The following is a 244,325-nucleotide window of genomic DNA, read 5'->3' as shown; positions in this document are numbered from 1 at the left end:
GATTTTAACAGGGATGTGGGGTCCCACTGAAGGGATCATCCCTGGAAAAGCTACATGCCCAGACTGTAACTTTTCCATCTACACGCACTCACTGGATCACTTCAGAAGTCATCCCCTGAGAACATACATTCTGGATCTAAATATTTCTTGTCCAATCCTAATTCAGTGATTAACTGTCAAGGCAGCTTCACATGTGCATTTCTGGGATTATTTTTTGTTTATTTTTTGCTCCCTCCTCACATGGACACAGGTATCCATGTGAAGGCATTAATAATACATGTTTATAGTAATGTCATCCAATACCACACCAACTAGGGCTATCCAAGTATAAGGAAATGAGCATGCCCTGCCAGAAACATCTGTTTGGGATTCTTCTCTAAATCATACTCCTTCACATCTCAGTGGTGACCTCTAGACTTATTTTCCCTCCTTAACCCTTTTGTAGCAGATCAATCTTGTCATACCAGGTTAGTCACTAAGATTGATGTTAACAATAAGGACTGGATGAATTTAACTCTTTAGACCTGAGATGGAAACTCAAGCAAACCCCCAAAAACAGAACAGCAAGGATGTAAGCATCCCAGCTAAATATCAAGGCATCTTCTGTTAATGTACATACGAAATGTCACCTACCCAAATAATAGAGGCATCAAGATCCTTGTGCTTTGCTTCTGGATTCACTACATTTGAAAATCAGCCATAGATATTTTAAACTGGGTATCCCAACAAAGGACCAAAGATGGATACAAGCAAAAACTCACTTCTGAAAATGTGGCTATAGGTGACTTGGGTGGAATATTTGGTTCAGCCAGGAAGCCCAGGGCACTGTCTCAGCCTAACCTACCTCACAGGGCTGTTACAAGGAAACAAAGAGATAAGGGCATATAACTAATCCACCCTGACATTGTCAGATAAAATAGGGAGAAATAAAACCTGCCGTTAGGAACTGTACAATACAAGAATGTTTTTAAAGCCATTCCTAAAAAGGTAAAAATCATCTACAATAAGAACTTGACAAACAGTTTCATGAACCATTCTTGGCACAATTACCTAGACAGACCTGCTGTTGAACAGAAGAGCATGTACACTCCAAGGATCATAGAAGAAAAGAGAAAAATGGCAATTGTCATCTTCTGTGGAAAGAAATTATGTTTTGATGGTATACTAACTGAATTTTGGTGTTTAAATGTGAATATTTCCCTTTGGGACAGTGTGCTGCAGCGATTATGCGAATCAGGCTGAACCTAGTGCATTTGAAAGAAATGGAAAACAATTTCACTTTTGTGTGAGAGCAAATACTGTAAGAGAGAGAACAGGGATAAAACATGAAAGCGAGGAAATACCAAAAAAGGGAGAAGCATGTGATAGGAGGGGCAGAGAGAGGAAAGGATAGGAAGGAAAGAGGAAGGAGGAAGGAGGAAGGAATTAAGAGCTTAAAGAAGCTGAATGGGAGGCATAGAGAGAAGGAGGAAAGGAGAGCTTATAGGCATGAAGTTTAGATAATGCTGACAAGGAGGGTATTTTGAGCACTAGGAAACCATTAATAACCTCATCTACTGATTGATAGTCATACCTCAGATTCAAATGAAGGAAGCAGCCCTGAGAAAAGGGGAGATACAGTTGTCATGGAAATAAGGCGTTTTATGTGCTGCATGAAAAAAGGAAGGAGAGACTTCATTTCTCCCCTTCCTGGTGAAATCCCAGGCTTTGTTATCTATGGGCAGAGAATAAGAGCCTGAGGTTTCGGAGAATAGAATTCTGCCGCAACTGCTAGAGCATATGGATAAGTATGGAACATTGTATCCTGAAGCAAGCTTGTACCCCTCTATGAGAGACGGGAGTGGTTGTAAGTTCGTGCAAAGTAGTATGGGGGAAGAAACAACACTGTTTGAGTACATCCACTACCATTCTACCATGATTATAGCCCTGCTCAGGCATTACACCAAGCCAGGCTCAAATAACATGTAAAGGGCTTGTAGGGCACACATGTAAGCCCTGCCAACAACATCCCTCTTGGCTCCACTCCCAACCTTTGTGAGATCAGCACGAAGATCTGAAGGGAGATTCCAACTGCATTCAGCTGAATGTGCTTAGAAGGCTCCCTGCAATCAGGAACCTTGGATTATCAGGGTTCCTGATTTGGGGGGGAGGGCTTCTAAGTGCATTCAGGTGATTGTATTTAGAATCTCCCTTCAGGCCTTTGCACTGAGTGTGAGACGGTCAGGGGTGTAGTGCGCAGCGGCAGGGGAAGTTGGGTGTAGGTGCTAGCATACATAGCCCCACACCTTCTTCATGCATTATTGGAGTAACACCTGAATAGGGCTTATGTCTCTTATGTCTCTTATGAATCTAATATTATCTAAGTAAGCGCATTTTGGAACTCACCAGTTACTTAAATAGCAGGACTCAGGAAGTATAGACGACTAACTGGAACTTGAGTGGCTTTGCTTATTTAACCGATGTCTCTGCAGGCAAGGAGCATGCTGGAAAGCTTATGCAGGGGACTGAGTATGAATCATGGTTCTTATGGACACTTCAGATGTGATGACAGAAATAGGATTCCTGTGAAAGAAACAGCATCCAAACCAGGCCTTGATAATCACATGTGATAATCATCTACATCTCCTTTTCTTGCCATGCTGGAAAGCTGAGCCATGACTTCCCAGCATTTGTATGTCTTGTATGATGGTCTGTGCACACTTTGCCTATTGGAAATGTGTCATTGTTGAAGCGGTCCTTGAGCATTGCTGTTCCTGAGTTGCACAGTATCGTTCTGTTGGATAATGAGAAAACTTTTCATGCTGGGTCTTTATGCATTTCCATTATGCACAGGGAAAGTCCTGGAAGGAGGCTGGAACAAACTTGTGTTGAGGATCAAACCTCAAAGGTAGCGCCCACAGCAAGAGTTCAGTGGGGCTGCCATGCTTCCCTTTTCTACAGTATGACTGAGGGATTCATGGTGGGGTTGTCCATATTGTAGCACTGTATAGATCCCAAGGTGTTCTTTCTGGGAAAGGAACCAGACTTAATCCTGCTCCCATTGCCCTAGAGACTGTGTATCATACCTTTCTCTTTCTTTTAAAAAAATAAAGTTGTTCTATTTGAGCATGAAAGTAGTTTGTGCATTATTTTCACTGGTGGGAAGCACCTCAGCAGATTACATAAAACTATACAAGACTGATAAAAGTCACACAACATTCCCCTCCCGTGGAAGTAAATGTGAGGTACAAACTAGCAGATGAATGTCAGTGACCAAAGCTAAACTGGGTGTATCAGAAATCACTATCTTACACACATGATCAAATTATTGAAGGTTATAAGGTGGCTAAAGAAATCGGCCTTTCCTCTTCTTTGCATTTCCTCTTTTTTGGCAGTGCCACCTGATATCTTATTCTCAGCAACCAGAAATGAATTCAAGAAGGTTTATTTCATCATAACAAAATAACATAAATACTATTTTTCCAGACCCTTCCTTTGACACAACTGGTACTAGCCTATGTCGGCACACATGCACAACATCTTGAACATACACACTTCTCTACAAAGCCAATACCCCTACAGGATGATCTGCCTGCAAGGTTTTTCTAGTGGGCCTGAATCCTGAAACTGCAAGTATCCATCATAACAGCGCTCTGTGTTGCTGTTTCTTCTCAGTACCAGTCGGTCAAGGGCTGCATTAACGAGATTCCCTTCTGCATCTGCCCCAATAGTTCCAGTGAGTCACTTTCTTTGCTTTCTTCTACAGTGGGGCTCCACTCATCAACAGAACCTTTTATACCCTAGAAAGGTATAGAGCCAAGAGAGTCTTTGTGCTGTAAGGGCATTAATTTCAGAAAAATCATTATTTCACAGCAAGCTCTTGAGACGCCAGCAAAATACACATCGGCTAAGCAATTTAAGTGCTGTAACCAACCTGTCACTTGACTTGATCAAGTTACAGCACGCCTTGTGCTTGTTTTTTGTTTAATTTTCAAATTTTTGATTCATGATGACACATATTTAGGAGTTGTTATGTCTGCTGAAGTTTTCCAGACTAGCTAACAAGAAGCAATATTTTGGAAACAGCTCTGGCTGAAAGTGATAGCACAGTTACTGTAAAAGAACTGCTAAAGTAATTCATTACAAATGACATTAACATCTGTGAGCACAACAAACATTTTAATTTGTACAATCTCTTAGTGTGCCTTAAACCTAGCATCTAATTTGGAAAGGAGGAGTTTTTATGGTGTCCCATGTAGTATCCATAGTGATTCTTTCCTTAGTTGCTCTGCACTGTTTACAGTGTAAACTGTGCACAGAATCTTGTTGGAAGACCCAATTATGAAATCCTTTAGGCTACAGCAAGGTTATTTTTTAAAATAATAATAATTCATATAACACTTATGTGCAAAATCTCTTATAATCTTTATTTCATGCATGTTGTAAAGTCGAGAGTTAATAATTCATATTAATACTTTATATGCAAAATATTTTACAATCTTTATAGCATTCATGTTACAAAGTTGTGAGCTAGTAAGACAGCACATTCCAAGTGTTCAAAGCATTTCACATACATTATCACAGGATTCCTTACAACCAGAGGGAGCAAGCCTATATCTGCTAGACAGCGACTAGACAGCCATCTGGTTTTCCAGGAACCGACCTCCCCCCACTTCTGTGCTGCCTCTGAGGCAGCGTGGAACAGCCCTGTGCTCTGCACTCGCAAGAGGAGTGCGGAGCAGCTGAAAACAGGCATTCCTGGAGAGCGTTCTGGGGCAGGGAGGGCGGAAATGCCTGTACAACACATCTGCAATTGGCTGTCTAGCTGAAAATGCAGGGCAGGAGAAGCACGGAGGGGACAATCCCCTCCGTGCTTCTCCTGCCCTGCACTGGATAGGCGGTTGCCTCCGAGTTTTGAATAGAATTGCACCCTACGTCACTAAAATTATCCATATATCACAGATAGACTGAGTTTGAGCGAATACTTACTTTCCAAAAGCCACCAGCTGAGGTGGAACTTGAAGCTAGGTTTCTCAGGGTCAGTACTATCATGCTAGCCTCTAGACAACAGCATGTCTCAGAGGAGTCCAGCTTGTTTTTGTTTGTTTTCTACTTATTCCCTGCCTGCAGCATAAAGCCACTCATACTTTAACTCTTTTTCAAACCTTTACAAATGGCATCAACTTAGGACAAGCAATGCAGCTGAATCGTGGTGCAGAACGCGCAGAGTGAGCTATCAGCCAGTTCTAGTCTGCAAACACTCTTAGACTCAATACTAGGTGCATATGTTCCACTTTTATAGCTAGTAAACCAAAGCAAAAACTATGCATTATAGTTCCTGAGGTCTCTTCTCCAGGCTCCACAAACAGTGTAGTCTTATTGACACTATGAATTTGGCTAAGAATTTCCCACCATTACAGATCCAACTTCAGATCTTCAGAGGAGGCCCTTCTCTGCGTATCATCAGTGAGAAAAATACATTATGCACTTACAAAAGAGTGGTGACTCCTCAACTTTAGAATGACGTCCCGAAGGAGATAGGATTGATGCTGTCCTTTATTTGATCTGATTTATATCCCACTCTTCCTCACAGAGAGCACAGGGCAGCTTTCTTTTTTACGCTAAATTTTACCCAGGCATTTAAAATGCTTTTAACTGATTTGTTGTTGTTTTTATAACATTCTGTACACTGCCCTTGAGATGAAGTGTGGTTTATGAATTTTATATATATATATATATATATATATATATATATATATGAATGAATGAATAAAAGACTTGGCACCCATGGTGAAGATGGCACTAGCAAAGCTGGGTGTCCAGCAGCTGACTGCTTTCAGGAATATCCCTCCTCTATCCCTGCTGATTGCAAGTCTAATTTACTCAGTGATGATAACTTGCAAACCAATCCACACTGCAGTACTGACCAGTGAAGACTGATGGCTCCGATGTCAGTGGAGCAGTGAATCTGCTCTGGGTTTCCGTCAGAACTTGGAAAGGAGCCATTGCAGGTGAAACCTGGAGTAGATTTACCGCCCCACTGACATCAGAGCCACCAGCCTCCACTGGCACCAACTTTACCAACCCTGGCATTTGCAGTGGTGTAAAACCTCCCTGCAAATGTCTTGCCTATGGTAGAAGACAAGGACCCATTTCTGTCTCTCTCCTGAAAGAAATAGATCCCTTAAAAGGCTTAGCTTCACCTCATCAGCTTCCAGCCAGCACCTCTACCCTGTGCCTCTTCTGGTCCCAGGATGGAATACCAAGCAAGTATTGTCCAGTTCAGTGGGGTTCCTCTTCTTCCTGAAATGAGGTGTGGCCAGGCTTTGAAAACTTCCAAAAGATTCCCGCTTCCTGTGCTGTCTTTGTTTAAATCCTATTTACAATGCATAACAAACTGTAAATGTTGGGTGTTGGCATGGGTCCTCCAGCCAACATATTTCCATTGGTAATGCTGATGAGACCCCAGGGAACTTAACTTAACTATGCTAATTACTATGGCCTTTAGATAAAACACAATGGCTTTTAACAGTGGTGGTACTTTGCTTCCTCTGACCTCTGGAGAGGAGCATTATTCTCTTATAATAATCCATTGCTAATATTATTGTTAGTCTGCTCAGTATCTTGCCTTTTTTATTTCAGGAATGTTAAGGGCCAAACTAGAGCTTTTTCATCTTGCCCAGCAACATCCTTTCAAGCCTGCCTCCTCTTTTGTCTTTGTTTATTGGCTTAGCATTCAGCGTGATGAAGGGTGATGGATTTGAAAGCTTTGAATTTCTTTGTGATCTTTAATTCGTCTTAATGTATTGCTGTCTATAGGTAGCAGTATTACCTGCTGAGAGAGAGAGAGAGAGAACTGGAAAATTATATAATTAATTTTCAAAATACAAAGACAGACAAACAAGATATATCAAATTTAAGTCCAATTATTGACAGAGGGTAGTACTCCCACCCCACCCCATGGGTTAACTCTATAGACAAAAATATAGGTGGAATCCATGGGCTGTTTGGAGGCTTCCTTTATGGTTCTTTATAATAATACACTATATTTAGTCTCTTTACCATACTGACTTTTTTTATGCCTATGGCTTGGATCCAGGCGATCCCTGCCAGCTCCCCCTTCCTTTGCAGCCTCCAGCACCAGCTCCCGCACTGTTCCAGAGGGTGTCCCAACCCACCGGAGGGTGGGGGGCGGCAGAGGAGGAAATCAAGAAAGATTGCCTCTTCCCCCATTCCATCAGTGAAAATACCCATCTATTCACAGAAGGACAACCATGAATCCCACCCTATAATTGCCCTATGATGTGCTTTTATCCTGTGCTGTTGTTTTGTTTGTTTTGTAATATATTATTTTTACTCTTTTATAAGCTAGGGGAATGCTGGATGGCCATTGAAGGCAGGATACAAATTATAGAAAGAAAGAAAGAAAGAAAGAAAGAAAGAAAGAAAGAAAGAAAGAAAGAAAGAAACTCCTTATTTTTCATAGATATGTGACATGTTTTTCTGTCAGAAACAGATGTCTAGATACTTTCTGGAATTCGTTTTATTTGCCAATTCAATTTTGGTGCCCCTTAACATCACCACAGGTGAGATCCTCAAGTCCCATTTCATACATAATGGCAGAAAAAAAAGAACAAAGCTGTGAGTCACGTAACAATGGATGGGCTCTTTGATATAAGGATTTGCCCAAGGAAGGGCACCCGCCTAGTCCGCCCATTGCACAATGGGTGGAGGCACATGGGATTGGGTTATTCAGTGCCCCCTCCCATCCTGCTTCATCTCCTTCTTCACTGGCAAAGAAAGTGACTCCTTCTCAGGTCCAGAAGAAAGCAGAAGCCTGTTTGGGGCTGAACAGACACAACTGGCCATACTAGCTGGGAATGATGGGATCTGCAGTCCAGCACATCTGGAGACCACCAGGTTGGGGAAGACTGTCGTAGAGGGAGGAGACCAAAGCTCAAGTTGAAGTTGGGCAGGGGGAGAGAGAAGGGTCCTGATGCAAATCCATGGCTGAATTGGGACTTGACCTCAGTGCTTAACCATCATTCCATTGGATCACACTGACTCAGCCCATGAAGTGCAGACTGGCTGGTCAAACATTGCGAGGGCCCCACAGGAGACAAAGCTTGTGATACATACAATTCGTAACATGCTTCTGATCCCAAGAAGGATAAGGCCAGGATGTAAAAGAACCAACAACTAAACATTAACACCACCTTATCCTGCTCTCAGGGCCTCCTAAATAAAATCTGCTTACTCATGTAAACTGCAGGTCCCTCCTGCCCTAGACAAAAGTTCCCAGCTCAGTGACAAATGGTGCATTGTTCTGTCCCTGTCAGGGTCTATATTGTGCAAGCCAGTGAAGAAAGGTGGGGGGAGGGACATGATTCAACTCAACCCTGAGAGCAGTCTCATCTGCCACATCATGTGATGTCATTTCCCAGGCGAACACCATGCCCTTTACCTTGTGGGAGCTGCAGCTCTCCATGTCTAAACTGGCCCAACCAGTCTGGGGAGAGAAAGATCAGCTGTGGGGCCCTGTCTTCCTTGCTTCCACCAATGCCCCCATCCCTCCCTGTCTCCCCCCCCCATGAGAGTTGGTGTTGTGAACCTGCCGCGCTGCATGCGGTTTTGCCTCTGACTGAGGTGCAGCGGGTGTGTGAAATCTGGCTCTCAAACAAGTTTCGCCACATGTCACTGAGCCAGGGTTTTTCTTTCCCATGAGATAATCCTGGGCGGGGCAGACAATCTATTAAAATCGAAGCACAATGAGAATGAATGATTTCCCAGGGGTTACTGTAAATCTGACTGGCCTGGTTTTCTCAAGGAAAAGGCACGAGTGTATGAAACTGCTACTGGGTTTCTGGCAAAGAGGAGCAGGCTGTACAGCCACAGTAAACAACTCCCAGATTAGAGCTGCTAAGAGCCCATTGGTTTAAAGAGGCATCCCTTATTTTAAAGGAGCATTCTTTACCTTAGAAGACCACCGGGGTCAGGCCTTTGGATCCTGCAACACCAATCCTATACTAGTTATGTAGGCTGCCCATTTGTTTCTGGGATCAATGTGAATTACTGGTTTGGGCATTTTAAGCCCTACATGGTTTGGGATAACTTGCAGGATCCCCTACACCCAGATAAACCTGCCCAGGCCCTTGTCGACAAGACATACATTTGCACAGTGGACAAACACACACAATGGACACACATCAGGTCAATCACGTGCTCCCAAATTTTTGGACAAGTACGTCGCCTTTCCACATTTTATGTGTACAGGTGATAAAATGCAACTGCCACATAGCGCCAATTTCCCTAGGCTGGTGCCCTCCAGATGCATTGGACTACAACTCCCATCATCCAAAGACAGTGTAGGTTGCCTTTCAAACATGAGGTCGTCAAGGTCCAGGACCTCTCCCATTCTTTCTTACCTTTATCTTGGTTTTTTTAAGATGGCAGATAATGAATGATTTAAATATTGTGAGCTGAATTTTCTCCATGAAAAGAGGAAGTGGCATTATATCACAGCTCCCCAGGAAAAAAGTGGAAGTGCATGAAAAGGGACAACCTTAATCCTGCAAAGAATACGGAAGCAGAAGCCCCAGTAAAATTCTGGGATAAAAAGCCCGGTGGGGAGAAGCCCTTAAATCTAGATTACTTACTCTAGGTTCATATCAGCTGGAATCCATAGAACTGTATTCCAGAGAGAAAAATCTCGAGGCAATAAGAAAGGAAGAACAAAATGGAAACATTTTTCTGTTTCCCAACCTCATTGAAATAATCATGGCAGTGGCATAATACATATTTTAAAAGCACTCCCCCCATCCCCATAACAATTCAGTTACATTGTGGTTGTGTTTTATTTAAATTGAGGGCTTATCCAGAGGAAAGGAAACTGTGGGAGAAATACTACTGATGGGGCAATACCTGAGGACCTTTCTGAGTAGCTGTTGGACAAGTTTCAACGAAAAGGTGCTCCTTATGTTCCTTCATGCTCACTGAAAGCCATATTTGGCTGAAGATCTATATGTGGATTCTATATGAGTGTCTGTGCCCTACACTTCAGGAGGCAGCAGAAACATGTTGCAATCTAGGGTTGTAGAAATACAAGCCTGCGTATGGCCAGGTCTGGCTGAACTGTGCTTTCACCTCCAGTGAGTGGATATAGGTGCCCCGGGCCGTGCAGTGACGCACCACACACCTGAGATCATCGTTTTCATGGGAATAGACTCCTGAGAGAGGAGCAGAGAAAGAGTCGGTGAGACTCTCCCAGGACTTCAGTCACTGTCAGCACTCACAATGCAGATTTCACAAGATAATCCAAAAGCCTTTAATAACTACAAGGGATCTACATTTAAAAACCTTCCAGAACTATGCCAGGAAATACAGTCAACTATGGGACACAATGCAATTCATCAACTTCATTCAGAGAGCATGAAGTCCATAAGAAATAAACCAAACCATTCCAAATACCCATTGAAATCCAGTACTATTTGGATCAGGGGCTTGGTGCTGTACAGTACAAGAACCCCTTGTCCTCTGTAGGGTGAGTTAGTCATTACGCTAGCTAGGAATGTGAGGGCTTCTCAGGTTTGTCTTAAGATGCGTTCACACCACAGTTTTGAAGGCTAATGAATGTGCACCCTACATAATCCAGCCCCCTCAATCATGCATCCAGGGCTTCATCTTACGCTGTGCCCCCCAATCTGCACTGCAGGTGTTAGGAATTACTAGATCCATGCGTGCCGTGGCACCAGTCAGCACGGCAGAACTTCCACCAGGAGCCCTCAAGAAAAGGTTGTTTTTGCATGGTGCCCCTATTGTCCAATTCACGCACTGGTCCCAAGCTGTAAGTGCAGAAGTAGCCCATCGAGGTGTCCCCTTTGACATCCAATTCTCACAGCCACATCTGATGTGGTGAAGGTACCAGAAGGTGATGTTTGCTTGGAAATTATTTTTGTGATCACACCATCCCGTATGTTAAATTCTCAAGTTGCCATGCCCTAGATTTACCATGAACCATTTAGGGCTGAGTGAAAATGGCTGCCAAAAATTCTCTACCTTATTTGTGGGTAGCAAAACTGAGGAAGAACATTTAGTGGAATATTATCTGCAGAGGAGGCAAAACTCTCCATCAGTTTGGGTGGGCACAAAAAAGCATTCTCAGAAAAATGGTCGGAAAATAATTTTAGCCTCAGTTAATGCTGAATGAAACTATATTGTTCGTTCACACTGGTGGATGAAGGAAGCCATGGGTTAAAAGCGGAGGCCGAGAAAGAGTCAGGGCCAAGGCCATTGCTTCTTTCAACAAAGGAAACTAAGCCTCAGTAAGTGCTGAGTGCTTGGAACTTCTCACTGCTCAGAAAACTGGAATGAGCATAACACTGGACCTGGTTGTCTGCTAAGAGTGTTTGAGCCAGAGGTGGGCAACGCACAAGCCACAGGCCACATGTGGCCCTGTGCAGCCCTCTAGGGCCAATTGTGCACCCCCCATGTCCCCCCTCCACCGCCCTCCTGTGCCACCCTGGAGCAGCAGAGGCTCTGCCAGCCTGCCACACGGGGATACAAGGCCACACCCTCTTTCCCTGGAGAATCATTGCAATGGCGGCGAGGTTAAATCTTGCTCCCATGTGACTTATGCTCCAGGGAAAGAGGGTACATGAGGAGCACACATCCTTTTTCCATGGAGTATTGGGCTCCTGCCAGCCCACCAAAGAGCCCAATGCTGCAGGGAAAGGGGTTATTCCCACATGCCCTCTTTCCCTGAAAAATCGCTCCAATGGGAGCAAGATTAAAGCCCCTCCCCAAAGCCGCCCCCCCCCCAAAGTGATCTGCAATAGGATTTGGGGGAGGGGTGTGTAAATGTGTGCGTGTGTGATGCGTGTACACTTGGGTATGTGGTCCCCGGTCTCCCACCCAATACTGAATGTGGCCCTTGATCTCAGAGAAGTTGCCCACCCTTGGTTTAAGCTGTGTCTCCATCTCTGCTCAACCTTTGTAAATATACAGGAAGGCGCCCTAGCTCAGTGGAAGAGCACCTGCTTGGCATGCAGAAGGTCCCAGGTTCGATACCTGGCATCTCCAGGTAGGGCTGGAAAAACTCGTGCCTGAAACCCTGGAGAGCTGCTGCCAGTCAGTGTCAACAATACTGGGTTAGATGGGCCAATAGCCCAATTCAGTACTGTGTTGCTAAATTCCTATGTTCCTAAAAACCCTCAAATGTTACAAAACAGCATAAATCTCCAGTGACCTCCTTCCAAAGCAATCCAAACCTTATAAGCCCTGTACCCCTGGAACTTCTCACCACTTGGAGAAATGAGGTAAGCATAACAGTATGCTTATATAAAAATGAAAGTGGTTGTAAGAATTGGAACCAAATCAAGGAAACAGCCTTAGAGGTCCCCTGAGCTGGTATAATGTAGTGAGTAAATGCATGAGCTGAGAGCTGGAATTCCCCAGTTCGGATCTCAGCTGTTCCAGCCACTGGCTGGGCAGGCCGCTGTCTCCCATCCTCAGCCCTCCAATTGCATGGTGGGCAGAGAAAGATTGGCATACCTTAAAAACCTTGTAAGGATTGCTGAAGAGCTTTGAGCACTGGGGTGGGGGTGGGGGTGGGTGGGAAGGGTGATAGAAATAGTAAGTACTGCGATTAAGTGCCTAACAAAGACATATGATTCATTTGGCAGTGCTTACTCTTTGTCCTCAGCCTGGGAAGGAAGTGCATCTCAAAAAAGAAGATGGGGGAGGGAGTAGAGGAAGCATGGGGAATGTACAGTGGTGAGAAAAAGTTTGTGAACCCTAATGATAATTACCATGACAGCCTTCATAAACCCAAACCAGCCCTTTTCTAAATACCCAATAGGGTTTATATTAACCAGTTGTGTGTCTTGTGAAATAGAACAATGTATAATTAGACAAACAATGAGTACTTAAGAGTCAGGGTATGAGCAAACGTAAGTGAACCCCTGGGTACATCAGCTCAATTAAAGGGAATAATTCAAATCAGGTGTTTAAGTAATTAGGCAGATCTTATGGGGTGAGTTTGGGAGGCCCCACCCTATAAAAGGATCAGACTTTGTGAGTTTGGTCTTCAGCCTATGATCGTGTGAAAACACATCATGCCATGATCAAAAGACATCTCTATTGCTGCTCATCAGTCTAGAAAGGGTTACAAAACGATTTCTAAAGATTTGGAGCTCTACCAATCCACTGTCAGACAGATAGGCTACAAATGGAGAAGGTTCAAGACCAATGTCCCTCTACCCAGGAGCGGTCGTCCTACCAAATCTCTCCAAGAACAAACCGACGCATCATCCAGGAAGTCAAAAAGATCCCCAGAGTAACATCCAAGGATCTGCAGGCCACTCTTGCCTTGGCTAATGTGGGTGTTCATGATCAGAAAAATACTGAACAAGAATGGTTTTCATAGCCTGGAGGAAATCACTGCTCTCTGAAAAGAATAGCCTGGAGGAAACCACTGCTCTCTAAAAAGAACATTGCCACCCATCTGAAGTTCCCTAAAGATCACATAGATGATTCCCAATATTTGTGGAACAATGTTCCCTGGACAGACGAGTCAAAGGTAGAACTTTCTGGCCTCAGTGAGAAATGTTATGTTTGGCAAAAAAACAAACACTGAGTTCGAACGGAAGAACCTCATCCCAGCCATCAAGCATGGTGGTGGGAATGTGATGGTTCAGGCCAGCTTTGCTGCCTCAGGACCTGGATGACTTGCCATCATTGACACAACCATGAATTATGCAATGTATCAGAAGATTCTAGAGGAGAACGTCAGGCCATCCATCCATGAGCTGAAGCTGAACCAAAAGTGGGTAATGCAACAATGATCCTAAACATACAAGCAGATCTACAAAAGAATAACTATGGAAGAAGACATTCTCTGTTTTAGAATGGCTTAGTCCAAGTCCGGACCTAAACCCCATGAAATGTTGTGGCAGGACCTGAAGCAAGCTGTTTACTTCTCCGTGAGCCCCTTCTCCGTGAGCCCCTGCCAAAGGAAGTGAGGTGGGTGGCTACTAGGAGGAGGGCTTTTTCTGTTGTGGCATCCCGGCTCTGGAATGAGCTCCCTAGTGAGGTTCGCCTGGCGCCTACATTGTACTCCTTTCGGCGCCAGGTGAAGACCTTTTTATTTTCCCAGGCATTTTAGCTTTCTAAATTTTTATCTTTGCTGTTTTAAATCTGTATTTTAAACTCCTGTACTGCTGCTAGGTTTTATTGTGGTTGTATTGTTATATTGTGGTTTTAATGTTTTATATATTTTAAATTGTTTTATTGTGTGTCGTTTGGTTTTAGTTTTTGTCAACCGCCCAGAGAGCTTCGGCTATTGGGCGGTATAGAAATAAATAAATAAATAAATAAATTTACGAAGGAAGCCCTCAAATGTCACAGAGCTGAAGCAGTTGTGGATAAATGTTGCAAAAGCATCATGTTTGTGTCATTTTTAAAATCAGGTTATCTATTGTTCTTTATCTAGGATTATGGGGTTAGATTAAGATCCAATATGGAAATATGCGACAATCCTAAAGGCTTCAAAACTTTTTCTTGCCACTGCATATACAGTAGGTCTGTTACTGGCACAAGAAATGGGTGCATCCTCTTGTTAGGAACATAGGAAGCTGCTTTATACTGACTCAGAGTGGAGGCTGGTGGCTCCTATTTCAGTGGGGCAGTGAATCTTCTCTGGACTTCAGTCAGAACCAGTCAGAACTCTAAAGTGCTGAACCACTGAGTCAGACCATTGGACCATCTAGCCCAGTATGGTCCATCTAGCCCAACACTGACTGGCAGCAGCTCTCCAGGGCAGCAGCTCTCCAAGGCAAGAGTTTTTCCAACCCTACCTGGAGATGCCGGGGATTGAACCTGGGACCTTCTGCATGCCAAGCAGGGGCTCTGCTGCTGAGCTATGTCCCCTGAGCTAATTGGCCTGGTTCAGACATACATTCTTATCTCATTAAGCTGAATGACTCAAGCCTTATGCCTCTGTGCTGTGTCTCATGCTGCCCCGTACCTCCTCAGGGCACTGAGATTCTACACTTTCTGAGTAAATTAACCATAGTTCCCCATTATGGCTGAACCGGGAATGAATGGTTACCAGGATTCAACCCCTCCCCAACATATTTGCTCTTCCCCCACACTGAAATGGCATGTGTCTCAGTCATGTCTTCACCTAAAAATCACCCTACAATCTCTTCAGCACTAAAGAGTACGTTAAACTGCCCTCTTCTGACAGGTTCAACTACCTTCAAATGGTATTTCTGGGAATGGGCCACCTCATGTGAATTCATGTGTGTACCACTCATTGCCATTAATTGCCCAGAGTGGCTGGGTGACCAGCCAGATGGGCGATTAATAAATTTAATAATAAATAAAAATTGCCTCATACATGTATAGTTTGGCCTTACGGCTGGAATATTGGATTTAACTTATTGGATTACAATGTGCGTGTGTCTAAAGGCACTTTCAGAAAGAGGGGTTTGGACCTTGGGGGACCATTTGGTCATGGGCAGAATCAGCCTGCCCAACATGCACAAGGGCCTTGGGGACAGTGACAATCCCCTCTAACATCGAGAAGTGATTGGTGGACATGAACAGTGATCAGAGGGCACAGACCAGGGGTGCACAGCTTCTTTCAGCCCAAGGGCCAAATTCCATTTTAGAGAAGCTCTCAGGGGCTGCATTGGAGTGGTGGGCAGGGCTGAAGACAAAAGGGGCAGGGCCAAAAATACCAGCATATTCTAGCTTAAAGCTCTCACTGTCCCTGAGTAATGAAGACTCAGGAGAGGCATTTCAACTTTTTAGAAGGGGGGGGGAACTTCACAAAAGGCAGGAAGCCACCAATCCATGGTCAGGGGAAATGGGTGGGGCCAGGAGAAGGAGGCAGGGCCATCTGGGCAACCCTGGCCGGCCAGACTGGGAGCTGCATCGTTGCATATGTCAAGGCTCGGCTTCAGCACTGCAATGGGCCTTGTAAGTTGTAGCCAGGATTTGATTAGAGGTAGTCCGGGGAAACACAGATGGTGGAAATGGAATATGTCCAGATGGCACAACTAGGTGGGTGCCCCCAAACCTCCACTTCTGCCATCTGTCCAATGGGAACCACAGTCAGCTACTTCACAGAGATACTGTGAGAATTAACAAGGTTAGGATTTTAAAAAACAATAAATGCGCTTGGTCAGACTCAAGGCAGGTAACAACTTTAGTGAACAGAGGCATTGCAAAATCTTCTATTTTACTGTTTCAGCTTATAAGCCTTAGCTGGCTTTAACCACTTGCTTCTCTCCGCCTTAGCAGCAACCCTGAGGTTGTCCCTGCGTGAGTCATCAGTTCCTGGAAGATACTGTTGTTACTCTATTTGTCGTCCATGGAGCCAAGCCAAAGCCAGCCACATTTTATGCACCATTTCCCCCGGGGAGAACGAAAAGCATTTGAGGGGGAAATCTCCTCTCACAAAAGAAGAATGCTGATCATCTGGTGGGCTTGGCATCGGTCCATGGAAAAGGGATGGGGTTATTATGATCTCTCCTTCTGACCGAAGGATATAACAGGCAGAAATTCAACACAAAGGTTGCCACTCCCAGAAATTACCGCACCTGCTGAATGTACACCTGGTGCACTGCCACTCCATTTCCAGGCCCGATTCGAAGTGCTGGTGTTAACATTCAAAGCCCTTAACGGCTTGGGGCCAGGTTATCTGAAGGATCACCTCCTCCCATATGTGCTTGCCCAGACCCTGAGATCATCCTCAGTGGTCTTCTCCAGGATCCCCTGCCAAAGGAAGTGAGGCGGGTGGCGACCAGGAAGAGGGCCTTTTCTGCTGTGGAATGAGCTCCCTAGAGAGGTTCGCCTGGCACCTACATTGTACTTCTTCTGGTGCCAGGTGAAGACCTTTTTATTCTCCCAGTATTTTAGTCTTTTAGTGTTGGTGTTTTAAATCTGTATTTTAAATCTCTGCATTGCTGCTATGTTTTATTCTGGTTGTACTGTTATATTGTGGTTTTAATGCTTTCACATTTTATATTGTTTTATGCTGAGCTTCATGGTTTTAATTTTTGTGAACTGCCCAGAGAGCTTTGGCTATTGGGCAGTATAGAAATGATATAAGTAAAATAAAATAAATAAACAGCATTAGAGGAATGATAACTTTGTGGTGGAACACAGGCTTTGCATGCAGAACATTCCATATTCAATCCCTGGCATTTCCAGTAAAAAATGTATCAGGTAACAGTTGATGAGAAAGGCCTCTGTCTGAGACCTTGGAGAGAGTTGATGCTGCCACTCAGAGTAGACAATATTGGGTTAGATCAACCTTCCCCAACCTGTTGCTCTCCAGGTATTTTCAGCTACAGCTCCCAGGATTCCTGATCAGTGGCCATGCTGGCTGGGGCTGATGGGAGTTGAAGTTCAAAACATGCAGAAGGCACCAGGCTGGGGAAGATGGACAAATCTAGACTGACAAAGAATTGACCTGGCAAGCAGCTTCTTTTATCCCTAAAGTTGCAAAAGATATGAAACACTTAAAGCTCCTACGCCTCATCTAAGAAAGATTCTGATATATATTATCATACCATCTGATCAACTCATAATCCCTGTGCTATTGTTCAATGTTGTCATGATCATTGATTGTTATATTATCTGATGAAATTAAATGAAAAATACCTATCAGAAATGTCATCGTGTAAGTAGAGGGAGCCAATGGTTTTGAGATAGTGGAATTCTGGGTTTGTTGCTTAGCTAGGACAGCAAAGAACATGCACCCCAACCAATGTAACATGTGAACAAGGCAGCCATCTTGACTCAAACACACAACACAACCAGTGGATGCTGGTGGCTCCGATGCCTGTGGGGCGGTGAATCCACTCCAGATTTCAGCCAGAACTCTAAAGGAGCTCTCTAAGTTGTGGAACCGTCCCACAGACATCAGAGCCACCAGCCTCCACTGAACACAACGCAGAAAAAGATGCAAGGAGCCTTGCTGGATCAGACCTATCTTGTCCAGCATTCTTTTCCACTGTGGCCAACCAGATGGTTGTGAGAAGCCCACAAGCAGGACATGAGCACAAGAGCAATGGCATCCTCCAGGTGTTGTTCCCCAGCAACTGGTATTCAGCAGTATATTGCCTCTGATTGTTGTTTATTCAGTCAGTCGCTTCCGACTCTTTGTGACTTCATGGACCAGCCCACGCCAGAGCTTCCTGTCGGCCGTCGCCACCCCCAGCTCCCCCAAGCTCGAGTCCGTCACCTCCAGAATATCATCCATCCATCTTGCCCTTGGTCGGCCCCTCTTCCTTTTGCCTTCCACTTTCCCTAGCATCAGCATCTTCTGCAGGGTATCCTGTCTTCTCATGATGTGGCCAAAGTACTTCAGTTTTGCCTTTAATATCATTCCCTCAAGTGAGCAGTCTGGCTTTATTTCCTGGAGTATGGACTGGTTTGATCTTCTTGCAGTCCAAGGCACTCTCAGAATTTTCCTTCAGCATCACAGTTCAAAAGCATCTATCTTCCTTCGCTCAGCCTTCCTTATGGTCCAGCTCTGGCAGCCATATGTTACTTCAGGGAATACCATTGCTTTAACTATGCGGACCTTTGTTGTCAGTGTGATGTCTCTGCTCTTCACTATTTTATCAAGATTTGTCATTGCTGTCCTCCCAAGAAGTAAACGTCTTCTGATTTCCTGGCTGCAGTCAGCGTCTGCAGTAATCTTTGCGCCTAGAAAGACAAAATCTGTCACTGCCTCCATGTTTTTTCCCTCTATTTGCCAGTTATCAATCAAGCTGGTTGCCATAATCTTGTTTTTTTTGAGGTTTAACTGCAACCCAGCTTTTGCACTTTCTTCTGTCACCTTCATCATGAGGTCCTTCAGCTCCTCCTCGCTTTCAGCCATCAAAGTGGTATCATCTGCATATCTGAGATTGTTAATGTTTCTTCCAGCGATTTTAACTCCAGCCTTGGCTTCATCAAGCCCAGCACGTCGCATGATGCATTCTGCGTACAGGTTGAATAGGTACGGTGAGAGTATACAACCCTGCCGTACTCCTTTCTCAATCTTAAACCAGTCCGTTGTACCGTGGTCTGTTCTTACCATTGCTACTTGGTCGTTATACAGATTCCTCAGGAGGCAGACAAGATGACTTGGTATCCCCATACCACCAAGAACTTGCCACAGTTTGTTATGATCCACACAGTCAAAGGCTTTAGAATAGTCAATAAAACAGAAATAGATGTTTTTCTGAAACTCCTTGGCTTTCTCCATTATCCAGTGGATATTGGCAATTTGGTCTCTAGTTCCTCTGCCTTTTCTAAACCCAGCTTGTACATCTGGTAATTCTCGTTCCATGAATTGCTGGAGTCCACCTTGCAAGATCTTGAGCATTACCTTACTGGCATGTGAAATAAGTGCCACTGTTTGATAGTTTGAACATTCTTTTGTGCTTCCCTTGTTTGGTATGGGAATATAAATTGATTTTTTCCAATCTGTTGGCCATTCTTGTGTTTTCCAAATTTGCTGGCATATGGCATGCATCACCTTGACAGCATCATCTTGCAAGATTTTAAACAGTTCAGCTGGGATACCGTCATCTCCTGCTGCCTTATTATTAGCAACGCTTCTTAAGGCCCATTCAACCTCACTCTTCAGGATGTCTGGCTCTAGCTCACTGACCACACCGTCAAATCTATCCCCGATATTATTATCCTTCCTATACAGATCTTCCTTATATTCTTGCCCCCTTTTCTTGATCTCTTCTGCTTCTGTTAGGCCCTTCCCATCTTTGTTTTTGATCATACCCATTTTTGCCTGGAATTTACCTCCGATGTTTCTAATTTTCTGGAAGAGGTCTCTTGTCCTTCCTATTCTATTATCTTCTTCTGCTTCTGCGCATTGCTTGTTTAAAAATAATTCCTTATCTCTTCTGGCTAACCTCTGGAATTTTGCATTTAATTGGGCATATCTCCCCCTATCACTGTTGCCTTTTGCTTTCCTTCTTTCTTGGGCTGCTTCCAGTGTCTCAGCAGACAGCCATCTTGCCTTCTTGGTTTTCTTTTTCTTTGAGACGTTTTTGGTTGCCGCCTCCTGAACAATGTTGCGAACTTCTGTCCATAGTTCTTCCAGGATCCTCTCTACTAAATCTAGTCCCTTAAATCTATTCTTCACCTCCACTGCATATTCATGAGGAATATTAGTGAGCTCATATCTAACTGATCTGTGGGTCTTCCCTATTCTCTTTAGTCTGATTCTAAACTGTGCAATAAGAAGTTTGTGATCTGAACTACAATCAGCTCCAGGTCTTGTTTTTACCAACTGCATAGATGTCCGCCACCTTTGGCTACAAAGGATGTAGTCAATCTGATTTCGGTGTCGACCGTCTGGTGAAGTCCATGTATAAAGTCATCTCTTAGGTTGTTGGAAGAGAGTGTTTGTTATGCACAGTGAGTTGTCTTGGCAAAATTCTATCAGCCTATGTCCTGCTTCATTTTGTTCTCCCAGACCATGTTGTTGTTCAGTCGTTCAGTCGTGTCCGACTCTTCGTAATTCCAGGTGTTGTTTGACTACCCACCTTAGCATTCCAGTCTCCTGTAATGAAAATAATATCTTTTTTTGGCGTACTATGCAGTAGGTGCTGCAGATCCTCATAGAACTGATCTACTTCTGCTTCTTCAGCATCTGTGGTTGGGGCGTATATTTGGATCATTAGACAAATTCACGGAGGATATCAATTGCTGCTAGACATGATAGCTATATATGACCTCTAGTATCAGAGGCAATATGATCCAAATATTGCCTCTGATACTAGAGGTCATATATAGCCATCATGTCTAGCAACAATTGATATCCTCCATGAATTTGTCTAATCTCCCTTGGAAACCATCCAAGTTGGTGACCATCACTAAATCGGTAGCTCATGCGCGCATGCGCACGCACACACACTGCACATACAACATAAAGTTTGACTCAGGGCACACATACATACCCCATTTTGGTCAGAACGATCATGGGAACTGGATCTAAGCATATTTCAATGTATGCGCACACACACCCCAGTTTGCACATGACATCATGCATATGGCAGGGGCTGCACATGCAATTCTGATAAATACAAAATGTCCATCCAGAAATTCTGTTAACTAGGCAGAAGTCTTCCAAGGTTGGAAGAAGGCTCAGTGAGGGAAATTCTAATGCACAATATTCCGCAAATGGCAGTATAAGCCATTTGATCTTATTGCAAAATCTGAAAACAGGGATTGTGTGTGTGTGTGTATCTGTTACACATATAAGGCAAAGGAAGATGTCCATGTAATCATAATACCTTCATTAGGCCAACTCAAAGGTCACAAAATACTGTGCGAGCTTTCTCTTGGTTTCCCCTGAAGATGATAAACAGGCAAGGTGATAAACAAAGCAAAAGGGTGAAGGGGGGGGGGGCATGGCTGATGTTTAAGCCAGGAGGTCTGCTTTTGATTATAGTCTTAGGGCGCAATCCTATGCATGTTTAGACAGAGAAAAGGCTTACAGCTCCAGGCATGCCCCAGCCAAACATGCATGGGATTGTGCCCTGAAGATGGAAAATGGGAGGAAGGTACACACATTCAAATTAGGCTCTACCAGGTACCAGGAAGATTTCAGGTTGCACCTGGGACCCTCCCAAGGGTTGCTGGGAGAAGAAACAAAGAGGCAAGCAATGGTTAGTTCTGCCTTTTTAAAAGTATAAACATCCAGTTGTTATTCAAAAACTTTCTCCATCCTTAGGCAAAACACACAGGTTCCTTGGTAGGAAGAAAAGAGATTTAGAGAGGAAATCGACAGTTTTTATATTAACAAAGCAGAAGATATTTTTAGATGGTGTATTAGTGGGGGAAGCCAAATTGGGCTGCTTTACCTATTGGGTGGAGGGGTTGTACCCTCAGAGCATGAAGTATTATGCACCACTATAGTCTGCAATTTTTACTAATCTTTCAATATACTGTGGGTTTGTGGATCTCTTTTAGAGACATTGAGCCTTTGAGGCCTCAGACTAGAAAAACACTCTGGAAGTTATAGCCTTATGGCAGAAGTGTATTCCATGGCAAATGCGCATCCCAAACCTGTGTTTGCCAAGGCATTGTACTGTGTAGGGTCAGGGGCATTTGTAGGGCAGAACCGGTGGGCAGGAGAGGTGCATAACCCTTCCTGCCTTTTGTCCTCTGCAAATGTCACCCTTTGGCTATCCCTACCCCACAATCGAGATTATTTCCAGCCGCAACCCAGTTGGGGGGAAATGGGTTAAAGCAAACAAAAGCTTTTATTAGGACTTGGCTGTACTGGTGAATAACAGCAGTGACTATATGTCACATTGCACTTCCTCTACTGTGTGTGTGTTTTCTTTCTAAGGAAGCAACGTCACCTCTTGACATGCTTATAATCATACCAAGCATGTAGGGCCACCACACATTATATTTGTTAGGTATACCCCAAGATGCTTTAAGTGCATGCCATACAGTATGGGTGTATCCTGCAGGCACACTTGGTCAGTAAGCCATGATTGGCTGCAGTCCCCTGTGTGCTTCTGTGTAATGTGTGAATGACCCTTACATAAGGCTCTTTGGAATCTATCGCAGTAACCCTTAATTTTGTCGACGAGATCGGTATTATTGTCTTCTTATTATAGATGGAGAGCTGAGGTTGAGAAAGAGAGGGTCTTACCCAAGATCAGCTAATGAATGAGTTCACGGCCAAGGTGAGATTTGGAGTAGGGATTTCCCTCAACCGCTACACTGCACCAGCTGATCCGATTGGGACACCTGCTGGCATGAGTCAGCATCAATGAGGCAGGATTCTCATGCTGTTGCATTACAGGTACTTCAACACACGAACCCCTACTGCAGAATTTCCAAGGAACTCAGCGTAGCTTTTCTTATCATCTTGGCATGCATGCATTGTCTTTTCCTATGTTTTTACGAGATTGCTTATTTTAATTCTAGTCCCAGAATAACTTTTTCCCTACTAACTATTTTGCATCATTGTTCACACAGACTTGTTCTTCATGGTGTAATTACTCCCAGTTTGCACAGATTTCTCCCTTCTTACACTTCATATTGAGAATGACTATTCAACACTTATTTGCAAACAATAAGGGGATACTGAGAAATTCACATAAGAATATTTTGGAGTGTCATGCTATAATGTTGCCTTTGCAGAACATCTCCTGGCCTGAACCCTAATCTCCAAAATTATTCCATCATCATTATCATTATTATTTCATAGAAAAAAGGGACAGCTAGGGTGGCCACTTATGCATTGCCAAAAAAGAGGAAATGCATCACCAAAAAAGAGGATATCCAATTGCATAACATTTGCATATGCTAATTTAGAGCGAGAGAGAAAGAGAGAGAGATGCTCATTTAGAAATAATTACTATAATTTAAATAGAAACACAAGACATCTCACCATAGTGGAGAAGACTGACTAGGGGACCTGTGTGCCTGCTCAGTCTGCTGTCCAGGTGCTAATTGTTGATCAGCAACTTCAAGACGGGAGAGCCCATCAAAGAGAGGACACCATAAAATACAGGACTGTACTCTGGCAGCCCTTCAAATAGAGGACTGTCCTCTGTAAAATAGGTCACCTGGCCATCTAGTCCAGGGTTGGAACTCTAACTCAAGAAGCAAGTAGCCCCGCCCCCAGATGATGTCATATTGCTCTTCCCTTACTGTTAAGTGACTTGCTTGCCTTCCTTTCATAGATGTGATTGGACCACCAATTCGGAAATTTAACCCAACACATTTCATCAAATTGTGGCTTCTTGAGGGCTACCAGTCATAAGCAGCTAGGCCAAGAAGTGAGCCAACAAACATACAACCCAAAATCTGAGATACGAAACAGCCCATACCGTTCAGCCAGCAAATCGGTTCTCGCAAGAATCCATCGGTGAGCTGGAGGGTCAAGACAGAGCTTGGAGTAGGGATAAAGAACTGGAAAGAGGAATGTAGGCTAGAGAGGAGCTGGAGGTCTTGGCAACACTGAAGGCACAGTTTCTTTATGTATGTATGTATTATTTCCCACTATGCCTTTAACATTTTTGTTCATTTTACATGATTATTTACTTTGACTGTACACCACACTGAATGCAAATATTGCACAAAAAGTGGGATATACATGAAACAAATAATTATAATAATTATAAGGGAGGCAGCCATAAGGTAGGAATAAAGGCTGGAAGAAATGTATATTGCCTAAGCAGCAGCAACTTACCAGTGACTTGCTGCAAACAGAGCCTCACCCCAAAACAAGTAGGAAGATCTATCAGAACTTGGGTTAGACTTGACTTAGATGGGTAGATGAGGTCATGATACAGTCATCTGGGATTTAGTCACAATTGCTTAGTGAAAGGCAATAAGGGTGGGTGGCTGGCTGGCTGGCATGCATTTGATTTCTGTTGCGCCGATAATATCAGTGGTTTCACATGGCTATATGATGTATCAAAGTTCTTTCCTCAGCTGGCAAAGATGAATGGAAAGGGAGAGTGAGATATGGCGGCGGGGGGCGGGGGGGGGAGATGAAGGAAAGAAGTATTGTACTTTGAACATGTCCAAACCTGCCTTTTGCTCCAGGTGTGGCCATCGCTCAGTCTGCAGTAAGACACTGGAGTGACACTGCAATAAGAACTGGAGTGACCCAGGATTAGAGGAACAAAGCTAATTTGCTGAGCTGTGACATTGCCAAACCGAGCTGGTTAACACAACGGTGTGATGATGGGTGCATTAATCACCAAACAGCCCTGGCCAAAGAATCCTGCCCTGGCAACAGATGCGATTAAGAAAAGAACTGTTTACACTTGACATCAACGGCACAGCATATGGGAACCTGGAGTGCCTGGTCATGGGAGGGTGAGAAAGAGAGAGAGGGAGAAAACCACTCGTGCTATGTACAACTGATTAACCAGTGTCCCCGGCATAGGCCTAAAATCACAACAGTGGACTTGTGCAGACGATAGCCCAGCACTAATTCAGGATGTGAGTTAAGAATCATTTTCTGTGGTTGGAACAAAAGCAGCCAGATTTAAATATAAAAAAATATGATTATAGCAACTTTAGTTGAGCTGCAAAATTCTTGGCCAGGGTGGGAGTGGGGAGAAGTATGTCCTTTATACCAGTTGATGGCTGCAATTAGGGAAGAAGCTCTTAAAACAAAATTATCTGATCATCCGATGGAAACTTCAGACTGTGGAAACAGAAGCCTGTATTAAAACATTAAGGGCACAATCCTATGCATGTTTAGAGAGACAAAAGTCCTACATCTCCCAGCATGCACCAGCCAGCTGCTGGCTAGAGAATGTTGGGAGTTGTACGACTTTTGTCTATCTAAACATGCATAGGATTGTGCCCTAAATTACCTTCCAAGATGGAGGCCCTGTGGGTGACTCCCTCTGAAAGATCAGGTTTATAGTCTGGGAGTACTCCTGGATTTATTTATTTATTTATTTATTCATTCATTTCATTTCATTTCTATGCCACCCAATAGCCCAAGTGCTCTGGGCGGTTCACAAAAACCAATATTTGGTTTGGTTATTTAGATCCATTTGGATCCATATTTGTCGCTGGAAGCCCCAGTGGCTACAGCAGCTCAGAGTGCCTCCTGTCAGCTTCGACTGGTATGCTGCTGTGGCCTCTCCTGCATAGGGGTAGCTTGGCCACAGTGGTACAGGTGCTAGTAATCTCAAGACTGGATTACTGCAATGCGCTCTATGTGGGGCTGCCCTTGAGGCTGGCCTGGAAGCTGCAGAATGCGCCAGCTCAACTGTTGTCAGGAGCTGCCCCTTTTCAGCATATAACGCCATTACTGAGGGAACTGTGCTGGCTACCTATTTGCCACTGGGCTGGGTTTAAGGTTCTGTTATTGGTGTATAAAGCCCTACACAACTTGGGACCAGATTAAATGAGAAAACATCTTCTCCCTTACCAGCCCATCTGGTCACTTAAGTCATCAGATAAGGCACTCCAGGTGGTTCTGCATGGACCTGCCGTCTATTTGGAGTCCACTCTGAACAGCCCCTCCAGGGTGCTTTCTCTCTCTCTGTGGTGCTCCCTGCCAGTTCATGTCAAGACATTTTTATTTAAACAAGCCTTCCCTGACTAACCAGCCATGGCTTTATTGGTGCAATCTGATTTTAAAGGTTTTAATTCTGTATTTCTATTATTATTGTTGTTCTTATTGTTAGTCTTTCTCCCCCCTTTATTGTTTATTGCTCTGAAATTTTATTAGATTGGAGCAGTATATAAGGGCACATTCCTATAAATGCTGAGACAGAAAAATGTCCTATAACTCCCAGTGTTCCCCAGCCAGCGTGGACGTCTTTCTGTCTAAACATGCATAGCATTGCTTCCTAAATCTTGTAAATAAATAAATAAATAAATTCAGAGAAACCATAGTAAAATTTATTTTTATACCAGCCTCACCTACCCGCCTACCCATCCATTTGTCCAGATGTGGCCCACGTAGGGTTTATCCCGTTTTATCATCCCAACAACTCTGAGAGATAGTGACACACAAGGCCACCCAGTGGGGCTCCATGGCTTAGCAATCAAAGGCTATCCAATCCACGGCACCATGGGTGGGCCAGGTAGCCCTCCAGATGTTTTGGCACAAATTTGGTACAATTCCCATCAGCCCTAGCCAGCATAGCCAGTGGTGAGGGATGAAGGAAATTGTGGCCCTCCAGATATTTTGGCCTACAAGTGGCCCATCCCTGCACTAAACCAAACTGGCACTATACTGAAACTGACCAATGTATAGTGACTGCATGGAGCCAGAGGGCTTTTCTACATAAGGCTTTTAACCCACACTTTTACCAAGGCTTATGTTTCCGGATTCTTTGCAGAATTAAGCTTGGTTCCTTTACACATGTTTTTTTCTGGGGGGTTTCTTTCTCTGCCTTTCTATATGTTTCATTACACAACCACTAGGTGGTGTTGTGGCATAGTGGAATTATGCAAATAGACAACAGTCTCATTCTGCCATTTCTAAGTAATACCACACTTTCCTCAATCTAAAAAAAGCTGGGGAAATGTTGCAAAGAGCAGGAGGGGCCCTGGAGGATGAGAACATCATGTAAAGGACCCATAAACTATCATGAATGAGTTATCATGAGCACATAATAAAAAGGCTCATGTACAAAGGCTCAGAAAGAGTAGCAAGTTTATATATAGGCTTGAATCCAGCATTTCCCCCTGCCAACAGAAGCATTCCCTAAGCAAAATTTAATTCAGGATGCTCTGGCCAGCAGGAGGGGTGGGAGCAATCTCCAGTGATTCTCCCTTCTCCTGTAGTCCCCAGCGCCACTTCCCACACTGTTCCAGAGCTCCTGCCCCTTCAGAGCAGATTTTCTCAGAGTTTCAGGGCTACAACAGGAAGAGAGAATCACAAAGATCACTTCGTCTCCTGTTCCACCAGCGGAAATGTTTTGCTGGCCCAGAAGCCTTCCATGAAGGGAAGGAGTCCTTTCTTCTGTGGAAGGCAGATCCTGGATCCAACTCATAATGTTTTAGCACAGGGGTAGGCGACCAGTGCCCTCCAGATGTTTTGGACTACAGTTCCCAGAATCCCTATCCATTGGCCACACTGGCTGGGGCTTATGGGAAATGTCATCTAAAACATCTGGAGGGCACCAGGTTGCAAACCCCTGTCAGTTCTGAAGAATATTTAACCATCTCACTGTTGTGACTGCATTTCACTTTGGGGGAAGTAGAGAGAACAGCTGTATTCTGCCTATAAATCCATATAAGTAACCAAGTCATGTCAGTCTTCAGTATTAAATAGTCATTGACTGATTCACTGCGTTGTACTAGGTGCTTCCTTCGAAGACCTCAGGAAAGAGTGTTTGGAGTTTCCCCCACTTTATATTCACCACTGGCCTGTGAGGTGGGAACGGGCCCATAACCATCCAGTGAGCTTCATGGCGAAGTTATTTGAACCTCGGCCTTCTTGGGTTAAAGTCCAACACACTATTTACAACACCACACTGGCTTTCATTCCTTATATGTTAAAATGTTGACCTACTGAGTTCAAGAGGATGTGAGGAAATGCGCCCTTCACAAAGCTACTTGCTGGTCTGAGGAGAAAGAAGGTTTAAAACAAAACAACAGTGTGAAACAACAAAAAATCTTGTTTAAGACTTTCCAGAGGGGTAGCTGTGTTAGTCTGTTGCAGCAAAGACTTGATGAAGTGGGTAGTGTCTACAAAAGCTTATGCCTGAATAAATTTGTTAGTCTTTAAGATGTCCCAAGACTCTTTGTTGTTTTTTTCTGCAACAGACTAACATGGCTACCCCTCTGGAAAGTGTTAAACAATCAGTTTTCAGCTCCACTCTTCAATATCCTACTTGGGCATCCTTTTGGATATAGCCCAATGGAACTATTGGCTGCGATCTGCAGACTGGACTGGAAATTAATTTGCATTAGTAAATTTACAAAACAAATTTTGGGTATTTGATGAGGCAATCAAATCCCCTAATTCACATTTGCATGCATTGAGAAGCAGCCTCCTTTGTTACTTGGCAATTTGTATTTTGTAATCAGGGTAACTAGCTCATTGGTACCTGTGTATTTTGCATATTTGGTTTCTCCATCAAGACCATCAGGACTATGCACAGGTTAACATGTCACTGAATAAGAAACGTCTCCAGTTTTGGTTTTTGGCTTGAAAAATAGCAATTTTGGTGGGACAAAAATATTTCCTGAAAAACTCTGATTATGTGAAACCTTTTGTCAATCCTGTTTGGTGCCATTGTTTTCTCTGACATCTGTGCTATCCCTCCACCCCTAGTTGCTGTACTGCCTTCAGCTCCCTGGATTAGTAGCATGATATCATTACTACTTAGTCAAACAGATTTGGCTATGATATCACAGAATGTCACTGAGGGTAGCAGAGGGTTAGGGCAATGCATGCTAGATTATTCACAAGTACCAGCCAATCAGGGTTCACACCGTAAATTGTATAATTCACATGCAGCAAATCAGATTTGGCTATATAATGACATTATTGTGGGGAAGTAATATCAGTTGAAAGTTAAAGCTAAATGCAAATGAATAAGCAAGAGGGAGGGTTTGCAAAGAGAGTCAAAATTATCATCATGATTTTTTTTAAAGTAACAAATGCAAATGAGTTAGATTGAGACTAATGCACATTAATCAAATTGGGGTTTTGTTTTACTTATTTTCCTAATGATTCCTTTCTGTCTAATTAAATGTGGATTTAAAAAATAAGAACAACCCAAATTATATACTGTAAGCATCTTAATAGGTAACCTGATGGTGTTGTACTTGGAATGCAACACAGGTGCATAATTGCATGTATACATTTGCATGAAGAAAACAATGGGTAAAATTTCGTTTGGGACTGTCCTGGATTTGACTAGTGCCTGAGAGAGAAATTAAAAATATGGGGAGGCTGCAGGACTTGAGAAATGTGTCTGAATGATATGCACAATATGACCAAGGGATGCCAAAACCCAACAAACTATAGCAAAAGCATAATCATATAATATGAATAAGCTGATTTGTTACTTGGTGATCCTGAGGGCATGATGCAGGAAGACTGAAATCACATGTATATTTTCAAGTGCTTCATAGTCACTCAGGAATCTACCACCAACGCCACCCCATTTCAGTTAATATGCATTGTCAGTGTTCACAAATTACACTCTGTTTGCTTTAAATGTCTCTACACCACCTGCAGTTAGCGCAGGAGAAAACCTATCCCACTTGTCTATCACAGATGTTGGCCCACGATGCAACCGCATCATAATGTGGTTGGTGGCAATCTGGTATTCCATAACTCCAGGGGAGTTATGTTTTAGTTATAACCCAGAATGGAATCTCCATCCCACCTAAATTGGATCCACCAGCCTCCCCTGCATAACTCCAGTTTCTGCTTTGCCCACTTTCCTTTACGCTCTGGCTCTGATGAAAATGACATGGCTTGTAAGTTGCATCAATGCACTGTCATCACTTTTTTAAAAATTAAGGATTATGTGCACCAGCACTGGTATGTGTGTATTTATACCTATATACTTTTTTTTGAAGAGAGAGAGAGAAAAAAGTGCTTTTGCAATTGACAAAGTTTTCCCTAACTTTGTCAGTTTCATTAGATAATAGTGAGTGGGGAGGGTAAAGGAAATTGGCATTGATGAAATTGGCATTATCAATTTCGTGGATGTCAAAGAGGGAGAAGGTGAAGGGAATTACTGTGCAGCAGAGGAGGAATTGGGTAAGAAAGCAGTGCTTGTTAATAGGGAGATACTGAGGATAGATTAAAATGTGAACGAGCCACTCCCAAATGTATACAGCTCTATGGAACAAATGGGAGGATGGAGAACTAAAAATGCACTTTAGCTAGAATGCACCTGTTCTGCAAAACAGGCAGAAAAGTTGAAACACAATTGCAAATCCACAGTACTACATGGCCAATCAATCAATTAAAAAACCTAATATAAGTGCACTTGAAACTACCTTTCTGTCTTTGACATATACATGCTAAGAGTGGGAAAAAGACTCAAGAGCATTTTAAGGGGCATGTGTGAAATCTGAAATAGGGCTTATCCCAAGTATCAGTTCAAAAGGTGCCCCCTTAGGTTTTAGAAGCAATGCAGATTTAGAGGCAATAACACAGGAGCTACTAGGTATGCGCAGGGGGGAAGGAGAAGTAGTCTTGCAGAGGAGAGAAGATGATAGATAATCTGTTTTTTCTAACTCCTTGTCCCTGCCTGCCCGGCCTTATTCGCCATGACTGGATGATGTGCATTCCAGTTCACAGAATGGTAGAAGTCCTCAGTCTGTGAAGAGCAGAGTTACATGGGAGCTGAAGCCCACTATTCTCAAGATAAATGCTTGACACTTTGGGGGTAATGACAGACCACCATTTGGCACTCTGAGAACATGCCTAGAAAGAAGGAGTCTGAGATTCATGCAGCCCCCCTCCTCTCCTCCTGCCTCCTCCCCTCATGAGGCCAGCTTGATTAGTTCCTTCCTGGTCTCTGACAAACTGTAGTTTGCAGTTACATCCAAACTGGCTAACTATGGTTTGCACTTGCCCTGCAATCTAGGATTACAAACTGCACTTCAAAGGTGGTTTGCAGGAGAAGAGCAAACCACAGTTTGCCAGTGTGGAAGTAACAGGAAAGTGATGTACTGCAAATCAGGAAAGATTTGAAGAAGAGGAGAAGAAAGAGAAAGGCAAGAGCAAGCCTGAAACTCCTTCCAGACATGTCGCTGTAGCACCAAACTTTGGTATGACATTATGTCTAAACTTCATCGCTCCATTTCATCTTGGCAGGCAAATCGTCCAGCTGAGCTCAAGTCTCAAGACAAAGCCTGAAGATGCTTGCACTCTCTGTTGTGTGTAAAACTGATAAGGGGGTCTCCACACTTTGCCTTAAGACTAATCAATCTCAGCTCGCATGAAAGTCACCTCTTTTGTTACTGCTTTATTTGCATCTTATCCAACAAAAAACTTAACGTGTCACATCATGCAAACAAGTGTTGCTGTTTTATAGGCTTTACAAATGAGCCCCTCTCACCCTTGTATATGCTTCTGAACCCCGATCTGATTCTGGATCGTAACACTGGCCCTGGCGCGGGTTCTCTGGCTGCCTGAAGTGAGAAAGAACATGTGCCGCTGCATTGCACCTCCCCCAATCCTGCCCCCCCGCCGCCTTTGTCGCTACTGCTGCGGTATCTCCATGGAGAGCTTGCTTCATGTGTAGGCTGGCCCTGCATAGCACTATACTTCCGTATCTGGTTATACTTTTACATGTTATTCCTTCTAAACACATGATGTCTTTTGTTCAAAATGTGGTGGGATAATACTTTTCCCTGAACACAAAATCAATATTTTATATCAATATTGTACTTAAATAACAGCTCTGATAGCGCCCAATAATAGTCTTCAGACACATGTAGGAAGAAAGCCAGACCATGAAGCACATGCTCTTCCATGTCTATATGCTAATGCCCAGAGTATGGGAAACAAACAGAACGAACTTGAACTCTTAATACAAGAGGGAAATTATGACCTGATAGGTATAACTGAGACTTGGTGGGATGACTCTCATGACTGGAATACAGCAACTGAAGGATATAACTTGTTCAAAAAGAACAGGAGGAACAGAAAGGGAGGTGGGGTTGCACTGTATGTGAAAAATACATATCTCTGCACAGAAATACAGGAGGAGGAGCTTGGTAGCCCCATCGAGAGCATCTGGATCAAAATAAATGGAGCAAAGAATAAAAGGAACCTGGTGGTCGGAGTCTACTACCGGCCACCCAATCAAGGAGAAGATGAGGATGAAACTTTTGAAAAGCAAATAGCCAATGTTTTAAGGAAGCATGATGTAGTAGTAATGGGGGACTTCAATTTCCCCAATATTTGTTGGGAGACAAATTCCGCAAAACATGGCCCCTCCAGGATATTCCTGACTTGTGTGGCGGATAACTTCCTCCTACAGAAAGTAGAGGAAGGAACTAGAGGATCGGCTATCCTTGACTTGATCCTAACCAACAGAGATGACTTAGTGGATAAAGTAGCAGTTACAGCAACTCTGGGGGAAAGCGACCATGTTGTACTTGAGTTCTTGGTTCTAAGGGAAGCAAAAACTGAGTGTAGTCAAACACGTACCCTGGATTTTAGGAAAGCTGATTTTAATAAACTCATAACAATGATCAGTAAGGTCCCATGGCAAGCGACACTAACGAGAAAAGGATTCCAAGATGGGTGGGAGCTTTAAAAAAGGGAATTCTCAAGGCACAATCACAAACAATTCCAACAAGAAGAAAAGGTGGAAGACAACAGAAGAAGCCAATGTGGCTTCACAAAAAGCTTAGGGATGACCTGAAAACAAAAAAGGACACATATAGGAAGTGGAAAGAAGGCCAAGTAACAAAGGAAGAGTACAGGCAGATAGCACAGAATTGCAGGGATGGCGTCAGGAAGGCTAAAGCTGAGAATGAGCTGAGGTTAGCAAGGGATGCTAAAAACAACAAAAAGACTTTCTTCAGCTACGTGCATAGTAAAAGGCAGAGGAAAGAAATGGTGGTTCAGCTATTAAATAAGGATGGCAAAATGATAACAGATGACAAAGAAAAGGCAGACGTGCTCAATTCCTACTTTGGCTCAGTCTTCTCCCAAAAGAGGGTCTATGACCCCCCCTGACAAAGGCGAAGTACAGGCTGAAGGGGCAGGATTGCAGCTTGAGATCGATAGGCATATGGTCAAGGAACACCTAATCACTTTGAATGAGTTCAAATCTCCAGGGCCAGATGAACTGCATCCTAGAGTCATAAAGGAACTGGCAGAAGAACTCTCAGAACCGCTGTCTATTCTCTCTGAGAAATCATGGAGGGCAGGGGAAGTGCCAGATGACTGGAGGAGGGCTAACATTGTCCCTATCTTCAAAAAGGGCAAAAAGGAGGAATCTGGGAACTACAGACCAGTCAGTCTGCCATCAACCCCTGGGAAAATTCTGGAGCAGATGATAAAGCAATCCATCTGGAAGCACCTTGACAACAATGCCGTGATTACTCGAAGCCAACATGGATTTGTCAAAAACAAGTCCTGCCAGACAAATCTGATCTCATTTTTTGATCAAGTAACCTCCCTTGTAGACCGTGGGAATGCTGTAGACATCATATACCTCGACTTCAGCAAAGCTTTCGACAAAGTGCCCCATGATATCCTGATGAGCAAACTAGCTCAAAGTGGGCTAGATGAAACAACGATCCAGTGGATCCACAGTTGGCTACAGAATCGGACTCAAAGAGTGCTTATCAATGGACCTTCTCAAACTGGGGAGAGGTAACGAGTGGGGTACCGCAGGGCTCAGTCCTGGGCCCAGTGCTCTTCAACATTTTTATTAATGACTTGGAGGAGGAGGTGCGGGGAATGCTGATCAAATTTGCAGATGACACAAAATTGGGTGGGATAGCTAATACTTTGGAAGACAGAAACAAAATTCAAAGTGATCTGGATAGACTGGAGCGCTGGGCAGAAAACAACAGAATGACATTTAATAGGGATAAATGCCAAGTTCTGCACCTAGGAAAAAGAAACCAAGTGGACAGTTACAAGATGGGGGATATGTGGCTCAACCACACTACAAGCGAGAAGGATCTTGGAATTGTTGTCGATCACAAGCTGAATATGAGCCAACAATGTGATGTGGCTGCAAAAAAGGCAAATGCTCTTTTGGGCTGCATTAATAGAAGCATAGCTTCCAAATCCCGGGCAGTACTAGTTCCCCCCTACTCAGCACTGGTTAGGCCTCATCTGGAGTACTGTGTCCAGTTCTGGGCACCACACTTGAAGAAGGATGCAGACAAACTGGAGAGGGTGCAGAGGAGGGCAACAAAGATGATCAGGGGACTGGAAACAAAGCCCTATGAAGAGAGACTGAAAGAACTGGGCATGTTTAGCCTTGAGAAGAGAAAACTGAGGGGAGATATGATAGCACTCTTCAAGTACTTGAAGGGTTGTCACAGAGAAGAAGGCCAGGATCTCTTCTTGATCATCCCAGAGTGCAGGACACGGAATAATGGGCTCAAGTTACAGGAAGCCAGATTCCGGCTGAACATCAGGAAAAAATTCCTGACCGTAAGAGCAATACGACAATGGAACCAATTACCTGGGGAGGTGGTGGGCTCTCCCACACTGGAGGCCTTCAAGACGAGGCTGGACAGCCATTTGTCAGGGATGCTCTGACTTGGATTCCTGCATTGAGCAGGGGGTTGGACTCGATGGCCTTGTAGGCCCCTTCCAACCCTACTATACTATTCTATGATTCTATGACTAGTATATAACCCAAAACCAATTAATATGATGCTGCATATGGATTTAAGACGGACATACACCTGGCCTCTTTGCATGCTGAATGCCACTGTTAGGACTGCAACATTGCAAAGGCATGGGATAGTGGCCTATAGTCATTCATTCTTCATGATGTGATGGACTTTTTTCATTAGATGCTCATTACATTTGTGTGACCACACCCCAGGCAGTGTTCTGAATTGCAATGTCCTACTAGATCATGAAATAATCAGTTTCCCTGCAACTTTACATAGCTGTGAGAGTGTTTGGAAAGTGTGATAGCCCTGAAATGTGAGTGTCTCCTTGATGGGAGACGCTCAGATTTCACACAGGAAATTAGCAACAAGTGCACATTTCTGCAATATAAACTGATTGGGAGGAATCCAGACTTAGTCATAATTAGAAAAGACCCATAGATATCAATGGGACTTAAGATAGTCATGACTAATGTAAGTCCCACTGGTTGCAATGGGTCTACTCCAGGTATGGCTAAGTCTGGATCCAATTCATTGTCAGGAGATTTAGGGCATTTCTCCATAAGGCTTTTATTGTGCACTCATGATTGGTCACTCACATTGTTTTGTGGGTCCTTTACAGAATTTCGTCAACCTCCAGGGCCCCTCCTGTGCTTTCTGGCCATTATAGCGGTGTTATTCTCAACAAGGAAAACCCAATAAGAGATCTTATCCCACTTTGAAGCGGGATAAATTTCCAGTGAACTTCTGGAACCCCACTCTGTCACAGAGTCATCTAGTGGTTGTATAAGTAAACATATAGAACTTGCCCAGAAAGAAAATCCCCAGGAAAAGCCACATGTAAAGGAGGCGATCTTAATCCCACAAGGAATCTGGAAGCAGAACTTCTGATAAGGGTGCGGGATTTTAACCTTGTGTGGAGAAGCTCTTAATCTAGGAATTCCCAAGGTTTTGTCAACACTTCTGAGAACTAAGCAAGTTCTCTGGGGATATATACAATACGTATGAAGAGGAAAAAGTGGTCAGCAGATCACAGAGCACAAATGCTCTTTGCTAAACAAGAACTATCTGGGTGGTGAAGTGAGTATCCTACACAGGTACTACTGGTTTAATTATGGGCTTGCTGAAAAGCAGTGTGTCAAATGGCAGGCCTTTTTTCTGAATATAAATTTTCTGGCTCAGGGAGTTCAGGAAGTTAAACAAATGTTTCCCTTCAGGAGTTGGTGTTTTGTTTTGTTTTTTAAGTACAGGTGCTCTCTTCAAAACAGAAAAAAAGTACTAGAGACCCATGTTGGGTGCGCCAAAGCTGAAGTTTTAATTTTAAAGCTCCCATTATTATTGGAGTTACTCGTACTGGACCGAGTATGGTGAGAACAAGAAATACAGCATGACAGCCCTTTACTTGAAAAGTGCTATCATATCCCCCTTCAGTCTTCTCTTCTGATTCTAAACATACCCAGTTCCCTCAATCTTTACTTGGAGGCATGGGCATCCACAGGAATTTTGCCGTGTGTGTGTGATTGTAATTCACATGCATAGCATGCACTGCTAGAATACACCTGCACATTTTCCTTGTGTGTCTGTGCATTATTTGTTGCTTAGAGTCATATTCCATGACATTTATCAGCCTACACAGAGCGGCAGAAAACCCTGGGAATTTGATGGACTAATGCAGAAGAATATTCTAGTTAAGCTTCAGACAAGAGTCATACATCAACGGGAGAGTCACACAGGTGTCATACATCAATATGAGAGTTGGAGTGCCTGGTTTTAAAGGAGAACATAGATATAGTGGGCATATTTGAAAGCAGGTAGACTGGAGAAAACCAGTGGGATACAGTCATCTGTGGATAGAAACTCTGTAGGAAGGACAAGGAAAGGTGTACTGGAGGTGGTGTCACTCTGTACATTAAAGAAGGCATAGTATCAAGCAGACTAGAAGCCCTAAAAGGGGCAGACTCATCCTCAGGAGGGCTGTGGGTGACAATTCCAGGTTCCAAAAAGTAAGTTAGTACTGGGGACAGGCAACCCAATATTAATCTCTGGCTTTGTTAATATAAGGACTGTCATGTTTCTCTGCACTTCTGCTTTATGCTGCCTCAGGGACCTGTGTGTGAAACCAAAGGTAAGAGGCTGGCCTTAGCATTCTTGGAAGTGGAGGTCAACTATTACTTCTCCTTCCTAAACTGCATTGCAAGGTGTAACCTGATACCCGTAACACCTACTACTGACTAATGCATTCAGACTGCAAATCTCCCTTTTGAGACTTCTGTTGTTTCTCAGTAGGTAGACCTGGAGCATTTCTGCATGAGGCATTTATTGTGTGCTTGTGATTCCTCACTCACGGTAATTTGCAGGTGCTTTACAAACTCAGAAAATTGTTTTATTAAGGGCTAAATTAGAAAGATCATGAACTTCTGCCTTTGCTCCTGCCTTTGCTATTGTAGGTAGACACACTATTGTCCAATCTGAGCTACACTAACATTCTGGATTTCTGAACTGGTTTTTTGAGTCATCAATCGCTTCCCATCAGGAAAGACCCTTCAAAAGGCTTTATACGGACCAGGAAGTTCCTTCTCCAGACAGTGGGTGTCTGCCATGTCTGCCAGTCAACCATTGTTATGACTTCATTCATTGGCCAAAAACCATGAAAGGCAGGAGCAGGCTATTTTTGCTTACAGAATAAATGGGCAGAATAGTTGCTGTGCATTTTGCCTCATCTCTCAGGTTCTACAAGGGCTAGAGAGTTGCCTTAAAAAAAAAAATTAAAGTTAGGAATCTGATGTATATGGCTCATCTGGGGGGGGGGGCAACTGCCCCTTCTTGTGGATGCCCTGCTTGTTGGACTTGGTTTCTAGTCCCCCTTAATCTTTGTTGCCCTTCTCTGAACTCATTCCAGTTTATCTGAATCCTTTTTAAAGTGTGGTGTCTAGAAATGGACGCAGTATTCAAAGTGAGGTTTGAGTAGTGCAGAATAGAATAGGACAATTACTAATCAACAACCAAGAGTTAACCATGGAAGCAAAACTTTAATCCACCACCGAAGCTTGTTTACACACATTCCTCTTAGATGGAACAATCACTGGCTATTTTGTGCCTCTCTTCAGGAACCACACATTCATCTCAAAAAGTGGGATGTAATGCAGCAAGAGGAAGAGAGAGTGTAGATTCCTCCAGCCCCATGCTGTGTGGTACTGCCCTCTGCCTGCATGAGGCAACATCCATGCACAAATCTGTTTTGGGACAAGGCCTGAACCAAAAATCTAATTAACATAATCTGCCCTTTCCCTTCTTGGTTCTCAGCCCATCAAGCCAAGGAGTCATCAGCATAGACCAATAACTAGTCCTGCAAATTCCCAGTAGAAAATAACCGTGAAATTTAGCTGGTGCCTTGTGCCTCCATCAGACTGTCTCTTTCCCAACCCACCAGCCCTGGAACAGATTTGCAATGTTATTAGTGTAGGCCATGTTTGTTTTAAAAACAAGTGAACTTTTAATTGAACAAACATATGCACCATGCTTTCTTCTTTCTAAAAGCAAACTGCCTCCTGACTGAAGCATGCGATGGGGCCAGACTGACGAAAGAATCGGCATTGGAATTATGATACGGTTGTCTGTTTTGGGGCATTGCAAAAAGCTGGAAGAAACATGGGTCATTCTTCAGGAGAAAACAAAATGGCAAAAACTGTAGTTGTGTAATGTAACAATGTCCAGCGGGGTAGTTGGATTAGTGGGGTTTGCAGCAAAACAAATAACGAAGCCTGAAGCACCTTGAAGACTAATACCTGATGCTTCTGCAGCTGATGGACTCTAGTCTACAAAATGTTTACCACACAACAGGTTTCTTTTTTTAGTCTTTTAAAGTGTTACAATAGTCATTGTTCACTGCTGTAATATATCGCCAAAGCCCGCTAGTGCCACTGTGTGGTCCATTCCGGAACTTCATTTCCTTGACACAGATTGACAATGATAAATAACAGCCTTCCCTAACCTGGTGTCCTGCAGATGTGTTGGAGCCTTTCTACATGAGGCTTTTATTGTGTGCTCCTGATTGCTCACTCATGGTAGTCTGCAGGTCTTTTACATGATGTCGTCATCTTCAAGGCCTTCTCCTGTGGTTTGCAACCATTTTAGCGTGTTTTCTAATGAGGAAAGTGTGGTATTATGGCAGAATGAGAATCTTGTGGAGTTGTGGAAATCTGTTATTCCACAGCGCCATGTAGTGGTTATATAATGAAACATATAGAAAGGCAGAGAAAGGAAATGCCTGGAAAAAAAGTGCATGTAAAGGAGCCAGCCTTAATCCCCCAGAGAAACCTGAAGCAGACTCCTTGGTAAAGGTGTGAGATAAAAGCCTCATGTAGAAATGTCCTTGGACTGCAACTCCCATAATTCCAAGCCAGCATGGCCCTTCCCATTTGCAGTATATCTGCAAGAATGTCTGGCTCCCAATTTTTAAACCACAACAATAAGGCTTCTACTCCCACTCACTCTAAATTAGGATGCTTAAAATGAAGAATGCTGAGGGAGAAACCAGGAGTGGTTATTTTGTCTGATTTCTCCAATTCCCCCCCAAAATTCTTGCTCTGAAATATGTGCTCAGAGGCACACTGTTTCTTGATCCCCCCCTCCCCCACACTACTATTTTGACCTGACTCTAGTGGGTGGACCTTGAGTTTCTAGTAAAAAAAAAACCAAAATAGATCCCAGAAACCTGACATCTGCCCTCTATCTATCTATCTATCTATCTATCTATCTATCTATCATTATTTTTAGGCCGCCTTTAAGGGTGGAACCCTTAATTATAGCTTTTGTGATACAGCTATAGCGATAGCCATGTATTTGTATAGCAATAGAAGGCTGCCAACCCCAAACCTGAGCATTTTAGAGCTATATATCCGGGGGTGGGGGGACATAATGTCCTGGGGAATGAGAAAGGAAAAAAGTGTCCTTCCCTCTTCCTCTTGCAATGCTCCTCTACAGTGGAGGCAGGTGGCTCCTGTTTCAGTGGGGCTGTGAATCCACTCTGGGTTTCAGTCAGAACCAGCCAGAACTCTAAAGGAGCTATCCAAGGTGCTGAACACTAACCCCAAACTGAGTTCAGCACATTGAATAGCTCCTTTACAGTTCTGACTGGTTCTGACTGAAACCCAGAGAAGATGCGCCACCATAGGAGCCACCAGCCTCCACTGCCCCTCTGTAGTGCAGGAGAGAGTTTAATACATCCTCTCAATCCTAATCTCCCCCCCTCCAGGATAGTTACTATAAAGCAGAGGTGTTGAACCTCTTTCAGCCCAAGGGCTGGATTCACTTTTGGAGATGCTCTCAGGGGCCACATTCCAGTGGCGGGCACGGCTGAAGGCAAACATGCCAACCTTTTTTAGTGTAAGGGCCCAATCCTATGCATGTTTAGACAGAAAAAAAGTCCTACAGCTCCCAAGGCTGGCGAATTCTGGGAATTATAGGACTTCTTTCTGTATAAACATGCATAGGATTGGGCCCTAAAGCTCTTAATGCCAGTAATTATATCTGGGGAGAGGATTTTCCACCTTTCAGAATGGAGGAAGATCTGCACAGCATCTGTGAAACCTCCAAACAGTCAGGTGGTGGGGCTACCTGGGAAACCTAGGAGGGCTGGATTTGCCTGCAGGCCTGAGGTTCAATACCCCTGCTATGAGATGTCAGGAGCTTGAACACTGTTGTGTGTGTGAAGTCCCTCTCTTCCCTTGCCCTCCATTTTCCTTCAGGGGGCAGGAGGGGGAGGCTGTTTTCAGCAGACACAGGAACATTTGCCTGAACTCATGAAGCTAAAAGTGGGGATAGGGCATAGGGGTGTGCACACTAGCCTCTCCCCCAACGTCCCACCCCAGATCTTCGACCATTTCAGGCGAATGTCCTGAGGGGTCTTCCACATGGACTTGGCAGACTGCACTTAGAAGTGGCTGTGCAACTAGGAACCCCGCCTTATCAGTGTTCTGAGGGCGTTCACCCGAACATGCATAGAAGCCTCCTCCAGAGCTTTCCAGGGAGCACATGGAAGTCTGAAGAGGACCCTCCGCATGTGGTGGGCCTTGCATGTGCACCTGCACCCCCTACTCACTTGTAGCTCTCAAATGCCTAAACAGGCTTGTGAGCCTGCCTTCTGGATTCCGTGGACATTCTCTTTTTCTCTGGGTTCCACTGCCCTAAGCTCTCTATAAACTACAGGTTCTTGGTCAGTCGTTTTTGTGGTTATTTTTTAACTTTTCTTTTAAGTTTACCAACTTTATACTTCTGCATACCTAGGGACCCCTTCATGGATCACTGCCTTGTTGTGGCGAAGGGGCTTGCATAACTCAGTGAAGCCGTAAGCTATGCCGTGCAGGGCCACCCAACCCAAGACAGATGGGTCATGGCGGAGAGTTCTGACAAAATGTGGTCCGCTGGAGAAGGAAATGGCAACCCACTCCAGTATTCCTGCCAAGAAAACCCCATGGAACGTTGTTGTTGTTCAGTCGTTCAGTCGTGTCCGACTCTTCATGACCCCATGGACCATAGCACGCCAGGCCTTCCTGTCCTGCATTCTCTCCCGGAGTGTGCTCAAGTTCATATTCATTGCATCGGTGATGCTATCTAGCCATCTCATCCTCTGCCGTCCCCTTCTCCTTTTGCCTTCAGTCTTTCCCAGCATCAGGGTCTTTTCCAGAGAGTTTTCTCTTCGCATTACGTGGCCAAAACATTTGAGCTTCAGCTTCAGTATCTGTCCTTCCGACGAGCACTCAGGGTTGATTTCCTTTAGGATGGACTGATTTGACCTCCTTGCAGTCCAGGGGACTCATAACAGTCTTCTCCAGCACCACAGTTCGAAAGCATCAATTCTTCGGCGCTCAGCCTTCCTTATAGTCCAGCTCTCACAGCCATACATTACTACTGGGAAAACCATAGCTTTGATTAGACGGACCTTTGTCGGCAAGGTGATGTCCCTGCTTCTTACTATGCTGTCTAGGTTTGCCATAGCTTTCCTCCCAAGGAGCAAGCGTCTTTTAATTTCATGGCTACAGTCACCATCTGCGGTGATCTTGGAGCCCAAGAAAGTAAAATCTGTCACTGCTTCCATTTCTTCCCCTTCTATATGCCAGGAAGTGATAGGGCCAGATGCCATGATCTTCGTTTTTTTAATGTTGAGTTTCAAACCAGCTTTTGCACTCTCCTCTTTCACCCTCCACAAGAGGCTCTTGAGATCCTCTTCGCTTTCTGCCATTAGGGTGGTATCGTCTGCATATCAGAGGTTGTTGATAATTCTCCCAGCAATCTTAATTCCGACCTGTGATTCATCCAAGCCGGCGTTTCTCATGATGTACTCTGCATATAAGTTAAATAAGCAGGGCGACAATATGCAGCCTTGTCATACTCCTTTCCCAATTTTGAACCACTCGGTTGTTCCATGTCTGGTTCTTACTGTTGCTTCTTGACCCTCGTACAGGTTTCTCAGGAGACAGGTAAGGTGGTCTGGTACTCCCATCACTTTAAGAGTTTGCCACAGTTTGTTGTGATCCACACAATCAAAGGCTTTAGCGTAGTCAATGAAGCAGAAATAGACGTTTTTCTGGAATTCTCTTGCTTTCTCCATGATCCAGCGAAAGTTGGCGATTTGGTCTCTAGTTCCTCTGCCTCTTCGAAACCCAGCTTGTACTTCCGGTAGTTCTCGGTTCGCATACTGCTGAAGCCTAGCTTGTAGGATTTTGAGCATCACCTTGCTGGCATGTGAAATGAGCGCAATTGTGCGGTAGTTTGAACACTCTTTGGCATTGCCCTTCTTTGTAATTGGAATGTAAACTGACCTTTTCCAGTCTTGCGGCCATTGTTGAGTGTTCCAAATGTGTTGGCATATTGAATGCAGCACTTTAACAGCATCACCTTTTAGGATTTTAAATAGCTCAGCTGGAATACTGTCATCTCCACTAGCTTTGTTGTTAGTAATGCTTCCTAAGGCCCACTTGACTTCACTCTCGAGGATGTCCGGCTCAAGTTCAGTGACCGCACTATCATGGCTATCAGGGACATTCAGATCTTTCCTGTATAGTTCTTCTGTGTATTCTTTCCACCTCTTCTTAATGTCATCTGCTTCTGTTAGGTCCCTGCCTTCTTTGTCCTTTATCATGCCCGTCTTTGCACAAAACGTTCCCTTGAGATCTCCGATTTTCTTGAAGAGATCCCTAGTCTTTCACATTCTGTTGTTTTCCTCGATTTCTTTGCATTGTTCATTTAAGAAGGCCTTCTTGTCTCTCCTTGCTATTCTCTGGAACTCTGCATTCAGTTGGATATATCTTCCTCTTTCTCCCTTGCTTTTCGCTTCCCTTCTTTCGTCAGCTACTTGTAAAGCTTCATCAGACAGCCACTTGGCTTTCTTGCATTTCTTTTTCTTTGGGATGGATTGAGTTGCTGCCTCCTGAACAATGTGACGGACCTCCGTCCATGTTCCTCAGGCACTCTGTCTATCAGGTCTAATCCCTTAAATCTATTCTTCACCTCCACTGTATATTCATAAGGGATATGATTTAGGTCATACCTGATTGGTTTAGTGGTTTTCCCTACATTCTTCAAATTAAGCCGAAATTTTGCAACAAGAAGCTCACAATCTGAGCCACAGTCAGCTCCAGGTCTTGTTTTTACTGACTGTATAGTGCTTCTCCATCTTTGGCTGCAAAGGACATAATCAATCTGACTTCGATATTGACCATCTGGTGATGTCCATGTGTAGAGTTGCCTCTTGTGCTGTTGGAAAAGAGTGTTTGCTATGATCAGCAGGTTCTCTTGGCAAAACTCTATTAGCTTTTGTCCTGCTTCATTTTGTACACCAAGGCCATGCCTGCCTGTTATCCCAGTGATTTCTTGACTTCCTACTTTAGCATTCCAATCTCCTATGATGAAGAGGACATCTTTTTTTGGTGTTAGTTCTAAAAGGTGTTGTAGGTCTTCATAGAACCCATCAACCTCAGCTTCTTCGGCATCAGTGGTTGGGGCATAGACTTGAATTACTGTGATGTTGAATGGTTTGCCTTGGATTTGTACTGAGATCATTCTATCATTTTTAAGATGGTACCCCAGTACTGCTTTTCCCACCCTTTTGTTGACTATGAGTGCTACTCCATTTCTTCTAAGGGATTCTTGCCCACAGTAGTAGATATGGTCACCTGAATTAAATTCGCCCATGCCTGTCCATTTTAGTTCGCTGATTCCCAAGATGTCGATGTTTAGTCTTGCCATCTCATGTTTGACCACCTCCAGCTTACCTTGATTCATTGATCTGACATTCCAGGTTCCTAAATAATATTGTTCTTTACAGCATCGGATTTTCTTTTCACCACCAGACACATCCACAGCTGAGTGTCCTTTCGGGTTTGGCCCAGCCGCTTCACTCTTTCTGGTGCTACTTGGAAATACCCTCTGCTCTTCCCCAGTAGTATATTGGACACCTTCCGACCTGAGGGGCTCATCTTCCGGCGTCATCTCTTTTAGCCTTGTGATACATTCCATGGGGTTTTCTTGGCAAGAATACTGGAGTGGGTTGCCATTTCCTTCTCCAGTGGACCACATTTTGTCAGAACTCTCTGCCATGACCTGTCTGTCTTGGGTGGCCCTGCACGGCATAGCTTATGGCTTCACTGAGTTACGCAAGCCCCTTCGCCACAACAAGGCAGTGATCCATGAAGAGGCCATGGAACGTATCACAAGGCTAATCTCACTGGAAAAGACCCTGATGCTGGGAAAGACTGAAGGCAAAAGGAGAAGGGGAAGGTGGAGGATGAGATGGCTAGATAGCATCACTGATGCAATGAATATGAACTTGAGCACACTCCGGGAGAGAGCGGAGGACAGGAAGGCCTGGTGTGCTATTGTCCACGGGGCCACGAAGAGTCAGACATGACTTAATGACTGAACAACAACATACCTAGGGAGCCCCCAAGCATGTAGAAACCACTCCCTTATTTTTGCATAGCCCCGTTTTACTTCCAAACTTCTCGGTACTTAACCACCTGAGTTTGCTATTAGAAGGAATACATAGACCTGCAACAAAATGTTGCAGTGCATTCCCCCCTCCTAATAGGAGAGCTCTTGTCCAAAGTTGCAGCTAGCTTCTGCCAGACCCTCCACTTCTCTCCAGTTTTCTTTTCCCTGTGATGCTCAACATTCCATGGCTACTGAGCATGCTCCGTCCTCATTGGGTTGGAGTAGGGGTTTTGCCTCATTAGATGGGTTTTAAGGGATTTTTTTGCACTTCTGCAGAACCTGGGATTTCCCCCATCACACCAATACTTCTATCTTGTGTCTCAGTGGCCCTTGGCTCCCATTTGTTGGCACTCCCCAGCTCAGTTTGCTATTAGAGGGAGTGAGGATACCGCTCTGCTTCTGTAGTCTCATAAACTATGATTTTCATAAACACTCAACCAATGCAGGCCTTAGGGTAGCAACATTTTACAGCTCTCACGATCTCTCTCGTGTTTCCAGTACCTTGCAGCATGTGAAAGAGCGGTATGATCTCATTCCTGATTTTGTTTACTAACCTAACATTACCAATTGTCAAAGGAAGATTGGATAGAAAAGACTGGCTGTAATCATTCAAACCTGAGCTAAATGGTCAAAACCACACGCCTCCCGTGCTCATTTTTAAAAATAACAGTGGAAGGCAGCCAAAACCAGCAGCCTTTGAGAGCCATATAGTCTATCAATCTTCGTAGTTATGTTGGTTTCTTAGAAACAAGAAAACAAGATCAGGTCAGGAGATCTCTCTATGGGACTAATTAGTGTTCAAAATAGCAGAAGTGAGCTGATTAACATAAGGCTGAAGATGATTTAAGAACCATAGACCTAGCAAGCTACTTCATTAACATTTTCTTCTTGATATTTTCCCATTCCTTTTCATTAAATTTGCCACTGCCTTATTTTTTCTTCATCTATTATTCCAGAATTTATTTATTTTAAAGACTTTTAACCTGTTTTTCAGGGCACACTGTCCTCATAAGGCGACTTACAATATTGCAAAAACATTACCATACAACTACAATTCAACACACACACACACACGCAGCTACAGCTAATAATTTAAAATACCAAATGAAGATTGGAATAAATATGTCTTGAAGGATTTTTTAAAGCTAGCAGTGATGAAGCAATAAATATGTCCCTAGGGAGGGAGTTCAAAAGGAATGGGGGCCACCACTGAGAAAGCCTTATCCCTAGTACCCACCAACCTACTGGCTCTTGTTGGTGGGCCAGAGTAGAGCCTCTGATCTTAATGCCTGGGCAGAACCATACAGGTGGGGGTGGGAGGGTTCCCCCTGGAAACAGTAGGTTAGGGTGCTTACTTGCAAGTTGTCCACTGTATGAATAAGCACCTTAGCCCATTCTTTCAAGTGATAGAGTGAAGCCCCCCCGCCCCCAGCTCAATATTAGGGTATAATGCAGAGGAAATGATTTCAAGCTCATATCCCTCTGGCTAAGTTGCAACCCAGTTGAATATCATGTTGGCTCCACCATTAAAGTCCTGAGTGACTAATAAAGTTGTCCGTATTGCAAAAGGTCTGGCCGCCTCTTCCATTCCCTGAAGCAACAACGCCTCGGGCCCTTTTCAAATTGGCAAGAGGCATTCTGGGTTAGAAGAAAGAGCAAATTTTCAAGCAAGTAAGTTACAAAGAAAATAATTTTATTAAAATTTTCATTTACTGAAGGAAAGAAATCCAGAATTTAAGGGCTCAGAAAGCAATGGCTGTTTGCAGAAAGGAAAATAAAACAAAGGGTGGAACTAACAGGGGTGTGTGTGTGTGTGGAGAAACCTGCCAAATGCAGGTGATGAGCAATCTCCTGCCCTGTCCCTTCGCTTAAAAGCACAATTGCATTTTGCTGAGGCTGAGTATGCTTAGGCAGTTCCACACTTAAGACATCTGGCCCTTGGGAATAGCTGCTAGCTTCCCCCAAAGGGAAAACTTTTCATTGCCCCAGCGCTCCCCCTCTTCATTTTGCTGGTGCCTGTTGACCTCAGGCAGCAGCGGCTTACATCCAAGCAAAAAAGTAAAACAAATCCTTATACACATACACTTTTAAAAACAAAACCTTACAATACCACAAAAGAAAAAGCAGCAACGTTAAGTATTCACTGCTGTTTCACCCAACTTCGCAGTGGAGAGTGTTCAGCAGATGGGAGTTATATAAATTTTCATTCTGAGTACTGGATATGAATAAGTCAAATTGACTTCACAGGACAACCTTCCACCTGTTGCCCTACAGGCAGAGGCAGAGAGAGAGAAAGAGAGAGAGAGAGAGAGAGAGAGATATGGCTGATCAGCTAGAACAGGGGTGGGCAACTTGAGGCTCTTCAGAAGTTGCTGGACTGCAACTTCCACCTGCCCTAGCCAGTACAGCCTATGGTAAGAGATCATGGAAGTCGCAGTCCAACAACATCTGGAGGGCTACAAGTTGCCCACCCCTAATCTACCTTGAGAGCCCTTTTCCCAAGGGTCATCCACACACAGACAAACATGTGGAGGACAGAGTGAGGCCATGAAGGGGCCCCAATCGTGTGGAGCACTTATGCACATGCAAATGTTCATGCGTAGGGTTCCCCTTTCAGATATCCAGACTCAATGCAGAGAAGTGACAGAGCGGGGCCAGCCCAGCCTGCCACGCCAGGGGCAGGGCCCAGAGGTGCAGCCTTGCTCCACCTTCCATGTGTGTTTGCCTGTGTGCAGAGGACACTTTTAAAAAAAGGCTGGAGTTTTGTTTCAAGCATCTGTTATTATAATATAGATCAGTGCTCTGGAGTGAATATAAATTATCAGATGCAAGGAACTATGAGGCTACATCAGATTCCAAGGTGCATATATATGTGGAAGAGAAAAGTTAAAAACCTGTCATAGTGAGCAGCAGCAAGCAGACTATGCCTTGCCTTGTGATCAACAATGTCAAAATATCAAAATTATTAACAGGCATAGCCTTATGTATTCTATGTATTGACATCTAGAATGGGTGGTCACAGAGAAGCTGGAACATGCTCTCCTTCCCCCCGTTCATCTCTAGTTCAAATTCATCCTGACTTGTCTATTACCTCCCGAAAAGCACAGTCTTCCACCTTCTGTGATTCTCCTTCTTTCTGAAGCTCTTGTAAAAAACAAAACAAAACTGGCTATGAGAAAGGATCAGTAAGTGGCACCAGTTCAGTAAAGGAACAGGTTGTATTGCTCATAGTTGAAGAATTATTTTTTTACACACTGCTCCCCAACAATCATGGTGTACTTGCAGACAAGCTAGAAAACCAAGAGCATCATTTTTCCAGTCACATTTTGGTTCTAAAAAATAAATACATATGGGTGAAACACTAAAAAAAAATCACTCATAAGAGTCATTTAACATTAAAAGCAGAAATGGCAACCTCAGAGGTAGGAATAATGGGGGAAATGTAAAAAAGAATGACTGCAGAACCAGATTCTCAATAATGCAGGAACACGAAAGGCAGCTGAAACCTCTTACATGTGTTTAAAACTAGATAGTTTTAACAACAGCCAGGATGTTGTGGGCATACCATGATGGCATTATTCTAGTTACTTAAGATGCACTGGTGTGCTGATAACCCCACCATCTGTTTCATGCCAGGGGACTAACTTCTATTCCATGTGTATCACTTGAAGGACTGCCATGTGCAGCCCTTAGTTCACATCGATAAAGCCATGGGGACCTGAACAAGACTCTCAGAGGTACTGCGGCGTTTGAACCACTCAGACCCTTGCATAGGGAGGGTGGCTTTACGGTGGCCCAGTTTCTGAGAGAGAGAAAAAGTGAGAAAGGTAGGAATAGGCAAAAATCCCATGACACAGAAAAGAAATGCAGACTTCAATGGGTTTGTGGGAGGATGAATTCCATACCAAATCAAACTGTAGCTCCTTCAATAGGTACAGCAAGTCCTTATATTTAAAATCACTCCCCCCCCCCAAGAACTAAGGCAAATATCAACGAAGGGAGCCATCAGTGTATTATCACAAACGGAAGGGGACTAAGCTTGCTCTTCTTCAGGAGCTGTCACATACTCAGGACAATTGCTAGGGCTAGTAAAACGGCTAGAGCTTGACAATCTAAGAGCAGGGAACACGGACGCGGAAATCCTTCAGCCATAGGCCTTTTCCCCCCGAAAGCATCATCAACAATACATAAAACCGTCCTGCTCCCAGAAGTGGAGGGCAGCTCTTCAGAATCAAATGGGCTTTGTGGTGCTGTTGTAAACCAGATGCTCCGTGTCCTCAGTGGTGGAGAGAACGGAAGAGAGAGTGGAGTTGGCTGCAGTAGGTGGCTGGCGTCGCCGGCGGTAAGTCTTCTTATTCTTCAGGAAGAAGTAGCCGAGGACTGCCAATACTACCATGATGCACACGCCAAGGAGCACTGCAGTGGCCACTTCAAAAGAGCCTACGAGAAATGGAAAAAGATTTTAAGGCCGAAGTAGCAGTCTTGCTGAACAACAAAGAAGGAAAAATCAAGGAGGAGGTGCTGTCAAAATAATGTGTTTACACCAAAGTCTGGAGTAGCCCAAGATTTGAGACATCCCTGGTTATTTTGCTATGTGTGACCCTCCCACTCAAATGGACACACCTTTTCTCCCTTCCATTTGCTGCTTCGGACCCTGGCTAGGTATCCGAGGCAAAATGCAAGCTCCAATCCAGAATCTGTTGCGATGCATAGATTCCAAGATGCACCCTCTCTTTGTGAGGGTGCCTAGCCAGCTCTGAAACAGTGAGCAATGTACAATTGTGTGGGTCTGGTTCCCAGACAGCTGATAGATCAAAATCAACCCAAGTTAAACTGCAGGCCATTTAGAGACCTCAGTGAATTGAGCTTATAATGTGGCATCCACAAGTGCACACACGTTTTGTAATACCAATGGCAAATAAATTGTTTGTGTTGGACAGTGAAGTTCCTGGGGAAAATACTCCTAATAATTTTAACTTGGAAACCCAGAAGTGGACATCCTTGAATATTAAGAATCCAAAACTTCACTAGCACTTAAAATCAGGTATATGTGATAGATTTTACTACAGAAAGAAGCTCTTCTCAGTAATACAACACAATTACCCTTTTCTTTTGGAATACCCTCTTTGCTTGAAATATCAAACTCAGAGAGGACGTATCAGCTTGATCACAAGGGCTGCATTTGGACATCATGGTAAGACACAGTTTATCTTTACAGGAATGACTCCAGCCTCCCCTCAGTCTCAAGTGCTCCACCCTCCTCTCCTCTCTCCTCATGGGTCCATGAGGAAGAGTTCAGAAGCTTTTGCCTCCATTTTTCAATAACTGTAGCTTGTTCTGTCATCTGAACCCAACAAACTGGGGTTAATACTAATAATGGCTTGTCTGAAACAAGCCAATTTCAAACTAAGTTGTTTTGTTTCAACCATCATAGTTAAGATTAACCACAAGTTAAGGTTTGGACAACATGCTATACTGCAGGTCATCTAAAATTGAAGCGGAAGCTTCCTGGGCAATATCCAGTGGGGCTGCGCCGCCGCCACGGGTTCCATTGCACTAGCGGGAGCTACCACTTGCACCACAGGGCTTTCGCACTTCTACAAATAACCCTGGAAATGAGTGTTTCCAGATTGGGACAGGTCAGCGGAGCTGCCTTCAGCAAGCTCTACTGACTTGCCCGTTCTGGAAACCTGTGTTTCTGCTCATTTCAGGCTATTTTTAGAAGCACCAAAGCCCTGTGATGCAAGTGGAGGGTCCTGTGAGTGCACAGGCATAATAGAATACTGCCCCCTATCTCCTCCTCATAGCCATGCCATAGAAGGAGAGGGGAAGGGGAGTGTGGGAGCCCCGTGAGAGGCTAGGCTGGCTCCTGTCACAATAAACCATGGTTTATCATGACATCCTACTGCAGCCATAGCCAAAAGGCACACGCTTCACAGAAGAGTGCATCAAGAGTACAATATTAGAAGTGAAAGTGGACCAAAGGGCATGGTTTCCCCTATAAAGCAGTTTATGTGGCTTTTCCGGAAAATGTTGAACTGAAAAAAATTCCAGTAAATCTTCCACTGCCCTAATTCAATTGAAATCATATTTGACTTATATTGAGAAAAATAAAATGGTCATGTTAATTTTACTTGGGATATTAAAGTCTCAGATGTTTGTCCAATGGTCAAAAGTATTTGAATGGAAATATCCAATTATGGAAAAAATAAAGCACACTTAATGTGGTTTAAGTGTTATATTCAAACACATTCAAACTTTTATTTGGACCTTATTTGGGCGGGTTCCTTATAAATATTTAAAGGCATGATTTTAAAATACAAATGAAGGTACCTGAAAACTGTTAATGTACTAATTTTAGCATGCCTGAAGAGATGTGTACAGAATAATACAAACCTATACATGTTTCCTCAGAAGTGAACCCTACTGAGTTCAATGGGACTTATGCCAAAGGCTGCAAACCTATACACACTTATCTGAGAGTAAGGGAGCAATCCTATGGCCGCTAGACAGCGGCTAGATGGCCATAGGATATCTTGTTTTCCGGGAACTGACCTCGGAGCCTGCATTCTGAGGTTGATTCCCAGAGAACTGGCTTCCCCCCACTTCCACACTGCCGTGGAGGCAGCACAGAACAGTTCCGTGTTCTGCATTTGCAAGAGGAGTGCGGAGTGGCTGGAAAGGGGTGTGGCTGGGGGCGTTCCAGTGTGGGGAGGGCGGGAATGCCTGTACAACACATCCAATGTGTCGTACAGCAGTCTCCTCTCCCACTCAGCCCTCCCAGGGCTAGCCAGCTGCAATCACCGTCTAGCCAAAAATGCAGGGCAGGAGGAGCGCAGAGGGAATGATCCCCTCCATGCTTCTCCTGCCCTACATTGGATAGGCGGTCGCCTCTGAGTTCGGAGGCAGCTGCCTATCTGAATAGGATTGTGCCCTAAGCCCCATTGAACTCAGTGAGGATTACTTCTGAGTAGACACTGTGGGGCTGCAATGTAAGTATATATATTCTTCTGGGCATAGGCACCTAAAAACAGTTAATTACAACTTTGATTTTAGTTTTGCTTGGAATTGTTGCCCTGTTTGATTTGTATTCATTCACTATGATATTAATTTATGAAACAATGCATTTCTAAAAATGGAAAGTTATACATGGAAAAATATATAGTAGTGGAAAACATTCTATCCTGCATCAGTGATAATGGTGCATATTTTGTTACAACAGAAATATATCACTTCATTTGGGCAGATATGTCAGGACCATTCCCACCCATTCTTCTTTTCCTGAAGTGAAACTTACAGCAGAAATGGAAAGCGCAGGAAGCAGAAACTGAGGAGAAGAGAGTAAACTGGGAGAGTAGCGCTATATGGAGTTCTGTTACATACCTAAACCTTCTCGCTGAAACTCGTGTCCTCTCCATCTCTGGCCAATCACATCTGCCTCTGCAAAGAAGACAAAAACGTGTCCTCTACAGTGAGCTATGATAATCATTCTCTCCCTTCAAGACGAAAGTTAGAGCTAAGCCAATTACATATTCAGAAATAATAATAATAATAATAATAATAATAATAATAATAATAATAATATAGAATCATATGATGGAACTTGGAATAACGGCAGAGACCCTTCAGGCAGACCATTTGATATAGTGCACCTATAACATTTAATACAATAACTCTCTCAAACTGTTTCATAGCTCATATCATATATTTACATCAACAGTTTAGTGAATTGTGCCATGTTCCTATTACCCCCATCTCCTTGAAAGATGATCAAATAATTTAAAAAAAAAAAAGGGGTGGTGGTGGTGGTAGGTGAAACAAGAAAGTGGTGGCACATAGAATCATAGAATAGTAGAGTTGGAAGAGACCTACAAGGCCATCGAGTCCAACCCCCTGCTCAGTGCAGGAATCCAAGTCAGAGCATCCCTGACAGATGGCTGTCCAGCCTCGTCTAGAACGCCTCCAGTGTGGGAGAGCCCACCACCTCCCTAGGTAATTGGTTCCATGGTCATTTTGCTCTAATAGTCAGGAAGCTTTTCCTGATGTTCAGCCGGAATCTGCCTACCTGTACCTTGAGCCCATTATTCCGTGTCCTGCACTCTGGGATGATCGAGAAGAGATCCTGGCCTTCCTCTCTGTGACAACCTTTCAAGGACTTGAAGAGCGCTATCATATCTCCCCTCAGTCTTCTCTTCTCAAGGCTAAACGTGCCCAGTTCTTTCAGTCTCTCCTCATAGGGCTTTGTTTCCAGTCCCCTGATCATCTTTGTTGCCTTCCTCTGAACCCTCTCCAGTTTGTCTGCATCCTTCTTAAAGTGTGGTGCCAAGAACTGGACACAGTACTCCAGATGAGGCCTAAGCAGTGCTGAGTAGAGGGGAACTAGTACTTCCCGGGATTTGGAAGACATGCTTCTATTAATGCAGCCCAAAATAGCATAGCATTAATTCTATTAATGCAGCCCAAAATAGCATTCAAACATAGTTCTCTTTGAAATGCAAAGTTGCACCTGTGAATGTTCAAAGGGATCTCACACAATTAAAAAAAACTTTGCTGAAGGTAGACTGTATTAGACATAAAAGCCACTTGAGAACTATTAGTATTAGTGATGCAAAGACCAATAGTTGTGGGACTTTAACACTTTAGCGCATAACTAGAGGAATCAAATTAATGAATGCCTCAACGTCCTGCCCACAGAAAGCTAAACATGTCAGGAAGACAAGTCCTAACCTAGCCTTACCTTTGACATGCTCACTTTCTTCCCCTTTCTTTTCAATATGGGGGAACATTCAAACCTGCACCATCAACTTGCATTCTAAAATTTTTGGTACCAGCAGGACTGTACTGTGCACTATTTCCGAGTGTGTTATTGGGGTAGCTCTAACTCTTATCTTGAAGGGAGAGAATGGTTATCATAGCAAACTCTAGAGGGCAAATTCTGCATATATGGGCCTCAGGTTCAATTCTTGACATTTCCAGTTAAAAGATCTAAGAAGGGGCTGCTAGTTTGAGGGAGCAAATACCATTATTTGTAGAGCAAGGATTTGATCCAGGGGTAGCTAGTATGGTACTCAACAGATGTTTTGGACTATAGCTCCCATAAACCCTGACCATTGGCCATGCTAGTTGGGGCTTATGGAAGTTGTAGTCAAAGACAACTGGAGGGCACCAGGTTGCCTACACCTGATTTAATCCATGCTAGATAGGATTTTAATATACAGTGACTGAAAGCTAGGAGAGCACTTGGGTCACATAAAATATTCAGGAGAGTGCTGCCTCTTGGGAGCACTCCTGCATCCACACTGGGAAAGCTGGGAATGGGTTCTTCCAGGGAGCCCAATTCAGAACCTGCTGGTAGCCAACAGTTCAATAGTACTGGGCTAAATACAGGGATGTTGGAAGAATCTGGTTTGGGGGTAGAGCTTGGCAAGCTATCACCAGCTCAGCCCCCCAGACTCCGGTTTGCACATCCTTGAGCTTGCATGACGAGTCGGGCAAGCTCGTACTTTTTCGCTGCCCGCCAACATTTCACACTCTCCTTGCAAGGGTTGAGAGCGTGAGGGGTTGGCAGGCAGTGGGGGCGGAAGTCCCGCACCACCCGAGAACAAGAAGTTGGTGTGCAACAACAGGGACTCCTGCAAGCTGCCATTTTGCATAAAAATGGTGGCTAGGACTTTTCTGTAAAGTGCCATTTTGTGCAAGTGGCAGCTGTAACTAGGGCCGTTTACACAAAATTACAGGCATAAATGGTCTAATTACACTATTTATGCCTGTACAGCCTATTTACAGCCGCCATTTTGTGCAAAATTGTGGCCACCGGAGCAGTGGGACACTTCGAGCCACTTGCCCATGGACCGTCTGGCAGCTTGCTGCGCGTAGTGAACAGTCAGGCGGCCAGTGGGGGCCCAGCAAGCAGCGCACAGGGTGGGTGAAGGTGACTTTGCCTATCCCTAGCTAGATGGACCATTGATCTGACTTGGTATTAGATAGCCTCCCATAATGTTAAGAACATAGGAATGCTATCCTGGGTCAGCTGTGCATTCTCTCTCTTAATAGCAACCAGAGATGGATGGATGCCACAGAGAAGTTCATGATAAAGCACCAATATTCGTTGTTCCCAGCATCTGATAGTCAGAGGTATATTCTGTTCAAAGAGATTGGACCTTTGGCTGTCATGGTTACTAAGTTGCCAATTTAGCAATTTTTAAAACCTTCCATACTGGTATAGGCACCACAGGATCCTGGGCCAGTGAACCCATATTCTGCTGGTCTGCATGGTGCCAAGAAGTTATATTGGAGGTAAGAGGAAGAGATGCCACACTTCCTGTCCCCCTCCTAAAGTCCTTCTACTTACTTGTGACACCTTGACAGGATTTCATACATTCTTCCTCCCCCTCAAAGTTATTCTTGTTGCCTTCACAACCTCCGTAGGTGAAACGACCACATCTCTCAGTGAATGGGTTGTAGTACCAGCGAGGTAAACTCTCTTCGCACAGCCCGGTATCTGGCATGTCCACACAATGAACTGCCAAAAGAGAACAAGTGAGGCTCTGGTTAATTATTGTCAGTCGGACACTTGTTATTTGGCCCCTACAGTCATTGTTGCTTGAAGAATTGGCCTTTTGCCTACTTAGCACGCACGCACGCACGCCTGCCTTTCTTTCTTTTCTTTTCTTTTCTTTTCTTTTCTTTTCTTTTCTTTTCTATACTACCCAATAGCCCAAGCTCTCTGGGCAGTTCACAAAAATACACACCACAGTACAAGATCATAAAAACATAATATAAAATCTTTAACATATACAAACTTAAAACTGACCCTTTAAAAACTGACTTGCAGTTGCATTGTTTCACAATAACCAGGGTTCACAACTCCACCCACCACATTTACTGTTGTATGTGTCTCACCCGCCTCTGGCAAATGTGATCAGCCCCAGCCTTCCTTCTGACCTTGAAGCCAGGGACACGGTGGGATAAAATCTCCTCAGCGTTACCGTGTTTCTGAGGTGTTCCAAGTGCCTCAGACACAACAGGCCAAGTAAAAGCCTCAGCCCTCCACTTGAGCTTGGAGGAGGAGAGGGAGTCGGAGACCGTCCCAAAAGTTGTATAGTACTTTGGGAGGTGCTGAGACACATCCTCCATGCCCCTACCAATCCTGCACAGCCTCCCCTTATCTCCAGGCTTAGGAGCTAGAAGGAGAGAGGCAATTGTGACTTCACACGGAGTTTCTGAAGCAGGACAAAACCCCACTCCTTGCAGGAGGGGCCTGGCACTGACAACTTTTCAGGTGGCTAACAAAGCCAGCTAAAAATTTTGGAGCCCTGTCAATAACAGTTAATTTGCTTTTGTAAGAATTTCCGGAGAAGCCAGCCATATGAGTCTGTTGCAGCAAAAACAATAAATTATTTATTATGTTTTTATACTGCCCAGAGAGCTTTGGCTGTGGGGTGGTATAGAAATGTAAATAAGAATAATAATAATAGCTTTGCGGCACCTTAAAGAGCAACAAATTTATTATGGCATATGCTTTCATCCTTCATAAATGTGTTAGTCTTTAAGGTGCCACAAGACTCTTGGTAGTTTTTGTAATTAATGTAAGTATCAAACCTGTTAATAAATAAAATATCTTTATAAAATAGCTAGATTATATAAAATAATAATCAAATAAAGCTAATGCTTTAAAAACATTTATTTATCTATTACATTCCAATACTGCCCAATAGCCCAAGCTCTCTGGGTGGTGGTCTGGGTGGTACTTGACCATTATTTGACCAAATGTTTTGACTGGACAGATGTACAAGCCTAGCATTGATCAAGATTTCATACATATGCATAGTCAAGCACTGCTGGCAATATCTGTTTCCAGGAAGCCTTCCATACAGTTTATTTTTTAACTCTAATTTGAGTAACATATCTGCAATCCAGTTTCAGTTTTATTTGAATGCAGTCACCTTCTTTAACCCCAGTTATATTTGGAGGGATGCACATATAGATTAATAAGGGTGCTACCTTTGCCCAACGTAAAGCCCATTCCATAAAAATTCATGATATACCTACCTTGGCTGGAGGAAACATTGATCATGCGTAATTTATTGAATCCTTCAACATCTGCAAGAAACAAAGGGGTGGATGGGAATGGCTCACACAATTCTTTTTTGCTTGACAGTGCACGGAATTTTCATGAAGGTGGGCATATCCCTATCTATTCTTTAGATTTAGAACATTTCTGCCTTTTTGTTAGTTCCACTTTTTTTTCTCTCTCTCGCCCAGTTCTTTGCCTTTTTCTGTACTTAATTTTTAGAAATATTAGACTGCTATAGATAGGGTTATGTATACAACATGCTTTAAAATCATCATTTTGCAGCCAAACAATACAAATGTTGTGCTAGAGGAGCTGAATTCTGTGCTGAAAATAAATTATGCAAAATGGGGCAAATCTGGATAGTCTCTCTTATTATGCAAAATGTTATTTGACAATTTTACTGTGCTACATAATCATTTTATTCGGGCTTTGCTAGTCACAACAAGGGACTATGCAGGATACTGAACCCACTACTGGAAAGCTTCTCCTCTGGATTCCGCAATTTCAGTGGGCATTGCCCACACGCTCTCCTAAGAACATAGGCCTTTGGTCTGATACATCAGAGCTTTTCCATTCACAATCCTATTTCCCACAGTGGCTAACCAGATGCTGATGTGACGCCCACAACAGGAGATGAGGGCAATCAGTGGTGCTGTCAGGGCACAACTATGAGACAGAAATTCAGGGTGCCACTCAGAAGAATGAGGAGGGGTCCCAATCACAGCTGGATTGGCTTACCACATTTTAAGTTAGTGGAGTAATACACATGACCATCTAATAACACCTCCCCCCCAATACAATCATTAAGTCCAGGGTCTAAAATTACTAAATGCTACTACTGAAGGCAATAGCTTTCTTCGGCTGTTGTTCCCCAGCAACTAGTATTCAGAGGCACACTGTCTCTGATCCCACATGGAGCATAGTCACTGATAGCCTTGTCCTCCATGAATTGGTCTAACTGCCCTTTAAAGCCATCTAAGATGGTGGTCATCACTACATGTTCTGGAAGCAAATGCCATAGTTTAACTATGTGCGGTATGAAACTTATCTTTGCAACTATAGCCAGCTAGATGATTGAATGAAAAAGAAAAAAAACAAAACTTTGAAAGCTGAGGTTTTCAGCAGAGACGTGAAATTTTGAGCCCATGGAAAAAAACTGTTTTTCTTCCAGAAAAATGTGAAATTTTGGAAAGATCGAAAAATAAGCAATCATTATTTTTTAGCGCTCTTTAAGGATCTAAAGTCACTTTGGGCACAATCCTACGCATGTTTAGACAGTAAAAGGTCCATGCTGGCTAGGGAGTGCTGGGAATTGTGGGACTTTTTTCTGTCTAAATGTGCATAGGATTGCATGCTTTGTTGCTTTAAGACAGCCTTCCCCAACCTGGTGCCCTCCAGATATTCTGGACTTCAACTCCCATCAGCCTCAGGCAGCATGGACAATGGTCTAGAATGCTGGGCACTGTAGGCCAAAACATCTAGAGGGCACCAGGTTGGGGAGGACTGCTTTAGGAACATAAAGCACTTTCTGTTTCTGAATGTATTAAATTCTAAAAGAGAAGATTTCATAATCCAAAGCTGCTCAATTTTTCCAATTTTTCAGAAAAAAACAAAAACGGTCCTTGGAAAAAAAAAAAAACAGAAAAAAAGTTTTCCCCCTGAATTTTTCTGGATTTTTTCAGGGCCTTCACATCTCTAGGTTTCAGTAAGCTGAATTTTGTGCATTTTTTCTACCAGATGTGGTAGAAAAACCTAGCCAAGAAGGAAAAGGATTACAGATACAACTGCACAGAAAAATGAATTAGGATAGTGTGAAGGAAGGAAATATCAGACTTTAACTGACAAAGGCCAGTTCACACATGCAAGCTGGCTATTCCCCACCCCCATGAAATCCTCCCAACTCTATCCAAATAGAATCATGTGGAGGAACATCAGCATGGGCCCAACAATGCATAGATAAAACCAGCAATGATTCCAGCTATTGCAGTGGCTAGAAACATACTGCTGGCACTGGGTGAATCTGTGTTTAGTCCTGTTTACATTGATATATACAAAAACAAACATCCCCACCCCACCCCCAGTGTAGGTTGGCTCAGTCTGGGCTCAGTGTAGGCTCAGGTTTCAGGCCTTATAGAGCAGTGCATAAACTAAAGCTCAGAAATACTCATCCCAACTTTGAGAGCTCAGCTTAACATTTATTTATTATATTTATATCCCGCCTTTTTTCCTCCTTAAGAAACCCAAGGCGGCATACATAATCCTCCTCCTCTCCATTATATCCTCACAACAACCAGAGGTAGGTCGGGCTGAGAGCCTGTGACTGGCCCAAGCTTCCATAGCCAAATGGGGACTAGAACCTGGATCTCCCGACTCCCAGTCCAACACTCTAGCCACTACACCACACTGGCTCTCAAGTTTTTTAGTTTTAAAACACACAAAAAAAGAACGGAGCAAAGAACAAAAAAAGAACAAGCCACATCCCTTCCTAAACCAGATACCCAGTGTCAGCCCCTCAACCCCTTGCATCCCCCAGGGGAGCTGTGACCACATCCCTTCCCAAATCGCCTGCCCTTTGTCTGTTGTCCCTTCCAAAGACTCATTGACTATTGTCCTCTCTCCTAGATAGAAAATCTCTCATTAACTACTGTCCTCTCCCCTAAATAGAAAACCTCCACTCCCAGGGGGATCAACTGACCTACATTCCCACTTACTGGACACTAGTACAGAACAGGAGTTCAGCCATAGCCTCCCTTCCTTCTCAAGCAAGGCCTTCTAATCACACTGATTGCAGCAGCAGTTGGGCAAAGCTAATTAGAGCTATATAAGGAGGCAGGCTTGCGAGGGAGCCAGGTCTCTGAGAGTGAGGAGCCCCAATGACAAAGCATCTGAGCCCCACTGACGAAGCGCCAACACACAAGCAAGTTAAGCACCCATGTGAGCTTAGCAGCAGGGCAAGGAGACCAGGGCAGTTGACTCTTCTCTCCCTGCTCAGAGTACATAATTGTAAATAAATAACTATAAATATAAACAAATAACTACAGATTCCCCACCTTCTCCTAGTAAACAACTTAGTTTTCCAGGTCAACAAACCCAATAATAGCAATAATAATAAAAATAGTTATGAAGGTAGAAAGCCAGCAGGGGTGTGGGGGCCATCCACTTTGTTGCACTGAGTGCCACATGTATGACTGTCTGCCAGCTGGACAGAAATCAAGGGTGTGTGCTCGGTGAAATGAGCTTCTGGCTCTTAGAGAACAAGTTTGTTCCCTTGAAGGCAAAGTTGCTGACCTGGAGAAGCTAAGAGAGGCAGAAAGGTTCATGGATGAGACCTCTGGGGACCTAATAGCAGCACCCCAATCCCTGGGTGACTACTCCTCTAGTGTCATGGAGAATGGGGGTTTCGGGATGGAGGGCATCATTCTGAGGAAGAGGGAAGTTACCCCTTAGAAGGGACCATTCCTTGGAAGATAAGCAAATATCCTCTTGTACCAAGGATGTGCCTCCTCAGGTGTGGGGTTGTGGTAGTGGGAGATTCAATCAGTAGACACACAGACAGTTGGGTTTGTGCTGGGCATGTAGACCACATAGTAAATTGCCTGCCTGGTTGCAGATATCATGTGCTGTCTTTGTAGATCATGCTGGGGTGGAGTCAGTGGTCGTGGTCCATCTTGGTACAAATGACATGGGGATAATGTAGTTATTAAGTCTGGGAAGCCAAATGTAGGTTCCTAAGTGGAAGGTTGAAATCCAGGACCACCAAGGTGGCTTTCTCTGAAATGCTACCTGTTCCATGCGCAGGGCCAGCTAGACAGGCAAAGCTGAGAAGTCTCAATGAGTGGATCAGATGGTGGTGCAGGGAGGAGGGGTTCAGATCTGTTAGGCATTGGGAAGCACTTTAGAACAAGCTGGGCCTGCACAAGAGGGATAGGCTCCACTTGACACAAAATGAAACTGGCGCTAAGCACAAAAAGGGTGTTAGAGCAGCTTTTAAACTGATCCTTGGGGAAAAACTGACAAGAGCTGGGAAGCTTCTGGTTCAGGCTGAACCATCCCTAGAGGATGAAGATGAAAATGTTTCTGATTCTCCAAATGTAGAAGGGGAGGAAATAGGCCACAAGCATATTTGTTGTTGTTGTTGTTGTTCAGTCGTTCAGTCGTGTCCGATTCTTCGTGACCCCATGGACCATAGCACGCCAGGCCTTCCTGTCCTGCGCACTCTCCCGGAGCGTGCTCAAGTTCAGATTCATTGCATTGGTGATGCTATCTAGCCATCTCATCCTCTGCTGTCCCCTTCTCCTTTTGCCTTCAGTCTTTCCCAGCATCAGGGTCTTTTCCAGAGAGTTTTCTCTTCGCATTACGTGGCCAAAACATTTGAGCTTCAGCTTCAGTATCTGTCCTTCCAATGAGCACTCAGGGTTGATTTCCTTTAGGATTGACTGGTTTGACCTCCTTGCAGTCCAGGGGATTCGTAAGAGTCTTCTCCAGCACCACAGTTCGAAAGCATCAATTCTTCGGCGCTCAGCCTTCCTTATAGTCCAGCTCTCACAGCCATACATTACTACTGGGAAAACCATAGCTTTGATTAGACGGACCTTTGTCGGCAAGGTGATGTCTCTGCTTCTTACTATGCTGTCTAGGTTTACCATAGCTTTCCTCCCAAGGAGCAGGCGTCTTTTAATTTCATGGCTACAGTCACCGTCTGCGGTGATCTTGGAGCCCAAGAAAGTAAAATCCGTCACTGCTTCCATTTCTTCCCCTTCTATATGCCAGGAAGTGATAGGGCCAGATGCCATGATCTTCGTTTTTTTAATGTTGAGTTTCAAACCAGCTTTTGTACTCTCCTCTTTCACCCTCAATAAGAGGCTCTTTAGATCCTCTTCGCTTTCTGCCGTTAGGGTGGTATCGTCTGCATATCGGAGGTTGTTGATAATTCTCCCGGCAATCTTAATTCCAATTAATTCTCTTGCTTTCTCCATGATGCAGCGAATGTTGGCGATTTGATCTCTAGTTCCTCTGCCTTTTCGAAACCCAGCTTGTACTTCCGGTAGTTCTCAGTTCGAATACTGCTGAAGCCTAGCTTGTAGGATTTTGAGCATCACCTTGCTGGCATGTGAAATGAGCGCAATTGTGCGGTAGTTTGAACACTCTTTGGCATTGCCCTTCTTTGGAATTGGAATGTAAACCGACCTTTTCCAGTCTTGCGGCCATTGTTGAGTGTTCCAAATGTGTTGGCATATTGAATGCAGCACTTTAACAGCATCACCTCTTAGGATTTTAAATAGCTCAGCTGGAATACTGTCATCTCCGCTAGCTTTGTTGTTACTAATGCTTCCTAAGGCCCACTTGACTTCACTCTCAAGGATGTCCGGCTCAAGTTCAGTGACCGCACTATCCTGGCTATCAGGGACATTCAGATCTTTCCTGTATAGTTCTTCTGTGTATTCTTTCCACCTCTTCTTAATGTCATCTGCTTCTGTTAGGTCCCTGCCTTCTTTGTCCTTTATCATGCCCATCTTTGCACAAAACGTTCCCTTGAGATCTCCGATTTTCTTGAAGAGATCTCTAGTCTTTCCCATTCTGTTGTTTTCCTCGATTTCTTTGCATTGTTCATTTAAGAAGGCCTTCTTGTCTCTCCTTGCTATTCTCTGGAACTCTGCATTCAGTTGGATATATCTTCCCCTTTCTCCCTTGCTTTTCACTTCCCTTCTTTCCTCAGCTACTTGTAAAGCCTCATCAGACAGCCACTTGGCTTTCTTGCATTTCTTTTTCTTTAGGATGGATTTTGTTGCTGCCTCCTGAACAATGTGACGGACCTCCGTCCATAGTTCCTCAGGCACTCTGTCTATCAGGTCTAATCCCTGAAATCTATTCCTCACCTCCACTGTATATTCATAAGGGATATGATTTAGGTCATACCGGAATGGTTTAGTGGTTTTCCCTACGTTCTTCAATTTAAGCTGAAATTTTGCAACAAGAAGCTCATGATCTGAGCCACAGTCAGCTCCAGGTCTTGTTTTTACTGACTGTATAGAGCTTCTCCATCTTTGGCTGCAAAGGACATAATCAATCTGACTTCGATATTGACCATCTGGTGATGTGCATGTGTAGTCGTCTCTTGTGCTGTTGGAAAAGTGTGTTTGCTATGATCAGCGTGTTCTCTTGGCAAAACTCTATTAGCTTTTGTCCTGCTTCATTTTGTACACCAAGGCCATGCCTGCCTGTTATCCCGGTGATTTCTTGACTTCCTACTTTAGCATTCCAATCCCCTATGATGGACATCTTTTTTTGGTGTTAGTTCTAAAAGGTGTTGTAGGTCTTCATAGAACCGATCAACCTCAGCTTCTTCGGCCTCAGTGGTTGGGGCATAGACTTGAATTACTGTGATGTTGAATGGTTTGCCTTGGATTCGTACTGAGATCATTCTATCATTTTTAAGATTGTACCCCAGTACCGCTTTTCCCACCCTTTTGTTGACTATGAGTGCTACTCCATTTCTTCTAAGGGATTCTTGCCCACAATAGTAGATATGATGGTCACCTGAATTAAATTCACCCATGCCTGTCCATTTTAGTTCGCTGATTCCCAAGATGTCGATGTTTAGTCTTGCCATCTCATGTTTGACCACCTCCAGCTTACCTTGATTCATTGATCTGACATTCCAGGTTCCTAAACAATATTGTTCTTTACAGCATCGGATTTTCTTTTCACCACCAGACACATCCACAGCTGAGTGTCTTTTCGGCTTTGGCCCAGCCGCTTCACTCTTTCTGGCGCTACTTGGAAATACCCTCTGCTCTTCCCCAGTAGTATATTGGACACCTTCCGACCTGAGGGGCTCATCTTCCGGCGTCATCTCTTTTAGCCTTGTGATATGTTCCATGGGGTTTTCTTGGCAAGAATCCTGGAGTGGGTTGCCATTTCCTTCTCCAGTGGACCACATTTTGTCAGAACTCTCTGCCATAACCTGTCTGTCTTGGGTGGCCCTGCACGGCATAGCTTATGGCTTCACTGAGTTACGCAAGCCCCTTCGCCACAACAAGGCAGTGATCCATGAAGGGGACAAGCATATGGTGAAGCACAATAGCTAGTCAAAAAGGCTGAAGTGCCATAGCAGAAGACTCACACGCCAGAAACATCTGCAGAGGAACACCTGATAAAGGTGTTCCTCTGCAAATGCTAGAATCCTCGGAGCCAAAAAGGGAGAGCTGGAGTGCCTGGTTTTAAAGGAGAACCTAGATATAGTCAGCATTACGGAAACCTGGTGGAATGGAGAGAACCAGTGGGACACAGTAATCTCTGGATATCAACTCTACAGGAAGGACAGGGAAGGGTGTACTGGAGGAGATGTTGCCCTATATGTCAAAGAGGGTGTAGTGTTGAGCAGACTAGAAAACCTAAAAGGGGCAGACTATTCCACAGAACCATTGTGAGTGACAATACCAGGCTCAAAACTAATTTAGTACTAGAAACACGCTATCGTCCCCCAGACCAGCACACTCTGGGTGATCTTGAGATGATAAATGAAATCAGGGAGGCCTCCAAATGAGGAAGTGTTGTAATAATGGGTGACTTCAATTTCCCCCACACTGAGTGGATGAATGCATGTTCCAGTCATGAGCAAGAGGTTAAATTTCTCAGTGACCTTAACAACCGTGCCCTAGAACAGATGCTCGTGGAACCAACTAGAGGGGAAGCAACCCTGGATTTAATCCTATGTGGTGTCACCCAGGACCTAGTACAAGATGTAAATGCTGTTGAAGCAGTTAGAAGCAGTGACCATAGTGCTATCAGATTTAATATACATTTAAGTGGGAAATTGCCAAGGAAGTCCAACACAGTCACATTTGACTTCAAAAGAGGAAACTTCTTTTAAACGAGGAAATGATAAAAGGAAGTTGAAAGGAGGAATCAAGAAGGTTAAATCCCTTCTAAATGCTTGGAGGTTACTCAAACCCACAATAACAGAAGCTCAGCTAGAATGTATACCACAGGTTAGAAAAGGTACCACCAAATCCAGGAGATCACCAGCATGGTTAACAAGCAGTGTCAAGGAAGCTTTTAGAGAAAAGAAGGCTTCCTTCAGAAAATGGAAGTCTTGCCCAAATGAAGAAAACAAAAGGGAGCACCAGCTTGCACAAAGGAGATGCAAGCAGACAATAAGAGATGCATAAAAGCATTTTGAGGAGCATACTGCTAACAACATCAAGCCCAACAATAAAGAATTATTTAAATATATCAGAAGCAGGAAACAAGCTAGGGAGGCAGTTGGACAACTGGATGACAATGGAGTTAAAGGAGTACTAAAGGAAGATAAGGAGATTGCAGAGAAGCCAAATGAATTATTTTCATCTGTCTTCACAGCAGAAGATACAGGACAGATACCTGTGCCTGAACAGATGTCTTCAGGAAGGAAGTCTGAGGAACTGAGGCAAATAGTGGCACAAAAGATGAAATTCTCAACCTTACTGACAAGCTGAAAGTTAATAAATCACCAGGCCCAGATGGTATCCATCCTAGAGTTCTTAAAGAACTCAGATGTGAAATTCCTGATCTTCTAACCAAAATATGCAACATGTCCCTAGGATCAGCCTCTATACCAGAGAATGTGGATAGGCAGACATTTTTTTCTCTCTCTCATAATACTAGAACCAGGGGTCATTGGTGGGAAGCTGATTGGTGGGAGAGTCAGGACAGATAAAAAGAAGTACTTCTTCACACAGCACATAGTTAAACTATGGAATTCATTTCCACAAGCTGGCCACTAAGTTGGATAGCTTTAAAAGAGGACTGGACAAATTCATGGAGGATAAGGCTATCAATGGCTACTTGGCCTGATGGCTACATGTTACCTCCAGTATCAGAGGCAGTAAGCCTATATACACCAGCTGCTAGGGAACATGGGTGGGAGTGTGCTTTTGCACTCAGGTCCTGCTTGTTGGTTTCATGTGGGCAGATGATTGGCCACTGCGTGAACAGAATGGCTCTTATGTTAACGTCATCATGTTGGTAGGTGAAGCAATGAAAGGAAGTATAAAGGTCACAAGAAGATTCTGCAGTAGAGAAATGCTAGGGCAGGATCCCCCATGTGACACCCGCGGGTGTTACGGTGTCTGTGGGCAACTCCAATGGCACCCGCGAATGGGTCCCCAATGTGGTTCCCGTGGGCACTTGAATTTTTTTCATTTTTTTCTTCATTTTTAAAATATACATACATGGATTTGTATGAAATGCATACCACTTTCTAGCAATTATGCATGGGCTGCAACAAAAGTGGACCAAATATCCAAACTGAGGCTGGAAATTAGTTTGAAAGCACAGTGGTACAAATATGAGAGGCCTTTTTTTTTAAGGCAGTTAGAGGTTCACCGACTTACATGAATCACACAACTTCTCATCCGACCCATCTAAGCAATCTGGAGTTTCATCACATTCCAGGAAGCTATCAATACAGCAGCCATCTTCACATTTGAAATAGAAGGGCAGGCATTCTCCATTGCACACTATATAAGAAATACAGATAAGTTCTTTGGCTTCTCAGCAAAGCCAAAATGTCTTCTTGGCATCCAGAAGGAGAGATTTTCTTCTTACCAATCTTCTCAGGCAGAGAAGAACTGGATATTACTGGACTAATGATTGTACCAAAGAAAGAGCAGTACAGAGTAAAAAACAAGTGTTTCCCAATGCCAAGAAAATTACCTCTTTGCAATGCTGGAAAAGAATACAAGACCAATCAGAGAGGTTTGCTATTAAGCTTCAAGTAAGCAAGAATGTGAGAAAAGGGTATGGTGGAAATATACAGAATAAACATAGAAATATACAGAATTGCTTACCTGGCTCTTGTCGTTTTTCAACAACACCTGAAGAGAGGGACATTGGAAGGGGTGAGACTACTGTGCTTTCAGACATCCATTTCTCAATCATTGAATCTCATCTAACAGTTCAGCCATGCAAAATTGCTTTACCAATCCTTTAAAAAAGTTTTCTTTTGAAATGCAGGGCACCCACAGAATCCATTTCCAGTTTTATCTACACTACAGAACTGAAGGGGTAGAGATGTTTACTTGATGTGGTTTTCCAACACACCCTTCCCTGAATTAGCGAAAACGGCTAAGAGTCCTTTCTGGTTTGATGCCCCTAGCTTTTAGCTTAATGTGAAATGTCACACAGAGTGAATGGATTGGATTTAAAGTTATTACAAAAGACACAGCTGTGCCAATGCCAGAGGGCAGAGGCATGGAAAAGAACATTTGATTTGTGTGTTGCAAGGCCCAGCTTCCTGTGGTATATTCTGAAAGGATCCTGTATGTTGCTTGATCACAAAATTGAAGGAAGGTTGGATTATTTAGGACCGCCTTCCCCAACCTGGCACCCTCTGGACATGTTGTACCACAACTCCCATCATCACACTTGTAGTTCAACACATCTGGCAAGCACTGGGCTGGGGGAAGGATGATTTAGGACCTTGTTCAGTTTAAGTGAATGCATTTGTTGCATGAGATGATGAGTTCCAGCTAGGAAAACACAAAAAACCATGTTGCTTATACATAATAGCAGCTTCCTATCAGTCTTTAAAATTCATGTTTTTCAGAACTGCCATGATTTAGGCTTGATTTAGAAGGGAAGGTACAGAAACACTTTCTCCCAAATTAATAGGAAAGAGTCAAAGACAGCAGTTCAAGGACTGAATGCATCACATCAGCACTTAGTAGACTAGTCCGTTCTTCTACCCCATCAAAATAATTATTAAAGTCATCTATTAAGTGACAATGCCTCTTCACTTGAATCTCTGAAATCCAGCAACAGAGGATTTTCTCAAACGACATACCAACCTTGGACATTTTTGCAGGCAAGTTTACATTCCTCTTCTCCCAAGTAATTGTTCTTGTTGGATTTACAGCCACCAAAGGTGAAGGGATTGCACTGCTGAGTTGCTGGGTTATAGTACCAGCGATGGAAGGAACCCCGACACCGTCCAATCTTATAAGGAGCCAAGCAGTGCTCTAGAATGAACAAGAGATGGATATTTTAGTCTATACAATAAATGCCAGAGAAGGCACAAACTGGGCTTACCTTATTACCCAAATCTTACAGTATTGCTAGTTGGATTTGCCAAGGTTCCAGAAAAGGAGTGAAAGGTAGGATTACAGTAACAAGATGCTAACTTAGCACTACTTTGTTGTCTGAAGAAATAGCCTTTCATGGGCTGTTACCTGGAGTATATTGGTTCTAAAACTATCCAATTGCTGGGGTGTCCGGTCCCCCCACAAAGATTGACTAAATGGTACTTTTGTAACAAAAATGAGTTGTAGCTCTTACTGGAGGCAATGCCCAAAGAACTGATCAAGGTTAGCTTGAGGCACAATCTTAAAAAGTATATGGTAAACTTAAGGAAAAACATCAATTCTACCACATCTGACCACATGATTTTACAATTCAATAGGTTAGGAGCCCTTCTTGTCACTAGATAGATGAAGTCTGCCATTTGGTTTGAGACTAAGTAAAATTTGAAGTCATCACATTAAAAAATGTAGTAGCCAAATGTCTTACGCACTTGCCCGTGTATATTATACAGGGGCAGATGATTTTAAAGACTAGCCAGTTGAACTCTGCCTGGAGTATATTAACATAGATAGCTTTGCTTCCTGTCTACCTACCCTAAGAAGGCCTCAGCAGAAAATCAAGACCTCAGGGAAGACATTGTTCATAGAAAGAGTTGCTTCAAACCCAAGTACAGGAGAATGAGGGGAGATTGTAGTCAGCATGGCAAGTATCATTGATTTAAAATATTTATAACCCCCCTTTCTGCATATAGTTCAAGGCAGCCTACAAAAATAACTAAAATAAATAGAAACATCATCATCATCATCATCATCATTATTATTATTATTAAATTTATTAATCGCCCATCTGGCTGGTCACCCAGCCACTCTGGGCGATGTACAGCATACAATACAACAGTTTAAAACAATAAAATTCTACCATAAAAACATTTTCTAAAATACCCTAACCCACCCCAAATGCCTGCCTGAACAACCACGTTTTTAATGCACGATGGAAGCTCATTAAAGAGGGGGCATGACGGAGTTCCCTAGGGAGGGAGTTCCACAGAGTGGGGGCCACCACAGAAAAGGCCCTCTCCCTCTTCCCCACCAGTCTAGCTGTCCTGGCTGATGGACCAGTCCGAGGCTGATCTTGTTAAGCAGCCTGTTTGGTGCTGCTGGAGATGCTCCTTAAGATAGGCTGGGCCGGAACCATATAGGGTTTTAAAGGTCAAAACCAACACCTTGAATTTGGCCCGGAAAACAACTGGTAACCAGTGCAACTCCTTCAGCACTGGAGTGATGTGATCTCGCCAGCGGCTGCCTTTAATCAGGTGAGCTGCCGCGTTCTGTACCAGCTGCAGCTTCCGAACTGTCTTCAAGGGTAACCCCACGTAGAGCGCATTACAGTAGTCTAAACGAGAGGAGACCAGGGCATGTACTACTGATGGGAGCAGATGGTCGGGAAGGAAGGGGCGCAGCCGCCATATCAGATGGAGTTGATACAGTGCTGTCCGGCTCACAGCTGACACCTGAGCCTCCGTGGACAGCTGGGAGTCCAAAATGAGCCCCAGGCTGCGGACCTGGTCTTTCAAGGGTAGCCGTATCCCATTCAACACCAGGTCAACATCCCCCAGCCTCCTCTTGTCTCCCACCAAAAGTACCTTGGTCTTGTCAGGGTTCAGCTTCAGCTTATTCCTCCCCATCCAGCCACTCACCGTCTCCAGACATTTGGACAGGGATTCTATGGCCAACCTTGGTGAAGATTTGAATGAGAGGTAGAGCTGCGTGTCATCCACATATTGATGACACCACACCCCAAACCTCCTGATGATAGCCCCCAGCGGCTTCACATAGATATTAAACAGCATCGGGGAGAGGATGGAACCCTGTGGCACCCCACAAGTGAGTGGCCACGGGTCCGAAACCTCCTCTCCCAGTGCTACCTTCTGGTACCTGCTGGAGAGGAAGGACCGGAACCACCGCAATACAGTGTCTCCAATGCCCAACCCCTCCAGGCGGTCCAGGAGGATACCGTGGTCAATGGTATCAAAAGCCGCTGAGAGGTCGAGGAGAACAAGGAAGGAGCATTCACCCCTATCCAGAGCCCTCCTCATATCATCTACCAAGGCGACCAAGGCCGTTTCTGTCCCATGCCCAAGCCTGAAGCCCGACTGATATGGATCTAGATAATCAGTTTCTTCCAAGTGTGCCTTCAACTGCATCACCGCCACCCGCTCAATCACCTTGCCCAAAAATGGCAGATTTGAGACTGGGCGAAAGTTGTTCAGAACTTGAGGATCCAAGGAGGGCTTCTTTAAGAGCGGTCTTATCATTGCCTCCTTGAGTGCCGATGGCATCACTCCCTCCTCAAGGGAGGCGTTCACCACTGCCCTGATCCCCTCACCCAGTCTCTCTCTGCAGCCCATAATGAGCCAAGATGGGCAAGGATCAAGTAAGCAGGTGGTCGGCCTTACAGATGAAAGCACTTCATCAGGAGGAAGAAGCTGGAACCGATCCCACAAAACCGGTTTGCCACAGGCCGCCTCTTGCTCACTAACTGTATCCACAGCGTGCAGAGTAACACACCTAATCTGATCAATTTTATCTGCAAAGTGCCTTGCCAAGGCCTCACAGGAGGCCTTAGAATGCTCCAGTGGTTCCGGAGCCACAGGACTGACCAGGCTCCGGACCACTTGGAGCAGCCTCCTGGGACAGCACTCTGCAGTCGCAATAGAGGCAGCATAATATTCCTTTTTTGCTGCCTTCACCACCACGTGATAGGCTGAAGATATAGCTCTAGCCCGTGTCTGATCGTCTTTGGAGCGAGACTTCCGCCACCGGCGCTCTAGCCGTCTCACCTCCTGTTTCAGAGCTCGTAACCACGGATTGAACCATGGTGCAGTCCGAGCCCTGTTCAGGGGGAGAGGGCGTTTCGGAGCCACCTGATCTAATGCCCCAGTGATTGCGGCATTCCAGCCACCCACCAGGGTCTCGACCGAGTGGCCGTTGGCGTGCCCCAGAGAATCCCCAAGTGCGTTCAGGAATCCATTTGGATCCATAAGACGCCTGGGGCGGACCATTTTAATGGGTCCTCCACCCCTGTGGAGGGGTTGTGGAACCGAGAAGTCCAACTTCACCAGATAGTGATCTGACCATGACAAGGGGGTGGTGGATATACCCCCGACTTCCAGATCACTCCCCGCTTCTCCAGAAACAAACACAAGGTCTAGTGCATGGGTGGGCCCAGTTAGAATATGGTGCAGCTCCCAGGAGGCCATGGTCTCCATGAAGTCCCGAGGTGCTCCTGTGAGGATGGCCTCCGAATGTACGTTGAAGTCCCCCAACACCAATAAGTTAGGGGACTGTACATGCACATCAGAGACCACCTCAAGCACCTCGGCCAGGGAGTCAGTCGTGCAGCGGGGTGGACGGTACACGAGCAGAATCCCCAGACTGCCCTTTGGGCCCAACCTCCAGTACATGCACTCAGCAACCTTGGTCTCCCAGAGAGGGGGTCTGGTGAAGACCAAGGCCTCTCGGTAGATAACAGCCACTCCCCCTCCCCGATCCCCAGCCGTCGGCTGCTGTGCATACGAAAATCCGGCTGGACACATGGCTGCAAGGGTTGGAGCAGCAGCATAACAAGCTACAGGAAAAAAAAATAAGGGTTGGCTTTTAAAATGGTGGTGTAAGAAGCTATGAGAAGCTGTACTCCAGGGTTCTCCAACTGTTTGGGGTTGGTAGGCACATTTTGGAGAGTATCACGGTGTTCACGAAATGGTTGCCACTGAGTCAGCTTGTCCATTCATAAAATACCTGCCATGGTAAGCATGGCCAGTCACAAAACACTCATTTCCCAGAAGTCAAACTGGTGAGACGAAAATAAAAGTAGCTTGCCCAAGAACCTAATACAAGGCAGAGGTGGGGTCTGAGCTCCAAAACACAAAACCACCCTTTTGAGCCCAAAGACAGATCACGCCAGAGGGCGGCACTTCACTTTGAAGCATGCCAGCCTCCCAGTTCTTACACAAATCTTAATTAAAATCAGCAGGGAGCTTGATGGGCACCAAGAGCTGTGTCTGCAGGCACACTGGAGATCTGCTGTACTATAAGAAGCATCTATGTTCATCCTGCCCCTGTTAAGGCACCTGCACCCAGACATTCCTATCTGTCTATTTCAAAAGTGGAATGCCCACATGCAGACATCCTGGAGCCTGAAGAAGGGAAGAGGGTCTCTCCCAAGCAATCCCAGCCAATCTCCCCCTCAAATCCCACCTTCAACAAGCATGGTTGAACATTTTCCTTGAAGGCCAATACATCGACCCTTGGTGGTCTCTTCAGTCCCCCATAATGTTTAAGGTAAAACATGTGATGCAATGACATTGGGTTGTGGGTTTCTCTGCTCTCACTCCCCTTCATTAGGTATTCTTTGCACTTTGCCGAGATGGGGACACCCACATCTTGCAATGCACTGAGTCATGCATTTGCCTTACTAAAATGTTATAAAATCAAGACGAGTCACAACTTCGAACAGCAGAATGGTGCTATGTTTCTTCAAGGCCATCCCCCCTCCCTCTGAGGGTCAATTTGCCTGATTATTTAAGCCATGGTGGGTTGCAGCATGTGCTTGTGGCCATTCTGAATATGCAAGCCACAGTGGGCAGTCACTATGGTTTGTCATGTCATGCAAACCTGGCAAGGGTGGGTTGTTGGTGTGGTTAACAAACCCCTCCAGACCCATGGGCTATTTTATGGCTGTGGGTCATTTGTTAACCATGCCAACAACCCATCCTTGCTGAGTTCGCATGATGTGACGGGGTCTCTTTCTCTTACCTCCCCATCTCTAGACAGTTCACAATGATATTTATCATATGAACACATTGGGGAACAACAGCCAGATTACCAGCTCTACGTTCTAGCTCTGAAAGGTGTATCTAGGAATCACCTACCCACAGTCTGCTCAGAATTCAGCACAGTGACAGTGATGTTGGTCGAGTCCTGCTGTCCAGCAGTATCTGTCACAGTCAGCTGGACGATGTAAATCCCTTCCTTCAGGTTAGTGAGGATTGCATGATCTGTCTCTTTCTGAAAATACAAGATGTAAAGGAAAAAGGAGGTCCTTTCAGAAAAAGTAATTATAACATAAGCTATGTGTTTCAGTTCAAAAAATGTGATGGTTCTTTTTCAGAACTGCCACAGAACCTCACCTCAAAAGTGAAGTTCCAAGGTGAATTTAGAGTTTGCTCTTTTGGTAAATCATCACAGGATTTTTAAGGGAGCAAAACAAGTTTCATGAAGACTAGTAACATTTCTTATGGGGGTGGAGAGATGTCTCCACATCCCTAGTTATTTTATACTAGCCTTCCCCAACCCAGTGACCTCCAGATGTGTTAAGCTACAAACTCCCATCATCACCAGTCATTGTTCATGCTGATGGGAGTCATGGGAGCTGTAGTCCAAAACATCTGGAGGACACCAGGTCTGGGAAGGCTGTTTTATAACTGTCTTCTTTCCTGCAATTACAGAAGGAGGAGGAGTCTTTTTAGTTCTGTGGGCTGCTTATCACATTAAGCCAGGAAAATGGAAAATGCATATTGTCCCATCCATAAACACAGGGAGCCACTGCCAACCCACAGCACCTTCCCAGCATTTCAAGTCTTGTAGAGGCCCACCACAAAATGTTACAGTTAGACAGGACACAGGACTAAAGCTTTCCAAAGTGCTTTTTAGTACAATAAACACCAAACAAAGCTGTCCCTTCCTGATGACATCATCTAGCTGGATAGAAGTTGAACTCTTTCCACTACATATCATTAGCTCCTAACAGGGGTGCTTTTGTTTACAGCTCTAGACTACAACCCCAAACAGGAGCCCTGTAATTCTGTTCAGGACTTGCAGGAGGGGTGGGGAGGGACAAAAAGTGAGGACACCTTGTTTTGCCTTTCCCATCCTCCTGAAAGAATTCCCTACTGTGCTATATAGTGCTAAATGGCTAAGGTTGCTATATAACTGGTGGGCGAAGCGGCAGGGGAGTTCTGGAGAATGGAAAGCATCACCCTACCACCAAAACCTCCCTGTATAGCCTGGGGAGGAGAGATTATAGCCTCATGACATATATCCCTCTTATCTTAATCTCTTGCCCAGGATACTATATGCTGTTAGGTGCTCAAGCAGGCCAGTTCCTCCAGACATTGGCTCAACATTGCATAAGCCCTGCAAGTTCCTGGGAAAGATTTCTTCTTGTTGGGCTCTTTTTGGAAGTAGTGGTATAAGTCTCTCTCTCTCTCTCTCTCTCTCTCTCTCTCTCTCTCTCTCTCATTCTCTCAATTTTCAAATGAATATACTTCTGCACACTGAGGATACTCCCCCAAGTATTCAGAAATTACCACCATATTTTTGAGGGGCCTCATTTTGCTGCCAAATTGATAGGCACAGGATGACCCAAGTTTGGCATTAGAGGGGATAATGATAATTTCCTAAAAGTGTTAACAGGTGAAAAAACCCTGAACTTTTTACAAATCATACTGCTTGACACCACCCAACTCTAGTGCTGCATCCAAGGCCACACATTTGTGTCTAGTCGCCCAAGGGCTTTCATTGGTTTGGGAAAACACACACAAAGGCTGAAACCCTAAGACAGCCTTTCCCAACCCAGTGCCCTCCAGAGGTGTTGGGCTGCGACTCCCATAATTCCCAGCCAGCATGGCCATGGGAATTATGGGAGTTGCAGCCCAACACATCCAAACAGCATCAGGTTGGGGAAGTTTAGGTATTAATTAATACCTAATTAATTATTAGGTAGTAATACCTAAACCCGCAAATCACAATGTCACTGCATCTTGTTTCTGCCCAACAGAAGAACTGGGCTTCATATTCATGCTGTGACTTGAAATGAAAGCTGAGTGTAACCACTTATAGGGCACGTAGGTGACATTATACAACAATTTAGGGCAGGAAACAAAGGCACTGGACTTAATAAGGTTGCCAGACTGGTCCCACAAGCTAGAATTTGCTCGGGCATTGATGGCAACACTACCTCTACCCTCACATGACCGCATGGGGAAGTTGCCATCTTGTAGTCTGTGCAATAGACTGGAAAAAACAATAAAAATCTATGGCAAAAAACTATGAGTGAAATATGACTCAAAATGTACTTTTAAAATTCACACGAGAATAGAGGATTATTATTAATTGGCTCAGCTGGCATTGTTAAAGAATGGTTTTCAGCAGTACAGCAATAAAATAAAGATACAATAAAGACAGAACAGGCTAGAAGAAGAAGAAGAAGAAGAAGAAGAAGAAGAAGAAGAAGAAGAAGGAGGAGGCGGCTGTAATTTTTGCAATGGTTAACACAAGAAGGTCCAAATAGAAATATAGGGGGAAACTGTTATTGTGGCACTTCTTAAACATAGGACAGAGCTAAGGAAGTTCTTAGCTCAGGTCTATTCCCAGTATAAGAAAATGTAACCTGCAGTGCAATCCTACTAAGCCCTGCTGAGTTCAGTGAAATTTACACCAGGTAAGTGTGAAGGACTGCAAACTTTAGAAGCCGGGTTGTTGCCAGACAATTCAGGTTTGGCCAAAAATACATATCTGAGAGTTTCTCAGGGTAAAAAAAAAATATCAGGAAGTTTTCAGTCCCCATAGAAGACTTGACAGTAAATCCCACAAAGAAAGGCAGAGTATCAAACTATTGGAGCCCTGCCTTTCTTTGCATTGGTTTGCAGCCATTCCTGGAATCTGCCTAAACTGGATTTACCTACTCTGTTGCAAGGAAGGGATTCCACTCAACAGACATGCATCATCTCAAATACAGAAGTCTAGAAGATGCAAACTAAAAAGATTGGTTCAGCTTAGGGCTGGGCCAGGCCTCACATATTCCAACTTGCATACAATCGTGATTACATTTAGATCTTGCTTTCAAGCAGCTTACATGGGGCTCCTAGACAGCCTTCCATCCAGGCACTGACCAGGCTGAGACCTGATTCACACTAATACTGGGACACAGGGGTGGGCTGCAAGGGGAGAGAGAGGGATGGGACACCTGTATCCCCCTTCTGAGGTCGTAGTAGTGTCTATGGCCTCAGAGGGAGGACTGCAAAAAACCCTATGGTCCATGGGATGCTCTCCCGGGACCATAAGATTGCTCTTAGCCATTCAACAACTGTAGTTTAATGTCCTGGCTTTTTCTGAAGCTGGTAACCACAGTTTCCCAGTTCAGACAAAACAGGAAACTATTGGTAGAGACTTTCTGGTATAATGGCAGTTTTTGCATAGGGAACAACAAGCAAAAGCCTCATTCATATCTCAGCCACAACACAGTATTGAAAACTTATAGAGCTCTTAATTGAAGACTTCATAAGCTTTTGTGCCAGGGAATCATGTTTAAAGCTTTGTCCCATCTTACCTCTATCATCACAGAGGAATCATCAGAGAGCAGGGTCCATTCATAATTCACGATTCCATTGTCATCAAAACTTTCTGTACCTTTCAATATCACTGGCTCATTAGGTTGCACTTTCATGTCCATCCAAGCTCTGGCTTCAGGTGGCTTATCATCTGGCACAGGGGAGAAAGTAACAAAATTATATTTCAATTTATATCTTATCTTTCTACATATAGCACCAGGGCAGCTAACAAATGCTAATTCAACCAAAATACAATTAGGTTTACAATAAAACAGGAGGATTAAATAAGAGAGCAGAACGTTTGGATCAACTAAGAAAAGGGGAGGGAAGAAGCACATGACTAAGAGCGAGAGATAGCTACGCTTGCCCACATGCAACCTGCCCACATGCAACCTGGCTAAGACGGGGGGAAAATGGACATCAGAGGTCAGGTATTTTCAATTATTAAAATGTTGCATCATAAGTTCTCTTTTCAGTTAATGCAGGTGTGTAGTAGACAAGTAGGACACCTCTTTGATTCAATTTTAATTACAAGAGGAATATGTCAAGGATGCGTTGTTAGCTCTGTTTTTGTTTTAAAGTGATATTGCTAGTACTTTAGCCCCAACTTATTCACATCTACTAAGGCTAGCCTTATTTAGGATTTTTCCTTTATGTGGGCAATGCTGTCCTGCTCTCTCAGACAAGGCTGGGGCTTTTATATCTTTTGAATGCCTTTGCCATTTATTGTTCTAAAAAAAATCAATGGATTAGATCCAGACTTAGTCATTCTTAGAGTAGACCCACTGAAATCAATGGGACTTAAGTTAGCCCCACTGATTTCAATAGGTCCACTCAAAGCATGACTAAGTGCTGCAATATTTCCTCCCTACACCCACGCTCTGAAAAGTTACCAGTGGATGAAGGGCCCCAGAAAGGTGGGAGAAGGAATTCTGCCCAGCCCTCATCAAAACAACTCTTGCTAAAACTTCAACAGTGCAAGAGGAGGAAGTGAAACAGCACAATCCACTCCATGGGCGGCTGGAACTGAGTGCCATTTGACTCCTCCTCTCCCAGAACCGGCTCCCTCAGGGTTATTCCACCCTGTGATGAAATGTTTATGTAACTAAGAGAAACCAGTTCCTGAATTTGCTCTCCCATTCCTTTTTCTTCTTGTATCATGCCTATTAAAATGGTAAGCCTCCAGGCGGGGATTAACTATGTTTCTTTAAATCTCTGTAAGTACACTGCCTAGAAAACTTTAGGTGATTTATAAATAACAAATCCTATGCACGTTTACTTGGAAACAAGACCCACTGAGTGTAACAAGTGTGCGTATGATCACAGCACAGTCCCAAACATTTTTTTAAAAACAAATTAAAAGTTCACCTGTTGCCTGAAAGCCACAGGGATGGGGGAGCCAAGCAAACCTTCCCAGGCAAAAGAGTTTACAAACAGGGGCATGCCTACTGGAAAGGCCCTAGGTCTTGCGGGCTGCACTTCAGAGCACAGGGGCACGTGTAAGGTTCCCTCAATGCATCAGGGGCAGGGGGGAGAGTATGTGGGAGGAGGCATTCCATCCGACAGACTGTTATGTCTGTATAGGTCCTTTGCTATTTTGTGACCACTCTATAGTTTCCTTCTGGGATACTTTTGCAGCTGGAGCTAGCAGTGGTACCCCCTACACTACGATTACACTGTGCTAATGGATAAAGAGATCGCATTGCTCTCCACTGACAACACTGAAAGATGCTAGGCTAATTACAGGGCTTAATTTTGGATTTGCAGGACATTAATTCCTAGTTACTCAGCTATCTCATCACAGACAGCACCAGAGATGGGTTACATCACAGAGAGGATGAGTAAAGTTGGCATAATTGCTGTTGAAATTAGCTCATCAGAACTACTGTTAACTCCTGATTTTGAAACTGTTTTTTCCATTTGAATAAACTTTTATCCAAAAAGTTTGGATTTTGAAACAGAGTTTCAACAGAGTTTCAAAATCAGGGGTTAACAGTAGTTCACATTTATAGGTCAACTGATTCATATCTAGGGATTCCATTATACCTTATTTTCCTGTAGCAATCTTTTGCTGCAATTTGACTGCTAGAGCAAAACCACACACCATGTATTTGTACTTGGTGACTGCAGAGCCAATTATATTAATGACTTGTAGGGCCCTAAGCAACTGTTGCTAAGGGCCAAGAATCAACAATGACCTTGCATTTGCTGACCACTTCTCACATATCTCAAGTGCACAATGCCAAATTCTTCTTCTACCTGTTATCTAGTCTTTACTTCCCTGACTACACTCATTTATAGAAGGCCCAATGTTGGCCACGTATGAGAACTTTCAGTTGTAAACAACACACAAAACCAAAAACTACACAGTAAAAATCCCCATTGTATAATTTTAGGCATCCTGCCAGAAATGTGCAGATTGACGCCAATTATACTACAAAACATTTTACAGTTTGATTAACTAATTTGCCAATTTGAGAAGTCCAATATCAGGTTTTGCATGTGGTACACTACGTCCTTTGCATTTGTGATCGTCATTCCACAAGAAGCTCTCTTGCCTGCTTTGCTGACTGGATATCTAAACTAAGCATCAGTTTATTCAACTGGCAGAATTAAGTGGTTTTGCTGAACTGTACCACTTCAAGATGCAGGTGCGTGGGTGGACATTTTGAATGCTTTCCCATGAAACAAAAACATCTCCATTGTGCACATTAAAAAATAGCTTGTGAGGGGATGGGAAAGGCTAAAGGGGAAAGGCAGGGAGCTGTTTTCATGGAGAAGCAATGAAGCCATCAATTCCCCATCTGTAGCAAGAGTGGTACAGTCCAAAAAAAGTAGTACCACTGTATATATGACCAGGGCTGGCCCTACCATTAGGCAGAGTGAAGCAGTTGCCTCAGAGGCAGCAGATGCTGGGAGGCAGCAGCAAGGTACTGGAGGAAAGTCCTGTGTGCCATGCAGCCTGCTGTGTGCTTCCTAAGTTAGCCTACTGCCTTTGGGTGTGGTGGAGGATGCTGCCCCATCACTAGTGTTGAAGGAAGAGTCAACTGCCAGCCCAGTTGGCTTTTGTACATGGAATGGGAGAGGGCACCATCTTGGCCTTCGCTTCAGGCAGCAAAATGTCTTGGGCTGCTCCTGTGTACAACTGATTGTATAAACAAGGCCTTGAGAACATTGAAGAAGCTTGACCAGTCTTTTACATCTGAAAGTCCAACAGTAGCTCATCTATTCAATACCTGATGTCACAGTGGACACAGGTGTCTTTAGACTGCACAACAATGGGATTTTTTTTTTCTAAAGTGTCCTAACACATTTTGAACAACAAGGGCTTCTCATCTTGCAGGGTCGGGGTGTGCGTGTGTGTGTGTATCTATCTGGAAGGCTACAGTACAAAACACATGCAGACACCTTGAAAATATTACAAATAATATTTTTAAAGTCAAGTGGAAATGTACTAGGAAGTTTCTAATGATTTAAACTAGACTGCCTTAATGTTGATCATCGCCCCAAAGATGTCACTGAGCTACCTGAGCCTCTATACCGAAAGTGCTCAGAAAATCAAGGTTGGTGATTAAAGCCAAAAACAGACAACATTGTTTCCAGAAACATTCAAAACATATCCAAGGGTTTAGACTAGGACTAGGGGACGGACGGACGGACACACACACACACACACACACACACACACACAGTTTATCATTTCCCTAATAGTAAATGCCAGCACTTCGGAAGCTGTCTTATACCTGGTTAGCCTATTTGTTCACCTAGCTCAAGTGTGGAGAACCTGTGCCCCTTCCAGATGTTGGACTCCAACTCCCATCATCCCTGAACATTGGCCATGCTGGTTGGGGCTGATGGGAATTACAGTCCAACATCTGCAAGAGGTGCAGGTTCCCTGCTCCTGATATAGCCCAATATAGTCACCTCTGACTGGCAGTGGCTCTCCAGGGTCTCAGGAGAGCTCATTCCCATCAACTGCTTGCTGACGCTAGAGGTGCCAGGATGCCTGCAAGGTATGTGCTTTATTCCTGAGCTACGGCCCCTTCCTTCTCCTTGGTGATGCATTCAAGCCAAACATTAAATGCATCAAGTTACTGCAGTGGTGTGGCGGGTGCGGAGAGGGGAGTGTCACCTCCCTCATGGTATCTTCTCGCAACTCAGGTATCCTATAGATAAAGGGGTAACATGGGTAGAAACAATTTTATGGCTCCTTTCCATGCCAAGGATGATACTTGCATGGCAGGAATCTCATCATTGGCTCTGCGCACATGGTTTCTTTCTCGATGTGTCACCAGGACAGTATGGGAAGAATCCACAGGACAGCAGCTCTTCTGCCAGTGTGGCTCTCTATGAATTTACTGTATTTGGACCACAAAGGCAAGGATATTAAGTAGCCAAGAAATCTCCTGCTGTTGGGGTAGGTAAATACTGGGCAACTTGTTCATCCCTGGAGGCTTAGCCATGGTTTCCCTCCTCCCAGCTTTTCTCCCCGCTACCGTAGCTATCCTTAAATAGCTAAGCGAATAGTATGCAAGCTTTCTGCTTTTCAGTGTTACGCTTCAACATGGAGATTACTGTGGCTGAACAATTAACCATTTTACAAAATAATTAAAAGACCGCACATCAACCATCTTGCCCACTTTGGGTATTATTGTTTTAAAAGAGTACAGCCACTACATCAGCCTGCCCCAACCTAGGTCCCTTCAGCTGTTGAACTATATCCCCAGTATCCCCAACCATTGGCCATGCTGGCTGGAGCTGATGGGACTTAGAGGCTAAAATATCTGGAAGGACCCAGATTGGGGAAGGTTGCACTTCACCCTTCTTTTGCATTAGGGAGAAGTAGACAAGGTATAGTCTGATAGTGAATGTGCTATACGTCGGTCCAAGCAGCACTTGGCAGCAGGAAAAGCAACGTGAGGGTAAGGGATTTATATGGCTAAACACCCAAGAGACGCCTTCAGACATCTCCCAGCATTCAAAGGACAGCTACATCAGTCACTGTGGGACACGAACATCCAACAAAAGATAAGTCCATCCAGAAGCATCAGCATACATGATGCTGAACAAGTGCATCGTGGGTGTCCATTGCAGCGCAGATGTGACAGATCAAACGTATGTCACAGAAGTATTCAAATCAGTTCTGTGAAACATTAAAAACAAATGTGACTTCAGAAACAAATAACTCCCTGTGTGTGTTTATGCCACCTCTTCTCCCCTGAAACTCATTAGATCAATTCCTCCATACTGACACGCTGTTTCCAAGGTTCAACCTACCTATGAATCTGGGAGAAGCAATTTTCACCAGGAGAAGAGCCCTGTGTTTTCCTGCCCTATAAAAAGCAACTTATAAAAAGCAACTGGGGGCAACAGGGGATATTCATCATAAAAATACCCTATAGGGAAAAGTTGAACGTCCCCAGCACTGCTGCTGCAAACAAATTAGCATCTCCCACCCCACCCTCTTCATTTCATAGACAGGTGGAAAACCGAGAAAAGAGTGCGAGGTCAGTCATGGATGTCCCAGTGACACATGCTGTTTGAGCTGGAGTCTTATTCAGAGCCATCTAGCCTAGTTCCATTTACTTGGACTGGCAGCTACCCACAAAGGTCTCGGGCAAAGCGCTCTTTCTCTCTCTCTCTCTCTCACACACACACACACACACACACACACTGAACCAGGGACCTTCTGTATGCAAAGCATGTGCCAGTAAGTCACACACTCTCTCTCAGCCCCCAGATACCATTTGCCCAACTGGCTGGATGGGGTGGCTGCTTTATGTTCCTACCAATCAGACTGTTTGGTGAGTGGGTGATGTTCATCCACCCGCTGCCACTGGCATCTGCCACACCCAACCTCATTTCTGCCTTCCCTCTGTAGCCATATTGCGTCCATTCCATAGACCCTAAGCAGCGTTGAAGGTTAAAAGAAAGCTCCAGCTTTGTCTCTCTGTGCACTGGGACCCTCAGAAATCAGGCGCCAAGGCTCTGGAATCGTACAGCTGAAGTAGTCTCTTGCTTCTCCTTCTCAGGAGTCCCCATTGTTGGCCTTCCAGTTCAGTAAATAAAGAAACATGGGGAGCATGAGCCTGCTGTCAGAAGCTTCTGGAATCCTGGCTAGGATCCAGGAGCAGAGCCATTAAAAAATTCTGCCCCATGAGTTCTGTGTGAAGACAGGCATTTTTCCTATTAGAGATGTCTGCCTGGCATTATTATTGCCAATGCAGAAAGGGAGAGGGATTGTATCAGTGTTATTTTTTAATAACAGCCATTTAAGGGAACTGGGTTTCACTACCAAACTAGCTCGCATGGTACAGTTAGAGCAGCTCCACATGAAACACATCAATCATGTTTGCCAAGAGTACTCCCATGTCACATGGAGCAAACACAGCACGCTTCCTCAGACACAGTACACTTCCTCAGTCACCACTGTACAGGTACAGGAGAGCAGCACCCCAATCAGAGCTGCCAGCTAAACGTACACATGTGTTGAAGGACATGTGTCTATCGTTCATATTTGTGCTGTGTAAGACACCAGAGTAATGGTGGCGTACCAGTGGGAAACATCATGGCTGAAATAGAGCGAGAACAGCCTTTCCCAGCCTGACATATCGGATGGATGTTTTGGACTATAAGTCCCATCACTCCTAACTATTTGCCATACATGTTGGGCCTGATGGGTATTATAGTCCAAACATCTGGGGTGCACTGGGGTTGGGAAGGCTGGTGTAGGGCCTCACTTTAAGGATATGGAATTAGTAGGCAACCTTGACCTCTAAGACAATGCCTCAGTTTCAGCTTTTTATGTAAACACTAAACAATCTGCCCAGTATAAGAAGTACTACAGAAGTGGTAGGATAATTGTTAGCTCCCTATAAATCACATCATATTTATTTATATATTTGTTACATTTATATCCTGCCTTTCCTCCAAGGAGCCCAGGCAGTATACACAATGCTCTTCCTCCACATGTTATTCTCACAACAACTCTGTAAGGAAGGTTAGGCTGAGAGTCAGCGACTGGCCCAAAGTCACCCAGTGAGCTTCATGGCTGAGGAGAGATGTGAACCAGAGCAGGGACAAGTCCCAGTCTAAGCACTACACCACACAGGCTCTTTTGCACAGGTTCTTTCAACATCTTCAGGCATGTGGTTAGAATTATACTGGAATCCACACAGGGTTTTATCTGGAGATTTATGGTGACAAGTGCACTTACCTGGCATTTGTCTGCATGTTTCTCACAGAGAAATATTCCCCCAGGAAATTCCCAGAATGGCTTAAAATGCTGAGATACTTCACTGCAAAAGAGGTGCAAATGTACTTCCTGCAGTAAACTCCACAATAAAAACTAGGAAAGGCGCCATCATTCATACCTTTATATCCTTGACGTTATGCTACTGTCATGCATGTTTGTCTATGGCTGCTCTTGATGACCATTTGGAAACTTTGGATGGGTAGTTCCATTATTACTGTATCCAAGTCTTCCCCCAAGGAGTGCAAAATAGCTTTTCATTCTTGTGCCATAAGCAGCAAAGGGCTGTCAGCATAGATGCCCTACCAGTGCTGCTGCTTGCCCTGACCATCAGAAGAAGACAGTCTGCCGTGCTGACTCTGCCTATGGCCAGGAGGTGGATCTGACCAAGGAACTGAAACAGAGAATCTCTCTGGTTTTTCAAACATCCTGAAGGGTCTTTCAGAGCATCATACATATACTAATAGCAAACCCAATTCTCCATGAGGGGATCCTTAAGTAGCAAAAATGGCACCATCCATGCACAGGCTTGTCCAAGGTTTACAGAACAAAATCAAACATACTTTAAGAAGAAAAAAAGAAAAATCCTAAGGGGGAGGAAACCCCAAAAGAGCCCAATGAGGACTGAGCATGCTCAATAACCACGGAATTCTGACTCACTCTTGTGGGTGGCAGGGATAGGCAGGAATGCAGTTGTTGGAAATATGAACAGGGAACCTTCCACACTGCAACGTTTTGTTACAGGCCCCACTTGTAGAGTGGGGAAATGTGCTTCTTGTTGGATTGGATTGCAACAATTCCTGGACCTATCTACAGCGGAGGCTGGTGGCTCTGATATCACTGGGGCAGTGAATCTGCTCCAGGTTTCAGTCAGAACACTAAAGAAGCTACCCAAGGTGCTTTAGAATTCTGACTGAAACCTGCAGCAGATTCACTGCCCCACTGACATCGCAGCCACCAGCCTCCACTGCTTATCTAGTCTATTCTAGACAAGAGCTTTCGCTCAGTATACATGTGAAGAAAAACAAGAAACACCCCATAAAGCTTTTCTTTAGAAACAGAAAACAGATTGAGCTTTAGCATTGGGTCAGCTCTCACAGAAAAAAATTCACATGAGACAGCATTGAACTTAAGTGCATCAAGTTTACCTTTGTAGAACCTAGGAATTGGAGTTTAAATTTAACCCTTTAAAAAAAGGGAGGAAGAGAGAAGGAAAAAAATTATTTTCTTTTCCTTTCTTTCTTTCTTTCTTTCTTTCCTTCCTTCCCTTCCCTTTCTTTTCATCATTGTTGTGTCCTCATAAGAATATTGTATTGCTGGGAAATTGTAGTTATTGATCAGGTTGTTGGTATTGCTTATTTCAGTTATAAAGAAAAACATAAATAAAAAGTATTCATAATGAAGTTTACCTTTGTAGAAAGGGGGGCATTTAAAAAACCCACATGGGCCTTTGCTCCATGGAAATGAAAAGAACTAAAGGGCCTATGCCCTTCGCTATACACCTATGCTATAAGCTTTGACCAAGATTTTGGTAGCTGTGCTAGTCTAGTTCGGGGAGGGGGGGTTTGGTCAGTGAAATAGTAAATGTTATTGGAGCCACAGAATGTTCAAAGTACACTGAAATTATCATTTTGCAAACGTGTGGAACAGCCTTAGCTCAATCACAAAACTGCAATGCCCAAGGTTCCTTTAGACTAGAGGATGGGTGAGGACCCAACACAGTTAAACTAGGTAGTTTGTAACCTAGATATACACTAGCAAAGCCCTGCAGACAATTAGAACCTAGGAAGCAGTCTTATACCGATTCATACCTTGTCTCATCTAGCCCAGCTGGCTGCAATCCTCAAACATCTCTGGCAAAGGTTCTTCCCCAGTCCTGCCACCCCATCTCCTTTTAACTGGAGATGCCTTCTCCATCAGCATGTGCTCTACCCACTGAGCTACAGCCCTTTTCCACACAGATGCAGGACACAAAGTTCTCTCTTTTCACCATGGCCTACGCTAGCACCAAAGCCTAGACAACCCAAAATCTCTCTAAGATTATATAATTGCAGACTAAATTTATGTATTTATTTATTTCTATAGCACCCAATAGCCGAAGCTCTCTGGGTGGTTCACAACGATTAAAACCATAAAACACAACATGAGATGCACTATAAAAGTTTAAAACCACAGTATAACATATAAGTAAAAGCCAAAATAAAACCTAGCAGCAATAGAAAGACTTAAAATATAGTAACAGATTTAAAAGAGAAACTGAAAGGCTAACTACCCATGCCAACAGAGATGGCAGCAGTTTTCCTTTCTCTGTTAATTGTACACTTTGACTCAAGCATTTGCAAATCAAAGTTCAGCTTCAAGAAACCATCCAATTGTTATTTCTTGCTTTGGCACAATGACCCTGAATGGTACCTTGTGGGCTGGGGTTTAGCTTGTGCTGCTTTGTGCTTTCTCAGGTTTAGCTGCCCTTGTTTTCAGGCAAACAGTTTTACCATTTACACAGTAAATCCTCCAAAGCCAATCACCGCATATGAATGAATTTTAGCTCTCCTGAAAAAAAACCTGGAAAAAATCCAGAAAAATTAGGGGGGAAACCAGTTTTTCCCATTTTTTTCCAAGGACCTTTTTTTGTTTCTTTCTGAAAAAGTGGAAAAATTGAACAGCTTTGGACTATGAAATATTTTCTTTTAGAATTTAAGACAAGGTGTTTACATATTGTTAGCAAGCCTTTACTCCCCCCAAAATGATTTCTAAAAACTATGTAAGAAGAAGAGTTTTATAAAAAGACTAGAGGTGTAAAATGTCTGGAAATAATGAAGCCATGGGGAGAAATGTTTTTTAATCCTCTCTGTAAGATTCCCATTATAGTTAGTTCTTCCATTTCTTATTACAATTATTGATCCAGTGTACCTTTTACTGATAAGCATTTTGGGATGCTCCAAATCATCAGTTTCCTAACATGCGAATAGAGTCACCATATCATAATATGGAAGAAAATGTACATTTTTGACAGTTTAGGTTTTATTCTACACAGTCCTGTGTTTCTGGACTTGTCTTCCTCTGCCTCTAGTTCTTCCTACTTCTTCTGGCTTCTAGGCGGCCTTCCTCAACGTGGTGCCCCACAGATGTTTTGGACTACAGTGCCCAGCATTCCTGACCATTGGCCATCCTGCCTGAGGCTGATGGGAGCTGAAGTCCAAAATATCTGGAGAGCACCTGGATGGGGAAGGCTGTACTAAAGCAACAAAGTGACTTTAGATCGGTAAAGAGTGCTAAAAAAAATAAGTATTGCTTATTTTACATTTTCCCCCAAAATTTCCACACATACACTCCCCAAAAAACACAGGGGAAAAGGCTTTTTTTCCATGGTGTCAGCATTTCCAGAAGTTTTACATCTCTGTATCAGATTGCTTTGAATCAATCTGTAGCAAGGGCAGTCTATGTTGTGGTGAGTCTTGCGACATCAAAATTAAATCCTGACCAATCGGACAGACTTTGTTTAGCAGCACCAAAACCTGTTCATAACCAGGGCAACCAAATCAAATGGAAAAGAACACAGTGCCCTACAGTTTTGCTTTAAAGTAGGTGTGGGTAATTTATTTCAGCCCAAGAGCTCAATTCAATTTTGGAGACGCTCTCAAGAGCCACATTCCAGAAAGGTAAAAATGGTAGGGCTAGAACACTCAAAACACCAGCATACTTGAGCTTAAAGCCCTTACTGTCAGCAGCTAAACCTTAGGAGAGGCACTTCAGCTTTTTAGAATGGGAAAAATGTGCAAAAGCTGGAAAACCATCAAATGATTGGCAACCAAGGGAAAGTGGAAGGAGGCGTGGCCATCTGAGGAAAACGGGAGAGCAGATTTGGCCCATGGTCATGAGGTTCCTCATCCCCAGTTTAAGGTATTGTTGGAAGGGACAGAAATAGAAGCAGGTAGTGTAAGATGCGTGGCATGAAATCTCCAGGACTGAACATACTGGGAAACAGTGTAAGTAGTTATGGCATTTTGTATCCTGGTCCAATTGGGAAGATCCAAAAAAAGCTCACATCTCCCCTCGCACCCTCCATCACACACACGCATGCACACCCTCCCCCAGCCAGTCTCTAAAGCAGCAGTCCAATGTTGCATTAAACAACTAATGACATGGACACAAGAACTAGCAAATCAGGTGACAATTGGGTGAGTTTGTCTTGGGAAGTGTTTTTCATTTATTTATTTCATATGTATCTCCTACCTGTAGACATCATATACCTCGACTTCAGCAAAGCTTTCGACAAAGTGCCCCATGATATCCTGATGAGCAAACTAGCTCAAAGTGAGCTTGATGAAACAACGATCCGGTGGATCCACAGTTGGCTACAGAATCGGACTCAAAGAGTGCTTATCAATGGGACCTTCTCAAACTGGGGAGAGGTAATGAGTGGGGTACCGCAGGGCTCAGTCCTGGGCCAGGTGCTCTTCAACATTTTTATGAATGACTTGGAGGAGGAGGTGCAGGGAATGCTGATCAAATTTGCAGATGACACAAAATTGGGCGGGATAGCTAATACTTTGGCAGACAGAAACAAAATTCAAAGTGATCTGGATAGATTGGAGCGCTGGGCAGAAAACAACAGAATTACATTTAATAGGGATAAATGCCAAGTTCTGCACCTAGGAAAAAGAAACCAAATGCACAGTTACAAGATGGAGGATACGTGGCTCAACCACACTACAAGCAAGAAGGATCTTGGAATTGTTGTCGATCACAAGCTGAATATGAGCCAACAATGTGATGTGGCTGCAAAAAAGGCAAATGCTATTTGGGGCTGCATTCATAGAAGCATCGCTTCCAAATCCCGGGAAGTACTAGTTCCCCTCTACTCAGCACTGCTTAGGCCTCATCTGGAGTACTGTGTCCAGTTCTGGGCACCACACTTGAAGAAGGATGCAGACAAACTGGAGAGGGTGCAGAGGAGGGCAACAAAGATGATCAGGGGACTGGAAACAAAGCCCTATGAAGAGAGACTGAAAGAACTGGGCATGTTTAGCCTTGAGAAGAGAAGACTGAGGGGAGATATGATAGCGCTCTTCAAGTACTAGAAAGGTTGTCACAGAGAAGAAGGCCAGGATCTCTTCTTGATCATCCCAGAGTGCAGGACACGGAATAATGGGCTCAAGTTACAGGAAGCCAGATTCCGGCTGAACATCAGGAAAAAATTCCTGACTGTAAGAGCAATACGACAATGGAACCAATTACCTGGGGAGGTGATGGGCTCTCCCACACTGGAGGCCTTCAAGACGAGGCTGGACAGCCATTTGTCAGGGATGCTCTGACTTGGATTCCTGCATTGAGCAGGGGGTTGGACTCGATGGCCTTGTAGGCCCCTTCCAACCCTACTATTCTATGATTCTATGACCTTTCCTCCAAGGAGCTCAAGGTACATGGTCCTTCCACCCTACCCCTTTTCTTACCCTTACAACAACCCTGCATGATGGTAGACTGTACTGAGAGGGCATGACTGGCTCAAAGTCACCCAGGAGTTTCATGGCTGAGTAATATTTATTTATTCATTCATTCATTCCATTTCATTTCATTTCTATACCGCCCAATAGCCAAAGCTCTCTGGGCAATTCACAAAAATTAAAACCAAATGGCACACAATAAAACAATTTAAAATATATAGAACATTAAAACTACAATATAACAATACAACCACAATACAACCTATCAGCAGTGCAGGAATTTAAAATATAGATTTAAAACAGTAAGCTAAAAGTCTAGAAAGCTAAAATGCTAAAATGCCTGGAAAAATAAGGTCTTCACCTGGTGCCTAACGGAATACAATGTAGGTGCCAGGCGAACCTCACTAGGGAGCTCATTCCACAGCCAAGGTGCCACAGCAGAAAAAGCCCTCCTCCTAGTAGCCACCCGCCTCACTTCCTTTGGCAGGGGCTCACAGAGAAGAGCCGCTGAGGAAGATCTTAAGGTCCAGGCAGGCACATATGGGAGGAGGCGAATAATGATTTGAGACAATTTTTGAAAGGAGGGTAGGACCCCCCCACCCCATTTACTGGGGTTCTATTTCAGTTATTCACAGTCCTTTGGGCACCTGCACTGCAGGAAAACTCTTATACACAAGTAATCAGTCTAGCAGTGCCAGTGGGAAACCCAGCAGAACATGCAAGATCTGTTCTTAAAAGAGTTATGGCTTGGATCCAGACTTAGTCAGACATAGAGCAAATCCACTGAGATCAATGGGACTTTAGTGAGTCATGATTCATACAAGTCTCATTGATTTCAATGGGTCTACTCTAAGTATGACTAAGTCTGGATCCAACACGGTGTCTCGAGCAACAGAACTGGCGGGTGAGGAGTGGGAGAGGGAGTGAACTCCCAAGTTATTTTAGTAGCACTTGCTTCCACGTGCGGGTGGCTAAAGATCAAAGTCCAAAAGTCATCAACACTTGCTTATGGGATGGTGTCAGTTTCGACCACTTCTCTCCACCCCATAAGGTTTGTAGGAATAAACTAAAAACTGGACTGTGCTTCCACATCTTTCACAATACTAGATGGCGCAGTTCTAAAAACAGGCAAAAGTTCAAGGAGGTTATTATTCCACTCCCACTGAACTGGTTTGCCTAGACCTAGAATAAACCCATGAAGTCATAATTTAAATAGCAGCCTGCATTACTGCCTGTAAAGTTCCGTGTGACCTGCCCTTTCATATACATAACATTGTGTATACACAGATACAATATTCCCATTTTATGGACAAAACAGCAGAAGAAACAACAGACTGCTGTTTCCAAAGAGCCATAGCATTGCTAAAGATTCAGAACAGCAGCCAACCCCAAATGAGAGATTATGGTGAAAAGCGTTATTGCATAAGGAACCCCACAACAAGTTTCAAGACGTGAGGAGCACTAGAATTACTCAGGAAGCAAACACAAGGAAGAAAGTCTTTGGAATCTTGCTTTAACCTTGTCACAGGAGAGGTTTTAAAATGCACATTCAGTTCAGAGCCTCATTCTGATTTAATAGCATAGCAGGTAAATGCTTTAGGCCCTAAAGTTTAAGGAGCACTTTTAACTGTCCCCAAAGGCTGGTGGGAGGTGGCCTCAGGATGCAGCGGAAGGGTTACTCTGCCAACAGGTTAACACTTGCACCCTCTTTCAGGGAGGCCAGTACAACCATGGAAAGTTTTGCAGGCATAGATGTACTGATGTTGCTATTCCTGCCAGCAGTAACTCCTGGAATGGGGCATCATTACAGTGCCAGCTCCAGGTTTTTGAGGGCCTTTGGGCAAGACTCCCTCAATGGTCCCCCTCCTTCAGCAAGTCTACCTTCTGAATACCATTGTCATGAGGTCATGACCTCATCTTCTCTGTCATCATTGCTGTCACTTGCTTGCTTGGCAGGCAGAAAGCCAATGAGCAAGTAGGCAGTGGCATCTACTGCCCCTCCTTCTCACCACCTCCTTTGCCTGGACTGGAGTGAGAGGCAGGTGAACAAGAAGGTTGCAGTGGTGAACAGGAGGAGCAACTCCAAGGGGCTCTTGTCAGTGGGCCCCTATTGGAGTGTGGGCCCTAGGCAGGTGCCCGTTCATGCCTGCCCTTCACGCTGGCCCTGGGGCATTATGCCAGTGCAATGAGGTTGGCCTTAGATTCACACAATCCAAAGCCCCCTCAGCAGGGTGAATCACCAAAAAAGAGGAAATGCATCACCCTCCTCCCTCAAAAAAAGGGTAAAAGAGGACACTCATTTGCATAAAGTTTGCTTATGCTAATTTATATGAATAGATGCAAATTTAGAAATTATTATACTTTTAAGAGAAATACAGTACATCTCACCATAGTGTGGAAAACTGACTAGATGACCCATGTGCCTCTCTGTTCAGTCAGGTGCTAACTGCTGATGGGAAACAATCCTTATGGTTATCTTTAAGCCAGAATTGGCCAGGACAGCCCTTCAGATAGAAGACTCCTTCCAATAAGAACCTAAGAACAGCCATGCTGTATCAGATCAAGGGTCCATCCAGTCCAAAATTCTGTTCACACAGTGGCCAACCAGCTGCCCATGGGAAACACACAATCAGGACATGAGTGCGACAGCACCATCCCACCCCTGTTCCCCAGCAACTGGTGTACACAGGCACACTGCCTCTGATACTGGAGCTATCATCAGGACTAGTAGCCACTGATAGACAAATAGACAACAGTCCTCTAGCAGCCCTTCAAATAGAGGACTGTTCTCTGTAAAAGAGGACACTCCCATTGTGGTCAATGGGAGGGGAAAACAAACTAAGGGAACACCATCAAGAATAAAGAAAAGACCACCCCTAGCCTCCAGTCCTGGCGATAGCAAGCCAGAAGGGCTGTGGCAGCCTTCCCCAACCTGGTGTCCTCCAGATGTGTGGGCCTACAATTCCCAGCATCCCACAGCCATTGGGAGTTGTAGTCAAACTCATCTGGAGGACAGAAGGCTGGGGAAGGATGGGCTATGATTACGGCAGAAACCATGGTTCTCCCCCACCCAGTTGTACATAGATCTATTCCCATACTTTTTCAGCTTCAACACATCCTCTTTTACCTGAAAAATTTAAGAAATAAAATTGAGAAAAAACAATACTCAATTACCCATCTGTTCCTTAGCTCAAAGCTCTCTTTTTTTAGCAAGAGTGCAGTTTCTCTCCAATTGCACATTTTTGCACCTGTTTTTCCCCCTCCTAAGTGTGTATTTCTTTTTATACACCTGAACTCATAACCCATTTTTATCCAGTTATAGAAAAACCTATATGCACTAACCTTGAGAATTATCATGATCCTTTGCCTGCACTGTGCACAGGAAGGGGGATTGATGGGGGGGTATTAATTTAAGTGAAGGAAGCAGATCTATACAATTACGACAGTGTTCCCCTTATGACCTGGACCCCCTGAGCAACTCCTGAAGGATCTCTTGCCTCCTTAAGAGTCCCACCTTCCTTCTTTTACCTTCCCCTTTCCAATAATGTGGGATTTAGGCTGCAGGTGTGGGGTGACTGACATTCTAGACACAGGGTTTAACCACAACAGTTTACTAGTAAATTAAAGCAAGCAAATTACAACTACAGGTATTTACAGAGTAGAGCTGAGTGATACAAACAAAAAGCATTAAGAGAAAATAAAAGTTGCAAAACGCAAGTTCCTTTACCCTAATTGTACTTGGACTTCTCCAGGCTGCTTCTTCCTGCTCCCTCTTCAGGCTCTGGTCTCCCCGACTCTGCTCTTACTACTCTGGTCTTTCTGAGTCTCTTTTTATACCCTCTCCCCTCAAAACCAAAAGTACTGTTTCAAACCTGAAGAAATTATACTTAACTGGGGAAATGAAACTGAAACATAACCAGGGACATGAAACTACACCTCTCAGGGGTACCCCCTCTCAAAAACAAACAAACAAGGCCTCTAGGCCTTAGCTTTTCCTTTTCCTTGCCTCTGTAGACCTCAAACCTTCACAAATGCACACAGACTAGCTTCCACCATGGACATTAACAGGCAGCCTTTGTGAGCAGATGAATTCAATGTGCACATTGAGTTTCTGTGCTTGGAATGGATGGTTAGATTGTGGACATGTTTATATTGCAACCCAAGTTGTGTGCATATTTACCGACAAGAGCTAACAAATAAACTGAATGTGGAAATATTGGCAGTGCTTCACGACACCTGATCATCACTACACTGCACGAAGAGGGTGACGGTTGCCACCCAAACTGGGCAGAGCTCTTGAGAAATCACACTGGACATACCAGTTGGGGAATTTGGCCTACAGGATGATGATGAAAAGGGAAGTAAAATGGACCAGTGAGCTGATTTGCCCATCCCTGTTGGTGATGCTATGGGTTTGTCCATTATTTCTACCATTATATCAGACTTACACGTTTTACTAGCCCAGTCATATCTATCAGGTTAGCCCACTTTCCCAAATGACATATACATTCCCTCTGCTGCATCACCCCAAACGTTATTAGTAATTATCTTTAGAGTACTGTTCAGTGTACAAAGTGTGTTAGAGCCATTCTATTCATCTGAACATCAACCGTGCAGATTAAGTCATCAATGTTCCCATTTTACAGGTGGGGAACCGAGGACGGAAGAAAGTGATCCACCCAAGGCCACACACCAGTTCATTTCTGAACCTAGCCCTTACAAGTCTAAATCCCTCACAGTTATCCATCAGTCGCGCAGTACTTTCTGGAGAACCTACCTCTTCCTGACAAAGAATTGATTTTTGCTCTTCCTTAGTTTCCCAGAGACATGATGTACCTACTTATCTTCTCCTGCCATTCTTAGAGACGTATTGCTTTTGAAGGCTATAATCCAAGAATCAGGTATACACCACAAACATACTGCAGAGACAGCCACAATTAGATTCGTTCTGCTAAATCCATAATGCATTCCTGCTAAACTGTACCATGTGAACAGCCAAATCTCCTACTTCTCAACTGCCTCCCTTTCTGCTTCTACACATTTCTTCTGATTTCAAATAGCCTAAAAACATCCAGGGTACTTGCAGGATAGAGGCAAGGGAAACAGAACAAAAAGGGTCTGTCTGGCATTGTTCCCAGCCATCTTGATACCCAGTGCCTCTTGTCAGGTTCATCAACCAACCAGCCCCATCCTCAGCCTAGGTCTCTCGGAGGTTGTAAACCTGTGTCTTTAACTGCGGCACACGTGGGGATGGCAATCTAGGAGGGAAGAATTAAACCTCCCGTCCCTGTGTGCAATCGTCCCAATCCTGGTCAGGGCCCTGCATGCAATTCAACAGAATGCTCCTCCTGACAAAATAAGCTTGCCACACGTAGAAAATTAGGTGTCAGAGAGAAAAGGTCTAGCTAGCCTAGCATTCTCCCTGACATGCTAGCTTTCTAAGCACAGGGAATTATTTTTAATATGGATGAGCACAGTCATGTGAACGCCCCCCCCCCGCAATCTGAAGCTGCCCCACCCAGACAAAGGTTTACCTGCACAGTGAGAACAAGACTGTCATTAGAACATAGGAAGCTGCCTTATACTGAATCAGACCATTGGTACATCTGGCTCAATACTGTCCACTCTGACTGGAAGCTGCTCTCCAGGATATCAGACAGTGAGTGGCCTTTCCTTAGCCCTGCCTGGAGATGCCAGGGATTGAACCTAGGACCGTTTGCATACAAAGCACATGCTCTACTACTGAGCTACAGACTTGCCCCTGTAGACTCTCTAAACTGAGTTTCTTCCTGCCTTTGCTGCAATCAGAAGCACTTCCTTTCAGTTGCTTTGACTTTCTCCCCACCACACCACCCCACCCCACACTGTGTGTCTCCCATTCCACATACAAAAGCTGCCCCAAACTGGCAGTTGAATATTACTTCCACACTGGTGACTGGACAAGGGTCTCCACTGCACCTAAAGGCAGCAGGCTAGCCCAGGGGGCACAGGCAGGCCCCATGGCACACACAGCTCTGTCCCACAACACCTCGCTGCAGCTTCCTGCCCCACAGTATTTGCCGCCCAAGGCAGCTGCCTCACCACAGCTAATGGTAGGGCTGACCCCACAGGCATATTTTTTAGGATAAATGGAAGGGAGAATCACACATGCCCATTCCTTTTGGCTCCCTGGAGGAAAGCGGAATATAAATGCAATAAATAAAATAGATACATGTAATTACATAAATAGGAGCCCCCAAGAAGACTGAGCTGCCTCAGGATGTGTGCGCGCACAAGAGAGAGAGACAGATGGGGTAGGGAGTTTTAACTCCCTCTCTCTCTCCCCAGCTCCCTACCATGGTCGTGACCAATATTGCTATTTGCTTTTCAAGATACGTGGAGACCTTTCAGAGAGGCATTTTTTGTCAGGACCATGGTAGGGAAAGAAAGAGTTAAACTCAGTGAAGGCTGGTGGCTCCGATGTAAGCGGGGCTGTGAATAGCCTCTGGGTTTCGGTCAGCACCAGTCAGAATGCTAAAGCTGTCCAAGGTGCTGAACCCTAGTCCCAGAATAGTTCCAGCACCTTGGATAGTTTCCTTAGAGTTCTGGCTGAAACGCAGAGCAGCGTTACAGCCCCACTGACGTCGGAGCCACCAGCCTCCACTGGTTAAATTCCCCCCTCAAGACCCTGCATAATCCCAAGTTTGCTCAGGCTTCCAAAACACGTGCCTTAATTACATTCATGAAATTAACAGTGAATTGTCTCCAGGCAATTAACTATACATTTTGTTTGGCCCCAAGACTGGATGGGGAAGAGATTACCGTGCTTTGGGTCACAGGCGCTTCCCTTGCCTCATCGTTCAGTCACAATTTTAAGGATTTTTTGGCGATGCCCATTTTAGCCTCTGCTTCTTTTAATTGTTTTCTGTTTTGATTTGATTTATATGGATTTTATTTGTGCTGTACATTGCCTTGAGAGCAACTTGCTATAGGGCAACTAAAACATCTTAAAAATAAATTAAACAATTATATTTGGAAGTAAAATTATTTAGGGCACGTGTTTCCCAATCTTGTTGTGTGTTTTTTCCTGAGAACATGGCAGCTAATGCAAGACAAGCACACACTCTCAGTTGTCTCATTTGTTGCCTTTCAGGTGAGGAAGTATGCATTGCCTAAGACAACCACAGAGTCTTATCTGCCAAACTAAACCATTAAACTAGGTTTTAATGATATGCACAGACAGGAGGCGAACGCTGTTGTTTTGCTTCCACTGGTCCCTATAACACGGCTGAGGGGAACATCTGCAGAGGTCCCAGGAAGGTCATGAAGAGAAAAATGACATAAATTCCAAAGTATCTGCCAGGTAGACAAAGTAATCTCACTGCTCAGGGGCTTTGTTAATCCCGTTTCCTAGAAGCACACCTACAGTACCTATTTTCTGCCACTCAACGGAAATGATGCACTCACCTGTCCTGTTCAAACAAGTTCACATTCCCCATAGGATTCCCCACCTCCTGACCTGCTTCTTTGTATGTCAGAGCTCTAGAATTCATTTATTTTCTGGCCATGTTCCAGACATAATTCCTTGTCTTCTCAAATTGGATTTATTTCAAATATTTTGACACCAGCTTTCCACAATTCAGCCTCCAAGGCAGCTAACACGCACACAAAAATACACTTCAAAGATAAAAGCATAACACAAAAATGAAGCAAGAACTGAAACAGAAACAAATAACCATTTTATCTCCTTCCCTCAAAGCTCATTTGAACAGAACGCATAATTCGGGCTCAATAAGGAGAGCACCAAGCAAATATTTCTGGGAAAGGCATTCCACAACCTAGGTGCCACGAACAAGGGCCCCCTGTCCCACACAGTCACCAAGGCCTGAAATTATGACCCCAATGCATGGGCAGGTGCATATGGGACAAAGCAATCATCTAGATATCCTGCTCCTAGACTAAATCAGTGTTATTGTGTACAGTCTTCAATCATACCAATTATATGATCTATGATTTTAAAAAATGCTTAAAGATTTTATTATATTGAATGGTAAATAATAAATAAACTGAACTAGCATCCTTAGGGTGCACTCCTGTGTTGCACCCTTGCAGATCATAAGCCCCCGAACCTGGAGGCTTACAGTCATCCTATGAAGGGCAGGTTTTGTTGTTCAGTTGTTCAGTCGTGTCCGACTCTTCATGACCCCATGGACCATAGCACGCCAGGCCTTCCTGTCCTGCGCTCTCTCCCGGAGCGTGCTCAAGTCCATATTCATTGCATCGGTGATGCTATCTAGCCATCTCATCCTCTGCTGTCCCCTTCTCCTTTTGCCTTCAATCTTTCCCAGCATCAGGGTCTTTTCCAGAGATACTGGAATACTTCTCTTCGCATTAGGTGGCCAAAATATTTGAGCTTCAGCTTCAGTATCTGTCCTTCCAATGAGCACTCAGGGTTGATTTCCTTTAGGATGGACTGATTGGACCTCCTTGCAGTCCAGGGCACTCGTAAGAGTCTTCTCCAGCACCACAGTTCGAAAGCATCAATTCTTCGGTGCTCAGCCTTCCTTATAGTCCAGCTCTCACAGCCATACGTTGCTACTGGGAAAACCATAGCTTTGATTAGACGGACCTTTGTCGGCAAGGTGATGTCTCTGCTTCTTATTATGCTGTCTAGGTTTGCCATAGCTTTCCTCCCAAGGAGCAAGCGTCTTTTAATTTCATGGCTACAGTCACCGTCTGCGGTGATCTTGGAGCCCAAGAAAATAAAATCTGTCACTGCTTCCATTTCTTCCCCTTCTATATGCCAGGAAGTGATGGGGCCACATGCCATGATCTTCGTTTTGTTAATGTTGAGTTTCAAACCAGCTTTTGCACTCTCCACTTTCACCCTCAACAAGAGGCTCTTTAGATCCTCTTCGCTTTCTGCCATTAGGGTGGTATTGTCTGCATATCTGAGGTTGTTGATAATTCTCCCGGCAATCTTAATTCCGAGCTGTGATTCATCCATCCCGGCGTTTCTCATGATGTACTCTGCATATAAATTAAATAAGCAGGGCGACAGTATACAGCCTTGTCGTACTCCTTTCCCAATTTTGAACCAATCAGTTGTTCCATGACCGGTTCTTACTGTTGCTTCTTGACCCTCGTACAGGTTTCTCAGGAGACAGGTAAGATGGTCTGGTACTCCCATCTCTTTCAGAATTTGCCACAGTTTGTTGTGATCCACACAATCAAAGGCTTTAGCATAGTCAATGAAGCAGAAATAGACATTTTTCTGGAATTCTCTTGCTTTCTCCATGATCCAGCGAATGTTGGCGATTTGATCTCTAGTTCCCCTGCCTCTTCGAAACCCAGCTTGTACTTCTGGTAGTTCTCGGTTCGCATACTGCTGAAGCCTAGCTTGTAGGAGTTTGAGCATCACCTTGCTGGCATGTTAAATGAGCGCAATTGTACGGTAGTTTGAACACTCTTTGGCGTTGCCCTTCTTTGGAATTGGAATGTAAACTGACCTTTTCCAGTCTTGTGGCCATTGCTGAGTGTTCCAAATTTGTTGGCATACTGAGTGCAGCACTTTAACAGCATCGTCTTTTAGGATTTTAAATAGCTCAGCTGGAATACTGTCATCTCCGCTGGCTTTGTTGTTAGTAATGCTTCCTAAGGCCCACTTGACTTTACTCTCTAGGATGTCCGGCTCAAGTTCAGTGACCACACTATCATGGCTATCAAGACATTCAGATCTTTCCTGTATAGTTCTTCTGTGTATTCTTTCCACCTCTTCTTAATCTCATCTGCTTCTGTTAGGTCCCTGCCTTCTTTGTCCTTTATCATGCCCATCTTTGCACAAAATGTTCCCTTGATATCTCCGATTTTCTTGAAGAGATCTCTACTCTTTCCCATTCTATTGTTTTCTTCGATTTCTTTGCATTATTCTTTTAAGAAGGCCTTCTTGTCTCTCCTTGCTATTCTCTGGAACTCTGCATTCAGTTGGGTATATCTTCCCCTTTCTCCCTTGCTTTTCGCTTCCATTCTTTCCTCAGCTACTTGTAAAGCCTCATCAGTCAGCCGCTTTGCTTTCTTGCATTTCTTTTTCTTTGGGATGGATTTCGTTGCTGCCTCCTGAACAATGTTACGGACCTCCGTCCATAGTTCCTCAGGCACTCTGTCTATCAGGTCTAATCCCTGAAATCTATTCCTCACCTCCACTGTATATTCATAAGGGATATGATTTAGGTCATAAACCTGAATGGTTTAGTGGTTTTCCCTACGTGCTTCAATTTAAGCTGAAATTTTGCAATAAGAAGCTCAAGATCTGAGCCACAGTCAGCTCCAGGTCTTGTTTTTACTGACTGTATAGAGCTTTGCCATCTTTGGCTGCAAAGGACATAATCAATCTGATTTCGATATGAACCATCTGGTGATGTCCATGTGTAGAGTCGTCTCTTGTGCTGTTGGAAAAGAGTGTTTGCTATGAGCAGCGTGTTCTCTTGGCAAAACCCTATTAGCCTTTGTCCTGCTTCATTTTGTACACCAAGGCCATGTTTGCCTGTTATCCCGGTGATTTCTTGACTTCCTACTTTAGCATTCCAATCCCCTATGATGAAGAGGACATCTTTTTTTGGTGTTAGTTCTAGAAGGTGTTGTAGGTCTTCATAGAACCGATCAACCTCAGCTTCTTCGGCCTCAGTGGTTGGGGCATAGACTTGAATTACTGTGATGTTGAATGGTTTGCCTTGGATTCGTACTGAGATCATTCTGTCGTTTTTGAGATTGTACCCCAGTACTGCTTTTCCCACCCTTTTGTTGACTATGAGTGCTACTCCATTTCTTCTCAGGGATTCTTGCCCACAGTAGTAGATATAATGGTCACCTGAATTAAATTCGCCCATGCCTGTCCATTTTAGTTCGCTGATTCCCAAGATGTCGATGTTCAATCTTGCCATCTCATGTTTGACCACTTCCAGCTTACCTTGATTCATTGATCTGACATTCCAGGTTCCTAAACAATATTGTTCTTTACAGCATCGGACTTTCTTTTCACCACCAGACACATCCACAGCTGAGTGTCCTTTCGGCTTTGGCCCAGCCCTGCATTTTTCGCTAGACAGGCTTCTTTGCCCGTATAGCAAAGACGTTTCGGAGTGGGAGGGAAGGAGGTTGACAGAGGCTCAGGACAACTCATATCCTGGCCTCTCCGCTCTCCTCCCCTCCCTCCCAACCAAAATGCCCCCTTTCCCCCCCTCTGAGGTTGAGTTCCCGATCTTGGAGGCCAGCCAATATGGTTGTTTCCAAATCAGCTACGAGGGGGAGGGGGGTCAGATTCATTCCCCCCCCTGAGTTGGAGTATTGTCTCCAGATTCAGAGCCAGGAATTCAAACTATCCCATGGCCCCTCAAATACTGTCTAGGGGCCACTGGATTGCTCCCTTAATTATTCTTCAGTTTCCTTATAATAATTTGTGAGGAGAGGTAAAATAATGTTTCAGCTACATCAAGCTTTTTCTTAACAATTCCAAACAAGAAAGAAATCATATACATCACATTTTGGTGTATTAGTATGATCCATTTACATAGACATCTCTTACCTAATCTGATGGCATATCCCACTAATTAGGTATTCAATTTGGTGTGGTTACCACTGAGGAATTCTGCAGTCATTTTGAGCATCCCAGGGAAATGTGTAAAGAGAACAGGGAAAACTGCTCTAGCATCCTTTTGAAACCATTCAGCAGGAAGTACAGAAAAGGGTAAAACTGGTGTTAAAAACGGAGAAATAATTATATTGAGGATCTTTATGGTGCACTGAAAAAGTAAGAACTTGCTAAAGCATTTTCTGCAAAAATAGGCACAAATTATTACTTAGGGTGCGGTCCTATGCATGTTTAGACAGAAAAAAGTCCTACAATTCCCAGCATACGATTGAACCCTGAAGATCAGGAATCTTTAGGGTTCAACAGGAGATGAAGTATTCCGGGAAGACTCAGAACTAAGCCCAGTGTCATTTCTCTCATTACATTTTCTTTAAACATTTTGAAATAATGTAAATACCTTTTAGTAGAACCTACATGTTTCCAAGCAATGGAGCATCTTTAATGCTGCTTTTAAACTTGGAACTGGAAGCTCAATGGACTTGTTATATGATGCACAAGAAGGAATTTTCATCCTAAGGCCATTACTTTCACTATTTTTCCAAGTAGGAGCCACTTTGGCTCCAGGCACCACCACTGAGGCTGCTTGGGGGCCTTTCCTGGGCCATCTCCTCTCCCCCACCCCCAGTCAAGTGGCAATGCTGTGTACTGAAATCAGCTGCAAGCCTTTCCCCCACCACAGCTAGTAGACTGATTGCTCCTGTGTTCTCCGCTCCCCCTCCCACCATCTTACAGCTGAGCCTGACAGCCTCCTCCAGTAGCCCACAGCCGCCAGCCCACCCGCAAAGCAAACAAGGCAAAGATAGAGAGCCCCTCCCAAGAGTGAGCAGCCGCTGCAAGAAGAGCGAGAGCAAGAATAAGAGCAGGTGGGGAGGCAGAGAGCCACACTTGAGGTGCCTGGGAACCACCAGTGGTCCTCAAGCCTCACCGTGAAGAACACTAAGGCTATCTTATGGAGTCTCCCACCACTGTCTGGACACTGAGTCAGAGGAAAATGATAATAATAATAATAATAATAAATAGGAGTTTACACGGTTGCAGTACATCCCATTTGCATTACATCCCATTTACCCATCTGTATCTGCTGACTGCACATTTCAGGTCCGAGTCATGTGTTACCATAATGCTTCCTGTGGTCTGGCACCATTTGTTTTTATTTATTAAGATGATTTTTGAACCACCCTTCATCAAAAGGTAAGAGTGATGTACAGAACAAGACCCCAAACCAGTCATATAGCCAGAAGATAGAATAAAAATAAGCAGAACACCATCATAAAGCAATTGTAAAAGGCAGCAAAATATAAATGACAGATGAACACACTAAAATGCATGGGCAAATGAAAGGTTTAAACTTGATCCTGAAAAGATAGTAAGGTCGGAGCCAGTCAGACTTCAATGGGGTGTTCCACAGCAGTGCCCCATAACAGAGAAGGCTCTCTCCTTGTTAACACATAATGTGAGGATGGCACTTTGAGGAGAGCCTCCCCAGCAGATCTTAAGACATGGGCAGGCTGGTATAGGGAGGAATGCAGCTTCAGGTATTTGGGTCCCAAGCCATTTAGGACTTTAAAGGTCAAAAGCAGCACTTTGAATTGGTCCCAGAAGCAAACAGGAACTAGTGCAGCTCCCTCAGAATTGGTGTAAGTGATCCCATTTGGCCACACCTGTTAACAGTCTAGCAACCACATCCTGCACTAGTCGAAGCTTTCAGGTCATCTTCAAGGACAGCACCACATATGACACATTACCGGAGCCTGACCTTCCCAAAACTGGCATCTTCCAGATGTTTCAGACTACACCTCCCAGCATTAGTGACCACTGGCCTTGCTGGCTGATGGGAGTCGTAGTCCAAAGCATCTGGAGAGCACTAGATTGGAGAAGGTTGAGCTAAGCCATGCCTGTCTCACACCCATTAGGAATAAGAGCCATGTGACGTAGCGGTCAGAGTGCTGGACTGGGGGAGACCTGGGTTCATGTCCCTACTCAGCCATGAAGCTTATTGGGTGACTTTGGGTCAGTCACTGACTCTCAGTCTAACCTACCTTACAGGGTTGTTGTGAGGGTAAAAGGGAGCGAGGATAAAAGGGAGTGAGGATAAAAGGGAGAGGAAGATGATCATGTACTGCACTGCCTTGGGCTCCTTGAAGAAAAAGGCAGGATGTAAATGCAAACAATAATAATAATGATGAACCATGTCATTTGGTCAACCTGCATGGTCCCTTCCTACAGACTTTCCCGGACCTGTGTTAGACTGGACCTTGGTAAGTGGCTTGCATGACATTTGTATCACGCGTGTTTGCTGTCCTTCCTTTCAAGAAGCTCAGAGCAAACTCCATGAGGCTTTCACAGTTTATCATCACAACAAAGTCTCCCAGTAAGCTTAATGGCCAAGCAGGGGATTTGAACCAAAGTTTCCCTGGTCCAAGTCCAACACGTTTGCTACTATACCCATCTTCCTCCTGGGGAATTTCCATATGATTACAGGGCCAGCCACACTGTATACGTAACAGGGTGCTCCTAGAACCTGGATCTAGTGGAAGTGACATAGTACCACATCACCGTGCCATGGATGTGTTAGTGCAGACTTATTGATAGGGGGGGAGGCGGGGAGCAGCTCTTGTCTGGCGAGTGGTAGCCCGGCTGTTTTTCACTTCTTTTTTTAAGGTGAACTAGCACACAGCCATTGAAGACATAAATAGGGGATTTGTTAGTGACAAGCGACACAACAACATAGCTGTCTATAACCAGTAGCTGCCCATGATGCTCCTACAATCAAATAGCAGTCACAACGGTCATGGATGCAATTCTTAGGGGAGGAGGTGGATATTTTCCTAGGCAGGGCTGGTGACCCATGCAACTGCTGGGAACACTGGGCTAGGGGGCCACCTATCAAGGCTATCTACTCAACTCTCCACTCAGTGCAAACAGTTTATTTCACATGTAAAGCTGACAACATTGACCTGAGTGGCCAACGTTGGATTAGCATTTGGGGGCAGTGGTGGTCTTCACAGGAACATCTACAAGATCAGTAACCAATCAAGCAGTATGTGTGTGAGTGACGGTGATCAAATCCATGCGTCCAAATGTCTTATGTAACAGGGATAAGTCATGCGTGCAAATTGTGTATTCACTGTGAAATGGACTAAAAAGCAGGAAAAACACCAAGTGATCCAAAAGTGGAGCAAATGGAAGGGGGGAATATAAAAGATGCTCCTTGCCTGGGGAGCTACTTGGTCATAGGTCGGCTCTGCTGCCAGGCACAAAATACAGCAAATTTAGTAGCTAGAAGGTACACAACTCCCAAAACAGAAGCACAGCCTTGAGGGAGGATACCCAAGTCATTTGGAAAGGCCTTTAGTGCCCTTTCCCATGTTACAGTTTTGTTCGCGGAAGTGCTCCTCCATGTCCTATTCTCCCACCACCACCACGTCAAAAGGAGATGTGGGCTGGTTTTTCATCATGTGAATGATTTGTATAGGCACACACGAACAGAAGTCGTAACATGGAAAGAGGTTGCTAGTTTGATACGTAATGGACATTGGGACTTATTCTCCACGGAGAAATCCAGAAATTTATTAATGAATGATTAAAAGAGTACATTAGCAATATTCAAGTCACCCTCTTACACAACCATGCTTATTAATTATCTCGCTGGATCAGACCAAAGTCCATCAGGTCCACCACTCTGTTTCCCGTAGCAGTAACCAAGAGACCTCTGGATGCTCATGATCAGAGCATGGAAGTATGTCCTTCCCCTGCCGTTTGTGCCCAGCACCTGCTCCTGGAAATGGAGGCTCAGTTAAGCTGTCGGAACCAAATTGCTGATGACAGACCTGTCCTCCATTCGTTTGTCCAAGCCTTTTTAAAAGCAAGCCATGCTCTTCTTGAAGGAGTATTTTTCTTTGAGAACCATAAGAATATAAGAGCCCTGCCGGATCAAATCAAAGGCCAATTTCCCATAGCGGCCAATCAGACATCTCTGGGAAGTTCACAAGCAAGGCACAGGGGCAATACCCCTCCCCCATCATTGTTCCCCACCCACTGGGACTGAAAGGCATGCTGCCTCCGACACTGCAGGGCAGCGGTGCCCAGCCCAGTGCCCTCCAGATATCTGGATTACAACTCCTGTCATCCCTAGTCTGCACAGCCACTGATCAAGAATGATGGGGACTTGTAGCCACAAACATCTGGAGGTCACCCAGTTGGGGAACGCTGCAGTAGGCAGTATATATAGGCCTTATGACTAGTAGGCATTGAAACAGGCTTATCTGCCAGGAATATGTCCTCTTCCCTTTTAGCCCTGACCCCAACCAGCTTCACTGAGGGCCGTTCCGAATCTTAATGCTGCGAGACAGGAAGAAAAATTGAGCTCTACCTTCAACCTGGTGCCCTCCAGCCACTTTGGACGGTCTCAGTGGTGGCCCCCCATCTGTGGAACGAGCTCCCCAAGGAGGTCTGCCTGGCACCAACACTGTTATCTTTTTGGCACCACGTTAAGACCTCTCTCTTTTCCCAGGCATTTGGCAGCGCATGATGAGCTTTAATCAGTCCTGGATGTATCTTTAGGTATGACTGACTGTTCAAAGGTGTTTTGTATACTGTCTATGTGCTTTTATGTAAATGGCTTTTAATCTCTGTATGTTGTATTTTAATGTTTAATGTTCGGTAAACCGCCCAGAGAGCTTCGGCTATGGGGCGGTATAGAAATATTATTATTATTTAGAACTCCCACCTTTGCTGACCACTGGCCACGCTGGCTGGTTCTTATGGGAGCTGAATTCCACAAACATCTAGAGCGCAGCTCTCTCCCATCCCCTGTTGTACAAGCCTCGGCAGGATGCCCCCCAAAACAGAACCCCACCCGCGCCCGCCGCCTTCCTTACCAAGGTTGCCCTGTTCCCGCATGGCCACATAGGCATCATACACCTCCCTCTTCACGTAGTTGAGGAAGCCATCCTTCCTGGCGAACTTGCAGACAAAGGCCTGGTCGTAGAGGCAGTCGAGGAGAAAGCAGCTCCGGACGGCGTCGCTCTCGTCGCCCGGGACCTGCTGCACGAGCGCCAAGTTGCACTGGGGGTCCTTGCAGCACGCGCGCACGCAGTCCCGGCCGCGCTCCACCTCCGGGGCGGACAAGAAGGTGGCGCCGTTCTGCACCGACGCGTCCGTGTCCAGCACAAACTCGGGCAAGCCGGCCGTGAAGTGGGCCAGGCAGCTCTCTCCGAAAGAGGCGCCCTCCTGCGCGCCCGCCAGCAGCGCCATGGCCAGCGGGACGAGCAGCAGGGCGGCGGCCTGGAGCCGGCCTCGGCTTCGCACCATCTCAGCGCGCGCGCGCGGAGCCCTCTTCGCCCGGCGAACCTCCCTGGCCAAGTTCTCCTCGGGCTTTTAGACGCGGAGGGCCGCGGAGAGGGAAGGGCGCCAGCCGCAGAGGAAGAGCGCCCCGGAAAGGCGAAGGGGGGCTCTCAGCGGCTTCTTCCGCGCTCCAGCTCTGCCCCTTTAACTCGCGCCCTTGGGTAGCAAACGCCCAAAGAGGGCTGCAAAGCTGGCCTCCAGCTCCCTCCGCTCTGGGTCGCCTGTTCCCACGACCAGCTCCAGATGGTGTCCGTGGGACGCTTCCTTTTGAGGACGCGCCGTCCGCCTCGGTCCCTCTAGCAGAGAGTGAAGGGGGCTGGCCGGGAACGCGCCTTCTCAAGCACGGCTCCTTCGGTTTGGTGCGGCTCCTTTCGCCCTCTCGAGTCCCGCTGGTGCTTCCTCTTCTTTGCCGAGCGACGCTCTACCTCCCTTCTTTGCTTCCCTCGCTACCTGTAGAGTTTCAGGTGAAACTGACTCATAGGCTGTTCTGTAGCCGGAGAGGGTGTTGCCCTTCCGGGCGGACGAATCTCACCTTTAACTCCTGCCTTCCCGAGCCTCAGGTGTGCCCTTACGCAGCATTCAGGAACAGACAAAAGACTCCAGGTGACAGGAAGTGGAAACCAGCGCCTGGACACGCAGCCCTGCCTAGTCCTATATACACATGGGACTAGCCCAGGGAGAAGGGGAGGGAGAGGCTTCTCGGGAGTTTTTCTGTAAAAGGGAAGAGAACATCTGGACATGTCTAAATCTGAACGTGTTTGGAGACTTTTTCAGGCCAAGAAGTGGATGTGAAAGCACGGTAGAGCGCATTGTCCATTTCTTAGCCCTCTCGTATGGAAATGAGATAGGTTCCACTTCTCTTTCTTTTCTTATTGCCTACCCATGTATAGAATCTTGATAAAATAGTGAAGAGTAGAGACATCACACTGACAACAAAGGTCTGCATAGTTAAAGCAACGGTATTCCCCGTAGTAACCTATGGCTGCGAGAGCTGGACCATAAGGAAGGCTGAGCGAAGGAAGATAGATGCTTTTGAACTGTGGTGTTGGAGGAAAATTCTGAGAGTGCCTTGGACTGCAAGAAGATCAAACCAGTCCATACTCCAGGAGATAAAGCCAGACTGCTCACTTGAAGGAATGATATTAAACGCAAAACTGAAGTACTTTGGCCACATAATGAGAAGACAGGATACCCTGCAGAAGATGCTGATGCTAGGGAAAGTGGAAGGCAAAAGGAAGAGGGGCCGTCCAAGGGCAAGGTGGATGGATGATATTCTGGAGGTGATGGACTCGACCTTGGGGGAGCTGGGGGTGTCAATGGCCAACAGGAAGCTCTAGCGTGGACTGGTCCATGAAGTCACAAAGAGTCGGAAGCGACTGAACGAATAAACAACAACCCATCTATAGATGGCATACATTGTGTGGTATTTCATTTGTGAATCTTCTAATGTCCCCACAGTGAAACGGTTGGTTTTGAGCGAGCATCTAATTATCTATTTTGCCAAATTTGCCATGGAATAGTATTTTATTTTGAAATGAAGTGAAAAATACAGGCAATAAAAAAGAACACACATAACAATTCAACATCACTAAAGATACTGAGTATATCATGGGTACCCTTGTAGGACAATTAGAGCAAAACAGCCCAAGGAGAAAGTCACTATCTAGTGAAAGGCTGGAAATATAACGGTGCAATCCTATGCATATTTAGACAGAAAAAAGTCCTGTAACTCCCAGCATTCCCCAGCCAGCAGGGGAAAGGCTTCTATGGGTGAAATAAATGGAATCCTAGTGTATAATTATTTACTTTGCCTAATTAAGGAATACATTTCTTGGGGAGGGCCCAAGGCTCAGTGGGGGAGCACAGGTTTTGCATGTAGAAGGCATCTCAGGTTCAGTCCAGCCAGGCATCTCCAGTGAAAGGATTTCCGGCAGAAAGGCTGGGAAAGAAAGGTTACTTTCTGAGACCTTGGAGAGTGGCTGCCAGCCAAAGCAGACAGTGCTGACCCCAGGGGACTTCACAGAACTATATTCAGTCCTATGGGATTACAGAGGAAGGAGAACACCATGCTCCAGAAGAGATAGCCGTGCATCTGGAGATATCTATAATGGGAATAGGTCCCACAATGGATGATAGCTTTGGCACATGGTTGTGCATCCCAGATTTATTTATTTATTTATTACAAAAAGATATTGCAGCCGTGGAGAGGTTTTGCAAATGGGGACAGGGCTGTGGCAGGCAGGGATGGGGGCCTTGTTCCCCCTCCCCATGCTATTTTTCCCCCCACCAAAAATCCTCCAAGCTATTTTCCTCCTTAAGGTGCCACTGCAGTAAATGACATCTTTGAAAGCATATAAAAGTGTGTGTGGGGGGGGTCACTGGGAAAATAGCATGGGGTGAGCCAACCCCCATGCCTAGCCCCAAATTACCAACCACTACAACCACCATCACAGCTGCTCTTTCTTTTTCTTTCTTTTTTTAAACAAGCCCCACATAGATGATCATGTGGGAAACATGTTTTATCTATTCCAAGTCTCAGTCCTTTAAAAAGGGTGGTGGTGGTTGCCTACAACTTCCATCAGCCCTAGCCAGCAGAGCCAATGGTGAGGGGTCATGGGAATTGAAGGCCCAAACATCTGGAGGGCCACAAGTTGCCCATCTCTAGTTTAAGGGGTGGGGCTAGATGTATGCTCCAGACCAATAGACCATTTATTAGATGGATTCACTGCTGACATAACTAAATTGGACTTCCACATTCAGAAACAGTATTCCATAGAATAGCAGTTGGGGTAGATCAACAGTGAGGGAGGACTAATTGTTTTCATGCCCAGCTTGTGGGCTTCCCATGGGCATAGAATCATAGAATAGTAGGATTGGAAGCAGCCTATAAGACCATGGAGTCCAGCCCCCTGGTCAGTGCAGGAATCCAAGTCAAAGAATCCCTGACAAGTGACTGTCCAGCTTCATCTTGAATGCCTCCAGTGTGAGAGAGCCCACTATCTTGAGCCCATTCTTCTGTGTCCTGCACTGGGGGATGATCAAGAAGAGAGCTTGGCCTTCCTCTCTGTGACAACCTTTCAAGTACTTGAAGAGCGCTATCATATCTCCCCTCAGTCTTCTCAAGGCTAAACATGCCCAGTTCCCTCCTCATAGGGCTTTGTTTCCAGTCCCCTGATCATCTTCGTTGCCCTCCTCTGAACCTTCTCCAGTTTGTCTGCATCCTTCTTAAAGTGTGGTGCCCAGAACTGGACTCAGTACTCAAGATGAGGCCTAACCCATGCTGAGTAGAGTGGGCATCTGGTTGGCCACTGTGTGAAACAGGATGTTGGGCTAGATGGACCTTTGTCCTGATCCAGCAGGGCTCTTCTTATATTATTATGGTATGAAAATGATGTCCAAGGTTTCTCCAGGTTTTGTCTGGAGACCTGATTTGGATTTGTTGCTGAGGTGAAGATGAGTGGGTAGGGAAGCACAATCAATGTGATTGGCTGAGACTGATAAAGGGACTTCCACATTGTGCTTCTTCAGTAGCTGCCCACAGTGCTAAACCAAAAAAAAGAAAAGACGGGGGAATATCTCTTAACAATGAATTTAGGATGATCACATAAAAACCAACATGGTTTGAAAGGTCAAGGGAGAGAAGAATCTAATTTTATCACTCTTCAAACAGTCTTGTACCTAATTTATGTTACATGATCTCTATTGTGTGCTCAGTTATGAATAAGAATACTTTGAAACACGTATACTTAAGGTGCAATCCTATGGCTGCTAGTCAGTGTATAGATAGCCATAGGATAGGTCAGTTCCCAGGAACTGACCTCCACCCCTCCTGCGCCGCCTCGTAGGCAGCACCGATCAGCCCCGTGCTCTGTTCTCGTAAGAGCAGTGCAGAGCAGCAAAACTGGGGCATTCCTTGGGGCAGGGTGGGGAGTGTGGAAGTGCCTTTCCAATGCTTCCTATGCATCATCTGGCCTTCCCCCCCCCCCCGCTCTGACTTCCCGCAGCTAGACAACTGAAATCAGCTGTCTAGCCGCAAATGCAGGGCGGCTGAAGCACAGAGGAGAAGATCTCCTCTGTGCTGCTCCTGCTCTGCACTGGGTAGGTGGTCACCTCTGAGTTCAGAGGTGGCTGCCTATCCCAATAGGATTGTGCCCTAATGCACACAAGTCCTGAGGATTTGGGTAAACAAGAGGTTGATCTAGAATCTCATGAAAACAGATATTGAGCCCCCATAGCCATGTCTATGAAAGATCCCTATTCCACTGGGATTTCCCAGGACTTCTCAGAATTAAGGAGCTGCCTTGTATTCAGTCAAGTAGGTCCATCTAGCTCAGGGATGGGCAACTTATGGCCCTCCAGATGTTAGGGTCTACAACTCCCATCAACCGCAGCCAACATAGCCAATGTTGAGGGATGATGAGAGTTGTACGTCAAAATATCTGGAGGGCCACAAGCTGCCCACTCTTGATCTAGCCAATACTGTCTACTATTCTGCTTGGCACTGCCTCTCCAAAGTTTCAGACTTTTCTAGCTATGCTACCTGAGTCTTTTAATAGGTGATGCCAGGGAATGACCATGCAAAGCATGTGGTCTGCTACTGAATTATGGCCATTTTAGGCCCTGCTTACTGGTGTAATTGACTGGTCCAAAAGCCACTCATGATATAGTCTAGTCCTGGGGTAGGCAATCTGGTGCTCTCCAGTTGTTTTGGACTACATCTCCCATAATTCCTGACCATTGGCCATGCAGTTTGGGGCTTATGGGAATTGTCTAAAACACCTGGAGGGCACCAGGTTGCCTACCCCGGTCTAGTTAATTTCATTGCTCCATTAACCTGTATGAGAACAGAGCAAGTGGAAATAATTACGAAGGTGGAATGGACAGATTTGTCCCCTACAGCAAACAGGAAGAAGGACTGCAATAAGGAAGACATTTGTTCATTTTGTTTCATTTATAAACAACACAATCTTATCCTACCCTTTCCCCAAGGAGTTCAGGGTGATGTGCATGATTCGCCACTCCCGTTCTATCCTCACACCAATCCTGTGAGGCCAGTTAGGATGAGAGACAGTGACTAGTCGAAGGTAAGCTCTTCTTGCTCCAAACGAATAACAGTCATCCTTTTTCACGCCACTGGGGTTTTGTCTTGAGGTGCATGCCTGTAAAAAATAGTGTCAGAAACATCCTTCAAACATCTCTGCTTAGAAAATAGTGACATAGGACACCACAGCATAAATGTCTGCAGCTCAGAAGCCGCTTTAGACTTGTGCTCCTGCTGCTTCTTTATTTATTACATTTATTATTTAATAGGGGCCGCAGTGGCTTAGTGGTTAAGACGCTGAACTGCAGACCGGAAGGTCGGCAGGGCAGCAGTTCGAGACCCAAGTGCCGCGTGACGGAGTGAGCTCCCGTCTTCAGTCCCAGCTCCTGCCAACCTAGCAGTTCAAAAGCAAGAAATTGCAAGTAGATAAACAGGTACCGCTTCAGCGGGAAAGGTAACAGCGTTCTGTGTTCAGTCATGCTGGCCACGTGACCACGGAAGCATCTTCGGACAGCGCTGGCTCTTCGGCTTAGAAATGGAGATGAGCGCCACCCCCTAGAGTCCGACACGACTGGCTGGGGACACCTTTACCTTAATGTAATAAATAGAACAGAGGAGTCAGGCAAAGCCTTAAAAAGTATTTGCTGTTAAGATACCACTGCTGGTGAGATCAGGGCTGTAAGAAAAATACACTGACAGCCTCTAAAACATAAACTTCTGATAAAAACATTTCTCTTAATATAAGAGGCATTAGAATGCCCAGTATGCCGGCTTATCTAAGGTCAACTAATTTGTGTGCTGTTTCTTTCTCTTAACTCTTTCTTTGTTTCCTCTTTCCACAAAATGTCACAAATTCTTATCAAGAATAAATACTGTGCCCATTACATAGCTTGACTTTCCATAGAAACTGTCTGCCCTGAACAGGCAGTAAAGTGAAAATACTGCCTGTTTTTTCTGTTTGTTTTTTCACACTCATCTCTGTCCATCTGACAGAAATCTGTTTTGCCAGATACAAAAAACAGTTCCTGTGGTTAGAAACCAGAGGAACTCCTTCACTTGCCCCTTAAGGAAGGGCTTTACTTTTTGCTGTCTCAATTTCCCCACTCAGAAGAATACCCCCAGATTGCATAGTCACTATGATGCTTAATGGAATACTATAACTTTTTACATTGGGAACAAGAACTCATGACCTTTGTTTGCACACACACACACCCCAAAAGAAAAGAAAAGAGAAAACAATAGTGATGTAGCATCAAGTAACTGGAGAAATTTAGGCCCTGAATTCTTTAGGCTGCAGTTCTAAGAGCACTTACTAGGGAGTCAGTCCTATTAGACACAGTAGGACTTACTTCCAAGTAAACCATGTATAGGATTTCATGGCATATCAGCCAATCCACCATACTTCCTGGACAGAAAAAAAAATCTGCTTAAGCCTTTATTCTGCAGGCCACTTCACACATTCCCTGGAGCCATACCTCTGTTTGATGCAAAGGGTGCACTCATGGGGGAATGCTCTCAGAAGGATTTCTTAGGGAGGAACTCCACACAGTGAGCTGCATGTTTTTCACATGACACGGCTGGCCCATAGAGGATTATTTGACCCACAGTGAGCCACGGCATGTGCTTGGCATGTGCAGCTGCCATTTTGAAAATGCAACCTGCAGTCGGAGGTTGTGGCATGTCATGTGAACCTGGCCATCATAGGTTATTTGGGGGTTAAACAACCCTTGCCTAACCCTACTATTAATAAAGGGTTATGCAATGGTAGCTTAGCCTTTGAATACCCCACGTTGACCAGGCTCACATGATACACTGCAAGCCCTGATTGCCCCAATCAGGGGTTGCATATTCAAAATGGCAGCCGCACACACTGCAGCTCATTGTGGTTTAAATAACCCACAATGACCCAACTATGTCATGTGAACAGGTCATTGTGGGACTGCCATCCAAGGCACAAGACACTGCTTTATACCATGTCAAACGATTTGCCCATCTAGTCCAGTACTGTCTACTCCAGCCTTCCCCAATGTGGTGGCCTCCAGATGTGTTGGACTACAACTCACATCAACCCCAGCCAGCATGGCCAATGGGGGTGATGGGCACTGGAGTCCAAAGCATCTGGAGGGTGCCATGTTGGGGAAAGCTACTCTACTGCCTGAGCTGCATGTTGTTCTCTCTTCCTTTATGTACCGTACAACTTACCCCCATACTCTGAAATCATTACACTGTATGTTTCCCCATCCACGCTCCACATCAATGGCTGCCACGGGTGGGGAAATGCTCATCATAACATCATAACATGAGGTCAGTTACACTACATGTTGGAGAAAGGAAGGGGGGAAATGTGGCAGAGGTCTGCTGTTTTCAGCAGCAAACCCTCTGGTTTTGATCATGTGTAGTTCTACCCTCTTTTTCCCTGGTTAGCGTACCTGCATAATATTTCTTGAAACGCATTTGTCATGTTCAAATGGTACATTTTTTTTAGGTGTGTAGGAAAAAAAATAGATAAATGCATCTTGAAAATGTAATGTGTGAAGCATTCCTGAAAGTTCTAAACAGGAGCAGGGTCAGTTGTTCTTTATATAAAATTCTGGGCTAACCATGATGGCTTAGTGTGATGTCTGAACGACGCTTTTCTCAACCATGGTGGTTTATTAACCATGGACTAACCACACTCACTAACCACATGCTGCAACATGGCTAGAGTCCCTAATCATGGCTTAGTGTGATGTCTGAACGACGCTTTTCTCAACCATGGTGGTTTATTAACCATGGACTAACCACACTCACTAACCACATGCTGCAACATGGTTAGAGTCCCTAATCATGGCTTAGCGTGATGTCTGAACGACGCTTTTCTCAACCATGGTGGTTTATTAACCATGGACTAACCACACTCACTAACCACATGCTGCAACATGGCTAGAGTCCCTAATCATGGCTTAGCGTGATGTCTGAACGACGCTTTTCTCAACCATGGTGGTTTATTAACCATGGACTAACCACACTCACTAACCACATGCTGCAACATGGCTAGAGTCCCTAATCATGGCTTAGTGTGATGTCTGAACGACGCTTTTCTCAACCATGGTGGTTTATTAACCATGGACTAACCACACTCACTAACCACATGCTGCAACATGGCTAGAGTCCCTAATCATGGCTTAGCGTGATGTCTGAACAGGCCCCCGCGGTTAACTGAGTGCTACCATAGAACTTCATGGCAAGAACAGCTGAAATCAGCCCAGCCGCTCCTGCCAGTGCTCCATGGTCAAAATCCTTGCTCTCTGTCCCCGCCCACAGTTATGAACATTGGAAAAGCGCGCAGGGAGAAAAGATGCTTTCAATCCCATGCCGCTGTTATTGGTACAGCGACCTTGAGCACTTAGCGCTCCCAGGCACAAGCACCTGTGCCCGCTGCGATAAGAGAAAACATCCCTGCTCGGCCAGCAGCTGGCCAAGCAGCAGCATCCCTGCCTCAAATGGTGCCCCTGCCCCCAAACCTGCACCCCCAGCCCCCATGAAATGGCCACTTGCAGCTGCTATAGTACCAAGCCCCAAGATGGCCTCTGGCTGCTGCTGTAGCACCAAGCGCCAAAATGGCTGCCCACAACAGCTTCCTCCGCTGAGGCCCCAGAATGGCTGCCCGCAGCAGGTTCCACTGCTGAGGCTCCAAAATGGCCACCTGCAGCAGCTTCCTCCACTGAGGCTGTTGGGATGCATGGCAGCCCATCTGGAGAACTGCGGAGTTTAGCAGTAACCATGGTGGTTAGTGCGTGGTTAGACTAATCACATTGCAGGCCATGGTTACCTGCACGTATGGCCGGGGCTCTAACCAGCCTGCACCATGGTTAGACTAACCACCCTTCCCCAATGAGCGTCTGAACAGAGCCACTATCTGCAATTGTGTATAATATACACTCACAGAATACCCTGTCCTAAAACTCCAGAACGTCTGCTGACTGCATGGAGAAAACCCAACCTGAATTAATCTTTCATGTGATCTCTACATGACCTATTTTGCAATTACAAAAATAAGCCTTCTAAAGCGGAGTTGCAATCATGGGAACAGGCTGCAGTCATACATTGTTATCATGTGAAGGGCCAATTTACATCACCTTCATGTGACCAGTAGGTGCATGGATCCCCCAAAACAGGGTTACACCCAAGAACTGCATGCATGATTGCTACTGCTGGCAGTGTGGACAAGCCTCAAGTCTAAACTCCCAGGCCCTTGTTTCCCTCTCCTTATTTTCTTTAAAAGAACTACAAATCACTCGTCACTTAATAATCTGATGCTGTGATCTTGCATACAAGAATCTCAACGTAGGAGAAATTAGTAATTCAGGATTTACAGACATGACTACATCAGAATGTGGGACATTCCATTCTGCTCATAGATTTTAAGGGGGAAATCTTTTTCTTCTTTTTTTGCTGGCTGGGGCATGCTGGGAGTTGTAGTCCAACATGCCTAGAGGGCACCAGATTGGGGAAGGCTGGGTTACACTGTGCCTCCAGCTCTGCTCAACCCATGCATTTGTAAATAAACAGAAATATTACAAAATGCCAATAAGCCTTCAGTGTCCTCCTTCCAAAGGAAGCCAGACATGGGTGAGCACTGCACCCTGGGAGCTTCTCACCACTTAGAGAAGTGAGGAGTGAGTGAGTGTAACTGTGTCTTGTTTTGCAGTTGTTTGTTTACTCATTTCCTACTGATATCTGTTCCTGTTGGGATAGCTGTATAAAAACGACGTAGAGTAGAGCCAACAACTGAGTGGACTGAAGGTGTGAGTTGCAGAGAACAATTGCAGCCAAAGATGAACTGACCCTTCACATACGAGTTTACAGGTCAAAGACTGTCTTTTGGATCACTTCACAAAACGCGTACTTCTCTAACAGCAGAAGTGATGCTGGCAGGTTGCCCAAAAACTCCAGGTGTGCCCCTGGGCCACCTGTCAGCATCACTTCCATTGTTAAAGACCTGTGTTTCACCAAGTGATCCAAAAGGATCACTCTGACCTGTGATCTTTTATGTAAGAAGGTGATATGTCAGACTCACCTTTGGCTCGGGTTGTTCTCTGCAACTCGCTTATTGTTGCACCCTGTCATTGGCTCTGCTCTGCCTTGTTCTTATACTATTTCAACTTTGCTTTTCAGGGAGAGCCGGACAATATATCGACTTGCTTGTTTTTCGGCTCCCCTGTCTCCACCCACCAGGTTAATTGTCCTGGTGTGGTGGGTGGGGAAGCATGGAGGCCAACGGAAGGGGTGTGGACATATGGGGAGGGATTCCAGAGTTCAGTAGATCATGACTAACAGCCAACTAAGCAGTAATGTGAGATGGAGCAAAGGAATGGATGACAGGCTTTTGAGTCCACAAGGAAACACTGTGCTACTGTCTTATGCAATGTGTTTCTGTGATTTGCCCCCTAGATTTGCCTTCCAATGAGCAATCACATTGGATAGTCTCCTGACTGCATTCAGAAAGCATTGCAGCAGCCATATCCCCCTCTATCCTGACTTCTTAATCTTAATAATTCCCAAATTGTGAGTCAGGAGGATTAAGGATGTAACGATCAGTCTAGTTCTGGTCTATTTTGGTTTTGCATGTGTTCATTCATAATAAGTCCGCTCTGTTTCCACATCAATGTGAATTAAAAAAAAAGAGACTGAACCTTTGCACTAGTTTAAATGACTTCCCCATACAAAATATGCAGTTTTGTATCATTTAACTATAACATCATATTTATGTATGCATTTCATCCTAAAATGCACATTTTATACTTGTTTGGGCCTGGTTTTTGACCTGAGAAATGTATTGCAAAATTCGGAGAATTGTGAAACTCAAAATATTAGTCTGGAAACAGCAGTTCAGGTCAGTTCAATTAAAAATGTGGACTGAATAAAATCAAGGACCTACCTTTCTCCATGGAATCTTTCTGCATTGGCTTTCAGGCTGTTGGCAGAAAACCAAAAGCTTACTGCACTAGAAGCTGTTGGTATGGTGGGGTGCTCATCTATTCAATATTCCTCCTTTAGAACCATATACAATGGTGATTCTATGCACATTTTCTAGAAAGTAATGCCCATTGGACACAGATGAGCTACTTCTGAGTAAGCATACTTAGGAGCATGCTATCAGCATGTTACTAAAATTCACCAGAAGCATGTCCTTCACATGTGTTGGTTGTTGTATTCATGGCGCTGAGCTGAACACATCCTGTCCCCCCTGAACATACAACTCTGAGCTGGCTGAGGAACCTTTTCAGAGCCAGTGTGGTGTAGCGGCAAGAGTGTTGGACTAGGAGCTGGGAGATCCGGGTTCTAGTCCCCACTCGGCCATGGAAGCTCACTGGGTGACTTTGGGCCAGTCACAGACTCTCAGCCCAACCCACCTCACAGGGTTGTTGTGGTGAGGATAAAATGGAGAGGAGGTAGATAATGTAAGCCGCCTTGGGTTCTTTGCAAGAGGAAAAAAGGCGGGATATAAATGCAATAAATAAATAATAAATAAATTCACTTCCTCAGATCTTCAGAATGGACAATCAGGTGGGCCAAAGTTCAAGAAAGCAGAAGTGGTGAATATGCTTTCTGCAGGTCTACTAACAAGGACCAATGTTCCACCCTCCCAATGAACAGTCCCATTGTGTACACTGCAGGCTTTGCTAGGATGTCATCTCTTCAGGGGCAAATTTCAGAGGGGAGGAGCAATCTCCCTTCCTCCAACTACCATCTAAATGTGCCCATAAAAAAAAGAGAAGTGCCATATTTACTTTTCATTGTAGGTACAAAAATGTTTAAGTCATACACCCTTTGGGGGATTTCTTATGATTTTATAACTCACTCCCTGCCATACCTAGTATGATTTCCATATCCAATACCCTTGTTTGAAAGTTGTTTCTGGTGGTTCCTGATTTTGAAAGAAGTGGCAACCTGTCACTTTGGGATTTGGAAGTATTTGGAATCATGAAGCTAGTCCACATGAGTTTTGCAATGTAGTGTTCCACTTGACAATGGGATGTAAGGAGATTACAATGACACGGCTCTCTTTAGAAAGGTCTTCTGGATTATTTAATGTGTGTGTAACAGTTGTTTATTTTGACAGAGAGATGGATGGAGGTCACTGGTGGTAGAGGATGTAGCTGAATGGCTTCCAGAAAAGAGTGCTGAAACCCAGCCATCTTCTCAAAACTGCCTTGAGTACAGTTGCAATATATTACACTCTGTGTCTGTATGGAATGAGGGTCTTGGCTCAGACTTTAATAGACTGTAGCCATATGCCTATGTGGCCACTATTAACTAGTGATGTGTTTACTTATGTTCAGATATTAACTTCCATGGAAGTTTTGTGAGGGAGTTCTACAGAAGTAGGTTTCACTATTGTCAAATAAGGATGATGAAGCACAGAAGAGAAGGGTCAGTCCTTGCATTCATGGATACCTTCAGTTAGATGCCTTATCCATCTTTCCACATTTTGCATCTGATATAGAACAGTAAAATAAAAGAAGCCACCAACATTACTGAAAAACCGGTCAGGGCACAATCCTATACATGTTTAGACAGACAAAAATCCTACACCTCCCAGCATCCCCCAGCCATAAATGTATCAGTATCATATTTTTTAATATCTAAACAACTGTGTCTCTTCCAGATATAGATGCTTTTAGGCCCTGATGCAGAACAGTGACATTCATAAAATCATAGAGTGGGGGGAAGAACTTCAGAGGTCATCTATCTGAGCCCCCTATTCAATGCTGGATCTGCAGTGTAGTATGCAGCTACAGCATCCATGAGAGATCGCGGCCCAGCTTCTGCTTAAATACCTCCAGAGGCAGAAGGTCCCACAGTGGTGGCTCCAATGTCAGTGGGGCGGTGAATCTGGTCTGGGTTTCAGTCAGAACCAGTCAGAACTCTAAAGGAGCTGTACAAGGTGCTGAACACTATCCCCAGAATAATAGCTCCCTTAGAGTTCTGACTGGTTCTGACTGAAACCCAGAGCAAATTCACCACCCCACTGAAATAGGAGCCACTAGCCTTCACTGCTGTTCCGCTATCAACAAGTTCTTTACTCTCAGGACGTTTCTCCTGATGTTTCGCTGAAATCTGCTTCCTTGCTATTTCCATCCATTGGTTCTAGTCCTGCCCTTTGGAATGCCTGTCCATTTTCTGCATGACAGCCCTTCAGACATGTGAAGGCAGCTATCAAGTTTCCTCTTCCTCCTCTCTTCTCCAGGCTAACCATACTCAGCTCCTTCAACTGTCCTTCATGGGCTGCTTTCCATATGCCTCACCACTCTGCTTGCTCCTTGTCCTTCAGACATCTTCCAGTTTGTCAAAGTCCTTCTTCAAATATGACATCCAGAACTGAACACAGTAGTCTAGATGTGGCCTGACCAGCACAGAATAGAAGCCGGGCTATTACATGTCATGATCTGGACACTACGCTTCTGTTAATACAGTCGGAGACTGCATTTGCTTTTTTAGGAGCCTCATCACACTGCTGGCTCAAGTTTTGTTTGTGATTGAAGAGCAGAGTGACCAGAAACACTGGCGGGGGGTGTCCATGGTCGGTGATGAACCATGAACGCTCCCCTGCCAGCTCTCACCAGGTGGGGGCTGGCATTTTTCTTTTGTTCCTGGAAGACCTTTGGCTTTGAAAGATTTCACTCCCATCAGTGAAATGGCTCTCTGATTTCAGCGGGGCCATGAATCCATTCTGGGTTTCAGTCAGAACCAGCCAGAACTCTAAAGGACAATAGGGTTCAGCACCTTGGATAGCTCATTTAGAGCTCTGGCTGGTTCTGACTGAAACCCAGAATGGATTCACAGCCCCACCGAAACTGTGTGTGTGTGTGTGTGTGTGTTCAGAAACAGGTGTCCTTAAAGTAATTAGGCTTAGATTATTAAAGGTAGATAGATACCCACAATGTACTGATCAGAAATTCAATGAACTGATCAGAGATGTGTGCATGCCTGCATTCATATTCAGGAAAAATGCAATTTAATACTGGCTGCTTTCCCTCCCCACACTCTCAATTGTCCCCACTTAGCCCATTCTTCTCAGGAAGTGGATTGCATGAAACATTAATGGGCTTTATGGTCTATGATGCACTCAGCCTCTTCTAACAACAGATGTTATTACAACTACTCTCCTTCCCACATTGCATTTGTCAGTGTCACTAACCATGAAACCAAAGAAGCTTTTTCCTATACCAGCTGATTGATTGCTTCTCCTGCTACTTTTCCTTCTATTTCTTCATCTACTGCGTTCCCCTGAGACAGCACAGGCAGCTTGTTCTGCTATTTGAAAAGAATCAATGGCAATTTTTTGAAGAAAGTGGCGTTGGGGGGGGGAGAGAAAGATGTTGGAAGACAGAGCCTTGTCACTAGAGGCTACAGAGGAGGTAGAAAGATTAGTGAGCCTAGCCCAGGGGTCAGGTACCCTTCCTCGGGTCGCTTTTAACACCCCAGGGAAACCAGAAGAAGAACCATCTCACAGAAAGTTGGCCAAACTGACTATCAAGTATAACCGAAAAGATCTCCAGAGGTGGTTAGATCTGGAGGAGTGGATTGATGTCCAGTTGCAGAAGCTGTATCAATACCAGGTGGGTAAACTGCTAGACTGAATGCAGGTTTTACACCTAGGCACAAAGAATCGTGCCTATGCCACAACTGGAGCACAACATCTGGATTCCTTTAATGGAAAGGAAGGGAAGGGAACAATGCCTGCTCTGGTGATCAGGGAATGTGGTTAATTGTTCCACTGATTGACTTGCTTGAATTATCTCATTCCCATTCTGCATTCTAGATGGGGCAGGCTGGGGGAGGGAGTAACCCTTCTGCCCTGAGGCAAAGGCATCCAATATCTAAAGCATTCCTGGCAGACACCTGTCCACCTGAAATTTCCAAGCAGGAGCCATCGCAACCTTCTTAAGTAGCTTGGGCAACTGGGGAGCTGGTCTAGCTCTCAGAAAAGTGTTTCCCACTAATCTCTCATTTAAATCTACCTCCTGTCACTTAAGGCCATTGCTTGGTTTCCTGTCTTCCATTAAAAGGATGGATGGTTGCTCCCTTTTTTTTTATCTTAGGTCACTTCAGTATTTGGAGAATTCCCTAAATCTGGATTTCTAGATTTAAAGATATCTGGATATCTTTAAATAGGTGCAATAGGTTTATTACACCCATTTAAAATACGTATTTAAGTATTTAGATTTATAGTGTGGGCTACCTGACATTGTCCCCTTCATGGATCACTGCCTTGTTGTGGCGAAGGGGCTTGTGTAACTCAGTGAAGCCATAAACTATGCCATGCAGGGCCACCCAAGACGGACAGGTCATGGCAGAGAGTTCTGACAAAATGTGGTCCACTGGAGAAGGAAATGGCAACCCACTCCAGTATTCTTGCCAAGAAAACCCCATGGAACGTAACACAAGGCTAAAAGAGATGACACCGGAAGATGAGCCCCTCAGGTCAGAAGGTGTCCAATATACTACTGGGGAAGAGCAGAGGGTATTTCCAAGTAGCGCCAGAAGGAGTGAAGCTGCTGGGCCAAAGCCGAAAGGACACTCAGCTGTGGATGTGTCTGGTGGTGAAAAGAAAATCCGATGCTGTAAAGAACAATATTGTTTAGGAACCTGGAATGTCAGATCAATGAATCAAGGTAAGTTGGAGGTGGTCAAACATGAGATGGCAAGATTGAACATCGACATCTTGGAAATCAGCGAACTAAAATGGACAGGCATGGGCAAATTTAATTCAGGTGACCATCATATCTACTACTCCGGGCAAGAATCCCTGAGAAGAAATGGAGTAGCACTCATAGTCAACAAAAGGGTGGGAAAAGCAGTACTGGGGTACAATCTTAAAAATGATAGAATGATCTCAGTACGAATCCAAGGCAAACCATTCAACATCACAGTAATTCAAGTCTATGCCCCAACCACTGATGCCGAAGAAGCTGAGGTTGATCGGTTCTATGAAGACCTACAACACCTTCTAGAACTAACACCAAAAAAAGATGTCCTCTTCATCATAGGGGATTGGAATGTTAAAGTAGGAAGTCAAGAAATCACCGGGATAACAGGCAAGCATGGCCTTGGTGTACAAAATGAAGCAGGACAAAGGCTAATAGAGTTTTGCCAAGAGAACACGCTGATCATAGCAAACACTCTTTTCCAACAGCACAAGAGACGACTCTACACATGGACATCACCAGATGGTCAATATCGAAATCAGATTGATTATGTCCTTTGCAGCCAAAGATGGAGAAGCTCTATACAGCCAGTAAAAACAAGACCTGGAGCTGACTGTGGCTCAGATCATGAGCTTCTTGTTGCAAAATTTCGGCTTAAATTGAAGAACGTAGGGAAAACCACTAAACCATTCAGGTATGACCTAAATCATATCCCTTATGAATACACAGTGGAGGTGAGGAATAGATTTCAGGGATTAGACCTGATAGACAGAGTGCCTGAGGAACTATGGACGGAGGTCCGTCACACTGTTCAGGAGGCAGCAACGAAATCCATCCCAAAGAAAAAGAAATGCAAGAAAGCCAAGTGGCTGTCTGATGAGGCTTTACAAGTAGCTGAGGAAAGAATGGAAGCGAAAAGCAAGGGAGAAAGGGGAAGATATATCCAACTGAATGCAGAGTTCCAGAAAATAGCAAGGAGAGACAAGAAGGCCTTCTTAAATGAACAATGCAAAGAAATCGAGGAAAACAATAGAATGGGAAAGACTAGAGATCTCTTCAAGAAAATTGGAGATCTCAAGGGAACGTTTTGTGCAAAGACTGGCATGATAAAGGACAAAGAAGGCAGGGACCTAACAGAAGCAGATGACATTAAGAAGAGGTGGAAAGAATACACAGAAGAACTATACAGGAAAGATCTGAATGTCCCTGATAACCATGATAGTGCGGTCACTGAACTTGCGCCGGACATCCTAGAAAGTGAAGTCAAGTGGGCCTTAGGAAGCATTACTAACAACAAAGCTAGTGGAGATGACAGTATTCCAGCTGAGCTATTTAAAATCCTAAAAGATGATGCTGTTAAAGTGCTGCATTCAATATGCCAACAAATTTGGAACACTCAACAATGGCCGCAAGACTGGAAAAGGTCAGTTTACATTCCAATTCTAAAGAAGGGCAACGCCAAAGAGTGTTCAAACTACCGCACAATTGCGCTCATTTCACATGCCAGCAAGGTGATGCTCAAACTCCTACAAGCTAGGCTTCAGCAGTATGCGAACCGAGAACTACCGGAAGTACAAGCTGGGTTTCGAAGAGGCAGAGGAACTAGAGATCACATCGCCAACATTCGCTGGATCATGGAGAAAGCAAGAGAATTCCAGAAAAACGTCTATTTCTGCTTCATTGACTACGCTAAAGCCTTTGATTGTGTGGATCACAACAAACTGTGGCAAATTCTTAAAGTGATGGGAGTACCAGACCACCTTACCTGTCTCCTGAGAAACCTGTACGAGGGTCAAGAAGCAACAGTAAGAACCAGACATGGAACAACCGAGTGGTTCAAAATGGGGAAAGGAGTACGACAAGGCTGCATATTGTCGCCCTGCTTATTTAACTTATATGCAGAGTACATCATGAGAAACGCCGGGATGGATGAATCACAGCTCGGAATTAAGATTGCCGGGAGAATTATCAACAACCTCAGATATGCAGACAATATCACCCTAATGGCAGAAAGTGAAGAGGATCTCAAGAGCCTCTTGTTGAGGGTGAAAGTGGAGAGTGCAAAAGCTGGTTTGAAACTCAACATTAACAAAACGAAGATCATGGCATCTGGCCCCATCACTTCCTGGCATATAGAAGGGGAAGAAATGGAAGCAGTGACAGATTTTACTTTCTTGGGCTCCAAGATCACCGCAGACGGTGACTGTAGCCATGCAATTAAAAGACGCTTGCTCCGTGGGAGGAAAGCTATGGCCAACCTAGACAGTATAGTAAGAAGCAGAGACATCACCTTGCCGACAAAGGTCCGTCTAATCAAAGCTATGGTTTTCCCAGTAGTAATGTATGGCTGTGAGAGCTGGACTATAAGGAAGGCTGAGCGCCGAAGAATTGATGCTTTTGAACTGTGGTGCTGGAGAAGACTCTTACGAGTCCCCTGGACTGCAAGGAGGTCAAATCAGTCAATCCTAAAGGAAATCAACCCTGAGTGCTCATTGGAAGGACAGATACTGAAGCTGAAGCTCAAATATTTTGGCCACCTAATGCGAAGAGAAAACTCTCTGGAAAAGACCCTGATGCTGGGAAAGACTGAAGGCAAAAGGAGAAGGGGACAGCAGAGGATGAGATGGCTAGATAGCATCACCGATGCAATGAATCTGAACTTGAGCACACTCCGGGAGAGAGCGCAAGACAGGAAGGCCTGGCGTGCTATGGTCCATGGGGTCATGAAGAGTCGAACACGACTGAACGACTGAACAACAACAACAACCTGACATTGTGGAATTGGCTAACCAAGCTGAATAAAGCCAGCCAGCTATGGATTGTGGCTTGACCATGACACCCATGTTTTTACGGGTCCAGTGTCAGGAGCGCCCTAGCTGCCTCTTGCAGTCCCTTCCAATAGCCAACTCAGGACACAGACAACGAGGATTCTTTCCAAGGCTTTATTCCTTTATTATTTATGACTCTTACAGATACTAATCACTAGCGACTAAGCAAGGAACAGCCCTGGGGTAGATAGCAGAGTAGCCTCAGCTCCAAGTAAGGCAGTTGGTCTCCATTTGAAGGAGAACCACGGGAAGACCCTGAACTTATGGGCTAGGGAGAGATCCTCCCTCTTTCCCTTGGGTCTTCAGGATCAGGACGTGACCGTTGTTTGAGTGCCAAATGAGCGGAGCGCCTCCTTTCGGCGCCCTCCATCTGTCTCCGCTCCCTGCGTCTGCACCGCGCATCCAGCAAGCCCCCCTCCAGCGTTCTCTCGCTGCCAGGGTCACTATCTATCCCAGGAATGCTGGCAGGAGGAATCTCTGCCAGCTGCTGTGCTTGTGAGAGATGAGCGAGCTCCTCTCCCACGGATTGCTGGTCTTCCTCAGAATCAGAACTGCTCTGGGGCTCTATGGGCTCAGTTTCCACCCTGACATCCAGCTAGGTAGCAAAAACAGGAAGCTCACCAAACCCCTGAGCTGATGGGTCATTCATCCAGCCTGCTCTGTGGCATGGTTTTGATCTAAACCATTTAGAGTTTTTAAGGATAAACACAGAAGCCAACCAGGAGCCAGTGAAGACACTGAAGTGCTCCTGGAGGTGGGTCCACATTAGGAAAGGTTCGATGTTTAACTTGGGGATGCAAAACCTGTAGGATTTTTTTTTAAGTTTCCTTTGGCAACAGATATTAGCATATTCTTGCTTAGTTTGTAGGAGGTTGCATGCACACGTGAAACAAGTGCAATGCTTAGCCAGCTCCAGTCCTAAAGTATCACTGGGCCTGAATCTACATGTAGCAGTTTTGCCGTTATCATATTGCATTGATAACTAATGGTGCACATGGCACCAACGGGCACCAATAGTTATCACTGCAGTATGACGACGGTAAAACTGCTATGCGTAGATTCAGCCTGGGCCTTCTGCTCTCATTTAATAACTTGAGGGGATGGGACATCTGGATATCCTGCTACTTTTGAGGATTCCCATTCCAGCAGACAAATGACTAGGCAATCTTCTGCCTGCAAAGAAAATCCCTGGAAGAGCTTTCCATTCAGAGTCAGAATCAAGGGTCAGCATGGTCAGGGCCCACGGCCATGAGCCCCCTCAACTTGCTCCTCCTCTTCACCATTGTAACCTGCCTGTTCATCCCCCTCTCACTTTGGCCCAAAAGGAGCGAGCAAACAAGCAAGCAAACCGCAGTGTTGTGACGTAGTAGTGGTAGCAGCCACTGTCTGCTTGCTCACTAGCTCTCCGCCCTATAAGCAAGAAGAAATGACGAGGAAGAGTAGCAGGAACAGCTGCTGACAGTGGTGGCGAGAGAGTAGGTTGAGTGAGAGGCCCCCATTGAGAATGTCTTGCTCAAGGGCCCCCCAAGACCTTTAGCTAGTACCCCCTTAGCCCCAGACATAGTCCTCTCCCCTACATTGCAGGATCAGAGGCAGCCCTACCCCCATTTTCCACAGTGCAGAGCACAGAAACTGTTTAATGTGGTGAAGTGGCCAAGGAAGCCTTTGACGACCAGTGGGATCTCCCTCTTGCCTGCATCTGTAATTAAACCAACAAGACCTATATAAAGTTACAATAAACAGCAGCTCCATGTGGATAATACAAAGCAAGCTCTAATGAAAAACTGGCAGAACTGCTGTGGAGGTGTGTATAATGGTATCCTTCAAGTGTCCTTCCTTGTGAAGAGACATCCTGTTATTTGCATAGCTCCTGCCTCCTTTTCCCTGCTCCTAGAGGAAATGGCAAAGCATGAGTAAACTGGATCTGGACAGGCAGTGAAGGAAGAGAACTCTTTAAAGCTTAAGCGGATTGTGGGATGTCCCTCAAAGATTAATTACGGTCATTTGGAGGAGTGCATTCAAGCCTGTTGCTGGCGGGAACTGTGTAAAGGTCCTGCCCTTTCATCTAAATTCCAAAGGTTGTGTTCCTTCCGCAACTGTGCTGATGCTCTACTTTGCTGCAATGTTACCTGCACTTCCCAAAGGCGGGTAAAGATCAGCAAATTATTCAATAGACTTTCAGGCCTATGAATGAACATTCTGAAGGAATGCTTAAGATAAGAAGTAGAACTTTTTGCTCACCAATCTCATCCAATCTAACATGGATTTGAAACATGACATATTTTTTATTGTGTGTATGTGTCGCTGTCAGGGCTGCTGCAAAGGGGAAAAAAGGCAACTGAGGTATTTGCAGAGTCTAATTCTGTTTATGCATATATAAAGATTGCCAGCTGAGTAGCAATGAATGAGAGAGAGAGAGAGAGAGAGAGAGAGAGAGAAAGGAGGAGATACAAAATTCAGAAGGCATGTGCATGCATTAATTCATATGGGTGTGTGCACACATACACCTGTATGAAACAGAATTGCCCTACCTGGGTAGCTCTCCTTTATTCAATGTCACATTTAATATTTACTCTCTTCAATGTCACAAGTGCAGGTCAATGATGATGATGATGATGCTTTATAATTGGGGGAAATAGAACATTTGAGGGAAGGGTTAAGCTTACCTCCCCCTGTACTGATCTGGATCGGTAGTCCCTGCAACTGCTATTTGTGAAAAAAGAGATGTGGCGTGTCAGAAGCTATGATTCAAAAACGTCTGTAAAGGTGTGTCTTGTTTGCCCTTTGTTAGGCCTCTGGGATGTTTGGAGTGGGGCAGAGGACTGTTGATTGGCAGGAGGGAGGGAGGGTCTCACCAAACTAAGTGCATGCAGGGAGAGGATGGAAGCCAACCAGGTAGCTAAAGAGAGAGATCCTGCCTGGGGACATCACATGTGTGGATCTGCCTGAGAAAACAAAGTGATGCGAAGCTGGGGACCAGAGGGCCTGCCTCAGCCAGGCACGTAATCACAGAGAGACCTGGCGGAGCTGGAGAAGTCTGGGCACGGGGCTGGTGGTCCTTGAATAGAGCTGGGGCCGCAAACCATGCCTGCTTAGTCCTCTAAAAGCAACAGCGAAGGGGCCCGAGGCAGCCCTGCAGTAATCTGAGTATTGATGATTCTGCTCTAGTTGCAGGAGGAGACAGAAGCAACAGCAGCCCCAGAGCCAGAAATTGACATTGAGGATCTTCTTGAGGTCTCTAATGAGGAGCAGAAATCAAAACTACAGGTAGGACAGAGGCACATTTGACTGTCTATTGAGATTCATTTGTGGGAGCCAAGTGCCTTTCCAGACAATGCAAGTCTGCATAACCACACCACACCCTGTGAGCCATATGAACGTGCATGCAACACCTTGTCTGAATGATACAAAAACATACGAATTTAAAAAGAGCCCTGCTGGATTAGACCAAGGGTCCATCCAGTCCAGCATTCTGTTCACACAGTGGCCAACCAGATGCCCCATGGGGAAGCCCACCAACAGGACATGAGTGCAACAGCACCCTCCTGCTTGTGTTCCCCAGCAAGAGGTATACAGAGTTTTACTGCTCCTGATACTGAAGGTAATATATAGCCATCATGACTAGTAGCCACTGACAGCCTTATCCTCCACAAATCTACTCCCCTTTTAAAGCCATCCAAATTGGTGGCCATCACATCTGCTCCATTGTAGGTGCTGTGCTCGAAAATACGGTTAAAATAACTGGCACTGCACTGAGAGTTGGGCATGGGGTGACATGGGGTGCAAGAGAGTTCTGGGTGTGGGTTTTGGCATGCTTTTGATGTTTGACACAGATTTAAAGCAGACAGACCATTTCAGGTCAGAGTGTGCTTTGAGGGACTGTTCATAAAGTATATCAGAGTTTTAAACACATGAAGATGGGTGACCTCTTTTCTGCTGAAGGACTCATCCCCTCAGGGGGAATCTGCCTGGAGAGGATGGCTGAAGCCAGTCATAAGCAGGGCCAACCCTCTCTTTTTCTCTCTCCGAGCTTTTCTACACAAGGCTTTTATTGTATGCTCGTGATTGGTCACTCACAGACATTTGCAGATCCTTTACATGGTGTCTTCATCCTCCAGGGTGTCTCCCAGGCTTTTTGACCTTTATCCCGCTTTTTTAAAGATTGGAGATAACCCAATAAGGAATGTTAATCTGATGTATTGGCTGTGTGCAACTGCACAGTTCTGCTATAATTACAGCACCATCTAGTGGCTGTAAAATGAAACATATAGAACTTGCTGAGAAAGGATTTCCCTGATTCAAAGCACGTGTCCGCCCATGTAAAGAAGCCGATCTTAATCCCTCAAAGAACCCAGAAGCAGAAGCCCCGGTAAGGATGCAGGATTTTAGCCTCATGTGGTGAACTGCTCTCTCTCTCTTTCTCTTTCTCTCTGCCACCCTTTTCTGTCTTGCCATACTCCCCCACTACCACCAAGCAGGCTCTGAGAAGAAGGACAGATCATTCTTGTCAGAGATCTGACAAGATTGCAGAGGGATTTTGAAATTAGGCTGATTAATTTCAAATCAGCCTAACTGATTGGAGCCTAATTGAGCCTTTTAGCCTAATTGAGCCTAAATGCGGCCTGAGAGCTACTGGTTCCCCATCCCAGATCTAGCTCAGAGCTGCTGTCTATTCCAGTTGCTGACACAAGACGTTTGCTGTCTGAAGCCTCCTACCCACCGGGTGACCTCTTTTCCCTTAGAAGAATTAGTAGGGCCAACACGTTTAAAGGTCTTCCTGCACCATTCAAAGACTACTTACTGATGTCATCTGTCATAGTGTTGCTGCCTGACTCACGTCACTTCACCCTTCCATTTGCCAGGACCAGTCCCCTGACAGGCACCAGAGGTGGGGTCTTTCCAGCTCTGCCCTTCCTTACATCCCCCACCCCACCCCACCCCACCCCATCACAACACACACCACTCACCAAAAAAGTATTTCACATATCATGGCAGTCTCAACACACGTTTTAAATATATCTGTAATCTGTAGCTTGATTTATCTATGTGTGGAAAGTACTATTTTCAAGCTTTATTTGGAAAGGAGTCACAAGAGACTAAAACTAAGATATAGGGACAGCAAAAAGGGGAGACAGAGCAGGCCAAGATTAAAGTCATATGAGACTGAGGTCATGTGAAAAGAGGGGGACTTGAGAAGAAGCAAGAAAAAGTAGCTATTGGCACCCAAGTAATGACATACTAAATTTCTGTTTCTGAGGAGAGAGAAAAAAATACCCCACTCCCATGTCACAGATGTTCACAGCCTGCTATTCCCTTCTTCCCCCTTGATGCATGACATACTTTGACAATGACCCCTGATATCATCTGTTAGCTTTGCGGCTCTTTCCTTCTTGCAATTCTTGTGCTGGAAAAGTATGTATCTCAATTCCTCTCCTGTCATGTAGGCTACATAGTGTAGGCAAAGAGGCCGCTGTAGCATATTACTTGAAAGTGTGTTGCCAGTGTTATGTAGTGGTGAGAGTGTTGGACTGGGACCTGGGAGATTCGGGTTCTAGTCCCCATTCAGCTATGAAGCTCACTGAGTGACTTAGGGCCAGTCACTGACACTCAGCCTAACCTACCTCGCAGGGTGGTTGTGAGGATAAAATGGAAAGGAGGAGGATCATGTATACCACCTTGGGTTCCTTGGAGGAAAAAAGGCAGGATAAAAAAGTAATAATAAATAAATAAATACATAAATACATAAATGAAATAAACATGACAATAGTGGCATTGCTAATTTGAAATACAGAAGGAAATATAAAATAATTTACACTTGAATAAACAAAAGCTCTTTTGTTTAATATTACCACTCATTCTCCCATTACACTAACACATCAGAACCAAAGTAGTCTTAAAAAATAAATAAATGAGGGCAGTTTGCCTGTTACAATTTTCCTGTTCTGATTGAAGTTGGCTTCTGCTGCATTCCTGTACACACTTACCTGGAATTAAGTCCCCTTGCATTTGTGAAAGTCACTTCTACGTAGACATGGATAGGATTGCACTGTAAACCACCTATTAACCAGGATTAGGTAACCTCATACCTTCCAGATGTTTTGAACTACAACGTCAAGAAGGCCCTGCCAGCATGGCCAAGGGTCAGGAATTATGGGACTTGTGGTCCAAAACATCTGGAGGGCACAAAGTTACCTACCTCTCCCACACTGATTAACAGTGTGACCCAATACATGCCAAGTCAGAATTACATCTTGCTGAGTTCAATGGTGCTTACTCCCAGGTAAGTGTGCGTATAGGATTGCACCCTAAGGCTGCACACCTAGGCACACTTGTCTGGGCGTGAGCTCCACCGAACACAGTGGGACTCACTTTTGAGGAAACCCTCATAGCGCCGTAATTAAAGCCTGTAGCCCTTATTACTGTGGCTCTAAACATTCCATTCATGCCAGCTGTGAGCTTGGCGGATGCCATTTCTGGGGAAACAGTGCAGCAAGAGCTGCTTCAAGCTTTAATACATTTATTTCATGGGAAGCACATACAGCTGTTTGCTATACCTAGAAAATTGTTTGTGTTTTATTTATTTATTTATTTATTATTAAATTTATTAATCGCCCATCTGGCTGGTCACCCAGCCACTCTGGGCAATGTACAACATACAATAAAACAGTTTAAAACAATAAAATTCTACCATAAAAACATTTTCTAAAATACCCTAACCCACCCCAAATGCCTGCCTGAACAACCACATTTTTAATGCACGACCGAAGCTCATTAAAAGAGGGGGCATGACGGAGTTCCCTAGGGAGGGAGTTCCACAGAGTGGGGGCCACCACAGAAAAGGCCCTCTCCCTCGTCCCCACCAGTCTAGCTGTCCTGGCTGATGGGACAGAGAGAAGGCCATCCAAGGCTGATCTTGTTAAGCGGCCTGTCTGGTGCTGCTGGAGGCGCTCCTTAAGATAGGCTGGGCCGGAACCATATAGGGTTTTAAAGGTCAAAACCAACACCTTGAATTTGGCCCGGAAAACAACTGGTAACCAGTGCAACTCCTTCAGCACTGGAGTGATGTGATCTCACCAGCGGCTGCCTTTAATCAGGCGAGCCGCCGTGTTCTGTACCAGCTGCAGTTTCCGAACTATCTTCAAGGGTAACCCCACATAGAGCGCATTACAGTAGTCTAAACGAGAGGAGACCAGGGCATGTACTACCGATGGGAGCAGATGGTCGGGAAGGAAGGGGCGCAGCCGCCGTATCAGATGGAGTTGATACAGCGCTGTCCAGCTCACAGCTGACACCTGAGCCTCCATGGACAGCTGGGAGTCCAAAATGACCCCCAGGCTGCGGACCTGGTCTTTCAAGGGTAGCCGTACCCCATTCAACACCAGGTCAACATCCCCTAGCCTCCTCTTGTCTCCCACCAAAAGTACCTCAGTCTTGTCAGGGTTCAGCTTCAGCTTATTCCTCCCCATCCAGCCACTCACCGTCTCCAGACATTTGGACAGGGATTCTACGGCCAACCTTGGTGAAGATTTGAATGAGAGGTAGAGCTGCGTGTCATCCGCATATTGATGACACCGCACCCCAAACCTCCTGATGATAGCCCCCAGCGGCTTCACATAGATGTTAAATAGCATCAGGGAGAGGATGGAACGCTGTGGCACCCCACAAGTAAGTGGCCATGGGTCCGAAACCTCCTCTCCCAGTGCTACCCTCTGGTACCTGCCGGAGAGGGAGGACCGGAACCACCGCAATACGGTGTCTCCAATGCCCAACCCCTCCAGGCGGTCCAGGAGGATACCGTGGTCAACGGTATCAAAAGCTGCTGAGAGGTCGAGGAGAACAAGGAAGGAGCATTCACCCCTATCCAGAGCCCTCCTCATATCATCTACCAAGGCGACCAAGGCCGTTTCTGTCCCATGCCCAAGCCTGAAGCCCGACTGAGGGATAGCTGTGCATCTCTGTACTACAGTAGGCAGCATCAACAAACAAGAGGCAAAATGCAGCATTACATGTGTACACATAAAAGCTTTGCTTTCTTTTGCAGGAAATTCTTCATGAGTGTTCCAGACCTACAGAGGTGAGCAGAGTTTGTCAAATTACTTTTTATTGTCACACTATTTTACAATGGTAATATAGCTCCAATATACAGATAGCTGAATGGCTAGTTCTATACAACCGATGCTTTGAAACATGCAGTATTACTTATGTTCAAGTATGATTAATAGAAACATAGCTTCCAAATCCTGGGAAGTCCTAGTTCCCCTCTACTCAGCACTGCTTAGGCCTCATCTTGAGTACTGCATCCAGTTCTGGGCACCACACATGAAGAAGGATGCAGACAAACTGGAGAGGGTTCAGAGGAGGGCAATGAAGATGATCAGGGGACTGGAAACAAAGCCCTATGAAGAGAGACTGAAAGAACTGGGCATGTTTAGCCTTGAGAAGAGAAGACTGAGGGGAGACATGATAGCGCTGTTCAAGTCCTTGAAAGGTTGTCACAGAGAGGAAGGCCAGGATCTCTTCCTCATCATCCCAGAGTACAGGACACAGAATAATGGGCTCAAGCTACAGGGAGCCAGATTCTGGTTGAACATCAGGAAAAACTTCCTGACTGTTAGAGCAATATGACAATGGAACCAATTACCTAGGGAAGTACTGGACTCTTCCACACTGGAGGCATTCAAGATGAAGCTGGACAGCCACTTGTCAGGGATGCTCTGACTTGGATTCCTGCACTGAGCAGGGGGTTGGACTCGATGGCCTTGTAGGCCCCTTCCAACCCTACTATTCTGTGATTCTATGATTCTATGTTTAGTGGGGATGGGGGTGCTCATACTTTGGTTTCACACCATTTTTAAACACAAGCAAGTATGCACTCTTTTATCCAAATGGTCTTTGGCTTAAGCAAAACATTTGGATAATACTGATGATAGATGGACAGACGGACAGACAGACAGACAGGAATGTTATATATTTTCTTCAAAGAGCACAAAGCTACATTTGGGAATGGTAATTAACCTGGATAACCAAAATGGAAGTTCTACTTTTAAAATATATTTATGGTTTTGAATGCAGTAGAGTAGGGGTGTTGAACCTCAGGCCTGTGGGCCAAATCTGGCTTGCCTGCAGACCAAATCCAGCCATCCAGAATTACCCATATGGCCATGTTCCCTTCCCCTTTCCCCCAACTGCCAATCATTTGGTGGTTTCCTAGCCTTTGCACAGTCACCCCCACCCCCAGCAAGCCCAATACACTTTGCTGCCAGAGGCAAAGCACAAAATGACACCACCTCCCATTCCATGTATAAAAGCCAACCGGACTGGCAGTTGAATCTTTCTTCAACACTGGTGATGGGACAGCATCCTCCACCACACCCAAAGGCAGCAGGCTAACTTAGCAGGTACAGGACAGATCATGTAGCCCACAGTTCTCTCCTCCAAAACCTTGCTGCCGTCTCCCAGCATCTATCACCTGAAGCAACCTCCTTACTCTGCCTTATGGTAGGGCCGGCCCTGTTTCCGCCTCCCCCACCCCATTCTAAATGGTTGAAATGCCTTTCCTAAGGCTTAGTTACTGGCAGTAAGAGCTTTAAGCTAAAATAGGCTGGTATTTTTGCTATTTTGGCCCCAGCCCTTCTTTGCCCACCACTAGAATGTGACCCCCTGAGAGTTTCTCCAAAATTGATTTTGGCCCTCATGCTGAAAGTGGTTCGAAACCCCTGCAGTAGAGTAGAGTGACCATGAATGCAATCCTATACATATCTACTTGGAGGTAAGTCCCACTTAGTTCAATGAGGCTTACTCCCAGATAAGCAGATTTAGAATTGCAGCCTAAGGGGCCTATCCAGTCCCCCCACACCATCCTTCCCACTTCCTTCCACACGTGTTGCTCCAAGCACAGACTCCCTATCATCCACTTTCCCTTCTCCATCAGCAACCCTCCTTCATGTGGACAGCTGCACATGGGCTGTGCATGAGCATTGTTGTACACAGGGAATTGACTGCATGGTGCATTTTTCATGATCCTCCCCCTTCCCCCCAGAAACTATACAATCCTAGTACCAGAGGAAATATCTGAAACTGTCATTATATTAGGAAGGAAAAGTAACCAGGTTATCTATTGATTCCTAACTACATTGTGTGCTTGGAGGAGGCAAAATTCCCCCTCTCTACAACTAGATTTTGTTTTCCTGCAGTCATTTATATGGCAGTTAATCTTCCTGGCTCAGCACCATTTGTCTCCATGGCTACTTGACCAAACCTTGTAAAAGATGTGCGAAGGTGATGATATACGACAAATAGGCTGGTGAATGATTTACATGTGAATAATAAAGACACATCAGCCACGTTTGGCTGTGTAGAATGAGACCCACCTATAACTGTGTGCTCTAAACGTTTTACAAGTGTTAACACACAAAGTCCATCACCCAATACAGGTAGGGGCATATTTCCATGGGAGCAGAATTCCACATACGTAAGCTAAGCTGGATGAAGGATAATATCAATATGTGCAAATGGCTGCTGCACATGCAATTCCTTTCCTGATCTAGCTGCCAAGGATGCACTCATGTAGGCCTGTTAGAAAATTAGCAGTTGCACCAAACACTTGTTGAAGGGAGGTCTGGATTTAGCCCCACTTTCCAGCAAACAGCTGTTTGGTGTGCTTGCTGATTGTTTAATCACAGTTCTGCTGTGCTAACAGCACAGGCTAAGGTGCTCAAACCCTTAGAGCATGAGTTTCACCAATAAATGACCCAGGATTTGTGACAGTGTTTAGTTGAAGAACAATAAAAACAAATGTAAAATAAAGTGACATCTGGGATGAATGTGATTAGAACTAATAATCTCCTAAAACCTTTCCCACCAAGTTAATTCTCTGCACCCGCCACCTTCTCCCACACCATCTTCCAACTGTCAACTGATCAAATTTCCACTATCATCCCAACTACTACCAACATTTCAGACATAATTTTCACAAATAGCATATGAGGTGGTAACTCCATTCCTGGGTACAGAAGGCAGAATTATGGAAGAAGGATGCCTCCTGGGAAACAGCCAGCCTAGATTTTAATCTAGAAATTCACACTGATTATTTTTATTTATTTATGTGTGTGTGCGTGTGTGTAAATAAATAAAAAATACACATATCTATAATCTATATCTATATATCTCACAGCGAGGGCAGAAGCTGAATTGTTTAGCTCTAAATATATATTGAAATTACTCTGTTGTTAGTCTATCTTTCATATCTATATATCCCCTTAGAGTGATTTTAGCAGATTGAAATGGGGGTCGGAGAGAATCTCAATGGCATTTTTTAACAAGGATTGCTGTAGTCCCACCTTCCCCAACCTGGTGCCCTCCAGATGTGTTGGACTACAACTCCTAGCATGCCCCAGCCAGCTGTGTTGGCTGTGTTGAAAAAAAAGCTGTACCCAAGGAGCTTTTTTCAACACCGTTACTAACAGTATAGTAGCTCCATTGCATCTGAAAACCCTAATCTCACCCTCTTTGGCTTGGATTGCCTTCTACTCATGCCCAAGCTGCTTCTTAAGTCCATGCAATAGCCGTGTGATAGGAGGCTGTAAGACCCAGCTCCTGTCAAGTGGGGAGGAACAAACAACGCATGGTTGTTTATATGATTCACTGCTTGAATTAAAACCTCTTTTTAAATGTTTTTTGATTCAGGACTTCATTACAGAGCTGCTTGATCGGTTGAGAAGTCTCAGGAAAATTGGCAACCCTCAAAAAAATGACTCATAAGAACACAGCCGATGACACAAAACACATCGTCCTGCAGAAGACAACTCTCGGGAGAAATTCATATGGAATTCTAGCTTTGCCTGATGTGGTACCCAGCGTAGTTCAAATCACCCAACCTCATCTTTACCTTGGATTTCTATCTGCAGGCAATCTTCAGGGTAGATCAGATGCTTGGCTTGTGAAAAGTCCCAGGTTCAGTTCCACCCTGACATGTCCAATTGAAGGAGTTAATGTTGCCCGACCAGCAAGAATCTCTTCCTGAAGCTCTGGAGAGCTGCTACAGGCTGGGTAGACACAAGATGGGCAAGATAGACTCATAGTGTGACTCAGGATGTCAAACTTGATATGACAGCAGAAGCCTCTATCTTTGAGAAAATGGTGGGCACAAGGTAGATCAGGATCTATGGATAGATCTTGGGGTGATTTGCAGTAGTTCAAGAGTTTTGGAGCGACCTGTTGTGTAACAATAAGTAAAACAATAACTAAAAAGTAAGGATAGGATAGTTTAAGGGAAAGCTACAAGTTGATTTTTGTTTGAAGGGACTGATACTGAAAACAAATTCCTGGGTTGAGTATGTGCTCAGCGGAACCCCTGATTTTCATTGTAAGGGTTGGTCCACCCCCTAACCCATGATTATGCACTTGGCTCTGGTTAGAGATAGACCTCAGGGTTCTACTGAAAAATCAAAGTAGATCCCGCAAGCCGGAGGTCTGCCCATTGCTGTTTTAGAACATGGCTCACTGCCGAACAAATACAAAGCAGGGGGGACTTCCTGCAGAGAAGGGATGGATGGGAAGGAGGTTCTGAACCCACCACGTCCACACTACCCCCTCTCAGAAATTCCCTGTCCCAATTTCATCTCTCCCAGGCAAACTGAAGAGACTGGAAGGAAGCCCCATTGTAAACAGAGCAGCCAAGGAGAGGCAGCATTTGGGGGAGGGAGCACAGTTGGAGGAAGGGGGAGCACAGATGGAGGAAGGGTTCAGTGCCGCCTTCCCACTTCCTTCTTTGCTTTCAATCCTGCCCAAACCCTGCTTTATACTTATTAGGCACAGCCACGTACTAATATACAGATGGTGCCATCATTGCATAATTCAGGGTGGCTGTGTGTCCAATTTTACAGAGGATAGTCCTCTGTGTGAAGGTCTCCTCTGACTGAAGGGCTGCTCAGTCCAAGCCTGGTTTAAAAATAAAGAACCCTAAGAAGGGAGAACAGCAGGGGCCTTGCCAGTGGTCACCGGGGGAGCAGACTGAGCAGGCGCCCAGGGCTCCCAGTCGCAGTCTTCCCCACTAGGGTGAAAAGTATTTCTATTTAAAGTACAGCGATTGTTTTTACACATGCACCTGTACCTATAAATTAGCAGATGCAAAATTTATGCCAATCCACATTATCTCTTCTCTTCTCTTTTGGTGATGCGTTAAGTGGCCATCCTAATCTAGTTAGACCCTCAGGGAGCTGCGTGCGTGCGGATGTGCGCACTATTGGCAGACAGGCCCACTACTGTTGCTCTTTTTATTTACCACCCTTCTCTTGACATGGCACTGAGCACCTCTGGAGATCATCATGGCTTCATATTTTCACTGACCAAGAGGAACAAACCCTTTTGTCCTCAGATCGATATGCTTTGCTTTGTTATTCTGGGTCTCTGCTTCTCCTGCGCATGCCTGGTGCAGTGCCTCTGGACTATGCTAATCCAAAACAGACAATTTCTTGGATCCAAAAAGACAATTTCTTAGATCTGAAATATCCCTTTGTAAAAAATGGGCAGATGCTACAACCTTCACCATTTCCCCTGCTATCCCGCTGTTTGCCTTATTATGATTAATAAGGGGATGTAGCTCAGTGTGACAGAGCACAGGCTTTGTATGCAGAAAGTCCCCAGTTTGATCCCCAGCATCTTCAGGTAGGACTAGGAATTAATCCTGCCTGAAACCTTGGAGGGCTGCTGCCACTCAGTGTTGACAATACTGGGCTAGATAGACTGATGGTCTGACGTGGTCTAAGGCAGCCTCCTGTGTTCCTAATATTTCATGCTGACATAGGTAAATGGAGCAACCATTGTGATGACTGAATAAGGAACTCTACACATTCTTACTTTCCATGGACCTGTTACATTAGATGAGCCACGCAGGAATGATTTTTCAAAAGTCTTTGTGTTCCTCTACTGGACACACTGCAAAAGTAGCTTGTATTTATCAAATGTATATATAGTATCTTAGTATTTATCAAATGTATGTATCACCCCACAGGAAGGCTTTTGAGCAGTGTACAATAAAATACAATAAATTACCATATGCAGAATAAAAACATACAATAAAGTGCCTCTGATGCAAATAAATAAATTAAATTAATGCAAAAATAAAAAATAAAAATCCAAGGACAGGTTGCAGAAGACTCCAGCTAACAACCTAATTAAATTTTAAAAAATCCAAGTAAAATAAGTTTTCACCTGCCACCTGAAAGCCAGTAAAGGTGAATCTCCCTGACAAAGAAGTTCTACAGCCAGGGTATTAGCATGAAACAGATCTAGATCAGCCTTCTCCAACTTGGTGTCCTCCATATGTTTTGAACTACAACTCCATCATCCTGACCATGCTGGCTGGGGGTGATGGGAGTTGTACTCCAAAATATTTAGAGGGCACCAGGTTGGGAAAGGCTGATCAATCTTATGGCCACCTGCTGTACTTCAGATGGAATGGTTTCAAGAGAAACTCAGACAATTCTGGGTGTGCAGAACATATGAAAGAAAATATTCCTTCAGACAGGAAGGACTTATACCATGTAGGGATTTAAAGGACAAAAACAGCACTTTGAAATGGGCCTGGAAACAAAATGATCTCTCAGAACTAAACCAGGTTCTGGAGGCCAGTAGAAGTCACCACTGCATTTTGTACCAGTTGAAGTTTCCGAATTGTCTCCAAAGGCAGCCACATGTAGCGTGCATTATAATAGTCCAGTCTAGAAGTTACCAAGGCAGAGATTAGGGAGGCTGGATCATGGCAATAATAAAGGAGGGGGTACAGTTGAAAAAAGGCACTCCCAGCCAGAGCTACTAGCTGAGATTCCAGGAGCAAAGCTGGTTCCAGGGGGGTGTCTCCACAAGTGATTTACTGCCAGGTTGCTGCGTTTGGAGGTTGTTCAGGGCACATGACATTGTGGCCATCTCACAGCCACTCCAGATCTGCTCCTTCAAGGGAAGTGCAACCCCATCTAGGAAGATCATTCGCAAACTCCTCAGTTTAAAGTTCTCACCTATAACCATCACCCCTGTCTTATCTAGACTGAGCTTTAGTTTATTGTTCCTCATCCAGCCCATTACTGATTTTAGGCAACAATTCAGAGACTCCACTGCCTCACTGGGACTTGAGACACATAATTATAAAAGAAGAGAGGAATAATTGAGTGTCATCAGCATACTGGTGACACTGTATTCCATATCCCTTGCAGACTTCCACCTATAGTTTCACGTAGATGGTAAAGAGCATAGGGGACATAACAGAATTGTGTTGCACCCCACAGGAAAGCTGGGCAGAATATTTTTTTGTCCTGAATTGGCTGACCCTGTGTCTGATTTTAAAAAAAATAAAATAAAATTGGGTGCCCTTTTAAGTGAAGCATTTACTGCACCAGGCACTCGCCGCTTTTAACTGACATGACCTGCAATCAGTTTGACAAGACTTTCAAAACCTTTTTCCTTCCCAAAGTGATTTGCAGCTTTATTTCCATCAATGGAATCTCATGGCTCTACACAGCCGAAAAGGTAAGGAAAAGGTGTGACATACTGTAAAGTACAACGTTAATCGTTACATAACAAAGTGATGGTAACAGTGAGGTTGCACCATTCAAAACAAAGACCCACACAGATGAATATTTCACGAAGACAGAGTGCCAAAAAACAGGAACCCAGAGCCCAATTTTCAGCAACAATGGGGGGAAAAGACCAGACATGGCAGAGTAGCGTCAGTTTAGTACTAGTTTAAAACAGTCCCTTTTTATCTGAGTGGAAAAATGTTCTTATGAATTTGCACATGGCTCTGTTAACAGAGGCTTACCATTCTAGTCTAGAGTCTAGAATTCAAAAGTATAATGATAGAAATTCCTATAACAGATAAAAGTGATGGGTTGGGGGTGGGGGGAAAGCTGAAAAACCTGAGCTGCTGTAGAACTGCAAGTTTCCTTTAGTTACACATGTCCCTTCTTGTAATTACAAGGTGGCATTTCCTGTCCCTTTATTTCCTATGAGAAGGAACAGACACTGGGTGTTCAGGTCATGATTTCATTTGAGCAGTGGGAATGACTTCACCTGAAATGCTTTGCTCCATTTAGCTTCAGTTCTGCATCTGTAGTAATAAACGTGTTCAACGTTAACATCTTTTTCCAATGGCTGCTGTCTCAGTTCCCACCCACTAGGCATGTGATTGAGGTGTATTGGGAATTAACATGAAAAATTGATTTGGCATTTCATTTCAATCATTTAATAATGCTGTGTTTCAACATCATCTGCAAAGTTGCTTAAGAAGTACATCTTCTATGTCCCAGGTGTGTTCTTTCAAATGTTACCCACCAGACAAAATGGTTGTTTCCAGTAAATAAATTGTCCCCATCTCTTGGTTGGTACACTGTGAACAGAGATGACCGTATGGCAGGCTTGGGGAACCACCAACCCACGGGCCAGATACGTACCACAGGGGTTCCCCATCAGGCTCGCCAGTTCTTCCTCCAGGCCCCGCCCCTCTTTTGGCAGTGAAGAGCTCCTATCTTGGATCAGCTGCTGATCTGAGATAAGAGTTTTTCCTCACAGGGGAGAGGGAAGGAGCCTGGGAAGGAACCTGTGGCATGGAGGCCACAAGTGGCCCAGCAGCACAAGTTTGTGGCACCCTTAGACAGGAACAGGAGAGCCTGTGGGCCTACGTATGGCATGGAGACAGTCCCACACTCTTGCCTGTTCCTCTAACATTGCACTGCTGCACTGCTTGCTCCGTGGCTCAGTATACTCAGGGGGAAAATCATACTATGCCATGGGAGAGAGTCACATGGAATCAAGTCTGTGCTGGAGTGGCATTATCTGATACTGTGAACTTGACCAGTGGCACACTTGCCAAAAAATATTGGCTATCACTGCTGAAAACACCAAGCATACCTACCTGGAGCATTGCAAGGCTACTTTTTAATGCCTCTGGGAGAGAAATTGCTCCCCTCTGCCCTGAGGGAACAATGCCCATCCTCAAAGCAGAACAAAAGTTCTGCAAATGATAGGGAGCTGCTCCATTGGTTCCTATTTTCATCAGTCAATGCTAATGTCAATTAGCACTGACTGGAATATGAGTGGGAGGAATATACACACACACTGCCTTCTGTTGAGGGGACGACAGACACAGACATTAGGGTAGTTCCTGGAAATGTGTGTGTTATGTGCAACTACTCATGCATCAGAAGGAAGGTCTGGTTCACCTTGACAAATCCTGGAACTGTATTGATTCCCAGCAGCAGAAGGTCAGATTACTTCCATATTATGTCTGTACACTGAGGGAAGGAAAACCTTATTTTGGTATCTTGAGGAGAATGCTGCATGGGCCTCCCCTTAACGAGCCTTTCCCAACTAGGTGCCCGCCAGTTGTGTTGGAGTGCGGCTCCCATCATTCCCAGCCAGCATGGCCATTTCCTAAATAGCTGGTTTCATCTCACTGTTTGAATACTGGAATGGTCACTTTTTATCTGCTTTTCATCTGTTCACTCGCCCTCCCAACACTCCCGCTGTTCTTATTCCTGACTTAAAGATGAGGAAATGGCACTGAGGGACAATTTCACATGGAATGGTAAGCCATGGAAGTAGGAGCCTCAGTGGCTTACACCTGGGATATGTGGCACTGTCTTTCCACAGGAGAGCAGACCTTCTAAGGGAAGAGGGCAACAATTTATATCCTAAGAACATGCCCAAGGAAGGTCTTATAGGTAGCCTTGAGAGAGGTCAGGGAATGATTTTTTACCTTTATCCATGGGACAACACTCTCGCTTATTCTCATCTGAAAGCTCTAGTCTTAGGCCATTTTCTAGGCCTCTGTCAGAGATCTATAGAAATAATTATTTAGAGGTCCTGCTCTATCTGCCCCAGCTGTGGAATAGCCTCTCCAGAGAAGCTCACCAGGCACCTTCTTTATTATCTTTCCAGCACCACGTGAAGCCCTTTTTATTTACGTAGGCCTTTGAACCAACTTGCATTTATTAAGAAACTTTTAAGGGCTGCTCTAATTTTTCTGCTGCTAAAAAAGGAAGTTTATTTTAGGCCACATTTTACTGTGTTTATTGTATTGTATTATCTTGTGTTTTGTTCTGTAAGCTGGCCAGAGCAAATATAGTGATGGGTAACTATGTAACAATGGTGATACGCACACACACATTTGCAACGCATTATGGAGAGTGTAAGTGGGCACGGGAGCTACAACACAACGCTGCTAATAAGCTGGCATAAGTGCACTAAACTTAATTGGAGCTTTGTCTGCCAGTTTCTTAACTAACTCTTTCCAACATGCATTTTCTGTGTAGTACTTGTTTTACAAGTTACTCAAGGCTGTAGCTCAAACACATGCACTGCAGACAAACAACACAAAAGGTCAAACGGAGGTTGAAGTAGACATTTCAGCTGGGGAAAGAGACAAGAAATACACAGCTAAGCAACTGAAGCTGGCATTTCTCTTTCCAACATGTAGCTTCATTATCTTCTACATGAATGTGTTCCACCTTTTCTGGCCACAAAAAAACCTTGCAAATAAAGCCCATCCTTAAATTCCAAGTTGGGAATAACTAAAACCTCTGACCAGGTCTCAGATTAGTCCAGTCACCTTTCCTTCCCAGCAGTGTAGATTCTGAAAAAGGGATATGAAAAAGAAAAACACTTCAAGCCAAGGGCAGGGCCCATGATGGTTAAAAATAAAACCCGGAAAACTGGTTATTGAAACAGTTCAGGGAAGAATAAGCTTGATGGCACATTGACTGGCATTCCTAAGGAGGAAGGCTGAAAAATAGGGTGGAGCAGTCAATACAGTGCAAATGTACCAGCCCCAAACACAACCACAAAATGGGTCTACTTGAAGCCTGGTTTCTGTACTAACCTAATCTGAACTGACTGTACATGGACCAGACCCTACAACGATACAATCTGTGGTTCAGCAACTCGAGACAGAGAAACAACATTACTAATAATTTGTATCAAGGGTGGGCAGCTTGCAGCCCTGTAACTGTCATCAGCTTTAGCCATCATGGCCAATGGTGAGCGATGACGGGAGTTGTAGCGCAACAACATCTGGAGGGCTGCAAGTTTTGCATCACTGGTTTATATGGAAGTCAGCATGTGTTTAATATTCTTCTTGTTTTTCTTCACAGCAGTCCCCTAAAGCAGTCAACCAGCAGCTGATGATGTAGCTGGATGATCCTGTTCCCATGGTGGAAGTGAAAGTAGGCACATTCCTCTCTGCTGTGGACATAATGTAAAATGGGATGCCAGGACCAAGATAATGGAAATCAGCCTCCATGTGTACAGGCTCCTTGAATGGAGCATCCCATCACACATTATCTGATCTATCTGGTGTTTGCCCTCACTCCTGGACCACAGGAAGGATGATCATCCAGAATGATAATTGTTTTGTAGATGGAGAACCGAGGCTTAGAAACTGTGATACTTTCAAGCTCACTTAGGAACCTAAGTGTCCCTGTTTCAGGTGCATGCCCAACACACTCCCTCTTCAGTCTCTAGTCCAGCCTTCCCCAACACTTTGCCCTCCAGATGGTGCTGGCTGGGGAATGATGGGAGTTGTAGTCCAAGACATCTGGAAGGCACCAGGTTGGGAAAGACTGTTTTAGTCTGAGGAAGTGAATGTGCCACCTCATTTGGCTTCAGTGGAGCTAGAGGTTCATCCAGTACAGCTTTTGAGGTTGTAAAGAAGTTTTCCAAACCTTTATTTTCTGATGGTGATGCATACCCTAGCCTCCTTGGGGACATCCATGGATATACCTCTGTTTCATCCCACATTTCTGTTCTTTCCAAAACCCAGAAGGTAGCCATGTTAGTCTATTGCAGCAAAAACAACAAAGTTGTTATTACAAAACTCAGTTATAGTTACTGCTGTCCTCCTTGTTGTTGATTTCTTGCAGCTTTTGTGGATTTGTTCATATTGTCCATTGATCATTGCGATGTATTTTATAGTATTGTGAGCTCCATAACTACATAAGTACATAACCTTTAAAAATAGTTTCCACAACGATAAAAACAAAGCTTTCACAATTTCCCAATGTAGCAAGTGTCACAGATTAAAACAGTGTCATTTTGGTACTAAAGTGCTTCATTTTGTGTTAATCCTGCTGCCTGTTAACACACAGTATTTGTTTTATCTTTGGGAGGTGTCCAAATCTGATGATGCATACATTACTATATCACTGGTAATTGTCCAAGTATTACCAGTTCTATTCACATACTAATTACCATGCAGACTGATATGGTTTGAATATACCTTTGTCTGCTCACACCTGCTTGTACAGACACTCCTGCCAAATGCCTGGTTTCCCAAAGCCTATCCTTTAATTCACCTTAGACGAAAATACATGAAAAGGGCAACTGTTGCTATGTAGAAGTGCACTGTGATTGCAAACTAGCTGTTAATAAATAGAACTTTATGCAAAAGCTCCTATAGCTGTTTAAATTGGTTAGAGAGCACAGGTGAGAAACTCACTCAGTGCATGTCTACCCAGCTGTCAATTCTGGAAGAAACTCAGCTTTAGAGACTCTACTGCCCTCAGTTCAGACATGCAGAGTGCTCCTGTTACATTAGTCTACATGTTCAAGACTCACCTGACCTCAAAGAAAAGCAAAAACAGTAGATTTGGGGGACTTTGTTGTTGTTGTTGTTCAGTCATTAAGTCGTGTTCGACTCTTCGTGACCCCATGGACCACAGCACGCCAGGCCTTCCTGTCCTCTGCTCTCTCCCAGAGTGTGCTCAAGTTCATCTTCACTGCATCGGTGATGCTATCTAGCCATCTCATCCTCTGCCGTCCCCTTCTCCTTTTGCCTTCAATCTTTCCCAGCATCAGGGTCTTTTCCAGTGACTTTTCTCTTCGCATTAGGTGGCCAAAATATTTGAGCTTCAGCTTCAGTATCTGTCCTTCCAAGGAGCAGTCAGGGTTGATTTCCTTTAGGATGGACTGATTTGACCTCCTTGCAGTCCAGAGGACTTGTCAGAGTCTTCTCCAGCACCACAGTTCGAAAGCATCAATTCTTCGGTGCTCAGCCTTCCTTATAGTCCAGCTCTCACAGCCATACATTACTACTGGGAAAACCATAGCTTTGATTATATGAACCTTTGTCGGCAAGGTGATGTCTCTGCTTCTTGCTATGCTGTCTAGGTGTGCCATAGCTTTCCTCCCAAGGAGCAAGCGTCTTTTAATTGCATGGCTACAGTCACCATCTGCGATGATCTTGGAGCCCAAGAAAGTAAAATCTGTCACTGCTTCCATTTCTTCCCCTTCTATATGCCAGGAAGTGATGGGGCCAGATGCCATGATCTTAGTTTTTTCAATGCTGAGTTTCAAACCAGCTTTTGCACTCTCCACTTTCACCCTCAACAAGAGACTCTTTAGATCCTCTTCGCTTTCTGCCATTAAGGTGGTATCGTCTGTGTATCTGAGGTTGTTGATAATTCTCCCAGCAATCTTAATTCCGACCTGTGATTCATCCAACCCGGCGTTTCTCATGATGTACTCTGCATATAAGTTAAATAAGCAGGGCGACAATATGCAGCCTTGTCGTACTCCTTTCCTGATTTTGAACCACTCGGTTGTTCCATGTCTGGTTCTTACTGTTGCTTCTTGACCCTCATACAGGTTTCTCAGGAGACAGGTAAGATGGTCTGGTACTCCCATCTCTTTCAGAATTTGCCACAGTTTGTTGTGATCCACACAATCAAAGGCTTTAGCGTAGTCAATGAAGCAGAAATAGACATTTTTCTGGAATTGTCTTGCTTTCTCCATGATCCAGCAAATGTTGGCGATTTGATCTCTAGTTCCTCTGCCTCTTCGAAATGGTGCTTGTACTTCTCGTGGTTCTTGGTTCACATGCTGCTGAAGCCTAGCTTGTAGGATTTTGAGCATCACCTTGCTGGCATGTGAAATGAGCGCAATTGTACGGTAGTTTGAACACTTTTTGGCGTTGCCCTTCTTTGGAACTGGAATGTAAACTGACCTTTTCCAGTCTTGTGGCCACTGTTGAGTGTTCCAAATTTGTTGGCATATTAAGTGCAGCACTTTAACAGCATCATCTTTTAGGATTTTAAATAGCTCAGCTGGAATACTGTAATCTCCGCTAGCTTTGTTGTTACTAATGCTTCCTAAGGCCCCCTTGACTTCACTCTCTAGGATGTCCGGCTCAAGTTCAGCAACCACACTATCATGGTTATCAGGGACATTAAGATCTTTCCTGTATAGTTCTTCTGTGTATTCTTTCCACCTCTTCTAAATCTCATCTGCTTCTGTTAGGTCCCTGCCTTCTTTGTCCTCTATCATGCCTGTCTTTGCACAAAACGTTCCCTTGATATCTCCGATTTTCTTGAAAAGATCTCTAGTCTTTCCCATTCTATTGTTTTCCTTGATTTCTTTGCATTGTTCATTTAAGAAGGCCTTCTTGTCTCTCCTTGCTATTCTCTGGAACTCTGCATTCAGTTGGATATATCTTCCCCTTTCTCCCTTGCTTTTCGCTTCCCTTCTTTCCTCAGCTACTTGTAAAGCCTCATCAGACAGCCACTTTGCTTTCTTGCATTTCTTTTTCTTTGGGATGGATTGAGTTGCTGCCTCCTGAACAACGTTACAGACCTCCGTCCATAGTTCCTCAGGCACTCTATCAGGTCTAATCCCTTATAACTATTCCTCACCTCCACTGTATATTCATAAGGGATATGATTTAGGTCATACCTGAATGGTTTAGTGGTTTTCCCTACGTTCAATTTAGGCCGAAATTTTGCAATAAGAAGCTCATGATCTGAGCCACATTCATCTCCAGGTCTTGTTTTTACTGACTGTGTAGAGCTTCTCCATCTTTGGCTGCAAAGTACATATTTGGGGGACTAGTAAACAGCAATAAATAAATGGGTTTATAATTTTGTTTACCTCGCAGTGGGGCAAAAAACGTATTGGGCCAGCCCTGCATGTGGCTGATAACAAGTGGGGCAGATGAAATAGCCGGTTGCTCACCCCGCCCCCCATCCCAAGACATGTGGCCTGGAGTGGAAAGGAAGATTTGCATGTTCTGGAATGATGTAAGTGTGATTAATGCTAATAATAAATGGACAGTGGACAAACATCTCTCCACCATGTTCTCTGGGAGCTATGGTTCTAGCAAAATCTGACAGCAGAAAGATGAGTAGCATGCACCGAAAGCAAAAAAATTGCATTCCAGGGGTGAAGTATTTCCACCATGCTGTATGGACAGAGATGAGAGGGGAAGCGGGTCTGTTTCACCAGCAGTGCTGAAAGACTACGAAAGTTTTTCCTCTCCCCTTTCCAACCCTGTTTCCTAGCGTGCCACAGCTCTTAGATGGTAAGCCTGCGGACCGGAATTGTCTCATTTTATTGACTGTATGTAAGCCACTCTGGGAGCCTTTTTGGCTGAGGAGAGGGATAAAAATCCTTCAAATAAATGCATAATATTTAATAAGTCTCAATCTCAACATGGTTTCTCAAGTGCCCACATTTAAAAAACAAACAAACACGATGTTCCTGTTTCAGGAGAGGACTGGCATAAATAAAAAAACAAAGGTGGGAACAGAGCTGGATTCTGAGATCAACATAATAAGGCCACTTTGCAGATATCAAGCTGAAAGGAGAGTATTTCCTACTATTCCATTTGGTCCTCTGTAAGCATTTATCCTGCCCAGTAAATACAAAAACACTCACTTCATTCTCTGACATGGAGGGACAGTGAGGAGTATGCTGGGATATGGATGACACAGCTTCGAGTCCCAGCTCAGCCAGGAAGTTCTTTGGGAAGTAACCATGGGAAAGTCACTTACATTGACACATTATTGTGAGGAAGAACAGCAGAGGACATTCTTTTGAGAAGTGCTATAGAATCAACTAACAGCAATTTTTTAAAAATTGAGACCAAGTACGACCCTAGGTCTAGTTCTTCTGTAGGGGAGAAACTGGGTAAACAGAGCAAACTGAGCAAAAATTCACCACACTTTTCTCTTCATAGAATTTATTACGTTTGCAATATTTTCACTGTATATCTCACCCAGTCAGAGTCACCGTATGCGAAATAACCCACCTCACTAAGCATGCCATTCTTCAGTCCCCTAGTTTTTGTGACTTACTCACAAAGCAAACCAGCTTCAGCGAATCGCTTAGCTTCACAGCGGCTGCCTTGGTCTTGCTAGGGACAACGCCTGGCCCTCCGAACTTTCAGCATTACAAAGTTGCCTTCCATAGGCCAATATGCTGCCAGCTCTTGCTGCCATGGCAAGGCTTCCTGAACATCTGCTCTTCTTCTTCCTCCTATTTCATACCCATATTCCTCCCACATTCGAGGGGCTCATTTTTGCTTGCGAGAAGGGCGATAGCTTGATGTTCGGTGCTCCTTCCAATCAAACTCATCATGGCCTACCCTGGAAGCCGAAAGAGGGAGTGCAGCCGGTGTTTAGTGTCAGCCAACCGTGCCAGCCAGAATATTCAGCAACCGTGACAAAAACTCTCATGAGGTTAACAACAAGGGGAGATATACTAGAGGATCTACACTAGAGCCCCTTTCGTACATGAGGCATCGCCAAGCAGGTACGTTTTCAACATACAATCGTTGCTCTGGGGGCACCTGCTAATCAGTAGGGTGCAGTATTATAACACAACTGAATGCCGCACACAAATGCATAGCGTTCTAATTATGGGATAAGTACAAGAAGTTCAAAAAGTCACAACTGTTTGGTTGTTTGTCTTTGTTGTGCACATGTATGACACAAGCCTCAGTACAGTGCTGCAATTGCAGGGGAAATGGGAGGATATGCTGCCATATCTCTTTTTTAGTCTGCTGACTTCATGAGCACCTTGGAAGGTGCACAGTAATGAAGGCTTTAAAATGAATTGTGTGGTAGCTACACTGTACATGCACAGTCAAAAGTAGCAGCAGAAAGAAAGCCATGGAGGAGAAGGACAGGCTAGGGGAAGAACATAAGGAGGTAATTTTTGCTGCCCCGTCAGGCCCTCGGAGCCTCCCGCCTCCTAGTCAGGGCCATGGAGTGAGGCCAGACATGCTGGCTCCCAGAGCGGCAGAGTACACAGGCCTGGACACAGGGATAAGTTGTTGCCCTTCTTTGGTGACAGCAGGGCAGTGCTCCCTCACTGTCTTCCACCTCCTCCTGAGGCCGCATTTGAGCTACTGTAGCTTTCTCCTCCTCTGCTCATCCCTTCAGCATGCCATTTGGCAAGGGACCCCACTCCTCACCCTCAATGTCTTTTCCTTTCTCGCTTCCTCTCTCATGGCACCACCCAGCAAAATGGCCTCTTGCTCTGCTCTTTCCTGAGAGCTTCCCAAGCTCCAGGGGCTCCCTTGTTGTCTGCACCCTTGTACTAGCAGACACTGAGGCTGGCTCTGATCTGAAGTGCGGTGTTCCAGAAAGGTCTTCAAAGAGGTGATTTCTTTTGGTATTTGTTTTTGTTTTTTCCTGCCGGCAGATCCCATAAAAAACAGGGCATGGAATAAGCAGGGAATAAAAGGAGGAGGAGAAAGCCATGAGGGGGGTAGTCACATGGGGAGAAAAGCTTTAAAGCCACTCCTACTTGTAAGGGCTGTAACACTGCTACGTTGGAACACACATATTTTTGCAGTGCATGGAAACCGTAAGCACCAGAGAAACTGTCATAAAAGTGGTCTGAGGTGAGGCGGGTGGATGGAGAGAGGCTTTTCGGAGGTGGCACCCTGGTTGTGGAATGCCCTCCTTAAAGAGTTTGCCCGGTGCACACCCTGTGATGTTTTCGGCACCAGGTTAAGACTGTCCACCCCCCACCCACCCTGCTTTTCAGTCCTTCAGTTTTGTTTTTAAATGTGTTATTGTGTTTTTAGCTCTTTAGCTGCATCCTGCTGGCTTTTACTTTGGTTTTATTCCATTTTAAACTTGTTTAAACGGTTTTATATTATGTTTTATTATGTTGTACTTTAGGGATTTATTTTTTGTGAGCCACCCAGAGCCCTACTGGGCTGTATAGAAACGTAATAAATAAAATAAGAAATAAACAAACAGCAAGGAAAGTTGGGTTTTATCCCACGAGGTTGTTGCCATTACCTGAAGCATCGCTGGCAGTAGAGGTCATCATCACAGTTGTGGCACCGCAGGGTGGCATCTTCGTTGCAGATACAGCACCAGGGTAACTCTTCCTCATCACTGTCTGACACTTTAGCAGGCAAGACGAGGGATTTAGCAACAGCTGGAGCTTGTGCCTAATGGAGAAAGTGGAACAATGCAACAATATCATGCACAAACCCTACTGCAAGAGTGCCTTCCGACTCCGAAGGACAGCTGTGGGAAAGAAGCATAATAATTCATATTCTGTAAATCTATTCCCACTCTATCTATGCACCTAAAGCCTGTTATTTGAATAAATTATTTGTACAACATTTGTGCAAATTTTGCATGAAGGTCTCGTTTCAGATTTTCCACTAAAGAAGATTTGGTTTGCAGGTAGGAAACCATGAGGTGGTAAGAAGAAAGATGTGATGGCCATTACAGCACATAGGAGGAGAACATGATTGGAGGCCAGGAGACAGAGAACCAAGAATTCTGTTCTCTTACAGAGCAATCCTATACTTGTCTACTCAGAAGTCAGTCCTATTGAGTTCAGTGGGATGTACTTCCAGCTAAGTGTGTACTGCAGGGACGCAGAAGCTGTGGCCCTCTAGATGTTACTGGACTATTACTCCCACCATCTCTGATCACTAGACATGCTGGCAGGGGCTGATGGGAGTTGGAGTCCAGAGTCCAGCAACTTCTGGAAGGCCAGAGGTTCCATACCCAATTACAGTTTGAGTACATGCTTAAATAAAAAAATAAAAAATATGCTATCGTGTTTTCAAATGTGATGGCTGGAACAATGTAGTCCTAAACAGTGTGAGCCAGGAATTCCCTGGCTAGGTGGCTTTAACCCACTCTCTCATCATAGGTTAGCCTGCCCACCTCAGCTTTAATAGGCCGAGAATGATTCTAGTCTGCCCTACAGGCCTGTTGTAAGGATTACTGAGAATCTATGTGAAGTGCTTTGGACACATAAAATGTCAACATCCAAAGTAAACATTAATATCTTACAGCAATGAGAGCTAGAAACTTGCTTTTTTTTTCGCAAAACACAAAAATGGAGCTGCTTAGGAATCTGCTGCAGCTACCAGAATACAAACCTGACTAATTGCAGACAATGACATACAGCCCCAACAATAAAGGAAGACACACTTCTAACAGTACAGGAAGAGGTACAACTGAAATAATGTGGGCTTACATAAAATTACATGAAGTTGCCTAAAGTCATACAGGAAGTATGTGGAAGAACTGCTCATCATTTCCCTCATCAACACCAGTCATATTTGATTGTTACTTATTTTTTAAATGCACACACAAGTTCAAACATCTATTCTCATTTGTCTTCCCTTGCTTATAGAGACATCAACCCTATACCCATTATTTTAGAGGATGACCACCAATTTTGCATAGAGCTAGAGGGCTTTGAGTTAGCCAACATAATTCAGAATGGGGATATAGATTATGGCTTAGAGTTAAGTTGGCCTTTGAGAAGTCATTTGACTTTTGCCTCTCAGCTTAACAATTAGACCTAGAGATGTTTTTTGTTTTGAAATGTTTGCACTATGGGATAGCATCTAAAGCAGGGGTGTAGAACCTCCGGCCTGCTGACCTAATTTGGCCAGTGGAGGCTCCACATCCAGCACATGGAGGCTTGTGCCACCTCTGTGGGCCTTGCCGCTTTGGCACTCCAATTCCTGCCCCTCCATAAGCCCCACTCCTACTGGAGGTTGTGGAGGAGGCAAGGAGAGGAATTCCTATTGTTATAGATGTTATCATAGATTGGAGGCAACAGTGAGGGTTCCTCCATGTGCCATTGCTGTGTGTGGGCCTTCCCAGTCAGGAGGAGCAAAGGGGACTCAGTCGGCTTGCCTTTGCTCACCCCACCTCTTTCCCCCTGTAGGAAGGAGGTAGGGCAGGTGAAGGTGGGGCAGAGCCAGTCAACTCCCCTTCATTCCTCCTGACTGGGAAAGCCCACGCACGGCAAAGGTGGGGCAGAGCCAGTCGAGTCCCCTTCACTCCTTCATTGGACTTGGCTGGCTTGGCTTCATTGCGCATAGGGCTTCCCTAACTGGCAAAGTCCATGGAAGCAAAAACTGGCCCCAGGCCCAAGCATTGGGTGGAAGATCCACTCAGCACTTCAGCCAGGGAGCAAATGCTGTCAAGTGGTTGTGGCCATGCGCACATGATGTCATACAGCCCACAGAGGGCTTGCGGGGCAGGTTGTTCTCTGCCTCCCCCCATTTATGGTTCTGTACCCCTGACCTAAAGGAATATCCAGGTGACACTTGGTTGTACTGAGCTCATGTGTCACCGAACGCCACAAATCTAGGGTGCAAATGGCTGTTCACCTGCTTGGTTTTCTTGGCTGGTTTTTGTCGTGCAGTTACTGGCTGGATGGGTTGATCTGGGGAAATGTTAAAGCCGCTTGCTTCATCCAGAGCAGCTTCCTCAGTAAGCTGAAGGTAAAAAAAGAAAGAAAAAAAAAGCAACATGCGAAACAAAGACTTTTCTTCACACAAAAACCCCTTTCACAGGCTGCTTTCTTCTATTCTCCTAATCTTTACTTTAGTAAACAAACACATACACACACATGGCTTAAATATTAGTCAGGAAAGGATATTTCCTTTAGTAATACGTTTCCACCTCTCTCTCTCTCTCTCTCTCTCTCCCTCCCTCCATCTCCAAATATTACTACGAATCATGTACATACACACAGAAAATGTGGGTTCAGATTCCCACTCAGTCACAAGCTTTAGTAGGTGACCTTCAGATGGTCATCATCTCTAACCTACCTCACAGGTTGTTGTGAAGATAAGAAGTGGGGGACCAGGAATACTGCTCTAAATTCCTTTGGCTAGATAAATACGTAATAAAACAAATAACAGGGATGTCCCTTCCTTTAAATTTCTTCGCTCCTCTAAAAACCTTTTTTTAAAACATTCAACTCTTTTCTACCTTGGTATTTACAATTTCTTGTTTCTTTTTTCTTTTTCTGCCATTCTTTTATTCTGTTGCCATTTCCACTGAATCCCAAATATTTGTCAATCTTACCGATTCCTTCCCATACCCCTCCTCTAGTTTCCTTAAGATTGTAAGCCTGCAGGCAGAGCCCATTGAACACAGTGGGACTTAATGCTGTGTAAATATACATAGGATTGTGCTGCACAATTCATAGGGCTTATTGCAGCCTTCCCCAACCTGGTGCCCTCTAGATTTGTTGAACTACAACTTCCACCATACCCAGCCAGCACGGCCAACACACTGCCTGGAGATTGTGGGAGTTGTAGTCCAACACATCTGGAGGGCACCAGGTTGGGGAAGGCTGATTTATTGACTAAGGCTGCAGTCCTATATACACTCCACTGAACTCCATGGAATTTGCTCCTTTAAGCAGACATGCAGAGAATTGCACTGCATGTTTTGTTTAATCAGGTGACCGTTCTACAACATACACTCCAAGGCTTATAGGCTACTCAGGAGAACCCTTTTGAGAACAGGCTCCGAGGGTGGGATTACCACAAAGATAAAAAGCTGGATGTAGCAAAACTCTTGCCTGGGTAGCAAGAGAAAAGCAACAGGATTAACAATGCAAAAGTGACTGTGACTACTGCAGACCTGTTTCAAAACTCTCTGAATGGCTTCCTCCTCCTCGATTTCTTCATCACTATTGGGGAATTTGTAGTCATCCAAACTAACTGTAAGAGAAAGAAGGGAAAGCGGATGATGTGATGACAACATTCACCAGGACAGCCTCTTATCATCTTATGTTTCTGCAAACATACATAGGATTGCACTGCATAACTCATATAGTTGCATTCCCTTGCACAAATTCTCCCTCTATGTGGTGAGCTGTATTTTCTTTTGACTCATAATCTTTATCTACTGTCTAATCTCTACGAAGATGAAGAGAGAAGAAGAGACAGCCTGATACCAAGTGTTTATACACTTTATATGCCTAAAACTGGTACACCCAGAAGAACAGAAGTCATTTCCTGGTCACTTCCATCCCACTCTCAGATAAGTACTACTCTTTGGCCTCAAGGATTCTGGCAGTCCTCCCCTCTTACTCTTTGTTCACTTTGGTCCTTCCATCAAAGCCATCCTGTTTCTCCAGCAGCCAACCTGTTCTCCAACCATCCTTCTTGTTCAGCCCAGGCTTTCTAGCTCTTTTTCCCTCTTTACGGTAGAGCCCCAGGAGGAGTGTGTTATCTTGGTGCCGGTGTCTTAAAGCCCTGTACGGTTTCTAAGGTAATCAGGAATCATTGCTCTCCCACTGTCTGTATAGGCAAGGCTTACACCAGCTGAGGTCACTAGTTGACAGGTCACTGTACATGTGCCATTAACAGCAGCTTGATCTGCAGACATTAGCCTGGTGATATTGTTTTATTTCTGTGTTGTGAAAAAGCTTCATACACTGATGTCTGCATATTAAGCTTCTGTTAAAAAAAGAAAAAGAAGAACATGCAAGATGGGGGGTTTTGAGTCTGGTTTGGTTGGAAACTTTCATGGTCAGCATGAAAACATAATTGGGGATGGCAGAGGGGGAGAATGGGGCTAGTGCAATATTTCCTAAGCCCTGGGATCACTTGAAGGAACAGCATGAATATTTTAAAGAAAACATAGGTAGGGGTGAAGAAATAGGATTGCTATGTAAGAGAAGGCCAGGGAATGCCTCCAAATTTGAGCAAAATGCCTCATGGTGAGTCCCATCCTATGTCAGTGGCCCCCAGGAGATGGGGGCAGACAGTACATACTTTGCATGCAGAAGGTCCTACATTCAATCCCTGGCATCTCCAGGTAGGGCTAGGGAAGAATTCTGCCTGAAACCCTGGAGAGCCGCTACCAGTCAGAGCCAATAATACTAGGCTAGATGGGCCAAAGAGCTGACTCAATATAAGGTAGCTGCCTATGTCCCCCTCATACGTGAATGAGCTCTGGTAAACTTACCTGGTGGTGAGACCAACCAGCTGGGAGACTGTCATTTTAATTTCCCACAATGCTCCAGAGTGATGCTACATCAGGAGCATTATGGGAAATTAAAATGGCAGCTTCCAGACCCAGCCACCTGGCACTGATCAGATTGCCAGGAATGATGATAATGATGATGATAATAATAATAATAATAATAATAATAAATGGGACCACAGCAGGTGTCAGTGGTAGGCCACAGAAGCTGCCCAACAGTGCCATAGGTTGATGTCAAGTGTGGAGGAGACACACGTATGTACTGAATTTGCTCTAGGTTTGTTTAGGCAAAGAGGGCTTTGTTTTCACAGTTTTACTAGTGAGAGAAACTAAGAGTTCTGCTTACCAAGAAACTAAGAGTTCCTATTACCATTCAGTTCTGAGCTATCCATCCATATTAATTATCTGCTCCTCAAAAGACCACAATCCCGGCACAAGAAGCAGTAATTCTCTTGAGAATTGTATTTTGAACACATTCCCACTAGTCAAAGATTTACTTCTTTGAAGGAAATGAAGTGGGCATTCCTCAGTTTACAGGAATGCTCTTTGTTACACACCTGTCTCAGGATCTTGGCCTCTTAGTGCTGCTAATCGCTTGGCTACTTCTAGAATCTTCTCCTGCCTGGTGTTTTCCTCCCTCAGCTCAGCAGCAGCCTCTGTCAGAAGTCTATTTTTCTCCTCCTCCAACTGTTTGGGATCCAGATCCATAATGCCAGCAATACTGTCAGTTCGATTTAAGTCGTTCAAAGTCTGTGTCCTAACTTCTGGAAAACAGAGACTTAGATCGAATTCAAACATACATGACCATCACTTGATCACTGCAACGCCAAGTGGTGGCCTGCTTGTGTGAAATGAACACCACAGACAGAACATTTATATCCTCTATAAGTCACAGTCACAATGCATTTCAGTGGAGTCAGTCCATTTATTTATTTATTTAATGCATTTATATCCTGCCTTTTTCCTCTTGCAAGGAACCCAAGGCAGCTTATATTATCCTCCTCCTCTCTGTTTTATCCTCACAACAACAACCCTGTGAGGTAGGTTGGGCTGAGAGTCTGTGACTGGCCCAAAGTCACCCAGTGAGCTTCCATGGCAGAGTGGGGACTAGAACCCGGCTCTCCCGGCTCCCAGTCTGTCACTCTCACCACTACACTACACATACATTCAGTTCCTAGCCATCATGTGATAAGATGTAGGGCTTACACCAGGGTTTTATCCTGCACCTTTACCCGGGCTTCTGCCTCTGGATTCTTTGTGGGATTAGGATTGGCTCCTTTACACATACTTACACGTGCTTTGCAGGGGGGGGGGAATTTCCTCTCTCTGCAAGTTCTATATGTTGCATTATACAGCCACTAGATGGCACTGTAGTATAACAGAATTGTGGAAGTATACGCAGCTGTTGCGGCACTTCAAGAAAAAATGCCCCACTTTCCCCAATCTTAAAAAAAAACGGGATAAAGTTTATAAAGCATGAGACAGGCCCTGGAGGTTGACGACATCATGTAAAAGACCCACAAACATCCATGAGTTACCAATCACAAGTGCATGATAAAATGCATGATAAAATGATTAAAAAATATATTTTTATAAAATAAAAAAAACATGTAGAAATGCCCATAGAGTGATCACAAGGAATGTCTGGCAGCCCATGAAAGGGGTTTCTGGGTTGACCTTCCTAAAACACAGCTAAAGTAGAAGACAGTTAAAAGTACAGCATAATGAGAGATACGATTTTACGATACAAGTATGTGGTATTTATAGTAAACTTTCAAAGCAAACGTTTTTTGCCCAGGACATTTTTGGCCTAGTTGTAGAAGCAGCAGAACAGTTCTGCAAGTTTGCAACAGGAACCAGCTGTGGTGCTGATTGGCTAGTGCCTGTGGTCACCAAAGCAATGCTTCCTCCCATCCAATCCCCAGAACAAATTGCTACTGCAAAAGAAATGTTTTCTTTTTTAAACAAAGTAGGGGGGATGAAGAATGAATGCATGAATATAATGCAGCACTTCCATTATTTTTTTAAAAGGTGAACAGCCCTCCTGAAGCATAGGGGGAGGGTGGGGGAGGCTAACAACATCCGGTCTTTGAGTCACTATAATGTACGCCCACCATGCAAACTGTGAGGTCAAGCACACAGAGCTTGAATAAAATTTCCCCCACCAGTGAAAGCTGGGCTCAGAACCAAAGAACCAACTGTTATTTCCCTTTAAACATTATGTTTGTTCATCTCCACTCTAGGACTCCCAGATGAAGAATGAGAATAAAAATCCTGAGGTTCTTCAGAGGCTCTCATAGAATCATAGAATAGTAGGGTTGGAAGGGGCCTACAAGATCAACCCCCTGCTCAGTGAAGGAATCCAAGTCAAAGCATCCCTGACAGATGGCTGTCAGCCTCATCTTGAATGCCTCCAGTGTGGGAGAGCCCACCACCACCCTAGGTAATTGGTTCCTTTGTCGTATTGCTCTAACAGTCAGGAAGTTTCTCCTGATGTTCAGCCGGAACCTGGCTTCCTGGAACTTGAGCCCATTATTCCGTGTCCTGCACTCTGGGATGATGGAGAAGAGATCCTGGCCTTCCTCTCTGTGACAACCTTTCAAGGACTTGAAGAGCGCTATCATATCTCCCCTCAGTCTTCTCTTCTCAAGGCTGAACATGCCCAGTTCTTTCAGTCTCTCTTCATAGGGCTTTGTTTCCAGTCCCCTGATCATCTTTGTTGCCCTCCTCTGAACCCTCTCTAGCTTGTCTGCATCCTTTTAAAAGTGTGGTGCCCAGAACTGGACACAGTACTCCAGATGAGGCCTAACCAGTGCTGAGTAGAGGGGAACTAGTACTTCCCGGGATTTGGAAGCTATGCTTCTATTAATGCAGCCCAAAAGAGCATTTGCCTTTTTTTGCAGTCACATCACATTGTTGGCTCATATTCAGCTTGTGATCAACAACAATTCCAAGATCCTTCTCGCTTGTAGTGTTGTTGAGCTAAGTTTCCCCCATCTTGTAACTGTGCATTTGGTTTCTTTTTCCTAGGTGCAGAACTTGGCATTTATCCTTATGAAATTTCATTCTGTTGTTTTCTGCCCAGTGCTCCAGTCTATCAAGATCACGTTGAATTTTGATTCTGTCTTCCAAGGTATTAGCTATCCCGCCCAATTTTGTGTCATCTGCAAATTTGATCAGCATTCCGTGCACCTCCTCCTCCAAGTCATTAATAAAAATGTTGAAGAGCACCCGGCCCAGGACTGAGCCCTGAGGTACCCCGCTCATCACCTCTCCCCAGTTTGAGAAGATCCCATTGATAAGCACTCTTTGAGTCCGATTCTGTAGCCAACTGTGGATCCACCGGATCGTTGGTTCATCTAGCCCACTTTGAGCTAGTTTGCTCATCAGGATATCATGGGGCACTTTGTCGAAAGCTTTGCTGAAGTCGAGGTATATTATGTCCACAGCGTTCCCACAGTCCACAAGGGAGGTGACCTGATCAAAAAATGAGATCAGATTCATCTGGCAGGATTTATTCTTGACAAATATATATTGGCTTCGAGTCATAGACCCTCTTTTGGGAGAAGACTGAGCCAAGGTAGGAATTAAACACTTCTGCCTTTTCTTTGTCATCTGCTATCATTTTGCCATCCTCATTTAATAGTTGAACCACCATTTCTTTTCTCTGTGTTTTACTATGCACGTAGCTGAAGTAGCTGAAGAAAGCCTTGTTGTTGCTTTTAGCATCCCTCGCTAACCTCAGCTCGTTCTCAGCTTTAGCCTTCCTGACGCCATCCCTGCAATTCTGTGCTACCTGCCTGTACTCTTCCTTTGTAGCTTGGCCTTCCTTCCACTTCCTATATATGTGCTTTTTTGTTTTCAGGACATCTCTAAACTTTTTGTGAAGCCACGTTGGCTTCTTCTGTTGTCTTCCTCCTTTTTTTTCTTGTTGGAATTGTTTGTAATTGTGCCTTGAGAATTTCCTTTTTTAAAAGCTCCCACCCATCTTGGACTCCTTTTCTTGTTAGAGTTGCTTGCCATGGGATCTTACTGATCATTGTTCTGAGTTTATTAAAATCAGCTTTCCTAAAATCCAGGGAATGCATTTGGCTACACTCGGCTTTTGCTTCCCTTAGAACCAAGAACTCAAGTATAACATGGTCGCTTTCCCCCAGAGTTCCTGTAACTGCTACTTTATCCACTAAGTCATCTCTGTTGGTTAGGATCAAGTCAAGGATAGCCGATCCTCTAGTTCCTTCCTCTACTTTCTGTAGGAGGAAGTTATCTGCCACAGAAGTCAGGAATTTCTTGGAGGGGCCATGTTTTGCAGAATTTGTCTCCCAACAAATATTGGGGAAATTGAAGTCTCCCATTACTACTACATCATGCTTCCTTGAAACATTGGCTATTTGCTTTTCAAAAGTTTCATCCTCGTCTTCTCCTTGATTGGGTGGCTGGTAGCAGACTCCGACCACCAGGTTCCTTTTATTCTTTGCTCCATTTATTTTGATCCAGATGCTCTCGATGGGGCTATCAAGCTCATCCTCCTGTATTTCTGTGCAGAAATATGTATTTTTCACATATAGCGCAACCCCACCTCCCTTTCTGTTCCTCCTGTTCTTTTTGAACAAATTATATCCTTCAATTGCTGTATTCCAGTCATGAGAATCATCCCACCAAGTCTCAGTTACACCTATCAAGTCATAATTTTCCTCTTGTATTAAGAGTTCAAGTTTGTTCTGTTTGTTTCCCATACTCTGGGCATTATATAGACATCAAAGACCATGTGCTTCATAGTCTGGCTTTCTTCCTACATGTTTGTGAAGACTACTATTGGGCGCTATTAGAGCTATTCTCTTCATTGCAGTGCATGAGCCTTCATCCATTGTTACCCCCAACTTTATGTCTCCCTTCCCCGTAGGATTCAGTTTAAAGCCCTCCTGATGAAGTTGTTCATGCTTTGGCCAAACACATTCTTCCCAGCCTTTGTGAGGTGCAACGCATCCTTGCCAACAGTCCATCTTCCAGGAAGTACAGTCCGTGGTCCCAGAATCCAAATCTCTCTCATCGGCACCACCTTCATAGCCAGTCATTCACCTGGAGTATTTGTCTTTCCCTTCCTATCCTTCTTCTAACTATAGGAAGGATGGATGAGAAAACTATCTGGGCCCAAAGTTCTTGAGTTTCCTTCCCAAAGCTTCAAAGTCTGATGTGATTTTTTCATAGCTCCGCTTGGCGGTATCATTTGTTCCCACCTGGATGAGAAGAAAGGGATACCTGTCAGTGGGCTTTATGAGTTCAGGCATCCCTTCAGTCATGTCTCTAACCCATCCTACCTGGTGAGTCCACAGGTCTTTGTGACATACTTGGGTTTCGATCTCATGCAGCAAAGAGTCTCCCACTACCACTACACTTCTCTTCTTGTTGTTGTAGGCCTTGGTTTCATTTCCTCTGCTTGACTGACCTTCAGCCTCTTGCTCACTCTCATGCAGGTTCTCCTGTAATTCTTCCTCTGCAGGATGTCCTTCAGTCTCATCCTCAAGTACCTGGAAATGGTTCCATAGCTTCACTGCTTCCACTGGTGCAGAGTGGCATCTAGTTCTTCTGCTCCTAACCGTCACCCTTTTCCAAGGATGCATTTCCTCACTGCATTTTTCCTCACCTCAGCATTTTTCTCTTCTGCCTCAGCTTGCTGTTGCTCTTCAAGCTTCTGTTCTTCACTGTGCTGCTGTAGTTCCACTGTTCTGTCCAAGAACTCTTCGTGTTCTCTTATTCCTTGGAGGGTCGACAATCACCACTCCAGTCCTCTTACTTTTTCTTCCAGCAGTGTGATCAACTTGCACTTGTTGCACGTGTAGGCCATGTTGTTCTCAGGTAAGAAAACAAACATTGCACACACCTTGTAGGTCACCACCACTGGAGAGTCTTGTCCTTCCCTAGCCTCTTTTCCCTTTTTGAGTCTAGCTTTCTGATTGTTCTAGAGTAGCCCATGCTTGGTCCTCTACTCACCAGAGGTTAGAAACAGAGTCTCACTGGTATGGAAGTGTGTATTACAAGAAAAATAAATTTTAAAAAATGTTTAAAAAAATGTTAGGGGCCTGCCCCTTGACCTCCCCTGGCCACCTCCTGTTTGCTCTCCCTGCTCGCTCGCTCTGATCGCTCTCTCTCTGGGAGCTTGCTTGCTTCTATAGTCCCTAGACCAGCTGGAGCAGCTTCCTCTGCTCAGCTAGAAGGTGGGAAACTCTTTTGGTTTTGAGCCCAGGTTTTTTTTTCAGGCAGAGGGCTTCTAGTGCTCCATCTTTTTCTCCTGAACAGATTTTCTGTGATAAGAAAAAAGCTGGAAGAAGTGGTGGAAAAACATAAGACGGTTTGAAGTTGTCTGTGTGTCCTTCCGTCCCCTGTCCCCCCAAAACCCTATGGATGAGGAAGGTTGGTAGCACAATAAAAGCCTTGTCTGGAAGCAAGCTAAATCTTGCGGGAGGCAGGTGGGGAGAGGACTCCGTTTTCTGGCAGGAATGATAAAAAGAAAGACCTCTCTGTTAACATTTAAAGGTTTTATGGAAGGTGCTTTGTTGTAGTTATTACAGAAAGGAAGCATCAACAAAATGTCAAGATAGTGTCTTGATCAAGAGTTATGGTGCACTGTGCTCCAATATTAGGACTACCAAAGAGCAAGGAGCCCATTTTCATTTTTAATAGTTATTACTTAACCCTGACCTACACCTGGTGATTGGGTAAGTGATTGTACAGTAATGGGTATATTCAGATATGTTGATCCATAACAGTGGTGCACTTTGAGATGTGAGTTTTTGGGGCATCCCTGCTTCTAGCTCTACGTTAAAAGGACTTTGAAAAACTGAGCCAGAATTAAAACAGAGCAGGAACCTTGAGGCATAATTCCTGAGCCACTGCTCTCATCAATGGCAGCTTCCTCAGCCATCTGGTTCAGCAGGTCATCGGACTGCTCGGCTTGTGTCCTGGTATTAGGGAGCTGGTGTACCTAAGAAGAGCAGGAGACACGCAGAGACAGACCAAGATGCCCAAGTTATATGAAGGAACTCAGGTTCAAAACTGAGACGTGGAACAAACCCAATCCTGACAGCTTTCAAATGTCTCAAAGGGGGGCGGGGCGGATTGCTATTGCTTTGTGCCAGCCCAAGGTCTCTCCATGCTTATTTGCAGAGTTATTGAGGACCTGAACATCAGCAGAGGTAGACTGGCTAAGGCAGGACCAAAAGCTAGACAGGAACAGGTCTCTACAAACCCTAACTCTGTTAGTAACCCTGCAGTCTGAGGTTGGCAACCAATCATGAAGGAGCCCCTCTTTAACTGGAGGGAAGGAGATTTTTGCTGAGTCCCCATTCCCTCTGCAGCCTCCTGGATCCTCCCCACCCCAAATCTGCTCCAGAGAATAAGGAGACCCTTTAGAACAGCACAGGAGGTTGTGGCGATTCCACATGCGCAATATATGTAAACAGTAAAGGTTTGTATATACGTTTGTATATACGTATGGTGGCTGGCATGTATCTGGAATGACTGACAGGAGGAGTGTGAGGCGGGGTTTGGCAGAGTGTGGGCAAGAATGACAGTGTGGTAAGTGGAAGAAAGGGGGAGTGGCTGAGTGAGAATGGAATGCAATGTGACTGGATGAGAGTTTGTGCAGAAAAAGGCAGGGTGATTGCTTCTAGAGAGTCAGAGCAGTCTGGGGGTAAGGTAGACTAGGTACAGCTAGATAAATCTGAGATGAGATTGGGAGATAAGAGAACATCTAGTTAGATAGTCTGTGAGTTAGAGAGTGTGTCAGATAGTGTGAGAGAAGGTGTGAGAGGTTTTGAACATAGAGCTAAAAGCAAGAGTTATATTGTACAGTTTATAGGGTTGCCTTATTTTAATCATCATCCCTGATATCCTTTCCTCATCCCAACACAGTTCCTATTTCCAATCCTGTTGTACCAAATAAACCTTTTTTGTTTTCAATTTGAAAAGACAGTTTCCTTTGTTTTGTTTTGTTATTAGAAAGGGTTTCATGGAATAACCCTCATGTGCTGGCTGCTTGGTCTGTGCTACCAAAAAGAAAGAAAGCAGCTCTAAAAAGGTTATTGGTGGCAGCAATTGAGAGAGTGGTGTAGCATCACAATACACAGAGGATTGTGGGTGAGAGCCTAAAGGTGGCAGTGTGAGGAGAGACACTGACCAAGCACCTGGCCTGGTGACTAGAAGTAGGATTGTGAGGTGGATAAAAAGGCCTCAGGTCCTCACAGAGGTGGCCTGGGGGGTTGCAGGAGAAATTAGCAAATATCACTTCCCCTTCCATTCACCTCTCCTGGAGTAAAGAGCCTTCCAAGAGCAGAGGGTCACAACTGGATACAACCCTGAGATACAAAATCAAGGGAACTTCTGACAAGTTTCCATATTTAGTTTCACGAATGGGTGGGGGAATGTATCAGCCTGTGCAAAGTCTTTCACTCAGGGGTGGGGAACCAGTGGACCTCCAGATATTGTGAGGCTACAGCAACCATCATCCCTGACAACTGGCCACAATGGCAGGGGCTGAGGGAGTTGGAGTTTAATAACATCTCAAGGGCCACAGGTTCCTCACCCCAGCTTTATACAACAATAACAACGCGCACACACGCAGGAGAAAGGTTCTTTGGTTACATAAGCTTTTGTCACATCCATTTGATATTCTCAAAATAACTTCTAACAGTGCTCAGGGAAGAGGCCCTCACAATCATCACCAACTTAAGCAATCTATATCCTTATTTCTATTCTGAGAGACAAGGAGATGCTCAAAAGACCATGGATGTTTTTCTCCTGAAGGAAAGTGTAGATTCAAGGAAGAAAAAGATCATTCTTCTAACATCTCTTGTGTCAGCATCCAGAAAAGATATACAAAAGAAGAAGACAATGAAGGGGAAGGTAATCTTACCGGCCTGGGAGCTGTGGAGGGAGGTGTTCTGCCCTGCAAGGCAGCCAGATGATCTTCCATCTCCCGGGCTGACGGAATGGGTCTTGCAGGGTCATCTTTCAGTGATGCCAGTCTAGACTCTATCTCAGCCTGGGACGGAATGGACTCTGTCCAATTAAGAACACATTTGTTTATAATGGGGATCAAAAGACTTTTGTCACTTTATTTCTTTAGATTCAGGCCAGTGGTGTAGTAGTAAATGTTGACGTGCAGAAGCTCATCATGACAGTGTACACACACAGAGCAGCAGCACATAACACAATAACTAATTTATCAGGATCCACATGACTGCCACTCTGTGCTTAGAACAATCCAGCCTCTGCTTGGAGATTTTCCTCATTCTCTGACTTCCTCTGTGCTAATCGAACACAAACAATACTAAAACTTGAAAGCCTTGTTATCACCTCATTCACTTGCCAGACCAAGGAGGCTCCATCAGTTATCCCTTGCGCTCTGGCAGATGGTGTCACTGCTCCTGCTCTGAAAAAGTCCTGGAGCTGCACTTCCCCACATTCCCCCTCTATTATACCATGGGGGGGGGGCAGACTTTGGGACTGCAAGATATATTTTGTTTTTTTACTAGGACCCCAAGATCCATCAACCAGAGCCTGGTGCAAAAGACATTCAATTAGAATTAAAGAATTCTGAATCCAGGAATATGTTCTGAGTATCAGATCTGAATGGAACAGTCCTTCTACACAAAACATCCACTCCTGTTTACCCCAAACTTTCCTCATTTCAGTAGTATAAAATAGGGCGAGGCTGGGGGGTGGGGAGAGAAAAGTCACATTGCTGCTACCAGAAATCCTTGCCAATTCTTCTGTCCACCACTGCACTACACCACTTGATGCAAACAGAGAGGGAGTTACTTATTTTTTCCTCTGGTGATCATGCCAACTAGAGCCAGAGGATACTGGCATAAACTTGTCTTCCTTCCTTTCGCAGGCCTGCATGTATTACTTAATGCCTCCAAATGCTTCTATCTGAATAAAGCATAGAAACAGACAACAACTGATTCATTGTCTGCTGTCCATAGAGACAGGACAAAAAGAGGAGTTATTCAGAGTGCTGAAGCTCCACCTGCTGACTGCTGGAAATCCTGCCCATCTCGTTTCTGCGGCTTCATCAGACCCTGCCCACACATGACGTAATGTTGCCTCTGAAAGCTCAAAGCTAGACACTACCTTTAAAGATGAGTAGAGAAGTTCTTTCCTGCCAACTGCAAACATACTTCATATACTATATATCAGCGGTCCCCAACCTTTTTGGCACTAGGCGCCAGTCTCGTGGAAGACCATTTTTCCACAGACCGGGGTGGGGTGGGGGGTAGGAGTTTTGCTGGCAGACTTCCAGCTGCTGGGACACAAATGGCGGACGCCTTTTGCATCCCTATTATTTGCAGTAATTGGCTACGTAAAGATTTATGTGGCCTATAACTTGGAAAACAGGGATGGAAATGGCATCCGCCATGTGGACGCCATTTGCGTCCCAGCGGCCGGAAGTCCGCCAGCGGCTGGAGCCGGCTAACAGCTCCGCAGACTCGCCGTGGAGCATAGCCGGCTGGGGCCAGCAAGGATTCCGGGGGGCGGGGGAGGGATGGATCACCTCCCCTCCCCCCCACAGACCCAAGGTGAGGGGGTTTCGCACACCCCGCGGCCCGGTTGTTTACAGGCCATGGACCGGTTGGGGACCCCTGCTATGTATTACATATTATTACTGTTTGCCAAATATCAGATTCTTTCCTTGCATAGCAATCCCATGAGCACTTCTGCTAAACATAACCCTGCCTAAGGATCCTACTGGTGCTAGCTGGTATACTCTATCCTGAATTAGGACAGATAAAATAGAGAGTGGATTTTTCTCTGGCACCTTTCTTTCACACCTTTAAAAGAAGGGATCCAAAGGAGTCTCCAGCAGCAGCAAAGAGACCTACAGAAAAGGAAGTGGAGAAAGCCTAGGTACACACAAATGTAATGAACCCAGAACAACAAAATGCCTAAAGATATCTATTTACAGTGCAATCCTATGCATGTCTATTCAGAAGTAAATCCCACAGAGTTCAATGGGGATTATTTCCAGGTAAGTACGTTATAAGACCACAACTTAAATGTATTACGTAGGACTGTGTCATAAAAAAAAAAAAAATAGTACTGCAAAACTAATCTAATATTTTAGCTTGTTAACTTGTTGGGAGCAGAGACCTGGCAGATATTTTGTTTATGAAACTCAAACACCATGTAGACTGATACCATAGGGTTATATTTTATAACAATAGCACAGCTTCCTCTATCAAAAGTCAAATGAACACCGTTACTTAAGCAAACACTATGCACAATATATGATGCCCTTTCAAAACCATACTTAGGGGTCCCAGAAATTAATTTTGTGTGTGTAGGTGTAGACCTATTGTAAAAACAAAGTAATTAAGGTATACAGTTCACAGTCTTGCCATATTCTGCTTTTCCATGCTGTTCTAAACTGCATGCATAGGTCTCGAAAGCAAAGGACAACTCCTCCCCTCCAGTTGCATGTATGGGAACAAGCTTAGGGAATCTGTTTTTTGAACTCTGTTTAATATTGTGTCTGAAGCAGGCCTCCAGTAGGAGGGTAAGGGGGCAGGGGGATCCAAAGGAATGCAACACTCACTGGGCCTTGTGTCCTTCTTGAGCCTCTCCAGTCTCTCTGCTATAACTCGATCCTCTTTTGATAGCCCTTGATATCTGGAGTCTGTCTGGCTTTGGGATTTCATCAAGCCCTTCTGAAGTCCGTGTGGCTGGTTCTGTTTGGCCTCGAGGGCTGCTACACGCCTGCAAAAAGGAGGACCCACCATGAGTTAAAAGCATAATTCTAAAACCATATTCTGTGAGCCTCTCTAAGGGCTGGTTCCCAAACACCAGTACCAATAGGGATCAGAAAAAATAACTGTAAGGCTGGAAACCAAAATAAAAAAAGGAACAGCTTCACCAATTGAATTCCCAATGCATTTCAACACAGAACTTTATCAAGGGAATTACAAACTTTTAGAGAGCAATCCTATGGAGATCGATGGTTGCCTCCGAACCCAGGGGCAATCACCTATTCACTGCAGGGCGGGAGGAGTGGTGAGGAGCACATCTCCACCATGCTCCTGCTGCCCTGCTTTCACTGCTAGACAGCTGCTTTTGGCTGTCTAGCTGTGGGACCTCGGAGCGTGGGGTGGGGAGGCCGGACGACACATAGGAAGTGTCGTACCAGCACTTCTGACCTCCCCGCCCCAGCCTGCCCCCAGGAATGCCCCGTTTCCCCTGTTCCGTGCTGCTCTTCCGAGCGTGGAGCGGATCCATGCTGCCTACAAGGCGGTGTGGGAGGTGGTGCAGGTTGGTTCTCTGCGAACCGACCTCGGAGTGCGGGATCCTAGGTCAGTTCCCAGAAACTGACCAATCCTATGACCATATAGCCGCCGACTAGCAGCCATAGGATTGCACCCTTAGAGATTTTTCAGAATCCTCCAGAAAATTCTCTAAGAGTTTGTAATTCCCTTGAAAAAGACCCATGTCAAAATGCACTGGGATTTCAATTGGTACAGCTGTTCCTTTTTTTTTTTCTGGTTCCTGAACCCCGCTTCCCCCCGCATTTGATCACTGTAGCATCAACTGAGGACTTGTACGCATGAGCCATTACAAATCAAACACCACAAATAGAATTTTCCTATCACATAAAACACAGTCATGCTTGCAAAATCCACTCACACATACAGCTGGAGTCATGAAGTGCTGAGCAACATACATGCATGTGTGAATCACTCCAAAGAGACAAGTAATTTAGGTGAGGATTATACAGTGATATTATATAGAAACCTACTTTCTGCTACTGAGCAAGTTTGGTGTGTGTGCGTGCGTGCGTAAAAATGCTTCTTTAGCAACAAAGCTAGTCTAGATTAGGCTGAGAAAGCAATTTCAACTTTTCACCCTCTACATTAGTGGTTTGAATCCTGCCACAAACAAGAGAACTTTATGGATGGCTAATAGGGCCGCGGTGGCTTAGTGGTTAAGATGCTGAACTGCAGACCGGAAGGTCGGCAGGACAGCAGTTCGAGATCCGAGTGCCGTGTGACGGAGTGAGCTCCCATCTTCAGTCCCAGCTCCTGCCAACCTAGCAGTTCGAAAGCAAGAAATTGCAAGTAGATAAATAGGTACCACTTTGGCAGGAAAGGTAACACATTCCATGCACCTTGGTGTTCAGTCATGCCGGCCACATGACCACGGAAGCGTCTTCGGACAGCTGGCTCTTCAGCTTAGAAATGGAGATGAGCACCACACCCTAGAGTCGGACACGACTGGTTGGGGGCACCTTTACCTTTAACCAATTCAGGACAGAGACTAGAAACCGTAGAATGAGAACACACACACACACACTTTTTTTTTGCCACATATACCAAGGATATGGAATGAGGCCAATGAGGTGGTTATTAGGACTCACTTTTTGTAGTTCTCTGGTGGTGACCATTTAGCTGTATTTGACTGAGATGACCCACTGAAAAGCCAAAAAGAGAAATGTCACCAAGGCAGAACATGAATCCCTTATTTATGATGCCAGCGCATGGCCTCAGGCCAGGGTCCCATCTTGCTTTCACCCCTACAAGCAGTCCTAAGTCCGCCACTATTATATTCCAGCCTCTTTTCTCAAAAACAGCAGATGAGGTGGTAAATCTATTCCTTGTTTGTGCCACTTTAGCCTGCAGTTGAAGGACTGTGGCTAAGTGCTCCCACATGTAAAAAAACAACCCACCCAGCCCCTGAACTTAGAAAATTAGTTGTCAAGGAGAAGAGTTCTAGCCTAACTTTCACCCTGATATGCTCGTTTTCTGTGTGCAGGGATATGTATATGGAGAAGCACCTCCATGTGCAATCTGAAATGGTACTGCCCAGAAAGTGGCTTACTTCATCATCTTCCATTTATGAAAACTAAGGCTTAGTACTGGATTGCAATTTATATGAGGAAAGCAGAAGCACCATATTTCAAGAGCCTCAGGGTCCAATCCTATACACACTTACTTCAGAGTAAGTCCCACTGAACTCAATGGGATTTAGATATGCATAGGATTGCACCGTTAGTCAGACAGAGAAAGGGGCCAAGTGGGGAAGCTGTGATGGTGGTTGCCTAGATGACAACTTGGGAGAGGGGAAAGTAGCAAGAGGGTTTCTTCCCCATTCTCCAGCCCTCTGCAGGCCTCTGCATGCTGGTGATAGTAATGGACAAGCAAGGTATGGGAACAAGCCTGGAGAACTGGACCTACCCCACTTCTTGGGATTACTACCACTACCACATTTATATTAGACTTTTGAGGTGCAATCCTACGCATGTTTAGACAAAAAAACGTCCTACAGCTTCCAGTATTCGCCAACCAGTATGGCTGGCTGGGGAATGCTGGGAGTTGTAGGACTTTTTTGGTTTTGCTTAAATAGGCATAGGATTGTGCCCTTAGTCCGCAAAGCATCTATTTTATAGGTTCATCCTAACAACAGCCCTGGGAATTTGACTGCTATTTTCATGTTACCAAGGAGGGAACTGAGGCCAATGTGTCCAAGCCACACAAACCACCCTAAGAAGAGATGAGACATGAACTCTGGTCCCACAGAATTGAGCCCAGTGTTACATCTATTGGATCACACTGATTCTGAGAACTAACAGAAATGTCATATTGCCAACTGAAGAGCTACTGAATGTTGGCAGCAACTTGTGTCCCTCCAGATATTTTGGCCTACAACACACATGATCCCTCACCCCTGGCTATGCTGGCTAGGCCTGATGAGAGTTGTAGGCCAAACCATCTAGAGGGCAACAAGCTGCCCACCCCTGGACTAGAGGATAGATTTTGGCTGAGTGGCACTTATTTATTTATTTATTTATTTATTTATTTATTTCATTTCTATACCGCCCAATAGCCGAAGCTCTCTGGGCGGTTCACAAAAACTAAAACCAAACGACACACAATAAAACAATTTAAAATATATAGAACATTAAAACCACAATATAACAATACAACCATAATAAAACCTAGCAGCAGTACAGGAGTTTAAAATACAGATTTAAAACAGCAAACATAAAAATTTAGAAAGCTAAAATGCCTGGGAAAATAAAAAGGTCTTCACCTGGCGCCGAAAGGAGTACAATGTAGGCGCCAGGCGAACCTCACTAGGGAGCTCATTCCAGAGCCGGGGTGCCACAGCAGAAAAAGCCCTCCTCCTAGTAGCCACCCGCCTCACTTCCTTTGGCAGGGGCTCACGGAGAAGGGCTGCTGCTGATGATCTTAAGGTCCGGGCAGGCATATAAACATAAATTCTGTCTATTCAAAATGTGGCAAGACTTTTGAGAAACTGACATGCAAATAAATGAAGGGTTGGATCCAGATTTATGCTGAATTAACTGCGCTGATGGAAATGGATTTCCCCGCCTCCTCCTTTCCATAGCAGCCCTCCAGCCCCCTGAAAATGCTACAGAGAGAGTCAGGAGGCCCTGCTGAATGGGGGACCTGTGGGGGGGCAGGGGAGTCCCCCCAAATTGGGCAGAGGGACATTCCTTGAGTGGAGTCCATCTTCTCACAGAAGGTCCCCTCCAGTTATGGAAGGCAAGTCCTGGATCCAACCCCAAATTTGCAGCTCTCTCATTTTAAAGGGCTACATATCCCACAAAATGGCTTGGTCCTAACTTGGTCCTAACTACTGAATCTTAATGTCCAGAAAGACCCTTGCAGCACTCCTAAGTTGTGGGCAGGGGGTGGGTGGGAAGTCTGCATGTCTTTCCCCCAGCTAGCATGTAGAAGTGCTGAAAAGGCAAGTCCACCAGAGACCACATTCTGCACCTTAATAAAAGGAAACAGTGCAAACACATCACCACTCAAAACCACGCTCTGGTCTTACCTTGTTAATTCCCCATGACATTGCTTGCAAACCTTCTGCTGAGTATTTCCGCAGCGGGGGACAATGGCACTGAATCCAAGACAGCCTGAGCAAAATGCCCGGCCACAATTCTTGCATCCACACTGAGAGAGGAAGAGAAGGAAGAAAGGGGAAACAAACCCTCTTAGCACCTGGCTATAGTAACCCTGGGAAGTCTACATTGCTTGAATAGGACCCACAAAGGTTAATTTGCTAACATAAATACATGCCATAAAAATCCACAAAGAAGGTTTTTGTACCATTAGACTCTCTTGTGTTGATGAAACCTGGACCTAAAGATATCCATTTAAATTTCATCCGTCCCACACATTATGTAGCAGCCACCAAACTCAACAAGGACTATCAGCCAATACTGGCTCCCCGGTGAACGTACTTGCATTAAATACACATAATCCAAACATGTTAGCCTTGTTCACATATTACATTTGCAGGGGTACACTATGCGGAGCAATTCTATACATATTTACTCAGAAATAAGTCCCGCTATGTTCAATGGGACTTACTCTCAGTTACAATGCATAGGGGCTGTAGCTCAGTAGTAGAGGGCATCATTTGCTTGCAGAAGGTCCCAGGTTCAATCCCCAACATCTCCTGGTAGGGCTAGGAAAAACTTCTGCCTGAAACCCTGGAGAGCTGCTGCCAGTCAGTGCTGACAATACTGGGCTAGATGGACCAATGGTCTGATTTAGTGTAAGGCAGCTTCCTATATTCCTAAGGGCACATAGGATTTCAGTCCTAAAGATATTGCTTATATACCTGAACAAGCATAATGTATGAATCAGCCTTAAAATGAGGTTTGTCTCACTTTGTATGGCAGACATAAAAGCAACATCTTGTTCCCTTTGATCCCTTCACAGCACAGTAATGTAGATTTTACATTTTCTTTGGAATAATGTGCAAGTGCATGTAATAAAATAGACATTAAGAAAGTTCTAATTTAATATAAACAAATTGATGGTCAGCATCATATATATATATATATATATATATATATATATATATAATGAAGAAAAACATCTCAGTAGCATTGACATGGGCCCTAACACATCCTTAAATTCTAAAAAACCAGGTTGTCTTTGCCTATTTTATGTAAACAGATGATATGGGATGGCATGTCAGCACTGGATGCTCTTTACCAGTCCATCTGAAGTGTGCCTTCCTCATGACTGATGACTGCAAATAATAATCAGCCAGTTTCAATGCGTACATGTGCTTATCCTTCTTATCTCACACAGTCCTAACTGTTTTGCTTGTTTTTAAAATAAGATTCCATGCTACGGGCCCACCCCTCCAGTAGCTCAGAGCGGTTCCCAAGCAATCTCCTGTCAGAGTACTAGCCAAGCTCAGACCTCTTTTGCTTCAGGACAGGAAGCTGATTCAAACTATCCTCTTGGCCCCAATAAGCCATTATTATTACCATAGCTATACAAAACAGAGAACTGAGGCTGAGGAGCAGTGAGTTGCCCAAGATCTACCCCATCCAGTACATTAATGGCAGGAGGGAATTCAGTGCTGCAGGTAGGTAATTTTACACAACATAAGCACAGTTAGAACTGACCAAATACATCAAAAGAAAGCAACAACCCCAGAATAATTTGGAGGCATGGGCTCTGGTGGACCATTCTGGAAGAAAATTCCAAATCCTGCAGTTCAAGCTTCCTTTTCTCTAGATAAAGATGAGTCAACTTTAATGGCCGCATTGCTGATGTTGAGAATAGCGGAGAAGAACTTGCCTGTTTCTTGAAGACAGTAAACTTTGATGCACAGCCATAACATCTGCTATCCATCGTGTCAGATGAGGTGGTACACTCAGTTTTCACAAAAAGTACAAATGGCGACACATAATTCTATTCTGTCTGTACACAGCTATCCCAATTTTCTTCCTCTTTCAAAGAGAGGACAAACAATAAGAGATATGTACAGTTAGAAAATGTTGGTAATGAATGACTGAAAACATGCTTTACTATGGAAGCTATACTCTGGCACTCATTCAGCCAAAGAAAAAGTGAAGATCTGGTCCTAGCTTAATCTTTGAACGAAAGCATCAGCCATACCAGCAATTGTTACTATTGAGTCAGTGATTTCATAACATTTCAAAGCAAGGAAATCATACACCAAGCTTTTGCTGTAGCAGGGGAGTTGAACCTCTTTCAGCCTGAGGGCCAAATTCAGTTTCAGAGAAGCTCTTGGAGAGCCACATTCCAGTGGTGAATGGGGCCAAAGGCAAAATGGGTCAGGCCAAAGTAACAAAAATACCAGCATATTTTAGCTTAATTTAGCTCTTATTACCAGTAGCTAGGCCTTAGGAGAGGCATTCCTACCTTTTAGAATGGGGGGGGGGAAATGCACAAATGCAAGGAAACCATCAAATGAGTGGTGGGTGGTAGAAAGGGCCTGAGACAGGGGGTGGACAGGGCCATCTAACGAAACCCAGAGGGCCAGATTGGGACCCCAGGCAAGCCAGAATTGGGCCTGAGGGCCCAACACCCCCATTTTATAGACATCCTCTCTTAGGAGGCCTGAACCTTTAGCTTACTGCACCTTCTTAACTCAAGGGGTGGGGTGGGGGTAGGGATGCTTGAGGCTCCTGAAAGACAGTTCAGGTTGCAGGCAGCACTCACTTTATATTCCCCAAAGTCTGTGAGTAATGGATTGCCCCATTATCTCCCATCATCATCATCATCATCATCCATAATGAGTGACAAACACAACCATCTACAACGCACTGATTACAACAGAAAGGCAGATGGGTAATGTACATTTCTTAGGGTACGTGACTCATCAACTTCCTAGGCCACTAGCGCATCTCCTTTTCCCTCTGCAGAGTTCCAAAGGAAAGCAAAGATTTTGGTGTGTGTGTTTTTTTAGAAAAAAGATAATTACTTCTCTGCCCTACCCCAAGGAGTGTAGAGAGGGCCATAGTACATCCGTAGATCATTTTAGCTTCACAATATTTTAAAATTCAGAAGCAGTTTTAGCAGGTACATTGATAGTTTAACATCCAATAGCAGGGATCTAAACTTAGGATACCCACCTCCAACCAGACCCATTACTCTATTCATGGCACCAGAGAACTTCAACCCCCCCCCCCCCGCCTTTAAAAACTGAGGACACTAACCACTACCTGCAACATGGCAGCCACTTTTAATTTTCAAAAAGTACAGTTTGGAAGTGGCGATTACGGTTTTCCTCCCGTCTTTCTCTCTGTGCATTTCCTTCTCTCCCCGTCTTCCCCTCCCGTAACACAAAAGGGGCAAAAAATGAAAGCGACGACGATGAGGGAGAGACACTGGATCAACCCGCCCTAGGTTGAGTTGGGGTGTCATCCAGTTGAGTCATCCACGACGCAGCAGTGGAAGAAGGGCAATGTATGTGCACTGTCTACACCTGAACTCGACACAGAAGAGCAAAGCAGCAGCACACCCTCGACCGTCTGAAGACCACAGTCTGGAAAACGCACACGCTCTAGACAGGGAGATGGTGAATGTTGTGAGCGCGCAACCGAGGCTAGACAGAAGAACACGTCTCACGAGCAAAACATCCGCACAAGGCAAGCTTCTGACCCTGCAAGCAAAGGCGACAACCTGATCTAGTCGAGCAGGTAGGAGCCTTTCCTGCTCGCGTCCAATTCTTGATTATACTCACTATATCGCAGGTGTGATGAGAGCTATACTTCCCTCTCTCCTGTGATCGCCTTCTCTCAGAGGAAAACGCAGAAAAACTACATTTCCCAAGAGCCTAAGGAGACTCCCCCCACCTTTTCTTTGCGCGGTGTTTTCTGGGAGTTCTTGTGACTTCTCCGACCATTCTCTTGCTGAAGAAAGCCCGCCCGGCACCAGGTTCGAGGGGGAGGCGGGGCGTGATGGGAATTGTAGTTCTAGTGAGTCCAACCCGCTGCGAAGGGGAGTTCTAGGCCGGAAAAGACTACGCTTCCCAGCAGCCAAGTCGCTGTTGAGAAGAGAAGGAGCATTGTGGGGGGAAGAGGAGATTCGGACGGGTGGTCCCCGGCCCGGAGCAAAGAGTAGCAGTTTCGTCTGTGAGGGAAGAAAGAGTGTGTGAGAGAGAAATGGCGGTTGATAAAGAGCTGCTGGAGCTGGACTTGTACACGCTGCTGGGAGTCGGCGAGAAGGCGGCGGATAAAGAGGTCAGGATGGCCCTGGGCTGAAGCTGGGGGTGGGACCGGGACCCTCGCAGCAGCGCTCTAGGGAAGGGAGAGGCGGCCGGCGGAGCCGTACTGCTCCTGGGAATGAGGAGCGCGCTTTAGGCTGCTGAAGCTTCTTGAAGGCCTAGTTGTCTCACAGGCCATAAATACTCAAAAATCAACTAGTAGTTGTTACTGTAATATAGGGCCCCACGGGTTTGCCTCCTTACAGGCCCCTCAAATGACAACGTTCAGATGCCCAGTGTCTTAAGACTGTAACTCTTAAGCACACTTACTAGGGCAGCCTTCCCTAACCTGGTGATCTCAACATGTGTTGGACTGCAACTCCCATAATTCCCAGCCAGCTTGGCCATGCTGGCTGGGAATTATGGGAGTTGCAGTCCAACACATCTGGAGGGCACCAGGCTGGGGAAGGCTCTACTAGGGAGTAGTTGCCATTGGACTTGGTGGAGCTTACTTCTGAGTAAACATGCTTAGGATGGCACAGTAAATGTGAGATGTGCCAGGGCTTGTGCCTGCGTGAAAAATCCATTCTAATATAATCTCTGCTATATTACTGTTCATTATTATTAGTATTATATTTACTCTAAAAACTGTCCTGAGTGCCATTTTTGGTAGAAAGGTGGTGTACAAATCAAATAAACTAAAAAAGGGAGAGTTCCCAATTTCCGTCTTGCTCCTCCAATATTCTGTCACACGTTAGGGTGACCAAGAAACTCAGATGGAGCTGTGCAGAGAAGAGTAGACTTGAATGTTGGTGGCTGGAGTCCTTGGGGGCAGACGTAGCCCCCACTCTTATGGTATCCAAGAGTAAGCCCCTTTACTTTCTCATAAATAAATGGCTGCCACATACTCCTATGGGATACAAGCACTGTACTTGTGGGCACTGTTGTGATGAGGGCAAAACTAATCCAGACTTCACTGGCAATAGACATATAAGAACTGCCTTTCCCAACCTGGTGCCCTCCAGAGGCTTTGGACTTCGACTCTCATCAACCCCAGCTAGCATAGTCAATAGGTAGGAATCCTGGGAGTTGTAGCCCCAAAGACCTGGAGGGCACCAGGTTGGTGAAGGTGACATAAGAGCCATGCTGGATTAGACTAAAGGCTTATCTAGGCTTATCTAGTCCAACATGCTGTTCTCACAGTGGCCAACCATATACCTATAGAAGCCAACAAACAGGGCTTATGCATATCAGCATCCTTTTACTCATGCTCCCCAGACACTTGTGCTGAAAGGCATGCTGCGTCTGATACTGGAGGTAATAATATAGTCATCATGACTAGTAGCCATTGATCATGACTTTCTCATGCCATTTCTTGATCAAAATCCCACTCACCCGTAGCAGCCCCCTAGGTCGAAACATACAGGCACCATAAGGTTTTAGTTTGTCTCACCTAGTAGGAACTCGTGGGGCTCGTGGCTTAGACCTCAGCCTGCTTCCCCATCATTGGGCTTCACTAATCTGAATACGTCTGGGTTCCATCACCTGGCACTGCCTCCCCTCTTCCTGCCATCCCCACCTGATGGCTGTACATGCCTGCAAAAGCCTCTGATCCAATAGGGTGGGGGTTTGAGAAGGGAGATCCTGTCCTGCCCATTCATCCCGCAAAGCCAGGCTTTTCCATTGGCAGCCAGGCAGTGCCACTAGCTCTCTCTGTCCCATGCCAGGTAACAGAATGGCGGAGATTGGCACAAAGGCTTTGGCAGTGCAACTAGATTTCCCCCCACCCTACCCTCCAGCCCTTCTTCTCTGCCTCTGGGCATTTCGCCTTCCTTGCTCACACATGAGAATAGGATGTTGCAGACAGCGGGACTCATGGAGCATGCGCAAGAGAGCCTATGTATGCCGCACACACGTTGGCTGGCAGGGAGAAGGGGCACAACTGCCAGAGCAGTGCTTTGGACAACATGAAATGTGACTGCAGCCCAAAGGGACCCCATCCCAGCTTTAGATGTTTTGTTGTAGCTTGTGTAGCATAGTGACAAAGAGAGTATGCTATGAACCAGCAAGTCCCTGGTTTATATCACACCTTGGCCATTTAGGGAGCAATCCTATGCAGATAGGTGGTCGCCTCTGAACTTGGAGGCGACAGCCTATCCAATGCAGGGCAGGAGAAGCACGGAGGGGTTTGTTCTCTCCGCACTCCTCCTGCCCTGCATTTTCAGCTAGATAGCTGCTTTCAGCTGTCTAGCTGTGGGAGGGCAGAGCAGGGGAGGAGGCTGCTGTAGACACATTGGATGTGTTGTACAGGCATTTCTGTCCTCCCCGCTCTGGAACGCCCCGTTTTGGCTGCTCTGCGCTCCTCTTGCAAGTGCGGAGCACAGGGCTTGTCCGCATTGCCTGCAGGCTCCGAGGTGGGTTCCTAGAAAACGATATCCTTTGGCTGTCTAGCTGCTGACTAGCAACCATGGGCTTGCTCCCTCCCTTGCTGTATTTTCTTAGGCAAGCCAGTACTCTCACAGCTTCACCTATCTGTTGTAAATGGATAATAATACTGGCTTACTTTGCATGGACTGTTCCATGGCAACCTTATTAAGTAAATCCACAAAAGTTACTAGCCTGACCTTTTTTTTTTTTTAACTAGCTAGTTTGTCCTCACATTCCTGTTTTTGTCGTTAAAGAAAAATGAACTAATTTTTTTTAAAGCTTTCCTGCCTGGTTGCCTGGAGGCAATTTTTACTTGCCTTAGACAACAACTCAAGTGGCTTTTTTGAAAGTGTATTCTGATTTGTAAGATAATGTATATGGAGTTGGTGCCCTCCAGATGCTTTAGATTACAACTCCCATCAACCCAACCAGCGTGGGGATCATCTAGTGGAGTGTTGTTGTCCACTAGATGGTGCGCAAGTACCAGAAACGTTTAGCCAATATAATATATTGGCAGAGTTGTTTTCATTTGCCATCTCAGAATAAGGTCCCGCTTTATATTTTTGCAAACATGAGTTTTCTAATCAAGAGTATTAACATTCATACAATGAACTGAAATTATGTATTTCAGTCTCTATAATCACAGAATTGTAGAGCTGGAATTGATGTGAAAAAGCAATCTGATCCAGCAACCTGAACCTGATTCTACACCTTAACACAGGGGTGGGGAACCTCAGGCCTGGGGGCCAGATCTGGCTCTCTAGGATTCCCAAGATGGCTACCCTGCCTTCTCCTAGCCCCATCCACTGATTGCTTGGTAGCTAAAATGGTCTGGTATTTTTTGTATTTTAGTCCCACCCCTTTTGCAATTGGCCCTGCCCACTGCTGGAATGTGGCCCCCAAGAGCTTCTCTAAAATGGAATTTGGGCCTTGGGCTGAAACAGGTTCCCCACCCCTGCCTGAATGTCTCTAACTTTGTCACACATCGGTTTTCAATCTGTTCCAGGGAACTTGCAGGTTCCTCACTGAGAAGATCAGTAAGGGCAGACAAACTTTCCCAGAAGACAGCTTTTCACTGCTTCTGATCAACCCCTCAAATGTGCAGCTGCAAGGGGTGCACTTTCAGTTCTTCGTCCTCCTTTTACAAACTTTCCTTCTAAACGGGCCTTTGAGCCCATCCAAAGAAGATGCACTGGATTGGGGATGGAGAGGCCATAGACACCCTCTTTTCTTGCCCTCCATTGCTGCATTTGTGACCTCAGGAAGCAGCCAGTGTAGTTCTTTCCACAGTAGCTGTGAGTGGGAAGGGGATTGGGATGTACAGTCCCTCTCCCGAGGTCATAGCACTGTCTACAGCCTTTGGAGTGGGACTCCGAACAACCTTCCCTGGGGCACTCTCCAGAGATCTCTCTCTTAATACGTATATATGGATTTAGGATGCAACCTATGCATGTTTAGGCAGAAAAAAGACCCACACCTCCCAGCATTCCTCAGCCAACCATGTGCCTGTGCGGAAAGGCTCAAGTATTTCGAGCTTGTTAGTTTAGAAAATGGCAATCTGTTTGTGGATGATTTCATGCAATACTGTGTAGTTTCTGGCCAAGTGTTACTGCCTTTTCTGTTCCAATTGTTGGTCAGCTGGTGGGTATTAGAGATGGTAGCACCCAAGGAGTTACCTTGCCAAATAAACTGTTTTTTTATCTTTCTAAGCAACTGCAGTCCAAGCAGTCAAAGATGCTTCCCTCTTTAATCTGCAGTTGTTTTTGCCATGTCTACAGCAGTGTTTCATTAGTGTTGCCTACACCAAACACCTAAAGGCACATCTCCCCAAATGCTCTGGGACGTAGACCAGAAAGCTCCAACTGGCTGCAGCTCCCCAGTACATGTTCACTGCATGTTTAGTGGCACAGGTGTGCCATCCATGCGTCTCATATTTAGTGTGTGAAACACCAGTGCAGTGTAGCACAAAGTGTGAAGTGATCTCAATGTGTGATTTGCTAAAGTTGAAGTCATCCACTTTCCTGTGTTTAGGAGTGAAAACCTTCTACCTAGCTGCATACTGAGAGATGCATTTGTTCTGCTGCAGTGTAAAATGTACTGTTGCAGAGAAGTTGGATACTGGCAGAACTTCAGTAGCTTTATTATTGTCATCTGTGTGGTGACGTTGTATTTAGGCAGATACTCTTTGGTGACAGAATATAACTCTTACAAGTGTGTAGTGGTTTTGAAATCCATTTCTATTCCCTTTCAGTAGGTTGATGTTTTCAGTTGTACATTACTTTGAATGTTTTCCCCATCTGTTTACATTGTTCATTGTATTTTTTATTTTTTTTTTTTGTTCTGTCTCTTACAGATTAAGAAAGCTTACAGACAGAAGGCCCTGACCTGCCATCCAGATAAAAATCCAGACAATCCCAAAGCAGGTATGGGCAGTCTTTTTGGAAACTGTCTGCCTTTCCATATTATATTGTCACCCATGTGGTCACGAGGAGTGACTAGGTTTATCCAGAACTGCACCTGTCGGTGACAGATGAGATTTTTTGCATAGCAATTTCTGTGCATTTCTACACAAGCAGTTATAATATAAAAGAATATGGAGGACGTTTTCAAAAGCTGAAGTGACATTTACAGGCCTATCTTTCTTGGGCTTATTTATGTGACCAGGTATGCTAACAAAACCCCGTAATTTGCTTCTGTTTCTAATTTAGTTTCATTTGGAATCATTGGGTCATATTACACTTAATTCTGTACCAGTTGAATTGGTTGCTGATTCCTTTCCAGGCTCAATTTGGAAGCTGGTCTCAATCTTTAAAGCGCTGAACAACTTGAGACCAGGTCAACTGAAGTACCCCCCTGCACCCATATGAACCTGTCCAGGCCCTGAGATCCACCTGAGAGGCTCTGCTCTCTGGCCTGCTGTTAAGAACCATCAGTTTGGCAGGCATGAAGGACAAGGCCTTTTCAGTGGTGGCCCCACATCTCTGGAACTCCCTCCCCCAAGAAGTATATCTGGCTTTTAAGCAGATTTTAAAGATGTTTTTGTTTTGCTTAGCTTTTTATTGATGCGTTTATGCATATGCTCTATGTTCTTAGTTGCTTGTTTTTATTGTTTGATATATTCTGTTTTTTTAGTTGTTGTAGAACACCTTGAGAGGGTTATACTCTCCTAAGTGGGATATGTTAAATAAATTAATATGATCCAGGAGTCAGTATTCTAGAGATGGCTGAAATGGATTTTTAAAGCTCTGGGATACTTTCTTGAGATAAGCAAATGTAAATTTCTCAAGAATACAAAGGTGAACTTGAAGTTCACAATGATTTTTGAAGAAGCTGAGATAGTATCCAAGGGAGCGTGGCTAACCCACCATGGTATTACTGTCCTGAATTATCTGCAAATTTAGAAATCAGTTATGCAAGGATTAGCAGTTTATTCACAATAAAGGCCAAGCTGTATTTTAAATGGGGAAAATGTAAGTTCTAAAGTACATCCTTGTGATGGTGGTGGTGGTGGTGGTGGGGGGGGGGGGTTAGCTTTCAAATGTTATAGGAAGCTTTGTCCCGTCTATGAAATCCTTTACCCAGTCAAGTTTCCAGTATGTTACATATCCAGGAATTGTATGAGTTTTCCTACGCCATTGTTCAAATGTTTTCATTTTCTTTTCCCTAGCTGAGCTCTTCCATCAGTTGTCTCAAGCATTAGCAGTTCTAACAGATGCAGCAGCAAGGGTAAGTTGTCTAATTCTGTATCATAACTGCAAGCATTTTCTGCCTGTGCCATTGCACATGAGCGACTGGAGGAAAAAAAGTGCACTTGGGCACTTCTTTCAGCTATTATTCTGTGGGCCAGTCCAGATCCACAGGTTGCTTCAGGCTAACCCAGGGCAAGAGAGCTACCTGCTTGTGTGTGGAACTTCCCTCATTCCCTCTACAAAAGGATCTCAGTCTAAACTGTGAGGGGCTGAGGCTGGGTCATACTTGCATGGAGGAAGACCTCTTCTACCAACAATGTCTCTCACACAACAGCTTTTTAAGAAATCATGGGTAGTATTCAGCGCTGGCATTCTGCTAGTGCTAATGACATCTGGCCTGGATGTTGCAAGAGCATGGATAACGGTAGACACGGTAGGAAGGCTATCTCTGTCCAGAATAAGCTAGTATACTAGCCTAAGCCAGTGAAAGCTCTTTGTGCCCAAACACTACTTGAGCTTCCAAAGTAAAGGGCAGATTTAATAGTACTTCCAAACTATAAACATGCTTCTTAAGGGGGAGTGCAACCCCCTCCAGAGTCAGCAGAACACCACCACCCAAGTCTACTGAACTGCAATTAACAGCATCATATCACTTAATTAACTGCCTCATTTTGGGGGTATGCTTTCACATTTTGACATTATGGGTTACATTCTATAGATTTTTCAAGAATGGATTTACTTGTGAAGGAAACAGAGAAGATAACTATGTCTGAAAAATTGTGGAGCTAATGTCATTAAAAGGCATACCTATTAATTCTCAGCTCTAGAAGCTGTTTTTTCAAAAGGCTAACAGTAACCAGGAAGTGAGTCTTTCAACACAGCAGAAGATGAAAAAGGCAATACCAGTCAATGCAGGAAAGATGTATTGTCAAGCTTAGTTCCAAATGCCTTGTGCCCACTGGTTTGAACTGAAATTTTAACTCTTCCTTAGATGAGATTTTTGAAACCAAAAAGATGTTTAGCTTTGTTAAAAAAGGGAGGGGGTTTCACTTGATAACTCAAAAGAGATCTGAAATAAAATGTTCACTTCTTTGTGTCCCATCTCTGTCCTACCATGTTGGGTGTTATATAACCACTTTAGTGAAAACTATTTAGCTTATTAAATGTGTGTGTGGCTTTGTAAACTTTAGTCATTACGCAGTCCACAGAAAATATCATGATGGTTGGTGAACGAGATGCTGGACATATCTCTTTTGATTGTAAGAGAAGAGTGTCATACATAACTATGGATCTTGTACATGGCAACTGCTATAGTTCAGAGCTGCTCTAAATCAGGTACAGGTTACTATAGAAGGCACAAACTCCTTGATCTTCCCTTTCTATGTTTAGTCTTGATCAGGTCTTGATTTAATTGCTATATATAGATGACCTTGTGGGTCCTTCCCTCTTCTGTTAATTGATGGTGTTAGTTGATAGTGGAGCTTCTTTTTTTTTTTAATGTAAAGCCATGGATGCATCCTGCTGTACTTATCCAAGAGTCCAGGGTATAAGTAGCAGCTGCTCGCTCAGCTATTTGTGTAATCTTTTTGTTAAACTTGGGAAAGTTTAAGCTATTTTATTCTTGCCCTGGAGGCTCTATATGATACCGTGTGAGCCCCTAGTCTCTAATCAATCCCTGCATACTTTCTGAATTAGTGGTAGTATGGAGTGGAGAAGACTTTTGGCTTTATCATCAAATACTGAGTTCTAAGATGAGATGGGTTCAACAAATTCCCTGTTAGTAAACAATCCTTTGTATGAAGAATTGTAGCCTGGAACCCAAAAAAGGATTGTTTATGAGGGAGAACTATATGTGCAGTGCTACTGAAGAAACAAGCTGGATTTTCAGTGGCTTGGCTCTCCAGCAATGGAAACTGCTGTGGACAAATACAGCAAGCCAAGCTCTTGGATGTTTCCCCTATATGTGCATGTGCATTCTTTGGATCCCAATTATAAACAGTACTTTAAGCAGAACTAGATCCTTGCTGTCAACAGGTATAATGACATAATTATTCAGCATCACCCAGGCTATACCCTGACTCTAATGATAGCATTAAACTGGGCCAGAGATCTAAAACTGACTTTATTGGTGAGTTAGATGTGTACTTGGAAATAATGTTCAACCATTTTATCATTTTTATTTCATTGTTCAGTGTACGAAGTATTTTTACAATTCTTCCTTCATTTAACATCTCCTGGACCACCTCGCCTTCCCCCTGTTTTTGGTCTTTACCAATGACAGATAATTGAGATGCTTAGGACTGTAAAAAAAATACGCTAATATCTCTTTAATGTTAAACACAAACAGTTTTTAAATTCCCCAACACCTAATAGAACGTTGTTGCTTAATGTTAGTATTTTTGGATGTGTGATTGTGACATTTTCTTCCAATGTATTCTTTCTTCTTGTCCTATTACTATTTCTATAGGCAGCATATGATAAAGTGAGGAAAGCCAAAAAACAAGCAGCAGAAAGGACTCAGAAACTTGATGAAAGGAGGAAAAAGGTCAAGCTTGGTATGTAAATCTAGAATATCTCTTTCACATAGGGAATAAATGCCAAGATGCTGGGATCCTTACCATAGGTTCATGCCTTTGATTCATTTGTCTTCATTAAAGTTATTTACAAATGTGAGATGGCATCAGCTACATATATATGTAACACCAGGGCAGTGGGTGCCATGAAATATGCTTACAATTAGCAGAGCTTTATCCTGTTCCAAAATGTTTGGGTTTTGCTGACTTTGTGGACTTACTTTGTTACAGATCTTGAAGCCCGGGAAAAAGAAGCCCAGTTCCAGGTTAGCAAGGAGGAAGAGATCCAGATAACTAGGACATTGGAACAAGAGGTAAGGATAGCATGTCAAACAAACGTTATTTTGTGTCAGCAATGTGAGTGGGAACATTTACAGGCCACAACCATGTTGAAGAGGAGAGCGCTAACAATATAGAAAGAGATATGAAATAAACCATGCTAGGATCCTGTAGGGAGTGGAGTGTCTGAACTTAGGGCTTCAGGGTGTGTGAAGAGGCAGCATAAAGGGATTTATTTATTTAACTATTTAAAGGTCATACCTCAGGATGTGCTTTCCTGCAGAAGGTCCCAGGTTTCTGTCCTTGGCATATTCAGGTTAGGGCTCCCGTCTAAAAACCTGGAGAGCCTCTCCCAGTCAGTATAGACAATACTAAGCTTGATGAACCCATATAAGGTGGCTTCCTATGTTCTTAATCCACTCTTTAAAAAAAGCTTTTTGGTTTGTTGGCAATAGGCAGAATGTGGAGTTACACAGGCCATTGGCCTGTATGTTTTTTCTTATCTAAAAAGTTAAGGGGGAAATTGTTTTATAACAGCCACTTTTCTTGGCAATTTTTGCCTTCTGCATCTCTTTCCAGATCCTAAGGTTACGTGAAGAGGGATCCCGCCAGCTGGAGGAGCAACAAAGACTCATCCAGGAACAAATCCGACTTGAGAAAGATCCGCGAGTACGAGGTAAGGCTAGGCAAGGTCAGAGTCCCTGACTGCTGTCTGTCTGGACACTCTTCAGAATACCATCTTGGGTGCTCAGAGCACGCTTGCTCTTGTTGTTAAGGGGTACACTTCATAGAAAAATTCCCCCTTTCTTCCTACATCTCTGAAGCTTTAGTGACAGAATACTGTCTCTCTCTTATTTCTCCAATAAATGGTTAAAAAGCAGAGTCAAGTTGGGAGATCTGCAGCACAATCCTATCCATGTCCACTCGGAAGTAAGTTCCTTTGAGTTCAATGGGACTTACTCCTAGGTAAGTGTTGGCAGTTCTAGGATTGCAGTTCTACTCTGTCTTCTCAACTGCGCCATTTTTCTGTTTGACCTCAGGCAGTTGATTTATCCTTCCTAAGGGTGGGATCAAGTGGTGTTGCAGTGCTAGTGCTAACGACATTGCGCTAGCATAAACCAATGTTGGCGCAATGTCATTAGTGCTTGCTGGTGCAAAGGGAAAAAGCATTGATTTGTTGCTGCAATTTGGTGCTAATGCAACATCATTAGCATTAGCGCTGCAACGCCATTGGATCCTACCCTTAATCTTTGTATCTTACAAATGAAGAGGTATTGAGGCTTAACTTAATGCATTTTTTATCAAGAACTTTGCAATATTGGTTATAATTTTTTCAGTACTGGTTGGCGTGTGGGATTAGTTTACCTATCTTCAGTAGTCTTTCCATTGCTTCCCCCACACCCATTAGCTTTTTCACTGTTACTGACAATGACACTTTACCTGTGGGAATAATGAGAATAAAGTTAAGACATCCTTTTGACTTGTATGGTTATCAGGATAATTGCCAACCTAGACCTTGGCCTGATTCGCATGTAACGACAACCCAGAGTATGGGTTGAATATGGGTCGTCACTGAATCGTGCGTTGTTGTTACATGCAAATCCTGCGCTACGGTTTAACTCTGGGTTGTTAACCACAAATAGCCCAGGAAGAGAGCCTGTGGTTTGTTGTTGGGTTATGAACTCTGGGTTGTTCGTGGTTAAACCCCCTAGGTAAACCATAGTGCAAGGTTCGGACATAACAACCCCCCACAGTTCATCAACAACTCACGACTCATTGACAACCCATACTCAACCTGTAGTCTGGGTTGTCATTGCGTGTGAACCGGGTCCTTGTCTACACTAAAATACTCTGTATTGAAGTTAAATCCAAGTAAACAGATCCAGAACATAAATTGCTTAAGGGCACAATGCTATGCATGTTTAGACAGAACAATGTCCTACAACTCCCACTGGCTGGGGAATGCTGGGAGTTGTAGGACGTTGTTCTGTCTAAACATGCATAGCATTGCGCCCTAAATATTTTTATTTCGTAAAAAAGGCCATCCTCAAAATAGTTGTCATTGTAGTTTTCATTTTCTTTTTTGTTTCTTCTTCGAGGCAAACAAGATGGGTATGGAGAGGAGGGAAAAGGAACACCCAAGCTCAAAGTAAGACATTCCCAAAAATTTGAGCTATGAAGAGAGATGAGCAACTAACTTATCATTCCATCAATAGAAGCCACATGGATCACCTCCAGCCTCCCAGAAAGCTGGACTGCCTCTGGCATCCTCGCTGCTTACTGGAATTGTCACTTACTTCACCTTAATGTGTTCCTTGCACTTTAATCTAGAATCTAGGCACTAGGATGAAGGTAATTAGAAGTTTAGTCTCTGTGACTTGGGATATTGACAGGTTGCCAGATGCTACTTGATGTATGTAGTAATTTTCAGATGTTCTAAAATGTGACCTCTTCCTGATGCCTAGGGCTGCTTGTGTCTGTTCATGTGCGGTGTAGACATTGCTTTTAGTATGTCTACAAATGTTGACATTAGAATATGTTGCCTTTATAGTATCATAGATATAAAACTAAATGGCAGGTTCTGCTATATATTGCACCCAGTGCACTGAACTGTGTGAAACTAATTTGTAACTTTCCCCCATCAGCTACGATGGAAGTGCAAGAAAGAAGATGAGACTAAAGGAGGCTACTCAAAAGATGTTCTCCTGCAAATCCTACAAAAGGTCCTCTTCCAATATGCTCCTTCACCTTAGTTGGTTTTGCCTAACGTTGGCCATGTCCACGTGGAACAGAAGCCAGGATTCTGGCAAATCCTAGCTTATTGTGAATTAGCTTTGTGCTTGTGCACACGGCCTATTTGCTCCTACTTGGCTTGCATATCACCCAAACCTAGGATCGTGGCTTGTTCCCTTTATAAGTCAGGATCATAAACTAGGGTTTGTTCTTGGCTTACAAGTTCTGGCTTATTTGGGAGCAACAAACCAGGATCATGGGTTTATTCAGTATGTTGAACAAAACCATTCCTGGTTTGTTTAATTGCTCGTGGTAGTTGGAGGAGCCATGCAGGAGCAAATGGGGTGCACACAGCTCATTCACACAGTGAGCCATTCTGTGCAAACATGGCCATTTTGTCAGAATAAGCAAAGAAGGGTGATGTAAATTTATTAATAAAGGAATGAATGACCTTGTCATGGTCATTATAACTTTGTTGGTAAAGGAAAACACCAGTAGAAATGTATTAACTTGCAAACTGTCCTACAGCTGATATATTCCTAGGTATGATTCCAAAATAGCTTTTGATGGAGGGTTTAACTTGTTATCTTTTCGTGACTATTAGTACTTCCTCAGCAACCACTGATTTTGATTGTCTAAGCCCTAACTGTTAGGGCTTCCTTCTACTCTAGAAAGCAACATAATTCTTACTGGAAAATAATTGAGAACTAGGTTGAATGCTAACTTTACTCATTACATCACAAGATCCTGCTTTTCTAAAGGGTTTTGCCAGAAGGGTATGATATATTAGTGTCTGTAAACTTTTTTATAGACTGAATTGCATTTCAGCCTTGTTACAGTCTCTGCTGAATCACTGAGTGCTATAGTAACATCTCTAAAAGTTCTGTAACTAGCATTCTTAAATAATTCTGTGTAAAAACATCTCAGCATAACATGATGACCCATATTGGGACCAGTATTGTCCCTTATCCTACTACTTAGTACTTTTGCCATTTGTATTTTATGGAGATTTTGGCAAGAGTTTTTGTATTTTCACATTTTAGAACATACCGTATCTTCCCTAGATCTATATCTGATTTTACCTTTCTTCTTGATACTGACAGTACGGTGAGGTTCTGAATTTGCTGATCTCAAGCAAGAAGACTGGGAGTGCAGTCGTGGAATTTGCCACAGTGAAAGCTGCTGTAAGTTGTTGGTTTTTTTACTTAGGAATTTCTCAATTCATCATAGTGGCCTTGGAAGTGCAAGAGTTCTCCACTGATATTTATTGAAGAAAATAGTATTACAATGTAGACAGTGATCCTGTGGGATGTATTATTTTTTAGGACAACCGATTTTTATAGGGAAAAGATACCTTTTGTGGAAAGGGCCATATTGAATGCTGTATAGTACTGTCATCAAGAGCAGATCCTGTTTATCAGTCAAACTGCTTCTTCCCTGAGCTGATTCAGCATGTAGCAGAGGTGGAAGTTGCTGATACTTTAGCTGTTGCATCACAAGTAGAAGCCCATTCTGTGATGCTACTGCACCAAGTGCAGGCTCTTCCTCAGGACTGGCACAGAAAGTGGAGCCAGTTCCCTACTCTGCTGTAAAGTGTATAGGATTGGTCTCTGAGTAACTTCACCAAAGTAAAGTATAAGTGTTTACTGTAGTGTAAGAATCCAAACTTAAGTCCTTCTGTAGATAAAGGGCATTCATGGGACTATATTTTCTTACCTCCTGTAACACTCATTCTTATCAGGACAATTAGAAACAAAATGATTATGGTAAAAACTTCTCCCATTTGATGCTGGCATGTAAAGGGCACTGCAGGGAGAATTACCAGTAAATTCTAAAATGCTGCCCCTGGATTAACCTGGGTTTTCTTTTGATAACGGAACACTTTATTCCATATTATTGAGAGCTTTAGATGTGGGGGGAAAAACCTTACTGAAACAGCAACAATTTTTTCCTCTTTAGATCTTTTTAGGAAAGTCACCTTTCCTTATACTAGTATGTGGCATGACTTGCTTGTTTGAGAAATCTGGATTTATTTTACTGACCTAGTTCGTTGTCCCGCAAGCCCTTCCCTATAACATGGCACATCCTTGTCCCTCCTACTCTCCATTTGTAGTGCATGTGCATGCACGCACGCACACATTAATCAAAATTATATGAACTAGTTTGGGAGGGGGCCCGATCGAGTTTAGCCTAGAGGGTTTTCAGGTGTCCCATCTAGCACTACAGTTCAATTTCTTGGCCTTTGGCTATTCCTCTATTTTTTGAATTTGATTAGGGGAGCATGGAATGAAATGAAGGGGATTACAACAGCGGCTGTTTTTATTTGTTAGGAGATGGCAGTGAAGAATGAAGTTGGCCTGATAAACAATCCTCTAAAAATCACCTGGCTAGAGGGCCAACCACAGGGCAGCACAGTGTATGCTGATGGCACTATCCAGCCACGAATATCCCAGGTAAGGGCAATGCCACCTGCTGTTGTTTGTTGTTGTTACTGTTGTTTTTAATTATGTATTTTGACTCTATATTATCTTTATAGACCAAGTAGGGCTCTAGCAAAATGTTCCTATTATTTATCTTGTACCTTTGTCCTGGAAAACATTCACTAAGCAACTGTAAGCCATTTATAAGTTTGTCATTTATGAATTTGTTCTAATTAAAGCAAGTATAAATCTGCCTTGATGTTGGAGTTAGTATAGACATGCTGTGCTAGGATGTTATCTACGTTTTTGTTAATTCGTATGTGAGTGGAGACAAACATTTGCAATGTTTGTTTGTATTAGGGCTGGGTCGCCTGAAGAAATACATGTGCCATTGATTAAATGTGAGCCTTGGGAAGAGATGTACATGAAGATCTTTTCAGAAAAGGAAGATAGGGGCAGATAGTTTTCCCACAAAATGAAAGGGTTCATTATACTGATAAACTCATGGCTTTACAGTGGGGGTGTTAAATTCTTTCAGCCCGAAGGCTGAATTCCATTTCTGTGAAGCTCTCGGGGGCTGCATTCTAGTGGTGGGAGGAGGCTAAAGAGTGGAGCCAAAACACCAGCATATTTTAGCATAAAGCTCTTACTGCCAGTAACTAAGCCTTAAGAGAGGCATTTCTATTTAAGAATGCGGGGAGCTGTGGAGATGCACAAAAACTGAGAAACCACCCAATGATTGGTGGTCAGGGGAAAGGGACATGCCCAGCTAGAGAACCAGAGGACCAGATTGGGACCTCAGGAGGACCAGATTGAGACCCTGGGCCTGAGGTTCTATACTCCTGCTTTAGAGTATAGGTTGTGCTCTTCTTCTGTTTGTTGGGAAGTCCCAACGTTTTACAGAGACTACAAATTTGGTGCACTGTTTGCAGATTTGCTATATAAAATAAACCTCTGGGCTATTCTCTCTGAAATCTGGTCCCTCTTAAAAATAGATCTTAGCTATATCTTCCTCAGATCCCCCAATGGGCTAATCAGGCTTGTGGCACTTTTGTAATGACAGGCTGTTCTACTGTTTCTAGTAGGACAGCTATCCCTGTTCTGTTGATAGCAGAGAAGTGGGTTTTAGTAGGCTGCAGAATGTCTCCTCAAATGCAGAACCATAACCATATTCCAGAATTTTATTTTGTATTTATAATCTGTCCTATATGTTAGGACACAGCTAACTTTAGTTATATTTATTTATTTATTTATTTTTATTTTTAAATTTCATTTCTAGACCGCCAAATAGCTGATGCTCTCTGGGCGGTTCACAAAAATTAAAACCAAACAGCACACAATAAAGCAATATAAAACATATAGAACATTAAAACCACAGTATAACGATACAACTACAATAAAACCTAGCAGCAGTGCAGGCATTTAAAATACAGATTTAAAACAGCAAAGCTAAAAGTCTAGAAAGCTAAAATGCCTGGGAAAATAAAAAGGTCTTCACCTGGCGCTGGAAAGAATACAGCGTAGGGGCCAGGCAAACCTCATTATACACCAAATCAAAGAGAATAAAAATAAAAGAGTCCATTAAATATCCCACAAACTGCACAGGCTAGATAAATGGAACTGGATGGAGGTGGGGGAAGTGGGAAACAACGTTAAAATGTTGATCTTAATTATATCCGTCAAACACCAGTTCTTGTGCCTGTGTCCCCAGCCCAGCTATCCACGTTCTCTTCATGGCCTCTTCTTTTCATTCAGATATTAAAAACAACTAAGAGAACTCTTGGCCACAGTCTGGCCTTGTCAGGGTGGAAACTGAGCCGATAGAACCCCAGAGCAGTTCTGATTCTGAGGAGGATCAGCAATCCGTGGGAGAGGAGCCAGCTCATCCCTCACAGGCACAGCAGCTGGCAGAGATTCCTCCAGCCAGCATTCCTGAGATAGACCGTGACCCTGGCAGTGAGAAAGTGCAGGAGGGGGGCTTGCTAGAAGCTGGACGCAGATGCAGGGAGCCACGAGCGATGGAGGGCGCAGAAAGGAGGTGTAGCGCCCGTCTGGCGCGCAGGCAACGGCCGCGCCCCGTGGACCCAAGGGAAAGAGGGAGGATCTCTCCCTAACCCATAAGTTCAGGGTCTTCAAGTGATTCTCCTTCAAACGGGGACCAACTGCCTACCCGGAGCATAGGCTACTCTGCTGTTCATTGCTTAGTCGCTGGTGATTAGCATCTGAAAGAGTAATTAAGTTGTAAAAGGATTAAAGCCTTGAAAAGAATCCTTTCGTCTGTGTCTTGAATTGGCTATTAGAGTGTACTGAACTAGGACGCTCCTGACAGGCCTCCTTTTCTCTGCGCACGTGGCCAGGATACCTTTTCCAACAGTGCGTAGGTGAGAAAATAGCAGCTGTGTACTTAATAAGCAGGTATTCTGGCAGCATCTCAGAAGAGGCTGTTATTTGCATGTGCTTTTTATTTTGTTAGCAGTTCCTTGGTGCTTAATTCCAAGTGGCAGTTCCTGAGAAACTGCCTCTCAATCTCCCTGAGGTTTTCTTTGAGTCTGGGCGGCTCCACCTAGGGTGCACTTACAGCTCTCTGTGAAAGGTGGCTTTCCTGTCTGACTCCACAGGGCTCTGTGTTTGTTTACAGCCACAGTTAGTCTTGCCCGGAGTGTGGTAGGGTGCAGTGACTGGTTGCACTGAACTGAATGGAGCCCAGCACAAATGTCATGTTCCTTGGGGCCAACAGATTATTTCTTCCCTTCACAGTATAGATTAAGCTGTCACAAGCAACAGCCACATAAGTTGTTGGTTCCCTTGGCTAAGGACTGGAGAGCAACAGCTGACTCCAACGGAAACGTTTGTATGCATTTAGGAAGTAGAATGTTGGCTTCGCCTCTTGCTTCTTATGAAATCTCCTGCTTGTGACTGGGTTTATCTTGGCTTGTTTCCATCACAGATGCTTATGACTGGGAGGACATCATCTCTGCTTGCTGCACAGGATTAGTGTGTCTGAGCTGAGGGGTAAAGAAAGCTGGCAGCTGTGATTAAGGCCATAGCTCTATGGAGGAGAGAGTGTTGCACTAATCAAGAGGTCTTCCAGCGACCTACTAGACTGTAGAAGTTCGACTGCTTTGTCCTGAGCTCACTCTTAATTACATGGTCCATTAGTAAGTTTTGTTTTTGAACACAGCAGCAGCTCAGTGAAATACACTGCAATTCAGACAATCTCATGTACTCAGCACTGGTGTTCCAGTGGGTTTCCGGCTAGAAGGGATAAAATGGGTACACCTTTCAGGCTAAAAGAGAGTAGAAGTCGATGCTTTTTTCCTGAAGGAGTAATTTGTGCCTTAGCCAGCTGGCTTTATTTATTTATTTGTGACACTTATATACCACTGAATATAATAAAATCCCTCAGTAATTTACAACAAATATTAAAATATATTTAAATACAATATTAAAAATGCAACATTAAAAAACGCAACATTAAAAAACTTCCAGCTACAGTTAAAAAATAACAATTCAAGGAGCAGTAAAATGGAGCGGCATGATTAATTTACTTACAGCCCAGGGAAAGCTTGATTGAAAAGGTGTGTTTTCAGGAGGTGTTTAAAAGATACCACATTGTCTGCCTCCTGAACTGCATGAGGGATGGTTTTCCAGAGGGTGGGTGCTGCTACAGAGAAGGCCTGCCATTGGGGTACTTCGTGGTGACATTCCGTTCATTTTGGAATGACCAGGAAGGCCTCCTCTCATGATCTTAAAGGTTGCCTGGGTAACCTCAGGGAAGGCAGTCTGCTGGCTATTCTGGTCCTAAGTTGTTAAGATCTTTATACGACAATAACATTACCTTCTACGTGGCTTAGTAGCTAATAGGCAGCTAGTGCAGTTCTTTTAACACAGGTGTTATGTGAGCATAGCTAGGTATCCTAGTGAGCACCCTGGCTGCTGCATTCTGCACTAGCTGCAGCTTCTGAACCATACACAAGGACAGCCCCACATAGAGCGCATTGCAGTAGTCTAATTGTGAGGTTACCAGTGCACGATCCCTATCCAGAAATGGACATAGTTGGTGTACCAACTGAAGTTGGTAATGGGTGCCCCAGGCTGAGGCCACCTGGGCCTCCAGTGACAAAACTGGATCCAGGAGCACGCTGAAACTACAGACCTGCTACTTCAGAGGGAGTGCAACCCCATCCAGAACAGGCAAACACTCCAGTTCCCATACCTGGGAACTGCCAACACATAGGGTCTCTGTGTTATCGGGATTCAGCTTCAGTTTATTGGCCTTAATCCAAGCCATAACTGCATCCAGGCACTGTATAGAGAAGACTCATGCTGGCAGCATCAGTATTCACAAGTCTGAATTGATTGCCTAAAATAATGAGATTGGTTTAAATCCTGAGGTACATTTGAAAACAAAAACAACATCTATTGAATTCTGTGCTGTATCCTGAATTGTGTACCAAGAAAGCTGAATTCTGCAACCTGTGTAAAGTAAATGAAACAAATGTCCATAATTGGCTCATTTTGTATAATTCTGCAAACTTACAGCACAAACTCCAGTGAAAGTCTCCCTCATGAGGCTTGAAAATGCTTTTTAAATTACATTCCTATAATTGTACAAAAATTCCAAAGCAAGATGTCTCCTGAGCCAGACGTAGACTGTGGGCAGTGTGTTTTGAACCCTAGGCATGTAATCATCAAAGTTCCAGTAAAATTAATGCTTCGATATGAAATCATTTTCCTAGGATTGTGTCATGCCTGTGGTGGTGCATCACCACCTTTCCTGTCTATAGCTGACAGAAGCTGAATCTGCATCCTTGTAACTTGATCTCTCTTTCTCCTTTCCACCAATCCCTTTCTCCCTCGTCTTTTCAAGTCGCATCTCTTGTCTTTCTTATATCTTTGGATTGTAATATCCATCTCAAATTGTCTCTTTGGCTGCATTCAGACGTTACTTTAAGCCATGGTGGCTTAATAAGCTACTCACAGTCACTTATTTTAGAAATAGTCTATGATGCCCTGCCACACAACCAGGCTAATAAACTACTGTGAGTAGCTTATTAAGTTACTGTGCCTAATCTGACCCATCCTCCCGCCCCTTGTCCCGCTGTGGTCCTCCTGCCCGAGTAGTGGCGCTGTTTCACCCCTTCATTACATCACAGCAGGGGCTAAAAGGACTGAAATCCCGGTGTGCACCAAAAAGGGATGGCACAAATAAGCCCTTGGAAGTTTGCAGGATTGGGACCAAGCTTCCCCCACAGCCTCTCTGAGTCGGGAGGCATCTGATGCACCATCAAAACCCTATGCATTAGCCCAGAGGAGGGAAATCCCCGGTGCACCAAAAAGGGAGTGGCACAAATAAACCCTTGGGGGTTGGTGTCATGACTTGGGAGTCCAGCAGTGACATGGATTTTGAAGCTGAAGATCCAGTGGTGTGAAGAGAGGAAACTCCAGATCCCCCCCCACAATTTTTTATTGTGAATTTCAACGAACAAAACAAACAAAAAACAACATAACAAAACCAAAAAGAAGAAAAAGTATAACAACATTCTAAAACCTTCAATTTTGAATTATTACAACATTCTAGAAAGAGTTAAAAAGGGGGGGGATTATAGGTTACATATAAACTTCAGTAAAAGCAGACCAAATATCCACATATAAGTCCATTTGCAATTTACGCCTATATACCACTCTTTCAAATGTTGCTAGTGTTGTTAAGTCTTCAATCCATTGCATTATAGGCAGTGAGCTTTTATCCTTCCACTGTCGTAGTATCAGTCTTTCAGCAACCAAAAGGGCACGAAAAATCCATTTACACTGACCATGTGTTACATTCCAAGAAGCAGGTAAGTAATTTAAAAGAACATTTACATCAGTAAATATTAAAGAATTTTCCAATACAAAATGTATCCGTATAATAACTTCCTCCCAAAAGGAGGCAACCATTGGGCATTTCCAACACATGAATAAGAGAAGCATTGACTGCATTACACCTCCAACAATTTGCCCAATTTGACACCTTTATTAAAAAGACATTGTGGTGTCCAGTAGACCCGAAACAAAAGTTTGTGCTGAATAAGGCGTCACCGAAGGTCTGTTGAGATATCCCATACAGATGCCAAAATGGCAGTCCATTTATTAAACAAAATAGGATGTTCCAATTCCCTGTTCTATTCTTGCTGTAAACCACTTGTATCATATTTATTCACTGGCAATAACTATTTATAAACATGAATCGTAGGTTGATATAACTGATCAGCTTCAATGAGTATTTCCAGTAATGAAGGAGACTCCGAAGCAGTAAAAGCAGCAGGACCGAATCTAGATACCAACAAATGTTTCAATTGCAAGTACTGCCATTCCACTGTAGCAGACAAATCAAACTGATCTCTCAAAGTTGAAAATAACAAGAACTCATCATCAACCCGCAATAACTGATCCAGGGTAAAGATCATTTTTGTCTGCCCAGGTCTGCCATAAAGACATTTTCTTTTCAATTCTTAAATCTAGATTTCCCCATAAAGTCAATTTAGCATGGGAAAATGGGTCAAACTCTAATTGACATGACGTTGTATGCCACACTTCTCTTGCTGCCAAAATTGTGGGAGGAGCTCTGTCTGCCTTAATATGCTGAGAACCTAATGCCATCCATTTAAAGAGAGGTTCCAGACAAGAAGATTCCAACACTGATCAAGGTGGAAAATCTAATCTAAGTGGAAAAGATTAAAATTTAATATAAGTCAGCAAATAGGCCCAATGGTACATAGCTAGATCCGGAAAACTGAACCCACCTTCATGAATTGGAAGTTGCATCCTTTGCAAAGATATTCTTGGTGGAAAGGAACACACACACCCCGCCCAAGTTTTCAAAACAAAGCATTAAGTTTTTTGGAAATATTTGCGGGGTATAAGTATAGGGATCCCATGTATAACATAAATAATTTGAGGTATGGTATTCATCATAAGTGTTTTCACCTTACCCCATAAACTCAACTTTAAAGATGCCCATCTATCTATATCTCGTGAAATATCATTAAGTCAACTTGTTTAAATTTAACCTAATCATTTGAGATATCTCTCTAGGGATAATTATTCCCAAATAAGTAATAAACTCTGGGCACCTTCAAAACTGCCAATTGGCTAATACACTGGAGTATACCCTATCTCCAATCAGCATTATTTCCGACTTTGACCAATTAATTGAATAACTGGACGATTCACCAAAGGTATTAATCGATTTCCTCAAAGCTGGAACCGACGACTGGAGTCTCAAGATAAGCAACAAAAGATCATCAGCATAAAGTCTAATTTTAAATTCTAAACCAAAATCCAAGAATACTACTATTTCGTCTAATAGCACACACCAGGGGTTCCAAGCATAAGTTGAATATCAATGGGGAGAGTGGACAACCTTGTCTGGTGCCCCACCCAAGTTAAAAAAAAACAACCCTGAAAATTAACCATCAGTCATTACTCTCGCTCTTGGAGCTGAATATAAGATTTTAACCCATTTCAAAAATTCTGTAGGTAAACCAAAATTAATATAATAAAAATAAACTTCCAATGAATTTTGTCAATGGCCTTTTCTGCATCCAAGGAAATGATGGCTGCCTGGTCAGTTCTTTCAGAGTTTAAAGCAACTAGATCAACAACTAATCAGATTATCAGCCCCCTGTCTATTTTTAATAAATCCCACCTGGTCTGGTCTAACCAATGCGGCCATGACTTGTTATAATCTATCGGCCAAGATTGCTGTTAATATTTTGATATCTACATTAATTAATGATATAGGTTGATAGTTAGCACAATGGGTATGATCCTTGCCTGGCTTAGAAATCACAGTAATATAAGCGTCATTTAATGATAAAGAAAGGGAGCCCGCCTCAGAAATGTGGTTATAGAGGCAATACAACTTTGGGGCCAAAAAATTAGAAAATGTTTTACACCATTTAATTGAGAATCCATCTAGTCCAGGTGATTTCCCAGTATTCATTTTCATTATTGCATCTATAATTTCCTCTAAACGCAGAGGAGCTAAAAGGAGCTGTTGTGAAGAATCTAAACATGGAAGATTAATCTGAGGGGGGAAAAGCATCCATATCTTGCTCTGGTATCTTATTACCAGAACTATACAGATCAGAATAAAACCTTTAAAATTGTGAGTTTATGTCTGTGAGAGAAGTATATACTTTGCCATTCTCATCTTTAATGGCTGCAGTAACATTTTGATGTTGGTGCTGTTGAAGATGATGTGCAATGATCTTACTAGGATGTTCACCATTTTCCCAATATTTTTGTTGTAGACAGGTCAAAGCAAATTCCACCTGTTGTGAAAGAATATTATTGAGCTCATGCTTAGTATTCTGTAGCTCTTAATAAAGTTGTGCTGTAGGGGAAGTGGCAAACTGAGTTATAAGAGATTTCAGCTTCTTGTCTAAAAGCGTCTGTTGAGTTTTTTAAAGCTTCTTTTGATAGGCGTAAGAGATTATTCGGCCACTTATAAAAGCTTTACTAGCCTCCCATTCAGTGGTGCACGAATCCGCTGTACCCTCATTAATAAAGTACTCTTGTTAGTTCAGCTAACATCTGAGTTTTAAACTTCTCATCATTAAAAAGAGAAATGTTAAAATGCCAAAGACTGGGGGCCCTAGGAGTATCAGAAAATTGCAGTTCCAAACATACTGGGGCATGATCTGACACTACTAATGTGTCAATCTTACAATCTTTGATTTGACGTACTAAAGATGTAGAAATCAAAAAGTAGTCTAATCTAAAACAGTTATGGTGAACAGGTGAAATAAAAGTATACTCTCTATCTGCAGGATGTAAAATTCCCCAAACATCAATTAAACCATATTCTATCATATAACCTGGAGTACAAATCTCACAACAGATTGGGTCTTAGGAGAAAATGTACTCCTATCTAACAAAGGATCTAATACCTTGTTAAAATCCCCACCCACAATCAAATAATCAGAGGCGATATCTACCAGTTTAGCAAAACAATCATGAAACATAGCCGGAGAATCAATATTTGGCCCATGTACATTAATCATAGCAATTAATTTACCCACAGAGGAAACTCCAGGTTTGAGCACCGCTGCAGAACTGCCGGAAACCCCTGAGCCCAAGCCTCCAGAGTCCCCTGAGCCTAGCCCCAGCACCGGACCAGCACCCTCATCTACAAGAGGCCCACATTCCAGGGATCCAATGTGCCAGTGCCGGCAGTGTGCCGGGCATGAACTCTTGGAGTGACGGAGGAGTGCTAGGCTACAAGCCAGGGGCCTGTCCCTTTAAGGCTTCCACTCTGAAGGAAAGGGTGGAGTCTGGGACTGTAGTATAAAAGGCTTTGGTCTGGCCTCAGACTTTGTAGGAGCAAGTTGCTCACTAGGAGCTCTCCTGGGTGTTGCAACTCCTGCCTTGACTTCTGCCCTTGCTGCCCTGCTTCTTGCTGCCTTGTATTGAGCCCTGTGGGCTTCTGCTCAGTCCAGAACAGGACAGTTTGCAGGATCGGTACAAAAATTCATAGGCAGCCTCCCGTAGTCAGGAGGCACCCAGTGCACCCGCAAAACCCTCTGTTGTGCATTTCCCCCCCCATAGCCATTGCTGGCATAGATGCCTTTTTGTTGTTGTTCATTTGGTCAGTCGCTTCCGACTCTTCGTGACTGCATGGACCAGCCCGCGCCAGAGCTTCTTGTCAGCTGTCGCCACCCCCAGCTCCCCCAAGGTCGAGCCCTAGATGCCTTTAGTGTACTCAAAATCACTAAAGCTCTATAGTGCTTTAGCATTAAAGTGGAATTGTGCTTCCCCCGCCTCCACATTGCTGGCAGAGCTGCCTCTGTTCTCAGTATCGCTGAAGTGCTCTGTTGCTATATTGCAGTTGTACATTTAAAGGGCTACCGCAGTACCGCCTATAGGTTTAAGTGCACAACTGTGATATAGCGACAGAGCGAATTAGCGCTACCACAGTATGAGGGACAGGTGAAACTGGCTGCTGTAGCATTGTCTATAGCTTTAAAGGCAAAAATCCCAGGTACCAAAAAGGGGGTGGCGTCTATAAACCCTTGGAACTGCAGGATCGGGACAAAACTTGACACACAGCTGCCCCACACCACAGCAGAATGGTACTGCCTGACTTTGTTTTTTCACGGAGAAGTAGCCAGAAAAGGGGGTGGGGGCTGTAACTCCTTGGCAGTTTGCTGGAATGGGGCGAAATTGCACAGGTGGGGTGCCCTCATGGGGAGCCTCCAAAAGCTGTACTGGATAATTGCAGTTTTGCTTCCTCAAGGAAAAGTGCACAGAAAAGGAAAAGCGGGGTGGGAACTATAACTCCTTGACGCTTGCTGGAATGGGGCAAAATTGCCCAGGTGGGGTGCCTTTATGGGGACCCTCCAGATGCTGTAGCGGATAATTGCGGAGCTGCACTTCTTCATGGAAAAGTGAGCAGTTCTTTCCCTATTCCCTGTTTTCCAAATTGCGCAGTTTCAAAGTAGTGATCAAGGAAGCCTGTCACTGTGTAACTTCACTGTAGTGGGGTACTGTGATAGCATGGGGCTATCATTGTACTAGAGGAAAGCTGTCATTTTGTAACTGTAGCGCGGTTTCAGGGAAGGCTGTGCTTGTTTGGCTGCGGTTCTCCCTGGGCTGCTTGTCAGATCTTGGAAAAAGGGCTCTGCAGGCTGGATCAGAGCGGCCTCAGCAGTTTTGGCTGCTCTTGCCAGGCAACTCTGTAGGCAGTCAGAATAAGCTATGGTGAGTGCCAGTTGATGCGATAACCCATGGTGGGTTAAATAACCCTTACTGCAGACCATGGGTTTTCAGAGTGGGTTGTTTCAGCCAAATAAGTGGATTAAGAAATTCTCGACAGACGACATGATAACAAATGATTATTTAACCCATCGTGGGTTATTGTGATGTCCAAAACCCAGGCTGCATCTCTAAAGACTAGGAAGAATCCTGAAGTTAACATTTACTTCGGTGCTAATCTCAAAACCTCCATCTGCCCTGGGGTTGTTTTTTGGTCCTGTTCATGTCCTCATATATGCCTGCTAGCCTCCCAGTTAATATATATTTACCTGCCCTACACCTGAAAACTTCTGGAAACCTGTTGGGAATTGGGAGTGCTCTCGATGTGGGGTGGCTCCACTGCAGATCTCCCTCCCCACCCCCACCTCTGTACTGAGAAAAACACATGTCTCCTATTTTGTCTGTGCTGTCATCCTGATGGCAACATCCTGTGTGCCAACTAACCTGTTTGTTGGGATGCTCCGTGAGATATGTAATGCTGCACATTCAGTTGATTTTTCTGTGTTACAAGGGTGAGAGGAGGATCACTTTCTACGAAGATAATTCAGATTAAGCAGGCATCATTGAGTGCAGCTAGCAGAAGAGGCACTCGCTTGGCACTAGCAGCTGGACAAAATTGCAGTCATTTTTCTCTGCGTGACATGTTAGTTGAGAAGACATGCTACTATACATGGCTGTACAGTGGGGTAGGCAATTTAGTGCCCTTCAGATGTTTTGGACTACAACTCCCAAAAGCATGGCCAATGGTCAGGGGTTATAGGAGTTGCTGCCCAAAACATCTGGAGGACACCAGGTTGCCTTTCCCTGCTGTAGAGTATAGGATGCCTTGCATTTCTGAAAGGCTGTATACCCATACAGTTAACCTGAGGAAATAAACCCTGCATTCATTCATAATGTTCAGCCAGAAGCTGAAGCAAGGACAAAAGTCCCTGGTTAATTAGGAGCTCTTGGCATACTTCAGTTTTATCTTGATGGTGAAGGTATTCAGAAGTGGGTGGAGTTTAGAATTCAGTGCAAACATTTGCTCTACTGAAGACCAGACTACACCTGACATTACTCACATGTTTAAACAAGCATGCTTAAGCTTGGTGCTTTTATTTCAGAGAAAAAGCAGCTGCCAGATGCTGATCTGAAGTGTTCCTGATTTGGATCAAGGCCTAAAGTGGATCGAAATCACTCCTTCTTGCCTGCATTTTGCCCCCTGAAGTGTTATTTACTGCAGACAGCACCTTCAGGGGCAAGTAGCAGCCTAGAAGGAAGTGATTTTTAGCAGAAAACCTGTTTAGGGGCCCAATTGGGGTCCCATAGCTGCTGTTGCTCCAAAATAAAAGCAGCTAAATTAAGCATGCTTATAGCTGGCCCCGAGACTGACCTGTGATAGTGAGCAAGGGAGGATGTTTAGAAATCCCTCTACATCCAGGACGGGCAACCTGTGACTCTAGGACTGCAAGTGGCCCTCGGCCTAATTTCAAAAGCTCCCTACAAGGGATCAGTTCACACCTCTGGCAAATGCAGTCTGTCCCTTCCATGATATCCCACTGGGCAGGGAGGAAGAGGGAGGGAGAGAAAAGCAGGTGGTGGAAAGAGAAAAGAGGTGACCCATCCATTTTGGGCTCTGGCCCTGCCCACTGCTGGCTTCATCACCGTCACCAGCATGTCACCCCTGACAGATTACCCACAAAGGAATGTAGCCCTCAACAGAAAAAAGGTTGCCCATGCTTGCTCTACATGTAAGAGTAATTTATTCAGGGTAGTAACTCTAAAGGTGCTTCCAGACGGAGGGCTCCTAGCGCTATAATCAAAAGACATTGTGCAGCTATTCTGCTTTTTTCGCCTCAACTGATTTTTTGTGATAATGAAAAGGACAGATGAGGTGTTGGGAAAACACAGGGGGGCTACAAATGGAAGAAGATGCAGGGTGATTGCAGCACAGAAAGCCTTGTCAGGCAACACCTAAATCAGTAGTGCCATAGCCCTGAGTCACTGGGTGATGTTGCTTGTGGAGGGTCTTAGGCTGCTATGCTGTAGTTTTGTCTTCTGGGTCTGCAGTGTAGAGTAATAGCTGTATTGTGCTTCCCTCAGTGCCCCTTTTGTGCTCTTCCAGCAGTTGATGTAATAGAGTTTTCTCCAGTCACACTGTGTTAGATGAGTCCTTGCCAATGGAAATTAAAGGTGGTGCAAAGGAAGTACAGTATATACTTTTAATAAGGACTAAAATATACATTCTCTTTCACATTTTACAGTGGCTTATTCATAGCATGTTGTAGAAGCAGTTGTTACGTAGTCCCTTTCCCCCATGATAAATAGTAAGAGAAACAAGTGCTTCGGTATGACTTTCCAATAGCTTAAATATGCCCATTAATTAGAATTAATGAGGGAAAATATGTACTGACATAAAGGAAGATAATCTTCATATTCACTGTCTCTACTTCAATTATGCATAGTTTAAGGCTCTTGCCTTCTGTCTCTGAACTAGCCTCATATGCAACAGCTCTGACTTTGGGATACTTGGTATTTCAGATGGTTGCAATGTGATCCAAACAAAACCATCTGTTCTTTATTGTATTGAGCCTCATGTAGCATGCCACAATCACCCACTCTTTTGCACATACAAATTTGTTCCAATATGGCCCAAATTAGCCAAGTGTCTTGGCTGCAGCATGGAATACCCATCAGAGTGGGGTACAAATTCCAGAGTGGACTGGAAAAGTGAGATGAAGCAGTATTAGTTTTCAACAAACAGTGCGCTCATCTGCTTGTGTACTGCAGCAGCTCGGTGAGAAGGGGGTCCTCAGTTCTCTCGGTGAGAAAGGACAAGATGCAGCTTGGGATGTGTACCAGTGAGGAACAGCCAGTAGTCCAGCACTTTTCATCCCTCTGTTTAAGCTAGAAGAGCAACTAATTTAGTAGTAAGTTCTGTTTTCTGAGAGTCTGCAGAACATCATCAAGGAGTGAGGGTCCCAGGTCAAGTGTGAAGGAAAGGAAGGGGTCTGATGGATCAGGAAGAGGCTTACCATACTGGAAAGTGGTTTCAGAGGGCCACCAGTCCATGGCTTGGTCCTTGCAAACTAGTTCTGGTGGTGTTTGAGTGGCCTTATGGGAGTGGTGGGAAGTGCTTGGAAAAGAGATGTCTGTAGAGGGAGAATCTGTGTGGTTGATTATGTTGGGGCAGCTGGCGCTGTCCAGATACAGCCGAGGTGGTTTGGGTGGTGGCTGTGGCTTGGTGGCTAGGTTTTGCTCACTCTGACATGAAAAATAGTCCGACTTCCCTTTCAAGTCTCTTAGAAGCCCCTGTTTGTTGTACGGTCCATTGGTGTCTAGGGATTGGGTGTTATGATTCAAGATGATGACTTGGTTGCCCAGCTTCCTGTGCCTCCTGAATGACAGACGTTTGAAGAAACCTGAGGACCTGATGGATCCTCTGCGCCAAGTGTCCATGGTGAGGGAAACAGGAAAAGGCAAATGGCTCAACAGAGGCCAGAGACCCTGGTTGAATTGAGGCTCTCAGAATCAGAGTCTGCTTCTTTCTTCTAGTTCCTGGAAGAAAAAAAAAATCCAACAAGCTGGCTTCCTCAAAAAGACATACTCTTACCACTCACTTGCATTAAAGAAGCTGGTAGGTACTGGTTGTACCCAAGATGGTTTTCATGCCAGTCTTCCTAGCCCAGCAAGTATGGCTAGAAGTGCAAAACTACCCGAGTTATCAAGATTTTAGAACATTTGCTCTCAAAAGTCCAAATGTCAGGAAGGTGCATACAAAAAACACTTCAAGTATTGCAATTTTAAAACCAATCATAACTTGGGGTGCAAATCAGCCTTCTTGAACCTGGTGTCCTCCAGATATTTTGGACTTCAATTCCCACCAGCCCCAGCCAGGATGGCCAGTGTCAGGAATGCTAGGATCTGTTATCCAAAACATCTGGAGGGCACTAATTTGGGGAAGGCTGGGGTAAATAATGCACAACTGAAGTATTTGCAGTTGAGAGGCCTGGGCTTGGATCTTCCCAATTGGCTGAGATTCAATAGAGTCTTGGCTGTGCACAGGATGGGGCTTTCCTCTTCTTATTCTCCTGCTACTTGACCTGCCATGGCTTATGGAAAGCCATGGTTCATAGAGCTAATTCACTGCTAATGCGTGGATACAGTCCAGCCCTTTCTAATGTAAGGTTATATTCTACTTGCAGGGGCAAAAGGTGTAATCTTTGAGATGTTTGGACTGCTCCTCATCCTGTGCCATATCTGCAGTCCTGTTTTTCTGCTGCTTCACACCATCTTCCTGTCCACTGATTCCTTTGGAACACTTTTCCCCTACTCTGCCCTCTTATAAGTCTCCTTCTCTGTAGTCCCCATTTACACAATCTTTTACAGGTTTTTTTTTACAAGTCCATCTCTTTCTCTCTCGCTCTCTGTGTCTCTTGCATGTGTGCACACGCACACACAGCATTGCCTCATTTTCCACCTTGTTGCTCCTTATACCTGTGATAGCTTTGCCCTTTCTATTCATCAGACCACTTCCCTTTTCTTTCTTCAGATCTCTGCTTAAGACCAAATTCTCTGGCAAAATCTTTCCTGACTTACCCACCCCATGCCTTGTCTCAGCTGATCAACATATCTGCTCCCTCCTGACTTTCCCTACCCCATCTCCACTTCTCAATTGTCAGTCCTTGACCTCTCCTTCCCCTTGCTTTGTCCATCTAATACTGATTGTAAACAGTGGCACAACACTTACTCACGCAGGGTCCTATCTGTGGCCTGCCATTTCAAGGTTGCCCATCCCTGCTTAGTCCTTTAGACCAAGGTTGGACAGAAGGTAGATCTCCAGCTGTTCAATGGCCAATAGTCAGGAACGCTGGGAGTTGATATTCAAAACATCTGGAGATTGCCTTTCTGCCCACCCCTGCTTTAGACCATCTCTACATCTTTACCACAGAAAGGAATTAGTGGGCCTGACTTTCAGCATCGGCTGTCACATCATGGGTGGTTGAAGGTTGGTGTAGGCATGTCGCTGTGTGAACCCATTCTGGAGCACAAAACAGCATCAGTATATTTTATTGGTACCCTGTTTTAAAAACAATTTTTAAATATGATGTTTTATTCTTTTTATCTTGTATTGTTCACCACTCCAGAATTTGACTAGATGTGGAACGGTATATAAATGTTGTAAATAAATAAATAAATTCAGTCATCCACAGTAAAAAGGTCAGCATTAGCTCTTCATTGTTAGTTCAGAGGGGAGGGGGGCATTAGCAAGAAGATGCTCTTGAAGGATTTGTAAATGAGGTGGCTGTGGAGCTCAGCATTAAAAGCAATGAAATTTTGAGTTACTACTTACTGTGAGATGGAGCAATAGGGAGGCAGCCAAGCAGGGAACTGTGAAGGAAGCCCATCCAGCATAATGCACAGCATACCTGTGTTGGGGATTCTTGCCTTGGCAGTGGTTAAAAGTCGACTGTATCTTTTCAGCTTTCTTCCCCTAGAGCACCTTTCCTTCAGTGTTGCTCTCTACTCTTCTCACTCAGTCACTCATGTTTTGTGGGTGGCAATTCCTTTGTGTGTGTTCTGTGCCAAGCCCTTGCTGACTCAGTCACATCAGAAACTGGGATTTACACTATTAGTTAATTGCAGAGGTTGCAGGAAGTAGGTGTGTAGTTCTGTGAAACATCAGTGCACATACAATGCCTCTGGAGAATTCAAGGCTTCTATGGTACACTTGAACCACTTTCATTAATACCACTCTTCAGTGTGGCTGGTGGTGGAAGAGGAAGAGAGGAACGTATAATAGCACATAGTAAGGTTTAGTTCTGTCTGCCAAGCTCCAAATTTGAGGGACTTGTGTATTTCTACCTATGCTTGGAAATGGAATTTTTCCCCATAACTTTCAAATTAGAAGTGTCCGGTGATGAGACATAGAATCCTGGCACTTGTGACTCACATACAGGAACATGGCAACAGTACAGGTGTTAGCCTAAGAATGTATTTCTTTATTTCTGAAATTTATAAAGCACCCTTCATCCACAAGGGATCCCACACAACATTAAAACAAACAGACAAATCCAATATAAAAACCATACACTTACACATGAAAAGAGTCATTGAAACAGCAACTCATCAACTAGCAAGCCAAACAAAAACACAACAATCAATTCAATTTACAAATAAATTACATTTAAAATTCTGAAATGTTTAAATGCTTGGGTAAAAAGAAAAGTTTTAATTAGGCCCCTGAAAACAAAGTTGGCACTAATCAGGATCAAGTTTGTGTTGAATGCCATTGCTTAAATGCGGCTGACATGACCATTGAACGTTATCCCATCCTGTTTCTCATGGTAACAGAAGGATGAAGGGACTTGGATTCAGTCACAATTTCTTCACTTGCTACTTGGAACATTCTCTTGGCCCTGGGCATCTGCCTATTTTTAAAATCAATCAATGTCTTATCTGTAAGAACCTCATAATAGCCTACTTTCTTAGAGAGTGTTTCTCCTTGCAGTCTTTTCTTCTTCCCATCAGACATGCAAAAATGAGCCTTGAATTAAAATTGTCAGCCATGAGGAAGTAAGGTAAACCTTAATTTTGTCTCCTGTCCTGAGGCTATTTCCAGAAGAGCTTATGCAAAGTAGCTTTTGTCTAAATATCTTGATGAGAATCAGTATGGTGCAGTAGCTAGGGTTGAGTTTAGGCTAGGGAGACCCAGATTCAAATCCCCACTCAGCTATGTAGCTCACTGTGTAACACTCACACCATATAGGGTTGTTATAAAGAAGAAATGTGTGTGCCTGAGCCCTGTGCACACAGACCTAAACTTGAAGCCAGGGTGGAATAAAAATGGAAACGGTAAATACGTTTCCTGTTTCTACAGTATAATGGGAAGTACTAATGCAATTCTTTAATTGCTCTAGGATCAAAATATTGTTCATTGCCTTAATGTTAACACAGGAGCATCAGATCACTTTCATTTAGCATGGGCAAAACACCTATTGCAAATAGTCACCTAGTGAGAAAAGTACAGGACAAAGCCCAGAAGCAGCTTCACTTCTTATGTCAAGCAGTTCCTTGGGCTGTCTAACATCCCGTAAAACAACTGGAACCAGTTTTCTTCAAATTGTGTGTTATTCTGTCACTCAGGCCTCTCAATTGTATGGATTCTATCAATAAACTTTCACAGAGTTAATGGACTGGTTCACGTGGTCACTGGCACCCACTCCCTACTTAGAAACCCACACTGCATTGATCCTTCCCTTTCCCCTTATGATGGTGGTTGGACAGGCCTGGTAAAAGTCTACAACCTGCTCTGTAGCCTTACAGCCCTTGCCCTCCCCTGTTCAGGGTACAGGTTCAGGCACATGGGTGTTTGTGTGGCTATTAATTCTCTTTTCAGACATCTGTTCCCTGTTAGCTGCACTGGCCCATCCAACAGCTTCTACAGTTTCCCCAGAAATCCTTTTTGGGCTTGAAAGCATACACATGGTCACCAGCAAAAGTCTTAATCCGTGTTTTTATTTATATTTTTTTAAGTGCCTATGTTGTACATCAATGCCCAGTATCCAACGGGGCCACTCCACCTCCCATTGTGCTCACGGGATCCACTGCTTGCGCAGCAGAGCTTTGGCGCTTCTAAAAATAACCCAGAAACAAGTAGAAATGCTAGTTTGCAGATTGGGACAGGTCAGTGGATCTTCCCTCTGTGAGCTTCACTGACCTGTCCTGTTCTGGAAATCAGCATATCTTCTTGTTTTTGTTTATTTTTAGAACTGCAAAAGCCCCGTTGCGTGAGCAGTGGGTCCAATGAGTGCACAGGCACAATAGGATATTACCTACAGTTTCAGGAAACACAACTGTGCTACTAACAAACTGTTCTCCAAAACAGCTCCGACCTCTGTAGAAAAGCAGCATCAAATATGTTAAATAAATCCTTTAGAATGTAGCAGGCTAGGAGAATTTTTCCGGACATCAAAATTACTTAACAAAATGTGGGTTTTTCAGGTGCTGAATTTTGGATAATATTTATGGCTGTTCCAAGCCAGTGTGTTTAAGTGTCCTTTAAAAATGTTTTTTTTTTTAATGAACAGTTAATGATTCTAACCTATGTTGTCGTTTACAACAGAAGGCCCCATTCCTATCACATTGCTGCTTAATGAACAGTAGATGCCTACTGTGCAGTATTTGTTCTGCTTGCTTGTGTACTTGAGAAATTTCAGCTATTAAGTCTTTGAACTCAACAGAAGATGCCAAGTAAAGTATCACATGAAGCACTTACTATGTTTACTGCCAGTAAACAGCAGTTAGTAATAAATGCCACAGCTATCCTTATTGGTTCTGCATTTCTGTATACTGCTGTGAGAGGTACTCTTTCCTTGTGCCATTGTGGTGGATGTCAATCTCTTTCTTTAAATAGCATCACAACTTCCAAAAGAGCTAGCGGGGATTTCACTTACACTAATTGCTGCCACTTTTTCCATAGGGTTCTGTAGTCTCAGAGCGGGACTATGAAAGTCTTGTGATGATGCGGATGCGCCAAGCCGCTGAGAGACAGAAGCTAATTGAGCAGATGAAACGGGAAGATGAGGAAGAGTCTTGCACGTAGTAGTAGGAGAAATGGCATTATCTTGTGCTTTTGCTTATACTTCTTAAATTAAGTCAATAAATATCCTTTTTAAAAACAGCTCTAGTTTTCTTGAAAAAATAAACTGATCATCCTGATCAGGGCCATAGACCTAGTGAGAATCCGTTTCAAGATTCTTGATGTCAGAAACTGGTGTCCACAGCCTCAGACCTGTCCTGTTGAAAGAAGCCACATGCCTACCTGTTCACAACATACAATTCCAGTCATATGGGAACTGCCAGAAAATGCTTCTCCCTTGTGGCAATTTCACAGATGGCTATGGCTTACATAAATTCTTACCATGGTTACATGGAGTCTCTTTAGCACCTTGCGTGTAAATGTCCCAAGTTATATCCCTAATATCTTGTGTTAAAGGAGATTTCACGAAGTAGCCTTGAAAAGAGACAGCACAATCCTATTAATGTTTACTCAGAAGTATGCCCCACTGTGTTCAGTGGTGCTTACTTGCAGGTAAGGGTATACAGGATTGCAGCCTTAATTAACTAATAAAGATTAATTGTGGTATATGAAAGGATAGAGTTTGTATTTTTTAAAAGGAATTCAACAGAAGGATACCATGGAATACACTTTTGGGAATCGTGACTACTGCTTCAGCATCCATATGAACATTTTTAAGGCTTCAGAAGTACATTTGATGCACTTCTACAGGTACTGGTACTGTTCTCTTCTTTCCTGGCTGCCCACACCACAGAAGAGACTGGGCCATAAGTAAGAGCTGGACATACGTGCTGTCTGCACAACCATATTTTTCAGTTGCAATGGGAATAAATGGTTTGGCACTTCTGGTTCAGTGCTACATCAATAATACGTGAAACTGCCATGTCCAGCTTTTTGAAGGAGGGAAGGAAAGACTGCGCTAGAGCAGTGTGATGAACTATTATCTGGCAATGTAACAGTTGCCCAGATACCCTATATCTATGTAACACTTCTAGTTGTAGCTGCCTCATTATTTCTCAGGATTTTACTCAAGAGTCAAAATGCTTGTCAACTGGTATTCAAAGAAATTAAACTATTTACTTGCTGCATTTTTAAGCCACCCAATAACAAACAGTTCCCCAGAGACAATGTCAAGTCTGTTTTCCTATTTTTTTATTACTATTTTGCCAGGTACTTTAGGAATATTTCAGTACTACACACAGTTCCAAATAATCCCAGCAATGGAAAGGCAACTGATACAATTACAAAACTGATGCTGAAATGTTAACAAGATAATATGTTTGCAGTATACATATGTAGGGATAGTTGAAAAGCCACATACTGCAGCCTCAAGGATTCCATTCATACTCTTTTACTTTTGAAGGAGAACACCTTTGCTTATTTTCAACTTGAATACATGCGGTGCTTAGTAATGATCAACTTGTTCTATGGCAACCTTTTTTCCTTACCAACCCCAGCAAAGTATATATGATTTTATGCTTGACACCCCCCCCCCCCCCGCAATTTAGTCGGAGACTGTTACTTATGCAGTGGATTTAATGCCAGGTTGTCACCAGTCAACAGTAACAAATGGAAATAACACTGCAATACTAGTAGTTCTGGCTTGGCATTCAAATTAATACTCAACCAAGGTCCATTTCTTTAGTAAATTTGCAACCCACAGCCACTAAAGCTAACTGGCCACCCGTCTTATAATGTTCTTGTAGCGGTGGCTATTTTTATAATGCAGGATTTTGACAAGGTCTTGCATACAAGGTCTTAATTCATAATGCCTAGAAATGAACAATACATTGAAAAAACAATGCCAGGCATAAGCCGGGCAATTTACAGCAATATCTTAGGCAGGCAGAAAATCAGAGTTCTCTGTACTTTCTTTGTGGAGACACCATACCAGTGTCTGCCCCACTCCTGTCATGCTGATCACTCGATAGCCACGCTTCTCCAGCTTGTCCAAGACAATCCGGGGAGCATCTTGTACATAGTATTCCCAGCTGTTGTAAACAAGATGCAGAAACAATGAGAACTGTTTTCCAAAAACATCCTTTTAATCGTATCCGCACTGATGGGGAAGCCTCTTGAATGTTGAGGTTCAAACAACAAAAAGCTAGAAAACAAAGCTAGAAACTAACTGAAAGGAGGTACTGGAAACAAATTTAGCTATGTGGTTCACCGTCACGAGCAGTCAAAATGATGCCCTGTTAGGGCTTTGCCACCCCAAATGTTGAGGGTCTTAGGGGATACAAGATCTATTTCAGTGGCTGAAATCTCCCAAATTTATATGAAGATTTGGAAAGGGGTGCAGAGATAGCCACAGGACAATTATTCTGCAAGAAAGTCAATTATCTCTCTAGTGTTTCAAGAGTTTGATTTTGAAATAATGAAAAAAAAATCTAGAGTGTGTTTGCCCCTAGCCATGTACCATGAATAATCATGTTTTAAAATTTCTTATTGCCCAGGAAGAAGGAACTGGGCTGGTGAGACTTGTAGGCCAAAACATCTGTTGGGCCACAAGTGATCCACTCGTGATCTACAGTATCTGTAAGCTCACTTGTTGCTTGAAACTTATCCACTTCATGCCACGGTGAGGACAACACCAATTGGAAATAGAAAATTAAGAGTTGAGCTCTGCTGTGGAATCTTTGGTGTAGATTTTTCTTTTCAGTTTCAGGATCATGTACAGAGGCACATAAAACGTGCTCATCGAGCTAATAACAGAATGCAAATTGACTCTTGTTCTAGTTCTGATGCTCCATCTTTCATTCATACTAATAAAGGATAATTAATGCCTGAGAAACATTTGTTACATTGCTGCGCTGCCTGCCACACACCTTGTGCAAGATGAGAGACTGTATAGCTCAGTGGTAGAGACCATGCGGTGTATGCAGAAGGTCCAAGGTCAGCCTTCAGCATTTCCATTTACTTTCTGGCTAACTACATTTGTATAGCTCCTTTCTACCAATGCACTCAAGGGGGTTTATAATTTTAAATATTAAATAAAAAAAATAGAAAAATGCTCATAGGTGGTGGTATCTTCAAGGGGTGATAGCACAACGTTATTTATCTAGCTATTTACTTTGGACTTCTGCTATTATCTTCATCTTGGGGAACCTTAAAGGATATTGCAAAGCTGGAAAAGTTGCAGAAAATGGCAACTAAAATCATCAAGGGACTGGAGCAACCCCCTATGAGAAAAGGTTACAACATCTGGGACTGTTTAGCTTAGAAAAATGGTGAGTAAAATGAAACATGATAGAGGTGTACAAAACTATACATAGTGTGGAGAAAGCGGATAGGGAGACATTTTTCTCCGTCATAATGCTAGATCCTGGGTTCATCCAATGAAGCTGATTGGTGGGAGGTTCAGGACAGATAAAAGAAAGTACTTCTTCACACATCTCATATTCAAACTATGGAAGTGGCTACCATATGACAGAATGCCAGTCTGGATGGCTTAAAAGGGGGTTAGACAAATTCATGGAGGATAAGGCTATTAATGGCTACTAGTCCAGTATCAGAGGCAGTATGTCGAAATACACCAGTTGCTGGGCAACACAAACGGGAGGGTGCTGTTGCACTCTTCTCCTGCTTGTGAGTTTCCTACGGATAGCTGGTTGGCCATTGTGTGAACAGAATACTGGAGTAGATGGACCTTTGTCTGATCCAGCATGGCTCTTCTTAGATGGCCAGGGCTGGGAAGATCTTTCCCTGAAATTTTGGAAAGCAACTGCCAGGGAATAGAAAATACTGGGCTAGATGGACAAATAGTCTGACCTGGCATAAGGGAGCTTCTTATGTTCTGGGCAAAATGGACCAATGGTTTGAGTTAGAATGAAGCAATCTTGTATGTTCTTATCTGCTTTGGCATTAGCCCTGCATTGGGTGGAGAGGGACCACAGCTCAGTGACAGGGCCCATGCCTTGTACACACAAGGTCCCAGGTTCAATCCCTGGCAGTTAAGAACATAGGCAGATGCCTTATACCAGGAATAGACAACTTACGGCCCTCCTGATGTTTGGGCCTCCAACTACCATCAAGCCTAGCCAGTGTAGCCAATGGTGAAGAATCATGGAAGTTGTAGGCCAAAACATCTTGAGGGCTACAAGTTGTCCACTCAGCAATGATGGGCAGTGGCTCAACAGCATTTCAGGAAGGAGTCTTTCCCAGCCCTATCTGGGGAAGCTGGGGGTTGAACCTTTTGCATGCAAAGCCTGTGCTCTACTACTTGTAGGAAGTGACATGAAAGACCTTCACCTAAGACCATGGCGATCCACCATCAGTCAGAATAGACAAGACTAGATGGACAAACTGTCTGACCTGGTAAAAGGCAGCCTTCTTTGGTCATAGAATTTCCGGTGTTTTCCCTGATAACTGACATTTATTATTTATTTTATTTATTACATTTGTACCCTAACAGTCTTCCAAGAAGCTCAGGGAAGTTCCCCACCCATCCCATGTTATCCTCTCAGCAAGTAGATTAAGTTGAGCAAGTCTGGCCCAAGATCACCCAGTGAACTTCGTAGCACTACCCCTGCGATGTCCCATACAGTGTACAATTCAATGTGCAACGTAGGGCACCTTCTTTGCATGCAGAAGATCCCAGGTTCAATCGGTGGTATCTCCAGGTAAGGCTGGAAAAGATACCTGTCTGAAAGCTTGAAGAGCCACTGCCAGTTGGTGGGGAACCTCTGGCCCTCCAGAATTTGTTGGCTACAACTCCCATCATCCCAGACCACTTGCCATCCTGGCTGAAGATGATAGGCACTGGAGTCCAATAACATCTGGAGGGACACAGGCTCCCCATCTCTTGTGCAGACAATACTGAGCTAGATGGACAAATGGTCTGCTTCAGTATAAGGCAGCTTCCTACAATCCTACCACCCGATAAGCCAGTAGCGCTGCATACACCATGCTAAATCCAAAGAGCCTCAGCATGTCCCAGCATTAGTCAGCCAATACACCCGTTCTTGGGACTCCTTGGACACAGATGAAGAAAAGTATCGTAACGCTGCAATCCAATAGACACTTTCCTGGGATTAAGTCCCACAGAACTCAAGCAGGACTTGCTTTTGAGTGAACACATTATTTGCTGTTGTCTCAAGTTATCTGAAGACTCAGCTGATACCCAGTTGCACCGTTTAAAATTAACTGAAATTATTTTATTGAAGCAGGAGATCATTTGATCATCAGATACAACTAAGTTTTCAATTAGTTTTTAATAAAGAATAACATAGCTATAAGCTATTTATTTATAACAGTTTAAGACGTGTTTCAGAAGACTCGTTAAGAGTACATCTATAACTTGAAGGCTGTCATAATTGCACAGGAAAGAAATCTATCCTGGCATATGACTCAATTTCTGCTCAACATTCTGTAAGCCTGTGTTTGTTGTGTTCATGCTTCTGGTTTGGTCTCTGAAGTGATCCCTTTGTACTAATCATTTTGGAATGCAGCACTTTGCACCCACAACAACAAGGCCAGGTAAAGTGCTACATTCCAAAGAGGTTGTTTTGTTGTTCTAATTTGCCTCCTCCTCTTGTTCAGTTGCAAAAGGGAGGTGGTTAAACAGCTTCTCGCCACAATAAAGGAAGGAAGGAAAAGCATCCATCCACTATTAAACCTTCCATCCTAGCAAATGGGTGAGGTAAGAATTAGAACTTGGAAGTATTTAAAGACACATGAACCAAAGACGAGTACAAAAATAGCTGACACAAGTGAGTGATCGCCAAAAAAAGAGGACAAAAGAGAACACAAATTTTCATAAAATGTAATATGCTAATTTATCTCTCTATATGATATTTAGAAATAATTACTATAATTTAAATAGAAAGGTAGCACATCTCAACATAGTGTGGAAGACTGTGACCAGGTGACCTGTGTGCCTCCTCAGTCTGTTTCCAGGTGCTAACTGTTGATGGACAACTCCAAGGCCCCTGCTTTTCCTCCTTATGATCCTTTATCTTTAAACCGGACTTAGATTGGACAGCCCTTCAGACAGAGAACACCTTCAAATAGAGGTCTGCCCTCTGACAACCCTTCAAACAGAAGCATGTCCTCTGTAAAGTAGGACATGCGTGGTCACACCTGCTGGAAATTAGGAAGGAGCTGATATTTATCTGGGCAGCTTCTTCCTCTACTTCTTCATCATCTCTGTGCCTGTGAAGAAACTAGTGCAGCTGGTCCTCTTCCCCTCAAGCTCCTTGCCCGTACCTATGAGGTAAATGCTCATGGGAAATAAAAATATTCTCTAATTCCCCTCTTCTTCTTCAACACTGAAGAATCTGCTTCAACTAATTTTATGTTCTTCTTGATATTCATGAAATAATAAATATCACATTGAAAACAATGTGTTTAAGGGCTCTATTTAAAATCACACTTTTAAAAAAAGTGTCCAAACATGGCTTTATTAACATGGGTTAAAGGGACAGTAGTATCCTACTTCGTTAGAATCTAAATATTGTTTCCTGCCCTAAAATCTAAGACAAGGTATACGTTCATATAAATTCCCAACAGTCTCTCTCTTTGTCATACTTGGAGAATGTCAAAGAAACAGCAAGCAGAAAACTGGGGTGGGGGCAAGGCAATACATTAGATTGGTATGGGGGCAGAAACTGGAACAGTGACAGGGAAGTCCTTCAACCTGAGGCCCAAGTTCCATTTCAGAGAAGCTGGGGGGGGGACACATTCCAGTGGTGGGTGGGGCGAAAGGCGAAAAGAACAGGACTAAAATACCAAAAATACCAGCAAACTTTAGCTTAAAGATCTTACTGCCAGTGACTAGGCCTTTGGAGATGCACACCACACTTTAAGAAGGATGCAGACAAACTGGAGAGGGTTCAGAGGAGGGCAACAAAGATGATCAGGGGACTGGAAACAAAGCCCTATGAAGAGAGACTGAATGAACTGGGCATGTTTCGCCTTGAGAAGAGAAGACTGAGGGGAGATAAGATAGCACTCTTCAAGTACTTAAAAGGTTGTCACAGAGAAGAATGCCAGGATCTCTTCTTGATCATCCCACAGTGCAGGACACGGAATAATGGGCTCAAGTTACAGGAAGCCAGATTCCGGCTGAACATCAGGAAAAACTTCCTGACTGTAAGAGCAATACGACAATGGAACCAATTACCTGGGGAGGTGGTGGGCTCTCCCACACTGGAGGCCTTCAAGACGAGGCTGGACAGCCATTTGTCAGGGATGCTCTGACTTGGATTCCTGCATTGAGCAGGGGGTTGGACTCGATGGCCTTGTAGGCCCCTTCCAACCCTACTATTCTATGATTCTATGTCAACCTTCTAGAATGGGAAAACTGCTCAAAAGCCGGGAAATCACCAAATGGTCCGTGGTTGGGGGAAAGGGTGTGGGGGAAGGGGTGGGGCTCTCTGGGGAACCCAGAGAGGTCTAGGGGCTGAAACAGGACCTAGGTGATATATTCAATTCAATAAAGCTTTTATTGTTTCAACCAATGGTTACAACAAGCACACAAAAAACATAGATGAGTAAAATCAGATAAAACATATTATACGTTTTTAATCAGTTTGCAAAGTCAAAAAATTTATAGCTTTGGGCTGCAAAGGCAAAATTGGCCAGTGGCAGGAGAATTGTCTTATTATGACATGTAAACAAAAAAATTATTCTGTCTTGAGTCGGACCAGATGGATTTTTTCCTCCAAAAATGTATCTAAATACTTGGAATGAATTTGGGAAAAGATAGAACAATGGAACAGATAAACCACTACATCAAGGGCAAAGTCTGGAGGCATAAGGTGTTTTATTAAAAAGCCTTTCCAAAACTGTTGTTTTCATCTGCTGCATCCTTAGTCGTGTTAGAGCTGATCTGAGACAAGGCTTAGAAATAATAATCAAATATTTTTCACATTCAAAATTATTCTTGATCTTAGCAAACAAGGGTGCTACGTTGTTACTGGAAACTGCACAAACGTCCAACATGGGTGATATAAGAGAGAATGTCTGGACCACTGCACCCCTGGTTAAGTTTCTCAGGCCTACCATCACGAATGGGCCCATTTTTGTTGTCGTCGTCATCTGTGCTTTTCTTCAGGTTAGTTAAACTTCTCAGGCAGGGGGAATGTTCCAGCCATTCTGAAGAATACACAAAGATTTTGCAGAGTTGAAGGTGACAAACAGGGTGCGGTTAGGGATGTAGTGTGCCAGGAAATGCTTTAAAATACTTGGGCTGTAGATACCAAATTGGTCATTCACCTTGGACATGTCATTGTGCCTCCTAATGTTTGAAAGTGCGGATGAGTGATGCACAGATTGTAATCTAAACATGATTGTATAAAAACTGTGTGTCTTATAGTGAGTTAGACCCCTCGCCTATCTAATCCAAATATTGCCTAAAAACTAAAGTAAAAGTGGGTTCTCACGTTCACTTGTTTTTTTTCCTATACTTATTGGCTAGCAGCTGAACATATGAACCAAATTCAGCTGTAAAACCTTGTGCCTGAGAGGTGATATGGAAGTTCTGCCTGTAACACTGGAACAGCTGTGACAGCCACAGCCATGCCCCCTCTGACATCATCTGCTCCCTGTTTGAAGTTGACCCAGGGTCCAGTTTTTGGGCTTTCCCAAGTTAGGGAAGTCCCGTGTGCAGTGAAGCTGAGCCAGCTGAGTCCCTTTGCCCTTCCGATGGAGGAGCGAAGGACACTTGGTTGGCTTGGCTTTTCCCGCCCTGCTGCCTTCCCCCAATGGCAGGAGAAGCCAAGCCAGCCATGTCACTATTGCTCCTCCATCAGAAGAGCAAAGGGAACTCAGCCGGCTCAGCTTCAATGTGTGTGGGGCTACCCTGACTGGGAAAGCCCACGTGCAGCAAAGCAGTAGTGCAGGGGAGTCTCCCTGTTATCTCCAATCTGTGATTGGAGATAACAGTAGGGATTTCTCCCCCCACCTCCTCCCCAATCCCAGTAGAAGCGGGGCTTATGGAGGACATGGGTTTGCAGGGCCAAGGGAGTATGGCCCACGTAGGTGGCAGAAGTCTCTGTGGGCTGGATGTAGAGGCTCTGTGGGCCAGATTACGCCCACAGGCTGGAGGTTCTGCATCCCCACCTTATACTGTCAAAAAGTACGATTGGTTAACAAAGGATGGAGAAAGGTGATGAGGGAAGAAGCAAAAAGTTTACAGAAATACTTACAAATGATTCCCCAGCATATTTCTTTTTGTGGCCCCTAGATAGTTCATCAAGTTTGGATCAGAATGTTCATCACCAACCATCGTGGGCCCCACCTCCTGCAGAGAGAAATGTCCCACTCCATTACTGAAAACCATGCTAGCATCAAGGAATTCTTTCATTCTATCCAGCAAGGCTTATCTGTTGGCACAATCTAAACCAGGGCCGCAGAACCTCTTTCAGCCTGCGGGCCGAACTCCATTCATTTTCTTTCTTTCTTTCTTTCTTTCTTTCTTTCTTTCTTTCTTTCATTCATTCATTCAATCAATCTCTATACAGCCCCACAGCTGAAGCTCTCTGGGCAGTTCACAAGGATGACAAACCATTACAAATACATTATACAGAGTGCAAAACCATTGACATAAAAACATATAAACAGACAGCACACACAGAGGCAACATATATCTAAAGACAATTTTTTTAAAATAATCAACCAAAGACAATCCAAGACCTGATTAAAAACTCATTCTAAGCTGCCAAATGCCTGAGAGAAGAGGGCGGTTTTAACCTGGTGCTGAAAAGATAACACTGTTGGTGCCAGGTGGGCCTCGTCGGGGAGAATGTTCAGAGATGTTCTTGGGGGCCACATTCCAGTGGCCAGGGGACCAGGTCAGAGGCAAAAGGAGCAGGGCCAGAATACCAGCATGTTTGAGCTTAAAGCTCTTACTGCCTGTAACTAAGCCTTAGGGGAGCCATTTCAACCTTTCAGAATGCAGAGAGGGACGGGACTGTATGAAAGCCAGGAAACCACCAAACTATAGGTGGTGGGGGCAAAGGGGTGGGGCCAGGGGAAGGGGGTATGGCCATCTGAGGAACCCTAGAGGGCCAGACTGGGACCCCCAGAGGGCCAGATTTTGCACCCCTAATTTAAACGATAGTTAAGAAAGATACTTTGTACAAGGGAGAGGGCCTTCTCGGTGGTGTCCCTCGAATTGTGGAATGATCTCAAGACTTTTCTCTTTTCCCAGGCATTTGGCAGCATGTGATGAGTTTTAATTGATCCTGGATTTGTTTTATGGTTTGGCTGATTGCTCGAAGTTGTTTTTAGATATATGTTGTTTTTGCATATACTGTCTGTTTGTGTGTGTTTTTATATCTTAAATTCTGCATATAGTACTTTTAATGTTTTAACCTTTGTAAACCACCTAGACAGCTCCAGCTATGGATCAGTATAGAAATGTAATGATAATAAGAGACAACTATTGACAAAGTGTGTCTTGGGGGGGTGTTCACAAAAGCCTCCACTACATCAAAGATTTAGGTTGGCACACCAGTTGTAGCCACTCCTGAATAAAGAAAGCCTTGTCACAATTATCTATGCTGGTAACATCAAGGTTAGGTTCACTGTACATGGGGCTGCCTCTGAACAAATTCAGAACACAGCAGCCAGGTTGTTCACCAGGACTTGTTGGCCAGAAATATATTGTCAGTATTAAGATCTCCAATGGCTTTAAGTTTGTTTCTGAGTACAATTCAAAGTATTGATATTAATCTACAAAGTTCTACACGGTTTGGAACAAAGGTTTCTTAAGGACTACCTTCTTCCATATGAACCTGCCCATTCATTAAAGCCAGTCTCAGAAGCTGCATTCCAATGCCCCCACCTTTAGAGATTAGGCAGACGGCAACCGGCAGCAAGACATTTTCTGTGGTGGCACCCCATTAGCGGAACAACTTCCCCGAGAAAAACCACATGGCACTAAATTTATTGTCTTTTTGGTGCCAGATAAAGACAGCCTTGTGTGACTGATTTGATGGCTACACTGTTGCTGTTCATGATATTATTTTAAGCTAATTAATGGGATTATTTTTGTGTTATTATTATTACATTTATATTCTGCCTTTTTTCCTCCAAGAAACCCAAGGAGGTTTACATGGTCATCCTCCTCTCCATTTTATCCTGACAACAACCCTGTGAGGTAGGTCAGGCAGAGAGTCAGTGCACCCAGTGAGCTTTATGGCCGAGTGGGGACTAGAACTTGGATCTCCTGAGCCCCAGTCCAACACTCTAACCACTATGTCACACTGGTTTGACTATGTATCTTATTGTAATAATAATTTGTTAGCCATCTTGGAGGGTTTAAAAAACTAACCAACTAACTAACTAACAGAGAGATGGGATATGTGTCTTAGATGAAATAAAATTAAAATTGTTGACTGAAAAGGTAAGAAGGTAAAATGCATATGCATCACCACATGCATTTTACCTGCTTAGAGAGTGTCATTTATACTCTTAGACACAACAGGAAGACATCAAGGCAGGCACCTGCAGTCAAACGCTCAGTAACAGCTCCTCCTACAGGCTGAACAAGGGATACCAGAGATTCCCAAAGAACCTATTACTGTATAGATTTATAGATAGCTCTTTATACGGTGCAATCCTATGCATGTTTAGACAGAAAAAAGTCCTACGAATCCCAGCATTCCCCAGCCAGCCTCCTACAGAAAGTAGAGGAAGGAACTAGAGGATTGGCTATCCTTGACTTGATCCTAACCAACAGAGGTGACATAGTGGGTAAAGTAGCAGTTACAGGAACTCTGGGGGAACCAGAGTTACACTTGAGTTCTAGGTTCTAAGGGAAGCAAAAGCTGAGTGTAGTCAAACGCGTAACCTGGATTTTAGGAAAGCTGATGTTAATAAACTCAGAACAATGATCAGTAAGGTCCCATGGCAAGCGACTCTAATGAGAAAAGGAGTCCAAGATGGGCGGGAGCTTTTAAAAAAGGAAATTCTCAAGGCACAATCACAAACAATTCCAACAAAAAGAAAAGGTGGAAGACAACAGAAGAAGCCAGTGTGGTTTCACAAAAAGCTTAGAGGTGACCTGCAAACAAAAAAGGACACATATATGACGTGGAAAGAAGGCCAAGCAGCAAAGGAAGAGCACAGGCAGGTAGCACAGAACTGCAGGGATGGCGTCAGGAAGGCTAAAGCTGAGAACGAGCTGAGTTTAGCGAGGGATGCTAAAAGCAACAACAAGGCTTTCTTCTGCTATGTGCATAGTAAAAGACAGAGGAAAGAAATGGTGGTTCAGCTAATAAATAAGGATGGCAAAATGATAACAGAGGACAAAGAAAAGGCAGAGGTGCTCAATTCCTGCTTTGGCTCAGTCTTCTCCCAAAAGAGGGTCTATGACCCCCCTGGCAAAGGCGAAGTACAGGCTGAAGGGGCGGGATTGCAGCTTGAGATCGACAGGCATATGGTCAAGGAACACCTCATTACTTTGAATGAGTTCAAATCTCCAGGGCCAGATGAACTGCATCCTAGAGTAATAAAGGAACTTGCAGAAGAACTCTCAGAACTACTGCCTATTATCTTTGAGAAATCATGGAGGACAGGTGAAGTGCCAGATGACTGGAGGAGGGCTAATGTTGTCCCTATCTTCAAAAAGGGTAAAAAGGAGGAACCTGGGAACTACAGACCAGACAGTCTGCCATCAATCCTTGGGAAAATTCTGGAGCAGATGATAAAGCAATCCATCTGGAAGCACCTTGAAAACAATGCAGTGATTACTCAAAGCCAACATGGCTTTGTCAAGAACAAATCCTGCCAGACAAATCAGATCTCATTTTTTGATCAAGTAACCTCCCTTGTGGACTGTGGGAATGCTGTAGACATCATATACCTTGACTTCAACAAAGCTTTTGACAAAGTGCCCCATGATATCCTGATGAGCAAACTAGCTCAAAGTGAGCTAGATGAAGCAACTATCAGGTAGATCCACAGTTTGCTACAGAATCAGATGCAAAGAATGTTTATCAATGGGATCTTCTCAAACTGGGGAGAGGTAACGAGCGGGGTACCACAGGGCTCAGTCCTGGGCCGGGTGCTCTTCAACATTTTTATTAATGATTTGGAAGAGGAGGTGCAGGGAATGCTGATCCAATTTGCAGATGACACAAAATTGGGCGGGATAACTAATACCTTTGAAGACAGAATCAAAATTCAAAATGATCTTGATAGACTGGAACACTGGGCAGAAAACAACAGAATGAAATTTCATAAGGATAAATGCCAAGTTCTGCACCTGGGAAAAAGAAACCAAATGCACAGTTACAAGATAGGAGATACGTGGCTCAATAACACTACAAGTGAGAAAGATCTTGGAATTGTTGTTGATCACAAGCTGAATATGAGCCAACAATGTGATGTGGCTGCAAAAAAAAGGCAAATGCTCTTTTAGGCTGCATTAATAGAAGCATAGCTTCCAAATCCCGGGAAGTACTAGTTCCCCTCTACTCAGTACTGGTTAGGCCTCACCTTGAGTACTGCGTCCAGTTTTGGGCACCACATTTTAAGAAGGATGCAGACAAACTGGAAAGGGTTCAGAGGAGGGCAACAAAGATGATCAGGGGACTGGAAACAAAGCCCTATGAAGAGAGACTGAAAGAACTGGGCATGTTTAGCCTTGAGAAGAGAAGACTGAGGGGGATATGATAGCGCTCTTCAAGTCCTTGAAAGATTGTCACAGAGAGGAAGGCCAGGATCTCTTCTCCATCATCCCAGAGTGCAGGACACAGAATAATGGGCTCAAGCTACAGGAAGCCAGATTCCAGCTGAACATCAGGAAAAACTTCCATACGACTATGGAACCAATTACCTAAGGAGGTAGTGGGCTCTCCCACACTGGAGGCATTCAAAATGGGGCTGGACAGCCATCTGTCAGGGATGGTCTGTATTGGATTCTTGCATTAAGCAGGGGTTTGGACTCGATGGCCTTGTAGGCCTCTTCCAACCCTACTATTCTATGACTCTTAAGTCATTTTTACAACATCAGTAACCTGTAAGGGGGAAAAAAATCCTTCCAGTTCCCTTCCACTGTATAACAAATACCTGGCTAGTTGCCTGGAGTCACTCATCACAGACAAAAAATCCTTCCAAATCCCCTTGCCAAAATCCCTTGCCAAATCCCTTGCCCCAAAGAGACCATTTTGCAATCACATATATATTATTTAAACATGTTAGCGCATAGGATTTCAAAAAACATGAAGAAGCAACATGCTCTTTGCCCCCAAGTTCAAAACACTTGCCAGAGTTAAAGGTCTCTGAATGGCTGTGTCTCATAAACATCAAGGACGCTGCAGTGCAAAAAGAAGGGCCGAGTGACTGGATGGTTTCTGGAAAGGCACAGAATTAAATTATGTTTCTCTGTAGCTGCCGTCTCTCATTTAGGGTGTTTCCAGTCCAGGCTTTTATTGTGCGAATGCCAGTGGTGCATTGATAAATTCTGAAGTGCAAGCGCTCATCATGACAGTCGCCATAGCCACACCCTCAAGGAGAGGCCAAAAATGCAGGCAGCTCTGTTGATCCATATCAGCAAGCCAGTTCTAGCACTGTGCATGTCTACCCCAAGAGGGCCTTTTATAAAGCTACTGGGCCTTAATTGTCCATTCAATGCTATGTCACCCCCCAAATACTTCGCATTACAACAGGGTTAGTTGACAACTATGTATAGTTTCTGATAAAATTAATTCCAACCCACTCTGCAGCCCTAGCTATGGTGAGGATTGCAGTTAAGCTCAGAGGGAACAAGAAAGTCTGAGGCGGGTGGCAGCGTCCCTGTGAATTCAAAAAGTGCCAGTGCTGTGTGCCTGTGAGACCTGGCTCCCCTACGCCACTGGCAATCGCCCTGCCTCAAACATGGAATTGTAAGGGCGGTCCGGCTGACAAACTCTTCTGTGTTTTCCCACAGCTTCTCTCATCTCTTTTCTTATGGCAAAAAAATCCCTCAAGGAAAGAGAGAGAGGGATGGAATAGCTGTGCCATGCCTTTTAATTGGCAGTGCTAGGTGCTGTCCATCTGGAAGCACCCTTGGAAACAGTGAGGAAGTACCAAAGCTTCTGTATCTACTGCACCTGCCGCAACAAAATATCGCAGATGTTTTGCAAAGTGAAATGCAAATATACACGAGCAGGCCAGGGCTGAGTGATAACCTTGCACACCCTCTTGTTTGGTGAAAAACATATTCCATGCAACTGCATTTTCTGCCAATTTTGTCTAGCAAATGAATATGTATTCCAGCTCCTTCAGTCCTTTGGGAAAGCACACTGGGCGCTGTAGTAATTGCTGCCAGTACATTTTGCTCATCCTTGGATTTGGCAGATGTAAACTAACTACTTTGTCTGAAAGGCTGTCTGTAGAACAACAGCTAGATGTTGCGGTTGTAAGCCTGTTCTCTTGTTTGTTGTATGTGCTAATGTTCTAATGCAGAGGTGGGGAACCTCAAGCTCAGGGGCCAAATCCAGCCCTCCTGGTGGCCAAATCTGGATGGCCACACCCGCTTCTCCTGGTCTCACTCCCTTTCCTCCAACCACCGATCATTTGCTTCCCGACTTTTGTGCATTCTCCCCCCACGCCATTCTAAAAGGCTGAAATGCCGCTCCTAAGGCTTAGTTACCTGCAGTAAGAGCTTTAAGCTAAAATATGCTGGTATTTTTGCCCCTGCTCCTTTTGTCATTGGCCCCGCCCCTTTGCTTTCAGCCCTGCCCACCATAAAATGTAGCCCCCTCCCTTCAGACAGCTTCTCCAAAATGAAATTCGGCCTTCGGGCTGAAAGAAGTTCCCCACTGCTGCTCTGATACTTTTATTAGGCCAACCGAAAGTTCACAAAAATGTGCAAACTTTTCAGATCTACAGATCTCTTCATCAGGTAAGATTACAAAAGCAGGTTTGGCAGGGGAGGGAGAATGGGGAGGCAAAGAACCTGACTTGATGGTGAAGTTCACAGTGTCTGTATATCCCAAGATAAAGTTGAGGAGGAAGGATCTAGAGACATTCAAACTGGGCTCTGCAGGCCAAGTGATGGTTACAGATCGGACCTGGAGCTGCCCTTGGTTGCTGGGAGCAAGAAAGGGGTAAGTGACTGATCCCCCATTTTTGAAATCTTAGCTCTTAAAGTTACAGGCCCTGTACTGGCACACGTTTTTATTCTGGCACAGGCAAGTGAGAGATGCAGCAGAGATCAATGGTTCATAACCAGTTCCTCTGGCTATTTTATGTGTTAAGATCAGCTCAAATGACTTAAAGGTATTTCCCTGTTCTTAGGAGGGGTAATGGATAGAGAATCTAGCACAGTCCTGCTGTCTCCAGTGCATGGCACTGGGGCCCATGCCAGGCAGCCGAGCATATCACCAGCCGAGTGTATCAAGCTGCTATCCTTATGAAATTTAAGGATAGAGAAGAAAAGAAATCACAGAGAAACTGACTGAAAAGAAGAGTGGTGATGGGAGGAAAGACCAACATGAAGGAAGTTCCAGTAATTTTGACTATATGGTACACGCCACATTGCAGCATATCTTAAACTCAATTAAAGAAATGTTTTGTGATTAATAAAAATTACACTAATATGAATTTAGATTTAAGATCTATGCACATCTAATTTTGCCACAAGCAGGTAAATCACTCATACAAATGACGGACGGCGGAGGTTTTATAATAATTTATTTCAATGTTTCAGTTTGCATATTTGCTCTGCAGGATAGTGGGCATGGATACACTTACACTCATGTCACAGAAACAAACATTCAGAGAGCAGCCAAGGACAATGCACCTAGCCAAGCTGTCTTAACACTGAAAGCGCAGCTGGAACAGAACAATCAGCCCAGTTTAGCAGCAATACAGTTTAGAAACAGGTCTGTGGAAAAGAGAAGAGCGTATGAGCATAGCTAGACAAGCCACCATCATGGCTGATTTTGCGAAGACTACATATCATATAAAATAATCAGTTTACAGGGTTCTATCTCTTGGTAACACTTTGATCTCTGAAGGAGGGGAAGGCAATACAGACATGATGTTCTGCAAGACGAGGAGGAAAAAGAACATTACATGCAACCATTATTGCATCCATTGCAACCAACACTAAAGGCATATTATTTGTTGACACACTGATTACTACACAAATATTACTGACAAATATTACTATCATCATACACAAGGCTATGCATATTCTGCAATTCCACAAAAGCATAAAGTACAAAAAGTGGCATTGGGAACAAAATTCATCTTTATTTATGTTTATAAGCCACAGTTTTCATTTCATGTTATTTTTTTTAAGCAAGTGCCTAGCCCTTATGGCTGCAGAAACAGATTTGGAAGTGCGTGGGCAGTACCTAGCAAAATCAGAAGCTAGAGGTGCGGCCAAATACTTTTTCTCTTGGCCAGATGGGACTTCCATGCTCAGCCTTGTCCCACCCCATAAGTAGCAGTGTAGCAGCCATATCGGGGGTCAGACTAAGTAGCCTCATGCAGTCTCATGCTTCATGTTCTTGCTGAGCTCTTTCTCCCTTGAATATATTGTTGTAAGCTGATGAGACACAGGAATTCCTTATCTTGTCAAAGGTCATACAATTGTATATCTTGTTCTCTGCTGTTCTCTTCTGTTCTCTCCTTATCATGGCTACCCTATAACCCAGTTCTTGTATTATAAACAATGGTGCTAAGAGAAGAAATGTTGAGGACTGCAACCCCACGCGGGAGAGAGAGGAGGAGCCGTTTCATATGTGTCACAATGTATATAAAAACAATGTGCTAATGTAAATCGGGGCTTCTGGCTCTTTGGAAATGATTCCAGCCTTAAGCCTGCGCGTTAAATAAAGAATCTCTTTTTCCTTCACTCCGTGGTCTCTCCAACTCTGGGTTCTGCAACAGCAGGAGCAGTAGAACAGCACAATCCTATACATGTCTGCTCAGAATTAAGTCCCACTATGTTCAGTAGTGCTTACTCTGTTAAGGAGTGCAACCTAAATAATGCAAAATCATAATAAAAAACCATTGTGAGGCTATGCTTAATTTGCATTATTTATACCGATCACAGAATTTGGCTGTTTAGGGGGCAAAGAACAGATGTTGCCTTGGCGTGGATGTTTTCACTTGATTGACTGGGCACAGAGAAGAAAGCAACCCATGCATGTAATAATATAGGTGTCAGGAAACTCTGCATTCATCCAAGCCATGAATAGGTTGGATGAACGCAGGGTTTGGACTCGATGGGGGTTGGATTCGATGGACTCCATTAACTCATCAGGGGGCATCAGACAAACCTCTTTCTCTCAGCCTCTGCCTCCCATCTGCAACATGTGGGTACTACAAAGTGTCCTACCTTACAGGGTTGTTGTAAGCACTATGAACACTCAAATTTGCAGTATAAATAGTATTACTCATTCATATAGAGCAGAACTCCTAACACCTCTTGATTGATTTACACCAAATCCGAGTTCTTTGTTATGCAAAACCACAACATTGGATGTTGGCATTGGTCAAAGTTTTCTTTTCTTTCTTTTTTTAAGAAAAGAAAAAGAAAGTATTTGTAATCCAGGACACACAAACTTTCTTATTATACAACTATTCTCCCAAACTGAAAGTAAACTACAGCAACTTGTAGCATCACAAGGGCAAATCCGGCATCATCCAGACGCACTCACGGCTGGTTCATGCTAATTCACCTAACACCCTTGGAAAACTACTCCAGGGAAACAGCCAGCTGCACAACACGTTGGTAACAGCTGCACTAAGTTACCTGCATCGTTAAGCAGGTGGCAACCTTGGAAAAAGGAGGAAAACCCAGGCAATATCCAGCTCTGTTTAAATGCAAAGAGCCTAGGGCATTTTACAATTCACAACGTCACCAGCTCTAAGCTAGGCACAGAAGGGGAGAGATCAATAAAGGTCACCAACACGTATGCACGCCTAAGAGACAAAACAAGGAACACGTGTCGATTTACTTCATCCAGCCAGTTATTTCCAAAAAGCAGCAAAGTAATGCTGATCTCATTACTTTTGCAAAGTAATGAAAGCAGCGCCACCCCCCAAAATCAATCCCGGAAAGTCGCTTCCACATATATACAAACACAATGCTGCACTCCCTCTCCTTTCCTAGGTATGGAGGCCAACGGGCTCCAGTTCCGCATCCCATCAGCTGGCGCGCGCGCGCCGTCCGCTGATTTGGCGGCCCCCTCCCCAAATTGCTCACCATGCGGATCTGAGTACTGATCAGGACGTACGGCATGATCGCCTCTGCGCCCACCGCGGTGCCCAAGCCCGCCGCCGCTACTCCACAGCTCGTTCTGTTGCTCCAGCTCAGTCCCCACGTGACATCCTGCCAATCCAGAGTCACGCCCTCTCCTGGAGCAGCCAATCAACAAGGGACTTGTGGAAGGGCGGTGCTGGTACAGAGATGATGGCCGCAGGGCAGGCGTTTTAGGGCGTGCGTCGCGCCTGGTAGGAACTCGGTGAGATATGGGGGGGGGGGGGGACACAACTGCAGTGGAGGCTGGTGGCTCGTGGCTCCGATTTCGGCGGGGCCATGCATCCATTTTGGGTTTCAGTCAGAACCAGCCAGAACTCTAAATGAACTAGCCAAGGTGCTGGACCCTACCCCCAAAATAGGTCCAGCACCTTGGATAGCTCCATGTTCTGGCTGGTTCTGACTGAAACCCAGAATGGATTTACAGCCCCACTGAAATCTGAGCCGCCCCCCTCCACTGAACAATTGCCTTTCGCTTTGGCATTTGTGCTCTCTGTTTATTTGACATTACGATTTGGGGCGCTATTGTTGCTGGCTTTATTTTGATGCTGTTTTAACTTATTTTTAAAGTTTACACTTGCTTTTCTATACGTAAAAGTGTAAAGTGATGCACATTGGGGCAAAAAATCCCAGCTGCAAGTATAGCCTGATGGGATCTGAGCCAGCGGTGACCAACAAAGAAAGGTATCTTGGGGTTGTGGTGGAGAGCTGGATGAAGATGTCAACCCAGTGTGTGGCCGCTGTAAAAAAGGCAAATTCCATGGTAGACATAATTAGGAAAAGAATTGAGAATAAAACTGCTAAGATCATACTGCCCTTATACAAATCTATGGTGTGACCACACTTGGAATACTATGTCCAGTTCTGGTCACTACACCTAAAAAAAGATACTGTAGAGCAGGAAAAGGGCAACTAAAGTGATCAAGGGGCTGGAGCATCTCCCCTATGAGGGAAAGTTACAACAGCTGGGAGGTTAAGGAGAGAGAAAATAGAGGTGTACAGAATTATGCATGGTGTGGAGAATGTGGATAGGGAGACATTTTTCTCCCTCTCTCAAAATTCTAGAACCCGGGGTCATCCCATGAAGCTGATTGGTGGGAGATTCCGGACAGATAAAAAGAAGGACACAGTGCATAGGCTAGCTAAACTATGGAATTTAGCTACAAGATGTAGTGATAGCCATCAATTTGGATGGCTTTAAAAGGGGGTTGGACAAATTCCTGGAGGAAAAGGCTATCATTGGCTACTAGTCTTGATGGCTATGTGATACCTCCAGTACCAGAGGCAGTGAGCCTATGTACACCAATTTATTTATTTATTTATTTATTGCATTTATATCCTGCCTTTTTTTCCTCTTGCAAGGAGCCAAGGCGGCTTACATTATCTTCCTCCTCCTCTCCCTTTTATCCTCACAACAACAACCCTGTGAGGTAGGTTGGGCTGAGAGTCTGTGACTCGCTCAAAGTCACCCAGTGAGCTTCCATGGCTGAGTGGGGACTAGAACCCAGACCTCCTGGCTCCCAGTCCAACACTCTCACCACTACACCATGTTGGCTCCCCACCAGTTGCTGGGGAACATGAATGGGAGGGTGCTGTTGCGCTCGTGACCTGCTTGTGGGTTCCCGGTTGACAGCTGGTTGCCACCGTGTGAACAGAATGCTGAACTAGATGGACCCTTGGTCTGATCCAGCATGGCTCTTCTTATGTTCTTATATATATTTTATGGGTTTAAATTTTTCCAGTAAGATAACTTACTGTTAATGCTCAGTATAAAAATGCTGTTAATAATTAAATAAAATAAACATTACAGTCTTCCATTATTTTCTCACTCAAACAACCTCTGCTCTGAACAGGGTGGAGCTAGTTGCACAAACACACATGGGTCCTCATCCAGACACAGGCACATACAGCCCTGTTACTGTGAGCCCGTATGTCACCAATGATTTGTTTAGGAAGTATGGGAAGGCTGACTCCAGGCTGACGGGTGAATAGTGCTGAATTCCCCACACTAAAGGGTGATTTGGCACTGTCAAAACTGAGAACCCCAAGCTGCTTTTCAGAGCTATGTGTGGGCTTTCCAGTCCAGTGCTGTGGACCACATGTGCAGTCATGAGTGCTGGAGGTAGGGACCCTGTGCTGAGAACTGCACACGCAGCAAGGAATTCTCTCTGCCTTGCATGTATCATCCTGGATTGATGGGTGGGGAGGTTTCTCGTGCTGAGCCAAGTTCTGTTTGCTATAAAATAAGTGACCCATAACTAAGAACTTAAGACTATAAGAACTGCTTTTCTAGATCTTACACTTTGTAAGTCACTCTGGGAGCTTTTTTGGTGGAGTATAAATCCAATAAATAAATAAATAAACAAACAAACAAACAAACATCCATACATACATACATACATACATACCAAAGGTCCATTCAGGCTAGCATTTTGTCTAGACCTTTTCATGTCTTTTTGGGAGGTGGTAATGGAGTGAAATCGAAGGCATCATAAATGAAAAGGGGTTATGTAAGTAAGTAATAAATAAAATACTCCTTAATCTTCTGGGTGAGTCACAACATCTCTCTCTTTCTCCACACTGTCCTCAATATTTTTTTAAAACGTAAAATACCCCCACTTCTTGATCTGTTTCATAAAGAAGATGCTCCATGTCCCAATGAGTTACCCTGCTTTCTGTACCTTCTCCAGCTCTATGATACCTTGATTGAGTGCATGTAGCTCTGCCTATGTACTTGGAATAGATAATTAAAAAAAAAATACTACTCTGAAGGCCCTGGGCTTCAACCTCATACCTAACAACCTAAACATGAGTCCCAGAACCTCTTGACTGCATTTACCAAGGTCAAAGTTACTGCCATCTGACTCCTCCCGAGCATTCTTCATAGATCACCTGGACATCTCAGCATGTGTGTACATCATACATACATCATAGCATGTACATCATCATAGCATGTATGTACATCAGTAGTAGGACTGGACAGGTAAGTCATCATGTGGCCAACACATCTGACACAAACCCAACTACCTACATTTCAAATGACTTAATCTTCAATCTTAAACCAAATATATATTGTTAATAAATAAAATGCAAAAACATCATATGTTTTTTGCTTTTCAACCAGGAGGTGGGGCTGTGTACAATGGAATCATAACAAACATTGGACTTTTTTCTTTGGAAATGAGAGTGTTAAATTTAAAAGGGTCTCTATATGTATTCATTTTCTTTGCATACTACTTATTATGGTTCTATCTGCCTTGAAAGATGAACCAAACGTTCCTTTGATTAATAGAATATTTGGTTTTCTGTTTCATTGCAGCTTTTATAGGGGTTTCGTTCGGGCAGGGCTTGGTCAGTAGTACAGCTAGATCATTTTAGACCCTGGATGGGGAGAGCAATCCTGTGGCCCCTAAACAGCATCTGAGGGGCCATAGGATATTTTGGATTCCCAGATAGACCTCCAAGGAGGGAATCCACGCTCTTCCCTCTTGTAGCCAGCATGGAAAAAAACCACGCTGGCTGCCTCTCCAAGGTCAGGGATGTGACCTTGGAGAGGGGGGAAAGGGTTTTTTTCGGTGGGTGGGCAGGGCCTGGAGAGGCTGGGATATGAGCTATTCCAAGGCCTCTCCAGCCTCCTTCCTTCCTTCTTCAAGATGCCCCAGCTACACGGGCAAAAAAGCCTGTCTAGTGTAAATACAGAGCGGGAGGAGCAGGGAGGTGACGATCACCTATGGTGTGCCTCCTGCTTTGCACTGGATGCTTGTAAGCCTCCGAGTTCAGAGGCTTATGAGCACTGAGGGCATAAACAATAAGACTGTGCCCTTAATGATCTTACAAGTGGCTCCTTTAGACATCCATGTTGTATTACTTCAGGTGTGAAGCACACAACTTACATTTCTCATCCCCACCTCACATTCCATGCTTTACAACAGGGGTGGACATAAAGTAGATCTCCAGATGTTTTGGACTTCAACTCCCAGCATTCCTGATCATTGGTAATGCTTGCAGGTGCTTTGGGGAATTGAAGTCCAAAAACATCTGTAGATCTATCTTTACAACTGCTTCTATATTCCTGATAAATTAGAAAAAAAGGTTTTTAAAATACCCTCCTTGCCCACTCTGATAAGAAAAAAAGAAATACTCTGAGGATGTGCAGTTTCGCATTTTAAACTCAAATCATAGCTACAGGGATAAAATAGAGTTTGCATCTGCTGCCCTGCTGCTAAACACATTTATTAAATACAGGCAGGCATTTGGGGTGGGTTAGGGTATTTTTAGAAATACGATATTTTAATGTGTAATTTTATTGTTTTAAACTGTTTGTACTATTGTACATCGCCCAGAGTGGCCGGATGACCGGCCAGATGGGCGATTAAGAAATTTAATAAATTTACTTGTGAATAAATTCCATTTTGTTTAGAAATTTATAATACATATTTAAAGTAAAAATAATGAAATGAGTGTGTGTAACCATGTACATCAGGGTTAGGCAACGTGGTGCCCGCAGGCACCAGTGTGTCCCCTGACACCTGGTGCCCACTGAGGTGCCCTACCCTTCCCACTTTTATTTAAAAAAAAATTTTTTTTTTTTGAGAGGGAGCATGTGAATGGGTGGTGAGAGAAAAAGAGATAGCTGGGAATGAGTTGGCTAGCAGAGCAGGGGGTGGAGAGCGAGAAAAATAGTTTGCCTTCTGCAAAATAGATTTCTATCCATGTTGAGAACTGTGGGCTTAAAGGAGTTCTTTAGTGTGTTGGGACTCAGACCCCACCTCTGTCTTGTACGCTGTCTGCTTGCTATTTATTTATGACTAGCCATGGCAGCCATTTTGTGCTGGTGTCCAAGATAGTTTGCCAAATGTGCCCAGGGAACCAAAAAGGTTGCCTACCAAATGTGCCCAGGGAACCATTTTGTGCTGGTGTCCAGGATAGTTTGCCAAATGTGCCCAGGGTACCAAAAAGGTTGCCAACCCCTGATATACATGCTGGACTGGCCACCCCGCCCCACAACTGTAATTAAAAAAAACAACAACAACAAGAGGGAAAGAAAGTACAGCAACCAGCATCAGCTCTGCTGGACCCTGGCGTGCCCATGGTGGCCCAGGCACTGATGCTGGGCATCTTTGCCACTGCCTCTATCACCTGCTGCTCTCTGGATGGTCACTTACGGAAGGGGCTGGACTTTGGCCCCAAGGTTAAACCCTAGCTGCACCGCTGCCCCCTGCAGGGCGGGATTTCCGGGGGGTGGATGGTGGTGTCGGGGAAGGCGTTATTCTCTCCCCGCAGTGTGCAGTGCTCCTGATCCAAATTGGGGCCATGCATGCTTACATGTGTTGCAGGCCAGATCCAGCAGAACAGCTTCCTTGAAAATGAGGACTCTGGAGATTTTCTCTTTTTCTCTTATTTTATATCAAACTTAAGCAAAACAAAAAATTCTGCTGACACAGCTGACTGAGAGAGAAGGCCTAACTACTACCACCAAAAGGCTCACATTCCTAAGAAAAACATTAAGTTTTTAGAGTTGCAACAGCATGAGAGTAAATAAAAAGCTACTCCTCAGCCACACACTACACCAGAGGTCCCCAGTGCCGCACCTGCAGGCACCCACAGGGACCTCAGGGGCATCCACAAAGCTCTCCCCTCCCACACCTTTCAAAAAAATTGCTTTAAGGTAGGCAACCATCTTGGAAAATGTTAAAGCTGGTTTTAATGTTCTATATATTTTAAATTGTTTTATTGTGTGTTGTTTCGTTTTAGTTTTTGTGAACCGCCCAGAGAGCTTCGGCTATTGGGCGGAATAGAAATGAAATAAATAAATAAATAAATAAATAAAAGCAGTTTTCTTTCTCTTCCTTTATAGCTTCTCGCCTTGCTCTTTCTCTCCTCTCTACCTCTTTGCCTTGCTGTTTCCCCCTTCCTACCAGCCTCAGCATTCCTCCCTCCTCTTTAGCTCAAGTTGGGGACCCCTGCACTACACCATAGTGTAATGTGTAGTTCGGCTCTCTGAAGCATTCTGCAGACACTGCCTTATATAGACTGAAGTTATTTCCTACATGGGTGTCTTTCTATATGGGGACTTAGCTTTTTCTCATTTCTATCCCTTTGCTTCCAAGCAATTGGCACTTTCTTTTATCCAAGGCAAGACAGACTCCAATAGAAACAATTTCCAGCAAAGACTGGCTGAGCAGAGATATTGTAGCTACCAGTCTATCAGTAAAGGGCACATGTCATTATCTGTGTAATGGTCTGGCTTGTCTGTGCAGGGAATTGCTTTCCAGCACGAGGACGGCCAGAGCTAGCATAGGCAGGACACGAGACAGATTCTATCTCTTCCAATTGTCAGAGAGAAAACAAACATCTATTGTTGCCACAGGGGCAGGGGAGTGAATTACAGCTGCAATCTTATGCACCCGACACTTGTGTGGAAATATATGCCCCATAGGAACTTAGCAGGCCTTACTCAGTGAGCACACTTTCTTGGAAGTAAGTCCCATTGAATTCAGTGGGACATATTTCTGAGTTGGAATGTGTTAGAAGGCAGCATGTCTCTCCCCCGCTTCCCTTTAAACCCCTGTAGTTTGGTTACTGTGGAAACAGCCATTTTTCATTTATGCCTCAAAAAACATTGTTATTAAATTCCAGCCAGATGGTAGACATGTGCTTTCCTCTGCAGTCTTAAAGGTGTGTGTTATCAGTCACCCACAGAAAACATTTTTACCACAAAGTGTCACATCTAAGGCATTCATCCTGGAGGTGAGGCCTGTCAGTTGAAAACAGAAACCATTTCTCTATTTATGCAAAAATATTAACACTTCAACATGAACAATGCAGGCTCAGGTAATGCCCTTATACAGTCACAGGAAATTAGAATCTTGATAGAAACATCTTTGTCTACAACTTCCATGATTTTTTTTAACAATCCAACTTTATATAAGTACAATATTAATCAAAAACATACAATCTAAAATCCAAACATCAAGTCTTCCTCTTCTGTCAAAGATGTATTTATCTAAGGCACCATCCTCAAACCTCTTAAGGCACAATTCTATGCATGTTTAGAGAGAGAAAAGTCCTACAACCCCCAGTATGCTAGCTGGGGAATGCTGGGAGTTGTTGGACCTTTTTCTCTCTTAACATGCATAGGATTGCACCCTTAGAGAGCAATCCTGTGGTCCCTAGACCATAGGATATTTTGGATCTGCATTTGCAGACAGCGCTCCAACCTCAGACCCAGGACTCCGAGCTCCCTGCCTCCCTCCCCTTCTGAGCCAGTGTGAGAGAACTGTGCCCGCTGCTTCTCCAAGCTGGCAAAAGCGATCTGGGAGAGGAGGGAAAGGGGGGGTGGATGGGGAGGGGACTGGGTCATCCGGCTCACAATGTATCCTCAGGCATCCACAGCCTCTTTCCCTCCTGCTCTGATGTGCCCCAGCTACAAGGGCAAAAATGCCCATCTAGCCAAAATACTGAATGGTAGAGCAGAGAGGCGAAGATTGTCTCTGCCGCTCCTCCTGCTGTGCATTGGATGGCTGTAAGCCTCTGAGTTCGGAGGCTTTGATAGGATTGTGCCCTTAATCAGTCTAACCCACCCCCTCTGGACAACATATATACTGACTGGTCAGGGAGGCTTTTTACACACTGCTGAGCAGTAACAAACCCTCAAACATCTGGGAAGCTTGAGCCAGAACACCTCCCATACTGGAATTAAGCACTGTGGTTGTTCCAAGAACAGTTGAACCAATAGTTCAAATTATAGGGTTGTTAAGGGCGAGCCAGATGAATCACAGTCCACCATTATAAACAGACACTAGGCAGACAGTAGGTTCTACAGCTTATATTCAGAAAACTCAGTGGATTGCTCTGAAACTTGGAAGTGTAGGAGAGGTCGGTTGGAGGAGATCCAGCTTTCCCAGAGTTTCCCCTAATACAGCTACCCTCTAGGACTGTATCTGGAAGAATATTTTGTTATGGAAACTCTTTGTTTGGGAGACAGAGAGTAGTGTGCCTTTCTATGAGATGTGGTCTCTGAAGAACTACACATCCCAGAATTCCTTAGTGCATTTTCTCGGCACTATAAGAAACCAACAACACAGGCAATTGGCTGCAGGAGAGGGAACAAACACAAGCAAGCAAATACATTGATTCCAGTAAGGATGGGAGGGAGCCATCCTTGCTGAATTCAAGGTGTCCTGCTTGCGGTGCTGGGGGACAGAGCTCCAGGGAATTAGTCAGGGTCAGTACTAAAGGCAAGGTCAGTAGGCAATCCAAACACAGAAGTTCCAGAGAACAGCTAGGATATCAGGAAAAATCCAAGGCAGGCGTACGGGAGGTGGTGCACAGACATTAAAGCACTTCAGAGCCCTACCCAGAACACACCTGCAGGCCATCAGTGCCACCTGTGGAATGGTATAGTTGTGAGCAAAGGTTTGCTCATGCGTATGCCTTTACTCATGAGGAGCCCTTATTCCTCCAGCAGGCACTTTTGCATCTGGCCAAGCCTGAGTCTTTACATGCCTGCACTCCCTGAGATTAGGTGATTGCTCAGGATCTGCCTCAGAGTCCAAGAGGGAGCTAACTATGTTGTGAGGGGCAGGGTCAATGGCCGTCTCCTTCAAGGGTAGACACAGGCTGCTCCTTTGCAATGTTTGGCTTGGGACGCATGAGAACAGGCACCAGACAATCTGTGAGTCAATCAGCAATGCTTCATTTACAGGTTTACAAGCCTATCAGGGATTTATGTCAATGGGATTTTGTGATAAACATTATTTAAGAATTCTGGACATTTTTAGAGTAGTACTAAATTTCCTGAAATAATAATCAGTAGTTCATTTTGTTTCATTTATTATATTTCTATGCCGCCCCATAGGCGAAGCTCTCTGGGCAGTTCACAAAAACGAAAACCATTAAAATACATTATATAAAATATAAAAACTATTCACATAATGACATAAAACAAATACACAAAACAACATATACCTAAAACAATCAGCCAGAGAAAATCAGAGACTCATTATACACCTGGAAATGCCTGAGAGAAGAGGGCAGTTTTAACCTGGTGCCGAAAAGATGACAAGGTTGGTTCCAGGCAGGCCTCGTCAGGGAGATTATACCACAAATGGGGAGCTACCACCGAGAAGGCCCTCTCTCTTATTGCCGCCCGCCAAGACTCTCTCAGAGGAGGCTCCCAGAGGAGGGCCTAGAATGCAGAGTGTAGTGTATGGATCAGTTCATGCTGGGAGAGACATTCTGTCAGGTACTGTGGTCCTGAGCCATGTAGTTCATATTAAACTACACCATGCATCATGATATTTCTTTGCTGGAATACATTTGTATTTTCAAAATATATGCTAACAGGCCTGTGTGAATTCTTACCCTTCTAAATGTGTGATTTCTTATTATGATTTTTTGTCCTTTCTTTTTCCATTGACTTTTTGATTTTTAGTTTCATGTTTGCCTGACCAGGGAGTTTTAGGCACAGCCTTGTCAAAATGTAATCAGATTTAGTTAACAAAAATATTTTGGGGTTAACATGTTTTAAGGGGGTTCCATGTTCACTGAAGCGCCAAAATGCTGGGAGATTAAGGCTGTTAAGGGTTATGCCCTTAACAGATTGTTATTTACGCACTATGCATATGGTATGTTATCCTAGGCTGTGAGTTCCAGCTTCACCACTGCCTTGGAACTGGATGGTTGTCAGTGGCAGAGTGGAGGACTTTAAGCCCCAGATTTCTCTCTTTACTGAATAGTCATATGGAGTCTATGCAATTGAATATATCATCCAGCTGAAGCTACCACTTCACCATGTTCCTTCCTATGTTCCTATGATGTTTCTGGAAGCACCAAAGCATGGAATGAATATGATGGTCAACCTTTGTTGTTTCCCAGCATCTTAGTATTCTGGGGTATAGCTGAATGTAGTGCTGATTCCTGTTAAATTGGAGTTGCAGATATTAAAAGACAAAAAATCTGATGGTATGTTGAAGTTTCAGTGAAAAGAAATGTGCAAATATGTGTGTCATCAGCCCCTGCATCATAAAAGCTCTAGTTACTTGAAAACTTCAAATTTTACTAAAGCTTGGTGCACATTAAAAGTAATTACATTTCCTTTCTATTATCCTTCCTAATTACTTATTATTACCTTGGTCCGGATGAATATTACCTTGTCGCAGTTAGCCTCCTTTGATCCAGTTCCATGCAATGAAGTCATAGATTTGTTTTTTATGATGGAACAATGGTTTTCATTTTGATGTCATGAGTAAAGAATTAAGAACTTTTCCTGTTGGCATGAATAAAGGAAATCTCAAATAAGAAACTTCTGGGATCCAAGTAAAACACTCGGAGAGAAAATCCTAATAATACTAACCCAATTACTAACAACAAATTAAGTCCTGACAGTTCTACTCTGGATGCAAGATGTACTGGCTGACCCACTAAGGATTTTCTGGTTTCTAACATGTATTATTTATTTGGGTTAACCACCAAGAAAAGACTGGGTTTTTGTTTGGTTTGTTTTTACTACAGAAGAGCATAAAAGAAAAGGGATGATGGTATTACATCTTAGAGAAGGGCAATTGCTTAATCATAGGAAAGTGCCAGGCTCAGTTCCTGACATCTCTGGTGAAAAGGGTCTCAGATACAGGGCAGAGAAAGAGCTCTGTAAAAAGTCTGGGAGAGTAACTGTCAGTCAAAATATCCAATACTAAGTTAGATGAAAGATTGGCCTGACTCAAAATAGCAGTTACTTTTATCATAGTTCCTTCTTGATTAGCATCAAAGTTGAAAAATATGATTTCCTTCTCAGTGGGCAATTTCTAGAAAATTAAGAGATGAAGGACTCAAGCCAACTGGGATAGCACATCTTCTGAACTGGAAGCCTTCCCTCCCCCCCCATCCTAGATATGTCGAGGCTGGTTGCAGTTACATTGGATTAGGGATGTACAGATTGTGTAAAGTCCATTCTGCCTGTGTTTCACAGACTGCCAGGTGCCTTTCGTTCTGTCGTCTGACCACTGCTGGCTTCAGATTTGTTTGTTTATTTTCAAATTTGTTCCATTGTGGATTTCTCTGATACCCCTACTTCAGATTGAGGGATGAGGGTACTTATCACTCCTTCTAATAGTGAACTCAGGTGGTGAGTGCCACCAGAATTGTAGCCAAAACAGGGTCACTGAGAAATGAGTTGGAACCTCAAGTTTTGCAGAACTAGCAAAAACCCCTAGATATTGGCTGAGGGGCCATAGGATATGGGGGTTCCCCCATCTGAGGTTGGAGAAAGCTCTCCAATCTCAGGTTTCATCTCGTGGGGGCACAACCCTATATAGTTCCGGCCCAGCCTATCTTAAAGAGCGCCTCCAGCAACACCAGACAGGCCGCTTAACAAGATCAGCCTTGGGTGGCCTTCTCTCTGTCCCATCAGCCAGGACAGCTGGACTGGTGAGGATGAGGGAGAGGGCCTTCTTTGTGGTGGCCCCCACTCTGTGGAACTCCCTCCCTGGAGAACTCCGCCATGCCCCCTCTTTAATGAGCTTCTGCCACACATTAAAAATGTGGTTGTTTAGGCAGGCATTTGAGGTGGGTTAGGTATTTTTAGAAATATGATGTTTTTAATGTAGAATGTTATTGTTTTAAACTGTTTTATTATTGTACACTGCCCAGAGTGGCTGGGTGACTAGCCAGGTGGTCGATTAATAAATGTAATAAATAAATAAATAAAACCCATAGGATTGTACCCTAAAACAGCCCAATGAGGACTGAATGCAAAATGACAAGTTGAAAAGAAAAACAACAACAAAACAAAATGGGGGGATGGGGACAGCTGAATGGCCCTGGTTGGAGAGAATGGCTGGCTGAAACCCTGAACAGGAGCAACAGCTGATGGGAGGATACAACTTTTGTTGATGGTTTTACTTATTTCAGATTTAGAACAAGAGCATGTACGTATGACAGGCCTTAGCTCTCTTTGTGCTGCTGTCTTTTGTAATGCATTTGTAAAAACCTTACTCGGCTAAAACATACAGTCAAATGATCTTCTACATCCTCTCATGTAAGAACAAAAGAAGAGCTCTGCTGGATCAGACCAGAGCTCCATCAAGTCCAACATCCTGTTCCTCACAGTAGCCAACCAGATATGTCTCTGGAACGTCACAAACAGGCCGTGAAGAAGATCATAGTCTTTTTTAGCAACTGGTATTCAGCGGCACAATGTGGAAGTTCTGTATAGCCATTGTGGCTAATAGCAATGGATAGACCTCTCAACTAATTTAATTGACCAAATCCAGTTTAAAACAATCTACATTATCCTGCACCAACATTCCCACATGAAACAAATCGCAAAAGAGACTCAAATGTGCACTAAGGCCAGGGACAGCTCCAGAAAATGGCAAGGTTGGGCATTTGTTGGAGATCCAAGACAGGTGAACAGTCCCAACCATGCCGCCTTTCTTAGGGCCAAACTAAACAGCACACAGGAGATGTGTGAATGCGGTCTCCTGTTTTGTTTTACTGGCATATAGCCATAGTGGCGTGTGTGAATTTGACTCGAGCAGCAGCAGGGCTTTGCTTAATGTTCTCTCCACAGACGGTTTGTCAAGAACTCCATCCTTCTCTTGTACCCTGACTGTGAGACCATGTCAAAAGTTCCATTTTATTTCTGTACTGATTGGAAGCTCTCTCCATTTGACCAAGCCGAAACAAAAGGCAACCACCTGTGAATCTGCTGTCTTGAGATAGCCTGGGCAACTCCAGTCTTCAAGGCCAGAGTAAGACTTCGTTAATTAGGCAGAATGATCTCAGCTACGTTCCTGTAAGAGATTCCCGCCGCCCCCAATAGGATTTGGGGAACGCTGCTGGAGTGGCCTGTGATTAGGTGCTGGAGGCCTTCCCTGAATTGTCAGGGACTCGAAGATAAACAGGAGAGACTGGGAACTGCCCAGTCATCTCCATCTACCTGTGTCAACTTGCCCTCGAGCTTGCCAGTTCTTGGACCCTGTCCCATGCGGAGACTCTTCTTTGGTAATGCACAGGATAGGCTTAGGTATTGTTTTGTTATTTTGGTTGGAGTCTTGTTCCAAAGATTCTCTTTGATCTTTGTCTTTCTCTCTCTCTATCCCCTACCCAAATAGACTTCATGATTATCTCTAAAGCTGTGTGTGCCTTCTTCCAGGTAAACGTCTGTACAAAATTCAGCACCTTCTGCTGGGTTCATGGCTACCGTGTTACATTTCATGCTTGGCAGCTGGAAATAGAGGGTGTTGGTTTGAATCCATATTTTAGCACCCCATGTGTGTGTCCTGAAAAGTCTGAGAGGCCCTTGGCTCATGCTAAGGTGGACTTAAGTGGGTGGTGGTAGATTACAGGTATTTGTCCCTGCCTACATTGGAGGGAGTTGGGTAACCCACACTCTCCCTTCACTCTGTCCTTTCTATCATCAAGATCACACAATCCCCAGGTGGTATTCTACCCATGGGGTGAAAGATATAGGGTCTAAAAAGAAACATGGGCAATTTTGATAGGGAAAAGGCCTATGGAGAAGACATAAGCATCCTTTACCCCTACCGCTGTAATCAAATTTGCAGCTCCAATCTCCTCCAATTACATTTCAGTGTTTTGTTTTGTTTTTAAATAACTGGGAAACTGCTCATGCTTTTCCAGAGGCTCTTATTTTCTACAGACCACCTGAAAAGGTCAGAGGCAGCACAAGGGTATTCTTGGTTTACATATCCTGTCTCACCCAGCTTAATAGGACCCATTGAGGACATCTTGCCTGAGGGCCCCCCAAATCCTAGATCCAGAAATGTTTAAACCTGCAATCCTATGCATACTTATTTGTGAGTAGATCTCATTGAACCAAGTAGGAATTCTGTTTAAAAATGCATAGGATCTGACTGCATGTGCCTTATGTGCTGATTAAGAATTAATGTGCTGATCATGAACACAGCAGTGTTCTATGGTCTGAATATTGTGGCCTGGTGAGCTTACTTTAAGAAGGACATTTTGATATCACTTTCATGTTGGCTGATGTTCCACTAACCAAGTTCCAGAAATACGGTTCAACCTATGATCTACAATATTGCCTAGATAGCATCTTTAATATCCGTAAAGACCCAACTTCAAACTCCCACTGCCTTGAGCTTCTATTATTCCCTGATAACAAAAGGACAGCGAATAATAATTTGAAGACTTGCAGCAACATGGTTTCCTTTTCACAGTCAGCTGCAGGGATTTATCAAATGAAATCTATTCCATTTGCTTTCACCAAATGATTTTACATGAACCATGTAGCCTGACTGGCCAAGAGTAGATTTCTAACAGCGCTAGATGGCTGGAACACTTATAGCCTTATGGAACTACCTGATATCATGATCTTATATGATCTGAGTGTGATGCGAATCTGAATATTGTTTTATGGAAAGAACTGAAGCTTAGTAACGAACAAATGTAGGGATGTACACATTGTGATAAATCCGTTCCATCTATGTGTCGCAAATTGTCAGGTGTGTTTTGTTCCATCGCCACGGAATCAGATTTTTGTTTCTGAATTTGCAAAAGTGTGCATTTGTGCAAATCCACTCATGCAAAAAATGTGCAATTTCCCCCCCAAATGCACATCTTTACGCTTTAACCTATGTGGGAAATGTGCATTTTTGGCCATTTTTTTAAAAAACACTGTATTTTTCTACTATGAAATTTGCGCAAAACCCAGGAAAATTAGAAAAATTGTCTGTAAGTTTGTGGAATCCACCCGACAGGGAGAAAGCCAGGCCACTGAGGAATCCACATGTCAGATTCATGAAAATCTGAATTCATTTGGTTCCATTGCAGATTTCTCTGACATCCCTAAGTGTAATGCCTGAACGTTTAAACGTGTATCCATGGAAGTGAAAGGGCTGAAAAATCTTGCCTTGTGGGTTTAACTACATAAGTGTAGTTACTATTTTGTAGTTATTATGTACTGCAGTCCAGTGTGCTAAATGCTGTACATAACATAAAACCATACACTGCAGTCCTTTCCTGTCCAGATTACAGTTTAGACCAGCAGTCCCCAAACATTTTGAGTTGGTGGACACATTTGGAACGTTGAAAGAGTGTGGGCACACTCACAAAATGGCTGCCATGGGAAAGGGTTGCCCATTCATAAAATGGCTGCCATGGTGGTGGACATGGCCAGTCACAAAACACTGCTCTCCCAGAAGGCAAATAGTGAGACTAAAAGAAAAAAAAGTAACTTGCGCAAGAACCTGAGCACAAGACAGAGGTGGGGTCTGAGCTCCAAATTCAAAACCACTCTCTTGAACCCAAATAAAGATGGTGCTGGAGGGCAGCACTTTGCTTTGGAGCATGCCAACATCCCAGTTAAAAATAATGAAAAAATCTTGAGAAATAAAATAAAAATCAGGGGGAGCAGGGAGCCTGGCGGATGCCAAGAGAAGTATCTATGGCCACATTGGTGCCCAAAAGCACCATGTTGTAGACTCCAGATTTAGAAAGGTGAGACAAGCTTTTGTACAGCTTCTGCAAAGGGAAGACTTGCCTCCCCAAACTTTTAGACTTCTTTGAGCATGTCAACAAGGATGTAGGTAGTGGTGATCTGATAAACATATAACCATTATAACCAGCTAGGACCTGTAGCTACAATGCTATGTTAAGACTAGCAGAAGGATCTGACAATGGTGCTATACAAAGCTTTGCTTTGAATTATTTGGTCCAGGAGGCTGAAGAGATCCCCCAAATGTTGTCTAATGCATGAAATACCATATTCAGTCTTGTTTTGCACAGAGACACATGTGTACAGTGAAACAGTTATTCTAAGGCAAATCAACTCCAAAGGAGAAAAGTGTGCTGCTGCAGAGGCTGAAAAGTGAGCAGACGTACACGGGACTTAAGATTTTCCAGTATGAAGATGACCTTAATAAATGAAGAAATACATAATTCTTAATTTATTAAACCTGTATCATTTGTTTATTTACAGTATTTTTATCCCACTTTCCATACAATGATTGTCTCTCAAAACAGCTCACATCAATCAAAAAGAGACAGGCCTGCCATCAAGAAGACAAGACACA

The 244,325-nt window shown here is 44.2% G+C and overlaps 6 protein-coding genes across 22 annotated transcripts; 2 read left to right on the top strand and 4 right to left on the bottom strand.

The window, feature by feature from the left end:
* Positions 1–45,725: 45,725 nt before the first annotated feature.
* Positions 45,726–106,401, bottom strand: SPINT1 (serine peptidase inhibitor, Kunitz type 1). Of its 10 annotated transcripts, none has more exons than XR_014789391.1 (11): positions 105,513–106,401; positions 76,310–76,461; positions 72,852–72,987; positions 67,690–67,860; positions 66,691–66,717; positions 66,235–66,360; positions 56,836–56,886; positions 55,136–55,306; positions 52,168–52,224; positions 47,657–49,224; positions 45,726–47,127 (listed from the first exon to the last, which is right to left on the bottom strand). XR_014789391.1 is itself a non-coding variant. In XM_084845624.1 (10 exons), exons 1-10 carry the CDS (start codon positions 105,943–105,945, stop codon positions 49,016–49,018), a joined length of 1,533 nt encoding a protein of 510 aa, XP_084701750.1. In that variant the 5' UTR covers positions 105,946–106,401; the 3' UTR covers positions 45,726–49,015. The 10 variants fall into 10 exon arrangements, 2 of the variants coding, with proteins under 2 accessions (XP_084701750.1, XP_084701769.1); XR_014789393.1 differs by having other exon boundaries at positions 45,726–47,135; positions 47,805–49,224; XR_014789392.1 differs by having other exon boundaries at positions 46,458–47,135; positions 47,267–49,224.
* A 13,980-nt stretch (positions 106,402–120,381) lies between these two features.
* PPP1R14D (protein phosphatase 1 regulatory inhibitor subunit 14D) lies at positions 120,382–136,309 on the top strand. The gene is made up of 4 exons (XM_084845596.1): positions 120,382–120,624; positions 127,710–127,808; positions 132,583–132,615; positions 136,227–136,309. Exons 1-4 carry the CDS (start codon positions 120,382–120,384, stop codon positions 136,299–136,301), a joined length of 450 nt encoding a protein of 149 aa, XP_084701722.1. The 3' UTR covers positions 136,302–136,309.
* Positions 136,310–136,653: 344 nt separating this feature from the next.
* ZFYVE19 (zinc finger FYVE-type containing 19) lies at positions 136,654–175,181 on the bottom strand. 6 transcript variants are annotated; one of them, XM_084845546.1, is made up of 13 exons: positions 175,121–175,181; positions 173,209–173,360; positions 171,437–171,558; positions 168,996–169,049; positions 167,184–167,344; positions 166,420–166,466; positions 164,499–164,644; positions 162,455–162,569; positions 156,145–156,351; positions 154,238–154,317; positions 152,971–153,078; positions 150,617–150,771; positions 148,530–148,948 (listed from the first exon to the last, which is right to left on the bottom strand). In XM_084845546.1, the coding sequence occupies exons 4-13, from the start codon at positions 169,020–169,022 to the stop codon at positions 148,876–148,878; spliced, it is 1,119 nt and encodes a 372-aa protein (XP_084701672.1). In that variant the 5' UTR covers positions 169,023–169,049; positions 171,437–171,558; positions 173,209–173,360; positions 175,121–175,181; the 3' UTR covers positions 148,530–148,875. The 6 variants fall into 6 exon arrangements, 5 of the variants coding, with proteins under 5 accessions (XP_084701669.1, XP_084701661.1, XP_084701665.1 ...); XM_084845543.1 differs by lacking the exons at positions 148,530–148,948; positions 166,420–166,466 and adding an exon at positions 136,654–136,754; XM_084845535.1 differs by lacking the exon at positions 166,420–166,466 and having other exon boundaries at positions 147,980–148,948.
* Positions 175,182–175,428: 247 nt separating this feature from the next.
* Positions 175,429–209,634, top strand: DNAJC17 (DnaJ heat shock protein family (Hsp40) member C17). Of its 3 annotated transcripts, XR_014789380.1 has the most exons (12): positions 175,429–175,619; positions 180,363–180,432; positions 181,677–181,735; positions 184,166–184,253; positions 184,503–184,585; positions 185,130–185,226; positions 186,650–186,699; positions 187,196–187,273; positions 188,387–188,467; positions 189,614–189,736; positions 192,651–193,559; positions 193,656–194,209. XR_014789380.1 is itself a non-coding variant. In XM_084845566.1 (11 exons), the coding sequence occupies exons 1-11, from the start codon at positions 175,542–175,544 to the stop codon at positions 209,085–209,087; spliced, it is 930 nt and encodes a 309-aa protein (XP_084701692.1). In that variant the 5' UTR covers positions 175,429–175,541; the 3' UTR covers positions 209,088–209,634. The 3 variants fall into 3 exon arrangements, 2 of the variants coding, with proteins under 2 accessions (XP_084701692.1, XP_084701698.1); XM_084845566.1 differs by lacking the exons at positions 192,651–193,559; positions 193,656–194,209 and adding an exon at positions 208,965–209,634; XM_084845572.1 differs by having other exon boundaries at positions 192,651–194,427.
* On the bottom strand, positions 203,312–204,034 carry C1H15orf62 (chromosome 1 C15orf62 homolog). The gene has a single exon (XM_084845586.1). It carries the CDS (start codon positions 203,939–203,941, stop codon positions 203,402–203,404), a length of 540 nt encoding a protein of 179 aa, XP_084701712.1. The 5' UTR covers positions 203,942–204,034; the 3' UTR covers positions 203,312–203,401.
* A 564-nt stretch (positions 209,635–210,198) lies between the features above and the next one.
* GCHFR (GTP cyclohydrolase I feedback regulator) lies at positions 210,199–228,312 on the bottom strand. Its single transcript, XM_084845609.1, has 3 exons — positions 228,217–228,312; positions 218,213–218,307; positions 210,199–211,054 (listed from the first exon to the last, which is right to left on the bottom strand). The coding sequence occupies exons 1-3, from the start codon at positions 228,250–228,252 to the stop codon at positions 210,901–210,903; spliced, it is 285 nt and encodes a 94-aa protein (XP_084701735.1). The 5' UTR covers positions 228,253–228,312; the 3' UTR covers positions 210,199–210,900.
* Between the last annotated feature and the right edge of the window lie 16,013 nt (positions 228,313–244,325).

Source organism: Heloderma suspectum, chromosome 1, assembly GCF_057233095.1.
Source record: "Heloderma suspectum isolate Gila_16-S chromosome 1, 16-S_ref, whole genome shotgun sequence".
Classification (NCBI taxonomy): Eukaryota; Metazoa; Chordata; class Lepidosauria; order Squamata; family Helodermatidae; genus Heloderma; species Heloderma suspectum.
Note: the sequence above shows the minus strand (reverse complement) of the source record. Positions and strands in the feature narration are given on the sequence as shown.

Excerpts from the sequence above, each read along its gene's own strand:
- SPINT1 (XM_084845624.1), bottom strand. The coding sequence starts at position 105,945 with ATGGTGCGAAGCCGAGGCCGGCTCCAGGCCGCCGCCCTGCTGCTCGTC. Across the intron at positions 76,462-105,512 it reads GCGGGAACAGGGCAACCTTG|ATGATAAGCCACCTGAAGCC; the intron begins GTAAGGAAGGCG and ends CCCCTGTGCCAG. Across the intron at positions 66,718-67,689 it reads TGCCTGCAAAAATGTCCAAG|GTGTTGTTGAAAAACGACAA; the intron begins GTTGGTATGTCG and ends CCCTCTCTTCAG.
- PPP1R14D (XM_084845596.1), top strand. The coding sequence starts at position 120,382 with ATGTTGGAAGACAGAGCCTTGTCACTAGAGGCTACAGAGGAGGTAGAA. Across the intron at positions 120,625-127,709 it reads AGAAGCTGTATCAATACCAG|TTGCAGGAGGAGACAGAAGC; the intron begins GTGGGTAAACTG and ends ATTCTGCTCTAG. Across the intron at positions 132,616-136,226 it reads AGTGTTCCAGACCTACAGAG|GACTTCATTACAGAGCTGCT; the intron begins GTGAGCAGAGTT and ends TTTTTGATTCAG.
- ZFYVE19 (XM_084845535.1), bottom strand. The coding sequence starts at position 173,262 with ATGGATAGCAGATGTTATGGCTGTGCATCAAAGTTTACTGTCTTCAAG. Across the intron at positions 171,559-173,208 it reads TTACTGTCTTCAAGAAACAG|TGTGGATGCAAGAATTGTGG; the intron begins GCAAGTTCTTCT and ends TTCCTCTCTCAG. Across the intron at positions 153,079-154,237 it reads TTCAGAGAGTTTTGAAACAG|CTTACTGAGGAAGCTGCTCT; the intron begins GTCTGCAGTAGT and ends TTTTACCTTCAG.
- DNAJC17 (XM_084845566.1), top strand. The coding sequence starts at position 175,542 with ATGGCGGTTGATAAAGAGCTGCTGGAGCTGGACTTGTACACGCTGCTG. Across the intron at positions 184,254-184,502 it reads GAGGAAAAAGGTCAAGCTTG|ATCTTGAAGCCCGGGAAAAA; the intron begins GTATGTAAATCT and ends ACTTTGTTACAG. Across the intron at positions 187,274-188,386 it reads TCCTGCAAATCCTACAAAAG|TACGGTGAGGTTCTGAATTT; the intron begins GTCCTCTTCCAA and ends TGATACTGACAG.
- C1H15orf62 (XM_084845586.1), bottom strand. The coding sequence starts at position 203,941 with ATGGACACTTGGCGCAGAGGATCCATCAGGTCCTCAGGTTTCTTCAAA.
- GCHFR (XM_084845609.1), bottom strand. The coding sequence starts at position 228,252 with ATGCCGTACGTCCTGATCAGTACTCAGATCCGCATG. Across the intron at positions 218,308-228,216 it reads TCAGTACTCAGATCCGCATG|GAGGTGGGGCCCACGATGGT; the intron begins GTGAGCAATTTG and ends TTCTCTCTGCAG. Across the intron at positions 211,055-218,212 it reads AATATGCTGGGGAATCATTT|CTGGGAATACTATGTACAAG; the intron begins GTAAGTATTTCT and ends TGTTTACAACAG.